Raw genomic sequence first — 243,793 nt, forward strand, 5'->3', positions numbered from 1 at the left:
GTCTGACCAGTTGGGCCACATTAAAAAATAAAACACTGAAAAGATGCCCATCAACATATTGGGTGAGATTACTGCCAAGAGGCTACTGCCTACTCTTTTTCTCTACACCTTTAAAAGTCGTTAGATCTCTAATCTAGATAAAATTTAAATAATTCTACTCTTTCTCACATAAATTACTTAACTTCCAACATTGAACAAATATACACTTCTCCCACTCCAAACACAACCATCAATAACAGAATGAACAACAGTAACTTCAAAAAAAAAAAAAGAGGCAGCCATATGAGAGAATTTTGTAATGTAAAAGAAAATGACCAATCTAAAGGAATTTAAACAAATCCATTTTTATGAAGATTTAGAGCAAAAATCATATTATTAAATCTTAATTCAGTATTCTCAGGCAAATTTTCAAACACTGCATCTATAAAGAATAGAGACAGATGTTAAAACACACTATAAATTTACAAAAAGTATGAATACTAGCACCAGAATAAACAAATATGGATAAAAATCCCAGAAATAACCCTAAGTATATCAAGCAATAATTGGTTTTACACGGACATTAAAAATTTCCGTATACCAACTTTAAAACCTCACTTTAAACAAAGTTCAAAGGTAATCAAATGTAAACAAAGCTAAAGGGGAAGAAACTAGAAAAATAAATTTTTAATATGATAAAGTAAATATTCTTGCAACATAAAGAGTTCCTAGGGGCATCTGGGTGGCTCAGTTGGTTAAGCATTCAGTTCAGGTCATGATCTCATGGTGAGAGCAAGCCCCGCACTGGGCTCTGCACTGACAACATGGAGCCTGCTTGGTATTCTCTCTGCCCCTCCCCTGCTCATGCTCACTCTCTCCCAAAATGAATAAACTTTAAAAAAAATTGTTTAAAAAGCTCCTAAAAAACAGAAGGCAAACATTCCAACAGAAAAAATATAGAATTCAACTCAACAAATATATATTAAGCCCACTGTATTCACTTGCTGGGGCTGCCATAATAAAGTACAGCACACGAGGTGCATAAACAACAGAAATTTATTTTCTCACAATTCTGGAGGCTAGATGTTCAAAACCAAGGTTTTGGCAGGACTGATTTCTTCTGAGGCCTCTCTCATTGACTTGTTGATGGCTGTCTTCTCCCAATTTCTTCACATAGACTTCCCTCTGTTTATGTCTGTGTCCAAATTTCCTCTTCTAAGGACACTAGATTAGAGCCCACCCTACTGACCTTGTTTTAACTTAATTACTAAAGAACCTCTCTCCAAATACAGTCCCATTCTGATGTACTCAGAACTTCACAGGAACAGGGGGAGGAAGAAGTGGGGAGAAGGAGGAGGGAAGACAGCCTGTAAGAAGTATCTACTATTTGCCATGCAACTTTCTATGTACATCAATGTACAAAACAGACCACAATCCTTGCCCTATGGAGCTGACTTCTACAGAGATGTCCATGAGAGATGGACAATAAGCAGTAAACGTAATGAGTTATATATTAGAAGGTGATAAGCACTATGGGAAAAAAACTAAAAGCAGTTTATACAGGATCAAGGGTGCAAGGCGAGGTGTTGCAATTTTAAAACAGGATAGTTAAGGTAGGACTCATTGAGTAGGTAACATTTTAACAAAAATAGGCAAAAGAAATGAATGGTAAATCAGACATACTTAGAAATTTTAATTTCTCAATAAACATAGGAAAAGTGTTCAACTGCAATAAAGCATCATTTATCATTTAGTGAAGTCAGACAAAAACGTGTTAAAAATAAATGAAAAATTGGCCATGGTGTGGGATAAAAGGTTAACAGGAATATAAATGGGTATAATCAAAAAAGAGTAAAAAAATTAAAAGAAGAAAAAATATAAAAAAGTTCCCTACATTATATCATAACCAAAGGTGAATTTCAGATAGATCAAAGATCTAAATATTAAGGCAAAAATAAAAATGTAAAGTGTGGAAATTATTATAGAAGGAAACATTAATAAACACCTACATCAATTAATGATAAAGACTTTTTAAATAAAACTGAAAAAGCACAAATCGTACTACTGAGAAACGATGAAGAATTAGACCCTCTTCAACAAAGAACACCATCAACAGTATTTAACTGACTGGGAGAAGAGAATTTTAACACTGAAAACCAATAATGGATTAATATCTAGAATATCTGGGAAATACTTATACACCAAGATCAGGAAGGGAATAAAAAAAGGAAAACTTATAGATGGCCAAAGAATAACAAACAATTATATGAAAAGCCAGAAAGGCTAACAAATGAAGATATGCTTAAACTCTCTAGTTACCAGAGAAATGCAAGTTCTAATAATGAGCTACCAATCTATACAATTCAATTTACAAAAAATTCAAAGGAGGCAAACACCAAGTGTTTGGTTGACAACACTATTCAAAGGACAGACCTCGTGTACTGCTGGTAGTCATTACCCCAAAACAATCTAGCAGTATCTATTTACGCTACAACCCAACAATTCCACATCTGCTGATGCATCGCAGATAAATCCTTGTTCCCAGAGTGCCATGAAGAAAGAAATACATGGTCATTCCCTGCGGTGCACTTTAGACAGAGAAATGAAGGTGAGTATCCACTAGCAGGAAAATGGAGTAACATGCAGATGTGTAAAAAAATATATTACCCAATAGTAAAAACTAGATGTTCTTCAATTAACTATGACAAATTAGATGACACACACAGCAACATGGACTGATCCCAAAGGTACTGTCATGAGTGAAAAAAGAATCTAAAGTACAGTATTATTTTTGTACTATGTTTGAAATATGTAATGTTTGTAATGTGTTTAAAAACACATACACCCAAAATGTCACTAGAAATATACAAAAATACATGCATTTGAGGACATATGTCAAACATATTAGGATGTGTACCTATCAGGAGAAAGGAATGGAAGTAGCAATAAAAAAAATCAAAGGGGAAAAAAGCATGAAATCAAAGAGAAAGGCAAGGATCAATGAAATAAGTTATGAGTTGAGAAATAATATAAACTCTATTATTTTTGCCCAATGGCCACAAAAGAGGGAAAATGAAAACTATTCCCATACAAATTTCTGAAATTAATCGTAAGATTCAAATTTTTGGAAAGATGAATAAAATTTTAAATTAAACCTGGAAGCATAACTAGGTGAAAATAAGCATAAAAGTCTTCCATAAAAAGTGAGTTAAGATTTATACTGACAGTCATTAAAACAAAAAAGAAAACACATAAGTCTATAATACTTAACAGAAGATAGTATGGTTGCAGAAACAGGGGAAAAAATTCAGAAGTGGACCAAAGACTGTTAAATTTCAAGGTATGGAAGAGTAATCTTCCTTGTGTCAAAAACTGAACAGTTTACCTATTCTCTCGGAGCCATACTCCTCCACTGCATCCACTGACTTGGAGAAACAGCCATGATACAGATAGATGAGTTCCAGATCAATTTAAATGAATAGTTTGATTTATATTTATAACCATTTCAATAATGAAGAAGGAACCCCAGATTTCATCCCAACCCAGTGATTTTTAAGTGGTTGTCGTTAAAACAGTTCCATTTGGCTGGTTTGAATATTTATGCCTTTACAATTCCAGACAGCCTAAAGAAAGAGTGGCAGCCAGAAGCTGAGACTATCCATTTTGGCTACTAAATACTTGATACTTGTCCAGTATGGAACCCTCCAGACTTCTTCCACCCCACTTCCCAGTACTCTAGGCATCCTTTATTTACAGGTGGTTTGCAGCTAATTATATTGGTAGAGCTCCCACTACCCTGAAAAACAAAACAAAACAAAAACCGCTGCTGCTCTCAACTGGTTACATTAAATGAAGTTGAAGTGTCAGAAAATTCTTGGTATGATATACAGGAAAGAATCCAAAAACTTGGGAAAACAGTAATGCCAGAGTTCATTCATTATGAATGATCTACTCACCCACGCTCCTACATCCCCCAAGAGAATCCAGAAGATACTCAGTTGAGGAATTTAGAAATGTATCGGTTGAGGAAAATACCAGTATCATTGAAAAGAGTCAGTATCTGTTCTCTGTTGAGCAAGGCTGCTGGTGATAATGCCCACAAGTAACACGGGTGCTATGATCTCAATAGGAATGATGAGATCTCGGGATGGTGTAAGGGTAGGAGCTTCATTTAACCACTCGAAGGAAAGAGAACATTGTTATTATTGTTACAGTGGCAGTCAGAAGTTTGAGTAGTAGTGACCTTTGGTATCAGATAATTAATGAGAGGACTAAGATGAATGAGTAGCCTGCTAAGATTATACATGATTTATAGAACTCAAAAACCTGAGTCTGGTGAGCATAACCGACATGAGCCACCAAAATAGAGCCATAGCCCTCCACAAAATACTTCTGAGTTACTCCACACACCCCAAGCCACTTAAATGAAGGGGTTACTACATTCCATACATTTCCCCAAGGGAACAGGAGGCACTAGGCATAGGGATATACCTAGATCTTCAGAGGACTGCTGCATGGTAGCTTTGAGTTAATGTTAAACCCTATGAATTCAGAAAGCCACTGTGGTCAACTAATCAAAGATGAATCAAAGTCAGACATAAGCCAGTCTTACAGATACATCAGCGTAACAATGGATTCATCCTATGATCATTTCCCCAGGTCCTTAATGTAGACAGTTGAAACAGATATACTAGGAAATAGAAGAATCCTTGCACTAGCTCTTATGAAGTAAAAAACTCTTTCATAGCGGGAAGGACAAAGTGGACAGACACCTCAAGTACCATCTGCCTAAGTAGTACATTTATAGAAACACCAGATAGCTCTGGAGAATTAGAGAGATTAGCACCACCACCAAATTCTTCCAAGTAGCTCAAGTAAGGATTTCTAACACATCCCCACTTACCCCCCACAACAGGCCTTAAAGAAGGAAAGTTTAATCAAGTGATTTTTCCAATTGAAGTTGCTGGCCCAGTTGTGGCCATTAAAGTAGTCAACCCAACTCCTATAACCTGGCATGCAGCTACTTTTCTGGCAAATTCTTTTTCTACCATCCAACAGACAGAGTAGTCAAGGCAGCTTGTGCTCACTTAACAGTGACAGCAGCAACTTTTCACGGTTTTGTTTCAGGGCAGGCCAACACTCAGGTTCTGCAAAACAAAGTAATCTATAGGAACCTTGATTTTTCCCAGTTCCATAGAGTAAGGCTTTAGTGTATACTAACACACTGATGGATTCTAGAAAGCAGGAAGCATCAGATGAAATATTCATCTTGATAAGACACATGTGGCAAAGAACCTGAGAAAAATTCCATGAAAATATAGAGGTCTGAAACATCAGTGACAATTGTGGACTCCAGTGATCTGAGGCAGGTCAGGCTACTCCCTAACAAAGCAAAAGGCAAATATCCATACATTTCGTCTCCACTTCCAAAAAGCAAGTATACTGACTGCTCGGAGGGTTTCTTTGGATTCCAGAGGCAACAGGCATGGTACACTGCATTGCCACCTCCCTCTTAACCCACCCCTATGGCCTAGGGCTAAGTTCCCAGTGACCAGCTGACTGAGGAAGATCAGATTGATGCAGCATTATTACTCAAGTAGCCTTGCAGAGAACAATGGAGATGTAAGATGTTGTGAGGAATTTAAGATGTCCACATGCCTGATCAAAATCTTTGAAATAAGATATTTGAGGATTAGAAATGGAAAGTGTAGGAAAAGGTACATCAACAGAAGGAGCATATAGTATTTTTGACCAATCAGAAAAGGACAATAAGAGAAAACTTACGCTGCAGAAAACTTCAGATTTTGGGTTTACATGAGTGGCAGTGGCAGGAGTGGCCATTTATCACTGATTATAAGGTTCTGTTCCTGATGCAAAACTAGCATCAGTAGGAAACAACATTCAACAACTTAATCTAGGGTTACATGGAAACAAGGGCAACAGTGGACATTTTCTCATCGGGCAAATCAGGCAATATGATTTTGGATAACTACTAGATATGTAATACCCTTTTTAATTTATGCTTTTTAATTCAGCCAGTGTGTCTGTGACTTTCAAATAAGAACACTATGATTCAGTTAGCATCCTAAAAGGACACAAATGGTTTCAAGGTCTTTGAGGAGACTTTTTAAAAAGGTTTTTCTAAAGGGTTAAGGAAATCAAAAAAGAATGGTGCAGTATCCTGGGACTAGCAACAAAAAGTGTGAAGGAACAAGGACACAGAGTGGATATTGAATCCTAGAGAGAGTAGCTGTATGACAGGACAATTCAGCTGAAGCTGTGGCCTTCAGTAGAGGGACACACCCAACTTACAGCAAGATAGCAGTCAGGGAAGACAGTAAATAAACACAGGAATCTTGCTGTCTTCCCACCTTCTAATCTGCCAGTGCATCCCATTGGTCAAACCTAACTGAATGCCAGAGGGCAAAACAGCCTATTGGTGCAGTCTATGAAGGTCATCCTTTGGAAAATAGAGCAGGTTGGAGAATAGTGGAGAATAAATTTGGAGGGAAAAAATGAAAATATCTAGCACACTCTAGATCTCTTATTAGTCATTCAGATCCTCTATTAGTCATTCAGTTCATTTTCAGGTTTATATGGCAAAAGGTATTAGGGTTAAGATACCAAAATTTACAGCATTTTTTCATAATACTACAAAGATACAACACTGCCTAGGTAAGAGAAAGAAAATGGTCTTGAAGAGTAACCAAGAGTATTTAGGCTGAAGAGTACTTTGTATGGTACTCTTTCACTCTTTCTCTAAGGAATGTCCTCCCAGTTAACAGCCCCTACATCTTCATAGTTTTGTGTGCAAAAATACAAGAATTTCAAAATCAAATTAGTTTTCTAAAGTCTGTAGGTTCTCCAGCAAAAGAAACAAACTTGATTTTTTTTTATGTTTATTTATTTTTGAGAGACAGAAAGACAGAGACATAGTCTCTGGGCAGAGAGAGAGGGAGACACAAAATCTGAAGCAGGCTCCAGGGCTCTGAGTTGTCAGCACAGAAACCTACGTAGGGCTGGAACCCATGAGTGGCGAGATCATGACCTGAGACAAAAGTCAGATGCTTAACTGACTGAGCCACCCAGGTGCCCCGAAGAAAAAATAAACTTTCAACCATCTTTGTTTCTTCTTTACCTCTCACATCCAATCCATCAGCAAGACTTGGTGGCTCAACCTCCAAAATATATTCTACATATACTGTTTTCTGGTATTAAGCCTCATTACAGTAAACTATCATCACTGCTCAAATAATCTTTCGAATGAGAAAAAAGGTTAAAACACTCAATCTTCCAGCTATTCTATTCTAGTCTGTTGGATTTTCCTAATAACAATCACCATTATCCAAAATCATACTGTTCATTGTTTACTTATTGTCTTCTTCTTCATAAGGTGATAAGCTCCACAAGTGCTAAAAGTTGGCCACTTTATATTCTCCAGAACCTCGGATACTGCTGGACGAACAGTAGGCACTTAATAAATTTTTGATAAATGAATAAATGAATCTTAAAGCACTCTTCAATATTGAGTTTACCAAGAAAGTCACCCTATACTTTAATTAATATGTATACTGTTGTTCTGTGTGTGTTTGTGTAGGTATTTTGGAGGAGACCATGCATTCTTTGTTTTCAGGAATCCTATGAGGTTATGAATGGACTTCACTGATGTCTAAGTTGCATGTAACTTTCAAAAGAGAAATACATTTTATTAACTATTATCCATAGTAGGATATAAAAGTGACGAATTATTTACATTTTAAGAGGTTAAAATGATAATATCCTCTTTGGTTTGTCATCTTGTCCAACAGGCTATATTAGTTTTGAGCATTAAAAAGCAGGAATTAAAAACAATCAAATTAGTTATCTAAAGTCTTTTGTATGCCATGGCAGGAAAGAAATGATTCTACATGTTTCTACAGAAACAACACAGAGTCAGTGACAAATTCACTAGTTTACTAATTGTCCTTACATTGGTGAAGATCCTGAGAAATAAGACACAATTCCATGCTTCCGGTAACTCAAAAATCTATGTAAGATCTAAATCAATAAAGTTAAATCCAAGGCAAGCGATAATATAACAGCACAAACAAAAACATGGGAGCACCAAAGAGGGCACTGTGTCACCTTTGTTCAGTTAAGGCAGGCTTTAAAAGCTAAACTTGAGTTGAGCCAGGGTCAGGTAATAAAGGACTCTACCATGCTGAAGAGTTGGGATTTTAGCTCGCACTGAATGCTGTCTTTGACAGACATGGGCAGGTCACCTTTGTTTTAGGCACATTAGATTGACAAGATTATAAAAGGCTAATGGGACACAAGAGAGAACAAAAATCAGTTACGAGGTGATTTCTTTCACTCCCTGCAAAGGGCAAACTAGAGCAGAGTTCATCAACCTCTGTGAGGTGACTGTGAAACACAAAGCAAAACTTTCCTCTAAAGTTCAGGTCAAATAGCACACAGGCCATGAAATGTTTTTCTTCTCTTAGCATTACCATAAAAAGGCTTCAAGTTTTTGGGGGCACCTGCGTGGCTCAGTTGGTTAAACATCCAACTTTGGCTCAGGTAATGATCTCAAGGTTCATGAGTTTAAGCCTCACATTGGATTCTCTGCTGTCAGTGCAGAGCCCACTTGGTATCTCCTCTCTCTCTCTCTCTCACTCTCAAAAATAAACATTTAAAAAAAGACTACGTTTTTTGGAGTGTTTTGGGGGGGCACTTCCAGAAGCCAGCTAAATGAAATCCAGTGAGAAAACCAGAAAAATTATTTTAAATTTCCCTTCTGGGGTATTTCTTCTTTCAGGTATGAGGAAACCACATTTGCTAAGAAATACCAGGAAAACCTTTTCATTGCTCTAGGTATTTCAAATGTGTCATGTGTACTTTCCAAATTAAATGGCACTACATAAAAATGGTACCAAAAATTCAAAAAAAAAAAAAAAAGAAAGAAAGAAAGAAAAAGTGACAGAACCATCAACTCCTCCACTCCTTTAGGAAAGAACAAACAATCCAACCTGCCCAGTTAGACAACTCCTCAAAACATCTTGCTGCTCACAAATTTCTGGAAGCCTCCTCCATTTGTGACTTTCATAGCCTCTCCACACTGCTGTACCAGGAAAACACACTTTAGTTATACTGACTTTATCATGAGTTACTTTCCCTTTTAAACTTTTCCCTGACTGGCCGTTTTTCCAAGTAATATTAATCCGTTGACTCCTGAAGTTTTATCACTTGGCATTACTCACACATTTTGACTTTCTTCAAGAGCCTGTTCTTCCAACCTGACCACAGAACTAGCCAAGTACCCTGATCTTTGTATGGATCTTGAATGAGATTTAAATGAATCATAATCTAGGATTCCTTTTTCACTACAACTTGCTAGCCACACCAAACCTTCCTGAATACTGGGAAGAATATATCTAAAGAATAAAAATCATCAGAAACAAAAAAGAGAAGGAAAAAAATTAAAGCATTTGGTTTAAGCGATTTTTATTTTTATGATTGTTTCTTGGATAGTCAGCTCATCGTAAAAAGTTAGTACTGGGTCTCCACCTGGTGGCCAAAATTTCTATTTTTAAATTCTAAAGGACCTCATTATTTTTTGGTCTATCTTCTTGACAGCGAATTACAGAAGATAAAAGACACGATTAATTATCCTAAAAAGAATGGACAAACTCATGTAGTTAATAATTCAGAAGATTATAAATTTGATAATATACAATTTAAAGGTATACTTATAAAATAAAGCCCAACAACTCTTAAGAATTGAGCCAAATCTCATGCAAGAAAAACAAAAACATAAGTATGTTCTGAATTGAGCACAGAATTGAGAAATTCTATCACAGAAATTGCACTTATTATTCAGCAAATATTTATGGGGCACATATGTCGACAATTCCCTCCGAGTATAGGGACTATAGTGAAGATTAGCAAATTTCTTCCCTTCAAAGAGCTTATGTTTTACTGTGGAGAGAGAAACATGAACAAGTATACACCGTAAGATCAGTCTGCCATCAATGTTATGACATAAAATAGAGTAAGAGGATAGGGAGTTATGCAAGTGAGGATATGTTCTTTTATAGAGAAAGGTCAGGATTGGCTTCTATCAGGCAATATTGGAATAAGAGACTTGAATGAAATGAAAACTGTATACACTCCTAAGGAAAAGTATTTTAGGCCAAGGAATAGTATGCACAAAGGGTCTAAGGTAGAAACATGCTTCAAGATCATTAAGTGAACAGCGTGGCCGGAGAAGACTGAGTGATGACAAAGGTTGAAGAAGGAAACATAGGAGAGGCAGCAATTCACCAGATCTTGCACAGTCTTAGAGGCCACTCAAAGATTTTGAATTCTATTCCAAATTCGGAAGAAAGCCACTGGAGATTTTGGACCTAATCATATTGGGTTTTAATAGGCTCACTCCACCAGCTTTGTAAGACAGAATGGGTATACAGGGGAGAGGGCAAAAGAGGCAATAGGGAGACCAGTTACAAGTCTGCTGCAATAGTCCCAGTCAGACATGCAGCAGCTCCGGCTCTGGCGGTAGCAGTGCACAGAGTACAAGAGGGATGCGTTTCAGAGGCAGAACAACAGGGAGGTTTGTGAAGGAGGAGGAGAAGAGCAATCAAGGATAACATCAAAGTTTTCTTCTCATGACAAGTAGGTGAACAGACGTCAATTACTAAGATGAAGAACACTGGGGAACATCAGCTTTGGGAAGAAAAAGAAGAATTTTAGGCATGCTAAGTTTGAATTGACTATTAGGCATCCAGTTGAAAATTTCAAATATGTGGTAGGATATATGGGTCTACAATGCAAGGGAAATATAAAAATGGAGATACAAACCTCAAGCAAGTGTTTTGTAACTTGTGTTGTTAATCAATGGGAAACCACGAATGGCTCACTCAGTATAATCTACCAGAATGAGTTGAACACATGTCAAATTGATGGCAAAATAATTCAGGACATGTGGGTAAATTTTACTATTGATTAGTTTCAAAGCACCTCATACATGTTGACCATTATATAATGTCAGGCAATATAATGTGGAAAGAAAAGTTTCAGTCACTACACAGAAGCTTTCAGTTCTGGTAAGCTGACAAGATAAATAAAAATTTAAAAAAAAAAAAAACATGAAACAAGCAATAAGAATGAGCAAGATAGCAGGGAAAGAAAATCCACGACAATAAGCATGAATCACATGAAGTGACAAAGGCCAGAAGGACAATGGTAGTTACATGACCAGAAGGCTAATTAGAAAACAAAACTTGTCACTTTTTTAAAAAGCTAAAATCTAAGCTTTCCATCTAAGAATTCCATTTCACATTTAGGAAAAGTATTTCAAATAGTAAGTCACATGAACATCCCAATTCTGTAATATAGTCAAGTAAAAACATCCCAGATAAGTGAATTTTTAAGTCATATGAGATTCATATTTCTGGACTTGACTACATTTGTTGTTCTGGCTAGCTGCTTTCATACTCATAATGTAAACTTTTATGTACAGATAATATTACCAGTAAATTCATGATAAAAAGGTTATACTCCAAACACTGAAAATCTCAGCACACTGTGCAGATTTCTCCTTTGGAGATAAAGTAGATCAAGTTTTCTGACAAAGAATGACCAACATTGTGGCTAATAAAATTCCTGCTGCATGGTATACATTTAAGTCAACACATATTTTTGCTCGACATATTTGTTGAATGTTCACTATATACTGAGCCCTATATTAAGTATTAAAATTTGAGGTGATACTTTTTAAGTATTAGAGATTGATATGATAGTCTCTATCCTTAATAAACATAATTAGGTATACTAATAAATTATATTGCATTCTTAGCACTATCTAGAGTGGGGTAGGGTAGGACCTCAATTAATAAATGTTTGCTGAATGAACAGTTAATTGAGTCTCTTTCTTTGGTTTAGGGTGATATTCAGAATGTAAAGGAGGAGCCATTTTTATAATCAGGTAGATAATATCCAGCATGGAATTAGGGAACCTTCCCATAATGAGTTTAGTCTGGAGAACAAAGATATAGCAAGCAGATGGTCCTTTTTTTTTTTTTCCTTGCATTTCTGATCCAAGCAGTCCAGAGATATTTACAGGAAAGCTTACTGGTGCAAAGTCTCCAAATAAAACTTTTCTTGTTTCTTTTGTGCCTGCCCCAAAGGTCCAACTTAGTTCAGATTCCCAACAAAAATCTCTTAAGTGGGATATAATGAACAAATTGCAAACATTTTTGATGACTTTGAGCTATCCCTGAAAATATCCATCACTACACTCTATAAAAAAGAGGAAACCCAGAGCACGTTTATAGTAAGCAAAAATCAGGAGGTCAACAACAGGGGCTACCATAGATACAGAGAAAAGGAACCCTTTTTCATTTTGAGAGTGTAAACTGATGCAACCATTGGGAAAGCAATCTGATAATGTTTTCTGAAACTAAGTATGCCCACACTCCTACAACCCCATTCATGGTCAAATACACTATAGAATGTTAACTTTAAATTAGGACTAAAATAGAACTGTATGATGAAAATCCCAAAGCATAAACAGAAAGTAAAATACATGTTACATAAAATGAATCCTTTTTGTACAATGTAGTTCACTACCAAGCAGAAGATATTTACAGTGTCCCAAAATGACAAAGAAGTAATATCCATGCCTGCACTAATCCAGTACAGGAGCCACTATTTGCATGTGGCTATTTAAATTTAAACTAATTAAAATTTAAAAGTCAACTCCACAATCCAGTAGTTACTATGGCTCAATAGCTTACACGTAGCTAGTGATCCTTGTAGTGGAAATACCAGAATAACATTTCCAACATCACAGAAAGTTCTATTGGATAGTTCTGATCCCGAGTATACAAGAAACTCCTGCAAATCAGTAGGGGGTAGGGGGGAAACCCAATAGTAAACTAGGAAAAGGACATGTACAGGTTAACAAGAATTTTTTTTAATGCTCAAAAGTAGTAATAACACAACTAAAACCTAAAATACTGTATATCATTATTATACCATTAATACTAAAAAAAAAATCAAAGTTGGGCAATGTCAAGTATTGATGAGAATGTGAAGGTACAGGAACAATCATGTAGAAGCGTACACTAGGGAAGCCATTCTGGAAAGCAATCTAACACTTCTCAAATATATGTATTCCTTCTCAGAAATCCTATTCATGACATATACTAAAAATTATCACCAAGATCCATCACTGGAACATGTAGGATTCATTAAAGAACTGTGGAAAAGGAAGAGGAAAAAGGACATATGAGGGAAGGGAGGCAGAGGGATAGAGATAGAGACAGGAAGAGAGATGGATACAGGTATCCATCATCCAAAATGATGACATTTGTCATCAGTGACAAAACTGAATGGCTTGGTTTTAACATCTGAAGAAAGAATTGATGATCAAAAGTCACTGCTAGAAATTATCCAGAACACACAAAGAAGTTAAAACCATGGAAGGTGGTTTTTAAAAGAAAAAGGGTCTAGAATGAGAATATCTAATTTGTATCTAAATGAATTTCCTAAAGGAAGAGAGAATGGAGAAGAAATACTGGAAGAGAATATGGTGAGAATTTTTCAGACTTACAAATGACACCAATTTACAGATTCAAGAACACCAATGAATCTAGAAAATAACTGCAATGCAAATTAAGAAGTATTAGTATCCAAGGGTCACTGGGGTGGCTCAGTCAGTTAAGCATCTGACTCTTGATTCTGGCTCAGGTCTTGATCTCACGGGTTCATGAGACTGAGCCCCGCACTGGCCTGCACACTGACAGCAAGGAACCTTCCTGGGATTCTCTCTCTCTCCCTCTCTTTCTCTGCCCCTCCTCCCCTCGCACTCTCTCAAAATAAATGAGTAAGCTTTTAAAAAAATGTATTAGTATCTAAAATCAATACAGAAAAGACAACAACCCAACTAGAAGGTGGGGGGCAGTGGGGGGAATAAAGGAACAGGGATTTTATTAAGGCAGTAGCATAAATAGGCAATAAGCCAAAGGTGTAACTAATTTATTATCTAAGAAATTGCCCACTAAAACAACAGTGGGAACACAGCCATGGTGAGAAGATGGAGAGTTGGGCCTTTGTGGCCACCATATCAGAAGAACTGGGGTGGTGAACATGACCTGCTGGTCAAGTGATTGGTTACTTAAAATGGGACTGAACAATTAAGTAAATATACTGAGAATTAGTGGAGGCCGGTATCTCATTACAATTATGAAAAAGGGGAAGGTATAGAGTTCAGTAAATACTTGTGACTTTCAATATTTAGAGAAAATACATGTAGAAGTAGATATGAATGTATATGTAGACATATACATGTTAATACAAATATAACTACCAACTGAAAGGGGTAGAAACAAGACAGACAGTATAAATCAACACACAAAAGTCCAGATCTCAGTTTATAATTATTATTCACTAAAAGATAGCAGGATTCCTTGAAATGGCTGATTCTAAGGTTAAGGTACTCTACGGTAAGGAAGGGTTCAAAGTATTATGGGTACATATTAAAATAGAGCAATCAGTTCAAAGGAGTTCACACTGGCCATTCCTGTGACAATTTAGGGATCAAAATGCATAATGATAGTAATGGATTATAACTTTTAAAATAAAATAGAAATCCATGACTCATTACTGATATGAGTACAGGAATGAATAAGTTAATAATCTGTGTATCTAGAAGGAATGATGGAATTAGAAAATCATTTGGCAACCATTATAGTCATATTTGATTAAACAAGAATTAAGGATTCCAAAACTAGTAGCTGAATGATGAATAAGAGGCTATTTATACAACCTTATAAAATAATTACAACTACTCATTAATCAAACATAAAAATTACAGATAAATCTGGGAGACACTACCCTAGGAAAATGATATTAGGAAAATGATATAAGTTGACATCATCGGTAAGGGGACAAACTAATATTGTGTGCTTCCTCATAGAAGTACAGAAGAACAGAGCATCATTCCTATGGAATCCATGCCATGCCAAAATGCATACCAGAAATCTAATCACAAGAAAACATCAAACCCAAATTCAGAGTCATTCTACAAAAACTGGCCTGTGTTCTTCAAAATTCTCAAAGTCATGAATGTCAAGAAAATTGAGAAAGCGCTCCAGAATGAAGAAGACTAAGAAACATGACTACCAAAGGCGACACATGACTTAGATTTAATCCAAGATCAAAAAAAGAGCAATTATAAAGAACACCATTAGAATAATTGGCAAATTGTGAATGTAGGTCTATGGATTGGATTGTAGGGATTACATGTCCATTTCCTGATTTTATGCAGTGTCCTTGTTTACAGGAAATATACACTGAAGCATTAAAATTAACCATTTGAGAATAGGTTGCATATCTAAGTATATTTATATACATCCATATGCTATATACATACACACAAATCCATATATGTATGTACACATATACATACATACATATACAAACTCAGAAATACAGGGCAAGTATGGTAAATTGAGAAATCTGGGTGAAGATTTAAAAGGAAAAATTTGTAGAAGTATTTAATTTTAAAATTTCAAAATAAATTATGAGATTCATTTTACATCCAAATGAGTAAACATTACATACCTATCAATATTAAGTGTTGGTGAGCATATTAAGAAATACCAATTTTCATAAACTGCTAGTATAATTTTAAAAGTCTGTAAAATAGTCTGGCAGTAACTAGTAAAATTGAACATTGCCACACAGTATGGCTTGGCAGCTAGTCCTAGGAATAAACTCTAAGACACTCTTGCATATGTGCAGAGACGTATACAAAAATGTCTTATGGCATCATTTGTAGAACACAAAACTAGAAAAAATACCAATGTCCAAACAGAAAATTGTGGTATATCCATATAGTAGGGTATCATACAGCAATTAAAATGAATGAGCTCTTCGGCAAATGGTGCTGGGAGAACTGGACAGCAACATGCAGAAGAATGAAACTGGACCACTTTCTTACAACATAAACAAAAATGAACTCAAAATGGATGAAAGACCTAAATGTGAGACAGGAAAGTATCAAAACCCTAGAGGAGAAAACAGGCAACAACCTCTTTGACCTCAGCCACAGCAACTTCTTACTCAACCTGTCTCCAAAGGCAAGGGAAGTAAAGGCAAAAATGAACTATTGGGACCCCTCAAGATAAAGAGCTTCTGAACAGCAAAGGAAACAATCAACAAAATTAACAGGCGACTGATGGAATGAGGAAAGATATTTGAAAATAACATATTAAAGAGTTAGTATCCAAAATCTATAAAGAACTTATTAAACTCAACACCCAAAAACAAATAATCCAGTGAAGAAATGGACAGAAGACATGAATAGACACTTTTCCAAAGAAGACATCCAGATGGCTAACAGACACATGAAAAGATGCTCAACACCACTCCTCATCAGGGAAATACAAATTAAAACCACAATGAGACACCACCTCACACCTGTCAGAATGGCTAAAATTAACAACTCAGGAAACAACAGATGTTGGCGAAGATGTGGAGAAAAAGGATCTCTTTTGCACTGCTGGTGGGAATGCAAACTGGTATAGCCACTCTAGAAAACAGTATGGAGGTTCCTCAAAAAATTAAAAGTAGAACTACCCTACAACTCAGCAATTGCACGACTATTAATCCAAGGGATACAGGTGTGCTATTTCGAAGGGGCACATGCACCCCCATGTTTCTAGCAGCACTATCGACAACAGCCAAAGTATAGAAAGAGTCCAAATGTCCCTCGATGAATGAATGGATAAAGAAGATGTGGTATACATGTGTGTGTGTGTATATAAGCATATATGTGTGTGTATATATATATGTATGTGTATATATGTATACACACACATATACGTACAATGGAGTATTAGCAATCAAGAATGAAATCTTGCCATTTTCAACTATATGGATGGAACTAGAGGGTATTATGCTAGGCGAAATTAGACGGAAAAAGTATCATATGACTTCACCCAAGAGGAGTTTAAGATACAAAACAGATGAACATAAGGGAACAGAAGCAAAAATAATATAAAAACGAGGAGGGGGACAAAACATAAGAGACTCTTAAATACAGAAAACAAACTGAGGGTTGCTGAAGGGGTTGTGCGTGGGGGGATGGGCTATGAGTAAGGGGAATTAGGGAGGACACTTGTTGGAAAGAGCACTGGGTGTTATACACAGGAGATGAATCACTGGAATCTACTCCTGAAATCATTATTGCACTATATGCTAACTAACTTGGTTGTAAATAAATAAATAACTTTTAAAGATAAATAAATAAATAAACAAGTGCTTAAGAACAAAACAATGGGATTATGTCAAAGGAACACAAGAGGCAAGTGAAAGAGGGTTCAACAGCCAAAGCCAGAACAATTAGAATAATAAAGTACACATCACTGGAATATAACCTACAGTATGAAGTAAATATCCACGAGTCCACACTTATAAAAAGGAATGATGAAATATTTAAAATGGGGGAGAAAAGACAAATATCTTCTACAGAAAAAAACCTTAAAAATTATAACACTTAATATATGAAATGCACCTAGAAATGTCTATTTAAAGATGTACAAGATTCTTATGAAAATTATAAAATATTTTTAGAAGATTTTAAAGAAGCTAAGTTTAAGAACATACCATATTCACAGACTTGAAAATTAAATATTATGAAGCTGTAATTCTTCTCTAAATGATCTAGAGATTGAATGCAATTTCAATAAATATCACAACAGTTTACTTTTATAGAAAATTAAAAAGCTAGGGGCGTCTGGGTGGCTCAGTCGGGTGCATCCCACTTCGGCTCGGGTCATGATCTCCAGGTTCCTGGGTTTGGGCCCCACACGGGGTTTTGTGCTGACAGCTCAGAGCCTGGAGCCTGCTTCAGGTTCTGTGTCTCCCTCTCTGCCCTACCCCTGTTCATGTTCTGTCTCTGCCTCTCAAAAATGAATAAATGTTAAAAAAAAATTTATTTTAAAAAAGAAAAGATTAAAAAGCTATCATTAAAATGTTTATGGAAATGCAAAAGCCAACAAGGGCTAAGGCAATCTTTAAAAAGCTAGTGAATACAGGCAGCTTTCAAGATTTAGTGTAAGGTTACAGTAATTAAATACAGTAGGGTCCTTAACTTTATGGTATTGTCAATGAAAGAAACACCAAGTCCAGAAACACATCCAGGATAGTAAACACGTGATTTATGTTCAAGAGGATTTATCAGTTCAACAGAGCATGTACAGCCTTTTTCAATAAATGCTATGAAGTCAAATGAATTTCTATATGTAAAAAGTGAACATTGACCACTTTCCCATAACTAACATCAAAAATTTTAAGTGAATTGTAAATTGAACTCAATAAAATTCTTCTGGGAAACTTTTTCATTAATTTGGGATATTTTAAGATTTCTTCAACAGGACACAAAAAGCACTAAATATAAAGGAAAATAAATGTAGAATTAAGAGCTTGCAATAATCATAAAATATGTACAACCATAAGAAGTTAAAAAAGAAAAGGATGACCAAAAGTGGAAGACAAAGGGCATGATTCAAAATATATAAAGAATTCCTGCAAATCAGTAAGAAAATGTCTGCCTAATAAGAAAGTGGCCCAGAAAGAACAATGAACAATTCTTAATTTAGTGACCACTGGGCATATGAAAAGTTGTTCTACTTTATCAGAAATGGAAAACAAAACTACAGTCAGATACCTGTAACCACCCATAAAGGCCATGCTAAGTGTTGGTGAAGATGTGAAATGGAATTCTTACTCACTAGTGGAAGAATAAACTGGGACAATGACTTTGGAAAACTTCTGGGACAATAATTGCTGACCTACTGAAGCTAGAAATCTACATGTTCTATGAGCCATCAGTTTCTCTCTGAAATATATATCCAACTGAAATATATGCACAAAAGCATCAAGAGTAATGTTCAAGAATGTTCACAGCCATATTCCGTGCAGCCATTCACTGAAACAGAAATCCAAATATCCATCAACAGTGGAATAATTACACATTCATACAATGGAACCACACAGCAAGGAAACCGCTGCACCCCACAACGTAGATGACACTCACCAATGAAATGTTAAGAAGATACTGAACATAAAAAATACATATTGTATTAATTTATATTAAGGTCAATGAGCAAAAAAACTGAACCGTAATGCTTAGGGATCCAGCTTAGGAGGCAAAAATAGGAAGAAAACCAGCAAGGCAATGATCATAGATAGCATGACAAGGATATCGAGGATAATGCAGTTTTACTAATTACAAAGAGACAAGAGGGGCACCTGAGTAACTTGTTTAAGCATCTGACTCCTGGTTTGGGCTCAGGTCATGATGTCCTAGTTTGTGGGATCGAGTCCCGCTTTGGGCTCTGCAATGACAGCACAGAGCCTGCTTGAGATTGTCTCTCTGTCCAGCTCTCTCTGCCCCTCCCCCACAAGAGCCAACACATGCGTGTGTGCTCTCTCTCAAAATAAACAAACTTTAAAAAAAAAATACAAATTATTCTCAGTGACTGGCTGATTACATGGGTCTGTTTACTTTGGGATAATCCTTTAATACTGTACTTTGCTGTGTATATGTTATCTTTCAATTTTGAAAAGTTTAATAACTCCAGATGGATTAAGATTTAAACTTAAAACTCAAACAATAAAAACTTTGCAAAGTGAAAAAAAGGCAGGGAAGGAACTTGGAATATACAATCCATGTGTGAGAGAGACTTTAATTACATGCCTAGGAAATTCAGTGCCTAAAACAGATACACCTGTTTAATTGTATGAAGTGTTAAAACTTTGTTGGCTTGTGTACAAAATATGTGTAAACTGAGGTGATAAACAAGGGGTTAACATCTTACAATATACAAAGTGCAAGCATTAAAGTCAGAAAACTCAGAAAAATTCAGGATCAACACACATGTAAAGTTGTTCAAATTCTCTAGTAATCAGGAAATTAATCATTTGACCTTCTAATACAGGCAGAAATGTTTAAAATACTATAAAATGTATTAATGGTAATGTAGGGAAAAAGGTATTCTCACACACAGTTTTTAAAAGCAATATAGTAACATCTATTCAAACATGTATTCGATTAAAAATATGTTATTTCACCCAGCAATCTCACTACTAAAAAGCTATCTCAGAGAAACAAAGTTACCCCTATATAATGATATACATCCACAGATATGTATCACAGTCATATTCAAGGTGGCAAAAAAATGTCTATCAAAAGAGAAGTTGCTGAAACAAAATTAAAATACATCTGTACTTTTTAAAATCACGCACCCATTTAACAGAACTGCATTACTTAGGTTTTTGATGTGCTAAGCAAGAAAAGTAACATGCAGAAAATTACACGTGATCTTTTTTCTAAAACATAACAAAAGCATGTACATTGTGTTTGTTTACATAATTATATTCATTCACTGAATTATATGCACATGAAGAAAACCTAGACTTATGACCTACCTTGGGGCAGGAGTCAGAAATTCTATGGATGGAAAAATAAGGGGAACCCAAGCAAATGAAAATAAAGTGCAGGAAAAAAAAAAACATACCTAAGAATGAATAACATGGTCATATTTATTCATTTATATTAAATTTATATATATATATATATACATATGTATGTGAGGCTTCTGTAGAATACAATGTTTCTTCAAAAAAATCTGTCGTCTCTTTAGGCAGCTGAAATATATTTTTCCTTTAAAAAAAAAGTCTTAAGTATTGAGAAAATAATCCTAAAAGAGGAGTAGAAATAAAGCTAAAAGGAATTTAAAACCACAGAAATGAATGCCACTAGATGGCAGTAAAACCCTCAAATTATGGAAACATTTTCTTATCTGCTAGAAAAACTTGCTTTTATCTTCATCTCCTAAAAGTATTCAAGTTATGTATATATAGATCACGAATAAAGTCCCTTAAAATATAGACTTTAACCCTTATTAATAAAAGAGGTTAACATTAATATATAATTACCTATATCCTAGGTCATCTATAAGCCATTTTCATTTTTTAAAACTCATGAATAATGCCCTCGAAAAAGTTGACAAAATATTTAATATGTATTCATCTCAAATCTATGTGTAAAATATTGAGGCAAATTGAAGGAATCATATTTATTGAGTTTTAAATCAAGTAGAACACAATGCAAACTAAACGGAACGTTTACAAATAAACTAGTACAGTGGCACATCTACTCTCTGGAATTCAGACAGCCAAAGGACTTAGCATCCCAAAACCAAATAAATGAATAAGCAAGCCATTAGGCAGATAAAATGTGTCAGACTTTTTCACTGAAATTCACTTTACTCATTACCAGGCCTCTACTCTTACTATACACCAAGAGCGCTGAGGATTCTTTATAACATGGTTTATAAGTTATCCAGTTGTTCCAGTTACTACCTCAAGGCTTAGTGTATAAAACACAACTATTCTATTAAGTTTATGGGTCCTGAAGCTTAGGAATTTGGATATGAACATGATGGAGCTGGCTTGTCTCTGTACAATGCCCATGGCTTCAGCAAGGAAAACTCAAATGGTTGGGGTCTGGAACTGTTGACAGGAAGCCCTACACATTGCCTCCCCACATGGCTTGGGTTTCCTCACAACCTGGATGTGGTATTTGGATTTCTTGCATGATGGTCCAAGACACCAGGTACAAGTGCTCCAGAAAATAAGGTGAAAGCTACGTTACTGTTTGTGAACTACCTTTTTAAGATCACACAGCATCACTTCTACTCTATGCTTTGGTCACAGCACTCATAAGCCTGCACAGATCCAAGGGAAGGATAATTATATTCCCCTTCTTGATGGGAACAGCTAAGTCAAAGTAGATGAAAGCTTAGAAAATATTACCGAGACAATCTTTGGATAATAAAGTGTGACGCAGTTTGCCCTCTGGCCCCAGTTCATATCATTCCCATATGTAGAATATACTACACCCTCCCCCAAGACCTCCAAAGTCTCAATCCATTATGGCATCAGAACAGTCTCAGACCTCATCATCTAAATCAGGTCCAAGTGTAGATTAGGCTCCCAGAAGTAGTTCCCCAAGGACAATCCTCTTGATCTGAAGACCTATGAAACAAAGTGGCATGTTAGCCCACACACATCCAACATACCACTGTGGGGCAAGCATAGAACAACTTCTATAGGCACACTCATTCAAAACTAAGAATCAGAACACATGCAGTAATTGCTTGGAAATCTCTTGAATTTCCAAATTGCTTGGAAACTAAATCCTCAGTTCATTAGATAGATTTTCATGTTTTCCATACTATGGCAGTGGCAATTTTGCTAGATTTTCTTTAATATATATAACAAAGATTTCCAGTCTCCTTTCCTCCAGCTTTCAACATTTTCCTCAACTTCCTTAAAGCCCTCACTGACAGCCTCCTTGAGGACCTTCAGGCTTCCTTCCAGTTTCTGCCCACTCTTCAGTCCAAAAGTTATAGCAACATCTCATGTCTGGTACCAAAGTCTATTCCATTTATTATTTATTTCCATGTAACAACTTATTCTGAAACCCAGTGATAAAAATAATAATATTATGTCACAGATTCTATGAGACAGAAATTTGGAGAAAACATCGAAAAGTTGGCTTATCTGTGTTCCACAATGTCTGGGCCTTATCTAGGGAGACTCAAATGGTCCTACACTGGAACTATCAAAAAAAAAAAAAAAAAAAGGATGTAAACATAACCTGTTCATGTAGCTTCAGTTCCCTCAAAGCATGGAGGCCTCAAGGTAATTGGATTACTTACATGGCAATGCAGCATTAAGCATAACTATTCTAGTGAACAAGTCAGAGGTACATAGCCTAATATGTACCTCACAAATCAAGCACCATCACTTCTCCATACTCTTTGAAAAGAGTATGGAGACAGGAGATAGTGTTGTGGCCAAATTCAGAAACTAAAATCCTCTCTGTCAGTTTATCTAGAAATGAGTGATGAAAACAAAGTACTACAGGCAATACGCACAATGACAGGAGGGAACACGAATGCTTGTAACACATGTGTTTTTTCTGTCTCTCAAAATCCTATTAAAATAACATGGAAAAAAATAACATGGGAAAAAGAGCCACTTTGGGTTCCTCATGCACTGAACAAAGAAGAAGAGTTGTATATATTGACTGAGGCGCCTGATCCAGCTTCTACTAGAGAACTAGGGTAGAAATTAAACAAGAGATGAGAAGACTATTCCCAGAATCCAAATGATTGCCTGTATTACCTCCAAGTGCTTCCTTATTGAATGGTAGAAGTTTAATGACAAACTAGGGAAGTCTTGGCTGCAAAAGTAACTGCCCTATGATAAACAACTGGACACAAAACCTAGAGAACATATAAAACTGTTTGCAGGTGTTGCACAGCACCCATGGAAGGGCTACAATCCTTGAGAAAGGTAACATCGTGATTCGTCCAAAATTATTTGAACCATGGGCAGGAAGTGAGGTCAAGCATGGAGCAGTTTTACTGAATTAAGGATGCAGAAATCAAAGGTCAAGGCTATTTATAGCAACTGGGATTTGTGTGCCACAGTTAGAGCCACAGAGGATGAAACTCAGAAGCCTGCATGGTAATTCTCTAGGTCCTCAGTGAACTCCTAGTCCACAAAGCTACAGGGCAAGACTCCATAGTTAGTGTAGCTATGTTAAGAGGTTGAAAGCTGAGAAGAGATTCTGGAGGCAACAGAGTGCTTGGGAGATTTTGCAGTTTGGGCCAAGCCAGAATAGAAGCACCCTGGAAAAACAACCCAGGCATTCAGCAGAGACCCCAGAAAAGTTATGCCATAGAAGATACAAAAAGCATGAAAACAAAATTAAATAGATGTGCCCTTAAACTAGATCTTGATAAAATCCAAGTGATCCATTAGCAATTTAACCACCTACCAGAACAAAAATTTTAAATCTTAAGAGGATAACATAATCCAAAACTACAATATACATACACAGTGTCTTCCCTGTAATTAAAAACCAGGGAAGAAAGAGGAAAAAGCGACAGATAACCAAGAGAAATTATTAAAGTAGACATTAATGATAAAAACTCTCAAACTTGGACTAGAAAATATCTTCCTCAACCTGATTAAAGGTTAAAACACCTATCACAAATATCATACTTAATGGTGTAAGACAGAAGGCCTTTCTCCTAACATGGATGAGACATGGATGCCTGCTTTCACCACTTTTCAACGTTATACTGGAGTACTCTCTGCCAAGAAAAAAAAGAGGGAAAGGATCCAAATGGAAAGGGAAAACTTAAATTTTACTTGCATACAACATTCTATATGCAGAAAATCCAAAGAACTATACTCATACACATATAAATTAGAATAAACAAGTACAGAAAGGTTACAGAATACAAGGTTAAAATTCAAAATCAATTGTATTCCGGTAAACAATGAATTAGAGAATTAAATCAACAATATATTTCATGCAACAAAGGAAGAAAATATCTAGAAATAAAGAGTAAGAGTTTCAAGACTTGTGCACTAAAACTTACAAACATTGTAGATGGAAATTAAAGATAAACACACAGATATTCCCTGTTCATGGATTGGAAGATTCAATATTGTTAAGATACCAAGTCTCCCCTAAAGAATCTATAGATTGAATCAACTGCTGTAAAATCTAGTTTTGTTTTTTTTAGAAATAAAAAATGATCCTCACATTCATGTGGAAATGTAATAGACCCAAAACAGCAAAAGCAATCCGGAAAAAAAGAGAGAGAGAGAACTTACCCTTTGATTTCAAAAATATTCCAAAGCTATAGTAATCACAACAGTGAAGTACAGGCAAGAGACTAGTCCCATAGATCAACGGAAGAGTATTAAGAGTCCATAAATAAATCATTTTGGGTCAAGTGATTTTGCCAAAGGTTCCACAACAACTCAGTGAACACAGAATAGCCTTTTAAAATAAATGGTGATGCCAAGAAGAATAAATTACCTAGGGATAAATCTAACCAAAGATGTAAAAGATCTGTATGCTGAAAACTATAGAAAGCTTATGAAGGAAATTGAAGAAGATATAAAGAAATGGAAAAACAGTCCATGCTCGTGGATTGGAAGAATAAATATTGTCAAAATGTCAATACTACCCAAAGCTATCTACACATTCAATGCAATCCCAATCAAAATTGCACCAGCATTCTTCTCAAAGCTAGAACAAGCAATCCTAAAATTCATATGGAACCACAAAAGGCCCCGAATAGCCAAAGTAATTTTGAAGAAGAAGACCAAAGTAGGAGGCATCACAATCCCAGGCTTTAGCCTCTACTACAAAGCTGTCATCATCAAGACAGCATGGTATTGGCACAAAAACAGACACATAGACCAATGGAATAGAATAGAAACCCCAGAACTAGACCCACAAACATATGGCCAACTCATCTTTGACAAAGCAGAAAAGAACATCCAATGGAAAAAAGTCTCTTTAACAAATGGTGCTGGGAGAACTGGACAGCAACATGCAGAAGATTGAAACTAGACCACTTTCTCACACCATTCACAAAAATAAACTTAAAATGGATAAAGGACTTGAATGTGAGACAGGAAACCATCAAAACCCTAGAGGAGAAAGCAGGAAAAGACCTCTCTGACCTCAGCCGTAGCAATTTCTTATTTGACACATCCCCAAAGGCAAGGGAATTAAAAGCAAAAATGAACTACTGGGACCTTATGAAGATAAAAGGCTTCTGCACAGCAAAGGAAACAACCAACAAAACTAAAAGGCAACCAACGGAATGGGAAAAGATATTTGCAAATGACATATCGGACAAAGGGCTAGTATCCAAAATCTATAAAGAGCTCACCAAACTCCACACCCAAAAAACAAATAACCCAGTGAAGAAATGGGCAGAAAACATGAATAGACACTTCTCTAAAGAAGACATCTGGATGGCCAACAGGCACATGAAAAGATGCTCAACGTCGCTCCTCATCAGGGAAATACAAATCAAAACCGCACTCAGATATCACCTCAGGCCGGTCAGAGTCGCCAAAATGAACAAATCAGGAGACTATAGATGCTGGAGAGGATGTGGAGAAATGGGAACCCTCTTGCACTGTTGGTGGGAATGCAAATTGGTGCAGCCACTCTGGAAAACAGTGTAGAGGTTCCTCAGAAAATTAAAAATAGACCTACCCTATCACCCAGCAATAGCACTGCTAGGAATTTACCCAAGGGATACAGGAGTACTGATCCATAGGGGCACTTGTATCCCAATGTTTACAGCAGCACTCTCAACAATAGCCAAATTATGGAAAGAGCCTAAATGTCCATCAACTGATGAATGGATAAAGAAATTGTGGTTTATATACACAATGGAGTACTGCGTGGCAATGAGAGAATGAAATACGGTCCTTAGTAGCAACATGGATGGAACTGGAGAGTGTTATGCTAAGTGAAATAAGCCACACAGAGAAAGACAGATACCATATGGTTTCACTCTTATGTGGATCCTGAGAAACTTAACAGAAACCCATGGGGGAGGGCAAGGAAAAAAAAAAAGAGGTTAGAGTGATAGAGAGCCAAAGCATAAGAGACTCTTAAAAACTGAGAACTGAGGGTTGATGGGGGGTGGGAGGGAGGGGAGGGTGGGTGATGGGTATTGAGGAGGGCACCTTTTGGGATGGGCACTGGGTGTTGTATGGAAACCAATTTGACAATAAATTTCATATATTGAAAAAATAAATAAAAATAAATGGTGATGTAAAAACTGGAAATCCACCTGCAAAAAAATAAAGCTATATCCCACCTCATACCACATACAAAAATTAACTCAAAATAGATCAGAGACCTAAATATAAGTTAAGATTTTAAAACTCTTAGGAAAAACTTTTATAAATATTCGCCATCTTGGATTAGGTAATGACTTCCTATGTATGACACCAAAAGCAAATGCAAAAGCAACAAAAATATGGATACACACTGAACTCCATCAAAATTAAATAATTTGTGTTTCAAAGGGAGATCAAAGTGAAAAGACAACCCAAAGTGGGGGAAAATATTTATAAACCATATACAGGATAAGGGGCCTGTATCCAGAAACAAACTCTTACTACTCAACAAGAAAGAGACAAAAAAAATATTAATGGTAACAATTTTTGAAAACTTTTATTTAAGGAAGATATACAAATGGCTAAGAAGCACATGGAAAATACTCAATATCATTAGTGAAATGCAAACTAAAACCAAAAGATACATTTTCACATCCACTAGGATGGCAAGAATGAAAATGACAGATGAAGAACCAAGAGATGGTTCTTTGAAAATATAAGCAAAACTGATAAATCTTTAGCCAGACTCATCAAGAAAAAAGAGAATTCAAATGAAATGATAAATGGAGAAATAACAAACTACACCACAGAAATAAAAGGTAAGACTATTATGCCAACAAATTGGACAACCTAGAAGAAATGGATAGATTCCTAGAAGCATAACCTTCCAAAATTGAATCAGGAAGCAACAGTAAATTTGAACAGACCAGTTACTAGCAATGAAATAGAATCAGTAGTCAAAAAATCTCCCAACAAACAAAATCCAGGACCAGACAGCTTCACAGGTGAATTCTACTAAACATTTAAATGATTTAAAGGATTTAAATTTAAAGAAGAATCAGTACCCATTCCTCTCAAATATTCCAAAAAAACAGAAGAGGAAGAAAGCTTTTAAATTCATTCTAGCAGGGCAACATTACCCTGAGACCAAACCAAACACAAACACTACAAAAAAAGAAAACTACAGGTCAATATCTGTGATAAACATAAAAAATTCCTCAACAAAATATTAGCAAACCAAATATAATACATTAAACAAAATCATTCACATCAAGTGCAATTTATTCCAGATATGCAAAGGTAGCTCAATATTCATAAATATATTCAAAATGATATACCACATTAAGAAGAGAAAATCTCAACAGATTCAGAAAAAACATTTGATAAAGTACATCATTCATGATAAAAAATGTTCCACAAAGTCGATGTAGAATGAACACACCTCAACATAATAAAGGCCATATATGAAACATGCACAGCTAACATCATACTCAGTGGTGAAAACTGGGACCCTTTCCTCTAAGATCATGAACAAGGATGGTCACTCTCACCATTTTTATTTGACATAGAAGTCTGTGCACAGCATTTAGACAAGAAAAAGAAAAAGCATCCAAATTGGTAATGAAGAAGTAAAACTTTACTATTTGCAGATTATATTAAAATGTGTGTAAGAAACCCCTAAAGACTCCAGGAAAAAAAACTACTAGAACTGTTAAATGAATTCAGTAAAGTCACAGGATACAAAATATATAGAAATCTACTTAATTACTATACACTAATAATGAAATAGCACAGGGTAATTAAGAAAACAATCCCACTTACAATTGTACCAAAAATACCTAGGAATAAACTTAACCAAGGAGGTGAAAGACCTATATTCCAAAAACTATAAAATGTTGATGGAAGAAATTGAAGACACAAACAAATGGAAAGATGTTCCATGCTCATGGATTAGAAGAGCCAACATGGTTAAAATGTTCATACTACCTAAAGCGGCCTATGGATTTACTGCAATCCCTATCAAAATAATCAACATTTTTTACATAACTAGAATAAATAATCCTAAAATGTGTATGGAACCACAAAAGACCCCAAATAGCCAAAGCAATCTTCAGAAAGAACAAAGCTGGAGTATTATAATCCTAGATTTCAATGTATGCTACAAAACTATAGTAATTAAAACAGTATGGTATTGGCACAAAAACAAACACACAGATCAATGAAACAGAATAGAGAGCCCAGAAACAGACCCACACTTATATGTTCAATGAATCTACAATGCAGAAGGCAAGAATATATAATGGGGAAAAGACAGTCTCTTCAACAAACGGTGCTGGGAAAACTGGAGAGCTACATGAAAAATAATAAAACTGGGTCATTTTCTTACACCATACAGAAAAATAAACTCAAAATGGATTAAGGACCCAAATGTGAAACTTTGAAACCATAAAACCCCTTGAAGAAAACATAGGCAGTAATTTCTTTGATATCAGCCATAGAAATATTTTTCTAGATAGGTCACCTTGGGCAAGGGCAACAAAAGCAAAATTAAACTACTAGGACTACCCCAAAATAAAAAGCTTTTGCACAGCAAAGGAAACCATCACAAAGCAGACCACCGCCTATTTACTGAACGGGAGAAAATATTTATAAATGACATATCTGATAGGGGCTAATAACCTAAATATGTAAAGGACTTCTATAACTCAACACCAAAAAACAAACAATCAAATTACAAATGAGTGGAGGACTTGAATAGAGTTTTTCTACATACAGATGGCCAACACACGAAAAGATGATCAACATCACTAATCAGCTGGGAAATGCAAATTAAAATCACAATGAGATATTACCTCACATCTGTCAGCTAACATCAAAATCGGAATAAATAACAAGTGTAAACAAGGATGTGGAGAAAAAGGAACCCTCATGCACTGTTGAAGGGTATGTAAATTGGTTCCACTACTAGGGAAAATAGTATGTAGGTTTCTTACATTAAAAACAGAATTACCATATGATCCAATGATTTCAGTACCAGGTATTTACCCAAAGAAAATTAAAACGCTAATTTGAAAAAGATACATGCACTCCTATGTTTATTTCAGCATGATTTATAATAGCCAAGAAATGGAAGCAACCCAACAGTCCATCCATAGACGAATGGATGAAGAAAATCTGGTACATGTATCCGCAATGAAATATCAGTCACTCAAGAAAAAAAAAGGCAGGAATCTTCCCAGGTACACAACACAAATGGACCTAGAGGCTATAATGCTAAGTGAAATAGGTCAGAGATTAAGCCAAAGTGAATTAAAAAAAAAAAAAGACCTTAAATGGAGAGAAACAGTGGTTGCCAGTGCGGGGTGGGTGGATTTTAAAGAAAGACACAACATATTGACAAGGATATAAGGATACAGAGAATCAGCAAAACCTCCATATAGTCAATAGGAATATAAAAGTGGTACAGTCACTTTGAAAAACAGTTTGGATTTTTTAAACATTAAACATGACTTTACCAAAAGACCCAGTAATTCCACTCTTAGGTATATATCCAAGAGAAATGAACACATTCACATAAAGGTTTGTACATATATATTTTTAGCAGCATTAATCCTAACAGTCAAAACTTAGAAATATGTATATTTATTCAATGAAATACTATTAAGCAATAAGAAAGGATGAACTACTGATACACACTATGATATGGATGTAGCTCAAAAACATTTTACTCAGTGAAAGAAGCCAGATATAAGAGACCAAATATCACGATTCCATTTATATAAAAAGTCCAGAAAAGAGAAGTGTTAAGGACAGAAATTAATGTTTGCCTGAAACAGGGAGTGGGGGTAGAAAAGGATATGGGAATTACAGTAAATGTATGTAGGAATATTGAATAATAAGATGTTGTAAAAGTTTTTAATGGGGATAGTTGCACAACTTGTGACAAATACCAAACACTGAATTGTACATCTGAAAAGAGCTTATCAAAAAAGAAAAGAGCTTATCATATGATATGAAAATATGCCTAAAGTTAAAGATATTCAGAGGAAAACAAAAGCTGAGAAAATCACTGTTATTGGATCCAAATTAATATAAATAAAGGGGCATTAAAAAATAACCTAAAAAATGGACACACTTCAAAATATATGGGCTGCACCTGAAGAACACTTAAAAAGTTGTTTCTGTGGGTGCCTGGGTGGCCCAATTAGTTAAGTGTCCGATGCTTGGTTCTGCCTCAGGTCATGATCTCACGGTTCATGGGTGTGAGCCTGCATCAGGCTCTGTGCTAACAGTACGGAGCCTGCTTGGGATTCTCTCTCTCCCTCTATCTCCACCCCTTCCCTACTCTTCGTCCTCTCTCTCACTCTCTCTCTCTCTCTCAACATATAAACTTTATAGCAGTTTCTGGCATTAAGCACTTCTATTACAAAAGACAAAGATCTAAAATAATAGCTACTTTAAGAAGCTAGAAAAAGCAAATCAAACACAGTAAAAGTCAAAGCAGAAATGAAACAGAAAATGGAAGAACCATGGGGAAAAAATGGAATTTCTTTCAAAGGAGAAATATAATCCTACATAAAAACTTTCAGATGATAGAGGAGACCTTTCCCAACTCATTCTGTTCCCCTGATACCAAATCCAGAGAAGACATAACAAAGTGGGGAAAAAAGAACCATAGACCAATATTCCTTATAAACAAAATTCCTTTAATAACACTAGCACCAAATATAGCAAGACATTAAAAAGATTGCATAACATGCCTACATGAGACATCACAGAAATGCAAGGGTGTTTTAACATTCAAAAATCATATTTTGGTCTTCCCAGGAAGGTTTCCTATGACCAGCTGATAGAGGATATTTTAACAATCAAGTATGATCCATAAATTGGTCAACACAGTATGCCATTGCAAGCCAGCATGCACTACTGCCTGACTACATGCCCATTCAGGGACATCCCTGAAGGAACAATGCTAAGAAGAAACTTTCCCTTTGGGCACACCCTACATCCTTTCTGAATGGCAATGGAAGAAACCTAAGGTAACCACATATAGACTGCCACACAGTGGTAACTGGTTAAGTTGGTTGGCTGGGGCTCAGAAGGTACAAGTATGGAAGACAAAGATAAGGAAACCTGCAGAAGAGGCATTTGGATGAGCCAGTGGTAATGACCATGTGAATCTTGGCATATCAATCTTGGTGATTCATCTCAATGCTTATCATAGGCATCCTCCACAGGAGTAACACTCAACCAGATGAAGAGAATTACCCATCCAGAGGGTTTCATCCTACCTCTATTCTCTACCTCTAGTGTACAACGACCCAACAATTCCAGCAATGAAACCCAGACACAGCCAACAGAAATGCACATACATGTTCATGAAATGGCACGCAGTTATTTCCCTTATTATTTGCAATAGTTGAAAACTAGAAAAATTGTCAAGAGTAGAATGAATAAATTTATACCCTACAATAAAAATTATTTATTCAGAAATGAAAACGAACGGGGTGCCTGTGTGGCTCAATTGGTTAAGTGTCTGACTCAGTTTCAGCTCAGATCATGATCTCATGGTTCATAAGTTCAAGTCCACATAGGGCTCTGAACTGACAGCACAGAGCCTGCTTGGGATTCTCTCTCTCCACCCCTCCCCTTTTTGCTTGTGTTATAAATAAATACATAAATACATAATTTTAAGAAATTAAAATAAATGAACCATAACTACACACACAAAAAAAATGGATAAATCTCGTACTTAAAAATTGTGCAAAGAGAAACAAAAACATACTACTGGAGTGCCTGGGTGGCTCAGTTAAGTGTCTAACTCTTGGTTTTGGCTCAGGTAAAAACTTAAATAAAAAAAAAAAGCATACTATCAGTTCCATATATAACCATTAAAAGAAAAAAGCATTATTTCTTGGTTGTTGGCAAAATTAGGTGGTAAAACTACTTTAAAGACACAAAAAAAAGGAACATAGTGCCACAAAAGTCAGGGTAGTAGTTCCTTTGGAGAGGAGGGCATAAATATTTGAGAGGACAGGAAAAGAGCTTCTGGAGTCCTGGTAATGATCCATTTTTGCACTGTGTAGCAGTTACACAGGTGTTTTATCAGAAAGCCTGTAGCTATATATCTTGGTTTTGTACACTTTTAGGTCTACACTTAAAAATAACAAGGTTTAGGGGTGCCTAAGGTGGCTCAGTCGGTTAAGCATCCAACTTGGGCTCGGGTCATGATTTCACGGTTTGTTAGTTTGAGCCCGGTGTCAGGCTCTGAGCTGTCAGCACAGAGGCTCAAAGCCTGGAGCCTGCTTCAGATTCTGTGCCTCGCTATCTCTCTGCCCTCTCCCGCTCACACTATGTCTGTCTAACATAAACATTAAAAACATTTTTTAAGAAAATAACAAGGTTTAGGGGTGCCTAGGTGGCTCAGTCAGTTAGGTGTCCAACTTTGGCTCAGGTCATGATCTTACAGTCCATGAATTCAAGCCCCACATCCGGCTCTACGCTGACAGCTCAGAGCCTGGTGCCTGCTTCAGATTCTGTCTCCCTCTTTCTCTACCACTCCCCCACTTGCACTCTGTCTCCTGCTCTCTCTCAAAACTAAACATTAAAAAAACTTTTTTTAAATAACAAAGGTTTAAAAATGCTAATAGCTAGTAATAGCTATTATGACCAATAGCTAATAATGACATGCATAGAATGATCTAGACTAAGGATGCCATTCTCCCCACCCTAGCGATCTCCTTTTTCATTTATTTTTTGGTTCTTGAGGTTTGAGATTTTATTCCCTTTAATTTTGAAATCCCTAAACTAGATATCAGAATTTCATTATATTTCTCTGTTCTTCTCTAAACAGTCTCAAGGAATAGCTTATTGAATTCATAAGCTATACATAAGCTTCATACATGTAATTTTTAAGAAGCTTTACTGAAATATTCAGGGGTCATAAAATTCACCTTGTTCAAGTGTACAGATCAATAAGTTTTAGTATATTTAAAGAATTGTGTAACTACTGTCACCATTTAACTTCTGGACATTTTCAGAGCCCCAAAGAGAAACTCCACACCCATGAGTAGTCACTTTCTATATTCCCAACTCCCCTCAGGCCTTGGCGATCAAAACAAAATAGGGTGATTGTACTGAGTCAGTTGTGCGTGGCTGTACCATGTGGCCTCTAATTTCCTTCTTTGTAGGTCTAAGTTCCCTAGCATATCTTTGAAGAATCAGGCTCACAGGTCATTTTTTATAATTGTTTTAGTGTATATTTATTTCTGAGAGAGAGACAGAGCACAAGCAAAGGAGGAGCAGAGAGAGGAGGAGACACAGAATCTGAAGCAGGCTCCAGGCTCTGAGCTGTCAGCACAGAGCCTGACGTGGGGCTCAAACCCAGGAACTGTGAGATCATGACCAGAGCTGAAGTTGGATGCTAAACCTACTAAGCCACCCAAGCGCCCCATCACAGGTCATATTTTTAAAGTCTTTTTCCAACTGGTCCCCCAATCCCAGGAAGTAAAGTGCACGGTCTTCTGTGGTCCTAAAGCACCTTATTATATACCTTTATTACATACCATGTACCATTCTTTGTTATAATTACTAATCTGCTTCCACCACTATAATGTAAGTATCTTAAAAACCAGAATTTGACTCGTTTTTGTATCTCCTATATCTAACACAGTTTGATGAATGAATGTACCATATAGAAGACTGTAACAAGATTATAAAAGATAAGGTTTTAGTACTAAGGAGAAGATTTTCAGAGATTATCAATATGTTCAAGGACACAGAGACAAATATATTATGAAATAGCATTATAACATTAGTCAATAACTGATCACTTTGTGATTAATGAAAAATTATGAGAAAACTAAGAAAATACATTAAAACCATTACATAAGATGTTAATGTATCATCAAAGGGGAACTTCTATAAGAATCTTAAATACTCTTCGTATGGCTATCATGATATAACCTACGAAAAATTCTAGAAGTCAAATGTAGAAAATAAATATAATGCAGGAGACTCTTAAAAAGTTGAGAAATATATCCAAATTATAGGCCAAATAAAAAGATTTATAATTTTTAAAACTCCAGCATTCCTTCAAAAGTGAAAAAAAATGAAAAATTAAAAACTGTTTTGAGAATTAGAAATACCTTTAAAGAGAAAAAAAATTGTGCCGAGTGTCTGAGTAAGGACTAATTTTGGTTAAAGGACATGTTAAAGTGAATTCAATTTTTCATCACTATATGCACAAGGTATGATTCTGTTAATGCTGTATTGCCCTTTTAAAACATACTCATTGAGATTTTAGCAAACTATATTTATGTTTTACTGTGAAAAAGTAACTCAAAATACTCAATATACAAAACAAAAATAATTTCCCTTGAGCGTACACAACTAGACCAAAAGAAGTTTTTAAGCAATAGCAGAGTTAAATACACATATAAAAGTCAGAAAAAGTTATAGGGGTGTCCGGGTGGCTCAGCTGTTAAGTGTCCAACTCCTGATTTCAGCTTAGGTCATGATGTCACAGTTCATGAAGAGTTTGAGCTCCACATCGGGCTTCGCACTGACAGCATGGAACCTGCTTGAGATTCTCTCTGTCCCCCCACCTCTTTCTGCCCCTCCGCCACGCTCAAAAGAAATAAACTTAAAAAAAATAAAAGGGGGGCATCCGGGTAGCTGAGCAGGTTGAGCGTCCCACTTCAGCTCAGGTCACAATCTCGTGGTCTGTGAGTTTGAGCCCCACATCAGGCTCTGTGCTGACAGCTTGGAGCCTGGAGGCCCTTCAGATTCTTTGTCTCCGTCTCTCTCTGCCCCTTCCCCACTCTTGCTCTCTCTCACTCTCAAAAATGAATAAATGTTTAAAAAAAATTGAATACACACACATATTTGAATAATGCATATGTGAATATTTTTTAAAAACCAAATCAATTATCATTTCTGAAGAATACTTTTTCTATTCTTATAAAATTTTACATGAGTTCAAAAAATAACATTTTTAAATTTATAGGAGTAAAGCAAAATTACAAATGAATTTAGAGGTGCAGTCAGTTAAACATCTGACTGGATCTCAGCTCAGGTCATGATCTCATGGTTCATGGAATCGAGCCCCACACAGGGCTCTATGCTGATATCATGGAGCCTGCTTGGGATCCTCTCTTTCCCTCTTTCTCTATCCCTTCCCTGCTTGAGCATGCACAAGTGCTCTCAAAATAAACTTAAAAAAATTATCAAGTATGTTTCTGAGAAAAATTTTAAAAAAATAAATTTAAAAAGTAAAGCTTAGCAATCCTCAACTTTGAAATATTTTAATCTAAAAATGTAAATGTGCTACTTCCCAAATTTTGAATCAATAGTCTATTGCCAACATTCATAAAATAACAGCTTCTACTAACTTAAATTCATACAAGTGTTTTAGAGTAGGAAAAAGCATTATTTTAATATTGACTTATCTGTAAAATCTAATAAAACTTAATCCTAAGAAAATATAAATTTTAAGATAAATACGCTATTTGTTTTTGCTTGAAAGTACTCTGAATAACTATATTACTATACATCCTCCATGTTGTAATTTTACAGTATAACAAACTAGCTAATGTAGAACAAAAATAATAATGTAGCTCCATAAAAAAGAGGAAAATGGTTTTAAATTAAGCTCTTTTTATCTTAAAAGGAAACAATTTTAATCCTTTCTTCAGTTACTTTCTAGATTGGGCTTCTGTCTAATAAAAAATCAGTTAGGAATTAACTGAAACATAGTCTTGTAAAAACATTTTCTACAGTATTTAATAACATAAATGCTATAAATAAATTTGTGAAGTTTGTCTCTTTCTAAACATAAAATACTGTACCTCAAGACACATAAATGAAATTAACAGAACTCTGAAAAACTGAAGAGGTATGAGGCCCTTCATGATAAAACTGGTACCAAAAAACACCCATTAATACTACTTTATCTTACTTTATTCATTTCTTTTGTTTAATTATCCAAATCATTACTTTGCCATGTTTTATGGTAACAAAACAACAAAAGCAACCCAGTATTAAATAGTCACAGAAGTTGTATAAAGTGAATTCATTTTCTAATAGAAGTACTTTTCTAAATTGCACAAAATAATCTGTGAGATCTGGTGAAGTTTGGAGGAAAATGACACAAAAGTATTCAAAGAAATTCGATTACAAAGAGTAAATATTAAATTCTCTGCTCTAAAATAATCACAAGCCACAGATTAATTTGGAGCGTAAAAATATGAAGCCTCCCTGCACTGAATAAACTTTCAAGATACCCAACTTAAACTCCTATATATTCATAAACAACAGCATTTCTGGAAATTACTTCCTAACCTCAAAAAAATGACAGTATTAATACATTCAATATACATGTACAATGATAAACTGGATTCTCCATACCTAGCTTAGGAAATTTCTAAATTTCCCCAAATATTCTCTAAATCACCAAATCTCTAGTTCTTCAAAACTATTTGGTGGACACTGACTCTTAAGTACATTTGCATGATTTTATGGTTCTATCCTGGCACCAAAACAATACTCTAAATTTGCTCAATAAATGTTTACTTGAAAAATAAATTCTAATTCACAGTTAAATACACTGACAAAATATCTACCCCCCCCCCCAACCAAACAGCAGTGGTCTTGAATGGCACAAATATCTACAACTAATGAACAACCAAAAGTGTAAAACCAAATTTAAAAAAAGGTATGACTGCAAAATAAAATGAAAGAAAAATCCCACTGTATGATCTAAAGAAAGGGAAGAATAGGATTAACTCTGACTTCTCTTCCATATCCTATTAATAAGTGCCAGTCCTAAAAGCACCCATAATTTCCTGGGAATGCAGTCCTATAGCCTTAACTCTCTATGTATTTTCCATGATTTCAATGATGTCCCTACAAAGCAGCAACTGAAACAAAGGTTTCAGTCAGGAAAGACACTTGAAAAATACAGATAATGGTAAAATATTATCTAATGACTGTGGAAACACAAGCAAAGAATGGTTTATCAAATGTTTAAAATACTTTAGGAGTGAACCACATTTCCTAAGTAATCTTCTACAAACAAATCATCACAATTCCTGGTCACATAGAATTTCTGTAGCATTCTAATCATTGTCTCCTAGGGAAATAATTTGAACAATCTAGATGCCTTGAAGATACCTTTAATATTAGAAATTGTCATATGCTTACCACTTTTATTATATATTTGGAGCATCTACAACAAAACAGTAATTATTCGGTATCCTATGTATTATTTGTTGCCAAACTGATACATAGAGGATCTGAGCTTTCATCTCCCTTCACTGAAACACAAGCAAAAACAATAATAATTAATATGCTGTAATAAAATTTTCCAAGCATTATGGGTCTAATTCATAGTCAAGATTTTATTTTGAAAATACCTTCTATGAACAGAATTTTTTTAGTTAACAATTTCTAAAATCACAATTGAAAAAGGTAAAGGAGGAGTGAAGTATGGCATAATCAGATTACACATATACTATAATATATACATATAATTGTACATAACAACTGAAAAGATCTTTTCTTAAACAATCACTAATATATACCCATTTTGGAAAAAATACATATAGCCTGTTCTAATCTTTATTTAGAACTATAATTATCTCAATCATAAATCCTATCTTCCAAATAGAAATTTAACTGTTAATCTAACCATTGTACTATAGATATAGATATAGATACACACACACACACACACACACACACACACACTGCCCTACATATTTCAGTTTCTTGCAGAGCAGCATCAGCAATTTTTCAAATTGCAATTTCACAAAAGATTTACAAAACAAATACATTAGAGCTTTATTGGGATGGCTGATATTTCTAAAATTTCTGAGCACTTACTCTGCACCAGATACTAGTGAAAAGGTTTTACACATTTCAACTTATTCAGTCCTCACAAGAAGCCAAATGCATAGTTATTATTTCCATATTCCAGATGAAAAAACTGAGGCACAGCCATGTTAAAAAGCTTACCTACAGTTTCACAGTTAAGAAGGGATTAAGCAGGAATTCAAACTCAAGGAGCAAGGGGCCTCACTGACCTTACTTTTAAATACCATGCTACATCCGATGCAAGTGATTCATAAGTGTGTTATCACCTACAAGTCTCGTATTTTCAAAATTCAGTCTAACATTTTACATGCCTGTCAGCCATTCTCCTTGGATGTCTAGGTGTATTATTTCAAATGTAAAATGTCAGACAAAATTCTCCTCTAAAGTTGGTTGCCATTCCAAATTTCTTTCAAAGGTGTCCTCCAGTTAAATAAGGAAGCATAGGAAGGTAGCACAAATCAACATAACGCAGTACTTCATTACCAAAGAGTGACTAGATACTTCTGTGCTTTTTGAAGGGTTGTTACATTCTTTAGTTCCCATAATTATCTATTCAAGGACTTCCAGGAAAAACAAACAAGCAACAACAAAAACCTGCAAAAACATCCTGGGAAAAGACTAGTAACTTTTAAGAAAACAATCTGCAAACAAAAACAACTAGTTTGAATATTTTAATACTGATATGTTACAGTAGGGTGAAACTAGGGGAAAGTTAAGCCAATTTTCTAAACATAAGAGGCAGCAACTTCTATAATTAAAACAATACCTGGGCAAGGCAAAATAAATGTATTACACTTTGAGGTCATTTCTAACATCGTGGCATTTTTACTATATTTATTTCAAATTAAGTTTAGCACAGAATTGCTGTAATTCACTATGTATAGTCTGGCCTCCAAATACAGGAGGAATAGATTTTAAGACTTTTCACAAAGTCCAGAATTGTTTTCTCTCACAAAATAATTCAGAAAGTTATCCACAATCGTCTCTAAAACAGTGGTTCTCAACCTTCTCTGTACATTACAATCACCCAGGGGGTTTTAAAATCCTCATGGAGGTGGTAGCCTGACCAATTAAAACAATCCCAAAGTGAGACCCAGGCATCAGAATTTTTTAAAGCTTTCTTTCTTAATGTCAGTGCAAAGTATAAATTCAACAGCATGGCCATTAGAGCCACTTTTCCAGTTTCCTTAATAGGCAACAATTTCAAATATTGCTAACTTCAACCAAGAACTAAAACCATTTTGCCCTAGATTCAAAGCACGTGCAGGCAATAGTAACAAACAACAGTGGCTACTACACTACCACTGTTGGACAAGTAATCGGGGCTAGGAGTTTGGACAGTACACAAGGCAATGAAACCACTTGATGTTTTCTTATTTTTTTGTTTTACATGGATCATGGCAAGTGTATTAGAAAATTCTTAGTCCATGAAACCATGGTTCTTGTATTTGTCTCACTCAAATTTATGATTTTTCCCTAGTGAAGATTTTTTAATTTAATGTCTGGTTCTTTGTTTTCATAATAGCTACTTTTACTTAATTCACTTACTGGTTCACTCTGTACTAGGAATGCAGGAAGTAGGATAGAGATGGGGACCAAGAGTGGGTTCTTAAGGAAAAACAAAGACGGTGGAAATAAACACATGTAAAGTAACAACAGAAGGTATAGAAATGCCAAAGTGTATGGGCTGATGGTCAAAAGCTTATAGAAAACTCTTCCTCAAATATCTAACTCCTTTCCAAAAGGCAGTATCAGTAATTAATAAAAGACTTTGGATGTGGAAACATCAGAGTTGCTAGTAAACAAGGAACTGAGATTTTTCTCTTTAGAGCCGTTGGCAATTTACTTAATTTCCCTGAGCATCATTCATAAAATAGTAATAATAATTTGGGGGAGGGGTGCTTCTTCCCATTCCTGGGGTTTCCTTCCATGTACAAGTATTCACGGGTGAGGTATTCTCCTAGCCTAAGACTCTGGTTTGTTCACTCCCTTACTTACACTTGGAGTAGGGCCATGCAGAAGGACAAAGGTATAGGTCAGTTTAGTCTCTTCCTCCTTCCCCCCCCTTTCTTTTTTGGAGATAAACGCCTCAACCTGTAAGTTTTAAATGGGTAGACCCCCAATATGGAGAAATTCGCCTCTGCGGGTAAGTCTAAATTGTTGACTTGGTGTTGGTAAACCCCTTTCCCATTGATACAAACCCACATCCATCAATACTGGTTTGGGGTGGGTTTTTTTAACATTTTATTTTTTGAGAGACAGAGGCAGAGCACGAGCAGGGGAGAGGCAGAGAGAGAGGGAGACACAGAATCCAAAGCAGGCTCCAGGCTCTAAGCTGTCAGCACAGAGCCCAATGTGGGGCTCAAACTCACGAATCGCAAGATCACGACCTGAGCCAAAGTCGGAAGCTGAACTGACTGAGCCACCCAGGTGCCCATTGGCTGTTTTGTTTTGCTTTTAATGTGATATTTTGCTCATCAATGGTTTCTCTCCTTGTCCATCTCTAAAATGGTTTAGAATTCAGGCAAAGAAATGGGTACTAGTTATTGGACTCCATTTAAACCTTAATATCCACCTACTTCATAGAATTTGGTAAGCTTTAAAAGACATCATACATCAAAAAATCTTAGCACAGTACCTAGAACATAGTAAGCACTCTACCATAACTGCTAATAACAAAATACTCAAAAATAAGAGGACCAATTTTAAAGCCTTTATCAATTAACTATAAAACACCTCAATATGAATTCAAATTAAATACTCCTTCTAAAATACATCAATAAAAACAAGATCCCTCCCCTCATTGAAAGAATGTAACTGGCTATAATACTAGAGATAATATGGAATAATAGATTTATAGTCAGAACAAACATTCATTAAAAGCAGGGAACATTTATAGCCTACGAAATCCTCAGTAACTAATCCATACAGAAAATAAAATACAATGTGCATAAGCAAAATCAGATAACATAAAACGTTAAAATTTATTATAGAATCAGTTTGACATCTAAAAAATTTAAGAGGAAATATGTTCAAGTCAGTTTATACTATAAATTTAACTTTATTAGCAATATGCTAAAAGTACACTCAAAAAATCTAAATAAAGATATATTTCATCTGATAAACACATAACAGAAAATTGGTTCTCCAAAATGAGCCCAGGAGCTCACTAATAGCAAGATTTATTAACTAGAGATCTATGGGCCTTTAGTTTTGTGAAACCCTTGAAACTATCTATAAAATGTCATGTATGTGTACATGCACATATGGTTAAAAATTCTCTCCACTTTCATTACATTCTCAAAGGTTACCATTCAAAACAGGAAAATATCCTCAAGTATCATTTTATAATTAAGTAATCACTCCCAGTTTATCCATTTATTGATTGTCTAGTGAGCTTCTTGCACTATGATTTTTTCAATTTGGATAATCTTAGCATATAATAAACTTTCAAGGAATAAAAAACAATATACAAAAAAAAGCTGTTTTTTTTTAAATAGGTACCTACCTTTTAAGTGTTCCTCAGATATAATTTTTTCATTAACACGCAGTGCTTTTATCCTTGTTCTCAAATCCACTGTGTTATTTTCTTGTATTTCTTCAGTTGGTAGTTTTTCAAAAATGTTTTCAATGAAATTAGTGTTATTCTTCAAATCATTCAGTAGTTCCCAAAATGAAGCTGCTGTACATGTATCAAATGTGATGGTACTTCGGGGATTATGTTTTCCAATGTCAGCCTTCCTCAGAGTTAAATTTCTAGAATATAATCGCATACTGATATTGCTTTTCCTTAAGTTCTTATAGACCTCTTTCTTTACGGTTTTCTCTTTTAGTTTTTGTTTCTCAGTGCATATACAGCTTGTATTTTCTCTTTTGTAACAATTTTGATCTAACAATGGGAAAACAGGCTTACTCTGTAATTGATACTGGATTTCAGTAGATCCACTAGTACTAACTCCATCATTAAGATGATCTGAATCTTTAGAATATACTGCAAAACCACATACAACCAACATATCTGCCAAACTGTTTTTCTCATGAATGACATCTACTTCCAGTTTTGTTTCAAAATTATACCTCCTCAACTGAAAAACTAAGCCTGGTTTACTTAGCTGATCTTGAAAAAAGCTTTTGGCTTCTTCACTCCAATGCTTCCCCTTAGCAGGTAAGATACCACCTAAGATACAAGGATAACTTAACCTTGGTAAATTCAGAAGTTCCACAGGAACAACTTTGAGATTTTTTGTATCTGAATAAGGTATGTAAACAGAAAATCCATAGTCGATCAACACAAGTAGTAAAGACTGATTAGAGACTTCAGAAATTTCTACTCGATTCCACTGATCTTCCAGTTCATATTTGAACAAACAACTAGCACCAGGAAATATGCACTCTTGAGGCACTGTTTGTAAGTTTTCTGGTAGATCAGAAAGCAACACAAAGAGAGATTTCATTGTGTCAAAGAAATCTTCTAACTGAACACAGAAATCTGATGGATCAGAAATAGCAGTGGCAATACCAGAATACTGCTTTCCATTTTGGAGTTGGGCCCAAGTATATGATCTTATTGTACATGACACAGGAGACTTAGATTCCATATTAAAAATCGTTTCTGAAGATCTAAGTTTGTTTTCAACACGAACTATATTTAAATTTAAATATTCAAAAAGTAACAGGCCATCTACCAAAATGTCTACTTCCCACACAGAGTCTAAATATTTCAGGAAAAGAATATTTATTTCCAGATGACCAAATAAACACACAATAGACTCAAATGACCTGTTTCTAAAATTTTCAAACCAAATCCATTTACAAGCCACAGCCTGTCTTGGAATATTTCTTATTTCATTACTAAGCACCTTGGTATTACCTAAAGGTACTATTTCATACCTACCACGATCTACTAAAAAAACAAGCACTTTATCATCAACACACTTCTTTTCTACTTTTGATCGATACCATTTCAAGGTTTTTTTAGATTTTGCCAAGCACTCTAGGCCTTTTTTAATAGTTCCCATTGATAAAGGTTTTTTTACTTCTTTAGTGATTAGTACTGTTAAATCTGATAAGATTTTTTTATTTTTTGATAACTTCACATAAAATGTCCCACTTTTTGAGACATAAAGTATTTCAGCCTTTTCCAGTTGGCCAGGTTTTAACTCTTCAAAAGGAATATTACCCAGCTGTTGGTAGGGTGGTTGAAGGATCATAGAACCTTCATATTCATTTGATCTTCCTTTCTTAATTTCATTATCCTCACCAGAACTCACTTTTTGAGAGAAAACCGCTGGCATCTGCAATCCTGTTTGCTGAAGTTTTGAACATGCTTTCCATTTCAGTAGTTCATTAATAACAGATGTTCCATCACAAATGATATTTACTTCCCATTTCTGCTCATGCTTTTTCAAAAATTCACATGCAACTGTTTTGTTACTTACTCTTGATGCAAAATAATCCACAGTTTTACTGTCCCATATTTCATCAGGCTCATTCCACTTGACTCCACTAAGAAAAGAATGGATTCCTAGCTGAGGAATTGTTAAGAATTCCCTCTGAAATTCATAAATTTTTGATGTGCTTATTACCGCAGTGTTACCATAGTCAATAAATTCCACTTCAAAAGAATTTCCTGGCAAATTTTTCTTAATGACTGCTCTGTAAATGGCATGGTCACCAGAGTATTCGGCAACTACAAGGTCTCCCACCACAGGCTTAACTGATTTTCTCTCTTTCACTATCTTTGTTCTTCTTTCATTTAGAGCATCTGCAAGTCTGATGATTACATTTTCATTATCAACAAGCTGAATATGGAAACTTGCTGGATTACTGACACTAGAAACATATCCTTTAACTTTGGCATTCAAGTAAATTTTGGGTTGAGGAAGATCCTTGATCTGTGGTCTAGTAAGATTATATGGGTTTTGAAAGTCTGCTTGATTTAATTCTTGGATAAAAGATGGTGATACAACCCTTACTGATTTCTGGCCCACATCATTTTCATCAAGAGTATGTGCAGATCCAGGGACAATTTTTACACCTTTATTTTTTAATCCATCACTCAAAGACTTCACTTTGTTTTTTGACACAGATTCAATTTTAAAACAGGCCGATGGTTTCAAAAGCTTGGCATATGTACTTCTGGGATTCATTAACTGATCTGTTTTGCTTTCAGAATATGTTACTACATGAGTCTTATTTATATTATTGGGATAGTGGTTTTCTGTTTTGCCTTTCAAAGAAATAGTAAGTCTCTTATTCTCACTTATTTTATGACCCTTTTCCACACAGCGTGCTTGATCACAATGTTTTTTTCCATAAGCATGAAGCAACATTTTAATTTTCTGATTTATATGTTGATATCCATCATATAATTCTACACCAAGCTGGCCATCTGACTCCCTGGACAATATTATTGCCCTTAATCGTTTTCCCAAAAAATTATCTTTAAACCAGCTATTGATTTCTGCTGGAACATCTACATCTCTAAGATCTGACAAAAAACACTTACTAGCTTGCATAGGTGTGAACAGCAACTCTGGAAACTGATCTGAAATAGCCTTCAATGTACTTCCTTCTACTAATTGCTTATTTCCAAAGTCCACAAAATAGACCAGAAAGTCAGTTAATGAATCTGTTGGCATTGTTAAAGCTCGATAAAAGAGACCATCCTCTACATACTTAGATATGCACAGTCTCATTTTACTAGGATCATATTTTGGACAATTTTTGAGATTACTAATCTCTGTGATTTTTGTTTCTATCATCTCCAGGTCTTTATTATTTCTACTAAGTTGGCAATAAAACCTTCTGGGACTATATATGTGAGATATGTATATTTCTTCCTCACTTCCAATTTTTATGTTAAAGGAAGAATAACAGTAACTGTAAAGACTAACTGAAGATGGGAATGGCTTTGATAATGTAGTATACTGTGCAGAGCCATGATTCATAAGAAATTCTTTTGCACTAGTAAGTGGAGATTGCAAATCCACTAAGTGACATAAAGAGTTTGGATGTGTAAGAACTAAGGCATAAATGGTGCAAGTCAATCCTTTAGATGAAGAAATAAAATTCCCAAAGTCTCTGCATGCTTCTCTTGTCCAACTGAATGATTTACAACTAATGGGTTCAACTAAATGATTAAGACTACATCTGAAGGCTTGGCTTTCTAACATAAGAAAATGTGGGTTAATAGCACAAAGATCTTTAATTAAAACTCTTTGCTGGTAACCATAATCAACAAATACTATGTCAAATTCTTTTCGTGATACTCGAGTCAAAACAGCAGCTCTATACCACTTCCCATCTTTGGAATACTTAGCAACACAAGCAATCTGCCCAATCTGATAAGGATCTGAATGAATGCTATAGTAATTCTGAATTTGTTCCATTAGTAATTTTAGGTCTTCTAACTTACATTGAAGCTGGCATGAGAAGTCACCTGGGCCACAATAAGAAGAACACTTAACTTCAAGGACTGTTCCTGGTTTAAACATATATTCTTTATAAGGTCGTGGTGACTCAGTCCCCACAGACAAGGTGAAAGGACTTTTTAAGTCTGAGAAATTAACAGCTGGGGTTTTTACCAAAGACAAGCTACTTTCTTTTAGTTTATTTGAATGGTAAAGTTTAGGTCCTTCAAGAAAGGCAGATAGGACTTTAATATTAACTTTGTTTTTAAATTTTAAATTTAACACTGAATATTCACTTGCAGATTTGGGATAACACTCTGGCTCTACTTCCCAATATTCTGCATATCCAGCTTGTAACATAAGAGGGACAACATCAGTAATTTCTGAGGCTTCAATACTCTGAATATTTACAATGTATTTGTCATCTTTTTTTGCTAGAACCTGCAGCAAAATTTCTTTGTTCAAGACAATTTTTTTAAAATAGTCAATTGCTGCCTTCACCCATAAATCTTCAATAGGAAATATATGTGCAAGTGAACAGCACATGGCTAAGGCAGGCAACTCACAAAACTCTGGAAGCAAAACTTTTACATCAAAAAATGGTATGGAATCAGTATTTCCATAATCTAAAAAATAAACATTAATCTTACAGCCATTAATTTCAGTGATGACAGCTCTGTAAAAATGTCCATCCTTGCTGTATCTAGCACAACAAAATAATCCAGGTTCTGGATTTCTTAGAATCAGTTCACTATTTTCACACAAATCATAAAATTTGTTTATATTTTTCATTATATCTTGAAGTTCATTCTGATGTTCATTAGTACGTACCCAGAAATTTGATGGGTTTAATACGTATACTACAAAAGCTATATAGGCAGCCTCTATCTCCATCTCTACAGTTTTAATAGGAAAACCTACTTTCAAAGAGTTTTTATTTAGATAGTCTATTGACAATTCAGTATTTCCAACAAAACGCTCAACTGCAAAGCCATTTACATCAGCAGCACTATTCTCTTTAAACATACTAGAGATTTTTGATTCAGACACTGGACAGATTACTTGTGTGCCTATAGTCTTCAGCAGACACTTAGAATTAATTGTAGACTCCTGAGTTTGTAGTGTTACATAAAACAAATGTTCATCTTTATTGAACCAATCGATGTGTGCATATACTGTTTGTCCTAACAAGGCTTGTTTAAATACACTCAATTGAGATTTTCTGGCATCTCTATCTGGACTGTTTAAATATGTCAGAGAACATGGAAATGAAAATAATGGTACTAAAATAAAATCCTGTTTAAGTTTCTTTACGTGGATTGAAGGTATAGCCTCAGTACTGCCATAATCCATGAACCAAATTTTCACCTGATTATTGGGCAAGAGCTGCTGAAGAATTCCTCTATACCACTGTCCATTTCTTCTTTTGGCAACACAAAGTAGTCCAAAGTTATCACATGTGGGACTACTTACTTGACCGATAGCATCATAATGCAAAGTCATACACGCTGTTAAATTTTCTAACTCTGGAATCCATTTAATTAGTTGACAATAAAATTTACTTGGGCTCAATGCAGAGGATACCTTTATACTTTCAATACTGCCTACTGACAAAGATGGCTGCAAATTATCCAGAACATGTTGAACATCAACTGGAGGATCATTCTTACTTAACAATTCAGGTCTTCTATGTTGTAGTAAATCGGGCATTTCTTGTGGGAATTCTTTTAACATTTCCACAATAAGACGAAATGAATCCCCATCAATAAGTCTGCCTAATTGTAACTCAAGAACCTGGGATATAATTTTTGGTACTTCTAGAAGAGTCCTTTGAAGAGGCAACACAGCTTGTACACAACCTTTCACTTGTAGTCCAACTAATGACTTAAAATAATTCAAAGCTTTAAGTGGCCATCTTTCCCCATTTGGTAGTATGTTGGCAAAAATACCAAATATTACCCGTGGTGGTAGCTCAAATAAGTTGCCACAGGCTGAAGCAACCTGTGTACTATCAACTCTTAGTTCTTCTCCGTGATCTATGAGGAGCACTGTATAGAGTTCATTTTTCTTTTCCATGACTCTTCCTCTCTGCCATTCTCCAGATACTCTTTCTTCCACCAAACAAAATTCATCAATGTCCACATTAGCTTTTACTTTTGGAATATGCTGAATTTCCCTCTGTAATATGTGGTAGTCAAACTCACATTCAGTATTATTTCTGCCTTGAAATTTCACTAGAACGTCCTTAGGAAAACATTCTATATGTGATATTGTCAGATCCATGTCTAAAAACATTGGTAACAGAGATGTGGAATCCATTTTCTAAAAAGCAAATAATAAGTACTAATTAGCTTCTGCACAGGCAACTGTCACAACTAAATGAAATTTGCCACATAGAGACCTGAAACTAGCCTTATATAAATTTGGTATGTAGACATAAACCTTAAAATCATTATATGCCTGTATTTATCAAATTGAACATGTTGGTTAAAAAAAAATTTCGTTAGACAAGATGGAGACAAAACATAACTTCACTGCCTTCTGCTTTTAAAAAAGTCTACTGAAATAACTGAGAACATGAAAAAATAGGAAATATGTATATATATAATATATAATATATTTATTTATATATATATGTAATATATAATATACATTATATAGCATACTATATATGCTATGTATATTGTTATATATTTTATATATATATATTATATATACATATTATACATATATATATACACACACATACATACAATCACTGGAAAAGACAGGAGTGCAATGTTTATTTTCTAGAAACTTAAGTTTCTACTAGATATTGGATAGATGTGGTGTAATAGAAGGAAGCCAAATAAAGTCCTCCTTCTACTCCTGTGAGAAAACTACCTTCCCTCATGCAGACTTCTTCTAACAACACAGAACTCAAAGGGGTGAATGCCACCAGCAAGGGCAGATGGTGAACCCACAGGACATATGATGTTTGCACTCCCCATTCTATCAATTAGTAACATTTGGACCCTATCAGCATCATTATACAACTCCTGTATAATTCTTTGATGGAGGGCAATAGGCTAAGTCCTAGACACCATTAAAGAAAGCCAGGCCTATTAAGACCCTAAGGCAGGTTAAGTAAATCCAGACCTTTTCCCTGGCATGGCTGGCCACAAAAAGTGTGGAAGGAAAAGAAATCTTTAGCCCAGAGGTAAAGCTGTTAACTATGGCTCCAGCTAATTTTCTCTAGATTGTTACAATTCTAAAAATAGTAAAACAAATATTCAGGGATAAAATATTCCCCAAATTCAGGCAAGAACTAACACTTATTGTGATAGGTCACAGCTCAGTTCAACTTCTACTTGACTTGGAGTTAACACTTCACAACTATCAATTTCTTTCCATGATGAGAAAAACATTGGACCTAACAAAAAAGAGAGCGAGAAAACCACTTAAAAGAAACCAAGGAAATGCTCCCCTAAGGAATAAATATGCTGAAAGAAACAAAAAAATTGCTTTTCAAAAGTCTGGTTTGTTTTCAAAAGGCCAAAAGAGAGCACTATACTTTTATAGGACTAAGTAGTCATTAAGATGCAACAACTGAGAGTACAAAGAAATACATGTAAGAAATTTAAGACTGCAATGGGGAAAGTGAACACACAATAAAGATAAATGGACTAGAATTTTGAGAGAAAGCCCAAAACTCAGAGGAAAAAGGTAAAAACATGAAAGAGAAACATATAGGACAAAAAAATAAAACTTATCCAAGTATAAATATGATCTCAAAGTAAACAGAAGCCCTTTCTAACCTTTAAAACCCAAGTCCAAAAATTGAAACAGGCCACTGCAAGGCTAGAGAAAGAGTTAAGATTTAGGAACATCTGGGTACAACTATGGTTTTTATTTCCTCCTAAATAATTAATTTGGAGGTAATCATCACGGTCTGATCTATAAATTATAGCCTATGCTTATTTGATCCTGGAGTGTCTAGGAATAAAAGAATCAATGGGCAATACATTAAAGAGTTTCATTAGAATTAACCAATAACAAGAATAAACTTTGTCTTCAGGACAAGAAAGGCCTTAAACCACCTTAAACCTTTAAAGTCACAGGCCTTTACCCAATTCCCAGACTTAAGTCAATTTATAGGCTTATTATTCCTTACATAAAGGGAAGACCAAGTACTCAAGAAAGGATCCTGTGCTAGAACACAAGAACATTCTTCCTGGCATGCACCCAAAGGGTGATGTGACCACTCACCTGAGAACATAGGAAAAGGAAAAAAATACTTGTCTTTCAGGAAACATACCACTCTTCAGGTATAAGAAGCAGATTTGCCAGGATGCCTTCATTAAATGAAGGCGTATATACAGTATAAGCCAAAGAAAGCCCAAACACACAAAGAAGTTGAATAGAATAAACTACCAGAAGCCTAACCCTCCCTCAAACAATACAAATGGCCTCATGTGGAGTTTCACAGCAGAAGGGAGGAGATAAAAAAAAAAAAAATCTGAGCCTGGTTTGCATATGCTCTCACCCAATGCCAGGAACATCTAGAAACAGATTACTGAAGCACTTGGGGAGGCCTTGTCTGAGAAACAGATAGTCACAGTTGACAGAACTAACAGTACATCTACTTTGTCTGAAGAAATTGATGGCCATAAGAATCTATGCTAATTCTGCAGGAGAAGACAGGATTTATTATAAAGAAATCTCAAGAGGAAAAAGGTGTTTGGGCCCCAAAGAACTGACACGTAAATTCATAGGTCCTGTGTGATGATTACCAAAGTGCAATACTTTGGGAAAGATTCTTGATCACGTAGACAGAATAACCTGTTCTGGGGTGTCAGTCTCTTTCACCTGCCTCTTCAATACTTGCTCAACAGGATCATGAAGAAAGTTTCCAATGTCACGGATAAAGCTCCTACCCTTGTGTTTCTGAAGGTCAAACTGCAACAATTCAGAGAAAATTACATGATTGGTTTTAAACAATGGTTCTATAGAATGGACCTTTAAAGACCTAATTTAAATTAAGAAGTTCTACATCCAACAATCTTTACTCAATATTCTGTTCTTTAGACTATTACCATATTCATGGAAAGTACTTTTGCGTATACAAGATTAAGACATCAGGAAAGGAGTTTTATGAGATTCAATTGTGTGAGATTTGGGGAACTGTTTCTTAGAATCATACCAAATCTTTAAAGTGAGAGGGTTGAATTAGGACTTTCAAACTTTTTTTTTGGCAGCAACAGCAGCAAAAATCCTTCTTAACCTAATATAAGATGCAGGAATAGAAAACATAAAACTTCCATAAACTGGATTCATAAGTGGTTTTCTAATAATTTCATAAATTGATACAATTATAAAGCCAACAAATGATAACATTATCACTTGTCTTATAAGGCTATACGTACATATAAAATAATTTGCCTTATTATCGTGTTTGATAGCACTGTACTGAGAAAATCAAGCTCAGACATATGTAATAGTTCCACAACATATGATCAGATACAGACAGGCTCAGATAAAGAAATCTACACCTTAAATAATCAAATTTATCTGATGATGCTAATTAGTGCTTGTATCTGCTTTTAAATTTATCATATTTTAATGTTTTCTTTTTTAAAAAGGCTATTTTTAAAAACTAAATTCAAAAGTTCAAACTTCTGAATTAAATTTAAAACTTCACAGCATCACAATTCCCGTAGGGTTTGTGGAAAATACTATCTATAAACACTAAGAAAATAGATATGGAAAGCACTTTCCACACTAGAATTTCCCAATTCTATAGAATAGATCTTACAGATGTCACTCTGACCATTTTCGCAACTGTCTTCTAGGAGTTCACATCCAGAAAGTCTAGACCAGTGGAACCTGATAGAAATATAGTTGATCCATATATGTAACTTTAAATTTTTAAGTTTTAAATCTTCTAAAAGAAATGTAAATGTCTTTCTTTGTATTAATAGCTCCTTATTATAACATTTTAATATTTTTAGAGGTTTTCAGTACATTAGTTTAACCGAGATTGTCACTTTTCATTTCAAAACAGTGAAGTCAACCTGGGTGCCTAGGTGGCTCAATCAGTTGAGCATCAGACTTCAGCTCAGGCCATGATCTCACAGTCTGGGTTCGAGCCCCATGTTGGGCTCTGTGCTCACAGCTTAGAGCCTGGACCCTGTTTTGGATTCTGTCTCCCTCTCTCTCTGCCCCTCTTCAGCTTGCACACGTTCTCTCTCTCTAAGTAAGTAAACTTAAAAAAAAAAAAAACAGTGAAGATAAAAGGGATTCAGGAGCTTGAATTTAGGTTTTGATTCAGTCCAGTTCTCTACGTACACAACTCCCACTGTTTCACACTGCTCTTTCAACTAAATCACATAATTATGTACAAGAACTAAAAGTGAAAGACACAAATGCAAAAACATACAAATAAAAATAGGTAAAGCACCCTTGTGATAGAATCAGCTTACTAATTGTCCCTTTTTCAAAATTTAAGATCATTCTGATAAAACTCTGACTAGTACCCTGGCAAAGTTACCGTGTTGCAAAAGACTGGTTCAGATTAAGCATCTGTGCCCTGGTTCTCCTCCTCTCTTTTCAGATTGATTTCTAGATTCAGGTCTTTTAGGACACAGATGCAGTGGAAATAAAACAGTATTTTTTTAATCTGCATATTTCAAACTCAGAGTTTCCATTTAACATTCTTTATTGAATTAGTCCTCAACCATGGCCCTTTTTTGTCCTACAGTAAATAAACATTTGGCAACGTCTAGAGATAGATTTGCTTGTCATAACTGGGCAGGGATGAGGGCAGGGGTAGCTACTGGCATGCAGCACATGTAAACCAGGTGCTAGGCATTATCACAGAATGCACAGAAGAGCCCCCCACAAAAAAGAACTCAGTTCCAGCCCAAAATGTCAATAGTGGGAAGGCTATGAAACATGGCTTTACTAAAAGCAAAACTACCAGACAGATAAAAGAATTTTTTAAAACTACCTAAAAGAATTAAGAGGAAATAGAAATTTTGTTTTGCTAAAGAAGGCTTTCAAGAGACAAAACCTAGTTAAACATGTATAAAGTCACTGGCAAAAAAAATGAAGCTTCAACAAAAGTAAAATCAATATAATCTACCACATGTAAGATTTGCTCAGGCCAACTATCTTCAATCATCCTAGATTCCACTTTTTTGCATCCTACACACAACCCACCAGAAAATCCTACTGGGTTTATGTCCAAAGCACATTTAAAAAATTATACACACACACACATACACATTCTTCCATCTCTGCAGATACAGCCTAGATTCCTAACTTGTCTTCCTGCTTCTATCCTTAACCCTACCCATCCATGATGATTCTCAGTATTGTAACCAGAATGACCTTTTTAAATCACTTAATCCTCACATCAACCTTGTGAGGTAAAGTGACATTTTTTTCTCTTTATTTTTGTTTTGAGAGAAAGGAACACACGAGAGAGCAGGGAAGAGGGGCAGAGGGAAAGAGAGACAGACAATCTTAACCAGGCTACACGCTCAGCGCAGAGCCTGGATGAAGACCTGAGCCGAAATCAAGAGTCAGACATTCAGCTGACTGAGCCACCCAGGTGCCCCTTCCTTTTTAATTTAAATTCTGGTTAGTTAATATACACTGCAATATTGGTTTCAGGAGAATTTAGTGATTCATCACGTATATACAATACCCAGTGCTCATCACAAGTGCGCTCCTTAGTACCTGTTACCCATCTAGCCCATTTTGCACCCCACTCCCTCCATCAACTCATAGTTTGTTCTCTATCGTTAAAAGTCTCTTGTGGTTTGCTTCCATCCCTTCTCTCCCCCCCCCCCATATGTTCATCTGTTTTGTTTCTTAAATTCTACATGAGTGGGATCATAGGACCTGTCTAAAATATAGGATGCTGCATGCACTACTATGTTCAAAAACTTCAGTGGCTATTTTCAAAGTGAAAACTAAAGCCATCAGAATGGCTTAGAAGTCCTACAACATGTAACCACTACCACATGTTCTCCCTCCACACACGTTTTTCTGTTACCTTATTCCTACTACACTCATTACACCTGTTACAGTGCCTTTCCATTCCTTGAACTTCCCAAGTCTGGGTTTTGGGTTTATTGCTCTCAGAGCTCAGTGTGCTTCCTAACGGCCTTCAAGTTTTTGTCAGAGGTTTCCTTTTAGGTGAAGCATTCCCTGGCCACTCCATTTAAACTATAGCCTTCCCCTAATTTAGAAGTTTCTAGACTCCTCCCTAACCTCTCTTTCTCAAACACCAAAAACAGTTCTATTAAACCAATGGTTTTCAAATATTTGGTCTCAGAATGCTTATATTCCTAAAAATGAGGACCTTCTTACGGACTGAGTTTTTGTGCCCCCCCCCCCTTTATATTGAAACTCTATCTCCCAATGTGATGGTATCAGAACATGGGGCCTTTGGGAGATAATCAGGATTAGAGGGCATGAGTATGGAGCCTTTGGGAATGTGATTAATGCCTCTATAGGAGTCATAAGAGAACTTCTCTCTGCCATATGAGGAGATCACAAGAACATGGGCATCTGAGATCTGTTAAGTCAGGAAGTGCTCACCAGATCTGCTAACACCTTGATCTTGGACTTCCCAGCATGCAGGACTGTGAGAAAGAAGTTTCTGGTGCTTACTAGGTCATCCAGCGTAAGGTGTTTTGTTAGAGCTGCCCAAGACAAGACAGACCCCAAAGAATGTTTATGTAGCTTCTGACAATGTTTACCATATTAAGAAAACATTTTTAACAGGAACCCATGGGGGAGGGGAAGGAAAAAAAAAAAAAAGAGTGCAAGAGAGCCAAAGCAGAAGAGTCTCTTAAAAACTGAGAACTGAGGGCTGATGGGGGGTGGGAGGGAGGGGAGGGCAGGTGATGGGTATTGAGGAGGGCACCTTTTGGGATGAGCACTGGGTGTCGTATAGAAACCAATTTGACAATAAATTTCATATATTTAAAAAAAAGAAAACATTTTGAAAGTATTTATTCATTTCAAAGCATAATAAACCCATTAAATATTAATGTTTTCATGAAGGATATTTTTCAAAACCAAAAAATATAGTGAGAAGAGGGTCATGCCTTTACAGTTTTTCAAGTCCTGATGTCGGTATAACAGAAAAATAGCTAGATTCTCACAGCTGCTTCTATAATGTGTGTAGCAATAGGCTGCTTTGGGTAAAGTATGTGAATAAAATCTGGCCACACACAGATGCCTAATTAGAGAAGCAAGTAGTATTTTAATAGCTTTTTCACATAGCCGAAGAGACTCTTCTTTGATAGTCACAAAAACTCAATGAGGGGTGACTTCTTAGATATTACTTACAGTATGGAAATACAATACAGAAAACCATGTAAGTGAACTTTTTGTAATTTTATTTTAAAATCCTTTAATCTCGGGGGCGCCTGGGTGGCTCAGTCGGTTAAGCATCCTACTTCAGCTCAGGTCACGATCTCACGGTCCGTGAGTTCGAGCCCCGCGTCAGGCTCTGGGCTGATGGCTCAGAGCCTGGAGCCTGCTTCCGATTCTGTGTCTCCCTCTCTCTCTGCCCCTCCCCCATTCATACTCGGTCTCTGTCTCAAAAATAAATAAACGTTAAAAAAAATTTTTTAAATCCTTTAATCTCGAACTTTGAATGGAACTTTAAAACACGAATGATTTTAAAGGTACTACATTGATTTGTTTGAAAATACTGGTTCAGAATTATGCAGAACGTCTGCATACTGACATACCACAATTACCCAACATTTCAAAAATCAAATATCACAACAAACCTCATCAGAAAACAGATATTGGGAAGCTCTAAAGGTTGCAGTGACAGGCACAAGTTTTCCAAGTTTATAATTTTGGCTTTAAAGCATGAATTTTATCATCAATAAATATTGTCCATTTTCCTTAACATATCAAGCTTGTTTCACTCACTTTTGCAGAAATGTCTATAAAATACTCAAATCTGAATAACCACAGTTTGTCTCTTATCAAAGTGGAACCATACAATGGTTGTAGGACACACAATGGAAAACAATCACCAATGAAAGGGGACAAAGTATTGATACATACAACATAGATGAATTTCAAAATAATTATTCTGAGTGAAAGAAACCCGAAAAAGAGAATGTATACTGTATTCCATTTATATGCAATTCTAGAAAATACAAACTATAGTGACAGAAAGCAGAATCAGTGCGCCTAGGGGCAGGGACCAGAAGAAACTGTGGGGGATAACAGAAAGGTTTATCTTCCTGATTACAGTGGTTTCATGAGTACCTGTTTCAAATATCATCAAATTGCATACTTCATGGGTGGTTTGTACCACACTTATACTTCAGTAAAGCTATAAAACACACACACCACACAACCTAAATGTATATTAATGGTGGAATAATTATAGAACACCTCTTATCCTTTCAATTATTATTTTAAAAATAAATCTACCTTCACTGGCTCTCGTGAATAGGTCTTAGGAATCCTGTAAAGTTGGGGGGGCGGGGAGGAGAGTCAGAGTAACATGTAGAGAATACTAACACGATATCCTACAGGGGTACATGAATAAGTGCTTGCAGGTGCCCAAAAGGCATGAAGGGTAAACGAGGAGAGTGGCATGGAAGAACAGAAGGGGGGGTTAATTTTACCTTCTACTTAGCTGACACGCTGCAAAGGGTCTGCATTTGTTTTTCAAAATTCCAAAAGGTAAAGTTATTTCTGAATGTGTATTAACGTATTACAATTACGTGACTCTAAAAATAAGCTTCTTCAAGAGAGCACTTCCATGCTCTTGGCGTCTTTCCGGCTCCACAAGTAAAAACCCCTGGCCATAGTCTCAGCCATTATGGAAACGACCCTGAGAGACACCCTCCCTGAAAAGGGCATTTTGTCACGGCAAGCTGAACAGCTGACGCCATTAGAGGACAGGGAGGGCAGGGGGGACTGGAGGATCCCCCACAGGAGGCAGGGGGCCACTGCTCACTCCTCTGGGACCAAAGCCCCGACAGTTCGAAGGAAAAAGGTGAGGTGAGTGTCAGCAGGCTAACAATAAAAATGCAGACTTACAAAGAAGCGCCAGCCAGGCCGTTCCTCCCACGGCTCTTAGAAGAGCGCCAGAGCGCAAGATGGCACCAAGCTTGACGCCTGGCGTCCCCCTCCCCGCCCCCTCCTTATAGGTCTCAGGGCGCATGTGCAGAGCGTGGCCGCTACCAGGAGAGGAGGGGTGAGAGACTCACAGGTGGGTACAATTCCTCCTGCCCCAGGGCAAGGCAGAGACTGCTGCGTGGGGCCCAGGAAGGGCAGTGCCCAATCTGAGCTACAAGCTCCACGTGGACGACCTCCCAGCTTTATTATATCTGGGATAGGCTAAAGCCTCCATGACAGCCTTGTAGGGGGTCTCAGAGCCAGACTAAGGTGGTGTAGAGAATGTAAATTTGTCATGAGGGTATGGCACATTGGGGTAGGATCACCCCACTTCTCTAGTTGTGTAAGGACTGTGGAGTACGTGGGCAGACCTACCCTGTGGCTGCCCAAGAAAGACACTCAGGAGCCCCTAATGAATTTACAGATTAGTGAAAGTAATGGCCATTTATTGAGCACCTATTAATCACTTACTTAGGTATATTATTGCATTTAATTATGTATCTCTGTTTTGGAGAAACTTGAATTGGATCTCTGATTAACTAGATAGTAGTATTCTATAGTGTTAATTTCCTGATCTCAATGAATGTATAGGGGTGATGCAAGGAAACATCCTTGCTGGTAATAAATAAATGCTAAAGTATTAGGGGTGATTGGGTTATGATGTCAGCAATATACTTTCAGATTATTGGGTGGGGAGCATGTTCTTTCTATTCTTCTTGTATGTTTTCTGCAAATTTGAAATTATTTCAAAAGAAAAAGAAAAATCTAATTTAAAAAATTATACTACATAAAATGAGCTATGCAACTGTCACTATTTTTCTGTATTCTGTACCACTTTATATTACACAATAATTAACAGTTCCTTGAAAGAATAGGAACTCAGCTATAAAATCATTTAGGTATGGGTATTTGGGGGAAGACAAAATCTTGAGTTCCGTATAAATTCTTTTCTGCAGGTTTAGTCAAGTTTTCTATTCCTTGCATGAATTTTGTCATTTTATTTTTCTATCAATTTTTCCATTTCCCCTAGATTTTCTAAGTTATTAACATAGTCTTTGAATTTTTTTAATGTTTATTTATTTTTGAGAGAGAGACAGAGAGACAAAGTGAGAGTGGGGGGGTGCAGAGAGAGAGGGAGACCCGAATTCCGAAGCAGGCTCCAGCCTCAGAGCTGTCAGCACAGAGCCCGTTGAGGGGGCTCGAACCCACAGACTGTGAGATCATAACCTGAGCTGAAGTCAGACGCTCAACCGACTGAGCCACCCAGGCAGGCACCCCTAACATATAGTCTTAATAATACAACCACATTATTTTAAAATCTGTGTCTGTCTTTTCTCCAAAGAAGACGTACAGACGGCCAACAGCATATGAAAAGATGCTCATCATCACTTGTATCAAGGGAAATGCCACTCAAAAGTACAATGAGCTATCACCTCACACCTGTCAAAATGGCTAAAATCAACAACACAAGAAACAAGAAGTGTTGGTGGGGATGTGGGGAAAGAGGAACCCTCACGCACTGTTGGTGGGAATGAAAACTGGTGTAGCCCCTGTGGAAGACAGTATGGATGTTCCTCAAAAAAATAAAAATAGAAATATTATATGATCCAGTAATTCCACTACTGGGTATTTACCCAAAGAATACAAAAACCCCAATTCGAAGGGATTACATGGACCCTTATGTGTTTCAGTTAGTTAACATACAGTGCGATGAGCACCTTGTGATATATGGAATTGTTGAATCACTATATTACACACCTGAAACTATCATAACGCTGTATGTTAACTAACTAGAATCAAATAAAAGCTTTAAAAAAGAGAAAAAATAATAATATAAAATCTGTGTCTGTGACCATTTCCTCTTTTATTCTGTATTTATATCTTCTCACTTTTTTTCTTGACAGATCTTTTTAATCTTTCTTGGATTTTCTAATTATTTTCTAATTATTCTCTAGTTCATATTTCTTTTCTATATCATATTCTTTCCCTTTTAAAAATTTCTTTGAGTTTGTTCTATTAATTATTTTAGCTTCTTGTGTTGAATGTTTAGTGGCTTTATTTTAACCTCTCATTTCCTAAAAAATGTACTTAAGCTATAGAATTTTCCTGTAACAGCTGTTTTAGTTATATCCCTTAAGTTTTTATGGTAATAATATATGGTAATGATAAAATATGATAATTTCATTATTCTGTTTAAAATTTTTCTAATTCCTATTGAGACTTATTTTGTAGTCTATGGGGCAAAGATACTTTTTTTTAAATTTCTAGATAACATGAGGTATATTGTTATCTTTTTGATATAAATTTATAACTTGTATTAATTGCATTGTGATCAAAGACTATGGTCTGTATAATACTGATTACTTAAAATTTCTTGGTACTTGTTTTATGGCCTAGTGTCTGGTCATTTTTAAAACATATATCCATTAGAATAGTTGTTAATTTTGCCCAAGTATAAGGTACAGAAAGTGATTTTTTTTGTCAGCTTCTTGTAAATCTGCCAGTATTTTCTTTCTGTATTTTGAATATATTTTATAAAGTACATAAACATGTAAAATTTCTTTCTGATGAATCTACCATTTTATCAATTTCAATATACTTCTTCAAGTCCAGAAAGTTTTGCCTTAAAGTTCATTTTGCATGGTATTGATTTAGTCATGCCAGCTTTCATTTAGTTGTTATTGCTTTGGTTTGTTTATTGTTTTCTCTCCTTTTTCCTATTAATCTTCTGTGTCTTATGTTTTAAGTGTCTCTTGTAAATAACATGTAGCCCAATGTTTACTCGTTTTCTGTTTGTTCAATGTTTATTCAGACTTAGAAGCTTCTTTTTACCTTTGGTCTATTGACATTGATTGTGATTTCTAATATTATGTGATTCATTTCTACCATTTTAAGTGTTAAGGTTTTTATACTTTTTCTAGGTTTCTCCATTAATGTTTTCTTTGAGATTGGCTGAAAAAAAAATTAACTTATCCTTCTCTACCCCACCCACACCCACACCTGCCGTTTTCTTCTCTACTACTTTGGCAGTTATTCACTCTGGTACTATCTGTTAGTGTTTGCCCTACATTTTGTAACATTTATTTAATGGAATGAATTCTGAAATGAGTCAATTCCTTCATCCTCCTCTTAAATGATACAAAGACCTGGGGCCATTTTACTTCAATTATCACCTTTCCCTTTCTAACTTATATGATTTTTCCTGAGATCTGCTGGGAGGAATTTCTGTGAACATCTGACAGACTATCTACCCCCTGTACTTAAATTACTCCTACTCATCCTTCATTTCTCAGCTTCCTCTCAGACTTCCCTGGAGTCTGGGTCAGTAGTCATCAAACTGGATTACTCTGTATTTAGAAATACCCAAAGACTTCCCAAGGGGCACTGTCATAATAGTTTTAGAGGATTCAATTTCTGGATCGTCACCTTTTATATATAGTCTTCCCTAATATTTACCTGCCTGAGAAACAAGCTACCCACAAGCCTGAATCAGATAGTTAGTTCCTATATCTCTATTTAAAAAAAAGGTATGTCTCTATTACCTTTATTTACCATAGTGTTTGGTTTGGCCCTTGAGTATAAATTCTTCTCAAGGGCACCTGGGTGGCTCGGTTTAAGTGTCTGACTTTGGCTCAGGTCATGATCCCACACTTTGTGGGTTCTGGCCCTACATCAGGCTCCATGCTAACAGTGTGGAGCCTGCTTGGGATTCTCTCTCTCTCTCTCTCTCTCTCTCTCTCTCTCTCTCTGCCTCTCTCCCGCCCTACAACTCATGCTTTCTCTCTCAAATATAAATAAACTTTAAAAAAATAAATTCCTCTCAAACACCAGTCAGTAGTTCAAAATATTAGCATCAGTGAAACTTCCATGTTTGTCTTTCCCTGTGTTATTCATATTTTTCTGAAAGGCAAAGCATTAGAAATGGAGTGTTTTGCTGCATGTTATGTTGTTAATAAGCAGATATAATATGGAGTAAAACAAGAGTAGAGTTGCCAGATTTAGGAATTAAAAATACAGAAACCTAGTTACATTTGAATTTCAAATAGCAAAATTTTTTTAATATACAGATTACCCAGATATACTAAAACACTGAAAAATTATTAGTCTCTGAAATTCAAATTTAACTGCACATCCTGTATTTTACCCAACAACTGTAGCTAGTATTAAGAACAACTCTCATTTTTTAGTTCATCTCTTTGACATTTTTAAATAATACAATGTTCCCAAGAGAGAGTTCTATTAGAGCAAAACCAACCCAAAAATGTAGGTAAGAAGTTTTAAAGCAGAGGCACTTTATTTCAACCAGACTACAAACTCGTGGCAAGGGTCTTTTCCTTATTTAGCAATCTGTCTTACAATTAGAATTACAAAGTAAGATGGTTATCATAGTGATGCTTACTAATATGTTGATTTGAAATGAAAAATAAAGTCAAACTTGTTCTGATGGAAAAGAAAGCAGATTTGGCTAAATGATTTGAAAATGAGAACTCACTTTGGCAACTAGGTTACGTGTGGGAACTTTTCAGATATTGAATTCACCAAATCTTCAACTCCAGGGTTTTATAGAAACTAACACATTATAAAAATAAATGTTATCAAAGATTTCATGGCTACCTGTGTCTTCATGTTAAAGGTTCATTGACCTGGGGGTGTCTAGGTGGCTCGTCCAACTTCAGCTCAGCTTATGATTTTGCGGTCCGTGAGTTCAAGCCCCAAGTCAGGCTCTGTGTTAACAGGTCAGATTCCGTGTCTCCCTCCCTCTCTTCCCCTCCCCTGGTCATGTGCGCGCTCTCTCTCTCTCTCCTCTCTCCTCTCTCTCTTTCTCTCTCTCTCTCTCTCTCTCTCTCTCTCTCTCTCTCTCTCAAAGATAAATAAACATTAAACAAATTTTTTTAAGTTCATTGATCTTTACAATTAAGACGAATGCACTTTATATATGTTATACCTCAATGAAAAAAGAAGAAAAAGCCTTTGGAAAGCAATGTTAACATTAACAATGTATTTTCTAAATATGTTTGCTAAATGGTGTGCCTGGGTGGCTCAGACAGGTGTGTCTGGCTTTTGGTTTAGGCTCAGGTCATGATCTCATGGTTCATGAGTTCGAGCCCCACATTGGGCTCTGCACTGTCAGCTTCTTTCTCCTCCTCTCTCTCCGCTTCTCTCTCAAAGAGAGAGTCTCTCAAAATAAATAAACTTTTTTAAATGTTTTAAATAAAATAAAATAAAAAATAAAAATTTAAAAATATAAGAAATAAATATATCTGCTAAGTCACATTTAAATGAAAGAATAACACATATAATTTGGTAATTTATGATAAGGCCTTTTTGTTAAACTTCCCAGAAATTCAGAAAGTAGATAATTCTGAGAAGGCTAGGTAGGAAATCTTTTTTCAAGTCAAGTGGTCTCTAATTTTAGCACTAAAAATAAAAAGAAGGACAAGGAGGAAGAGGAGGGGAAGGAGACTGAAGAATCTAGTCAGCCCCTCAATCAATCGTTATAGATATGAGAGCATTAAGAATATAAGAGCAGGGGCGCCTGGGTGGAGCAGTCGGTTAAGCGTCCGACTTCAGCCAGGTCATGATCTCGCGGTCCGTGAGTTCGAGCCCCGCGTCGGGCTCTGGGCTGATGGCACAGAGCCTGGAGCCTGTTTCCAATTCTGTGTCTCCCTCTCTCTCTGCCCCTCGCCCGTTCATGCTCTGTCTCTCTCTGTCCCAAAAATAAATAAACGTTGAAAAAAAATTTAAAAAAAAAGAATATAAGGGCAATAAAGTTTAAATACCACTAACACGAAGTTATATTTTGTTATAGCAACATGGACTTTTTCCTTTGCTTATCATAATATATGAATATATATTCATTTGTGTGACTATTTGATGTCTGTTTATCCTACAACATCAAGTCTCATAGGAGACATACTGAGCAAATTGCTTTTCCTTAGTGAATCTTTTTTTTAGGTTTATTTATTTTGAGAGAGAGGGTACATGCATGTGCTCAGACACCAGTGAGCAGGGGAGGGGCAGAGAGAGAGGGAGAGAGAATTCCAAGCAGGGCTCAGGGCTCAAACTCACAAACCATGAGATCATGGTCTAAACCGAAATCAAGACTCAGACTAAGGAACTGAGCCACCCAGGCACCCCTTCCTCAGTGAATCTTAAGGGAAAGATTAAATGGGCAAATGCATTACTGTACAGGTGGTATTTGAATTCCCCAGGCGTGGATGTGATTACCCAGAATGTGTGTGCAGAGCAGAGGATGGAACTCTGGAAAACAGAAGTAGGTGAGCAACTCCTTTTAGGGCCACACCTGTGTCATCTGCATTTTCAGCTCTTCCTGTCCTTTCCTCCTTCATCCCTAATAGGGAGCATAGTGTCTTGCATACAGGAACAATATAAAAGTAAAAATGACCCTGCTTTGCTAAACCAATCTAACATCCAGAGTAGACAACTACCATTAAGAGTGTTCTTTTAGTGAAACAATTACCTTAGAAGACTATGGCACTGGGCAAATTTCTCAATCCCTTTGATCTTTATTGTCTTCACCATCCTATAGGAGAAATGGATGTTAAATGCATAAAATATAGAGGCACCTGGGTGGCTCAGTTGGTTGAGCATCCGACTTAGACTCAGGTCATGATCTCTCGGTCTGTGAGTTTGAGCCCCGCATTGGGCTCTGTGCTGACCGCTCAGAACCTGGAGCCTGTTTCAGACTCTGTGTCTCCCTCTCTCTCTGCCCCTCCCCTGCTCATGCTCTGTCTCTCTCTCTTTGTCAAAAATAAATAAAACATAAAAAAAAATTTTTAATGCATAAAATATAGTAGCTCCCTCCTCCCCTTTAAGGAAGCTGCACAAAATGCCCCCTGAGAACTTGCCATTTATTTTTTTTTAATGTTTTATTTATGTTTGAAAGACAGAGTGCAAGCAGGGAGGAGCAGAGAGCAGGAGACATAGGATCCAAAACCAGCTCCACACTGACAGCAGTGAGCTTTTGTGGGGCTCCAGCTCACGAACCACAAGATCCTGACCTGAGCTGAAGTTGGATGCTCAACCAACTGAGCCACCCAGGCACCCCAGCAACTAGCCATTTAAACATTAATTTTCTTCTTCTATCATTCTTTTTAGCAAAGCATCTCTGAGTGCCTCCTGAGCATCAGACCACATGCTATATCATGTGGGTAAGAATTTTCTCCTCTGGTTTCCATATCCTCCAATATCCTAGAGTCAGGTCCATTTTTTTTCTATGTGTCTATTACCCACTTTCTATTACTTTAGCCCTAGATTAATTAACAATGATGAGTTGTTCAGATAGTTCAGTTTGACTGGGTTTTTTGCCTTGTCCAGGTCTTTCAGGTGCCACCAGAAGGCAGCACAAACATAGTTAGTGAAGATCTCATATCTATATTCTATATTCCGCCACTTCTTAAAGGAAGATGTCTTTTCTATTTAATATACAATTAAACCTGACCTTTTTATTTTTCAAATAATACCCAATGTTAATGAGGACATGGGAGGAGGAGACACTGCTAAGTACTTTCAATGGAAGTGATCTTTGGGACGATTTGAAAACTCCACAGTTAAAGTCTTAAAATTGTTAATATCCTTTGCTCTAGCATTCTTTCCCACAACCACTCTCCCACCCCCTGTCATTTCATTTAAGGAGATTATTGTGGCTGGGAGCAATTTTAGCTACCGGGACATTCAGGACAGCATTGCTTAAAATAACATAAACTAGAAACCATGTAAAGGTCTATCAATAAGGGATTCAGATTGTATAATGGGTTACTATATGGCTGTTAAAAAGGATATCGTTGAAATGTTTTCCAAATAAGTGGTATATATATCACAAGATGTGGTACATGGGACAATGTCAATGGTGTGTGGAAGGACACTGTTTCCATTTCGCTGTATCTGCTCCCATTTCCCAGAACCATCCTGGCTCATCATGGCCTCCTCCTAAACAGCTAGAAGGCTAAGAATTCCCACACCAACCCACACTCTTCTTTTCTCCATCATCCTTAGGAGCTCTCTGTCCTGTTCCTGTTCCAAAGCCCAGGTTTCATCCTACCATCATGGCTCCAGCATCATTTCCTTCCTGCCCAGCCCTTCCTCAGTCTAGCTGCCAGCTCTACCCTCATTGCCTTCAAGTCCCTTTTCATAATATTTCCTGAAGCCTCCACTCTGCCCCTTCTTCTAAGCTCCAGGAGGTGGCAGTGAAGTAAGCCTCAAAGGATAGGGAGGAGTTGGCCTGGCAGAGAGAGAGGACATGGAGTTATGTCTGAATAATAGAGACCAGGGCAAAAAAGAGAAACGTAGCAGGAAATGCACAGAGAACTAAAATCAGGTCAGTGGCACACAAGAGTAAATTGAGAAGCTTGTTCAGAGATACAGCCTATGGGTAGCAGGGACTTGATTACGAAGGACAGAGCATGATGTTCTATAGAGTTTAAATTTCACCTTGGAACTAAGTTTAAGAACTGATGAAATCAAATCACAAAGTTTTGTAGAAAATGGATTTGTAGGGAGAGAGGTTGTTGAACTAACAGATATGAGACATAAGGGCTTGAGCTAGACTAGAGCAGAGGTAGGAAATAGAGAGGGGTCAGATTCAACATTATGTAGAACATCAAACTGACAGGACCTTGTGACTATGGACTATAGACCCACTGTAGGTTAGGTAAGGACCAGAATCACATCTGTCTCACAGCTGGTATCTCTTGTACCTAATCCAGTGTATTGCACACAGGTACTCAATGCATATTTCTTAATGAAGGAGTAATGTCTTAATGAACACTTAATGAAGTGAGCTAAGTTGGCATTACTGTGTATGTAGCAAACTCGTTTTTAAAACACCATCAATTTTAAGACATACCAGTGATTTCCTAACCTTTTGGGGGCAAGTAAGTATCAGAAGAGTTAAAATGCAAAAAGACTGCAGATCTTACCACCAAGTGGGAGAATTTTTTCCCTTCCCCTTAAATATTGGTTGGCCTTGTGATTTGATCCATGTTAGCCAACAGAATTCCTGATACCAGAAGGATTAAATGAGAAGAAAAGAATCTCTGCTAATTCAATAATTAGCATAAATTTAAATAATCACTGATGACACATCTGTGAAATAATATGTAATTGAGGATTCCTCAAAATAAAAGTAGAATACTATTTAAACAAATTGAATGATTATGTAGAATTAACACTGTTGACAATGTCAACATGATTTGGAAGAAAAGATTTAGCATAGCTAAATATGAAGTTAAAATCAATTAAAAGAATTATCTTATTTGGTATAATGAGACTATAAAATTGATTAGTTTCAGACAAAGTAAGAATATATAAGTACAAATAGGTTTATTGACTGATTTAGAATGTAAAGTTACAGACCATAGCTATAGGCAATATAAAAGAATAATATAAAATAAAATCCAGCTATATGAGACTTATAAAATACATAAAAGGAGCACCATATGCACAGATTGAAATTGAAGAGATAAAAAATATATACCTTGTGAGTCATGGGGCCAGCCCTGATTCAAGGGGAAGGAAAATAAACTCTTCCACTTGATGGCTAGATCTTCACAGTCATTTTGCAAAGTGTGTGGTATGGGAACGCATAAAGACAAGAAAGGGTTTTTGTAATTAATCTACCACACCATGAAAATTCTAACTGAAATAAGTAGGTAAATAGGAAGAAAAAAAAACCAGGAAAATAGGGAGAAAAAAAAACATATGGAACATAAGAAGCAAATAGCAGATGGTTAGATATAAACCTAGCCATATCAATAAACACATTGAGTATAAATGGCCTAAACATTCCAATTAAATGCACAGGTTGTAAGATTGGATAAAAAAACAAGAATCGATTATATGTTGTCTAAGAGAAACCCACTTTAAATATAAAAACGCAGGTTAAAACTGAAGTGGAAAATATATACTATGCTTAACAATCTAAAGAAAACTAAAGTGGCATAGGAATATGAGAGTAATCAGATTTCAGAACAAAGAACGTTACTAAGGATAAAGAGGGTAACTGCGTAATGATATAAGGGTCAATTCGGTAAGAGGACATAATCTTCTTTAATGTGTATGCAAATAACAACAGTGTTTCAAAATACCTGAAGCAAAAGCTGTGAGAAATGAAACGACAAATGGACAAATTCACAATTTTAGTTGGAGATTTTAACATTAATAGAAAAAGTAAAAAGAAAATCAGTGAAGGTGTAGAATACCTGACCATTATCATCAATCACTTTGACCTATTTGCCATTTAATAAAAATTCCACCTAGCAACAGCAGAATGCAGTATCTTTTCAAGTGCACACAAAACAGTTACCAAGATAAGCCATATTCTAGAACACAAAACAAGTCTCTACAAATTTAAAAGAATAAATCATAAAAAGTATGTGTTATGACCGCAGTAGAATTAAATTAGAAATCAACAAACAGATATTTGGAAAAGCTCTAAGTATTTGGAAATTAAACACATGCTTCCAAATAAGAGTTAAGAAGAAACTATGGGGGAAATTAGAAAATACATTGAACTAAATGAAAATTATGAAGCAGCATATAATATATCATATAATATATATGATATATAGCATATAATATATATGATATAATATAACACATTATATATATGACACATAGCATATTATATATAGCATATAATATAGCATGTATAGCATATAATATATATGATAGTAGCCTATAATATATCAAAATTTATGAATCAAAGCTACAGCAGTGCTTTGAAGGAAATTTATATCATTAAATGCTTTCAATTTAATATTATAAACTTTTACTTTAAGATAATAAAAAAGTGAATTAAATGAATTAAATTCATAGGTATTAGGAAGGAAATAGTAAACATCAGAGCAGAAATCAATAAAACAGAAAATAAATAACAAAGAATAAGCAGTGAAACTAAAACCTGGTTCATTGAAAAGACCAATAAAACTGACAAAACTCCCACAAGTCTGACTCTTGATCAGTCAGACTGATCAAGTATATAAGAAAGAAGATACAAATAAGAAAGGATAAATGTGAGAACACTACAAATACTACATAGTTTAAAATAAAGGAATACTAGGAACAATTTGTGCCATTTATATGAAATTGACAAATTCCTTGAAAGACAAACTACCAAAGATCACTCAAGAGAAACTGATAGCATGACTAGCCCTAGGCCATGTAAATAAATTGCATTTGTAGATTAAAATTTCCCCCAAAAGAAAATTCTAGATCCATAAGTTTCCCATGGTGAATGATACCAAACATTTTAGTAAGAAATAATATCAATCTTGGGGCACCTGCGTGGCTCAGCTGGTTAAGCCTCAGACATTGTCTTAGGTCATGATCCCCTGGCTTGTGAGTTCTCTGCTATCAGCAGCAAGCCTCCTTTGGACAGGGGTGTCCTCGTCTCTCTGCCTCTCCCCTGCCCATGCTCACTGTCTCTCTCAAAAATGAATAAACATTAAAAAAAAATACCAATCTTATGTAAAATCTTCCCCCAAATAGAAGAGAATATGCTTAACAACTTATTTTATGAGGTAAGCATTACCTTAATACCAAAATGAGATAAAGCCATTAGAAAACAACTACAAATCCAAATCCCTCACAAACATGAATGCAAAAATCCCTAACAAAATATTAGCATATCAAGTCCAGAAATATATAAAGGGAAACTGCCACATGGGATTTATCTTGGGAATGCACAGTTGGTTTTAAAAGTTAAAAATCTATTGAGGCACCTAGGTGGCTGAGTCAGTTGATTGTCTGGCTCTTGATTGCTGCTCAAGACACAATCTCATGGTTGGTGAGATCGAGCCCCACATTGGGCTCTCTGCTGACAGCCCTGGAGGCTGCTTGAGATTCTCTGTCTCCCTCTCTCTCTGCCCCTCCCCCACTCATGCACATACATGCTCTCTCTCTCTCAAAATAAATAAATAAACATTAAAAATAAGTAAATATAAATGTATTTCACCAAATCAATAAATTAAGGTAGAAAAACCATATAATCATTTTAATAAAGGCAGAAAATCCATTGACAAAATTCACCTCCCATTCATGATGAAAACTCCAAATCAGGAATAGAGTGGAACTTCCTCAATTTGACAAAAAGCATCTGCAGCTAATATCATACTTGATGATAAAAGACTGAATATGTTTTTCATAAGGTCAGAAAAAAAGGCAGAGACATTCATGCTTCCCATTTTTATTCATGATTGTACTGCAGGTTCTACCCAGCTTAATAGAGCAAGAAAAAGAAATAAATGCATCCATATATGGAAAAAAAGAAGTAAAGTTGTCTATGGAATCCACAAATGAACCATTAGAATTTAAAAAATCAAGTTTGGTGCTTCCACCACAGGAGCCATTAAGGACTAGCAACCATGGCTCTGCACTATCCTATGGCCCTGGGCCTCACCAAGGGCCACAAGGTGACCAAGAACGTGAGCAAGCCGAGGCATAGCCATCACCACCAGAGCCTTACCAAGCACTCCAAGTTCCAGCAGCACAGGATCTTAGAGGTGTGCAGCAAGCCCCGTATGAGCGGCCATAGAGCCATGGAGCCATGGCCATGGAGCCATGGCAATCCATGAATCAGCTCAAGGTCTCCAAGGACAGGCTCTCTTTCAAGTTCATCAAGAAAAGGGTGGGGACGCACATCCCTGCCAAGAGCAAGAGAGATTTGCTGTGCAAAGTCCTGGTAGCCATGCAGAAAGTTGCAGCTAAGAAGGACTGAACCCCTCCCCTCTGTATGTAATAAAGCCTTTTTGGAAAAAAAAGAACAATCAAGTTTGGCAAATATCAGAATACAAAGTCAATATAAAAAATAAATTCTGTGTATTAGCACTGAACAATTAGAAACTGAAAATTTAAATATTTATAGTAGCATCAATAATATGAAATACTTAGAGATAAGTTTAACAAAATATATGTAATACCTGTATACTAGAAATTATAAAACTGTTTCTGAAAGAAATTAAAGACCTAAATAAATGATGAGGGGCGCCTGGGTGGCTCAGTTGGTTAAGGGTCTGACTTTTGGTTTTGGCTCAGGTCATGATCTCATGGTTCATGAGATCCAGGCCCGCTGTGCTCTGCGCTGACAGTGTGCTCTGTGCTGAGAGCAATCAAAAAGAATGAAATCTTGCCATTTGCAACAACATGGATGAAACTAGAGTGTATTATACTAAGCAAAATAAGTCAAATAGCATATGATTTCACTCATGTGGAATTTAAGAAACACAACAGATGAACATAGGGAAAGGGAACAATAAGAGACTCTTAAACACAGAGAACAAACTGAGGGTTGCTGGAGGGGAGGTTGGGGAGGATGGGCTAAACAGGTGATGAGCATTAAGGAGGACATTTGTTGGGATGAGCACTGGGTAATCTATGTAAGTGATGAATCACTGCGTTCTACTCCTGAAACCAAGACTAAACTGTATGTTAACTAACTTGAATTGAAATGAATTAATTAAAAAAAAAAAAGAGGGTCACTTTTGACAATGGAATACTATTTAGCACTAAAAACAAACTACTGGTAACATGTAATAACATGGGTCATCTTAATTGAAAGCATCATCCTAACTGAAAGCAGACAAGCACAAAATATTATATATTGTTTATATTTACATGAAATTTTAGAAGAAGTAGAGCTGTAATAACAGAAAGCAGATGAGTAATTGACAGGGCTTATGGGTAGGAGGGAAGAAATTGACTGCAAAATGTCATGAGAATACTTTTGGGGGTGATAGAAATGTTCTTGATCATGTTTGTGGTTACACCACTGCATGTGTTTGTCAAAATTCATTGAACTTTACATTTGAAACCAGTGAATCTTACTGTATGTGAATTGTACTTCAAAAAAACTGACAAAAAAATAAAGATGGAACCTTTTAAGACATTCAAAACTAATAAAGAACAAGAAGTAATGAAATAGAAAATATAAATTGCTACAAATAAATAAATAAATAAATACCTATCTGAAAAAACTAATAATGAGGACAGACCTCTTGCAGGACTGATCTAGAAAAGAAAAGAAAACCCATATAAAGAATATTCCAGGGAAAAGAAACCTAAAGGTGGAATGGATGGATTCCTGTCCAGCAGTGAAAAGGAATGAACTGAAGCTACATATACCTAAATATGTTGAAAAATATAACTTTGAATCAAAATAAGTTGCCAAAGGCTATGTACAATATTGTACACTTATATAAACACTAAACAAAGAACAGTATATATTGTTTATTCATGCCTACATATATAGAAAACTTTCAATTTTTCAGCTAAAAATTTTATTTTAAATTCTCATTTAATACATGAGAATTAGAATGCTAATTGATCAGCTTCAAGTTATTGGTCTCCTTGGGCAGGAAGAAAGCCTGAGGGAATGGGGGTGGTGGTGCAAGGGGAGACTTTAGCTATGTCTTTAATGTTTTATTTCATTTATGTCCCAGAGAAAATGACAGAGACGGAACTGAAGGCAAAAAAAAAAAAATGTTGTGATCTTTTAGGCATTATAGGGAGTATCTATAGGTATCTGTTATATTAATTTCAGTACTTTTGATGTTTGAAATGTTTTATAATTTCATATTATTTTGACATTGAATAAAGCCAGCACTACAGAGTGTCCGATATGGTAATCATATTCCTGAAATTATCTCACAATTGACACAGATTTCAGATTCACAGACAAGTCAATACATACTAGTTCTCTCAGAAACTTCATCAGAAGTATTAACAAACTGAGGATCAGTTCATTAGTTTTTTTGTTTGTTTTTTTTTTTTTCATTTCAGAGAAAGAGAGAGAGAGAGAGATTGAGAGAGTGTGAGCAGGGGACAGGAACAGAGGGAGAGAGATAATCCCAAGCAGGCTCCACACTAGGCGTGGAGCCTGATGTAGGGCTCCATCTGAGAACACAGGGATCATGACCTGGGTTGAAACCAAGAGTTGGACCCTTAACCGACTGAGCCACCCAGCACCCAGGTCAGTAGTTTCTTAATTACACTTCTTTACTGATTCCTTGGAGGATGCCAGTCAACCCTAGTGATCCACCAGATCCTGGCAGAATGTTATTAAATATCTGCTGCTGCGTGATTAAATTATCACTGAGGGTGAGTGAGCGCCCTATGATACTGGCCTTGCAAGTGAGGTCAGAGATATGTCTGTGCTTAGAAAGGAGGATTCAGTGTGATAAAAATCCAACCCATAATTAATTGTACCGTGTCCTTCCTTAACACTGATCACTTGGAATCATCATCACCTGTCTGTATGTTTGGCTCACAGTAGGGACACAATAAATAATTGTTGGCTGACTTATTAGCCTCCAGGAAATGAAACTCCATAAACAGACGGATTGTGCCTACTTATCCCTAGCTCTTAATATGGTGGACCCAACATGAGGTAGGAATCCACAAACATATTGAATAAGTGAAGGGAAAGCTAAAGGTGCTGCTACTTCCATGAAAACTCCCCAGCTCTCTCCAGCCAGAAGGATCTCTTCCTCTCAAACTTGTATCCTCTTACAATATTTAACATCTATTCTTACAGATACTTGTGCTGATGTTTCATTTTCATTGCTACCTTTTAGGTTTAAGAGCAAGGACTGTTCCCTTTTTGTAATTTATTACAGAATGATGGAAAATAGAAAAAAAAAGTCTTACAACTAAAATTAATTTATTTTTATACTTTTCTAAGTTCAGCAGAATTATATTGACCTTAAAGTATACCACTTCAAACTGTTTAAAATGAAGCCCCACTTCCATGTATTTAGTCAGTTGGTAGCAAAGCAATGGGCCATGACACATTGCGCCGGACCGCCTACACGGCCAGTGTGCGTGTTTGCTCAGCTATTTTCCATTAAACACCAGTGAACAAAGACAGCTGCCAAACATTTTCTAGGTCATTTGTTCTGTTTGTAAACAGAAAGTGTACAATAATTAACAAGATGTAATCATTTGCAACCTGGATTTGCACAGAATGAAGGAATTTTTTTAAAGAAGGGAAATTAATGCAAGTCTTAAGTGCTTAATGACCCCATTAATTGAGAGATAGGTAATTGAAGAAATTAAACAGAAGAGGTAATGGCCTTAGAGCCATTAATCTATTCTGGGAGTATTGCTAATGTTTACCAGGTGATTTTCATCTGAACTAAGAGCTGAGAGCCAGTCTACTTTCACGCAATGGTTCTTGGATCTGGCCAATCAGAAGAATCACTTGGAAAGCTTTGAACAACACAGATCCCTGGATTCTCTTCATACATCCTTAATCAGAATCTTAGGGGTACAGCTCATGCACATGGATTTCTTAAAAGCTAAACAGGTAATTCTTTTGATTACTTTTATAAAAGGGCTAGCCAAGTTTGAATGTACGGTGCAGAATAGAGTTTCTCAACCTAGACACTACCGATATTTGTGGAAGGTTAATTGTTGTGGATGCTGCCCTTAGCATTATAGGATACTTAGCATTATCCCTGGCCTCTACTCAGTAGATACCAGTCACACCCTCCCTTCCATAAGTTGTAAAATAACCATATGTCTCCAGAAATTGCCATATTTCTCTGGGGGCTGAAATCACCATCCATTTAAGAACCACTGCTTTAGAATAGCCCTGTCTAATAGAACTTTCTACAATGAGAGAACCATCCAAGATGGTAGCCACAAGCCACATGTGGTTATTGAGCACTTGAAATGTGGCTGGTACAACTAAGGACCTGAATTTTAAGTGTTATTTTATTTTAACTAATATAATTATAAAAGCCACATATAACCACATTGGACAGCACAACTTTACAAGATTCAGATCTACTCTGGGCAGTGAAATCTATATACAATGTCACCCTAAGTGCTTCTGAAACATACCACGTAGAAATAATTTACAAGAATAGAAAAATCTACTTACCTTCCTGTCTGAACCGGAAGAACTCTTGGGGATTTTATGACTAATGGAAAGTTTACTTGCAGCTTTGCTTTCTAAGTATTGTCTATGTAATATTTTCTGTTACTACCTTTCATATCTGTATTATGAGACTTAAAGCAGTCTGGTGAGATAGCCCCAGCCCCCTTCAGTCCCAATCTTGATCTCCTTTTATTATCAGTCCTTAACATTTTCTTAGGAAAAATTCCCATTGCTGTCTGGTGTTCTCAGTTCTTAGCAGGTTAAACATAGAGTTACCATATGACCCAGCAATTCCACTCCTAGATGTATACCCAAAAGAGATGAAGACGTGTATGTCCATGCAAACACTTGAACATGAGTGTTATAGCTGTTTTGGTTTTTTCCAGTTTTATTGAGATATAACTGACATACAGCACTGTATAAGTTTAAGGTATAGAGTACAATGATTTGACTTACATATGTGGTTAAATGGTTACCATTATAAGCTTAGTTAACATTCATTGTCTCATATAATCACAAAAAAAAAAAAAAGAACATGAGAAAGAAAAAAGTGTTTTCCTTGTGATGGGAACTCTTAGCATTTATTCTCTTAACCACTTCCATATATACTATACATTAGTGTTAATGATAGTCATCATGTTGTACATTACATCCCTAGTACTTACTTATCTTATAACTGGAAGTTTGTACCTTTTGACCTTCTTTCGATCCCCCTTCCACCTCTGGTAACCAACAAATCTTTCCTTTTCCTATGAGTTTGTTTTTTGCTTTTTCAGATTCCACATGTATCTGAGACCATACAGTATTTATTTTTCTCTGTCCGACTTATTTTACTTAGTATAATGTCCTTGGTTCATCCATGTTGTTGCAAATGACAGGATTTCCGTTTTTTTGGCTGAATAAGATTACATTGTAGATTTACCACATCTTCATTACCCATTCATCTGTCCATGGACAGTCAGATTGTTTTCATGTATTGGCTTTTGTAAACAACACTGCCTAGCTGCATTATTCATAATGGCCAAAAAGTGGAAACAATCCAAATGTCTAACAAACGATGAATGAATAAACAAATGTATATGCATCAATGGAATATTATCTGGCAATAACAAGGAATGAAGCCCTGATATATTCTACAACAGGATGAACCTTAAAAACATTATGCTAAATTAAATAAGCCAGTCACAGAAGACCACATACTATATGATTCCACTTACATGAAATGTCTGTAACAGAGGCATCTATAGATACAGAAAGTAGTTTAGCCGTTATCTAGGGCTGGCGTGAAATGAGGACATTGGTTGGTTATAGCTAATGATTATGGGGTTTCTTTTTGGTGTGATGAAAATGTTTTAAAATTAGATTGTGATGATGACTATACAATTCTGTGATTATACTAAATCTATTGAATTATACACTTTAATTGGGTGAATTGCATGGTATGGGAATTGTATTTCAACAATGTTGTTAAAACCTCTGTTGGTGTAATTCACTCCATAAGCAGATCTAACAAGAAAATCTGCACCATCATATCAATCAGTACATGATATTTATTATCAAACTGGAAGTGGCTTTAGATAATGTTATTATCTTATTCCAAAATAGTCTCTACACTGGTTACCAGCACTCTCATTTCCAAGGTAATTGAAGTGACCCTGCATTGCATCCAAACGCGGGCTGGAAAACGTTAAGCATGGCCCTTACTCAATAACAAATCATTCCACACCCTGAGACCCACTGTAGGACAGTGAATGCATTCAGAGGATACACTACAAAATCCTAGCCAGCCACTAACCAAAAGGGCCCATCCTTGTCATTCCTGAGTTCCTCTCTAGTCCGTAGGAATAATGGACTCATGGACATCGCCAATGAGAAAAGACAAATGGATAAGAGGCTTTCAAAACTAACTTTGTCATTAAGTCAGGCTGGTCAGACCCTGTCCAGGATGTAAAACGCTAAGTCATGGATGTTAAATAGCTCTGTCAGGCAATTAGAAGAGAACATTCACTTTTAGGGCCTTGAGTTTTCCCGGAAGCCCCAGAAAGAGCCCGTTCTCTGATTTTCAGCTCACCTGACTCAGCTAACTTTACAGGAAATGAAAATGTGCCTAGGTTTTTCGTTATTAGGTGAGACTTGGTACTGAAAATAACTGTCAGTCTTCTTTAGCTTAAGCATGGACCATTCAGGAGGCCTCCTGGAAGAATGCGGAAGATGGGAAAAGGAAAACAGCAAATAGCAAGTGGGGTAAAATTTTTCATGATGTAAAACCAAAAAAATCTAAGGCAATTTTGCTTTACTCTTCCAGAAAAAATAATGTCAAATGAAGTTAAACAGTTTGTCTAAGTGGTTAGATAGAGATCTGTGAAGAATTATGTACGGAGAAGTAGGGGCTCAGACTGCAAGGCAGGAAAGGACAGACTTTTTAAAGAAAAATTTGTGTAGGGAGGAATATTAATTCAGTAGCTCATTCAGTAGATAAGGCAGAAGACCTTAGGTTACAAAGCAGTGACACATTTCTGACCTTTCTTCCATTCACTGAGGATGGAGATGAATAAATACATAGAGCATTTATGGGAAGAGCTAAGTCCTTTGGAATGGTTCTGGGAAGAGTCTGAGTTATTTGGAGGACAAGTGTCACCTTCAAGACAAGATGCATTAACTGTACCCCGAACTTCTTATAACTAGATATAGTGGCAACCTTCCCTGGTCCTCATTGTCTGGCTGGATAAGTGTGTCCCTCTTCTGTGTTCTGACAGTGCCCTGGATATATCCTTAGTATACCACTTAAATTATTTAAGATTGGTATTTTTTATCTCCTTTTATTACTAGACAGTGAACTTCACAGGAACCAAGACATTGTTGGCATTTGTGTGGTTTTCAGTTTTCAAGAGTGTCTTAACAGTTTCGAAGGTGGATATACTTCCCCATCTCTGGTAGACAGTGTTTCATTTTCAGGTATTCCATAGGCCAGTTGGCTCCTTCCCAGATTAGGTAATTCCAAGATTACCATACCTGGACTCTGCCGCCAGACCTTGTGGTAAATCAGACTGTAATGTAATACTGAGTTCTACTAGCATTGGGTCTGGGCTCCAAAATGGATGCCTTATACAAAAATGTGCACTAGAGTGGGTTTAGTGTCATTACACTGGCTTCAAGACACATGTTTTTCATATAGCATTGTCACATGGATTGGGGATATTTGAACTACACTTCCCCAGTCTGCCACCCAGGTGAGCTTTGTGTGTTATACCAGCCGTCTGTATGTGAGATACCAAAGAAGTAAATTGCTCAGTGACAACCATAGGCCCTGAAAGAATTTAAGCACCTTCCCTGTTGCCTATCTTCATGGGAGGGGATGTGGTGGGGGCAGGGTAATAATAGCCATCAACGAGTCTCATTTATATCTCGGATCATATACCCACAACCCAGATACCAAATCAGAAATTTTATTATGTTCTTTGCATGTTCCAGGTCGTTAAACTTAATCCCAGATCTTGTCCTTCTTTTTTTTTTTTTTTAAATCTCTTTCTGTGAGTAGAACTTTTTAATTGAAACATTACAATGGATTGTCTGGATAAGAAGTGTGTTTTCAACAAATCTTTGCGTTATGATCTTTCCACTCATACCACTTAAGTAAAAGTTATAACAGACATAGTTTCTTTTTTCTGGACTGGGTATGTCAGTGCAGACACTATGTCAGCCTGAAAAAAAAAAAGAGACAGAGAGAGATAAATAAAGTCTATGGGTGTCCCCACACGGCGCCAGCTTGTTTGAGCCAGTCATTATCTCCAGAGTTATAAGAAGACCTTTTGGAACTCCCCCAGCCTCTGCTGCTAAGGCTCCTGGGATTAGAGACCAGAAGACAGAAATGCTCTGTTCTTTATTTCAGGAAGCACACATAGATGGACTTTGGAGTAAAGAAATAGTATTTGTTGAAACCTTTGCTCAGAGCTATAAATCTCTGTGCCGCGTGGCAGGGATGTCTCTGACTCTGGAACAAAGAACAAAGAGCATTTTAGTTAGTCACACTGAGGAAAATACCCAAGAAGCAGAAACCACAAGGGAGTTCATAACACACACACCCCCTCCCCTCCTGAAGGACCACCTGCTTTCCCTTTAACTCAAGTAGAGATTTCTTGGCACATTCCAGCTCCAAATCCCAGGTTTTGAAACAATAAAGCTAGTATCAGAATCATCCCCCAGGCTCTACAGATCCATGTTAAATGATGACGAATTTAGGCCTTTCATACAGCCATAAAACCTCAACGTAGCCAACAACCTGGAAGTCATAGTGTTTCACTTCATCATAGAAGTGATGGAATGACTAAGATCCAATGTCACAAAACCCCTCAGAGGTCCCACAACCCCACTACACCTGGAAAGATTCTTTAAAACATTGATCTGATTCATAAATATAATAAATTTTCATTGTATAAATTTTTTTAAGTTTTTATTTAAATTCCCTTTAGTTAACATACAGTATAATATTAGTTTCAGGTGTACAATATAGGGAAAAAGAAAAATATTTTCATAATCCACCATAATACATTTTGTTCACCATGCTCTGTTGTGATTAAAGAAAAATGAACATGCTAAATCTTACAGAATAAAAAAGAAAATTGTGGATTTCTACTTTTGATGTTTAAATCCTGAATTCTGCAACTTATTACATAAAACATCAAAGCATACTTGGACAGGGACCTTGTTCGAGATAGGGTTACATCACAATAGGTGTGAAAAATTGTGAAATCGAGCCAGCTTCAGGGGAGTGTGCATAGCATGACATTCTCTATAAAGATCCTGGCAGTGCCGAGAGAACCCTGTACTCATAACTGGCCAAATCCTACTATCCTCACTTGCAGGGCACAGCCCATAATCGGTGGAGAGATTCCAGAGGTGTGTGATATTACCCCTGAGTTCTTATCACAGACACTGAAATTCAAGCAATTAAATTAGAGAGAAAGCAATCTAGAGTGGGTGAAAACAGAGTGATTGAGGTTCATGGATTTGTGTTGATCTTGCACTGATCAGGGATCCCTACAGAAGCTGCCAACTGCTCTCAGAGGAAAAGAGGCAGATCAAGGAAGTTGTTTCCTAACATTATGTGAAGTTATCTGGGCCTTGAAGGTGACAAGGAGGATAAGCTAAGTACTAAGCCAGGTTCTGTTGGCCTTAATTGCATGTGTTAATTGAGATTATATTTGGTCTCGAGTGTTCTTAAATTGTTCTGTAAACTCTGCAGACCCTATGGGGCATCTGAAGGCATGGCTACTCAGAAGGAATGTCTCCCTGCCTCTGGGATTGATGGGTACACACCCTTGCCTTTTTCTTGTTGTTTTCCATTGCATTCTTCAATTTCCAAATCTGGAATGTAAAAGAAAAATAATTGATACCTCTCCTTTTTCATCTTTTCATCTTTCTGCTTTTTCATCTGCACAGTGACAGAGTTGGTTGCATAGGGTCATCACCAGCAACTCTCACCTGCTCTGCATTCTCTGCTCTGTGGTTCTAAAGACTAAATGTCCTGCATCAGGCAGGGAGCAGTGTGATTACTACTCCATGTCAACAGTGCTGGCCCGTTGGAAAAGCTAGGCTATTTACTGTCTTAAACCAGCTACCTTGTCTCTTCTTTATCCTACAACACTGACAAGCCATAAACCCACTGAAACTGTCCCCTTTAATCTCAGGGCAAAAATTTCATCTTCTTCAAATCTCCCTGGGGAGCAGAGTGAACCCAAACCAACAGTGGTGTAGAAAGTTAACTGCCCCCGTAGTAGCTCAAGACTCCAGGTGAGTCAGGTCATATCAGACTTCTCCCCAGAGGACTGAATGAATGAAGGTTCTGAAATGGAATTGAGTGAGGAAGCCTGCATTCTCCAGAGAGCAAGGATGAAGGGGTCAAGAAAACAAAGATCTATCCCCAAACACCAAAGAACACCACTCCTGAGTAGTACAGATGCATTCAGTAGAATCTTTGCTGTAGAATCAGAGAATTCACTCAAAGAAACTATGTGAAGACAGCCAGTTTATCCCCCTGCTTTCAAATAATTAACAAGGATTCACTGAATCACTTCCTGCACCCTCAGGCACATACTGGGATGGAATCCAATGCGCATAGCATTTTTCAGGACTTTAATTATCTCAAAGTATCTTTTGGTAATCTTTTTCAATGTCTCACCAACATCAGCCACCCAGTTAATATCTAACCTAAATCCTTTCTGCCACTTATTTAAGCCATTTATTTTCTTTAATACCTTAGGACATATGGGAGAATAGTAGGTATCCTTTTGGGGAATATTTTCTCAATGTGTGAGTTTTCCTTTTGCTTTGATTTCAGTGAACAGAGTATTGTCTGTTTAATTCTCCAAATAATAAAAAGAATCAGGAATAAAAAGTTCATATTTTTGACTTTTCCACATATTAGTTTTGTGACCTTGGGTGATCTTGAAACACCTCCAAACATCAATTTCCATATAATTATATAGAAATTATATATATTTATATAATTATATATGACTTATATATAATTATACAGATATAATACTTACACCAAAGATTATTATAAAGGTTCAAAGGCTCATATATACAAAAACAAATTGTGAAGTACAATAAAGATTCCAGATAGAGTAATTGTTATTCACCTGTCATGAGGATTAAATCAGAATAATGGTAAAATAATGTTGGGAGGATGTAGAGAAATCAGAAAGAAACCTGTGTTTTGCTGGTGAGGATGTAAAATGGTGCCACATCGTGGAAAATAGCATAGAGCCTCCTCAAAAAAATTAAACACAGAATTACCATATGATTGAACAATTCTGCTACTGGTCATATACCCCCAAAGAACTGAATGCAAGGGTTCAACGGACACTTACTTGCACACAAACATTTATAGCAGTGTTATTCCCCATAGTCAAAAGTGGGAAAAAAACCCAATGTCCACCATGGATGAATGGACAAGCAAAATACAGTGTATACACATAATGGAATATTATTTATCCTTAAAAAGGAAGGAAGTCCTGACACATGCTACAACATGGGTGAACCCCAAAGACATTATGCAAAGTGAAAGAAGGCAGACACAAAAGGACAAAGATCGCATGACTGGCGCCACTTGCATATGTGTAGTCAAACTAATGGAAACAGAAAGTAGAATGCTGACTGCAGGGATGGGGGAGGGGGATCCTGGGGAGTTGTCGTTTAAAGCGTACAGAGTTTCATTCTGGGATAACGAACAAGTTCTTGAGATGGATGGTGGTGATTAGTTGCGCAGTAGTGTAAATGTACTTAATGCCACTGAACTGTATACTGAAAAATGGTTAAAGGGTTAAGTTTTATGTTATGTACACTTTAGCATAATGAAAAAAAAGAAGATAATGGTCACTACACGGTCCCCACTTGGCAGAGGATATGGGGGGATACTATTTTGTTGGAGAGACTGGACAATACATAACACAATCCAGTCCAATGGGCAGCACTGTGTAATGGTGTAATGGGAGGCTGCTCTGAGAGGTGGAAGGAGGCACTAGTGAGCATGTGGATCAGAAGGGCCAGAGAATGCTGGCTTGTCATGGAGGTGCCGACGTAGTCTGGGCGTAGGTTTTTGAATGGCCACTATCAAAGCCTTAATTATTTTCAGGCCTAGGACGCATTTTCCCAGCAACTACCTCTCCTATCTCTCCCTCAGAAAGCACCCATTATCCTCCCGTTCCTACATGAACTCCAGGAACCCGTGTGATATTGTGTAGTGCCTTCCTGCCAAGAGACTGCCCAGAGAGTTAGAGACAGGCAATCTTCAACACCCATTTGAAACCAGGGGCTGGGAGACTTACGACATAGAGAAAATCAAAAGGCTAGATACTGATTGACAAATTATCTGGGGTTAACTAAGATAAATAGCAGTAAACCATTAATGTCTGCATTCTCCTCTCTGGTTCTAAAGAGTGAATGTCCTTCATCAGGCAGAGCTAGTGTGAGCAGTACTCCAGGTCAACAGTGCTGGGCTATCTACTGTCTTAAAAGAACTACAGACATACTACCTTGGTGCTATAAGTACAAACTTTTTGGCGTACCAAAAAAAATGAAGCTCTGGTTTGGTAATGACAGGAAAAGTTTATGGTGCTGGATTTTATAGACAGTGGTCACATCAGGCTGAGTGTTACAATGCGAAGCGTGTGGACTTCAGTGACAGACATAAGTTCAAATCCCAATTCCGTCACGTTTTACCATGTGAACCTCAAAATTATTTCACACTCTTAGCTTCTCATATAGCATAACAATACCTAAATCCTGGGTTTGTGATAAGATTGTGACAGTTTATATAATTTCCCTTAAACTTAAAGGGCAGTTTAATAATGAGAGTATTAGCAAAAAAAAAAAAAAAAAAGTTTTTAGAGAAGCTAGCTGTGATCGCTTCTAGATTATAATAAAAATAACTAATGTACATAGAACTAACATCATCCCCAGGACTATTCTAAGAACTTTAAATTTTGAACTCTTAACCCTTGGGAAAATCCTTTGAGGCAGAGACCCTGATTATCCCCACTTTACATCTGAGGAAACAGAAGCACAGAGAGAATAAGAAACTTGCCAAATGTCACAGAGCTGATAAATGTTAGCACTGGAGTCCATATTCTAAAGTGCAGTAATATAGACCAAAGATGATACTTGATAGTCCCCTAAGGAACAAATTCACTATGCATAAAAAGATGTTACTTTGATTTTAATAAGGAGGTGATCAGAGGGGACAAAAGAAAATGCATCTTTAAATCCCCATAGCAAATCATGTAAAGGTTACTTTATGGTCATACTAAGTTTCCACCCAGCAACTAATTCTAAAGATAAACATAATAAAGAAACCTAAATCACCATGTCATATTAATAAGATACTTAATTTTCACCTATAGGCATTAAAATATTTAAGGACAGAAATATACCAATTTTCATAGCTTAAGGCTTTCATATTTTTTATTATTTTAGAATTCAAAAGTTCAATATGTACATTTTTCCAATTAATACTGAAAAAGAAATAGATTACCTATAAAGAGACTTGCATGGGTAAAACCCTACCTCAAAAATACCAAACATATTATAGAGGAATGTGGGATTGCTTTGGCTCCTCATTCATTACCCTGATATCAGTTACAAAAAGTAAAGTATGGCCCAGAACACTCCAAAATCCTGCTGGTCAGTGACAGGTATAAGGCACACAATTTCAGTGTTTATTACAGAAATCACTTAATGGAGAACTTTAAGAATTAACACACCAGTTAGCAAATAATAAAAGAATATTATGAATTAGTACTCATGGAATATAGGAAACTTCTTACCCCTGAATACCTTTCTAATTAAACAAACAAAAAATTAACAGCAATCAAGATATTAGAAAAAGAAAACAAAATAAAACCAAGTAGAAGGAATTCATAAAAATAAAAGCAAATATAAATAAATTAGAAAATGGTGACATTGTTAAATCAAAACTCAACAAAATAATTATAATTTATTACACTGGGGGATTTAAGCATAATAATATTTCTATGATACTCTGGAGTAACCATCAGTTTTTTCTCTAGAGTTAAGTAGTTGTCAGATTTTTTTAAATAAAACAACAGGGGTGCCTGGGTGGCTTAGTCAGGTAGGCATACAACTTTGGCTCAGGTCATGATCTTGTGGTCCATGAGTTCGAGCCCAGCATCCGGCTCTGTGCTGACAGCCTGGAGCCTGGAGCCTGCTTCAGATTCTGTATCTCCCTCTCTCTCTACCCCTCCAATCTCTCACTCTCTCTCTCTCTCTCTCTCTCTCTGTCTCTCTCTCTGTGTCTCTCTCAAAAATAAATAAACCTTAAAAAAATAAAATAAAATAAGGGGCACCTGGGTGGCTCAGTCAGTTAAACATCCAACTTCAGCTCAGGTCATGATCTCACCATCTGTGAGTTCAAGCTCCACATCAGGCTCTGTGCTGACAGCTCGGAGCCTGGAGCCTGCTTTGGATTCTGTGTTTCCCCCTCTCTGCCCCTCCCCCACTCACACCGTCTCTCTCTCTCAAAAAAAATGAATAAACGTTAAAAAAATAAAAATAAGAAATAAAATAAATCAGTACCCTCTCCTGATTAAAACAACAGTAAGTCAAGAACGGAAGGAAACTTCCCTAACTCAATACAGCATATCTTCCAGAAACTTAAATCCCCTGTCTTATTTGGGCAGATACCAAAGTAGCTTATTTCTCACTTCAGTATTAGTCCAAGGAGAATGTTTCTGGCCAGGAGGCAACTCTCCTCCACACGGCCTTGTCCGTATTTAAAATCCTTTCATCTTGTGGCCCCATCTCCTAGAACTTCATCACCTATATATCCAGGCTTCAAAAAGGAGTACAAATGAGAGGTTTTTATGGGCTTGGCATGAAGACTGTTCACACTGTACTGGAGAGAACTTAGTCACCCGGTTATGTAGACGGAGGGGCAGGGAGATGAACTCTAGCTATGTGTCCAAGGGGAAAACCGGAAAATCATTTCAGTGGATGGTGCTCTCTGCCACAGTCAGCTTCTCTGGCTTCATGTACCTACATTTCTTCACACTCGTCTCCTCCCCAAATTCCAGGCAGGTACTACATTCATCTCAAAGTTCAAGAACTCTGAGTGTTGTACAGTCCATCCATCAAATACCAGTTTGGTTCATTATGGTTTGATGACCTATGCACTAAAAAATGTTAACTGCCCCTGCACACCCACCCAGCCAAAACAAGGTAACGGAGCAAGGAAGGAAATTAGCAATAAAACTTTCATCTTAGAAAAGAGGGAATGGGACACACATCAAATCTCACACGAAACACAAAATTAAAACCCTGATGAATCCATACCTAAACATGAAATATCTAATCACAAAAGATTGAGCCATGAAATATTAAAAGGCACTATAATAAAAATAGGTTTCAATTATGTATTAGGAAGGCCTCCTGAGCATTACACAACATCCAGAAATCTTAGAGTAAAAAATGGACAGGTTTGTCCTCATAAAAACATAAAATTTCTGTATCTCAGAAGTGACCATAAGCAAAATTAAAAGGCATTTGTAACAAATATTTACAATATAAGTGACAATTGCTTACTGTCTCTAGTATAGATGAGAAAAAGGCAAACAACCCAAAGTAAAAGTGGAAGCTTTGCCTTCCAGATAGGAAACTAATTGCAGACAGCGATGTTCTCTCCTTCCCCAATGCTCTCTATATTTCTACTCTAAGCCTTACATTTCTGTTTTGAGTATGAGAATACATACCTTACTCTGTAAATTCAAAGAGAAATTTTTAGCTAATCAAAATTATGAAAAATTCCTGAGGGTCTAAAATACACCAGATTAGTTTGAAGAAGGTAACAGCAGCCTGGAATTTGTTCTGAAGCTTTTTGGAAAGTATGCCACAGAAGATAGGGGCATCACCAAGCCCATCTCATGTCTCCAGGTGGTGGAAGCCAGGCTCCGAGAGGAGGCATTCGATGCAAATGACAGGGAAAGGAGTTGGGTACCCACACTGGTTGTGCCTGGTGCAGCCCGCTGTCCTCCTCCGCATCCATTCAGGCCTATTCTTGGGCAGGGGCCATGCTCAAGGAGAGTAGAACCTGAAAATGCCCAGATGGAATGACGAAGCCCAGAATATTGGCTTCTAAGATATCCTACCCAGCACACACACAGCCTTTCTCCTATTCTCACAGAAAACATTATGGAGCACAAACCTCAGTAGCTACCCCAATACCTCCCTGATGGCTGGCCATGGGACTAGAAGTATAGACGCCAACAGGGTATCCAAACCACAAAGAAGAGCCCATAGCCAAAATCACCAACATCTGACATGAAGCCACCATGAAAAATAGATAACAAGCCAACAGAAGAATTACGATTATGAAAAATTAATAGAGTGATAAGAAGAAGTGACAATCAGGAACAGTCTGGTGTAAAACAAACCAAACATAAACCTTAGAAATAAAAAAAAATGTAATTACTGAAATAAAAAATTCAGTAGATAGGATTAGAAGACTGGACCCAGCTGAGAAGGAAATGAGATATCTGGAATGAAGCACAAGGTGAAGAAAAGTTGAAAACTTGAAGATATATGGAGGAAAGTTCTGTATGTCATAGCATCTATCTAATAGAGAATAATGAGGATAAAAGAGAGATAAAATCTAAAAAAAAATAATGGAATTTCTTCTTACAGTTGAAGAAGCATAAATCTTCAGATTGAAATGGTCCTTCAAATATAGAGCAGGATTAAAATAAACACACACACACACACAAAAGCCAATTACAAAGGTAGTGACAATTCAGAATATTAGCCAACATTCTAAGCTATGAGGATAGCTACGAGGGTGAAGAGAAGTTGCCAAAGCTTCCAGAGAGGGTGATAAAGCGACTATTCACAGTCATTCTCATCAGATTTGACATTAGGTGTTTCATCAACAGTATTGGATGAAGAAAAGACATTTGATAATATCTTCACTGAAAGAAAAGAAGTTCAAATCTAAATTTCTATATTCAGACATAATATTAATCAAATGTGAGAACAATATAAGATTTTTTTCAAATACCCAGGGAGTCAGAGTTTTAATAACTCAATAGATCCTGTCTGAAAGCTAAGAGAACTATTAGAGACTCTACAGGAAAATGAATCCAAGATTTAACAACGAGCTGTAGTAGTTGCAGGAAAATAATACAACTACTTTTTCTATGAGACATAATTATAATTTTTTTTATTTTTTAATTAATTTATTTGGCGGGGGAAGGTCAGAGAGAGAGAAGGAGAGAGAATCCCAAGCAGGCTCCATGTTCAGCGTGTATCCCAACATAGGGCTCAATCCCACGACCCTGTGATTATGACCTAAGCCAAAATCAAGAGTCGGATGGATGCTTAACTGGCTGAGCGACCCAGGTTCCCCTAAAATTATTTTTTAAAAACAAAATTCTGGTGTCAAAATTCAGATTATGTCAACATGGGATATAGAAGATGGAAGCGGGGATGCTAATGAAGAATTCAGGAAAATAAAAGTATTTGAAGATTTGTCAAAAGCTATTAGTAAGTATGGGAATGCAAGCTGGTGCAGCCACTCTGGAAAACATTATGGAGGTTCCTTAGAAAACTAAAAATAGAACTATCCTACAACCCAGCAATTGTCCTACTAGGCATTTATCCAGGGACACAGGTGTGCTGTTTCGAAGGAACACATGCACCCCCATGTTTATAGCAGCACTATCTACAATAGCCAAAGTATGGAAAGAGCCCAAATGTCCATTGATGGATGAATGGACAAAGAAGATGTGGTGTGTGTGTGTGTATATATATATATATATATATATATATATATATATATATATATATGATGGAGTATTACTCGGCAACCAAAAAGAATGAAATCTTGCCATTTGCAACTACGTGGATGAAACTGGAGGGTATTATGCTAAGTGAAATTAGTCAGTCAAAGAAAAACAAAAATCATATGACTTCACTCATATGAAGACTTTAAGAGACAAACAGATGAACATAAGGGAAGGGAAACAAAAATAATATAAAAACAAGGAGGGGGACAAAACAGAAGAGACTCATAAATATGGAGAACAAACAGAGAGTTACTGGAGGGGTTGTGGGAGGGGGGATGGGCTAAATGGGTAAGGGGCCCTAAGGAATCTACTCCTGAAATCATTGTTGCACTCTATGCTAACTAATTTGGAAGTAAATTTTAAGAAATAAAAAATAAAACAAGTTAAAAGTTAAAAAAAAGAATTTAAAAAAGTTAGTAGGTAGTGAGTAGCCTCACGCTGTTAGAAAAATATAAATTTAAACACTAATGATAAAAATTTAAGTGTAACCTCTTAGAAGCATAAAAATAAAATGTGTATGGTTTTCAAACCAGTAAATGAAAAGAGGAACAAAGGAAATCCCAGCCATCCGTGGAAAGGCTGAAGCGGAAATGAGAGAAAGGATGTTAAACTGCAACACAAAATGACATGACAGGAATAAGTCTAAATACATCCAAAATAATGATACATATGAACTGGATTAGTCTGTTTTATAAAAGGTAAAATCAGTTGGATTTTAAGAATCCAGCCACATGCAGCTTACCAGGAAAAGCCAAAACTGTGATTACTCTAGGCTTGAAAACATATTCCTGGCAACCACGAACAGAAAGTTGCTAACAGCAGCATCAGTATCACACACAACAGAATCGAAAGTCAAAAAGATTACAAGTTTAAAAAAGGATATTTCACATTTTAAATAATTCACCAGGAAGATCTAATAATTATGAACTTAAATGCTCCTAACATCATTTTGGAGTACATGAAAAATTGGTAAAATCACAAAAGGAAATTAGCAAATCCACATCTGAGAGGTCTGTTAAAGTCTCCCACTACAATGTACCGTGAGTAACAATACAGAGGACTTAAATAATATAGTTAACAAATTGATGCTAATAGATGTGCATAGAACTCATACTCAATAGAGAATACACAATTTGTTCATTTTACTCAGTTAAAATTTATAAAAATTGGTCCTATAGAAGGTCAGAAAGGAAATTACAATAATCTTTTTAAAAAAAGACATATAGAGGGGCACCTGAGTGGCTCAGTTGGTTAAGCATCCAACTTGTGCTCAGGTCATGATCTCACAGTTCTTGAGTTCAAGCCCCACGTTGGGCTCTGTGCTGACAGCTGGAGCCTGGAGCCTGCTTCAGATTCTGTGTTTTGGTCTCTCTCTCTGACCCTCCCCTGCTCACACTCATTCCCTCTCTCTCTCAAAAATAAATAAACGTTAAAAACTTTTAAACAAAGAAGATACATAGAAATATATAGACCACTTAATTGAAAATAGCGTATAAAAACTAGAAAAAAATTTTTTAAGTTTATTTTTATTTATTTTGAAAGAGATATAGAGAGCAAGCAGGGGAGGGGCAGAGAAAGAGGGAGACAGAATACCAAGCAGGCTCCATGCACTGTCAGCACAGAACCTGAAATGAGGGTCAAACTCACAAGCCACGAAATCATGACCTGAGCTGAAATCAAGAGTCAGATGCTGAACTGACTGAGCCACCCAGGTGCCCTGAAACTAGAATTTTTTTTTTAATTGAATCCAGGCATCTAGATATTTTAAGTCACTTCTAAATAATTCATTGCTTAAAGAAAATGTCAACGTTGAAATTTCAAATAATTTAGAAATTAATGAAAATGAAAGCACCCCATATCAGAACCTATATGTTTTGTTCATGGAAAGATATATGTGGCTTCACATGCATTACACATTAATCTAAGAGGCTAGGAAATAAACAACTCAAATAAGCCCATAAAAAGTATAAAGAAGAAATAAAAATAATAAAGGCAGAAACAGGTAAAATAGCAAACAACTCCATTTCCTCTGCCTCCTACCTCATTTCTTCCCTTTCCTATAGCAAAACTCTTCAAAATAATCATCTCTTATTGTCTCCAGATGTTCGCCTCCATTTTTGTAAGTCCTTCCAACCAGGGTTCCATCTTCAAAACTCCACCAAAATTTATCTTAAAGCCACCACTATACATGTCAACTTTAATTTGGCCCAAATTACTGTTGGGAGTAAAAGGGAGTTCTATTAATTTTTATACCTGAAATAGGCATAGATTGGGGCATATGTTCACCCCACCTATCAGCAGCATTTAACTAGGATCAGTACATGGCAGAGAGTTCATAAAAATATTTATCAAATAGGTGGCATTTGTCAACTCCCCAAACTCCCCCTATTTTTTCTTTTTCATTGTTAATTGAATATAATAAAAACCTTTCACAAGATTAATCAAGGGAAAAAGAGAAGCCACAAAAAAAAAATTAGGAATGAGTTTTACATATATAAAAGATAAAAGGAAATTACAAGAATATAACAATTTTATACTAATCCGCTGGAAAACCTAGAAGAAATGAATACATTTCCTGTAATACAAGTGATTAAATTTGACCTAAGACGGAATAGAAAATCTGAATAAATCAACTGTTTTAAAAAATATTTCCCAGCTGTGCTGTGGGAAATTAAGAAAATTACCTATATACCAACTGGGGCCAATGTAACAGGGCAGTAGGAAACCCCTTAGGGTAAAGTGGAAAAATTACATAGTAGAAAGAATATAGTTATTATAATGAAAGAAACCAGATTCAGCTTCATATTTCCTAGTTTCAAAATATATTATGAAGCTATAGTAATCAAAATAGGATAGTATTGGCATGAAAATGGGCACATAGATCAACAGAACAAAGAATCCAAAAATAAACTCCTATCTACAGTAAGGTCATTTAATTTACAACAAAGAAGGGGCACCTGGGTGACTCAGTCAGTTAAGTGTCCAACTTCAGCTCAGGTCATGATCTCACAGTTTGTGAGTTAGAGCCCCGCATAACGCTCTGTGCTGACAGCTCAGAGCCTGGAGCCTGCTTCAGATTCTGTGTCTCCCTGGCTCTCTGCCCCTCCCCCGCTCATGCTCGGTCTCTCTCAGAAATAAATAAACTTTTTAAAAAATGTTAATTTACACAAAGGAGCCAAGATATACAGTAAGGAAGGGATAGTCTCTTCAACAAATGGTAACTGAAAAAACTGGACAACCTCATGCAAAAGAATGATACTGGATCCCTATCTTATACCATATACAAAAACCAACTCAAATGGATTAAGGTCTTAAATTTAAGATCTGAAACCATAAAACTCCTAGAAGAAAACATCAGTGGTAAGCTCCTTGACGTTAATCTTGGCAGTGATCTTTTGGATTTGACACCAAAAGCAAAGGTAACAAAGGCAAAAACAAGCAAGTGGCACTACATCAAATGAAAAAGCTTCTGCACAGCAAAAGAAATAATCAAAAACTAAAAAGGCAGGGGCACCTGGGTGGCTCAGTCGATTAAGCGTCCGACCTCAGCTCAGGTCATGATCTCACAGTTTGTGAGTTCGAGCCCCGCATTGGGCTCTGTGCTGACAGCTCAGAGCCTGGAGCCTGCTTCAGATTCTGTGTCTCCCTCTCTCTGCCCTTCCCCTGCTCACACTCTCTGTCCTTCTTGCAAAAATAATAAACATTAAAAACAATTTTAAAAACTAAAACTAAAAAGGCAATTTGTAAATCATATATATGACAAAGTGTTAATATTCAAAATATATAAAGAAATCACACAACTCAATAGCAAAAAACAAACATTTCGATTTTAAAATAGGCAGAAGTGAATATTTTTCCAAAGGAGACATACAAATGCCCAACAGATACATGAAAAGGTGCTCAACATCACTCATCATTGGGTAAATATAAATTAAAGCCACAATAAATCACCTCACACCTGTTGGAATGGCTCTCCTCAAAAAGAAAAGAGCTAACAAGCATTGGCAAGGATGTGGGGATAAGGGAAACATTTAACACCATTGGTAGGAATATAAATTGGTGCAGCTACTGTGGGTAACAGCATGGAGAGTCCTCAAAAAATTAAAAATAGAATTACTATATGATCCAGCAATCCTACTTCAGGGTACATATCCAAAGGAAATGAAAAAAGGATATATAAGAGATAGGTGCATTCTCATGTTCATGGCAGCATTATTCACAATAGCAAAGATATGGAAACAACCTAAGTGTTCATCAACAGATGGATAAAGAAGATATGAGATATATATTCAAGGGAGTATTATTCAGCCATGAGAAAGAAGGAAATTCTGCCATTGACAGCAACATGGATGGCATAATGCTAAGTGAATTAAGTTAGACACAGAAAGACAAATACCACATGGCATCACTTATATGTGGAAGCTAAAAAGAAAACCAAACTCATAGAAACAGAAAGTAGAAAAGCGGTTGCCAGGACTGGGGGTGAGCAGGGGTGGGGGGAAGGAATAGGGAGAGGCTGGTAAACGGGTACAAACTTTCAGCTATAAAATGAGTAAGGATCTAATGTATAACATAGTGACTATAGTTAGTAACACTATATATTTGTTTTATAATTAAATTTGCTAAGAGGGTAGAACTTAAGTGTTCTCACCATACATATGTGTATATATATGTATATATATGTATAAAATATATACATAACATTACAATATATATTACACATAAAAATATGTGAGGTGATGGATGTGTTAATTAACTAGATGGGAGAAATCTTTTTAAAATGTATATACATATGTCAAATCATCACAGTGTACACTTTAAATACCTTACAATTTTATGTCAATTATAACTCAATAAATCTGAAAGGGAGAGAAAGAGACTAGGTTCAAATACTAGTTCAGCCTCTTCCCAGCTGTGTAACATTGATATGAACCTATCTTAGTAAAGGCTACCCATCCAAGACGGCCTTCACCATCATGACATTATCCTACTGACTCAGGCCAATGCCACTACTTTCCATATTGAGAAAGCAATAGGGAAGAGATGATACATCCTTGTGTATTCCTTCAGTTGTATTTTTATTTGTTTTGTGTTTTGAGGCCCCTATTTTGTGGGACTCTGCTCCTAAGTTCCTCACCTAGTAAGCAGACTTCAGTCAAAATGTATGTTGTATCAGGGACATACCACTCAATCCGAAAGCAGTCTCAGCTCCCCTAATCTCATCTCTGATCCAAGACCCCCTTAGAACAATGTGGCAATTAAGACAAGACAAAACCGGAATATCCCTCCCTCCAGCTGCCTCCCTAAATGTTGCCCATGGTGCCTTCCCTTGCCAAGGCACCATTGCCTGTCTGTACAAGTACCCAGGCCCCTTCTGTTTCCTTAAGAATCCTCCTGTAGATGAGTATATGCTGATACGGAAGCATCAAAGCCAATATTTCATTGGTTGCAGAAGCTGTCACCATTCTCAACCATTAGCTCAAAAAAGGAAGCAATGATATCAAGACCTTATGGTGAGACAGACCCATCAGGAATTTTTTAAAGGGTTGGGGGTTATTTATGAAGATTAGTAAGTGTATGAGGGTTGTAGTGAGAAAATAAATGGGCACAACTTCCTTGGAGCAGAGGGTGATTTGCTGATATCTGTCATCACTTACCAGCTGTGTGATGCTGAGCTTTATCTTCCTTCCTGGCAAAACAGAGATACTAGTACCTACCTCCTAGTTTTGTTTCAAAGATTACATGTGACAGAGGGTCCCACATGTAGTTAGTGCTTAACAAATTTTACCTCCTATCTTAATCAGCGTGGGCTACCAGAACACAATACCACAGACTGGGTGGCTTAAACAATAGAAATGGATTTCTCAAAGTTCTGGAGACTAGAAGTCCAAGATCAAGATGCCAAGAAGATAACTTCATTCTAAGTCTTCTCTTGGGAAGGAGAGAGGGAGGAAGATGGCGGGCAGGGGCAGTATACTGAGAGACAGAAGGAGGGAGAAATATTGAGGGAGAGATACAGAGAGAGATGAAGAAGAGAGGGAGAGGGAGGGAGTGGGAGAAAGACTACCCTCTGGGTCTCTTCTCATAAATGCACTAATCTCATCATGAGGACCCCACTCTCATGATCTCATCCAACCTACTTACCTCCAAAAGGCCTCACCTCTAAATATCACCCCACTGGGGGTTAGAGCTCCAACAGATGAATTTGGAGGGGACACAAACATTTCATCCATAGCATCACCACATACATAAGCACAGTTTTAAGGAAGGGAAAGATACTTGCTCAGACTTTGGTTTCTATTAAAACAGATGTTAAGAAATCTATTCCAGGATACCATGTTTAAGCTGGGATTTCATTTTTACATTGGAGAATATATTCTAGGGTTTTCTTTTTATGCCCTGAGGCAGGAACAGTACCATCCTACCAAGCACATAGCAGATTTATTATCCCTCTCAGAAGGTACAGAAAGGAACTGTTTCCTCTGATACATTTCAGAGACTATTAAAGAGTTCAGGAATGGGGAGTTCAGGTGATGGGGCCACAAAGCCTACTGGGCTTTGGCCACAGGATAGTTCCTGTAATGCTTAACTAAAATTTGTCTTAGGCTTTCTTGGCAAACTATACAGGAGGTGGAAACACACCAGAGATCTTTCACACAGCTGCCTTTGTTCTGGTCTGAATTTAGCCACCTTAGTACTAATGAGAATTTTCCATTAAAATGACTTACTTTAATCCCCAAATTCTAACTTTAAACCTTGCTAGGCTAAGCAGAAAAAAAAAAAGACACCAAAGAGTACCTGCTGTGTTTCCATTAATATAAAGTCCTAAAACAGGCAAAACTAACTTTTGATGCTAGAAATCAGGATTACAGTTGCCTCAAGAAGGGCAGGAATTGAGCGGGAAGGGTCACCAGAGAACTTTCTGGTGTAATGAAAATATTCTATAGCTTGAGGGCTTATGCATTTGTAGAAATTCACCAACAGTTAAGATCTGTTCACTTCACTATAAGTAACATCTCAGTTATAAAAAGCGAATATATGAATTTAGGCTCTTTTGTATCAAGTTGAGTGTAATTATGAAAATTATGTGCATTTTTCCTTGGAAAGATCTGTCAGAAATCTAGCTTCATGTCTTTATATAGTCTTCAGTAGCAAGCAGGAGTATGGATGGGATAGAAGCTACATGCTCCTCAGGAACTCTCCCTGAATTTCTGTACCCATCCGTAAAAGAGCAGTTCTCTCTAGGAAGAGCGGGACAGTGGAAATTAACACTTTTTAAGGGGGTATAATCAGAGTTATCAAACTAAGTTTTTCTAGCATAGATATGGACTATCCCCCTATGTCACCCCCAAACATTCTCTTATGATGTTCCCTCACCTTAAGAACCATTCCAGAGTGTGTCACTCTTATTAATGGGAATGTTGTATCCCTCAGGTATGTTGGGTAAATCTGAATCCATGAGGTTGGGTCATTCAGGTATACCAACCTCTGCCTCACTTTGTTAATGACATCTACCAACTTCCCAGTTACCACTCTTCATTAATTGACAATGACAGGACCTGGATCTTTCTCTCTACCCCAGTTACTATCATAATTCTGGGTGATATCAAGGTTCATGTAAATGAGCCATCCAGAAACACGGACTTGGACCTCCACAATTCCAGTGGCTGTCACTTCTATTATAATTGGCCAAGTCACATCTGGAATCTTACTAGCTGTACCACATCAGAAATTCTGACTTCCATTATTCTACTATGGGTCTTAACATCTTATCTTTCTACTTTTCTTGTACCTTTATTTCCACTAAACCTACTTTTTGACTGTAAAGACCTCCAGTTCTTTAACGCCATAATTTTTTCATACTCTGTGGGGACCTTCTAAAGCTCCCTTGCCAACCTAGTCTGTGATAACATGACTAGTTGTCTCCATTATTCTTTACCAGCATCTTTAACACTTTTTTGTTAATATACTTTCCCTGCTACAGCAACTGTATGGTAAATCTCTAGCCCAAGATTGATGCAGCATTATTACTTATATGTCCCTTTATATGTGCACATGTCCCTTAGCAACACCTATTGACCCTTTGGTTTGCTCTTGGTCAGAGTGCTCTTCAACCTCCCCAACAATTATTCCAAACCTTTGCCATTCTCCCCAAAACTCCTCCCCTCAGCAGATCACCAAGGCTCCTATGTCATGGAGAAACTGAAATCATCAAGCTTACTCTCCATCACCTTCTTGCTTTTAGTCAGCAGTTTTAATGTACATTCGAGCTCACATTCTCATTCATATCTGTACCCTTGACTCCTTTCTCAACATCTAAGAACATAAGGTAAACCTTAAGGTATCTAAAGTCAGTGCCTACACTTAACTCACCCCCTTCTGACTCCTTTGACACTTTATCAGCCATCTTCTTTTTTTTTAAGTTTATTTATTTATTTTGAGAGGGAGATAGAGAGAGAGAGAGAGAGAGAGAGAGAGAGAGAGAGATCACGCAAGTGGGAAAGGGACAGAGAAAGAAAGAGAGAGAATCCCAAACAGGCTCCATGCTCTCAGCACAGAGCCTGATGCGGGGCTCAACCCCACAACCATGAGATCATGACCTGAGCTGAAATCAAAAGTCAGATGCTTGACTGACCAAGCCACCCAGGCACCCCAGCCATTTTCTTTTTGCTCAAATATCAATCTCTTTCTTCCCACTTGTTCCTTCTCTTCAGCCTATAAACATGCTCATGTTAGTTAGGCCCATAATAAAAATAAATCATCTGGACCACATGACTTTTCTAGCTACTGTTTATCTTATCATCACCATCTTATTAAGATTGTGCTTTCTGGGGCACCTGGGTGGCTCAGTTGGTAAAGCGTCTGACTTCAGCTCGGGTCATGATCTCACAGTTTGTGAGTTTGAGCCCCACATGGGGCTCTGTGCTGATAGCTCTGAGCCTGAAGCCTGCTTCAAATTCTGTGTCTCCCTCTCTCTATGCCCTCCCCTGCTCTCTCTCTCTTTCTTAAAAAAAATAAAATGTTAAAAAAAAAAGATTGTGCTTTCTTAGTATAACAATGGTTCTAATGGGTAAATATTGTGGGTATTTTAAATCCCAATTTCACTGGACCATAGAGAAGCTTTAACTGACCACCTTAAAATAAGCACTCCAAAATCATAAGAGCTAATAAACAAGGTCATCAAGGTTGCAGGACACAAGATCAACATACAAAAATCAATTTAGAGGGGTGCCTGGGTGGCTCAGTTTGTTAAGCCACCGGCTTTGGTTCATGTCTTGATCTCGCAGTTTGTGAACTCAAGTCCCACATCAGGCTGTCTGTTGTCAGCATGAAGCCCGCCTCAGATCATCAGTCTCCCTCTCTCTGTGCTCCTCCCCCTATTGTGCCCTCTCTCTCTCTCAAAAATAAACATTTAAAAAAATCAACTTAGAGATAGCACCTTATACCTGTTAGAATGGCTAAAATAAAAAAGACAAGAAATAGTAAGTGTTGGTGAGGATGTGGAGAAAAAGGAACTCTTGTGGACTGTTAGTGGGAATCTAAAGTGGTACAGCTACTGTGGAAACATTGTGGAGGTTCCTCAAAAAAATAAAAATAAAAATAAAAATAATATATGATCCAATAATTCTAATACAGAGTACTTACCCAAAGAAATGAAAACACTGATTTGAAAAGATATATGCACCCCTATTTCATTGCAGCATTATTTACAATAGCCAAGATATGGAAGCAACCTAAGTGTCCATCAATAGATAAACAGATAAAGAAGATGTGGCATACATAAACATGTATATACATACATACCCACACACATATACAATGGACTATTACACAGTCATAAAAAAGGATGAGATCTTGCCATTTGAGACAACATAGATTGACCTAGAGGATATTATGCTAAGTGAAGTAAGTCAGACAGAGAAAGACAAATACCATATTATTTCACTCATATGTAGAATCTAAAAAACAAAACAAATGAGAAAACAAACAAAAAGGCAGAATTTGACCTCTAAATACAGAGAATTGATTGCCCAGAGGGAAAGGGGATGAGCAAAATGGGTGAAGGGGACTAGGACAGACTTACAGTTATGAAATGGATAAGTCATGGGAATAAAAGGCACAGCACAGGAGATACAGTCAATGATATTGTAACAGCGTCGTATGGTGACAGATGGTAGCTACACTTGTGGTGAGCAGAGCATAATGTTTAGAGCTGTTGAATCACGATGTTGTACACCTGAAATTAATATAAGGTTGTATATTAACTATACTCAAATGATTAAAATAAAAAATTAATTATTTTATTTCTATACATGAGCAATGCACAATCCAAAAATGAAATTTGGAAAACAAATTTATAGTAGTATTTATAGTAGTATTAAAAGAATAAAATATTTAGGAATACATTTAATACAGTATAAAGTATAACATTTGTACACCTAAAATTATAAAATATCATTGAAAGATATTAAAATAAATGGAAAGACATCTGATATTTAAGAACTGGAAGACAGTACTATTAAGATAACAAAACTCCCCAATGATCTCGATTCAATGCAGTCTATTTCAAAATTCCAGCTGGAATCTTTCAGAAAATTATAAGATGACTCTAAAATCCATATGGAAATGCAATAACCAAAACAATCTTTAAAAAGAATAGTGGATTTGGAGGACACATTTCCCAATTTCAAAACTTACTACAGTGTTACTGCAAACAATAAAGTGTCGTCCCGGCATAAGAGTAGACATAAAGATTGGGAGCAGAATTGAAAGTCCAGAGATAAAATCTCAAATGTATGGTCAAATGGTTTTTGACAAGAATGCCAAGAGATTTAATGGGGAAAGAACTGTTTCTCCAATAAATGGTGCCGGTATGGCTGCATATGCAAATGCAAAAAACTAATGAAGTTGGACCTTCAGGGTTCAGCCATACATGTAGATGCTGTCAGCACTCCCAATCTTTTACAAAGAAAAACAACTGAACAAACTAAAAATTAATAACTTTTTCTTGGACTCGTGAGGGAGCTGAGGTTGCATGGCAAAGAGCCACCCAGAAAACTGGACATAGAATGGAATCCAGAGAGTTACTGAGATCTGCTTACCTGGAGCACTGGAGCCACACTTTGATAGGAACACTTTCATGCTAATTTCGACAAATCACTGGAGCTGAGTGTAGGCTAGTATGAGAGAAATAGACTCTTGGAGTCGGCGCTCTTAGGGGTCTCTCTTGCTTTCATGGGCTTTACTTCTCAGACCCCACCAGGTTCTCATGGTGAAGAGCCAAGAAAGATAACCTCATAGCTCTGACAGGCAACAAAGAAATTTTCTTTTTTCTTTTCTTTCTTTTTTTTTTTTTTTTTTGAAATAAAGTCAGAATCTCTTCCATAACAAAGTCCTGTTCTCCAGCGGAATGATTTAACCAGATTTATGCTACCTGGAAGAAGTACACTCCCCTGACTCCATCCCTCTGGACCCTTCCTTTCTTACTTACAGGATGGGGGGATTCTAAGAAGCACTTATGAACGTCACATCCCAGGGACCCAGGCACACTAAAGCACTGAGATTTACCATACAATTACAGAGCGCTTCCCTTTCCCAACACCTCACCACCACAAACCACTGACTCTGTCTAAGGAAGAGGTAGGGAATCCCCGAATAACAGGGAGACAAAAACAGACACGACAGAAATTTGAAGCCTCTGACACCTATAGCTACAGCAAACATTAAGCACAGTCCAACTCATAGGAGATCTACTTGGCTTCATTTATTTTAGTCATTCATAAATTTACTGACCCTATCAGAAACTCCTTATTGAACATGTGATTGGTTAGACAGCAAAAGATGCCTAACCTTTCCAATACTTTTCACCTTAGAGAAATAACTACATTATTGTATCACTTTAATTTCTGCCTACCTTATTGCCCCAATTTCAATTGAAGTCCTTTAAGGACAACATCTATATTTTACTTTTCTGTACCTTCTGTGGGTAGCCTAACTCAGTGCTGAGTAAGTAAATGAATGAATAAATGAATGAATGAGTCGGCTTAAGATTGTCTTTGGAGTGACATGGGAGTCCTTGGGGAAGGTACTGTAGTTCTGATTATAATTATTGTTCTGATAGAACTTTCTTGGTCCTGGACATCCTCCTCTAGGGAAGGAGTATGGTACAGTGGGGAATGGTCTAGAATCAGGAAGTCTGGTTTTAAGACTTGAATGTGCCATTAGGTAGCTATGTGGCCTTAGAGAGCTCAACTCTGGGCTTTTTTGCAGATCTGTAAAATAAACATTCCTTTCAGTTCTATCATTACAAGATTCTGGAAGCCACTAGTCCTTATTAAAATGAAAAAAATTACCAAAATAAACTCTGAATTTAGAAAATGAATATTTCTTTTCTTATATCCTCTAATATCTAGGACCTATTAAATGCCTGATTAAGTCATGTTTTAAGTGCATCACCTGTATTAACTTATTTATTCCTATAAATAAAACTATTTTATCCCTCTTTCACATATAAAGCACAGAAAGGTTATGTAACTTACATAGCTGGTAGCAGAATGAAATTCAGATCACGCATTCTGGCTCCAGTAGCTGTGCTCTTGATCCTAATGGTTCTCCCATGCCCAAGGGTAGTACCAGCCTTCTCTTCTGCCCTTGGAACCAGTGGCCTCTTCCATCACCATATAGTTCAATGGAAAGATTAAACTCCCCTCTCGATGGAAAGTGATTATTCAGAAAGATGTTGTGAGAGAACAGAATTCCCAGGAGAGCAAAGACATATTTACTAATGCCTTCATTTGGGGAAAGGGCCTCTGTTTTATTTGATATTACCAGTCCTGGATTGGGAAATCAATGTGTGGAGAAGCTTTTGACTTGACTTTTGGACAGAATGCTGTTCTTTTCCCAAAACCATATCAAACATGAGGTTGAAAGGTGAAACCTTTCATTGCAACATCACCTATTTTGCTCCCGCTAAGAGGGTTCTGTTTGATTCAATGCTAGAGAAGTCTTCCCCTATTAGTCCTTCCACATGAACTGGATTTAAGAAGCCACCATGACACCCCTTCCTCCCATTCCTCACCTCAGCTCACAGGCATACCAGCTGTAAGAAACTTACCAAAATGGTTAAATAGCCTTTAAAAATTAGGTCAGAAAGAGTAAGTAAACAGGAACTTTCCATCCAGTGAAACATGTACTTTGAATCCAACAAAGTATACAGAGTAACAGGTAAGATAAAGTTAATTCTAGAACTAACAAAGATTGTGATCAACATTCAGTGTCGCTGGATCCTCTTCCTGTTATTCTAGCCACATATTTCCCTCTCATGTTTCTTTCCAGTTCTTATCTTCCCTTTTCTCTCCTCAACTCCTCTCTCTACCTGTCCCTTCCTTTCCAAGTACCCAGAGGACTGTCACATTTCCCCCTCCTAGGTCACTGAGGAAAAGAGCCTCATATGAGCACATATAAAAAATCCTCAATATCTACATATGTATAGCATATGCTTACACTTTGAGTTTTTTCATCCATGTAGTTGTTCATTGATGCATTCAACAGGTGATTATTCAGTGCCTGTTCAGCCTTAACTCTTTTACCTTACCTCCTCACACACATATATATATGCCTTAGGACAGATGTTTGTGTTTCCCAAGGACATCAGATTTAGCTGGAGAGGTCCAGCAGAAATTGGGGCATGTTCTCAATAGTTTACTGGTCATGGATTTAGGGTTTGGTAGAAGCCAGGTCTACAAATTAAAGACTTGGAAAACCAGCTGTTTGGGAAAACTAGCAGAAATAAGGATCTTCCTGTTTGGTGCTTTTAATGCCTTTCTGTAACTTTCTTTGGGAGCTCTAGGAAAAGCTCAAATATAGGGACGAATCAAACAGTATCCCTCTTTCAGTCCCTCTTATCTGTTCACTGAAGAAGCCCTCTAAGCTCGGGAGACTTTTCCAGAGCCACCCAATCGACCAATGGCTCATATACTGTCATAGGTATGAGATTATACATGAAGTATAATCATACCTCATAAGAGGCATGGCCTTTGACAAACCTTATTATAACCTTCTGTTTATCAGGTATTCACCAGGCACTTCCTGGGCATCCAGCCTGATGCTAGGTGTATCCCTGGTCCTTTAGGCACTTACAACTAGAAAGACACAGATCTGATAATGGATGTAGCATGATAAGGTGAAAACAGCCCAAGATTTGGAGTCTTACATCTCAACTTCACCACTTGTTAGCTGTGAAATACAGTTAAACCTACTTCAGAACTGTTGTAAAGTATTTGCTCTGGATTTTATGTAAACTATGTACGAATAGAAAATATTTTTATGGTTTTTAGAGAAGAATGAAAGGAGGGTAGGATTCCTTATCGGGTTTACTACAATCCCATGAGGCAAGCCAATGTTTTGCAAACAAAAAGTAGCCACCCATTGGTGGATCATGAAATCAATTCAATGGGTGGTGACCAACATTTTTTTTTTAATGAAATAGAACAGAACAGAAAATATCAGAGTGCATCACATGTAGTAAGGGTAAGTTTTGTTTCAGGTAACTTTTGCTTTTATTACTTATATTTGTGTATACTTTATTGTGATGGGAAAAGAATTTCTTAATCTGGGTCATCTTCAAAAAGTTTGAAAAATGCTGAGGAGACTACATGCCCTCTCCATGCCAATGTTCATAAAATAATTTGGATTCAGCCTTGTTAGCTCTCTAATTATTTAATAGTCAGATACCTAACTTACTCAATCTAGAAATTCTTGATTTCTACACTTGCTCAGCCCCATGGGACAGTGCTTATAGATGTCTTGTGCTCAAGGATCTAACTAGAAGGAGAATGACCAGAAACACTGCAGACTATTGAGAACATTTAAATGCCATGTGGGTAATAATTCCTCTTTGGTAACAGGAGATCACAGAAGGGGAGGTGGAGCTGAGATATTAGGGGAGATTTCCAGGAGGTCCACTGAAAGCAACCCCTAGAGAAAGAGTGACATTTGGCTCACAGAAGAACAAAAGAGAAGGAACTAGGACAGGGCCTGAACAATCTGCCTGGGCCACCATGTGGAGCCATTCTCCCCTTTGTGGTCCTTGCTTGCCTGGTGGACCCCAACTACCAGCTCACAACAAGCAGAGCCTAGATCTTCTCTTCTTTGGATCATCTTCCCTCAGTCCTGACCCTGGCCAGTCACTATGCATAGTATCTATAGGCCAGGACAGAGTAAGAAACAGGCAGTAAAAACAATCTGTAATTGGAGACTTGCCACATTTTTGTTATTGATGTACTGTAATTGAGCCAAACTTTTGCCACTGGGGCATTCTCATAGAAACCTGATATCTGTACTGATTAGCTATCAATGACACATCCTGCTTTATGGCTCAGTGTGGCTCCACTCTTAAGGACTACCAAGGCATGGAGCGGGGTGGGGGGGGGGGCGGAGAGGGGGGGTCTCTGAGACAATACTGAAGGCTCTGGACCAGGAGTTAAAATCATGTCACAGGTCACATGTACTTTAGAAAGTATAGCCTCAAAATATCTCTCAAAGCATGGTTTGAGTCCATAGCTTTGGGACCTCATTCTCCATCCCCCTGTCACACAGACACACAAAGCAATCATAATCCTCTCCTCACCCTGAAAAAGACATGCTTCTAAAGCCAGAGCATGGAATAAATTTGAAGCCATTTCCTGTATTCTTTCTATAGCACAGATTCCGTGCCAAGACCATTGGTTCTGGACCTGTACCTCAGTGCACTGATTCTCTGACTCACTCCAAAGATTTCTTGGTGACACAGGAGCAGTTAACTATACTAATTATTGAAGTATAATGATATTCTAATATTCTAACATAATGGGCAAGAGCCAAAAACAGGGTCAGCTTGACAGCAATGACCTCACTCATGACTTATCCAGTGTAGTCAGGTTGGGGTTGCTGTTGCTTGCATTTGATTGTCACCCACACCCATCACTCATTATCTTCTTGGAATCCTTCTCTCCTGAATACACAGACAAGAGGCAGTAACAGGAAAGCAGTGGACCTCTGGCAATGGCTGACATGAGAGCACTGAGTCTCTAGGAGGTTTTCTACCGGTGCTCTGGAGCTCCCTGTGAATGAGAGCACCAACTCCAACCCCCAGTAAATTATTTATTCCCAAAATACCTGAAAATCTACTCCAGGCCAGTCACTGCACTAGAAAGGTTAGAGATACAAAGAGGAATTAAGTATGAACCTTATCCTTTAGCTGGTACAGTAAGCATCTTAACTAAGGAGTTGTTAGGGTCCATGGATGGGTTTCAGGGGCTTCACTCCCTTGAAGTTTTGTGCAAAATTTGCTGGACATTTCTAGGCTTTTATAGTAAGAAGCTACTAGCTCTTATCAGATCAACAAAGGGCTCTGTGTGCCCCCAGGTTTATTAAATGATTAGTTTTCTCCACTGTAGTTTTTATATATTCCTATATTAAGAAGAGTAGTTCCTGCAATCCTGGATCAAAAGCGGGAGGTGAGAGGTGCTTTTGAGTAACAGAAGCATGCTTCTCTCCAGTTTACTGCCCCAACATCAACTTGCTAAGTGGTCAGTTATCAGACCCTAGTGATAGGGTATCACTGCCTCCATGGAAATATGTACCCTGTGGAAGATCAATTAGAGATGCTTTGACCAAACCCAAGGGCTGACCTTCATTTTCTGAAAATATAGTGTCATATGTCACTAATCCCTGTGACATGTGTGCAAGCATTCCAGTGTTTCTCCTACTGTGGCAGCAGGTTCAAAACAAGTAAATTGAATGTAATCAATTTGTAGTGCAATGCAGCCAATCCTACCCTTTCTGTCATCATTGTGAAGAGTACAGACTGCCCCATAGTGGAGTCTGTCACTGTGACTGCTGCTTTTGAAAACGTGGAGACAAAGGACTAGGTGGGCTATCTCATATCCAGTGGGCCACAATGTTTCTTTTTTATTTGGCTTATTGCAATTCAGAGTCCTGTTTGGCTATTTGTTATCTGATTGCATTGTGTACACACAATCTGTTTTTTAAAAATTTGAATTTAAGCAAATCTAAAACTTATTCTTTGAAAGTGTCTATTTCCTTTTGCTTTTGTTGTGGGAGAAGCATTTTTTTCTTTATTTTTTTTTCTTCATTACTGAGGACCTGAGGGGAAAGTTTATCTGTAGGAAGCATCCTCTAAATCACTAAATAACTTTTACACAATTGTATAAGCTGAATCCATGTGTTTTAATCAGAAGATTAACTGTGGCCTAATTTCACAAGTATAGTTTTCCTGAGTTCAAAGAAGGTTAATTCCATACCTAAATTGGGATGCTTCTTTCTCTTTGTATGAAAAAACCTAATTATTTAGAGTAGTAAGTTTCTTACAGATAATTAACACTAGCAATGTTAATTCATTCACTTTTTAAAACATTGGTGTGACAAGTGAAAAATTTAGGCTATATAAAACATAAGTTGTCTTCTATTTATTTTTTCTAATATTCTAAATCAATAACTATCTCTGTTGTAACTGGGTCATTACCAATAGAATAATAAAGAGTAGGAAAAATTAACAGTTAACTACACTGTGTGACTTCAGTTATATAAAGTTGATTTGGAGAGTTGTGTAAGCATTGTATAAAAGAAGCTCTGGTTGGCTTCTAAAATAATAGAAAATAATATCAGACAGCTATATAACCAGTGAAAATCTAACATGATAATGTAAAATATCCATTTAGTTTATGATGCTACATTTCAATGTACATTTAGATGATAATGGGAAAGCTGATTAAGGTTGGCCCAGTGACAGTTTTCAGATAGCTGAGAAATGAGAAATATATTCTCCCCTTCGCAGCTTTATAGTTCATTGGTATGAATTAATAGGTTATTTTGCTGAAAAAGTGAGCCAGTGGTTTATGTACCAGGGTGTTTTTATTTCCAATTCTGAACTACTCCTTTTTTTTCAAATCCCCAAGAATTTTACACAAATAAAAGTTATATCACACTACTTAACCATCAAAATGAATTAAAAAGTGGATTCTGTGCTTGTGGTCAGAGTAGCACAATACTTTAAAGGGTAGAGCCAGAGGAATTTCACATTAGCACTAAAGAAGAACATTCTGGGGCGCCCGGGTGGCGCAGTCGGTTAAGTGTCCGACTTCAGCTCAGGTCACGATCTCGCGATCTCACGGTCTGTGAGTTCAAGCCCCGCGTCGGGCTCTGGGCTGATGGCTCAGAGCCTGGAGCCTGTTTCCGATTCTGTGTCTCCCTCTTTCTCTGCCCCTCCCCCATTCATGCTCTGTCTCTCTCTGTCCCAAAAATAAATAAACGTTGAAAAAAAAATTTTTAAAGAAGAACATTCTCCAAGTTAAGTCTGGCCACACAGATGGTAGAAATTACCAAAAACCATCTACTGCACCAAGAGAATATGGATTTTTTTCCCTTCTTTATTCAGTAATTTTTTGAGAGTTGTGAATAAAGTGTGTGTGTGTGCGTGCGTGTGTAAACAGAACTTCTAAAAAGTAAGCTGCAAATAATTCTGCCATAGATATTCTCTTGATCTTTTAAAATACATGTGTACTCTCTTAAGATACCAATACCCTTTTCAAATCCAACTGAGCATCCAGAAGCATTCCTATTAACTCTGTGCTTTAATTCAAAAGATGATCTTTCTTTAATTTTTTTTTAAGTTTATTCATTTTTGACAGAGAAAGACAGAGTGTGAGCAAGGGAGGGGCAGAGAGAGAAAGGGAGACACAGAATCTGAAGCAGGCTCCAGGCTGTGAGCTGTCAGCACGGAGCCTGACGTGGGACTCGAACCCACAAACTGCGAGATCATGACCTGAGCCGAAGTTAGAAGCTTAACCGACTGAGCCACCCAGGTGCCCCCAAGAGGTGATCTTTCCATGGAACAATGGAAACTACCTTAGAGGAAAACAGTCTAATTGTTACATCTCATAGGCAATCAAAACAGAAAGGAAACAAATTGTGAATGATAGATGAGAAATATTAAGTTATGAATCTCCATCAATCAAGACGTGATTAAATATTTGCCACCAAATATAAAGATAGCTCCTTCCCACGCGAGATACAGAAGACGGAAAAGTTTTGTTCAACAAATTCATTCATCTATTCATTGAACAAACACATCATATTTGAGATGTTTGCAAAACACACAAATGCCAAGGGGACTTCCCAGAGCCCGTACAGTCTCTGGGAAAGTTTATTTATTTCACCTTGCAGTCTCCTTGAAGCTCAAAGCAACTTCATCATCTATAACTGGGCAGAGGGGTCCACCTCTCTGTTTACTCAATCAATAAAAACTTGTTGAATATTTGCTATGTTCCAAGTACTTTGTGCGACTCGTAGGTCTACAAACTTTTTCTACCATTTGTGCCTCGTTGCATCAAAAACACATATAAGATACACACTGGAACATAAATGCTTCTGGGTGCTTGATTATCATAAGGTTCACTTGGAGCAACTGGTTTTTACTCCTTATCTTCCTAAATGTAAGAGTAAATTCTGAGCAAGGTTTGCACTCTCCTCCCCATCTTCTAGACCACACCATCACCATCTTACCCATTACCACTCTCTAAAAATTATATTTTACTTGTTTTTTAATAGATAATACTTACTCCTGATGTAAAATACATTTAGTATATATAATACTATATATATATAAATATATATACATATATATACATATACATATATATACACACATATACACCTAACTGTAGGCACTTACACAAATTTAGGTTCCCACTGGTTCAGTTTCTCTGAAGAACTCTAATAAAAAGGGCATAAGCAATACAGAGAAAGACAGATACCATATGTTTTCACTCTTATGTGGATCCTGAGAAACTTAACAGAAACCCATGGGGGAGGGGAAGGAAAAAAAAAAGAGGTTAGAGTGGGAGAGAGCCAAAGCATAAGAGACTCTTAAAAACTGAGAACAAACAGGGTTGATGGGGGGTGGGAGGGAGGGGAGGGTGGGTGATGGGTATTGAAGAGGGCATTTTTTGGAATGAGCACTGGGTGTTGTATGGAAACCAATTTGCCAATAAATTTCATAAAAAGAAAAAAAAGGCATAAGCATATACAAGCATACATTTGTATGTTGTAGCAATGTTGTACATGTATACACAGTTTTACACAGAAAACATGCTATAACTATTATTTTCATCTACTTTTCACATAACGGTGTATCTCGGAGACCATTCTATTTTGGTGCACATACAGAACTGCATAGTTTTCCATTATGTATTTGTTCAGTAATTTATTGAATTGGTCTCCTGTGAATGGACATTCAATATGTTTCTAAACTTTGCTATTACAAACAATGTTGTGGGAATATCTTTGTATTTCTCTTTCTGCCCCCCCCCACACACACACTTGCTCTCTCTCTCTCTCTCTCTCTCTCTCTCAAAAATAAGCATTTAAAAAAAAAGAAGAAAGGATGTACTGACAGATCAGTGATGATAACTAATACTTACCGACGCTTTACCATGTTCCTGAGCTGGGCTGAGTACTTTCTCTGCATTAACTCATTTAATAATCACAAAGCCTTATCAGGCAGGAACATCTATTATGACTCCCTTTTTATAGGTAGGGAAACAGAAGGAAGACACTAAATAACATGCCCCCATCACACAGCCAATGTAAGCCCAAGCTCTGGCTTTGGGAATTTATGCTCTTAACCACTCTGCTGGTCCACTTCCTAAAAAGAATAGATACATGAGCAAAGAAAGCACCAGTACCCAGCTCTGAAAAAATGGTGGGTTTCTGGGGCTGCCTGCCATCAACTTGTTCTACAATAAGAGTAAGTTCCTCAGTAGACCATCCAACAGGTGGAAGCTCTGCCATCCTCCTTAGTCCATAGGTTGCCTTGAACCAAGTCTGGCTAACCAGATGAATTAATCAAACATAGAAAATCTTGATAAAGGGAAGTTACAAATGCTTCAGTATATCAGCATAAGCCTATAAACACTGATATCACACCTAAAGAAAACATCCAATTCTCTTAACTGGGCCCATCCGTATCTCAAAATGCCTTTTTTACTAATTGATTGATTCATTCATTGATTGATAGGAGGAAGCCTCATTCTTTCTGGTTTTTGAGCCCCAGCTTTATTTCTAGTCAGGTACTTCAACACCCCACTCTCAGCAATTCATGGAATCAATACACAAAATAAGCAAAGATATAAAAGAACTCAACAACACCATCAACCAACAGAATCTGACTGACATTTATAGAAAACTACACCCAACCCAGTAGACTATAGTCTTTTCAAGTAACCATGAATTATTTAACAATATAGACCATAGACTGGGTCATAAACAAACCCCAACATATTTAAAATAATTAAAATCACACAGTATAAATTATCTGACTGTAATGGAATCAAACTATGGTTGGGTTCAATCAGACTACTCAGCCAAGCAATATAATTCTATTTTTGCCTTATTTTGATATCATTTTTACCAAATATACTATTACCATACTATTTTTCATAGGCTGATTTATATCCAAATTGTCACTTTTTAAAATCTCCTAAATAACCAAAAATATTTCTTCCAGCACTTCCTTGAAGAAGCTTGATATCTCACATAAATGATTCTTTCCTAATTTACAGTCTTTACACTTAATCTTTCCTTGCCAGAGACACCTTTATTTCTCTGTTCCCTACCCAAAGAAACCACAGTGTCAAGCATTAATCTGCCCTTCCAGATTAGACTCAGGTCACTGGCACCATTGTCTCTTGAGCTAAGTGAATTGCTGGCCTGGAGGTGGAAGGGAGTCCATAGCTCTCTGGGAGGCTGCCTTTAATCCCCCAGAGATGAGTTTACTCTGCAAGAAGAAAAATAGCTCCTGGAGAGCAAAAGTCAACAAGCTTTATCATTCTTCTTCCTGGATTATTTTGCTATTGTTGACAGACTGTCTTAATGTCCCAGGATAGTTGTTTTCTGGATTTGTCTTACCCTTGGAATAAATGTCCCAGGATTTCATGGCTGTTTGGCCCCCAGAATGCATTAGCCATGCTGCCCACTAATATGCCCTAGGAGCATTCTCCAACAATATTCTTCCAGTGCAACAAGCACCATGGCCAAAACACAACTCAGGAAGCACTCAGACACTGAGGAAGCCATATTTAGCTCTGTGAGGCAGATACAAAACTATTTGGACCATAGTCTACAGTAAGGTAGTCAACTAACAGGATCTTCTTGAAGCTCTTCAAAACCCTTCTCAAGAAACAAAGAAAGTATGGGTCCATATCACAGCCCACTGTAAGGAAATCATATACTTGTGTTTTTAATCCCCTATTCAGACTATTCTGGGCTCAAGTGTATCCCCCCACAGACACACTAAAATTCATATGCTGTTGTGGACTGAACTGTGTTGACCCAAAAATTCATATGTTGAAACCTTAATCTCTAATGTAATAATATTTGCAGAACTTCTCTCCCTCTCCTCTCCTCACCCCATCCCTACTCCCCTGCCATGTGAGGACACAGGCTTCCTACAAGCCAGGAATAGAGCTCTTACCAGAACTCAACCATGCTACCATATTGATCTCAGAATTTCAGCTTCCAAACTGTAAGGAAATAAATTTCCGTTGTTTAAGCACTCAGTATTTTGTTATGGCAGTCCAAGCACACAAAAACATATTTTGAAGTCCCAACTTCCAGTACCTCAAAGCATGTGATTGTCCTGGAGAAAGAGCCTGTAAAGAGGAAATTAAGTGAAATGAGGTCATTAGGGTGAGCCCTAATCCAATATGAGTGGTGTCTTCATAAAAAGAGGAGATTAGGAAACAGACATAGAGGGAAGACCATGTGAGGACACAGGGAAGAGAAGACAGCCACATACAAGCCAAGGAGAAAGCCCTCAAAAGATACCAACTCTGCAAACACCCTGATCTTGGACTTCGGGTCTCCAGCATTGTGAAAAAATAAATTTCTGTGGCTTAAGCCACCCAGTCTGTGGTACTTTGTTATCGAAGCCCTATCAAAATTAATACTCAGGCTATTTGGGGAATCATTTTGGTATATTCCACATGTGCCAGCATCACAGGCCACAAAATAGCTCAAAACAATCATTCATTCAGAGATAATGGAGTACGAAAATGGTGGATGTGATAAAGAAAATATGAAGAAGGAGGAGGAATAGAACAGACAACCTGGAGACAAAGTGCAAATGAGGGCTAAGGCTTGGTGACCAGGGCAAGGTAGTGAGAGCACTGAGAGGGACCCAAGTAAGGTGAGGGCATGTGGGAGGAGACACACATAGGAGCACCTCTCCTCCACCCATGCAAGAATGATAAGGCAGGGGAGCACTGGGATGGAAGCACAGCAGCCAGCTGAGGAGAGCAATAGATGGGGGTCATCAGTGGGATGAACTCAGAAGCTGCTCTAGTCATAAAACTCCTCACCTGTCTACCTCCCTCCTTTCAGGAAGGTTCTAGCTTCTCTGAGCAGTAAGGGAGTAATTCATCTGCCCTCTAACAAGAAGACACAGCTCTGGCATTAACGAAGTGAGAATGAAGTAATTATCTGGATAATTCAGACATCCATCACCATTTTCAACTAAAATGTTCAGGTTAAAAAAAGTGCAAGAGTCAAGAGGAATAGATTAATTTGAATTAATTGCCTCAATTTACCATTTTATATTGGACTTCTCCAAAGTAACTTATAAGGATGACCTTTATCTGTGCTCATGGGTCAGCCAGTGATAGAGAATGCTATCAGCCATTCCCCTGAGGGACTCAAGTCCCAAGACCTGGTCTGGAAGGAGAGAACAGACACATTGTTTCACACTGAGTCATTCTCAGAGGATTTTCAGGGTGTGATGCAGTGTCTCACATTCTGGAGGGTGATCCAGGAGGATTAGCCATGCAAACACCATTATGTATGTACAGAACCAATATGGAAAAGAAGTAAGGTATGTGAACCAGCTTCTCATGTATCTACTTGGCGAAAAGGCATGTAGAAGAGGGAAATTGCAATAAACAGCGTTTACATTAAAATCTCATCCAAAGAGCAGTGACCGCAGGTGTTTCCGCATGTCTGTGCTTCCCCACAAGCACATTTCTTCAGAAATCTGAATGTTATCAAAAGCCTACCTTAGGAAATACCCCTCAGCCCCATCTCCAGCCCCGGCCGTGAGTGCTACAGTATTTTCATGTTGCTTCTCTGAGCATCCTCTCTGGGAGACAGCTGAGGCTCAATAACCCCTGCCTTAATTCTCGAACAAATGCCGTAAAGAGTTCTGGATTTCCTAATCTTCTCACTGAGATTCAAGATGATGGCGTACAAACTACTTGGGATTGGAAGTAAGAAAACCTGAGTTCTAGTTCAGCTAGTTATCAGCCAGGTGATCCTGGAAAGTCATTTAACTCCAGGCAGCTTCAGATACCTCACCTGTGACATACAGCATAAAATGCACAGGACGATCAGAAGAGTTAAAAGAAATAATGAATACCAAAGCACTTAACAAACCCTCAAAGCAATGTGGAATGCAGCTCTTCTTAGTAAGACACTAGCTTCCTTCCCCAGTTAGAAGGCAACTTCTGTGTGTATGACCAGAGTCACCGAGATGCAACCTTGGTTTATTTGATCCTCTTACACATTCATAATTGGCCCCAACTTGCATAATGCAGACATTAGAACCTGGTGAGTTGTATGGAATTTAGCTCTGGCTTCCTTATTTATTTGTAAGATTGGTGGTTAAAATATCTACTTTGAAGATTTTTTTTCTTTTGGAAATTAAATGAGATAATTTATGAAAGTTCACTATCACAAGGATTGGTACATTTTTGGTGCTTGATAAATATTGGAGTTTAAAAAAATATTTATACTTATATAACTATCATTTTGTTTGCACTCAGGAGCAGAGAGAGGACCATTCCCCCCGCCTCAGTGTCTGGCATACTGTTATCACTGGTCTGTTGGTTTATTTGTTTGAATAGTCCCTCTTCTTCTTTTTTTTTTTTTTTAAGAAAGGGGCAGAGAACGTATAATTTGCCAGCTTCCTTTTTTTTAATTTTTTCAATGTTTATTTTTGAGAGAGAGAGAGAGAGAGAGAGAGAGAGAGAGAGAGAGTGGGGGAGGGTCAGAGAGAGAGAGGGAGAGACAGAATCTGAAGCACACTCCAGGCTCCAAGCTGTCAGCATAGAGCCTGATGCAGGGCTCGAACTCACTAACCTTGAGACCATGACCTGAGCCGAAGTCGGATGCCCAGCCAAATGAGCCACCAAGACACTCCTGAATAGTCCCCCTTCTAACTCCCTGCCCCCACTCTCAACTCCCGTTCTTCTTCTCACTGCCAGAGTAACCATTCTAAGGTTCATTATGTCACTTCTTTTATTTATTTATTACTAGTTTTATTTAATACTAGTTTTATTTAATACTAGTTTTATTTAATACTAGTTTATTACTATGTTTCCTTGTAGAACATGTTGAACTGTTTCGGGTGCAAACAAAAACTTCATTTCACTGGATCCTTTCTGCAGAAAAAGCAAAGACAGCTATCACAGCATTGTGGCATTTGGGACTCCACAAGGAGCTTTGCATTTCAGCCTCAGAGACCAAAAACATCTTTTTTTCCTACTGAAAAGACAAGGACTCAGGGTCTATCCCCTCAGGGACTGTGGTTCTCAGTCCCAGGTGACTGGTCACTGCTTGGAAAGCACCAGGGAGGAGCAGTACTCTGATAAGGGACTGATTCTGCTCATTGAGCAATAGGACTGATGTCATCTTCCTGGGGAACAGATAATAAATACCCCATGAGCAGGTGGCAGGAAAGGTTAGTCAGGGCCATGTACAAGCTCACAGAACCTAGACATTTCTAAAAATAAGGCTCAAAAGGAATCTTCTACATGCAAAAAAAACTCTAAATGGATCACAGGTATAAAAAAGAAAACCTAAAACTATAAACATTTTAGGAGAAAATATAAAAGTTCATTTTCTTCACCTTGTTTTAAGTAACATTTTTTAGGTATGACACCAAAAAACAAGCAACAGAAGAAAAATAAATTTGACTTCATCAGAATTTAAAACTTCTGTACTTCAACCATCAAAAAAGTGAAAGGCACCCACAGAATGAGAGAATATGTTTATAAATTCTATATCTGATAAGAGACTTATATCTGGAGTATATGAAGAACTCTTGCAACTTAACAAACAAAAAGTCAAAACAACTCAATTAAAAAGTTCAAAGCCCAAAGGATTTGAATAGACATTTCTCTAAAGGACATTTCTCAAATTACCAATAAGAACAGGAAAAATTGCCCAACATCATTACCCGTCATGGAAATACCAATCAAAACCACAACGAGATACTGCTTCATACCCACTAGGATGACTCTAACCAAAAAGACAGATAAAAATAAGTGTTGGCAAAGATGCAGAGAAATTGGAACCTTCAGATACTGGTGGTGGGAATGCACAATGGTGCAGTTACTTTAGAAAAGTCTGAAGTCTGACTGTCCTTCAAGTAGAGTTAACTATATGACTCAGCAATTCTACTCTTACCTGAGGGAAATAAAAAGATATGTCATGCAAAACTAATACACAAATGTTCATAGCAGCACTATTCATAATAGCCCCTAAGTGGAAACAACACAAATGTCCGCCAATTGATGAATAGATAAATAAGCTGTGGTATATCCATCCAATGGAATATTATTTGGCAATGAAAAGGAATGGAATGTTACAATATGGATGACCCTTGGAAACCTGACGGTGGGTGAAGAGATGCCAGTCAAAAAGGACCGCCCATTTTATGATTATATGTATAAAGTGTCAAGTATAAGCAAATCTAGAGACAGGAAATAGATCTGTGGCTGCCCAGGGCTGGGGAAATGCAGATTTGAGGGAGTGTTGGCAAACTGGTGTGGGATTTATTTTTGAGGTGATAAAAACATCTAAAAATGTATTGTGGTAAAGGTTGTACAATTCTGTGAATATACTAAAAATGACTGAACTATACTCCTAAAATGAGTTTGTATTTTATGATATGAATTTTGTCTTAGTAAAGCTATTAAAGAAGTCCCCTTCTAGGATAGTTCTCAGAACACTGAAGGTGATCATTATTTATTTTAAAGTAACTTTATTAAGGTTAAGTGCCCCCACTTAAGAAAGAAAGAGAAAGAAAGAAAGAAAGAAAGAAAGAAAGAAAGAAAGAAAGAAAGAAAGAAAGAAAGAAAGACAAGGAACCCCAGATACTAAATGGCACATACTTTTACCTACTTTCTGTTTTGGAGACCAAGAAACCAAAGTAGACTGAGTTTTGGGGCTGGCCTGACTCCCCCACCTCCACTCCCTGCACTAATAGAGAGGAAGGAGGTAAGGTGAAGACATCAGACAATCTGGTAATTACTTGGTTTTGACTTCAGAATTGATATGACAGTGTCAGAGCATCATCTATCCCCAGATTGTCACTCTTCTCAGAGAGCTTTCCCTGCAATGGATGGTCTGTGACCTGGACAGGGACATAAACACAAGAGACATGAGATAGGGCTACAGAGCATTGTTGTCTATGCACAGGACCATCCGACCATCTGTAGATAAGCAGGCTGGGAAGCTTCTCTTTTAGGACTCTTAAATTGTTTGGCAGACTAGAGCATTATCTAATCTCACAAAATTGCACTCTTCAGGCAGTCTCCTGATGAGTGCCCAGGAATTCTCAGACTGTTGGGACACCTATATTGGGAGATGAGTAGGATTCAATGACCTTAATGGCCCTTTAAGCCCCCAAATCTCTATGATTCTATATAATTAGTTACATAACAATATTTATTCTGAATACAAATCCACAAAAAAATCAATTAAGTTTTCCACTTTTAATGGGCAGTAGATTATAAGGAAACATACACTGATATCAAAGATTCATCTGTATAAAACAATCTCCAAGCAATTTTATGTAGTCAACATAGATTTAATGCAATTAGAGTAGAATGAATATTATAGTTTATAATCTTTCCCTACCTCTGCCCTTGTCTTAGAAACTACAGCCACCACCACAGGTGTCTGGGCCTCAGTTTCTCTATGTATCTAGAGTCAGTCTTTTAAGATCTTTGTGTCTAACAGTCTGTGAATCCCTGCCCCTCCACTTCCCTTTAGAGCTCTGGACAAGGAGAACTCAGCCCAATACTCACAGCCTTCTATGCAACCTAGGGTTTGAATGGCATATGTACTATATTTAATGCCAAATATATACTGTGAAGTTTGTATAGTAACCCGCAGTTAAATCAAAGATTGAATTAGCCAGAAAGCTTAGTTCCTGGCGCTCCCCCCATCTACCCCCAGCCTTCTCCATGGACTCAGCTGTCTGTCTGGGTTACCAACCCTCAGGACATCATAATCTCAGCTTCCTGCCACTGTTCTTTCAATGGTGCCACACAGTCCAATTACCAAATCCTGCCCACCATCCAAGATGCAGCTCAAGTCAGGACCTCTGAGACCCAGAGACCACACACTGGGCACTTTATATACACTAGTTGTTAGCTGGGATGTTATTCATGCCTTCTCCTCATCTGTAAGCTCTCAGAGGACATACTACTTATGACCTCCATAAACACTTGAGAATCAATGGCTCATGGTGAGGTGGCAATGGTGAGGTGCAGCTAGCCAGTGAGCCATCTGTTTACCATCAGCACTGGCCTCAGCCTTGTGAGGGCAGTACATTCCAGTCCTTAGTCCTGTGAGAACATAAAGAAAACTCAAGGGAAAAAAAACAGGTCAGTAAAAAGTAATTGACAAAAGTCAGCAAGAAGCCTCTCAAAGAACAAGCTAAGGTATATCTAAGGAAGCTTATCTGAGGTCAAGGTAAGCTTATCTGACCAAAGATGAAGACTAAGGTCAGACACCAGGAAGCACTCCCTGAGAACTGCCCAGTCCCTCTAGGAAGGCATGCACTCTCTTAGCTGGAAATCTGTTTGAAATGAGTGGAGCATTCTATTTCTCAGACACAAGAATGCAAGTCTTTACAGAGGTAGGTGGCCTCTGAGAAAATCCATCCTTCTCAATGATTCCGAATCCTCAGCTCCAGCCCCTAATCATGAGGTGTGAGCCCAGTGTAACTTATAAATTATTTTTTCTTAAGTTGCCGAGTCTTCACAGAATCAAATTAGTCAGAGCTGCAGTGGGCCTAAGAGGTCACCTAGTCCTGTCCACTCATCACACAGGTAAAGGACAGACAGTTTTTGAGACGGTCCCGTGATCCTGCTTCACTTCTCTCATACCGATTCAAATGCACCACACATTCTGAATTAAGATATAGACACACACAGGCAGCACCCAGGACTAAAAATGAAGTTCATGCATTCAAAAAACAAAAAAAACAAAAAAAAACCCCACCTGCCTCACAAGTACCATCTCACATTATAATCCTAGTATGTATTCCCTAGCTAGCACCTGCCCAGCCTCCTACAAGGTGTTGGTGAGCAGGAAAGACGAGGAATACAAAGGTGAAAACCACACACAGTTCCTGCCCTCCTAGCTTATCTCTCTAGTTGGCAAGGTAATAGGTTAACACATGAAAAATTAAAATCATATTATCAGAGAAAAATATAAGTTCAGGGCAACAACAGAAGGTTTGTATGAAGGCTCTACATGACAGGTTGTTCGCAAAAGAAACTGAGAAGAGAGCAGGGTTAGAAGCCGTGAGGTCCAACTGGGCTGGACCCAGAGAAAGCTTCCTCCAAGTAGGTAGGGCAGCAGCCTGCCCTGGAAGGTGATTGGATGAGATGTGCATCTTCAAGGAAGTGGTAGTTCATACGCACAGAGCCTCACGGCAGGTAGAACAGTGCTGACATCTGAGTTCCCTCCCTTGGGGAGAAATGCTACTCAACATTTTGACCTTATCTCTTGGATAGCAGAATAAGGGAGTGAGAAAAATTCTTTTTTGCTTCCTAACAGGAGGTTAATCAGCCATCAGTAATGCCTTCATTCGGTTGACACAGGCCCATCCCACTACCTTCTACCTATCCCATCCACCTAAATGCAACCATGTTTTTCTTGACATTTCTCATTTGTGTGTGTGAGGTGGGGGGGGGGGTGTGCATGGTGTGTGTGCACATACGTGTACAGACCATACTGGGCATGCATGGTTCCATCCACAACTCTTAAGGTTTACTTTCCAACTTCTGGGCATCAGTTACAATTACAATGCAGTCAGAGGCAGAAAAGAGATAGGCTAATTAGTCATTGTCAATACTGGTCCCTACTTTCCAGATGAGTTTTTTAACAGCATAGCTAAGAATAATTTGTATCAGATTGTATTTCCTTGTTTTGTGTCACTGAGAAGATTTATTTGGCATCATGGTCACTGTACATAAATATCCTAGAAGCGATGAGGGGTATAACTGAATGGCACAGATTCATTCATTAGTATTCGTCAAATTACGTACTGAACATCTATACCAGTATGTAAACTGCACTGAACTCAAAATATTAAGTTTCTGGGGCTCTTTAATAACTTCCATAGTGCCCTAAACTTGGCCAGGACTTTTCTGGTCACCTGCACATAAACAGAATGCATAGTTTCACCCCTAGAGACTACAACTGGAAAATTCAACATTATCTAATTCCTTGAAATTCCACTGGTCAAGTGGCTTTCTAATGGCAACCCAGAGCTCTGTGTTTACTCAGACGGATGGTTCACCCAAAGGGACTCTGCATTCATGAGCTGATAAATCACAGCCACAGGCTGGGATTAATCTTTATGACACCAGAATGTGTCTCTGCTAGAGTCACTAGTCTGCCTGCTGTAGGAAGGCCTCCATTTGCCTCAGAAAGGGCAGTGATTTCAAACACTCAGAAATGTAAGGAATCATCAAGAGACAAAGGGATGCTTGGTCACAGCTATGCATTGCCCTCCTGGAGGCCCTGTTGTGTGCTTTTCCTCAACCCTCATTTCCTATTTTTGTTCTATTAATCCCTGATTCTGTATACATCTTAGTTAACTAGTTCAATAGGTATGCTACAAATATACTTCCACTTTAATACACACATTAATAAATAAGTCACTCTTTTTTTTTTCTTTTGGCCAGGCATCATGCTATCAGTGCAATTATTTACATAGTTGTTTCATTTACTTCTCTCAAAAATTCCTAGGAGGAACGTAGATATTTTTAATCCTATTTTAGGGATGACTTAACAGAGTCACTTGCCCAAGGTTACAAACTTCACAAGAAAGCTAGGACTCAATCTCTGGACTTATTGAGTCTAATGCACTGTTTTCCTTCCTATCAGCTGACCTTTCTGGACCAGCATCTTTTCTGTTCATGAGTACAGTTTATACCATAAGACTTCCTGAATCCTAATTCCAGCTGAGGTCTCCACAAAAACTAGCAGATATCCTTTGAAACTTAGAACTTGTTAAGGAGAGGGAACTGAGAAATGTTTTACCCAAAGGAAAGGAATGAAGGGTGATATCTGTGATCACAATGAATGCTGCGTTTTCAAATAGCTTTTGACAAAAGATCTAGGTGAATTTGTAACTTAAGAAAAATCTACATATGAATCCTCCTAGTATTGCTGCCAGTGTAGTCAAGTCAACTCGATGATTCAACATTTGCTTGATGATGCTTGTGCACTGGACCCTGTCAGAGGATGAAGCCCCGCCCAGGGTGACTTTCCAAAGGAAATGAGGGAAATAAAGAAGTTGATCCCCCATGTTTCCAAGTCTTGGGCTTCCTTCTTTGGAGATGATGACAGCTCAGAAGCATCTAAACACCCCACGATTTTTCTCTGCATCCAAGATACCAGATCCATTTTTGATTCTCAAATCACAAAACTGATGTGGTCTGTGGACACTGACAGTAGTACACTGACTTCATCTCTCATCTCCTTTTGGTTCTTAAGACCTAAATTTTTCACCCATCCTCTTTAAAGTGAAAACCCACTTCCAGAAATACTAACACCAGCTCCCGGTGGAAGGTCAGTCACAAAACAGTTCTGATCAAATGCTCAGAGAAATGGGGTTGGGGACAGATCCTTTCTCCAGACTTTCCACAATTCGGAGGCGCAGGCATGGCCAGCTGAGACTTTTAACCATATTAACAGAGCACAGATGCAAAGCAACTGACCCCTGCAGGGAGTTTAGCTGCCCAAGGAGTTCCTGGCTAAAGACAACAAAACACGAATGAGGAGAAATGTGGCCCCGAGTGCTAGGGACAACAAGGCAAACGTTGTTGTTCCAGAAGGAACCCTTCTGGAACCATCCTTCTCACCACCAGAAGACCTCAACACTTCACAAGTAGTTTGTTCCACTTGAATGTACACAAGCGCCAGCTCGCCACCATGAGCGCTAGCCTGAGCAGCACATGCTCATGCATCCAGTAGTCCCCTGTCGGGCCTTGGTGCTCAGGCCCCTCACTCTCACCCCCTCCCTGCACCCCTCCAGCAGTTACACCCCACGCACTTTCACACTCCTGACAGTCTACCTGCAGTTCTCAGCAGCAGTTGCCTGTCCGTGCATCTCGTCACCCCAGGCAGACTGGAGGTGCCTTGTGGACAGGCCAGTCTCAGTCGTCGGTCCATCCCCCCACTATGCCAGCGCATCCACCCCGCTTTAGGATGGCTTCTGGGTCAGTACAGCCAGTGCTGCTGAGTAGCCATGCGGTGCAGCATTCCCCACAGCTGGGAAAGGAAGCGCACCTTGGCCAACGTCTCCTGTGGGAAGAAGGGAAGGATGTGTGGAGAAGGCTCTGGGGTGTGTAGGGGCAACACGCCCTGTCCATCCCCCTCCACCCCCCCCCCCCCGGCCTCTCCTCACTGGAGAGGAAACTCAGGAGCTGGTGCATGTAGGGAAAAGCCTCCTCTCCTCAATTTTCCAAGAAGATGGTGGGGGTGGGGCAGGAGAGTGTTGGTGGGGTGGGCACCTCACAGGGCTTCTGGAAGATCTGGGCACTTGACGCTTGCTGTGCATGAGACCAGGTTCCTCAGAACACCCAGTCAGTCGCTCACCAGGCCTCCTTCCCCTCTCCCTCTGCTCCCTCTCAGTGGGCTGAATCCCAGGCAGGTGACGCACAGCCACAGTACTGATGAACATTAGGGGCACCCTGCCAGGACAAAGTCCACCAAAATGAAAAAGAAAGGAAAACGTCCCAACCAAGAGTCTGTTACGGACTGGCTCTGGAAATAGCTACAAAATCAGGGCAGGGGGCAGGGAGCAGGGGTGGGCTCTGTCCACGTGCCCGGTCATCTCCTGAAGTCCCCGCTGGGCCGGAGCAGGCCTCTCAGGCGCCAAGCACCCCCGCCCAAGGGCCCCACTCTAAGCAGGCCGGAATAGAGGCCTGCCGTGGTCCTGGCTGGGTCTGGGCTCAGGCCCCCGGCCGGCCCCTCCTGGAGCTCAGAGGCCAGGCGAGCCCGGTGTGCAAAAGCAAACAGGCCCAGCTGCCCTTTGGACCTTTTGCAATTCGCCCGGCGCGCTCTCGAAGCCAGGGAGTTGCGGCCTGGGCGGGCGGCCCGGTATAAATGGGCCGCGGGCGCTGGCCGCGCATTCCTAGCTCGGGTGCGGGGCGGCTGCCTGCGGGTGCCCGTCCCTGAGGAGCCAGCCAGCCCGCCCGCCGGCCCACGCGAGGCGCAGCGAGGGAGCCGCCCACCCCGTCGGCATGGGCCCGCCAAGGCCCGCGCTGCTGCTGCTGCTGCTGGCGGCCGCCGGCGCCTGGGCGCGTGAGTGGGGCGGGCCGGCGTGCGGGCGCGCGGGGCTGCGTCGTCGGGGAGGGGGCCGGGGGCGCCGCCGAGGACCCGGAAAAGGGCCGGCGGGGCCTCATCCTCGTGCAGCACGGTGGCGGGGCGGGGAGAGCACGGGCTGGGGAGCGGGTTCTCCAGAAGCGGCTTCTCCTCTAAAAGCTGGAAGACCCCTGCGGTGCCCCTCCCGGTGAGACGCTGGGGCCCGTCATCGGAAGACGGGAGAGACCACCAATGTCTTTCTCCTTTTCTTACAGAAGACGAGGTGCTGGAAAACGTCAGCCCCGGCTGCCCAAGTAAGGCGCTTCCCCACTGGGCAGGGAAGGGCGCCCCCACCCCCCAGCCCGCCCTGCTGCACGCCAGCTCACTAAAATGCTGGGATGCTGGGATGGATGTGCACTGCTCTGAGCCCCAGGAAGCCAGTTCCTGGGGCCTCTGCCCACCTCCAAAGGAGCTCAATTCTCTTCTCCTTGCTGTTCTATTCTGTCCCAAAAACATGGCCTAGGGCACGGTGGGGAAGGAACTGTCACGCTGTGGGCCCGTGGACACTTTAAAGAGACATCACCATCTGTTTATCGGTGGCTAATCATTAATTCGAAACATATGAGGGTGAGGAAATGCTGACTTTAACCTTTGTGCAGAAGCCAGCCCCCCAGTCCTTCATATTTACCTGACCTCTCGGGGTCAAAGGAGCTGGCCTTGCGGTGGTACTCAGTGTTTTCCTGAGAGCGGGAGGCTGGCCTCCGATGGGGCAGCACTGCCATCTTGTGTCCTTCTCGCGTCACTGCATCTGTGCTCATGCCCCAGATGTCCTTTTTCTCAAATTGTTAGGCAAATTCCTCTCCAGCACAATGGAAACCTCCAGATATTCCTCCTTGAGGTTTTCTTAAGACAGATACTCCTAAAACTTAATGAACTCTGCCTCATGGATTTGTGAGAACCAAAAAAGAGCCACAGAATTGTGGTATTTTCAAGCTGAAAAGGTATTAGAGGTATTTGCTGGTCTCTCTTGAAGACTTTCTGAGCCCCATTGTTTAATGCTCCCCTCCTTGCACCTCAGAGGATACATCCAAAATACCATCAAATGTAAACATTATCCTCAATGAAACACAGTGGGGAAGCTAAATCTGTAAAGGGAAAGTAAGTATAATGCAGTCAATTAAAAATAATTTCAGTCTAGGCGTACCTGGGTGGCTCAGTTGGTTGAGTCTATGACTCTTGATTCAGCTCAGGCCATGATCTCATGGTTCCTGAGTTCCTGCTTGGGATTCTCTCTCTCTCTGCCCCTGCCCCCCTCTTCTGTCTCTCTCTCGCTCTCAAAATAAATAAACTTGAAAATAATAATTTTAGTTTAATTACCATTTTTTTATGATCTGGGCCACTGCCCCTCTCTTCCCAGAGTTGACTATCCTTGGGGGAGTTATCTGCTATGTAGTTGACCTATTTCTCCCCATTTTAGAAGGAGCAACTCGATTCAAGCACCTCCGGAAGTATGTGTACAACTATGAGGCTGAGAGTTCCAGTGGTGTTCCTGGGGCCACTGATGCAAGAAGTACCACCAGGATCAACTGTAAGGTATGGAGGGAGAGGAGGAGCACCCAGAGGCACGGAGTCCACGGCTGAGCAAACCCAGCTTATGCTAGGACTGCTGTGACCTCAAAGTGCAGGGACTGGCCCTCAGTTTGAAAGTCAGCCGCTTTGCTGAGTTGTCTGCCACAGAAAATTTTGCCAACCAGATTTATTTTTCCATTCGTTTGCAAGATGCCATTGGAATACATATCTAGAATATCAGCATTGCAGGACGGTAGATTTAACATGATGAGAGAAGCCCAGTGGGTGAGCCAAGGGAGGTGGGCATCTCAGGAAAGCATTCTGGAGTGCAGTTTTGATACTCTAAGCCAAACAGTGTCTTTGCTAAAAGGAAAAAGAAAAAAAGAAAAAATTAAACATGCAGTTTGTTCTTGAATAAAATTTTATCTGTGGTTCAGATGACTGTATTCATGCCCATGTTGATATGGAATGGATCTAAGGGCCACTATTGGGATTTGTGTTGGGGAAGAAAAGTCAGGCTGAGACATTGACCTCTTCTTTCTAGGGCCCCGTAGTCTGTGCTGTCAACTAAGGTAGCCATTAGCCACATGTGGCTATTTAAATTGAGTAAAACTTAAAATTCAGTTTCTTAGTCACCCTAGCCACATTTCAAGTGCCCATGGCTAGCAGCTTTTATGTCAGACAGCACAAATATAGAAAATTCCCATCATTGCAGAAAATTCTTTAACAGTGCTAGATGACAACTAGGGATCTCCATAAACGCCAGCTCTACGAGAAGCTCTGAAGAGGCCCTAATAGATAGATACAAACAATGGGGTCTGGGGCGGGGTGGGGGGGGGGGTTTGGTGACATTAAGGAAACATTTGGTGTTGAAACCAATGATAGCCTGCTTCCTGCTTCCTGTTGGTCTTCCTCTTGCTCCCAGGCTTCATGCCCTCTAACCAGTCATGCCTCTTTAGAACCAATACAAAAATAAGTCCTCCTTTACACGCACAGGGGCAGACTTAAAAAACTTGGTATCTCAGAATGCAAAAAAGACCCAAAATCGGACTAAGTCTGTTGATTCATGGGGGACCCAGAAGGCATGTTAAAGATCCACGTGGCGTGGGGAGCAGGTATCACGGACCCCAGTGTATTTCCCGAAGTGTCCTGATTAAAGAGTAAGGCCTGGGCTGTGGAGGGGCTCACATTCTTGGTGGAGAGTCTTCAGGTGCTGCTACCCTCTTCCCAGGTTGAACTGGAGGTGCCCCAACTGTGTAGCTTCATCCTCAAGACGAGCCAGTGCGCGCTGAAGGAGGGGTATGGCTTCAACGCTAGGGGGAAGCCGTTGCTGCACAAGACCAGCAACTCTGAGGAGTTTGCTGCTGCCATGTCCAAGTAAGGCACGGGCTTGTGTAAACTTCTGACTCCGGGAGTCGCTGCATGTATCGTGCATACACGTGTGTGTGTTGCATGTGTGTGTGTGTGTCCAGCGAGGGATGAATCTATGTGTTTATAGGAGGCATGTGTGTGAGAATAAATATTTTATGTATTCACCACGGATCAGGGAATTGCTGTTGTCACAAAAATCAGAAAGAGGAAGCATTATTTACCCTCCCCTAGTGAAGTTCCCCTAATTATCATTTAACTGTGTTTCTCAAATAATCTCATGCTTTAAAACTCCTTGAGACGATAAGGCTGAGATAGTTGATTTAAGTAAGCGAATTTTTGTTTAAAGAATTAAACGAGACAGGAACCTAGTGCTCTTCGTTGGGGAAGAGGGGGTCCAGCAGGATTTGTTGGTGTGGCTACTCATGGTGGTGCGGGGTCTGTTCAGCACGGAGACCAAGCCCAGCCTCCAGTCTAGAGCGTTCTGCTGGTGCACGCTGACCAGGCCATTCCTGGTGTTTACAGCTGGTGTGTCTTCTGACTGATCAATGTCTATGTGACACCAGTTGTTAAATATTTTGAACATCACCCCTGCCTCCAGTCCAAATCACAGCTGATGGTGTCCTAAGTGTGTGCAAATAAATACAAGCAGTGATAGAGGTTCGTTGATCTGGTAACACCAGGAGCTCTCTGCCCATCTTCGGTTTGTTACACATTAGACATGAAAGCCAGTCCTTCCTCTGCAGAGTAAGCCTTGAGGCTTCTGACTCCCACCAATAGTTTTTCTAAGACCTAAATGTGTATGAGGGACAGGGATGCGGTGACAGGAGGGACTAGGAGTTACTTTTTGGTCCTTATCTTTCTCCGAACAAAAGGGACTCCTGCTCTTGATCACCACAAGGCTTTCCAAGCCCACACGGCTGTGTCTGAAACTGTCAGTGAGGATGTCGAGCTGCAGGAAATGTGCCTGGCCCCCTTCTCTTCCTGCTGACTTAACAAGAAGAGGTGTAGCCCTGAATCCCCAAAAGGGAGTCCCCAGAGGGAAGTCCCTAAGATCATAGTTGACATGGGCTTCAGACACGATCTGAGACCACATACGAGTGACTATCCAACAAACGTATGAGTAGAAGCTCAAATTCGCTAGTAGTCAGGAAGTGTAATTAAGGTAACAACAAGGTATTTATCACCTTATGCCCATAAGACTACAGAAATTTAAAACAGCTACAGCACTTGTTGCTGGCAGGCCTCCGAGGAAAAGTGTACATGTGCATTGGTGGTAGAAATGAGAGCTGATAGTCAATAGCTATTATAATTAAAAATACTTATTGCCTTTGACACGGCAATTTCAAAACTCTGGGATTCTAGCCCGTGAAAAGAAAAGCAGTAGTATATGCATAAGGATGTTTATTTCAGTGTTGTTCGTGTGGGGAAAAAAAGATCCAGAAATAAAGTGAATGTCACTAAGTAGGAGAATGTCTGAATAAATTATATATAACCATAAAATGGGAATGCTCTATAGCTTTAAAAAAAAAAATCTGTTAGAGCTTTACCAAACGAGTCAAAGGATTTCTATGGAGTATAATTAAGTGAGAAAAGCAAGAAAGAGAAAAATGTGGAAAACACAATGTCGTTTGTATAAAACAAACAATGAAAAAAAATCTTTATGTGCAAATGCTTCCACCCCCACACCTCTGTATGGGATTGCCTGCGTGTGGAGATAGAAATGAAATACCCAGTGGGTTGTTCCATGAAGAGCACGTCAGCAGAGACTGATGTGGGTGGCAAACAGATAACGGGATGTGTGAGTCAAGTGAAAACAGGTAAAGTAAAAGAATGCCAAAAATATACACATATCTCTATACTTTTTTGAAAAATGTGTGTATATGTGTAGGTACATTCGTAAAGAAAAGATGCAAAATGAAAAAAACGGTAAGTAAAAAAAAAAAAAAAAAAGGAGGCTGCAAAGTGATCCAGCTTACGTCCAACAGGCTCACAGTGGAGAAAAGACACTTCCGTGACCACACTCTCTCTGGAACAGGTACGAACTCAGGCTGGCCATTCCTGAAGGGAAGCAAGTTTTACTTTACCCAGAGAAAGAGGAGCCTAAACATATCCTGAACATCAAAAGGGGCATCATTTCTGCCCTCCTGGTTCCTCCAGAGACAGAAGAGGATGAGCAAGTGTTGTTTCTGGTGAGAGCTCAGAGAGTGGATAATAGTGGCCCTTTGAACTCCTCTTCACATATTTCAGCCGGGTCCCACTGTGTACATAGAGTGGGTTATTCATGTGGCTCCATGGCTTGCTACACAGTACCCAAGGCTCCCCCTCTCTCCTGGGCTCACTGGTGGATCCTCGTGAACAGGCTGAGCAAGTTGGCTTCATTTGAAAGCAGTATTTGAGGAGTCCTGGCTTCCCTACTCTCTTGTTTGATTTTTTCCTATCCCCACCAGGTGTCACAAAGTAAAGCCTGTGTGTGTTTTCAACACAGAAAATAATTGAATCTGTTGCCAGCCTCTCTTAAGAATTTCAAGTTTCAATCTGAGAGACAATTCAATTTACTTGAGTCCCGGGAACATTTCTGAGCCCTTACTGAGTTCTAAGTTCTATGCTATACCACACTTGGAGAATACAGAGATGCATCCTGCAGAAGCCTTTCCTCAGGGAGTTCTCGTGGTCTGGGGAGAAAACCAAGATACATTAAATACAAGGCAGATTGGAATACATGCTGTAAATGAGCAATAGAGAAAATGCTCTGAGAGCACAGAATAAAAAGAGTTAGCTGGGTCCTGGGAGGCCAGGCTGGAGTGCATCAGAACCAGAACCACTCTTAACTGGCTTTCTTACTCTGCCTCTGGCCAGCCAGGCAGCAGCATTGCCCACACTCTGCCTAAGAGGAAGAAAGTCCCCTCCCTGTCCATATGGCTCCTGCCTTTTCTCCAAGGCTCACTTCCCACCCCCTCTGAAGCACCTAAGGCTGCTTTCGCACATCCATCTGATAAACCTGTTGTCTCTTCTGCTCCCATAGGATACTGTGTATGGAAACTGTTCCAGTGACTTAACTGTTAAAACAAAGAAGGCAAATGTGGCAACAGGAATCTCCATCGAAAGAAACCTGGAGAAGTGTGATCGCTTCAAGCCCATTAGCACAGGAGTTAGCCCACTTGCTCTCATCAAAGGCATGGTAAGTTTCACACCCACATCTCTCCTTGCACTGAGCACAGTCCTCTTGGTTATTAAAATTCTGGAATGTTAGAGCAGGTACAAATCTCAGAGAAGATCCAACCCAGCCTCATCTTCATATAGATTTCAGCAGGAAACTGAGGACCAAACCAGGAAAGGACTGATAGAGGCCACATGGCCTGTTATTAATTAAGTCAAGACAAGAATCAGGTTCCTGACTGTCAGCCCAGAGCTCTGTCTTTCTTGCCGTTATTCTGTCACTGGCACCAAACCTTCTGCCATCAATGGAGAATAATGACTGTCCATCCATGAGAAGGTTCTAGGGCTTAATGTAGGGCAGCAAAGCCACTTGCCACTCTTTCCTGTAAGAGAACTGGATGTCCCCCCACCTCTAGGCATCTGACCTCTGAGGAAGCCCCAAGACCTGTGTTCTGCTCTCCTCTCCCTCACTCCCATGGAGTGACATTACCAAGACCATTCTAGTGTCATTTCCTTTCATCCCATATACAACCCTGATCAATACCTGGCCCCTCTGTTCTTGTCTAGGCCACCCCCTTAGTATTAACCTTCTCTGCTGTCACCTCAACAGGGCTCATGCAGCACCACATTACCAGAGCTTGCCCAATGCCTTGTAATATCTTGAGGGACGTGAATCACAGCCTATCTCAGTAAATTGGAAGGTCTTGAGCAATCACTGCCATGCTTGGCAGTGTTCCTGGTCATTGTCCTTGGGGCCAAAAATAGGGCATCTGATGACAACAAGGGCCACAATCAAAAGAGGCCAAGGCACTGGCTTATCTTGAGCACCTGCTGTATGCTCAGACTTACTCTAGGCAGCACTGAGGGTCAGAGACAGCGGCAGATGAACCATGGATTTTCCCCTCAGGGTACTTACAGTCTAATACAGGAACAAGATTCCTACACACGCCAATAAAGGACAATAAATGGCATACTTGATAAAGTTATACACTGAGCAGTACAGACAAGCAATCCTAACTCCAACCAGGAAGGAGAAGCAACTATTCAAACAGCTCACTGGGCAGAGCTGTTGGTAGATCCACTTAGAAGAAACGGTGGGCAAGCATCAATCAGTCTAGACCCAAAGATTCGTGGAGGATGTGGAGCATGAACCTGAAAGATACAAAGGATGTAAAAGTGCAAGAGAGCCTTAAGGACGGGCTTCTAGGCAAAGAAAACTTAAGAAGCAGTAGTTTGTCGAGTGTTAATGTGCAGTGGGTGAGTATGCATACAATACCAGGTTATATACACTTTGTACAGGATGAGAGGTCCATTGGGGTGGAATAAGAGTACAGCTTGACTCAGCTTGGCGTATGCCAAGTTGCTGCATCCTTTTGTCTCAATGTCAAGTACCAAGTTCCCTTCTTTCACTGAGTTTATCTAGTGGTGCAGAACTCCCATCTCCCATCTTCCTCGAAGGTAAATGTCCCTTGCAGAAGAATCAGGTTCAAGCCTCAGGAACTGATCAAAATGCTTTTCCCGATCCCATTCACAGATCGGCCCCTTGTCAACTCTGATTAGCAGCAACCAGTCCTGCCAGTACACTCTGGACCCCAAGAAGAAGCATGTGTCAGAAGCCATCTGTAAGGAGCAACACGTGTTCCTGCCTTTTTCCTACAAGTAGGTTACCTTCTGCACCCTGATTCATCACTTATGGAGTCGGTGTGAGATGAGTGCTTGTCGGGTGCCCTGTTGTAGGTGAGGCTGTGCCTGGAGGAGGATATGAGGAGCTACAGAGCACAGCCCATCCCTGTCGCCATTTTCAAGCAAACAGACAATTCAGCAGGAAAATCTTAGGCACGCAAAATAATTTGATATCAACAAAACGTATCTGAGACCCAGACTTTAAGAGTTAGAACATTTTATGGAGGATTTGAGATGGGGACCAGGGACTTGGATATACCAATCCATTTTGAAACCTGACCCATCAACTTGTATTTACTGAGTAATTGCTTTATTCTTGGCATTGTGCTGAGGGTAATACACAGGAATTTCAAGGCACAAATTAGTCCCTATACTCTGGGCACTCCAGACTGGTGAGAGGTGTAAGGTACAGATGTCCTTCTGAAAGAAAGACAGCTAGCATGTCCAGGTGGAGGTAGGTGGTGTTCATTGGCAGGTGAGGGGATCAAAGAGGCTGAATTTAATGGTTTGAAAAATAGGCAGGATTTGGGTAGAAATGAGATGGGGGAAACACTCAACATGAAAAGAATAGTGCGCTCTGAGGAGCTGACCATCCATGACATGATGTACTTCCTTTGTTACCAGGAATAAGTATGGGATGATGGCACAGGTTACACAGACATTGAAACTTGAAGAAACACCTAAGATCAACAGCCGCTTCTTTGATGAAGGTAAGATTTTAGGTGCACGCAGTTTCCAGGGCTGGGAAGTCTGCCCAAGAAACACCATGTATCATGGCTTAGCTTCTTGCTGGGTCCTAGGAAGTGTCTGCTGACTAATGAGTCCAGTGGGCTTTGGTGTTCTGGCTCTGGGCCGCTCTAGTGAGCACGCATGTTCCTTTCAGAATGTCAAGTGGTGATGGAACAAAAGAAAAGGAGAAGTGTCCCAAAGCGACCCAGATTTTCAGAAATAGGAAATTGGCCTCCTAAGTCTACCTTTGGTAGATCTGACAACTTTATACACCCAGTAATTAGGCCTGGAACCTGGATGAGGTAGGGAAGTGGGAGAGAGAGTTTGGGGTCAGGAATCCGTCTTTAGAGTAGGAAGGAACCTTAGCGATCTCTAGTCCAACTCTAGCCCTGCATTTGTCTTGTATTTAAATCTGTCTTATGCATTCCCTCATTGTTCTCAATGAGGGAATGCATAACCTATGGTAGTAGCTATGTGGACTTTCATACCCACTCTACAGAGGGGAAAATGGCACATGGAGAGGTCTGTGATGTACTCAAGGTCTCTGAATATTAGAAGTGATGCAAAATGAGCCCCCAGGTCTAGTCTAAGTCAGGACTCTTTCCATGGTACCACATTTCCCTTGTTATTCCCCCACATTTCCCACATTAACACATATGCTGGCATGGGTCAGAGCAGGGTGATGGAGGAGACACAGAGGGTCATAAGCTGATCCCTCTGGAAAAGATGGCAGGTGAGCACCAGTGGGTCTAGCCTCAGCTGTAGCACCTCCTCTGCTTCCTTCCAGTAAAGAGGTAATCTGATATCAAATTCAGACAAGCTGAGATTCAATTACGGCTCTGCCTCTTACACTCAGAGAGGTCTTAGGCAAGGTGAGTTGCTCATCTATGGATCTTAGTTTCCTTATCTTTAAATTGAAGAATAATAGCAACCCATATGGATAGTATGATGAGCAAATGCATTAAAGTAAAAGACATTGAAGTCAGATGCCTAGCACAGAGACAGATACATAATAGGCATCGAGTACAGTATAATTTTCTTTTCTTCTTTGCTGATACCTCCCTACTTTCTAGTTTCTAGTAGACCAAGAGGTGGTTGAAATGTAGATAAGCAGGAATCCCTTTGTCGCTTTCCTCCTCCCAGGTACCGAGGAGGTGGGTCTGGCCTTTGAGATCACCAAATCCACATCACCCCCAAAGCAGGCCGAGGCCATTGTGAAGACTCTCCAGGAACTGCAAACATTACACGTCTCTGACCAGAATGCCCAGAGAGCTAACCTCTTCAATAAACTGGTTACTGAGCTGAGAGGCCTCAACAATGAGGCAATCACATCCCTCTTGCCAAAGCTGATCCAGGTGTCCAGGTATTTCTTTAATGGTTGCAACCATATCTTTCGTATGACCTATGGTATCTGGCTGAACTTGCAAACGTTGGCCAAGCAGAAAACCTCAGGGGCCATTAAAATATCAATCCAGCTAATCAACTAGTCAATCAGTTAATGTTTGCTGGATAGAGAAATATCAGCTAACATGCTTAGACTTCCATGGGCCACACACACACACACACACACTGCATTCAAGGCAGATATGCATTTGTGTGTTAATATAGGAGGGAAATACTTCGCACATTTTGATGGGTATCTACTAATCTAATCCCTCATTCTATGGTGAGCACCTTGGAAAGTTTGAGAGAAAAAGACATCTGTGCCCTCTGGAAGCCTAGGCTAGTGGAGAGAGAATTCAGGCAAACAAAGTAATACCGTGATTTCTCTATACTTCAAGGCACTGGCTCTAAGTGCTGGGAATGTCAGAGGAGGGACTGAGGACCAAAATGAGGCCATGCCAGTGTCTGCCTGGCATGTTCTATGTTCTGAACGAAGGACGGGGATAACTGTCCTCCTTTGGTGATAAATCTGGGGTCCTTCTTCAGACTTTCCTCCATGGTGCTTCCCCAGGGGATAGTGCTTATAGGGAAGGCTTCCTGGTTCCTGGGATACAAGTTGGATTTCGGAAGATGGTCAGATTTGGAGAGTGAATACAGGAGATCAGGGCACTCCTGACAGAGGAGCATCATGAGCCAAGGATAATGGAGCTGCCTAAAGGTGATCTACGTAATCCTCTGCTCTTTCTTTCTCAGCCCCGTCACCTTACAAGCTTTGATTCAGTGTGGACAGCCCCAGTGTTACACTCACATCCTCCAGTGGCTGAGAAGTGAGAAGGCCAACCCCCTTCTGACAGATGTTGTGACCTACCTGGTGGCCCTGATGCCAGAGCCCTCGGCCGAGAGGCTGCAGGAGATCTTCAGCACAGCAAAGGAGCAGCAGAGCCGGACCACTTTATATGCTCTGGGTCACGTGGTCAACAAGTGAGTTTCACACTGGCCCTCCTCGCAGGAGTTGAGGAAGACCCTACATCTCTGCACTAAGGTCATACCCTACCCTCCACTTCCAGACTCTTATGCGTACACTGTTTTTCCACTGACCGTTTTGAGAGTAAAGCCCCGAAATAAGAAAGTTTGTTAAGGTAAACCTAGCTATGCTTGCTGAGTCCTAACTCTTATTCCATAGCTATCATGAGACAAACCCTGTGGTGACCCAGGCCCTGCTGGACATTGCTGATTACCTGTTGGAACAGATTCGCGATGATTGCACTGGGAATGAAGATCACACCTACTTGATTCTGAGGGTACTTTTGGTCTTTTGTATAATATACATCATTTCAGAAGCATTTTCCTGGATACCCCCTACTTCTCTTTCTGCACCCTGATTCCCCCTCATTTCTTTTCAATGCAGGTCATTGGAAATACTGGCAGAACCATGGAGACAGTATCCCCAAGACTCACGTCTTCGATCCTGAAATGTATCCAAAGTTCAGAGCCATCACTGCTGATTCAGAAGGCTGCCATCCAGGCCCTGCGGAAAATGGAACTTAAAGATGAGGTTAAGTCCACAGAGGATGTCTAAACGTAAAAAGTTAATTCAGATTAACAAGGACTTGGAATGAGATTCTAAATCTCATCATTCAGCTTACTTTATTTTACTGCTTTCTAATTGCCAATTTCAGCAAGCCTATTGACCTGACTGTGGACAAGAGAGAAATATTGGACCATGCTGCTACTCTAGCACTCAGAATATGAGACTTTAGCTCCATGCTTCCCCCCTACCAGATCAACCGTCACTCATCTTAGGAAAACATGCCTGATTTCCCCAGTCTTCCCAAACTAGGATTGTCGACCTGGCCCTACTTTGGGTGGAAATGACTCCAGAGTTTTGGAAAATGCCTTATTTATTTACCCCACACTCTCACTACCCCTTCCCACCTTTATTCCCACACTGAAATAATTTGTGTTAAAACAACTTTACTTTCACCTAGTAGCATCCCTTCATCAAGTCACAACTTGAGTATGTTAATAGAGTTGAATGCAACATGCATTTGACACGAGTCTTCTGAGACCCTTCCTTGGAGCTTGTTGTTCTGAGGGATACTGGTGAGAAGATTCAGTACCAGCATTTGAAAAAGTTATTAGAAAGAAATTCGACTTGCACGTAATAAACCGCTAGCAGACCCCACCAGTGTTTGCCAGGCATGTTCTGTGTTCTGACCAAAGGACAGTGGTAATAGTCTCCTTTTTTGGCTACAGGTCCGGGAAGTCCTTCTTCAGGTTTTCCTCAGTGATGCCTCTCCAGGGGATAAGCGACTGGCTGCCTATCTCATGCTGATGAAGAGCCCTTCCCAGTCAGATATTAATCAAATTGTCCAGTTTCTCCCATGGGAACAGAATGAACAAGTGAAGAACTTTGTGGCTTCCCACATCACCAACATCTTAAACTCAGAAGAACTGTATATCAAAGAGTAAGTAAGAGTAATGTTCCCCCATCTGAAACAAAGTGCTAGAATTCTAAACCTCATTCCGAAAGGCCACTGCCTACCCTTATGGAGTGTTCTTTCTCCTGGGCAACATTCATGCAAAAGTGCATCAGACCTGAGCCAAGCTCTTGAGCAAATGAAACCCAAATCTTTTAGTAGCAATTGGCAATCCCTATTTCCTTGGGGTGGGACAGACAATGGATTAGTAATATGACATGTAAGCTAAAAATAACACTCCTTCTTTCCATCTAGCTTGAAAAGCTTAGTGGAAGATGCTTTGAAAGGATCTCAACTCCCAACCATCATGGACTTCACAAAATTTTCCCGGAACTACCACCTCTCCAAATCTGTTTCCCTTCCATCACTTGACCCGGTCTCAGCCAAAATTGAAGGAAATCTTATATTTGATCCAAATAATTACCTTCCTAAAGAAAGCATGCTGAAAACAACCCTCACTGTCTTTGGATTTGCTCCAGCGGACCTCTTTGAGGTATGTGTGATACTAAGAAGAGGCTTACGTCCTCTCTCCTGTTGTATACAACACCACAAATAGGAAGTTGAGGGAGCCGTGAGGCAGCCTGGGGAGGAATTATATTCAGGCAGTTCATTCATACCAACTGTTTGAGGGCTTCTTCTTTCCCACCTCCCTTGCCCCCCTGCCTTCCAGCTAGAGGTCACCTGAGGCATGACTCTGTAGTATTAACGGAAATGCAGATGTCTCAGAGAAGTCCTTAGAACCAAAACCCAAGAAAACACATGGGCTGTGTAATCGGACTGATCTGGCTCAAACCCCAAATTCATTCTCACTCCGAATCTTTTGTTTGATTATTTATCCTCTCTGAACTTTAGCTGCCTCTTCTGGAAAAGGGCAAATAATAAGTTCTGCCTTTCAAGATTCTAGTAAGAATTAAATACCACAACTCCTGTGGAGTGCTAAGTTCAGCTCCTACCCTGTAGTATTCATTAAATACTTGTTTAATTAAATGGACATAAAGAGAGGAATTAGAGGCTGACAAACAACAAAGAAACCTGATGGCATTTTCTTGCCTGATTTTCTTTCTCAGATTGGTTTGGAAGGAAAAGGCTTTGAGCCAACATTGGAAGCTCTTTTTGGAAAGCAAGGATTTTTCCCAGACAGTGTCAACAAGGCTTTGTACTGGGTGGATGGCCAAGTTCCTGATCATGTCTCCAAGGTCTTGGTGGACCATTTTGGCTATACCAAAGGTGATAAACATGAGCAGGTATGTTTTTGTTAAGTACTCCCTCAAGGAAGGCTTTCGGTCTCAATGTGAAAACATTTTATCCAAGCCTAGAAGTCATCAAGGAACTGTCTAGCTGAAGTGACAGTTACGACTGTTATTAACCAGTCCTATGGGGATAAGGACTATGTCCTCTGTAATTATAAGCCTCCTGGATATTCAATGTGCCCAGCGGCCAGACTCATTAGAGGCGCTCTCACATGATGATTAAGAGTGTAAACTCGGGGGCATGGGTTTGAATTCTCACCACACTGTCTTCAAACTGCATACCTAGAAAAGCTGTTTGATATTATGTCTGTTTCTACATCCCCAGAGTGTGCCAATAATCCATGCCTCCCAGGGTGATTTAAAAACTAAATGAAGTAAAGTATGTAAAATGCTAAGCAGAGTGCCTGACTGGTACTGATTGATCAATAAGCAGATACTATTACAATTTTTGAATTCATATTTTCATAATTAACTGCTTTTTTTGGCTCTTACTCATATCAGTGTACTAGCTAGTGGGAGCAAACCACTTTGAAGCCAGCATAAGACCCCACTTAAGGAGAAGAAAGCAGATTGAATAACCTGGAGTTTCTTATTCTTTAATTTTTTGCCTTACCCAAAGTGTGGTTCAGGCAATTGCATCACATCAGAATGTGTTAGAAATGCAGGTTCTGAGGCCTCACCAGGATCTACTGAATCTGAACCTACATCTTAAGGACATTCCCTAGGTGACATGTATGCACATTTCAGTTTGAAAGACAGGGCAATAATTTACTCCTAGATGTTCACAGATGGCCCCACCTCCACCTTGTAATTTAACTACCTCCACCTGAGGCTGAGGCTTTTTGCTGTGTTCTGGGTCTATCAACACTCTCTTCTTTCTCAATGACTAAGCATCAATCTATAGAATTCTTCTTAACTCTAAGAAGAACTTGTCTAGGATGGTGTGTTTTTAAAGCATTTGGCCAATTTATACAGCAGCTTCATTTTCTCAAGAAACCCCTAGTATTCATCCCTTATCAGAGAAGAAAGGGATAAGCTGGGAAGGGTGAGGGATAGACAATCTTCTACTCCTGGTTAGCCCTATGAATCCTGACATCTTCCTATGCCTGCATTATTCAAATTAAGAACAGTGTGGAAGCATTGCTATCCGTGGTAAGACTTCAGGGTCGTTGTTGTTTTTCATCTCAGTTTGGAGGAGCTATCTATTTTTCAGTAAAAGGTGGGAGTCTGATTTCAGTGGCTTCCCTAGATCCCCACCTTGAATACTTGTGTTTAGCCCATCATGGCAGCAGCAGATGGGCCCCACATCAGGACTCTAAATGTCTGACAATGCTGACATCTCATTAGACATTTTGTTGTTAAAATCCCAGGACATGGTCAATGGAATTATGCTCAATATTGAGAAACTGATCAAAGATTTGAAATCCAGAGAATTCCCAGAAGCCAGAGCCTACCTCCGCATCCTGGGAGAGGAGCTTGGCTTTGTCAGGCTCCATGACCTCCAGCTCCTGGGAAAGCTGCTGCTGAATGGTGTTCGCACTCTGCAGGGGGTCCCCCAGATGGTAAGTCGGCCAGGCCCCATGATAGGGCAAGGAGATTAGCCAGTGCTCTTTTTAGATCTCCCAGACTCCTTACAATCCTGTCCCACAAACCAGAGAAAGTGCTGGTACTTCCTTCAAAGAAGCAATTCAATTGCCTTGAATTTCAGAGAGGAAGATTCTTAGACTGCAAATAATTGGTAACATTTAGAAACTAGGCCATTTGTAACGTTAGGTATATCTTTTAGAGCATTCATTTGTTCATCTGGAAAAAAATATTAAGTGTTACCTCCCTATATCTATGTTACAGGTTCCTTTTAATATTGAAATTATAATGATGAAGGAATGTATTTGACAAACTGTAGTCCACTATCTAAATATGAGCTATAGTTTCCACTATTATTAATTTATTAATAAGGTAGAAAATATCCAAATATATTACCTGGTATTTGATAAATAACAATGTTGGCTTTAAGAAAACAGACCACAAGTTATTTTCTAGAAATGTCATTTAAAAAAAAAACTAATACCTACTATTATGTCTATCATGTCAATAGCTCATTGGTTTCAAAAAGAAATGGTTTTATCATAATATATTACACTTACATAAAACCTCATTTATGTTGAGACTCCAAATAACTGGAATTAAGCCATGCCATTCAAGGCTACTTAAAGCACATAAAGCTCTGAGGCACGGCAATATTCTCAAGGGTCTCCAAACCACTAGTTCAAAATGACATGGTATCTTTCCAGGGAAATTTCTTATATCCCAACCTGTCAAAACTGATAATCATTAATTTTGTCAAATACTCAGATAATCAAAATATGCTAGTCTGTCCCTTCTGGATAACAAACAATTATTGTGTGATATGTGGGAAGTCACATTTCACAAACCCCAGTTTGATGAGGCTTACTTGTAGTTACTGTACCCCGTTGGACCCACAGATTGGAGAGGCCATCAAGAAAGGTTTAAGGAGCGACTTGTTTCTTCACTACATCTTCATGGACAACGCCTTTGAACTCCCCACCGGACTTGGGTTACAACTGCAAATCTCCTCCTCTGGAGTCATCACTCCTGGAATCAGGGGTGGAATGAAGCTGGAAGTAGCCAGTGTAAGATCCTGTTCATTGTTTTGATTCCTTAGATCATTCTTTTCCTCAGGGGTGGGTTTCTTGTACAATTTTAAAATGTGTGTCTAGTTGAAGATGAAGTACATCATCATTGTAATCGCCCTACTCATTTTTATGAACTTTAAGATTCCACTAGGAGGCACCACCTTGCTAGCTCCTGGCAGTAAGGAGACGGCTATTCTCTCAATAAATGAGGATTCCTGTCATCTTTTCATCCTGTTATGCCTAAAGTTAACTAGGGCACTTCCTAGTGCTGGGTATCAATGTCTGGCTCTAGGGAACTGAGAACGTGGCTTTTCTTCCTCCAAAGAAATCACAGTAGGGGTGCCTGGATGGCTCCATTGGTTAAGCCTCTGACTCTTGATTTCAGCTCAGGTCATGATTTCACAGTTCATGGGCTCGAGCCCCACATCAGGCTTCGTACTGACAGAAGGAGACCTGCTTGGTATTCTCTCTCCCTGTCTCTCTCTCTGCCCCTCTGGCATGTATGCATGGGCTCTCTAAGCAAACAAACAAACAAACAAACATTAAAAAAAAAAAAAAAGAAATCACAATAATGTTTCCTAAGGTGTGAGCTATCCAGAGATGTTAGCACATGGGTGGGGAAGGGCACTTGATCTGACGCCAGGGGCCTGAGGTGTTTAATGAACCTGAACAGGTCGTTTTCTGACTTAAAGATGCAGGCAGAGCTGATGGCAAAGCCCTCTGTGTCCGTGGAGTTTGTGACAAATATGGACATCATCATCCCGGACTTTTCAAGGACGGGGATCCAAATGAACACCAACTTCTTCCACGAGACAGGCCTGGGTGTGCAAGTTGCCATGAAAGCCGGGCAGCTGAAGTTCACAGTTCCGTCTCCTACGAGGCCAATCAGGCTGTTCAGTGGCAGGTAATTCTCTTTCTGGCTCTGATTAGCCAGTGTAAGAGAGAAGGTTGCGGCTGGATCTGTAGGGCTTGGCTGCCCAACATAATTCAAGGCCCTGTGGCCGTGGGGGTGTGGGGGGGAGAGAATGTAGTGAATTACCTACTTTTAACCTAGCCTAGACTCATTACATAATTTCAGTTTCCTCAACTGTCCACATTTTACCAAACTGAGATTTAGGACTTGCTAATTAATCACTTCTTATTAGGTGATTTTTGGTATTGTTTATTTGTTTGTTTTGAGAAGAAACACAAACTCTAGAAAAATCATCCTTGGGAAATGAACATTTTTTTCACAGGAAAAATACCAGAGGACATACTGATCTGTGGTAACTAGCTCAGCGGATAGAGCAGGAAAGTCTTAATCTCATGACTATGGGAGGCAGCGTATTTGGAGAGCTCCATTTTCGATGATATCCTCAAACATTGATTTGCCTTAGTTTCTATATCTTGGACACATTAATTTGTCGATTCAAAAATAGTAAAAATGGTATTTAAGTGCCAAATCTATACGAAGCATGTTAAATGAGATACACAAGGTCCCTGACCTTCTAGCACTTAAAGTTCACAGATAGGACATGCAGGGAAGCAAACCCTAAGAATAAACGGAGGCCTGAGAGGAAGCACAGAAGGACATGAAGTTCTGTATGAGGTAGGCTGGGCCACTCAGGGAAAGCTTTCTGAAGAAATTGACATGAAGACCATGTCAGAGATATGCAGAAAAAAGATAAAGGAATAAGTGTTACCAGGCCAAGAGAAGAGAACAGCCCGAAGGAACAAGAATGTGGTTCAGGAGCTGCAAGAAACTCAAAACTCAGTGTGGTGAAGTGCACAGGGGACAGGGAGGGAGGTGACAGAGGCTGGCAAGGGTCAGCCTTCTCAGCCATCTGAAGGGTGCTGGACTCTTCTGAAGGCAAAGGAGTTTAAAATGGGAGCATAAATCAAGCAAGCTTGGTGTTTTAGGAGACCTCCTCTGACTCCAGAGTGGGACAAGGATGGAAAGGAAGCATGACTGGAGTCAGAGAGACTGGCTGGAATCTGTCACACCCACGTGTGGGTGAGAACAGGTCGCAGACTGCACAAGAGTGCCAGGGAGGGTGCGGAGAGGAGTGAGCCTACTCCAGAAAGTCTCAGGAGGTGGAAACAAGAGCACTTGGTGATTGACCAGACGTGGCGTTGAGGAAAAAGAAAGAGGAAAAGGCAGTGGGGGTGTCTTTCGCTGAAATAGGGAAAGCAGCTGGTTTGGAGGAAGCTGACAAATTCAGTTTGGGATATGCTGCATTTGAAGTCCTGTGAGACAACCAGTTACAATCTCCAGTGGCAGTGGGACCAATGGGTCTGAGCTTGGTAAGCAGGCTGGAGCTACAGATACCGACTTAGCACCTGCAGATAGAGGTTGTTGAGGTCAAACAGCGATTGGTGTAGGGTAAGACGTGAGGGACTAGCACAGAAATGTGGGAAATGTTAACGTGTGGGGTGAGAGGGGAACAGCAAAGGGTGAGAAGGAGTGGCCAGAGACAGAAGCACCAGCCTTGTCTTCTGTCATAAAGGGTCATAGAAGCCCAGAAGTGGCCACCAGGGTGGATCGCCCCATTGGCAGCCAAAGCTGGCACTCAGGGCTCCGGTCCCACAGAAAAGCTAGATTTTAGGGCACCCCTAAAAGGAGGACACAGTACTGAGGAAAGAACATGATATGTCAAAGAAAGCATCCTTGGAGAAATCGGGACATTGTTGAACTTTGTCACACTTCCTAACGTGTTCAAATACATACTTGAGAGAAGGGTGGCTAAAGTCTTAATCTGGCCAGAAGTGAGAAGCTCTACTAAATACTTCTGGGAGATCAAGGAAAATAATGCCTAAAAGTGTCTATTGGAGTTGGAAGCAAGACAGTGATTGGAGATGCTGATGGAAGCAATCCCAGACGCACAGTAACAGTTCAGTGAGAAGCGTTTTGAAAGGATGGAGACCACAAAGGCAGACAGGTTTCTTGACTGGGAGGTAGACAAGAAGGGGCTAGCAGGGAAAGAAAGGGGTGTGAGTGAGGTGTGTGCCCAGGCGTGCATTCACGCAATGGGAGAGGTGACCTGGACAGGTTTCATGTGGGAAAGAAATGGAAAGAAGCCAGTATAGTAAGAGTTCCTTCTAGCCTTCTTTTCATGGGAAAAGACCTGAGTTTAGGCCCCAGTGATCATTATTTAACATCTCTGAGTCTCTGTTTCCTCTGTAAAAGAAGGCGCCTCCTGATGTCTGCTGTTGTAGGGATCACAGCTAACAAAAGTAAACGACTTGTACAATGTCTGTAATGGAAAAGTCACTGTGTTTGTTAGCCTTGCTGATGTTCGTACTGTTAGTTGTTTCTGTAAATCAAATAATTTGGGGTGGGTATGGACAGAGAGGAGAGAGAAAGCAGGTTAAGGGGGCAAATATTAGCACTGAGAGAATCAGTGATGTTCACTTCAACTCATGACTTGAAGGTAACTAGGGTTTGTGCTTTCTTCACCAGTAACACGTTGCATTTGGTCTCTACCACCAAAACACAAGAGGTTCCACCTCTCACTGAGAACAGGCAGTCCTGGTCGACTTGCAAGCCTCTCTTTACTGGCCTGGACTACTGCACCTCGGGCTCTTACTCCAACGCCAGTTCCCCAGAAGCCACCTCCTACTGTCTGCTGCCCGGGGGCACCAGGTCAGAGATGATTGATGTCCCACCCAGCTTCTGCTCACCTCCTACGTTGTGGCCACCTGGCAGGAAAGGGGAAACCTGCTGTGTGTTCTAAGAGGCTGTGCCACCAGCTTTAGGGGTTTGCACCACCTTTTGATTAGTTACGATAGTGGTCCTCTGTCCCAACGCACCTGAAGTGTACTTGTATTCCTACTAAACTTTGAGTGTAGGATGGAGTTTCTCCATAGGTGAGGAAGGGTGGGGCAGGAAGGTAAGCAGTCACAACCCCTAAGGAAGTCTCAGCTCAAAAATTAACAAAGTGATTCCATCACACTCCTTCAAGGGAGCTGTAGCATTGCCAGTGAGAGATATTCCTTTAAAAGCCTCTCTTTGTAGATGGTGTCCCCTTTTTCTCCCTTATGCATTAGATAATGGGATCACAGCACAGATTCCAATTTGCTCCTAATTCAATGTCCATATTTCTGAGCCTCGAGACACGTTAGCACAACTTTTCCTGGAGCCCACTGGTGTGTTCAAAGCCCTGGCCATGCTTAAGGGCTCCTTGCCTTCAACTCTCGGCACTTCTACTTGTCCTCAGCTTTGCTAACACAACCGGCCAGCTCCGGCTCTGTTTGTCCAAACACCCTGGGGGTCTTCCCTAACCGTGGCTTTTGGAGGGACTGAAAGGGATCAGAAGGGTCATCATTAGTTAGGGACAAGAGCCAATGTTAAGGAAAAATTTTTTTGTTGTTGAAATAGAGGCTAAATTGTTTGGGGGTCCTTAATCTCATTGCTGAAAGCTCTAACATGCACCATACACACTGTGACACCTTTAGGTTTGCTCTGGAACTGAAGCCCACTGGAGAAGTAGAACAGTATTCTGCCAGCGCAACCTACGAACTGCAGAGAGAGGGTGGAATCTTGGTGGACACCCTGAAGTTTGTAACTCAGACCGAAGGCGAGTATCTAGAAAGGGCTCCCACATCTCTGCCTCAGCCTCAGGTCCAGGACTCACAAGGACAACTTATTTAATTTTAATGTAGTTAACAAATATTTACTGATGCCTGAAAAGTGTCAGGCCTGTCTACAAGCTGAGGCTGGAACAATAAACAGCGGTGATAAAGTCTCTGTCCTCATGCAGTTTACGGCAAGAAGCCAAACAAGTAAATGTTCAGAATGCCATATGGGTGCTAGAGAAAAAAATAGAGCATAAAAGGGTGTAGGGAATGTCTGGGAGTGGCAGGGAGGAAGAAGGATGGGGGAAGACGGTGCCATTTGAAATGACAAGGGAAAGTAGCACTGGTGGAAGAGAATAAAAAAGAGACTTGAAGGAAGTAAGGGGATAAGCCATATGGAAAGAGTGTTACAGGCTGGGGGTTAGCCAGTGCAAAGGCCCTGAGGCAGGTTGTGGCTGCCATGTTTGAGGAAAAGGAAGGAAGCTGGTATGACTGAAGCAGAGAGATCAGGGAGGAAAATGGTAGAAGATGAGGTCACAGAGAAAGGGGGAGGTAGGGCAGGGATGGTCTTGTAGGCCATGGTAAGGACATTGGCTTTTACTCTGAGTGAAATACAAAGCCACTAGAGAGTTTGCATGAATTGATTTATGTTTATATTGAGGAAAGACTTTAGGGGGACAGGGACAGAGAAACTAGTATTTAGGTTCTGGCAATAATCCAGGCCAGAGATGTTGGATTAGAGCAGTGGCAGAGGAGATCTAAGAAGTAGTTGGATTCTGGGCATATTGTGAAGATCAGGCTTCTCAGGATTTGCTGATGTGGTATTGACTGACTGTAAGAGAAAAAATTGAGTTGGGATGACTCTTGAGTTTTTTGGCCTAAGCAACTGAAGAATGGGGTTGCCATTTACTGAGATAGAAAAGGCTGGTGGAGGAGCAGGTCTTAGGGGATGGGGCGAACTTAAATGTTCGCTTTGGAAGATTTTGTAATGTAGAAATCGTATGTCACAAAATCAAGTGAGAAAAACAAAACCCACAGGAGGGGGGTGCATGCTGAAAACCATGTCATGTAACAATGTTACAGAAATGTAAAAAGAACACACCTGGGAGTTAAAGAAAACCTAGGAATCTCGTGACAAAGGAAGAAGTCTGGGAGAGGGGAAGGCAGGGCAGGGGTGGCAAGGAGCCAGGAAGACACAGGTGGAGGGTCACACAGAGATGTTATGTCTGCTGACTCAGAAGGACTCGAGCCTTTGTTGTTCTCTGACCACACCAAGTGTCTCCCATGTCAGGCAGGGCCTTTGCATTCCAGGTCCCTCCAGAACATGGCATAGCTCAGCCCTTCTCTTCATTCTGGTCTCTGCCCACATATCACCTTATTGCCACATATCACCATCTGCCATAAATAATGTGCTTCCTGACTGTCTGGACACCCCCCACCAGAATGTAAGCTCCATGAGGGCAAGGTCTCCCCAGTGCCAAGGGCAGTGCCAAGCACATGACAGGCAATCAATAAATATTTGCAGACTGAACAAATGCACGAACACCCATAAAATCCTGAACTGTGTCCTCATTGAAGCACACTGAATGCTTAGCGTTTCTCTGCCTCTTCCTCCCCTTCCTTCCTAAACATAGCTTCTGAATGCACATGTCTTGATTCTCTTGTACACCCTTTCAGGTGTGAAGCAGTCTGAGGCTACTATGATGTTCAAATATAACCGGCAGAGTATGACTTTGTCTAGTGAAATCCAAATTCCAGATTTTGATGTTGACCTTGGGACAGTCCTCAGAGTTCGTGATGAATCTGCTATGGAAAAAAAGTCTTACAAGCTCACTTTGGACATCCAGAACAAGAAAATCACTGAGGTCACTCTTACCGGCCACATAAGGTATGAAGGCTCAGGGTGACCTGATTTGAAGTCTTGGTTCTTTCCTTTCTTCCTTTTGAGCTTTAAAACTGACCAAACCTGGGGTGTCCCCAGTCTGTGCTCCAAGGGGCAGATAGAGCCCTCAGCATTCTGACCCTCTGTACAATGTCCAGTTGGATCTTCCTACCATTCATTGGGCATTTACTATTCATCAGACACTGTGCTAAAGGAATTATCTCAGTTCTCATAATAAACTGCAACATAGGTCTGAGTTTCCCTGTTTAATAGATAAGAAAATGGTGTGCAGAGGAGTTAAATAATATGGCCAAAGCAGCAGAGCTAGTAAATGGTACAGCAGGATTCACACAGGTTTTGAAAACCTTGTCTTTCCCCCATACCTTCCTGGAAAGTCCTGAATTTGTGCTGAAGTCGGCCTCAGAAGTTAATGAGTTCATTTGGGGGGGCATTCATGTATCTCCTTTTTATCGCCACCAATGGTTCTTCTGTTTGATCCCGTGTGTCTCTTTGGCATGGGTAGTCATTGACATCAAATGATTTTTTTTCCCAATAGCTACGACAGAAGTGAAGAAGGCAAAATCAAAGGTGTTATTTCCATACCCCGTCTGCAAGCAGAAGCCAGAAGTGAAATCCTCACCCACTGGTCTCCCACAAAACTACTCTTCCAAATGGACTCGTCTGCTACAGCTTATGGCTCAACAATTTCCAAGAAGCTGGCATGGCGTTATGGTATGTCCTTCCTCTCCCCATGGGTACTTCCAGAGAGCACCTGGACATGGGTTAGGGGCTGACCTAGTACCACTGACAACTGTTTCATACGTGCATTTTCAGATGAAGAGAAGATTGAGTTTGAATGGAACACAGGCACCAACGTGGATACCAAAAAAGCAGCTTCTAACTTCCCCCTGGATCTCTCTGATTATCCTAAAAGCTTGCATATGTATGCCAACAGTCTCTTGGATCACAGAGTTCCTCAAACAGACATGACTTTCCGGCACATGGGTTCCAAATTAATAGTTGTAAGTACAAATCAGTCAGTCAATAAATACATGGTTATAAGGACTAATTACATACTCAACCCTGAGTTAGGTGAAAGAGGGTATCCAGAGATGGATAAGGTATGCTTCCTACCCCAGAGAATTCCTGAGGAGCGAAGAAACACTCACGGGCGTTTAGTTACCCAGTTACACCAGGCTGTGTGTGATAAATCCCTAATGAATAGTACTAGGCAGAAGAGTTTACTATGGGTATAATATCAAAGGAAGCTTTAGGACCCTGGCTAGGAGTTTGACTATGTTATATATTCTTTTTATAAAATACAGGAAGAGATCAATGACTAACAGCCAAAATTCACAATTTTCTGTGATTTGCTTTTCACCTTCAGTGCATCATCCTGCTTAATGATTGATGTGTCAAATATGGATTATCACCTAATGTTAATTGTACTTGGAGGCCCATCCACCCATACCCATTGCTCTAAAAACTTCTATTGTTTCATAGGCAACAAATGCATGGCTACAGAAGGCATCTGGGAGTCTTCCTTATGCTCAGAACTTGCAAGATCACCTCAGTGGCCTAAAAGAATTGTACCTCCAGAAAATGGGATTGCCAAACTTCCACATCCCAGAAAACCTCTTCTTGAAAAGGTAAAAAAAAAAAAAAAAAAAAAAAAATTTCTTGAACCATGAAAAGTAAATGAAAGATTTCACTTAGCGTAACTTAGACTGTTTATAGATTTACATTTTTAAGGGAAATAATTTAAGCATCTCAAGGAGATTAATAACTGTAGCATAAGCACTGTGGCATTTTTGCATTATTGAACATGGGATCTGAATGTGAACACCAATCCAATCGGAAAGAACCTAAGGAAGTAACTGGGGGATTCTGGTATATTCACCCAAAGAGGTTTTATTCGCTGCAACCTGGATTTGAAAGCCATCTAATTTTCCTCCGTTGTAAGTGAACTCCCTTTGTTCCGGATCAAGATATGCTCATAATTGGTTGTGGGGATTTGAGAGTGGCTAGAGAAATTGCTGACTTCAGGATGGCTGTGGAGCTCTTGAGGGTCAGAACAGCCCTGGAGCATTGCAGGAAGGCAGTGTCCCGAGGGGATATTCACTTTCGCAATATAGCCCCATCCTTGTGGGGAAGTCAGTTCCAAACTGCTTTGTCCACTTCTCTATTTCCAAAAATACGTGGGATGCTTTGCTTTATTTCATGACAGAAAAAAAAAAAAAAGAGCAGGAGCTAAAAACACTGTAGTCTTTTCTACATTGACTATTCTCTGTATGATCTTCAGGGTTAAGAAAACAAGTGATCTGGGGGTGCCTGGGTGGCTCAGTTAGTTAAGCATCCAACTCTTGGTTTTAGCTCAGGTCATTATCTTATGGTTCATGAGTTTGAGCCCCGTATCAGGCTCCATGCTGTCAGTACAGAACCTGCTTGGGATTCTCTCTCTCTCCCTTTCTCTCTGGCCCTCCTGCTTGTTCTCCCTCTCAAAATAAATAAAAACACTTTAAAAATGAAAAAAAAGGTAAGAAGTGATCTGTGTCACGTGGGCCTTTCCATAGTCTATGGCTGAGCAGCAAAATTAAATAGGCCAAGTAAGTGTAAAACAGCTGAAGTCTACCAAAGTCTACTAAAGATAAGAGGAAAAATTGTCAGCTTCAGATGACCCAGGACTCTCTTCTTTCACTGCTAGTATTTCTGACCAACAGTCTTCTCTGTGCTGTACAGAAGATAGGCCCGTGTGACCTTAGAAATGGACAAGGCTTATTAAGCATCCTCCCACTGAGGATTGGGGTCCCAGATAGGCAGTGCTAGTACCTGTTGGAGTCATGCTATCAACAGTTCATTGCTTACAACATTTAAATTCTGCTCTTGTCCTTTAGGATAACTTATAATAGTCCAGGAGCAGAGTACATATGCATATGCATAATACATAGTACCTATACATATGTAGAAGCATAGTATTGAGAATATTACAAAGTGCTTTTAGGTATCTTGTGCCAGCTCTGTGAGGTCAGCAGAAAGGGTACCGTTAGCCTCACGACACAGATAACATCCCTGTGACTCAGGGAGTCAAAAACACAGATGTGTCATCACCACTCAGTGGAAGCTAAAACTGTAACCCCCTATCACTGCTTTCCACACCTGCACCTTCCACATATCCAGCTGCCTCATTTCAGTTTAGCAAATATGAAGTATCAAGCGTCACATGTGTGTAAGATACTAGACGAAGTACAGTGAGAAGATAAAAACCAGTTAAGGTATCATCCTTCCTCCCAGAAGACACCATGTAGACACTGACAAATGAACAAATACGAACTAGCTATGTAGGCAGAATTGTGGCATGTTCTTTGAGACTGATGTAAAGGACTGACTGTTGGAAGGATTTTGAATGGATTTGAGTGTTTGATGAGCAGAGAGGTAAAAGGCACGATTCCGGGCACAGGGAGTAGCAGGAAGAAAAATACGGTATGGGATTGGGAATGGGGCACATGCACCATTGCTTGGAAGGTCAGATGGCAGAGAACTTTGAATTCTTGATGCCTGACTGTTGCAGACATTGTCCTTATTGTTCATTTCAGTGATGGCCGGGTCAAATACACATTGAACAAGAATAGTGTGAAAATCGAGATTCCTTTGCCTTTTGGTGGCAAATCCTCCAAAGATCTAAAGATGTTAGAGGCTATTCGGACACCAGCCATCAACTTCAAGTCGGTGGAATTCTACCTGCCATCTCAGGAATTCCAAGTCCCCACTTTTACCATTCCCAAGTCGTATCAACTGCGAGTACCTCTCTTGGGTGTTCTAGACCTCTCTACGAGTATCTACAGCAATTTGTACAACTGGTCTGCCTCCTACAGTGGCGGCAACACCAGCACCAACCATTTGAGGCTTCAGACTCAGTACTACATGAAGGCTGACTCTGTGGTTGACTTGCTTTCCTACAGTGTGCAAGGTGAGCCGTGGTCGGGCTAATTCATCACAGGCTCTGGCGGGATAGCCTCCTCTGGGAAGGAAAAGACTTGGGCTTTCTTACAGATGTTTTCCTTGCTACTTGGGAGCCTATTTATTCATTCAGCTAATAGAAGTATTTATTAAGCATATAATATGTACCAAGTATCCTACTAGGGCAGTAACAGAGAAAGCAGATAGCTAACCTGGCAATGAAAATTCAACGGAGGAGGTGCCATGATAGGGTATAGTGGATAAGTATAAGGCACAGAGAAGCCCTTGATAAGGGAACCCAACAAGATCTGCGGTGGTCAGGGAAGTCTCTTGCTTTCAGATTTTATGTTTGTGTTATCAATGGAGGAGACTTGTACAACTAACCCAGATCAGTGGAAGTTTATTTATTTTGGTTGGGGGGAGGGGGACTTTATTATTGAAAGACTCTGAACATAGAAATTGCTCTGGAAATTTTATTACTTAATGTAACTAATGTGTTTTAATTTTTATGTCAGGATCTGGAGAAACAACATATGACCACAAGAATACATTCACATTGTCATATGATGGGTCTCTACACCACAAATTTCTGGATTCAAAGATGGTATTCAGCCACACAGAAAAAATTAGAAACAATCCAGTCTCAAAAAGCTTGCTAACATTTTATGCTTCTAGTGCCTGGGGTCCTCAGATGTCTGCTTCAGTACATGTGGACTCAAAAAGGAAACATCATTTGTATGTCAAGGAAGTCAAGATCGATGGGCAGCTCAGAGTCTCTTCATTCCATGCCAAAGGCACATATGATCTATCTTATCAGAAGGATTCTACCACTGGCCAGTTAAGTGGAGAGTCCAACCTGAGGTTTAACTCCTCCTACCTCCAGGGCACCAACCAGATAACAGGAAGATATGAGGATGGAATTGTCTCCTTAACCTCCACCTCTAATCTGCAAGGTGGCATCATTAAAAATACTGCTTCCCTAAAATATGAGAACTATGAGCTGACTATGAAATCTGACACAGATGGGAAGTACGAGGACTTTGCCACTTCTAACAAAATAGATCTCACCTTCTCTGAGCAAAATGCATTGCTACGTTCTGAGTATCAGGCTGATTACAAGTCATTGAGATTCTTCACCCTACTTTCTGGAACACTCAATTCCCATGGCCTTGAATTAAATGCTGATATTTTGGGCACTGACAAAAGTAATAGTGGTGTTCACAAAGCAACACTAAGGATTACCCAAGATGGAATGTCTACCAGTGCAACGAGTAACTTGAGGTATAGTCCACTGGTGCTGGAGAATGAGCTGAATGCGGCACTTGGCCCCTCTGGAGCATCTGTGAGACTAACAACGAATGGCCGCTTCAGGGAACACAATGCAAAATTCAGCCTAGATGGAAAAGCTGCCCTCACAGAGGTGTCCTTGGGAAGTGTTTATCAGGCCATGATTTTGGGTCTTGACAGCAAAAATATCTTTAACTTCAAAATCAGCCAGGAGGGACTTAAGCTTTCAAATGACATGATGGGCTCTTATGCTGAAATGAAGCTTGACCACACGAACAACCTGAACATCGCAGGGTTGTCACTGGACTTCTCTTCAAAACTTGACAACATTTATAGCTCTGACAAGTTTTATAAGCAAAATTTTAACTTACAGCTACAGCCCTATTCTCTTGTAACTACTTTAAACAATGACCTGAAATTCAGCGCTCTGGATCTAACCAACAGTGGGAAATTACGACTAGAGCCCCTGAAGCTGAATGTGGGTGGGAACATAAAAGGAGTCTACCAAAATAATGAAATAAAACACATCTACACCATTTCTTATGCTGACTTATCCGCAAGTTGTAAGACAGACACCGTAGCTAAGGTGCAGGGTACAGAGTTCAGCCATCGGCTCAACACAAACATCGCTGGGCTGGCTTCAGCCATTGACATCAGTACAAACTACAATTCTGACTCACTCCATTTCAGCAACGTTTTTCACTCTGCAATGGCGCCATTTACAATGACCATCGACGCACATACAAATGGCAATGGAAAACTGAGTTTCTGGGGAGAGCATACTGGTCAGCTGTATAGCAAATTCCTGTTGAAAGCAGAACCTCTGGCCCTTACTGTCTCTCATGATTACAAAGGATCCACAAATCACCATCTTCCATTGAAGAGCAGCATCAGTGCTTCTCTTGATCACAAAGTCAGTGCCCTGCTCACTCCGGCTGAGCAGACAGCCACCTGGAAACTCAAGACCCAGCTGAACAAAAATGAATACAGCCAGGACTTCGATGCTTACAATACGAAAGACAAAGTTGGTGTGGAGCTTAGAGGACAAGCCCTGGTTGACTTTGCCATGCTAGACTTCTCAATTCAAGTGCCATTTTTCCTCAGTGAACCCACCAACATAATCGATGCTTTAGAGATGAGGGATGCTACTGACCAGCCTCAGGAATTCACTGTTGTTGCTTTTGTAAAATATGATAAGAATCAAGATGTTCACACCATCAACCTCCCATTCTTTAAAATCTTGCCAGAATATTTTGAGAAGAAACGAATGGTCATTATAATGGCACTGGAAACCATACAGAGAGAATTGAAAGTCATCAATATTGATCAATTTATGACGAAATACAGAGAAGCCTTGGACAAACTCCCACAGCAAGTTAATGATTATCTGAATGCATTCAACTGGGAGAGTCAAGTTGCGAGTGCCAAGGAAAAACTAAGTGCTTTCACAAAAAATTACAGAATGACAGAAAATGATCTACAAATTGCATTGAACAATACCAAAATCAACCTCAATGAAAAACTATCTCAACTACAAACATATGTGATACAATTTGATCAGTATATTAAAGATAATTATGATTTACGTGATTTTAAAACAGCTATTGCTGAGATTATTGATCAAATCATTGAAAAATTAAAAACTCTTGATGAACATTACCATATCCATGAAAATTTAGTAAAAACAATCCATGATGTATATTTGTTTATTGAAAAGATTGATTTTAACAGAATTGGAAGTAGTCCTGCATCTTGGATTCAAAATGCGGATACTAGGTATCAAATCAGAATCCAGATGCAAGAAAAATTGCAACAGCTCAAGACACAGATTCAGAATGTAGACATGCGGCACCTTGCTGAACAGTTAAAACAACAGGTTGAGGCTATGGATGTTAGAGTTCTTTTACATAAGTTGAGAACTACAATTCCATTTCAAAGAGTAAAAGAAATTATTGAGCACATCAAATACTATGTTATCCATCTCATGGAAGATTTTGTAGTAGTTGACAAAATCAATGCTTTTGGAGCCAAGGTCCGTAAGTTAATTAAGATGTATAAAATAGACCAACACATCCAGGTTTTAATGGATACATCAGTACAGTTGGCCCATAAATATCAGTTGAAGGAGACTGTTGAGAAGCTAAGTAGTGTCTTACAACAAGTTAACATAAAAGATCACTTTGAGAAATTGGTTAGGCTTATTGATGATGCTATCAAGCAACTTAAAGCACTGTCTTTTAAAAAAATCATTGAAGAAGTAAACAGATTCCTTGACATGTTGATAAAGAAATTAAGGTCATTTGATTATCACCAGTTTGTAGATGAAACCAATAACAAAATCCGCGAAGTGACTCAGAGAATCAATGGTGAAATCCAGGCCCTGGCACTTTCAGAGAAAGCTATAGCACTAACACTGTTTGTGGAGGACATCAAGGCCATGGTCTCAGTCCATCTGGAAAACACAAAGGACATTCAAATAACCTTATTCTTTGATTGGTTACAGGAGGCTTTAAGTGCAGTATTTTTAACTTCCATGAAAGCCAAATTCCAAGAGACTCTCGAAGATATACGAGACAGAGTGTATCAAATGGACATTCAGCAGGAAGTTCAGCGATACCTGTCCCTGGTTGGCCAGGTTTACAGCACACTTGTCACTTATATTTCTGATTGGTGGAGTCTCGCTGCTAAGAACCTTACTGACTTTGCAGAACAGTATTCTCTCCAAGACTGGGCTGGAAACCTGAAAGCATTGGTAGAACGAGGGTTCACTATTCCTGAAATCCAGACCATCTTTGGGACCATCCCTGCCTTTGAAGTCAGTCTCCGTGCTCTTCAGGAAGCTACATATCAGACTCCTGACATCATAGTCCCCCTGACAGATTTGAAGATTCCATCAGTTCAGATCAACTTCAAAAGTTTGAAGGATATAAAAATCCCATCCAGGTTTGCCACACCAGAGTTTACTGTCCTGAATACATTCCATGTTCCTTCTTTTACCATTGACTTGGTAGAAATAAAAGTTAAGATCATCAGAACCATTGACCAAATGCTGTCCAGTGAGCTGCAGTGGCCAGTTCCGGAAATACACCTGAGGGACCTGAAGGGGTTGGACACCATTCTTGCTGGAATCACTGTGCCAGACTTCTATTTTCCAGAAATTGCAATTCCAGAATTCATAATCCCAAATCTTGATTTAAAAAATTATCAAATTCCTGACCTTCACATACCAGAATTTCAGCTTCCCCACCTGTCACACACAGTTGAAGTCCCTTCTTTTGGCAAGCTGCATGGCATTTTGAAAATCCAATCTCCCCTTTTCATATTAGATGCAAATGCCAACATTCAGAATGCAACTACTTCAGGGAACAAGGCGGAGATTGCAGCTTCCATCACTGCCAAAGGAGAGTCCAAATTAGAAGTTCTCAATTTTGATTTTCAAGCCAATGGACAGCTTTCAGACTCTAATATTAATCCACTGGTTATGAAGCAATCCATGAGGTTCTCCAGCAAGTACATAAAAACAGAGCATGAGAGTGAAGTGCTGTTTTTTGGAAATGCTGTTGAGGGAAAATCAAATACAGTGGCGGGTTTACACACAGAAAAAAATATGCTGGAATTTGGTAATGGTGTGCTTGTCAGGATAAACAATCAGCTTACTTTGGACAGCAACACAAAGTACTTCCACAAATTGAACATCCCCAAATTGGACTTCTCCAGCCAGGCTGAGCTGCGTAATGAAATCAAAACCCTGTTGGAAGCTGGGCACGTAGCATGGACTTCTTCTGGAATAGGGTCATGGAAATGGGCCCACCAGACATTCTCAGATGAAGGAGCACATGAATCACAAGTTAGCTTTACTGTGGAAGGACCCATCACATCCTTTGGATTGTCTAATAAGATCAGTAGCAAGCATCTAAGACTAAGCCAAAACTTGGTTTATGAATCTGGCTTCCTCGACTTTTCTAAATTTGAAATCCAGTCACAGGTTGAATCCCAGTATGTGGGCCGCAGTGTTCTAGCCGCTAAAGGCACAGCATTGCTTGGAGAAAGGAAGGCAGAGATAACTGGTAACCATGACGCTCATTTAAATGGAAAAGTTATTGGAACTTTGAAAAATTCTCTTTTCTTTACAGCACAGCCATTTGAGATTACTGCATCCACAAACAATGAAGGGAATTTGAAAGTTAGTTTTCCATTAAAATTGATAGGGAAGGTAGACTTCCTGAATAATTATGCACTGTTTTTGAGTCCTAGTGCCCAGCAAGCAAGCTGGCAAGCAAGTGCCAGGTTCAATCAGTATAAGTACCATCAAAACTTCTCTGCTGGAAACAGTGAGAACAGCATTGAGGTCCACGTAGGAATAAATGGAGAAGCCAATCTGGATTTTCTGAACATTCCTCTAACAATTCCTGAAATGACTCTACCTTACACAGTGCTCACAACTCGTCAGGTGAAAGATTTCTCCTTATGGGAAAAAACAGGCTTGAAGGAATTCTTGAAGACAACAAAGCAATCGTTTGATTTAAGTGTAAAGGCTCAGTATAAGAAAAACAAAGACAAGCATTCCATCCCAATCCCTTTTTATGTAAAAGATTTCCAGGCAGTGAGTACCCCAAACAATATTTTAATTCCAGCCATGGGCAATATTACCTATGACTTTTCCTTTAAGTCAAGTGTCATCACACTGAATGCCAATGCTGGACTTTATAACCAGTCAGATATTGTTGCTCATTTTGTTACTTCCTCTTCTTCCGTCACTGACACACTGGAGTACAAATTAGAGGGCACCTCAAGTTTGACAAGGAAAAGAGACTTAAAGCTAGCCACAGCTTTGTCTCTGAGTAATAAATTCATGGAAGGCAATCATGACAGTACTATTAGTCTGACCAAGAAAAGCATGGAAGCATCAGTGACAACATCTGCAAAAGTCCAAATTCCCATTTTGAAAATGAATTTCAAACAAGAACTTAATGGAAATACCAAGTCAAAGCCTACTATCTCTTCATCCATTGAGTTAACATATGATTTCAATTCTCCCAAACTTTACTCTACTGCTACTGGGGCAGTTGACCACAAGCTCATTTTAGAAAGCCTTACCTCTTACTTTTCTGTTGAGTCATCTACCAAAGGAGATATCAAGGGTTCAGTCCTTTCACGGGAATATTCAGGAACTATTGCCAGTGAGGCCAGCACTTATTTGAATTCCAAGAGTACTAGGTCTTTAGTGAAGCTGCAAGGGGCTTCCAAAGTCGATGGTATCTGGAACCTTGAAGTAAAAGAAAATTTTGCTGGAGAAGCCACTATCCGACGCATCTATGCCATCTGGGAACACAATACGAAAAACCATTTACAGCTAGAGGGCTTGTTTTTAACATCTGGAGAGCATACAAGCAAAGCCACCCTGGAACTCTCCCCATGGAAAATGTCAGCCCTTGTTCAGGTCCGTGCAAGTCAGCCCAATTCCCTCCTTGATATCAATTACCTTGGCCAGGATGTGTCCCTGAATGCTAACTCTGAGCATCAGAAGGTCAGCTGGAAAAGTGAGGTCCAGGTTCATTCTGGGTTTTTCCAGAACAATGTACACCTTTCCAATGACCAAGAAGAAGCACGCCTTGACATTGCAAGTTCCTTAAAAGTGTCTCTGTGGTTCCTCAAAGACATTGCCCTACCAGTTTATGACAAGAGCTTATGGGACCTCCTAAAGCTAGATGTAACCACCAGCATTGATAGAAAACAGTATCTTCGTGCTTCGACTTCTCTCGTGTACACCAAAAACCCCAATGGCTATCATTTCTCTGTCCCTGTGCAAGAATTGGCTGATAAATTCATTGTTCCCAGACTGAAATTAAATGGCCTAAGTTCAGGTCTTGTCATACCTACATTCCAAGTCCCATTTACTGATCTTCAGGTTCCATCCTACACATTTGATTTCAGTGAAATAAAAATCTACAAGAAGCTAAGCACTTTGCCATTTGCCCTCAGTATACCAACACTACCCAAAGTGAAATTCCCCAAAGTTGATGTGTTAACAAAATATTCTGAACCAGAAGATGCCTCAGTTCCCTTTTTTGAAATAACTATACCTGCATCTCAGTTAACTGTGTCCCAATTCACCCTTCCAAAAAGTATTTCAGTTGGCAGTGCTGTTGAGTATCTAAATGAGGTGGCCAGCAAGATTGCAGACTTTGAGTTGCCAACTATTACCATGCCTGAGCAGACTATTGACATTCCTTCCATCAAGTTCTCTGTACCTGCTGGAATTTTCATACCCTCCTTTGGAGCACTGACTGCGCATTTTGGAGTGGCCTCTCCCCTGTATAATGCTACTTGGAGCACTGGTTTGAAAAACAAAGTAGAATACGTTGAAACATTCCTGAATTCCACGTGCAGTTCAACCATTCAGTTCCTGGAATATGATCTAAATGGTAAGAAAATGTCCTGACTCCTCTTCTAGATGCTATATATTTACAATGAGAGTTGTGAATAAATAAGAACATATTGTATATGACCAGAAGCACAATTACTCTCCATAGCAAAATTTTAAAAAGAGAGAAAGATACATACCCCACACGTAAAAATAAAAACCACCCTGTAGAAAACCTACTGGCATTCAAGGGGAATAGATTCAAAGAAAGTATATTTTTTTCTATGATGATTTTTTAGGACCAATAATATCTCCTTCTATTTTTTTCTTAAATGTGGGCTGTATGTTTCAAATATGTAAAGCATATAGTTAAGATAGAATTCTCCTGGCTTTTACAATGAAAATACTTATGTCCTGCGGTTACTAATCTAACGAAATATAACATCTCTCCTCTACAGTTGTGGGAACACACAAAATTGAAGATGGCGTGTTATTCTATAGGACAAAGGGAACATTCGCACACCATGACATCAGTGCGGAATATAAAGAAGATAACAAATATCGAGGACTTTGGTATGGAACTTTTGTGGAAATCTCATGCCTTTTCAAATCATTCTGATTTTTTCCATGTCCATACCCCTTTCTTGATGGCGCATCTGCTTTTCTCCTTTCAGGGACTGGAAAGAAGACATTCGTCTTGACATCACCAGCCCAACATTCACTGATGTCCATCTGCACTACCAACTAAATAAGAATAGCCTCTCCTCCTCAGTGTCCTCCCCAGCCATAGGCACTGTGGCCTTGGACTTGGAAGGCAATAACAATACCTTAAAATGGAACTTGTACTACCACCCTCAGGTGAGTCCCATCTAATGGATTACTCACCCCAAGAGTGAGTAGAGAATTTGGGCAGATCAGAAAGCCTCTCCAGGCTTTCCCAAAGTAGATGAAACCAAGCAATGAGCAGGTTCAACTTTTTCTCTGAGAAACTATTCTCCAGAATGTATTACAATGATTTTATTGATTATAATTAGATGCACACACAATCCTATTTCCACAATTATTTTATTAGTTTTCGGCAAATTTATAAAGATGAGGTTATGGAGCACCTGGATGGCTCTGTCAGTTAAGCATCCAACTTTGGCTTAAGTCACGATCTTGTGGTTAGTGAGTTTGAGCCTCGCATCAGGCTCTGTGCTGACAGCAGGCCTGAAGCCTACTTCAGATTCTGTGTCTCCCTCTCTCTCTGCCCCTCTCCTGCTCGCATTGTGTGTGTGTGTCTCTCTCAAAAATAAATAAACATTAAATTAAAAAAAAAAAAAGAAAGATGAGGTTATGTCTCATCGCCTAAATCATGAGCAAAGTCTGCCATGTGCTGAATACATTTTTCAAATAGTGGTTTGCAAAGTATTTGAGGCTTCAGAATTCTTCCCCACAATAGAAGTGTTAGTTGAGATATGCCAAATTTCTCTGATATACTCTACAAGCTCTGCTGGGCCAAATCAAAGATGCTATTAGTAAAGAAGAAGCAATCAGGTTCTACTGCTAAAGTTTGTCATAAGTTTGGAGAATGAATGGCTCCTGATACTGGTATTCTAGGGCTCTGCTAGATGAGCTCTGGGATTTTTCCTTTTTTCTACTTCTCCTGTCTCTTTCTCCACTTTTTCCTCCTCTTCCCCCTTCCCCTCTTCCTCCTTTCCCTTTTCCTCCTTTTCCTCCCCTCCCTCCTCCTCCTTTTATAATCTTCAGTTCTAAGAAAGCCTTAATGTTAAGTGTTACTATGTAAATGCCATTCATAATTTTATTCTTTTTGAGGCATATGATAAAGAGGAATTAACAGCAGTGAACTTGTTTAACCATAAGACAAACACATGAACTGACATATTAAAGATAAACCCCCTTCAGAATATGAAAGATCCTCTGATCTTTATTTTTAACTGCTAATGAAGTTTCACTATAGTATATTATGTAATCAGGATAATTGAAAACATCTTCTTATCATCCTTTTTTTTCTGGTTTTAGTCGTCTCTGGATAAAAAACTCAACATATTCAAAACTGAGTGGAGGTACCAGGAATCTGATGATAAAAGTCAGATCAAAGTCAGCTGGGAAGAAGAGGCAGTGTCTGAACTACTAAGCTCTCTCAAAGACAATGTGCCCAAGGCCACCGGGGTCCTTTATGACTATGCCAACAAGTATCACCAGGAGTACACAGGACTCAATCTGAGAGATGCTTCTTTAAAATTGAGAAGAAGTCTGCAGAACAGTACTGAGTGGGCCTATCAAAGCACCATGAGGCAGACTGATGAGGTAGATATGGGGCTCCAGAGGGTAGCCAGGGCCACCACTAGAACCTACCAGCAGTGGAAGGACAAAGCCCAGGATCTGTACCATGAACTGTTGGCTCAGGAGGGCCAAGCTGATTTCCAGGGACTCCAGAATAAGGTGTTTGACAGATTAATGGGAGTTACTCAGGAATACAAAGACAAAGTCAGTCATCAGGTTGACTCATTGATTGACTTCCTAAAGTTCACCAGATTCCAGCTCCCAGGAAAAGCCGGGACATACTCTAGAGATGAACTCTTCACTATGGTCATGAGGGAAGTAGGGCAGGTGCTGTCACAGGTATATTCAAAAATCCATAGTGGGTTAGAAATACTGTTTTCCTATTTCCAAGACCTGATGGATAAATCTGAGCTAATCAAGGATGTAGAGATTAAATTTCCTTTTAATTCAGAGAGCTATAAACTAAGAGATGTTGTCTTGGAGTTTGGGAACCTGTTGAAATCTTTATCACAAAAGATCCAGGATGCACTTAATAACCTTCAGTCTATCAAGACTACAGAGATGCTAAGTCATCTTCAGAGATATTTAGAAAGAGCTTTCCAAGAGATAGGAGAAGAAATTCAACGCTTAAAGGGAAAGAAATTTACTTATCTCATTAATGATATTCAACACGTGATCAATAGAATCTTCAAAAAATATATTCCAACTGCTTTTACATTCCTGAAAATTAACTTTGACAAGTTTAATGAACTTGTCCAAAACCAACTCCAGGAAGCTTCTCAACAGTTACAACAGCTCCATCAGCTCATAAAGGATCTTCACAAAGAATATGTTGATCCAACTGTGGTCAGCTGGACATCAAGGTATTATGAACTTGAAGAAAAGATCATCAGCTTGATCAAGAACCTAGTGGATGTCCTTATGGACTTCCATTCCAAATACACTATCAGTACTGCTGGTTTGACTTCCCAACTCTCAAATCAAGTTGAGCAGTTTGTGCAGAAAGATATCCAAGAATACCTTAGCATCCTTACTGATGCAGATGGAAAAGGGAAAGAGAAGATTGCAGAGCTTTCTACCAGTGCTCAGGAAATAATTAAAAGCCAGGCCACTGCAATGAAGGAAATCATTTCTGATTACCACCAGCAGTTCAGATATAAACTACAGGATTTTTCAGACCAACTCTCTGATTACTATGAAAAATTCATTACTGAGTCCAAAAGATTGATTGACCTGTCCACTCAAACATACCACATGTTTCTGAGATATATCACTGAATTACTTAAAGAGCTACAATCGGCCACAGTCAATAACATGATCCCCTCCATAAAGGTTTCTCCAGGAGAATTTACTATCACCTTTTAATTTCTTATGCAATTCTCATTTATTCTTCCATTCCTATTAAACTTTAATATAGTAGGGGGAAAACTCAAACTGTATGTATTAATATAACTATACAGTGAGCCAGCCTCGTGGCAAGCAGCTGACTATAAGCAGAAGCACACATGAACTGGGTCTGCATTGAAGCTGGCGTCAGATCGCTAAAGGTCTCTGAACTCTGGGAAGTAACTTTTTTTTGCAAGTTAAAGAAAATCAGTATCTGAGTTATTTTACTAAACTTGGGGGAGGGAAAACAAATAAATGAATTCTTTATTGTGTATCATAGCACTCAATTTGGCTCAATCATATTGAAAGATAGCAAATGTCTGGCATTTCAAAACCTGTCAAAGAATACATACTGAGTTTAGAGTAATAGAATAAAAGGGGAAGGGAGAATTTGAGGAGAGAAATATTTTGCCACCTAAAAAATAAAAAGGTAACTGATGTCAGGAATTGTATTTGCCAACTGAAAAGGAAAAACTATTTGCAAAAGCTTTCACATAATTTGATCCCAAGAAGCATCTCATTTGTCTTCATGTGCCGCACAGTCTTCCTCACCCACAGTCTGCTCTTTCCAGGCAAGGCTCTCTGCTAGGCTGAGATCAACCAACAGGCTTTTTATTTCACTTAGCCTGCCAGAAATTGAGAAAGGATGACTAGGAAGTCCTGGCCCCCAGGGCTTCATGATAATAGGGACCTCAGACGTCTCCCTGCAGCTTAGCCAGGATCCATTCAAGACACAGAAAGTAAGTGTGGAAAAGGGGGCATGGGGATATGTACTCCTAACATTTCTGGGATCAAGCATACATTTATGTTCTTGAATTTCCTCATTTCTCCACATTTAATATCTAACAATCCAAAGTATAATCAAAACCCAAGGATTTCTCCTGCCACATCCACTTATCTCAAGCTCTATTTTCAAACACTGGCAACCCCCAGGCAGAGCATCCAAGCTGAGATCTATTAAGGGAAAGCTACAAAGAACCTATGTATCACTAATATCTTTGGGAATATCTAATATCTACCATCACTAATATCTTTGGGATACCTTTCCTTTCAACAGTGTTGAATAACAAAAGAAGGGTGTGACCTTTGGGGAGTAGGAAATTGGAGATTACTAGCCCCTCCAAGTCCTATATGAGGTTTGTTTGGAAAAGACCCTCTACATCCAAAAATGCCTTCAACCTCCACCATATTTCATAAAGCTTTCACATTCCCTTCATGAAGGTCACTGTTAAAATACACAAGCATTACCTGTAAAAGAAAAACACATTCGCGTATTTCTGTCTTAACAGAATTCTTTGGAACTGAGGAGCCAGAAAGAGTCCTAAGGAGGCAGAATATATGGTAGTGATGAATCTTGTACTCAGGGAAAGTCTGTTGGATAGTCAATCAATGGATGGCATTGATTCAACGGATGTCCATCTGATGGGTGGACAGGTAGATGGATGGATGGATGGATGGATGGATGAATGGACAGATAGTTGAGAGAATTGATGAGTGGGTAAATGAAGGCTCAGTTCCAAATGTGATAGCAGGAGGAAAATTAGGCCCAGGTCCCAGGGCATCACATGAGTGGTCCTAGGCATAGTCCTAGGAGAGTTTCCCTGATGAGCAAGAATGTACTGAGTAGCAAGAATGTACTAAGAGTTCAAACTGAAAGGTGGTCTTGACTTATGGCTTAAATTGGAGGGGAAGAAGGAATCCAAGGTATCTGGTATTCATGTAACAATATCTGTATCTAGGGCATGAGAGAAAGAAAAAACACAAATTCAAAATGACCATGTAATCGCACAATGCGACCTATTCAGTTCCCTGACTGGTATCCCTTTATGAGGTACTCCTGGGTGGCTTAGAATATCTTCATTATGCCATCCATAAAGGTGGAATAAGAGATACTTGGGAGGGCTTGGACTTTGCTTGGTTTCTTCTTTGGTCTTCTACTACAAATCAGGATACACCTCTGTGTTCAATTACTGGCTACATTCCTTATTTGCTTATAGCTTTGTACAACTTATTTCCCCTCTGTGAGCCTATTTTCTTAACTACAAAGTAAGGCTAGTATTTATCCTACCTGTCTTTGAAAGGCTATTCATAAAAGTCAGTTGAAATAATAGATATGAAAGAGCTTTGCAACCTTTAATGTTGTACAGATAAGAAGTGCCATGATTATTAGGTGATAATGTAAATGCGTTTATGGCAAGGAGATAAAATAGAGGGAAGGAGACCTATCCGGTTCAATAAACATTCATTAAATGCTTCTATACGTTAAGCACAAAGGATCTAGAGAGGAGATAAAGGTCATTAAGATGCAGTTCCTAGATATCTGTCCATTTATCAATCATAGGTGGAACGTGTTCTCTCCTGATGGGTATAAACAAAGCAACTACGAGGGTCTATAATAAGAAAGAATGAGAATCAAGAAGTTTTCATGGAGAATGTTGGAATGAATCTTGAAGATACATTGACAAGTGATAAGGGAGAGAGGGTATTCTACATGAATAAAAACATGAGGAAAAAAAGAATAGGTGGGTGTGTTTGAGAGACACTGGATCATCTAGTGGCCAGAGCACAGGAAAAGTAAGGGGAGGCGGGATTGGAAAGGCAAGATTGGCAGTATTGCAGAGAGCTCAAAAGCCAGAGTTAAAGGTGGTAACTTCTTTGCTGGACAAGGGCATCCAATGAGGGTTTTGGAGCAGGAAGGGTGATAGGAGTTGTGATTTAAGAAAACTGATAGGATAATTCACGCAAGATAAATTGTAATGGGATGAACACGGATATGAAGCTGTGCCAGGGTCCAAATGAAAGATGCTGAGTGCCTTAGTTACCCAAGTCATAGGTTCTAGGAATGGTGAGAAAGGATAGAATATGAGAAGCATCATGAAGTCCTAATTGATAGAACCAAGGGGCTCATTGTTTAGAACAGAAGGGATGGGTTCAAAAGCTATAAGAAAGGGAGCTGCCTTGGCAAACCTCTGGAACCAAGAGGGTACCAAGGGGTACAGGGGACACCAGAAGAAGAAGGAAGAAGAAAGAGTAAAGCACACTTGAGAGTTGTGAGATTTTGAAACTGCATGATCTGTAGGAGCCATGGGGCATCAATAGAAACAGGAGGAATGTGTTGGGGGCAGATTATTGGTGTAAGGCATGGACTCATAGACTATCACAGCTGGAAAGCAACTGTGGTAACTTTCAAGTTGCAGTGGTGTGCCTAAGCAGAAATAACTAGCAGGATATTAAGCTGCAGATGTGGGCAAGAGAGACAATATTCAAAGGAATAGCAACAAAGGAGAATTTTAACTGAATGTTGTATTAATTTTATGACCTTATAGGTATCTTTAGAAACTTAACAAGAAAACAGAGTTTGTTTTTCTCATGCAATTAATTAGGTATTATCTTGAGACTGAACCAACATATACATCTAACTTTTTTCTGAAGAAGTAATTTAAAGTTATTGTGAGAAGAAAAAAAGAATGAAATATTTTTTATGAAATATAATCTTTTGTCAAATTGGTTTCCATAAAACACCCAGTGCTCATCCCAACAGGTGCTCTCCTCAATGCCCATCACCCACTTTCCCCTCTGCCCCACCCCATCAACCCTCAGTTTGTTCTCAGTATTTAAGAGTCTCTTATAGTTTGCCCCTCTCCCTCTCTGTAACTTTTTCCCCCTTCCCCTCCCCCATGGTCTTCTGTTAAGTTTCTCAGGATCCACATACGAGTGAAAACATATGGTATCTGTCTTTCTCTGCCTGACTTATTTCACTTAGCATAATACCCTCCAGTTCCATCCACGTTACTGCAAATGGCCAGATTTCATTCTTCTCATTGCCAAGTAGTATTCCATTGTATATAATAAACTACATCTTCTTTATCCATTCATCAGTTGGTGGGCATTTAGGCACATGTACCCCAATGTTTATAAAAACGCTTTCAACAATAGCCAAATTATGGAAGAATGAAATATTTTACTGCATTTTTTTAATTGTGGTGAAATATATGTAACATGAAAGTTGCCATTTTAACCATTTTTAAGTGTACACTCAGTAGCATTAATTACATTCACAATGTTGCACAGCTATCACTATTTCCAAAACTTTTTCATCATCCCAAATAGAAACTCTGTACTTATGGAGTAATAATCTTTTAAAAACATACTATGAAGATGCCTGGGTGGCTCAGTTGGTAAAGCATCCAACTCTTGATTTGAGCTCAGGTCATGATCTCACACTCCTGAAATTGATCCTTGGGTCAAGCTCCACACTAGGTGTGGAGTGTGCTTAAGATTTTCTCTCTCCCTCTGCCTCTGCCCCTCCCCCCTTCGAGCACACATGAGAGCATTCTTTCTCCTTCTCTCAAAAAACAAACAAAAATGCTATCAGATGATGTGGAAAATCCTACTATAAATACAGATATTCTTTCTGTAAAACCAACCTTTCAAACCAAAGGAGAAATGAAATAATGGAGCCCAGCCTGAGGCCCTGGAACTTTGGAAGCATGATCAAGCTGTGTGCTTTAGTTTGACTCCCAGTATCTGCTTGGAGTAGTCATGCTGTCCCCACAATATTGTAATTAATGGGTTAACTGGGAGTGGGCCCCACCAGATGCATTTAAAGCTAACTCCATTTCTTTTTGCTTTTCACTTGAAGGCTGGTTAGTTGAAGAGCCCAATGGCCCTTTATTGGTGAGCTGAGCAAAGCCCCCTTCACTTCTTATTCTAGGTCCCCTTCCTGGCCCTAATTGATGACTTAGTCCCCATTAAGTCAGAGAAGGGACCAAGCTGGCCCTCAAATAGAGCCTGCAATATGGGAACCAGAATGGACAAACAGATGTTCCCTCTAAAAATGTCTAATAACCAGAGATAAACGTGCAGAAACAGACCCTACCTCTTAGCTCATCTCTCTGTCTTGCTGTTTCACATTAAGAGGTCAGCTACAACTCCCTTCATAGCACTCCATTTGTTGGTGGGTTGGTTGGGGGGTCACCAACAAAAAAACATTCCAATTCCTCATAAAATTTGGTAGGGTAGATACACATGTTTCTGTGAGGAGAGGGCCCTGCCCTTCTCCTCCTATACAAACTGGCTCATACCTTCTTTAGGTCTGAGCAGTGCTTCAGGTCAGTGATACCAGGGACACTAATGCACTAAGATCTGACCTTTGCATCAATTTTACACCCTCAACTAGCACCACTGAGGCCCAGTTTCAGGTGAGAGGAACAACTCAGGCCTTGGAGATGGCCTGGTCCATGACCTGTAGATTCATGTCCTCACCCTTGTTTTTAAGCTATGGCTAGGGCTGTGGCTATGCAGCATGCACTAAGCTGCACTAAGAAGAGGTATTTAGAGTTTAGACTCTAAACTAGAGAGTAGCCTAAGGGAAGGGTATCAGCAAACCACCCAACTTCACCAACTCCCCCTGGCTCCCCAAGTGAACTCCACTGCTTCTCTGCTTTTCCATCAAGTGGGATACACTCAGGCTGACATGTATGTCCCTCTAGAGCAGTGGGGAGGCCAGAACAGCTCCAGGAGCCATTTATAGTGGGGCTGTGCTGGTTGGCTGGGCCCTGTGGTCATTAGAACATTCTGGAATTACATGATGTACTAGATGATCATAGAAACAACAGCAAGAATAGGGTAAAGTGTTGCCTATAGCTCTACTCAGCTGAATCAGGGAATCCTGCGGCAGCCTGTATTTCCCTCTTTTCACACAAAGCCTAAGCACTGGAGCCAAATTTAGTCTTTACCATTCATGAGTTCTGTAACCTCAAGAAAGTTACTTCGTTTTTCTAGTTTCACCTTTAAAATGGAAGAACAGGTTGAGCTATTCAGAGCAGTAGTAGAAAGTGGTTTCCTCTCATTCAGAGGGATGTAATGGAGATTAAATGAGATAATGTATATCAAGTGCCTGGCACACAGAGAGTAGATAAATTAATAGTGTCCTATTGGCAGAAGTAAAAATGAATGATGTGTACTTATAATTATACACAACTATTTAAAAGGATTTTGCAGATACAATATGGAATGAAAGGTAAGTCTCAGGAGATTAAACACAGCACAATACCCCTTTAATAAAGTTAAAATCAACTAAAACCACATAATTTGTTTTCTAGGATTATAGTTTTAAAGAAAGTGAATAATAGGGGCACCTGAGTGACTCAGTCAGTTAAGCCAGTTAAGTCAGTTTTGACTCTTGATTTCAGCTCAGGTCATGATCTCACAGTTTGTGGGATCGAGCCCCGCACTTGGGCTCTGTGATGACAGCATGAAGCCTGCTTGGGATCCCCTCTCTCCCTCTCTCACTGACCCTATCCTTCTCATTCATGCGCTCTCTTTCTCTCTCTCTCAAAATAAATAAACATTAAAAACAGAAGAAAGTGAATGATAAACTCAAATTCAGGATAGGTTATACCTGGTGGAGAGGGGCAGGGGAAAGGAAACATATATTAGAGTCCTCCAGGAAAAATGGAACCAACAGGGTATGAGAAATTTACTATGGGAACATAGTAAATGGAGAACAAGCAGTCCCAGGATCTGTCATCTGCAAGCTGGAAAACCAGGGAAGCTGGTGATGGCCAAGTGTGAAGGCCTGAGGATCCAGGGACTGGATTCTCATCTCCTTATATTGCTGTTTCTTTTATGCATACTGGGAAAATCCTTCAGGGCCCAGTAAACAATGTCTCTTAGCCTTCAAAGGCTGTTCCAATCATCTCTAAAGCACACCCGGGCCATGTACTTGCATTGGTTTCTTATTTCTTGCTGCCCCATGTTGTTGCCCCAGACCAAACCCTGAAATCAACCACACCATTTGCAATGGGCTTCCGCTAAGGCCTTGTCAGTTTTCGTTTAAGTTTTACCTTACTGGCTGGGGAGAAGATGGGCCCAGCCCTTCTTGGGGGTCCACCAAGTGTGCTGAAGCAATCATTCCCTTCTATGAAGTCCTGTGAAATAACTCACTCAGCACTGGCATGCACTGTTTGTAGACTGACTAACCATCTCGCGGAAGTGACACTGAAGGCTTTTCTGTGAGAAATAAGGGAGATGATTCATTTTCAGAAATATCAAATAAAAGCTGTTCTGTCTAATTAACAATAGGTTTACAACCTATTGGAAATAGGTACGAACCCTCCCCATTCCCCACAATGGAGTCCCAAACCCTTAGACATTTCTCTTCCCGGTTCTTCCCCTCTCCCTTCCGAGGGCTGGTTTTTCTTGGGCTTTGCAATGAGCATGCGCCAAACAACAAAGGGAGGAGGGACTGAAAGTCTCTGTGTTGCCTCAGGGAATGTACTTCTGTTCCAGTCAGACCACTTTTTTTGCCTTACATGGGCATAGGGGCCTCTGGGTAAGGCTGTAACCTCTGTAGTACTCAGCCAATGAGGAACCAGGGGCGGGACTTGCATGCTAGGAGATAGGCTGCCTGATGAAACTGCCCCAGGTGTGCCAGTCTGACACCCACTCTTGCAAGAATGTTGATTAAAGCCTCCTTTCAGTGTGTTATGAGTCTCTGGGTCACTCCTTTGATAGGGTTGATTGGGCTTATTTCTAACATTTTCCTCTCACAAAAGCGTTTGAATGGTGGGAGGAAGGAGTTAGAATCCATGAGTCCTTCAAAGAGAGACTAACCACGTCCTCCAAGGAGGCTGAGCTGCCGGTGGCTGCTCAGGGTGGTGGTGAGGCAAAACTGCCCCGTTGTTTCCTCTACAACTGCTCCCAGCCCTGGAACTGCCCCTGTCCCCCCAAGAACTGGCCTCCTGCCTCCTGACCACCCCTCCATGTCCTGGGAAGCCCCAGTGGAAATCTAGTCTCCCAGTTCTCCATCCAGCCAGTGGGGCAGTTGGCGGTTTCTGGGGAGACCTCTACTCAGAAGTTCCTCCATGGTTGTCAGGGGGGCTGGCTCCTGCTCCATCTCTGTTGCTGACCTAACTGCCTCTGTGAACTGGAGGCACTGCCCTTAGGGTCCTCCCCATACTGACAAACTGTGGCCTGAATATGACCACAGTGTGTCCTATTTTAAGCAAATCCTATATACACAGAATGCAAGCCTAAAACTTACTCTGCAGCCAAGTGTTGGCAGCCTGGATGTGCCCAACTTACCCAGCCTTCAAGATCTTCCTCTTTAACATCTGAATAAACCAGTTGGGCCCCATTTCACATGCTTTCCTAAGGTTTCTTAACACATGGCTGTCCTGTGAGCCATGTGCTTCTGTCTAGGTCTCTCACTCTCTCTGTCCACCCCTTTAACTTTCCCCAAGTCCTCAAACCCTGTCTATCCTACCTAGCAGAGGAAGACTCTTGTCACTGTGGAAAGAGAAATAATTCAACTCTTCTGTGGTTATATCTAGGAAGGGGGTGGGGTGTCATGTTTTATAACCAACAGGCCCATTGACCTATTTTCACTTAAGGAAAAAACAAGCAGTTTTCTTACTAGGAAACATTTTTCCTTCCTTTTAGGCCAGCAGGTTCCAAGTGCATGCAGCCAGCTATAAAATAATTTTTTTCACTCTTCACAAATAAAACAAGGCAATGACTCATCCTACCATGTTTTTTAAAGAATCTTCTTATCAAAAACTCTGCACACAATTTTCCTGGGGCAAAGTGGATTGGTAAAGGCAGGCCCCCGTGTACTTGCTTCCTCCTAAGAGGTCACAATGAGAACCCTGCTCAGGGGAAATTAGTAAAGTCTTTGGTTTTGCTGTAAGAGTTGGGTCGTGGGGATTCAAGTTCCTGGTAGAACATTCTCTGCCTATTCCTTTTCTGTGCCTAAAGAAAGAAAACAGATAGGAGATGGTAGAGGATAGAATTTGCAAGCAATTTTCTGCAAAAAAAAAAAAAAAAAAAAAAAAAAGTCACCTAGGTTGTAAGCTGATTTCTGAGCCAGTCACAGCCTTGCCTCAGTTTACATACACATTTACTAGCTTAAATAAGATTTGGGTATTCACTTTGATAAATCAAAGTGTATTTGAAATTTACAATATATGAGAACCTGGTGGGTAATGCTCTTGGAAAGCCGTTTCCTCTTCTCCAGTGAACCATTGTACCTAAAATGAATCTTCGTTGCCAATTTCACGTTTTTTATGGAGTGTGCTTCACCCATAGTCATGTTGGTACCAAGCCAAGTCCTACTGAGGCTACTGGAAGCCTGTATGTGGTAAACCCACCTTGTAGCAAGAAGGATTTGGTTCAATTGTTACAGAAATACTTCCAGTCTGGGAAATAACCAATCAAGGGCAATCAAGCAAGTTGCTTGGTATGCATGCATTGAGCATTTTCCTCACAGAGGCCAAGACTGACAGAGGAGCAGGAGATGCTTACTGTCACCTCATCATCACGGACACATACATGAGAGCAAGTTTTCCTTGGTCAGTCACTGATTCAGGCTCCACCCTCGCCTCCAGCAAAGGCTCTTCCCGCTCCCTTGGCTATGCATCATGCTTTGCCACCTGCCTCCGGCGGTTCTTACTCCTTGCCCTGTGCCTGAAACACCCTCCCTGACCCTCTGTGGAAATAGTCAAGGTTTTCTCAAGGAAGCCTTCTAAGACCAGACAGCTCTGGCCTTGATCACCTGTCTGCCCACAACGGAGGCCCACTCCACCTGACACGAGCTGGGATGCCACCACACTTCAAGCAGCCCCAGCCTGGGTCACTCTGGTCTGCAGGCCCTCTCCTCAGAGTGGGGATGAGGTTCCTCTGTCCACTTTGGGGACAGATTTTGGTTGTGCTCCCCCAAGGGAAGCCATGATGGCATTCCCCAGTCCTGGATGTGGCCCTGCTTCTAGCCAGGCAGCAATTCCATTGTGGTAGAAAGGGCAAGTCGCATCAAAAGGAGCCTGGACCTTGAGAATCATGAGGACCAGGTTCTCATTCCAGCTCTGACCCAAGGCTAAGAAGTCACATAACCTCCAAGACTCCCGTTCTTCAACTTATAAAAATATCCCTCTCACAGAAGCACAGGAGCATCTGGTGAGGGCTGACAGCACTGCACACTCAGGCTTGCACACTGCCTGGCACGTGACAGATGCTCAGTGAAGGTACATCAAATGGAAGAAGGATCCTCAGGAGTCCATACTTTCCCAGATCAGTGACCCTTCCCCTTGTGGGCTCTGACTTCAGGAACGAGCCTGGCTCACATGCTGGTCCAGCTCAGGCCAACTCCCTGCACTATCTTGATTCTTGCAGAAACTTTCTCTTGTCGGACAGAACACACGCTTCCTGTCAGCTTTTATTTCTGTGAGGGCTTGCTGACGAGAAGGGCATTCTGTTCTTGGAATTTCTTGCTAAAATATTTCATTTAATTAAGTTTTTACAACCAGCTCTGCTTTGTGTCTGTCAGAAGGTAGGGGCCAGGGCGGCCCTCTCCTCAGCTCTCTGGGAGGCCAGGTCACAGAGACTCTGGGGAGAGCCGAGCCCAGGCCTGGGGGCTGTGTCCCTAGGTCTCCAGGCATTCCTATGCAGCTACAGGAGCTGGGATCATCAAAGGGTACATCTGCATAGCAGGCCCCACCGGAGACCTAAGTGGAAATCTCTCTCAGCCCAAGAACTGCACTGTGTCTGTACCATAAGCACAATCCAGAGAAAATGTGCTGTGGATAATCTTAGCCACCTGTTAGCAACCCCCCAAAACTCCGGTCAAGACCCACACCTTGTCCCCTTCCTTCTCAGGACCCTCCTTGGCCCATTCTTCTGGTCTGTTGAAGCCTCTTCAGGCCCTCCTCCCTTGGAAGCCCCACCCAAGTGCCTTGGTTATAACTGATTTTCTCCTCCAGCCACACACTGCATGGCCAACCTGGTGATTCACCCACCTTGGTCCCCTACCATTGCATACGCCCAGGCCACAGTCAGAGCACCCCTCCTTCCTCTCCAGGCCCCAGCTGGGGACCTTGCTGTGGAGGCCTCAGGAGGTGAACTCAGCTGAGCATGTCCTTCCTTCTCTCCACAGAGCCCAGCTGCCACCAGACAGGAATTTGTGGTCAGGGATGTGGCAGAAGATGCTGTTCTCCTTCACTGGTGTTTTGAAAGGTTACAGACCATGTGCGCCTAACAGGCAGAACATGAGGTCACTTAGAACAGAGGGAGAGAAGGGGACCCAGGGGGGCTGGTGGGTTTGTACGGAGTATTCTCAGCAGGGATGTGGCTGCACCCAACATTCGGCATGGAGCCTTGGTAAATCTTTTTTACAAGAGACAAACCAGTGCTTCCCCATTAGTCAGTCTCCAGTATTCCACGGCAGAACTCCCCACACCCCCTCTCCGTCCCCCTAACCACCCCCACCCCCGCCAGTGCTACTGGAAAGCTACTGCTCCCAGCCCTGGTCCTAGCCTACAACCGACCCATGACCCATGCCGTGGGGGCATGGGAGGTGGGCTGCTTCTGGGCCCTTCCCAGCCCACCGCCAGGCTAAGGCTGTGCCCTGGCCTGTCACAGGGTGGCACTGGAGGCCGAGGTTCTGCCTCCATGGGCTCCTTCCCCCTAGCCGTCCGTCTCCTGACCTGGCCCATACCTGGCCTAAGGAAACCACTGTGGCCCCTTGATAATTCCAGGCTCCTTGTGGGTTGCTAAGAGCCTGGCTGCCACCTGTCAGGAATTTGTGGTCAGGGATGTGGCAGAATGCGCTGTTTTCCCACACTCATATTTTAAAAGGTTACAGACCATGTGTGCGTAACAGGCAGAACATTAGGTCACTTGTCTCACTTAGAACAATAATCCGTTTTGCTAGGGGTCAGGTTGACACAAAGAATCTGTCCAGACCAGGTCTCTGGATGGGACTTAGCCCTCCCCTCAAACTAATGAAATTTTCAACTCGTGGGTACTTGAGTTAATAAAGTGTGCCACACATCTGCTCCGGCCACTGGCAGAAGAAAGCCCTGGGGTTCAATTTTGAGATCACTGACATAATGTTTGAGTGGCCTCCCGCCGGCACCCGGTGGGACACCAAATTAAGGAAAGCCGCACAATGAATGTGTGAGAAAAAACATTAGTGTATAAACACAGAGGCCAAGGCTCCCCAAGGGGAGGGTGAGCGAGGGGAGGCCTTGGAATTACAGAGAGAGGGTCAGTGGGGGCTACCGCTGGGATTTCACGCCAATGGCCCGCAGGTAATGAGTTATTTTAAAGGAAATTGGCACCAACATGATCTTAGGTCAAAAAGATGAAAAAAAGTAGAAAGAGCAATATTTTCTATGGCTGTTGAATTAAGTGCTGAAGTATAATGTGAGTGATTCTAAACAAAATAAAAACCTGGAGGTGAGAATATAAAACAGCCCCAGGAGAGGTTACGATTCAGGCCCAGGGACCCCTGAGAATCTAGCCACTCCCGCCCCCTATCACCGCCCTGGCTGGGGCAGGACCGTCAGGTTGGATTCAGGCCTGCTCTCGGCCAGAGAGAAGGGTATCCATCGCCCACTGGGACAGGAATGCCTCACTGGCTTTTCCAGCTGCCCACAGACAGAAAATCAAACTGAAAATCCCTTAGGATATATGCTTCCTGATGGTGCCCCTCCCCCAGGACTCCAGACTCTGAAGAGGAAGAGGACAGAGGGCACCCCGAATTTTCTGTGGTCTTTCCTTGGGGAGAAGGGAGAGGCCTTCTTATTTTCATGGCCTAACTCCCAGGAAATGCCATGTGCTTGCTCTGAGGTCAATGCAGGTCAGCGCTGAGACTTCCTGCTGACACTTCCCTGCATCTCCCCCATCCCACGTGGTGGGAGGGGGTGGGCGGGAAGGGGGCTGAGGGCTCCCTAAGGCCTAGGCTGCAGGTAGGGTCCTGAAGGATGATGCAGCGTCACCAGGGCGGGTCAGTGTCCCCGCCTAGACACAAATCCAGAGGCTCTGCAGTCTCAGGAGAGCCTTGCCCAGGACAAGGTGAAGGCCACACTGAAGCCCTCCAGGCTTGTCCAGCCTACTGCTCCAGGTGCTCTGCCGGACACTAAGGTCCCAGCAGGGAGCCAGCTGGTTACTTGTCTTTAGCTTGCCTACCATGTGCTTTGGGGCCCTGTCTCATGGGGTACACAGAGAGGCCAGGGTGAACTGAGTACAGGAGATGAAGAAATAAATCTGCACTGGGGGGTGGTATTCAGCCCTCCTGACACATGAGGAAAAGGGCTCAGCAAATGTGGCCCCCAGGGCTTTGCCAGCAAGACCCCCTCCGCCCCCCTTCCCAGTGACATGACACATTTTGTCTTTCCTCTTCCTCCGGGAAGTCTTCTCTGACCCCAGATGCCCAACCTTCAGGGCTCTTCCAGTCCTCTGAACCATCAGCCCTCTCCTCTCCTGGCTGTGTGGCCAGCCTGGCTTTCACACATCTGGTCCCCCCTGTAGCCTGTGACTGGGTCCCAGGTCCTTGGCAGAGGCGGGGGGTGGGGCAGCAAAACCTTGTAGATCAACTTTGGGGCAGAATTGGTCCCAACTACAAACCTTCAAGAATGCTAGGAGCCTACCCACCAAAGGAAAGCCATGGCCCCTCTCTCAGTGAGAATTTAGCAAGTGAGAGGAGAGAGGCTGGGCGAGGTACAGCCGGTCCCCATGAGGGGCCACATCATGATTAATGATGCTCCCCAGAGGCTCTCCGAGCAACTGCACATGGCCGCCATGGAATGCAGAGCAAGTGCCTTTCCGCGCAGCCCAGCCACGCCGTGGAGCTCCAGGGCTTTCCTCTCTGCTGGGAGAAATGTCCACGCTTACAATTTCCCAGCATTCAGCCCAGATCTCCCCCAGGGGAAAGAAGAAACTTTGTCCTTCAGTCCCATCTTCTAACAGAGGACACAGGAAAAAACAGACTCCAGGGTCCAGCCACCCAGATCTCATTCCAGCTCCCTCCTGAGCCAGGGATGTGGCCTTTTGAGGTCACTGTATCTCCATTCCTCATATGTAACATGGGGATGATAATAGCACCTACTTCAGAGAGTCCGTGTAAACATGATAGATATCACTGTGTGTCAGTTGCTCAGAGTAGTGTCTGACACAATGAAATGTTGTATAAGTACGTGCTATTTTTATTATCCAATTATCTGATTTCAGAAACTTGCTACTCGTTGAGAACCATCTGAACATCTCATGGGACAGCAGCCTTTACCTACCTCGTCAATCGCCAAAAGTAGCAATAAGTTTCTGTAACATTCAGTACCCAAGATGTGGGGAGGCCTGGCCTCACCTTAGTTTTTTCCTCTGCCACTAATTTAAAGGCAGCATCTATGCAGGCCTCATAATGAGTGGAGGTTTTGCAGGTGATGGGGCCAGTGTAGCCGACAGACCCGCACAAGCCAGCCAAGCCACTGCTGCATCCAGCAGGGAAGCAGCCCAGTGACACCCTCCTCCTTCCTCTCCTCTTCGCAAAGTCACTAGGAGCCTGGGTTGCAGGGAGGGTGCATGAACAATGGGAGCAGACATCCACACATTTATTTTATATAACGAAAGGTGTGTGTGGCACCACCATCTTGCAAGGTCCAAGGGGCAGCGTCAGAGCCCAGGGCTCAGCAAAGTGAAGAAGGCCTTCCCAGCTAGAGGCCCACTAGCCTGATGCCTCAGCTGGTTCCTCAGGCTGCTACCCCCAGGGTGGCCTGAGGCCAGTCACACGTCACACTTCTGCAGACCACAACACTCCCATCTGTACAATGAAACGGTTGAACCAGATGATTTCTAAAGGCCTTTGGGTTCTGATGACTACAGAGGGGTCCCTCCTGTTACCACCACCATCATCATCATTATCATCATCATCATCGTCAGGAATTCATCTCTAATTACCTACTTTGTGCAAAACGGTGTTAATAGTATTAGAACAAACCCATAGTAACATATTGTGGTTTCTATGCGGACTATAGGTGGGGAAACTGAGATTCAGAAAGGCTGAATAGCTTCACTTTCACAAGCTATAAACAGCAAAGTGGGCTTAAAATCCAGGTCTACATGGTCTCCCAAACCATATCTGGTGACATATACGATGTCATTTTCATAATAACAATGATGACACCAGTGGTATTAACAACTTCTATGCGCCAGGCACACTGTGTTGACATCTCGTTCTGTCTTTACACCAGCCTTACGTAAAGGTAGGTATGTATGGTCGTCCCAATTTTCCAGGGGCATTAAGTAACTTGTCTAGAGCCAACAGTATCTAACATGGAAATCTGATTCTGTCATTCCCTTTAATGTCCAGAACATATTTCTTTAATTACTCACCCAACTTTATTTTTGGTGTCAGCAGAACTGGTGTTCTAACCATTAGCACAAAGAAAACTATACTGGTTATTAAAATATTGAAATACACCTGAACCAGTTGGTACATGGCCACTGGCCCAAGCTCCCCATTTGTTTCCCGCTCTGTCCCAGTCCTTGCAGCCCCTTCTAAAGGGATCCGTGGGCCTCGCCTGAACTCTAGTCATGCTGTGTTACTGACAGTGTCCCTTCTGATTGGCCAGTGCCCACATCAGGCTGGGTGTCACCCCTTGGTGACAGTAACCTATGTACATGCACAGGCAGGTGGGCACATTCCTTACACTGACACCTGGCCCAATGCATTGTGCACAGGGGACATGGAAACTCAGAAATGCCTATGTTAAATTAATTAAACACAGAAGTCATCAGATGGAGGTGGTTGTGATGATGCTTTAGCAGCTGACATATGCAAACCACAACCAGCCTGCGAATGCCTCAAGCTTAAGATAGCAAAACCTAAGGACAACCAATCACAAGCAATGAGACTTTCCCAAACAAGGCAACTACTTCAGCTATAGCCAATCAAATAATTTCCTTACTTTGCTTCCAGGTCTTCTCTATAAAAGTCTCGTGACTAGTTCTGTCAGCGGCATGTTCACAAGCACTTCTGGTTTGGCACTGCCCAATTTGAATTGATTTTGCTCACATAAACCCTTAAAATGTTTAATATGCCTCAGTTTATCTTTTAACAGCAGGCCTCTGCCAGGTGTCTATGTACAGACACCAGGCACATGCACATGTACACACACAGATACACACATCTGCAGGAATGCACACACACACATCTGCAGGAATGCACACATACACACACACATACACACACGAACAGATGCACCACCCCCATACATACCCTGGTTCATCCTTCTTGGTGCCTACCTGTAGCTACCAGGGATACCCTTTCCAGGCTTACTGCCAGCCTCTGCTTCTGGAATTCTCTTTCCTGCTCCATGTTGCCTTCTTTGAAATCCAGGGTAGTGCAACTTGATCTGTGGAGGCAGAGAGGGGCTCAGTGACAATGGTCAGATGACTGCTCTGACCCTTTGAGAAGGAGGGCCAAGAGCAAATGTTTTTTCAGCCTACAGCTCTTAGCACACACCAGTGCTCCGCTTGATAGACATGACCTCATCTACAAGAGAAGTAGCCTGGTCACAGGCAGGCAGGTGCTATTGCCAGCAGTCTTCAAGGTTCTGGTAAGTCTACACATTCAGCTTCTTGCCACAAAGAGAATGAGGAGGCTTTGGTTTCACTGGCTCCAGGTGAGCCCCAGCTTGGCATCGGCTTTGGTGAGGGTCCAGGGCATTCCCCACTTGGCCTGATGCTCTCCATGGGGTGCTCAGAGACACCCAGGGAGGATGGCCTTCCTGTAATAGTGATAGAAATCCCCACGAATGCATCACAGCACTTTCCTCTCAAATGAGCTCCTGTATAGGTGAGCCCACACCTCTTGACCTGAGCACAAATTGGAGGCTCCCTCAGCTCCCTGCCCCCCACTCCAGCCAGAGCCAACATGGTGCTGAGACAGGCCCAGGAGTGGAGAAGGGCTGTACTCGTTCGTCCAGCAAACACTTAGTGAACACCTTCTATGTGCCAGCTGCTCTTTTAGAAGAGAACAGAACACACAAGTCTCTTGATTCTGTCTGGAGTAGCTCTGCCTACAAGGCTGTCCCCTTATTCCCAAGTAACACAGTGACATTTTGGTTATTGGCCTCTGTGACTTCTACTGGGGCTGCAAACTTCCCTTCTATTCTGCAAGGTATTTGAGTCTTCGAACCCCTCATATCCCTTCTGACTTAAATTTGTTTACCAGGATACCTTCCAGAGACATCTAATGTCTCATGGCCAGGATAACAACTGAGCCTTCAAGGAAGGGCCTGCAGCGTCTGAGCATGGTGGGCACAGCAGCAACTGTGGTCTCTGCTGGACAAAGCGCTCCCTCCCAGCACAGGTTCCAGGCTTGAGTTTCTCCAGGGAGTGTCTCACTTCAGTAAGATGCGCTGACACAAAAATCACACAACCTGAAGAACTTCATCCAAAGTTTGGCTCAGGGTCCTCTCTCATGGGGAAGTGCTCTTCTAGCGGCCCATGTGCTGTCTCTGTTTCATTCTGTGTGAGTGGCCCCTGAGAACTTAAGAGGTGACCCTGATGAAGGCACAGGGCCTGACTGCCAAGACCAACAGGGCTGTTTGGGGAGCCTTCCAGGCGAATTTATATTCTCCAGTTGTTCACTAGAGGTGCCACCCCTGGACCAAGCCACTCCCAATGGGGGCCACCCACCTGCCTGTAGCCTGAAAGAGCCCTGTGCCCTCCCTGTGTGCCACTGTCATGTCCCATGGCATCCTCACACCCAGGGCAGGAGCAGGCACAGAGTAATGGCCTCATAAACCTACTGATTGTATTTGTCTCCAGCAGAATCAGCTCAACAAAGGCAAGATCTGTCTCAGACCCTTTCCTTTCCTGAACCCTCATGTGTTCTTCCCCCCACCACCCATCACCTCTATACTTGTGCCCGCTTTCTCCAGGTGGACATCAGCTGAAGGAGTCAAGGCAGGGAGCCAGTTTTCTGGATAGCTCCTGCCTCCAGGGAGCTGGATTGAGTCATCCCCACCACTCACCTCCACTTCCCCATGCAACTGCAAGCCACTCTGAGCAGAGAAAGCAGCATCTGCACACCGGCTGTCCCTAGCCCAAGGAGACAGATATTCTATATGCAGCCCTGAGGTCCAGGCTAAGGCCCACTGTTGGCTCCAAACCAAATTTCCAAATCAAGTTAAAGCTCAAAATGGGCCAAAAATGCTCAGCCCAAGAGAGGGATTTACAGAGCGTTGCCCAATCCATGGGTGTTAAGCTGACAGCGCCTTCCTCACTGGAAGGAGGACCAGTATGGAGCAGACCCTAGAGCTACTCTCAGACCCCCAAGTCCTCTCTAGGATAGGGAGAGTCTGCCCTAGCCTCACCACCCAACTCTGCAGTTCTCAGGGGCTCTCCATGTGCTGGACCACAGTCACTGTCCCTGACAGCCAGCTGGAGTCTCAAGAATGACCAGTGGGAGAAAACTCTGCTACAAAGCCTGCTGAGCAGAATTGATTTTTTGCTCTCTCCCCCATTCCTGCACTTGCAGTAGCACAAGGAGGATAAAACAAGCACAAAATGTTGCTTTGACTCGCCTATAATTTCCCCAATTACCTTGCATCCCCGGAAAACACACTTAGAAAAATTCAGCAGCACCCCCCTCAGTAACACTAAGAATTTGCACAACATAAAGCATTGGCATGACTGCATTGAGGCCTGAACTACATACCCTGTGATCTCAATATCCAGAACAAGGTGATCATTTGGCTAGTGTTCTCTAATGAGTGACAAGAGCCATATTGTTTCTGGTTTGTTTGGGGTTTTTGTTTGTTTGTTACTTAAGTCCCCTTACCACGTTTTGTTCATGCCACACCAAGAAAAGCCCCAGATGTTCAGACCAGCTGAGAAGAACAGCATCCTGGGCCAGTGAGAACTCAGTGGTTCACAGGAAATCTGCAGAACTAAACATAAACCTGGGCTGAGGGCCCCATGCCACACAATCTGCTAAGGTGAGTAAGCATTGCTTCCTTTCTCTTCCCAAGGCTATTGGTGCTGGTTGTTACTGTGGTCTTGGCTCTCTCTCTCTCAGGTTCTTCCTGCTTCTAGCTCTTTATTCAGCTGTCTTCCATGCCTGGGCAATAACTTTTGTGGGGATGAAAAAGCCATGGCACCATCTAATTTATCAAATGTCCAGGGGGCCTAAGAAAAATACTCATCTCCATCTGGCAGATAGAGGGGTATCAGGAAATATGGAACTGGGGTATGGGCAGGAATTCTCTTTCAGGTCATAGTTCTGCCCCCAGAATCCCATGAGCTCTTGAGAAAGTCTCCTTCTCCTTCTAGTCTTCAGTGTCCTTAGTCTCTTTGGAGGGAGGCCAAAGGACAGAAAAACTCTGAGGGACCCAGAGAGCTGACCAGTTGGAAGAAGATGCCGAGGTAAATGGAGCCCACCCATTGACTAATTGGTGAGGCTGTTGTCCTGGCTAAGGGGCAAAGCTAGAACCCTTCTCCTCAGCCCTTGGAATCATGCAAGTAGCCAGGTTCCCTAGACCCACATGGAGGTTACAGGGAAATACAAGGTAAGAGAGCCCAGGCAGGAGCCCTTTCTTCCAACTCTGGGGCTCATGGCAGACTTCCTAAGTCACCACATGTAGCAAACTGCCCAGGACAGCAAGCCAAGCTACACCTAGGCTTTTCTCTCACCCTGCAATTTGCACTCCTCCGTGAGGGAAGTTGGCTAGCATGGCCCAGCCCTGCCTACTCAGTGCAGGCTTCTACAGGACAGAGGTCCAGCCAACCAGCCCTGAGGCAGCTGGCATGTTCTATGACTTTGTCTGAGCCATCTGAAATTTTAGGGTCATAAAGACTAAATCATCATAACTCTCTGAGAGTGAGAATGGGTGATAATCTCCACATCCTGGGATTCTCGCCATATTCCTTTGAGTTGCCAGCACTGTGACAACCACATTGTCCTCCCTGCCTTCCTTCCACCCTGGAAAACAAGGCTGGAGATGTGTTTGAGAATCAAGCAATGGGAAATTGGGCTCCAGAGAGACAGGTGGAAGGCAAGTGGGGAGCAGGGGATTGCTCACCCACACGAGGCTAGGAAACAAACTAAGCCAACACCTTCCAAATCCTCCCTTTGGTCCCTTTGCCTCAACTGAAGTCCCAACCATGAGGATTCCAGAATGTGCCTCACAGGCATCCCAAGACCCAGGTCCTTATTAAACATTACCATACTCATTTGGGCACAATCAGAAGTTTTAATCATCTTCCTTATGGGCAATATCCCCTTATGGGGATAGATCATTTCCAGATGTGATCCAACATACAAAAAAAAAAAAAAAAAAAAAAAAAAGCACACTCATTGATTAACAAATAATTTCTAGATGGTGAATACATGTAACTAGCAATTCCCAGTTGCAAGTTCCATCAAATTTTGTTTGAGTGGTAGAGAAAGCCAGGTGTACCCCCAGAGAAGTCTGTATCTTTTCAGTTGAGTCTATCTCTTTCCCAGGCTGGCTCCAGGTACATCTGTTTCTGACCAGATCAAAGAGACGCTGGAGAAAGAGCTCTGGCCTTTACCAGATCTCCTCTCTCACTTTTATTGATGACTTCCCACAGCCGCCATGTTTCAAGGCAAGGGCAAGAGTAAATGATACATGGAGGAGGAGTTCAGAGCTGCCAATCAAAAGAAAGCTGTCAGTCCATGCTGTACAACAAGCTGCCTATGTGAGCTTCAGGAAGACACTTCAACTTGTCTGTTGTGTTTATTCTTCATTCAGCTATTTGATTTACAAACATTTTTCAATCACTTATTGTCACTAGTCCCTGATTATCCTATGCTGTGTATGCCCTTGCCCACAGTAGACATTGCTAATCAATGGCTGCACACTTTCCCAAAGATCCTTCACTTGATGCACCAGGCACCCCCTAAAAATCTACTTCTGCCTCGGGCAAGGACTCAGTACAAGTCTGGTAGGACTTGGTGTCCTCAGCTGAGCTGGCAATTCAACAAAAGAGGCATATCCAGGCACAGCTGCTCCAGAAGGCAGCCTAACAGCAAAGCCACAAGGCAGTAGGAACTTAAGATTCCAGAAAGGGAGGAATTTGGGCTTGGTGTTGGATCCTGACGTAGGAGCTTATGAGTCCAAAGAGGGGGGTGCCCATTCTGAAAAGAAAATAAGAAAACAGAATTTGGAAGGATGACCCAGAGCCAGTCAAAAAGCCACTGGACTGGCTTTAGCTCTAAGCAAACTTAGCACTGGCAGCTGACTCCTGTGCACATGGGGACCCACTCTGCTGCTTTCTGTGGCCTTCCAGAGCCCCTACAGCTCCCCTAGATGCTCCACATTCCATCAGTTAATTGGTTTGTTCCTTCCATTCTGCGGCAGCAGATATCACGTGACATTTGCATTATTCTCAACCCTCTTTCAAGGGGTATCAATTCCTCCAGTGACCGTAAGTGATTCTCCGTTCCTGCATGTTTCACAGGGCCACTGGAAGGGCAGATGCGCCTATCAGAAAGGAAAATGTCTGCATCTTGGGCTGCAACCAAGCCACAACTTAATTTCCTCCTCTGGCTGCACTTCTTGAGAAGTAAATATGAAAAACGGGGCTGGGGTGACTTTGTCTCAGATAAATAAGCCACACTCTGTAGCTGGACAAACTAGGTTCTTGGCTAGAAATAAGATATTCTTTGGCTGGCATCTCCAAAACGTGACAGATTCTTCCCAGATGCTATTTAAAGCATGCTACAAGCTGTCCTTGCCTCAATGCATTGCCTACGCCAGACTAAAAATCAGGTAGCGTGCAAACGTAGCACAAGCAATGCTGACACTGAAAAACCTAATGTTTTCCAAGCACATGCTAGAGAGCAATCATTGGGAGAAGTATTTTGCTGGCATTTTCTCACTCAATGCTCACTGCAATCATCTGAAGTTGGTGTTATTATCCCCATTTTACAATAAGGAAACTGAGGCTCAATAAAGTCAAGCAAATTGCCCAGAGACATAGTTAATAATGGATGCAACAGAGGTTTGAACTCAAGCCTAACCTCAGGAGGCATGGTCTTAATTGCCAAAGGCCATATCTATGGGCTCTCTGTCCACCCCTCTCCTGGCCACCCCATACCCAGAGGGTCCTGGCTGAAGCTTGTCACCATGACAACAAGCACTGATCTGGGCCACCATGATTCAAAGATGCTCAACAAATCAGAACTTTCTGTACTTCTCCTGGGAAGTCTGGTGGCCATTTTCCACAGGTGGAGACCTCTGGCTGACAGAGGGGCTTGAATGCCAAATCTCAGCCTCAGTAGAGTTGTCATTGCTCTGAGAGAGAGACAGGCATGTTTTTGATGAGCACAGAGCAGGCTGAGAGGAGGTATGTGGCTGGTTACTGTGTCACAGCAGGGAAGGAAATGCAGTGTGAAGGCCAAAATATAGACAATTGACAATGTGTTACTTTTACAGCCAAAAGCCAATGTTTCAGGCAAAGCAGAAATTCTATATTGAACACACCCCTCTGTCAAAGCCCAGGATGATGACTTTCAAATGCAAATATAAAATAACACACAGAAATTTGTCATGGATCTCAGTTAATGACTCTCTTTTGCCCTCCAGATATATCCATTACCACTGGCAAGCATTTCCGGCCATGATTTCTTTCCAGCTTCTACATCTCTACATTAGGCCAGTTCTTCATTTCCTGCAGAACAGTGGTCCTTATCCTATGGGCCTGGTTCTATATCATATCCCAGAGCTATAACAAGAGGTCCATGAGGCTGTTTGCACATTAATGCCTGAAGCTTTAGCATGTCTTATTTTGAATAAATGTTAACGATCTTTTTAATGCATATTGATGCTGCTATCACTGAAAGACACACATTTATTTCAAAACTTTTTCAAATTTGTGGTAACTTAGTTATTAATTAACTTTTCAGTTAATTGGATTGTGAAAGTCCATCAACTATTCTGTGGGGTTTTTGAAACGTTTTGACATTAAAAGGGAATCCTTATAATCTCCCAGACACTGAAGTTCTTCTCAGATTTTCTTTTCACAAATTATTTTATGGACTTCAAAGGGCTGGAAGGAAATCCTTAAAGCTACAAAAAGCACAGAAGACACCTGTGGTTGATTGCAAGAATCAACGCCATCAAAAGTGTCTTCTCCCATCAAAAGGTATAATCTATGTCTTCACCTGGTGATTGGGTTTGGCTAATAGAACTCAGAGAGCACAACATTACAGAAGGTCCAAGCCTGGGCCTCAAGAGTTTTGTACACTTCCATAGGCTCCCCTGGGACCTTGCCACTTCTGTAATATAAGAAAGTCTGGCTTTGCCTGATAGAGGATAGGAAAGCAGCTTGTAGGGCCCTGCCACTTCTGGGGACACTATATTCTTGACCTTGGCTAACAGTGACCCCTGTTGTAGTCAGCTTGGGCTGCTATTACAAAATACCATATGCTGGATGGATTAAACAACAAATATTTATTTCTCACAGTTCTGGAGGCTGAGAACTCCAAGACCAAGTTACTAGCAGATATGGTGTTTAGTGAAAACCTGCTTCCTGGCTCATGGGTGATGTCTTCTCTTATATCCTTACATGGCACAGAGCAGAGAGGAGGGAACCAAGCTCTGTGTCTCTTCTAACAAGGGAACTAATCCCATTCATGAGGGTTCCACCCTTGCAACCTGATCCCTTCCCAAAGCCCCACTTCCTAATACCAGCACATTGGGAGTTAGGGTAACAACATACGAATTTGGGGGGAGACACAAACATTCAGTCCCTAGCACCTCCTAATGGAAGAGCTGTCACAATTGCCAAAGGAAGGGGTCTGAAATTTCAGAATGAAGTTAGGAGAGTTAACTGCACTTAATTTTTGGCATCTCCTACCTGTTTGCCGCACTCAGGCTAGCCAGACAGGAGATGCTGTTCAGCATCTGTCCTTCTTCCCCCAACTCTTGTGTATCTCACCCTGTGTTCCTCATGAACATGAGTTTGTTTCATTCTCTCATTCCTCCTACTGGGATTTCCATTTTGACCCATTCTGCCTAACTAAGGTTGAGATTATACCCAACCATTTTCAGAAACAGATCTTTTTTTCAGATCTTTTTCCATAATAGTTAAAGTCCCTAATGCAATGGTGAGCAAAGTTCCCAGGGCCATCTGACCACTTCAGGAGTCTAGGGTCCCTGGAGAGCCAGTCAACAATACACTTAAATCTTCTAGTTAAATCAGGTCAGAATTAGTAATAAAGACATGTTAAGAAGATACATGTTCCCATATTGTTATAGTGCTAAATCATCTCTACAGTCACCTGTTGTAGGGAGTAAGAACCAAAAGACAGTCTTCCTAGGGAAAGGCTCATCCTCAGATTACAATGCTCAGCCTCTGGCCCAGATCTTAATCTAGGGCCTTCTCTTTTGACTATTCCAAAAGCTCCTTTTCCTCTTATGAGGTCACTGTCCATCAGTAAATACTTGAATCAAGGAACCACAAAATTTGGGAACAGGCTTCTGAGAGAGAAAATCAGAATTTAGATGAAGTTTGCTTTAGTCCAGAACCCAAGTAGCTGGGTGGGCCAGCCTCCCTCTGTCGGACCACTGCCAGTCCAACCTAGTAGGGTCTGGCCTCTTGCTGATACAGAAAATGGAGGTTTTCTTTAAAAAATAAAATAAAAATTTCCCTCAGAGCAAACCTGTATACTGGTTCCAATTACCATTCTCAAGACACAGAGGCTAGGAGTGGAAAGTGACCCTTTTTGTCCATCCCACTGACTGCCCTGGTAACAACTTCCAAAAATTTGGATTCAAAGATATTTTGGGGGTGCCAGAGTGGCTCAGTCAGTTAAGTATCCAACTTTGGCTTAGGTCATGATCTCGCGGTTGGTGAGTTTGAGCCCAGTGTCGGGCTCTATACTGACAACTCAGAGCCTGGAGCCTGCTTTGGATTCTGTGTGTGTCATTCTCTCTGCCCCTCCCCCACTTGTGTGCTCTCGTGCTCTCCCTCTCTCTCTAAAATAAGAAAGAAAGAAAGAAAGAAAGAAAGAAAGAAAGAAAGAAAGAAAGAAAGAAAGAAAGAAAGAAAAGGAAAGAAATGTATTTTGGTTATTTTCACAATAATATGGGCAGCTACTCCTAGGAAGGAGTAAGAGCTCATGGCCAAAGGAAGGAGTGTCTGTGTCATAGTAATTGTCACCATGTGTGCCAATTCAGCATTATGTGGGGCCCTGGGTGTCCCCACAGCCCCCACAGGTCAACCCTATCAGGTTCTGCTCACTGTAGCATTAGCATAAACTCTTCATCTGCCATTGCTTCATAGGGGTGACCCCTGACTGTTCACAGGAAAGTGTCAGCTCAGACACTGCTACCACCTCTCACAGAGACCTCAAAGCTAGCTCAGGTCCAGGCTATGACAAACAACAGATCTTTCGAGACCAACCAACTCTGTGCACAGACCTGTCCTGGGTGCTGCTAAGCAAAGAGAAGAAAAAAATCATCATCATCACTATCATCACCACCATTACCACCACCACCACTGCTGCCACCACCATCATCATCACCATCACCATCATTATCATCACCACCACCATCACTATCATTATCATCATCACCATCACCACCATCACCACCATCATCACCATCACCACCATCACCCCACCACCACCATCATCATCATCACCACCACCACCATCACTATCATTATCATCATTACCACCATCACCCCACCACCACCATCATCACCATCATCATCACCACCACCATCACCATTAGCACCATCACCCCACAACCATCATCATCACCATCACCATCATTATCATCACGACCACCACCATCACTATCATTGTCATCATCACCACCATCACCCCACCACCACCATCATCATCACCATCATCATCACCACCACATCACCATTACCACCATCACCCCACAACCATCATCATCACCATCACCATCATTATCATCACCACCACCACCACCATCACTATCATTATCATCACCACCACCACCATCACTATCATTGTCATCATCACCACCACCACCACCATCACTATCATTATCATCACCACCACCACCATCACTATCATTGTCATCATCACCACCATCACCCCACCACCACCATCATCATCACCATCATTATCATCACCACCACCATCACCACCACCACCACCACCACCACCACCACCACCACCATCACCACTACCACTATCATCATCACCATCAGCAGCACCACCACCACCATGACCACCATCACTATCATCAAGGTCACTATCATCACCACCATCATCACCATCACCACCATCACCCCACCACCACCATCATCATCACCATCATTATTATCACCACCACCACCATCACTATCATTATCATCATTACCACCATCACCCCACCACCACCGTCATCACCATCATCATCACCACCACATCACCATCATCATCACCACCACATCACCATTACCACCATCACCCCACAACCATCATCATCACCATCACCATCATTATCATCACCACCACCACCATCACCACCATCATCATCACCACCACCACCATCACTACCATCGTCACCACCACCACCATCACCCCACCACCACCATCATCATCACCATCATTATCATCACCACCACCATCACCACCACCACCATCACCATCACCACCACCACCATTACTACCATCACCACCACCACTATCATCATCACCATCAGCAGCACCACCACCACCATGACCACCATCATTATCATCACAGTCACTATCATCACCATCATCATTACCATCACCATCATCATCATCACCCCCAGAAAACTTACATAGTGATCACTACATGCCAGGGAGAGTTCAGTATTAACTCATTTAAGCCATAGCAACTTTATGGGACAGGTGTTAGCAATAACCCTCTTTCACAGGTGATGAAGTTGAGGCCTTGAGAGATTAACTGGCTCAGGGTCACCAGGTACTAACAGTAAAGCTGTAATTCCACCCCAGGCAACCAACACCTGTGTCCGTGCTTCGCCCTTCTGGGGAATGATTTCCCATGAAAAGAAATGGACTTCCTGCCCTTGGGATGGATGGAAGGTTGAGACCAGCACACAAGGAACAAACTGAGAGCAATACAGCAGATGGCTGAAAGAGGGATGCAGGGAGTAAGGACTGTAGCAGGCAGAAAGATAGCCTACTGCTAGAGGAAGCCTCTCCACCTTCCAGCCACAATATGGTAAAGCTTCTACTGGGTCAGGCACTATGAAAGTCCTGGAGATATCATAATTTCTCTTTAAAAGTTGCCACCTGTATCACACTTTGTCCTGAGACATCACACAGGATATAATGACTGAGTTGATCCTAAGCTTGTCCTATTGGGAAGAACTAAATCATCCTCCCAGAGCACAAAGCAAGCTTGGTGCTTTTTGGAGTTTAATACAGGGAAGGAACAAGGAGGGTGGGAAGAGGAAGGGGTTTAGGTTGGCATTCATGGGACCCCCACCACCACCTCACCAGGCTACACAGTGGACCCTTGACTAAGAACCTAGCTGACCCATCAACTTCCTATCACAACTGTCACTCCCTTGCTTGCACAAAGATATTTCCAAAGGACCCAGGCCTACACGTTCCTAAGGAAAGGTATTTCATATCCTTAAAGCCGAGCTCCATTTCTCTGGATCTCAAAACAAAGTTGAGAAGTTGGTCTTAGATTCACGAGCAGCTCTGAGATAATAGGACTTGGGATATGAGTTGCCAAAAGAAAATCCAGACCAGGAAAAACAGTGGCAAATGGTAAGTGCCAAATAAAAGAGACTGTGAACTCTTGAAACTCAAATCAGCCCTTTGAGAGATAAGACAGTAATTAGCAAGCTAATTGGAGCTACATGTTATTTAGTGCTTAATGTTTACCAGATTCTGTATTAAAATTTACACACAAAAAATCATATTTAATGCACATTTAACACTCACAACCACAGCGCAAATTCACCTAACTTGAATAAAGTCTGACTTTTTGGCTCTGCTTTTAAGAGGACCATCACATTCAAAGGAACCTCTGTGGAGCCATTAAAATGATAGAACAGACTCCATCAACACTGTAGTCCCTCAAGGAAATACCAAAGTGGCATTACTGTCCTAACGCACAGGGAACCTTCTTAAAGATTGTCTTTCCCCAGTTCCCTCTCTTACCATGGCTCACATGCTTGACAGATGCCCTGGAATCCTCTTTCTTCCCTCAGCCCAGAGGGAAAGAGACTCACTCCCAATTAAGTCTGCATGACTCTATCTCCTTCTCTGCTTCTCTGCCCTGGTTCCATCTTTGTTCTTCAGCTAGCACCTGCCATTTGCAATGGAAATCCTACAAGGCTCCATGTTTTACCTTTACCCACACCCCCAAATCTGGGTAATAAAGACCCCAAAACTATTAGGCAAGGATAGCAGATGCTTCTTAGCCAGCAAGGGGAGGGCAGGGGGAAGGTAGAGACAGAGTTTTGGTAGCTTTTTGACCATCATAAATGAATTGTGAGCCATAATTTACAGATAAGAACGAGGCTCAGAATTAAGTACTTTTTCAAGAGAAGCTAGTAAGTGGATTTGAACTCAGGTCATTTGCAAACATATAATAAAAAGCTACAAATAGCTGCCACTATCCAAATGCTATTAGTTCATGTGAAATAAATGTGCAGTTCCTACCACTCTTTCCTGGGTTGATACACAAAATATCCTTTCCCGTTTTTTTAATTTTTTACCTCTGGGATATCATAGACACAGAGACCCACCTACTGCACACACACAGACCTGTGCAAACACACTCACCACAACCCACACTCACGCATGAGAAACATTCCCATGACCTCACCTACTGTGGGGGTGAAATCTCAGGCTGCCTGTATGCTGGCCATTGGTAGCCTGCTATTGGAAATGGCTCCTGAGAATCCAGCATTTCTGCATTTACCCTTCTCTGCCAATTTGCAAGGAAGCAAATTCTTTTCACCGATGTAGAAATAGCCCTAAATATGTTTGTGCTGCAGGAAAGGAGGCAGCTGACCAACATTCAATTACTGGGGCCAGTGCACGCAGGCCAACCAGCTGGGGCACATCTTGCTACCCACTGGGAAAAGAGAAGGGAGGGTGGGGGTTGCTGCCTCAGAGAAGTGGGGTTTCTAAAAATAACAAACACTGTTATATACAGTGTTCTGTTATATATAACAGAAATATTTTGAAAAATAATGATTAATTTTTTTTTCCCTTTTGCATTTCCTCATGCATGACATGTGCTTCAGCCAGCTAAGGAATACACTAGTTGGGTGAGGTAGACTGGGGGAGGCTGGTATGGTTATAGCAGGAATGCAGAGAGAAAGAGTTCATGCTCAGCTCATATTATTGAAATATGATTTCATAGTAAGATGATAGCCTGAAAGCGAGGCATTGGCAAGAGAGAAAAGATGTTCTAATCACTTTGGCTTCTATTCAACATATTGACAACCAGGCAGGCAGGCAGCAGTAGTTACTGAGCCCTTCTCTGTACTATTCCAGAAGATTTGTTTTGTCTTTAAGAAACTCAGGGGACAGAGGCACACCACAACCAAATAAACAGAGGTAAGATAATACTAGGTGTCGATAAGTGCTATGAACAAGATAAAATAGGATAATGGGATGTGGGATGTGTGTGTGTCTGTGTCTGCATCTGTGTCTGTGTGTTAGAAGTGGGCAGAAGGCCTGTTTTACTTAGGGAGTTCAGAAAAGACTTGTGGAGGTGACATTTAACCTGAGATTTGAGAGATGAGATAGCAATCAAGCAAAGATCTAAAGAACAGTGTTCCAAGGAGAAGTAACAGCAAGTGCGAAGGTCCTGAGACAGAAACAAGTTTAGAAAATTGGAGAGAAGGACAGAAGGTCATTGCTGCTGGAGTATTATAAATGAGCAGAATGGAGAAATAGGGAAAGGAAGATGTTTGCAGAGGGTAGATTCCATAGGGCCTTGAGACTAAAGCAAATGATTTAAATTTTATTCTTATTACACTAGAGATCCATATTGTTTTAAGCATGGAAGTGACACGATCTAATTTATACTTTAAAAAGATCACTCTTGTCACTGTGTGGGGAAAATATGTCAGGTTTTCTCAGCTACTGACCTTTTGGGCCATGTGATTCTTTGTTGTGGAGGGTGGGGGGACTGTCCTGTGCACTGTACAATATTGAGCGGCATCCCTGGCTTCTGTCCACTAGATGCTAGTGGCACCTTCATCACAGTAGTGATGACCGAAAATGATTTCCAACATTGCCAAATGTTCCTTCGGTGGGGAGGGACTGACCCCAGATGAGAACCTCTGCTCCATGGGACGCAAGAAGTCAGAATCCCAGTTAGGAGCCTGTGTCTCCCAGTTCGGAGTATCTGTGGTCTGAGAGAGATGGTAGTTTAAATGCTGATGGTCTCTTCCTCTTCTTCCAAGGGCAATAATCCCATTCAAGAGGGCTGCACCTTTTTGACTAATTACCTCCCAAAGACCTCACCTCCAAATACCATCGTATTGGTGATTAATATTTCAACATATGAAATTGGAGGCTCAAAAACATCCAATCCCTAGTCACTGGTCTAGGAAGATGTGATTAGAGATGCCTGGCACCCCACCACCATCGAGGGGCTTGGTGCCCCCCCCATGGACATGACGTCACTTCATGTAAGAAGCACCCACAATGCCTGTAGCAATTGAGCTGTCACCAAGCCAGCAGGCAGAGACAGGCCACAGGGGGTTGCCCCTCCACAGTTCTTTCCCTAGCAGCACTGACCTGAGATAATTGGGTTGAGGGGCAGTAGTATAAACAGAGCTAATCCTAATACTTTAAACACTAGCTTTCTTAAGCTATACTCTACAAAATAGAGACCACTCAATTTTGTTCATTTTTGACTTTGTATTTGCGTTTTACTGAAATACATCCTCTGTGCATAAAGTGGGACCAACTTGTAACTCCATGCCTACCTTTCAATCTGGCAGTGAATCAGAAACCCAGGGGCCAGGTGCTTCCCTTGGCTCTGCCCATTGCTTTAGAACCTGAGTGAGGTTCTTTACCTCTCTGGATCTTCCTTTCTTAGGGAAATGAAGGGATTAAACCTCAAGCTGTCTAAATCGTCCAGCTCCGCCCACCTGGGCTTTGAAGAATGAACAAGGTGTGAGAGCACGCTTCCCACTCACCCTCCATAACTGTACACAGTGCGGGTGAAGACAAAACCAGCCACCTACTCCCTAATCCTTCAGTCCTTAATTCTTTGACCTTCAGAAAACGTTGGGTCCACTTCTCTTCTGGCTGTCATTCCTAGCCCTGCAGAGTTGGCCTTGGGGATTAGGACTGGTAAGGAGCAGTAAACCTGGAAGCCTTAAGAACATTTCCCCTGGAGGCTGGGAAAGCACATCAGAAGGAAGGACCCTGTTTTCCTTCTTCCATTCTCTCAGCGCTTCGCTGAAGCTGAAGGGAATGACATCACAACAAAACAAAGTTGCCAAGACATACTCTACAATAATGTCCTCACATGGTTACATTTTCTGCAAATTATAGCGTTTGGAGTATAAATCAGAGTAATTGTTTAAATCAGAGTGACTGTTGAAACAGATTTCCAGTGATCAAATCAAAAACGCAATCATTCTTGTGGTTCCTCCGGTGCTTGGAGCCCCACATACTTCTGAAACTGTCGGTTGTCAGTTACACGGACTGTTTACATTAACATGCTGCCCTACAGAGAAAATATATATTTTAAGAAGAAAATGTGAATCCAGGGTTACAAGAATGTTTCTGAAACAGCTAAGTCATCTTGTTTCAAGTAAAACCAGATGTTTGCATCAAGAGAAAGCCAATCATTTCTTTTAATTATGCTCAATGGTCAGGCCACCAAGAATACCCACATGTGTACACATGAGCCGGTGGAAATCAAAGGCTTTGTGACAGAGAAAGCAATCAGCAACTCCCAGACCACCAAATGGCATCCCCAGCACCAGCTCTGGGCACTTTTTGAGTTCCGTCTCTGAGAGTCTTGAGCCAACATACCAAGCAAGGGCAGGCTTAGGGATGGATTCTGTAATCAAGGCTGAAGTTCACAGAAAATGCACCTCAACAGTTAAACTGTCCTCTTAAGTGTCCTCCCAGGACACTTCTCGATCACCAAAGACTCAGGAAAGCACATAAAGGCAGAGCCCATTCCTCCTGTCTTATCCTGAAGGAGATAGATACATTTGGGGTGATGGGGGGTTGGGGGAGGTGCCATGCCTGCTTGCCTCCACAAACAGTGGAGGAGCCAGAGTTCACAGAAGCTTACCTGTTAGCTTGGCCTCTTCTCTGATGCACCCTGAGGTATGATGACCCTGGGGAAAGTTGTCCAAGTGTCTGGCAATGACATCCTGGACATGTGGGCAGAGGGGAAGGCTTTGTAAGTGTCAGCTTCCCCCTAAGGTCCAGGCACAATCTTAGAGAAGGTCCACTCTCCTGAGCAGACATCACTGCCTACAGGGTGTCTTTCCTGGTGGAGTCACAGAGTCTTGATCTAGGAAGATCCTTTAGTCAAAATGTCCCCCACAGCCAAGGAGAGTGGCCATGCCTTTGAGACATTCCCCAAACACAACCACAGCACCTGAGCCTTCCCCCAAGTAGATGGCAGGTCCTGAATATTTGTTCTAAAGGATACTGCAGAACCTAAGTATTGCTCCTAACAGTGCTATAAAAACACTCCTTTTACATCTGTTCCCCAAACTTCATTGCGTAGGTACCAGCCTCACAGTATCACCACATACTATTATTACTTTTCTTTAAATTAACATGCCTTTTTTTTGTTTTTACTTAAATAGCTTCTTTAGTCTTTTCCTAAAATATTCATGAAATCAAACTAAGATGTGTTAGTTGTATATCCTTTTAATATGTGTTAAAACAAATAAATTCCATTAAAATAAATGTCATTAATGGGGCACCTGGGTGGCTCAGTCGGTTGAGTGTCCACTTCAGCTCAGGTCCTGATCTTGCAGTCTGTGGGTCTGTGCCCCACGTTGGGCTCTGTGCTGACAGCTCAGAGCCTGGAGCCTCCTTTGGATTCTGTGTCTCCGTCTGTCTCTCTTTCTCTCTGTCCCTCCCCCACTCAAGCTCTGTCACTCTCTGTCTCTCAAAAGGGAATAAATGTTAAAAAAAAAAATGTCATTAAGTAAATTTCCACAAAATATATACCACTAAATAAATTTGTTAAAATAAATATATGCCATTAAAATAAAAACACTTATCCATGTCTTGGCTAAAATCATGTCACACGTTGCCATTGCTACTCACCCATAGCTGTGGGAAATACAGCTCTAAATTATTGTGTAGAATTCTAGTGTTTCTTCCAAACTCTGAATCAATTTCTTTTGATACAAGTATCAAGGCCATACTTGTATCCTTCCCCATGATTCCATGAGCCCTGAAACCAGCTTCCAGCATGGTGTTTCCTGATTGGAGAATTAAAGCCCCTACTTCATTTGTTCCAAGAAACAACCACCATTTTCCATCAAGAGAATGAAGAAGGGACACTTCTCCATGATTCGTCATGACAGGGTGTGAACAAGAACTCGAATACACATTCTAATGTTTTCTCAAAGTCTTCACTTGTAGAAATAGGGATATTTCTATTTTTTTTCTAAAGGGACCAGCATGGGAAATTGTAAAGGAAAGCAAATCTTCTTTATTATCTTCTTAAGCAAATATTATTAGTAAACTTATTAATATTATTAAAATAATATTATTTAAAAATTATTATTAAGGATTCTGCTTTAAACTCAGCCTAGAAGTCAGAACCATGTGCATGAAGCAGGCCATTTGGTAATCACTTCTAGGCTGCGGTAGACTGGTGATGTCCTCAAAACAAAGCCATCATGGGGATTTGTGAAGTCGGAAGACAAGTGAATTGTTTAAAGATAAAACACTCCTACTTTAGACCCTCGGATCCCCATAAGATGGGGGTTTAATAACATAAATGACTGTTTTGAAAAGTGCTTTGACTCCATTTTGCCAAATGTTTATTTGGGTCTTTCCATCTTATCAGTTAAGTACCCAGACTTGGCTCCAGGCCACCTATCCTGTCCAGTAATAGTGGGGTTCACACATCCTATTGCTTCGCACAACTCTGTGACTTCACAGCCCAGAAGCGTCACCTGAAGTACCCCTGCTAAAATTCCACCCACCCATTCGTCCGTTCAACCTTCTAACAAACAGTTGTTCAGTACCTCTTAAATGCAATGATCCCAGCTATTCGCTTTGGAGGATTTGAAGATGCATTACTCCTGCAGACAACTGACCTTTTTCAATGCAGAGACAATGCCAGGAGCATTTAGTCTTCTTAATTTACTAGAAGTAAATCTCAGAACAATACAGCATACTGTTTAAGTAAGAACTTTCTCAGAAAATCACTTCTCTTGCAGGAGGATGAGTCAACGACTGATGGGAATTTAATTAGAGCTTTAAATGGAGATGCAAATAGGTTCTGATACCAGGAGAAAAGGAAGAGGTTGAGGCAAGTGGCAAGACAAATAAGTTGCATGCTATAAACCTCCAGTCTCACTCTTAGCAGCTCCAGAAAACACTGTTCAGACCCAGCAGATGCATCCAGAAGACCTGGCATATAGCAAAGTACCCTAAAGCAGGTGGACCCCATCAAAACTTTGACTACATGGTAGGTCCCCTGGGAGGAAGCCTCAGCCCTCGGTGCCACTTGCTGTTTCTGATGTTTGGTAAAGACACTTGCAGGGAAGGAGACCAGCTGTGGGCAGTCAAGAAGAGACAACACCATCTTAGGATCCAGAGGCCTCATGGCTGCCCACCCCAGAAGCACCGACCTTCAACCTGGCCACTCCAGGCAGGGCCCTACAGCAAACTCCTGCTGCCAGTGAGGCTGGTGAGGGCTGCTACCCTAATCCCATGGCCTAACGCCTTCCATAGCCCAACTTCCCACACTTTGAAAGAGTTACTCAATATTCAAACGTCTGTCCTGTCCACTGTCACACGGGAATATTTCTCAAGGCAGGGGCCTTTAAGGACACCTCACAACGCACATATTGAGGTACTATATACTCCACCTGGGAGTGAAGCTCACCTTGTCCCTTCTCACAGGCAAACAGAATCTGGAGAGCCACAGGCCAATCAACAAACCAAGTTGGAAGTCAAGGGCTGCAGCAAGTTACGGATCTCACCGCCAGAGGGCAGCCCTACACAGGTGCGCAGTGTCTCTCCCCATTTGTGAGAGGAGAAAACTAAGGTTGGAGGAGGGTTTAGCAACACGCACAAGAAGTACAGGATAGATCCAGGCCCAGAACCCCAGCCTCCCACCTCCCAGCCAGCACTTTCCACTTGCCCCAAGGTGTCAGGAAAGGGATGTTTTGGATGGTTTATGTATCTTTATTTACAGTCAATGAAGTTGGCTGGTCAGAGCTTCAGCATCTCTCCCCACTCCCCATGGGATCCCCCACAATCCCTGGGATGCCCTAACCTTTTTTTTTTTATCTTGAACCACGGGGAGAAATACATTGCACATTGCAACCCTCATTTAGTATTCTATAGATCATACACAAAACTGAAACACATTTTTTACAAAGTAATACCTATATTCCTAAGACAACTGTACTTGTCCTATGTCTTTTTTTTAATGTTTATTTATTTTTGAGAGAGAGAGAGAGACAGAGAGAGACATAGAGCACGAGTGGGGCAGGGGCAGAGAGAGAGGGAGACACAGAATCTGAAGCAGGCTCCAGGCTCTGAGCTGTCAGCACAGAGCCCGACCTGGGGCTCAAACCTGTAAACCATGAGATCATGACCTGAGCTGAAGTCAGATGCTTAACCGACTGAGACACCCAGGCGCCTCCTATGTCTTTTTTTTTTTTTTTTTTTTTTAATGTTTGGCTACATTAACTTCACTGCCCACTAATTGGTTGCCAGTCCTAGTTGAAGGCTGGCCTGAAGAATGGCCCTCCAAGGAAAGTAGGACACTCAAGTCCAATGTAGTGTCATACCTTGTATGACCTGGGTGTCACAAGAACTTAGGAGGGTTTCTCCAGTTGAAGAAGGAGAATAACAGGCAAACCTTGGCCTAACATTCAGCCTCACTCCATCTGTGGCATTCTGCCATTCATTCCCTCAGCAAACATGAAGCCACCACCAAGAATTCAGCCCAGTCCTGAGCCAGCCCTGCCAGACAGTGATTCCTACCTGCAGACATCCCTGGGGCCAGCCTTCCCCTGCAGCCTGCAGGTCCTAGAAGCCATGTAGGGTCCCCATTCAGAGGCTCTGTGTGAAAAAGAAGACAGGGATGCAGGGGAATAATCTGAGGCCAGAGGGTCAGAAGATGTTCACAGCCTAAGGGCCTCACCAGGCTAAATCTGCAGCAGGAAGTTTTTGACTGGAGGCCAGAACCTCAGGGGAGGAGCCCAGAGGCAGAGCCCCCAGGATGTTCCCTCCTGTAGCCAAAACATGCCTCCCCCAGACTCAGGCAATAGCCCCCTCCCCTGGGGGAGGGCACAGCTAATAGATCTGCCCAGAAAGTGCTTCCTGACACTCTGCCAAGTATTTCACTTGCTCAATTTCATCTCCTCACTCCCAGCATGTTATTTTATGAAGAACTCAAAGGAGGAGACATCTATCACTGATCAACCCTCAAGTGATCCTCCAGTCCACCTTGAACCCAAAAGCGGTTCTCAAATCTAGTTCCCTGATGTCTGGGAAGATTCCTGGTGAGGTCCCACCATGGGACTAAAGCTTCCAGCGTCATCTCTGATGGGGCAAAATGCAAGACAATAAAGAAAATTCTCCAAACCCTGACTCGGACAGGGAGCCCTAGGGCCAGGGCTCTGCCCCCTGAGGATGCTGGCTCCACCCCCAGCATGGGCCAGAGTCCCTGACTTCCCATCACCTCATGGTTCTGAAACTGTGGCCCGAAAGAGAAGAAAAATGACTCCAAAAGAATTGAATCAGTTCATTGCAAGTGGTATTTACTGGGTGTCTATAGGGTACAAAGCAGTGAACTTAGCATTGAGGGAAGGAAGATGATGAGTTCATCCCAGTCCCTGACTTCAAGTTTTTCCAGTCTAGTTAGAGAGCTAAGCCAAGCATTGGCTTGGGTAACACCCCTGCGAGGAGCCTCCTGGCCTTGCTGGTTCCCACTCTGTTCCCTCCCTGAACCCACACTTCACTCACCTACTGTAGGATTGCATGTATCCACTCACCTGGTTGCTGCTCAGATAGAGTGTCACTCCTTTGTGAGCAAGTCAGAGACAGGCTACCTGCTGGCTATCAAAACGAAGGAAAGGGCCATGAGGCAGCTTCTATGAGGTGGAAAAGGAAAGGAGTGGCTTCAGCTCTTGGGTCTCCGGAAAGGAACACAGCACTGTGGACAATTTAATTTTAGCCCACTGTCAAACTTATATAGAACCAGGAGATAAGAACTCTGTGTCATTGTGGCAATCTGTTATGGCAGCAACAGGAAGCTAATGCAGATGTTGGCCATTTCTTTTGGAGCCGGTACCCTGTTGACATCCCTCCTCTTCAGAGCAAGAGGAGAGAGACATCATTATATGAGACAAGGCAGACTTCTCTGGAAAGCCAGCTCCACAAACAGAACTATCTAGTTTTAGTGGGGAAGGAATCAGGAGCTGGTTCTTGGAGAGACAGAGGGAGGTGGCCAAGGGAAATGTGAGCTGGCAGAAGAAACAGATCCCTAGCCCACCCACATGCAGCCCAGGAGCAGGGCACCTGCGGTTGCGTGCCCGGGGAAACGTGGACAGGGAGCACCCTAACCCTAGAGGCCCCCATACAGAGCAGGCACGCAGCTGCCAGTGGAGCCGGCAGCCTTCTAATGAACCACGTGGCCCTGGGCAAGAAGCCACCGGGGTGGCAAGTGGTCACATGTGAGGCCCCCGGTTCTCCCATGCTTCCCCTTGGTCGCAAAGCCATGAGGTTCTGATATAACACAAGTGAGGAGGAGAAGCCACGAAAAGTGACAGATACTATACATCAACTATGTCCAGGGGCCGTTTTACTAGATTTAGTTGTGCTGTCGGAAGATAGGGAATTATGACCTCTCTTGTATGCCTTCACAACCCGTGAAGCCCCGGACCAGGCAGGGCCCAGGAGTGACAGCAGGTACAGGGGTAGCACTCTCCTTTCTGCCCTCTCTCAGAACAGACTGGCACTGCTCACACCTCCCCACCCCTCTCTGCAAACAGGGCACAGGGTGGGTCATCGGTCCCTTCAAAGTCCATGACCCAAAGGCGGGTCATGAGTCCTTAGTGAGTAAGTAACGCAGAGGAGGGTGAATAACTGAGCTCTGACTCTGAGGCACGTTTAACTTCAACCATCCTAGCGGCAGTGCTGGCTCTGGGGTGAAAGGAGCCTCAGGGAACCAGGATGGCTCCTGTGGTCATTAGCCACCAGCCCTGGCCAGCTGCACCCAGACATCATCACACTGGTCCACGCTGCCACTCTTGTGCCACTGCTATCACTGGGGACCCTGGCACCCAGTCCCTGCCTCCCTATGTCATGTCACAGCCATACCTTCTGAGTGCTGACCCCTCCTTAGGGCATTATCCTGGGGTGGGGGGGGGGGGGGAATGGGCATCCATTGCTGTTCCCAGAACCCAGGGCTTCCTCCTGCCCCATCCAGACTCCAGAAATCTCCTTCAAGACCTGGTGGGATGGATGATGGGGAGTGTCTCCTTCTTTAAGTTTCCTGCAAAATGTCTCTCCCTCCCTCTGCCTCTGTCCCCCCTCCCTCATTCTCTCTCATCCCTCATTCCTCTATCTCTCTTTCTGTCTCTCCCTCCCTCCTTTTCTCTCTCTCCTTAAACCCTCCAGGCTCTAGCATAATCTTGTCAATGGTTTTAGACATTCCGGAAACAAAATCCAGGAAAGAGAGTGTCTCACACACGACTTGTGCTTTCAGACAAGCCACAAATCTCCCCTGAGGAAAGAAGCCCACAGGCTGCTAACTGCTTGAAAAGGGGATGGAAAATGGCAAAATACAGGGAGGGACAAAACCACAATTAAAATGTTAAAAGGTTGCCCTGACACAATAAAAATAATAGCCATCTTTTTGCAGCTATTTATTTAATAACTCGTGACCCAGGGCCCACTCTGTGCGAGAACGGTGGGTGCTGGGGTACCGTGGTCCACACAGAGGCTGGGCCCCTGTTTTCACAGGCTTTCCTTCCGGGAAACTTCAGACCACAAACTCTTAAACAAAGAAACAAGGAAGCATCCATGCCATGCAGAGGACAGGGCACTCAATGGCCCAGAGCCGGTGACTGCATTAGACGGTGGGGCCGGGTGGGGGCGCGGGGGGCAAGGTCAGAGGCGGCCCCTCTGACGTTTACACCTAGACCCAAATAATAGATGACACAGATAGAACAGGACTCACCTTTTATGTGCTGAGCACCTTCCATGTGCTGTTCTATTTAATTCCCACAGCTGAACTATGGAATCTACCTTGTCTCCATTTTACAGATGAAGAAACTGAGGTTCGCAGAGATTAAGTTTCTGGTCTGAGATAACACAGCCCGCTGCAGAAAGCGAGGACCAGGCAGATGTGCAGTCTATCTGGCTCTAAAGTCACATGTCCCCTACTCTGCTAGGAGAGACTAATTGCATCCCTCTTGGAATTTTCCCAAATGTTCCAGACAGAAATTTCTTTCCCACTAGGTGCTGACGTTTCAATCTTTCCTCCTCGGTCCCCTGGAAAGGGCAACCTGCAGGGCGGTTTCCATGCCCACCACCGCCTCTCATGGGAGAGGACGAAGGTGTCCACCAGCCACCTGGACTGGCCTCGCTCTCGCTGCCTGCCGCCCTTCTCACCAGGGCGCTGGCCTTCTTGCCCCTTCCCCTGGGACCCGGACCGTCCCCCCCCGCCCCCACCCCCACCCCCTCTTGTGCAGCCCTGTCCCACAGGCCGGTAGCTGGGACAGAACTAGACCTGCGTGCTGAGAGGAGCCTCAGGTGACTGGCCAGTGGTATTGAAGCCTATTTTTATTCACACAAAAAAATCTGTTCTGTATTTTATTCAGCTTTGGGGCAAGGAGAGGTCAACTCTCTTCACCTCTGCTGTAAGATGAGAATACGGCAGGAAATGAAATGACAGGGAAGCCAGCCCAGGAGAGGGAGAAGGGCAGATTACAGGGAAATTAAAAACCTGTGTTCAGATCAGAGTGGAGGGTGTCAAAGCTCCCCTTCCAGGGGGCCCTCCTCCCCAGGCCGCGGGCCAGCTAGATGCCTCGCTTGACAGACTCCACGTGACGGCCGCTGACTCGGATGCTGGTGGCCCAGCACAGGTGCCACCCGTCCTAGCCTCCAAAAGGAGGTCCTGGCTTCTGCCCGCTACACATTACCTGTGCCTTCCCACTCCACAGGGTCAGTGGAAGGGGCTTCACCAAGGAGCAGAGCCCGACAGCCGGGTGTGCCGGTGCATGGTCCGCCTTCGTCCTCATCGTGGTTCCTGAGTGACTTCTGTGAGCAGGGAACAGGGTCCCCAGCCATCAAGTCAAATGCACGTTAGTTATTTGGAACTCAGATTAAGCAGCTCTCTGTTCCCTTGCTCGCACAGAGGCATGACTTCAGCTCTTACCTATCCTTCAAATGCCCCTCCTCCACATAGCCCTCCCTGAACTGGAGCAGAGACTATGGTTTTGGTCTCAGCATCCCAACAACTGGAACATGCCAGGCACTTTTCCTCTTGGCCTGCTGGGTGCAGAGACATAATTTTAATTGTAACTGGAAAATAATCACCGAGCACCTGTTATATGCTGGGGCATGCTGTTGGGTCTGGGCCACAGCACAAGTTTCTGCCCCCAGAGATCCAACAATATGGCGGGCTGAGTAACTGCGCTCAACTCACTGTAGCAGGAGGCAGGGAGGGGAGGGCAGGACTGATGTTTCCACCAGCCGTGGGAGCCCAGAAGTGAGAGGATCCGGGTCAGCTGATTGGAAAAGGAGGCATCGCAGTGAGAGGCCTTAAAAGGTAGGCAGAATTCTGTTCTGTTTGGTTTTGTTGGTTTATTTCGTTGCTAAAAGAAAGACAGTGGCGGAGCCCTGGAGGAGAATGGCATCCCAGGAGGAAGGGAACATAAGCAGAATCACGGGATGGAACGCATAAACCCTGGGAGCGGGGGGGGGGGGGGGGGGGGGGGGGGGGGGGCGGGGGGGAAACAGTGGGGAGAGCTGTGAGTCAGTCTGCTCCGGCTGCCTCAACAAAATACCTCACAAGGGTGGCTGAAATGACAGAAACTTATTTTCTCACAGTTCCAGAAGCTGGAAGTCTGACACCAAGATGTCTGCAGGTTGGTTTCTCCTGTAGCCTCTCTCCTTGTAGACGGCCACCTTCTTCCTGTGTCCTCACACGGTCTTCCCTCTGTGTGCACGCAAGTCTGGCACCACTCTGTGTGTCCTGATCTCCTCTTCTTATAAGGACACCAGTCACCTTGGATATAAGGGTCACCTTGGATATCGAGGTCACGGCCTCATTTTAACTTAATCACCTCTTTAAAGGCCTTATCCCCAAATATAGTCACATTCTAAGAGACTGGGGATAGGGACTGGGGATGTGAATTTTAGGGCAACATGATTCCGCCCCCACAGCCAGCATGCTTGAGGAAGAGCATGCATGGACAGGAGGAGCTACATGGTAGGGAGACAAGGAGAACCTTAGGTTGAGGGCCGATTTCATAATCTCTTGAGCACAAGACTAATTAATTCATTCGGTTTTTATGCTAAAGGTTAGTGTTGCCAAAGCATGTCCCATACTCTGCTGTGTGCTAATAGATGTTAAGCAAACAAAAAGACACAGTCCACAGCCAAGTCTGGGAAACCAGTGCCTTCCCTGCAGGTCTTTTCAGGGTCCCTAGGTGGGCCAATGTGTGTTGTAAATCCTCAAGACAAAAGCAAGATCACAGAAGCCAATTTTAAATAACACCTAGTGTGACAAATACTGTAGTGAGCACTACTGAAGGTCTTGGGGAGCCGGAAAGATTTTTGAGCAGATGAGAAACATGATCAAATCTTAAGTTGAAGGCTATTGCACTGGGGTTGAAAAATCTTGACTGTCAGAGACAGTTGAACACCAGCAAGGGGGCATGGGTAAGTTCTAGAAGGCTGGGCTTCTGTGGGTAGGGTAGCCTATGACTGAGCAGAGCTCTCTGGCATTCTAGGAAGCTGTTCTGCTGCCTCATCACCCTTTCCATTCAACAGGTATGAATTAGGCCCCTACTGTGTACAGACCCTCTGGTCTCCCAGCCTGCTGGCCCCCCAACCTAGAGAGCATAGCCCAGTGCTCACCTCCTCCCTCACTGTCTGTGTCTCTGGGCAGCTTTTCTGTCTCATGTGGATTCGGGTCCGAGGACTGACAGCACCAGCCATCTGGGACCTGATACCTTGGCCCCTCTCTCCTTCTCTTTAATCACACAAAAGACCTAGGACACGTATTAGGGTAACTAGGACAGTCCTGGTGCCTCAAGGCTGAGCTGAGGTCCCGCTGTTCTGGCCCAACAAAGCAATTACAGGGAATTCAAATACATTCCTTTTGGAACAAAGACTTCTATTTTCCGGTTCCCAGGCGGTATAGACACATTCCTGGAGGCAGTCATTCTCAAGAATTCAAGAGGTTCAGTCTCAGCTGAAGTCTCGGGCAGATTGCAAGTGCTGATTTGGGGGAACTGAGACCCAAGCATCGGGCCTGGGCAGAGGAGACTGGTTGGATGAGAGCAGTAATGAGGCCGAAGCTGGGTCTTTCTAGTCTTGCTCCTCAGGAGGAGGGTGGAGCCCTGCAGGAGAGGGCCAGGACCCAGCGGGAGGGAGTGGTGTGCAGAGGTGGAGGGGCAAGCACGGCAGGGAGCAGAGAGACCTGGGGTTCAGGGCACTTGACTGGTAGTAAAAAGCCCCCTCTGAGCTACTCCCCCAGGGCTGCTAAGAATCTAAGTGACATATTTAGATGTAGCGGTTTGTAATCGGGGACTTTTTGATGCAGCCCCTTCCATACATTAAAAACTTTTTTTTTCTTTTTCTGCTGTGCTTTTGTCAAGTAATATATATGATTCATACCCCTGTCTATTACCCAGCCCCCAAGCTCCACCTGGGTGCAAAGGGAGCTCTTTTACCCGTATTGCTAGTAATTACAATTAAAAAAAAGAAAGAAGAAAGAAAGAAAAATGAAAAGAAAGAGCTGAGTATTTCACAGGTACCTTTTATACCACTACAACATGTCCCTATGTCAAAATGGTCCCATCAAATTGTCAGGTGTCTTTCAGGGTCGAGGGAATTCCTCTTGCCCTGCACCCCCCACGCCTCAGCACCCACGGGCTTCAGGAAACTGGCTAAGGCTCTGGGGTGAGTCTGGCCCTGAGGTGGGAGAGAGCCCTCCCCCCACCCCCCACTGCCCTCACTGGGCTTTCTTGGTCATTCCTGGGTAGCTTCACAAATGAACAGCCTACCTCCATCCAAGTACCCTTTCATCACCCAGTCAGCCACTGGCATCTTCTGGGGCTTATCCACAAAGGTTCCAACGGCAGAAATGTACACAGCTGTTTCTTCCTACTGGGATCCATCTTCCCTCCGATCCTATGGGGGAAAAAAAAATTAAGTACCCTGCCTACTACCAGGAGCTTTTCCTTGCCACAATCAAGCCAATGGCTTTGGATGTCCCAAGTGGCACAGAAACCTGAAAAGACAGCAGTCCCTTGGGCCCGCATCCCCTCCTCACAGTCAGTGACCAAACACCACTACCATGCAAATGGCAGGCGGCACAATCTGGTTCAGCTGCTGCCTCAGATAATCCCACGGGACCGCCCTCCTGAAATGTGGCAAGAGCTCTGCGGGCTCCCAATCTTGACCTTTCATCTTGGCTCCAGGCAGGAAGTATCCTTCCCCAGACCTTAGTTTCTTCATTTGTAAAATAAACTCTACGATTCCTTCCAGTTCCCAGAGTCTATAATCCTGTTCTCCTATGGTTGAACATATGTAATGTTTATTTTGGGGGAAAGAGGTTTTTGTTTTTTTTTTTTTTTTTTTGGCTTTGAAAGTGTAACTTCAGACTAATAGTCCTTTTGGATGACATCACGCTAATTCAAGGCTAAGTGAATAGTTAAAATATCGCTGTAGCATGCTTTCTATGGGGAAAAGAGAATGGGGAAAATTCCTGTCCCCCAATACATATGTTTCGAGCACAGACTTTCTTTCTCAGCTTTACTTCTGAAATGGAATTTTGCCCCTTTCTTCCAGACTAGAGGGACCGGTCAGGGGACCCCCTCCTAGGTCTGCCCAGAATGCAGATGCTTAGGGTTCTCAGCAACAGGGTCAGGGGGCAAACAGGTGGTGAAACAGGAAGTGAGTGAGTCTGGCGACAAAGAGAAGAGACCAGACTTCCAACCAGAGCCTGGTGCTTTGCCTCCAACAGTGTGCTTCCCCAGGGCTACAGCTCCTGGAGCTCTGGGGGAGCTTTGGGCAAGCTTCGCACAGCTGCTGGGGCCAAATGGGGGCAGATGGCCATTTAACCCTTTGGGCATCAGCAACACCGCCTTGCAGCTTTGAGACCTGACCCATGCCAGGGCCAGGGGGCGGGGGAGCCAAGAGGGCAAGCACAGTGTTACCAGCAAATGTGAGCTAACCTACATTCTGTTTTGGAAACCAGTTGATATGAAATAGAGTTGGATTAATGTGGTTGATCAATGTAAGGAGTTCCTACTGAGAATGTCAATATCTACCCAGACATTTCAGGGTTTAATGCCAAGAGAATGCTCTGAGAGGCAAAGAGGCAAACAGGTACTTGAGCAGACTTCAGGCTATTGAGCAGGGTAAGTGATATTGCCCAAGACCTTAGAAGTTTCACACTTTGCCCTAATTACAGGCTGTGCAGTAAGGCTGGCTGGGCTTCGGCGGGGCAGAAAGCTCTAGTATTTCAGAGCCTCGAAGGAGGGCAGGCTTTGCTGGCATATGGAGACTGATGACTTTTGGAGGCTCAGGAGCTATTTTCAGGCCTTTTCTGATGTGAGGCCAGGAAATCATGCTGTGCCCCCTTGCTTCTCTCTGCAACTGGCCAGGACATCCCAGGAACGGACCCCAAACTCCAATCGTGAATTGCTAGGTCACCAGAGGACACCAATTAATCAGACTATTTACAAAATCCTGTCATCACACGCCAGAGGGAGCAGGCCAGCCAATGCCAGTGACATTCTGTGGATTTCTTACAGCATGTTTTGCCCATCCTTTTCTTATTAAACATTCAAATCCTCTTTACGTCGCCTAAAACAGGACTCTGTTGTCTGCTCACCCGCTGAGTGCCAGTAATCGAAGACACATGCCTGGAGCCACACTAGACTGGATGTCCCCAGGGCCCAGCTCTACTACACTGTTCACAACACACACAGAGACACACACACCAGGCACGCATCACACAGATGCTGCCAAGTCAGAGCCTCCCCCGAGACTCAGTCTCTCAGCCTCAGTCCCAGAGGTTTTAAGCTGTCCCTGCAGAGCTGACCCACTGTGGCTCCAGTACAAAACAGGTGTTACTACGGCAGGTACCACCCCTTTTTCTGTATTGACAAACTGAGGCCCAGATGGAAGAAGCAGCTGGCCCTAAGTCATAGAATCCTGCTTAGTAGTCAGGCAAGATTTAGGGCTAAAGCAAAGATAGGTTTCTGTCCCTCCCCACAGTAAGGAAAGGCACTCTTCCTGGCCTGAGGGAGCCCCAGCAGCCTGGGCTTGGCCTTAGTCTCTACCCCAGTTCAGAGACTGACCACTGATCACCACTACCTTCCTTACACTCACCAAGTCAGTATGTGGCAAACCCATGACCTTAGCTATAAAAGCCACATCTGATGGTGTCCTTCTTGCTCAAAGGTTCAGAGCCTGGCTCTAAGTCTTAACGGTGCTGTGCAGAAGCTGGCTTGTCCTGGCTCCTTGCCAAATGTCACAAATCAGGGATTTTTCTTTTCTTTTCTTTTCTTTTCTTTTCTTTTCTTTTCTTTTTTCTTTCCTTTTCTTTATTTCTTTTCTAGAGAATGGTTTATCAGTACATCACTGCTTGCCAGACAGGATCACTCTGACTTCAATAAGATCCCAGGCCTTTGTGAGCAGAGGGGATTTATCTAAGGGTTCATGGTTGTAAAAACTGAAGCTAACTCTGGTAAGCTCGAATATGATTTTTAGGAAGGATATCCAGTAGCTTACAAAATCCATAGGAAATATGGAGAATCAGGATCAGGAAACAGGCTGGAATTCAGGGGGACTAGGCGGAGTGTGGCAATCTGGGCCATGGGAGACTCAGCCTCATGCTGCTGGATGCTCATTACGGTCCCTGCAGCCAGCGGGCCCTGGGCCTGGACCTTTGGTGAATTCCACCTCTGCCAGAAAGAATTCTAAATAGCTTCTGCTTCTAGGCATCTTTGGCTCCAGTTCCGAATGGATGCATTTGACTGGCTGACCTTTAGTCATATATCTGTAACTCCCAGCGGTCAGGGTCTTGAAGAGAATTCTCAAACCATTTCTGCTTCCATAGCAGGAGGTGGGAGGTTCACACCTAGCAGATTTCCCAAACAGACAAAATACTAAAAATGCTTACTATAGAAACACTCTCCTCAGACCTATAGACTGATGAGTTGATTGGTCCAAGAATCCTCCCCTCAAATCTGCTCCTACCCTGACAAGAATGTTTCCCCTCCTCTTCCCACTTACTTGGGATTTTACAACCTAAATCTTTCTTTTAGCCAATAAAATCCTTCTCTGAAATGGAATAACCTTCCCCATTCTTCCAGGGCTCAGGTGGCATATTAGTCATCAATTTAATCTGACATTTTCCTTTTACATCCTTGATTCAGCTCAACCAAGAGAGGGGGAGCCACTCGTAATCACATAATTAATATGAGTTAAGTGTGGATACTCCAGAACAGCGGGTAACCCAAGAAATATTCCCATGTGGCTTTGGGTTATGATGTATGAACTTTTAATTATAAAGAGAATTAGAATTGCCTATGTAAATTGTGACCACACAATCACTGGAGATAGGGCTGCCATAGTGCACAAGTTCAAGAGTGTCTTTCAGCCTATAGACTATAAAATGGATGGTACCCCCTGTGCAGTGCACACCCTGTGCAACTGTATAAGGTAGCCCTGGTAGAAGCTATTCAGGGCTTTCTGGGCAAGAAGAAAAGATAGCTAGGAAGAAACAGCAACCAAAGATCACATCAAATTGATCACATCATTGGGAGAGGAGACAGTACAAGATTTAATATAAAAAATTTAAATATACACACAGCCCACAACTATAGTAAAGGATCTTCACATTCATCCAGACCCACCCTAAATTTGTATAAAAAGAATCAGAGAAGGACCAAAGGATTTCTCACCGTAAATTATGCTTATGAAAAACAAAGACTGGGACCGTTTTATTATTTGAGGACGAGCTGGTGGGAAGGAGACAGGACTGCTGGCAGGCAGGTGGGAGCACACTGAGCTGCTCGTCAACCTGCCCTTCGGGCTGTGAAGTCACAAGGGGGCTGAAAGAAGCAAGCACATGGTTCACCCTGCTTCCCCAAAGGCATATTCCTTTATAACATGTGAAAGGAACTTAAGGAGTAACAAGTACCCGATGCAGGAAGACTTTGGTCTCTAAGTGGTCCCACGTTTGCAGCCTGTTGTTGATTTTACTCAGAACTGAGGAGGCAACTCACCACTTTTCTCTTGGAGGCCGTGGTGACAGGCCGGTCTCGATTTTCTGGTCATCCCGGCAGCCCACGCATGCTCAGTAGGAGTCTGAGCTCGGCCAGGCCCAGGCTACACAGCAGACCTCAGGGCCATGCAGCAGGGACTCAGGGTGAGGAGGCATGAGGGCCCATCAGCCTCACAGCTGAGCTCTCTAGTTCGGCTGGAACCAAGCTGGGCTTGGACCTCTGAGTCCAGAGAACAAGCCCTTGGCTTGTGGTCACCAGATCTGGGCTCCAATCCTTCTAACCACCCAGCTCACAGGGTGGCTGAGAGAGCCCCTTCCCTTTCTGGGCTCCAGAGCGAGGCTACGCGAGCTCTTCCTCCTCCCTGTCATGGCCACTGGAGTTGTCGTGCAACTCTAGAGACTGACATCTGACCCATAACTGCACCCACTGAATGGCACCAACCCAAGTGCAAAGATACATGGCCTTGTGTTCCCTTGTCCCTCCTTCTGCCACTTCCCAAAGTCCCATTCCAGGAGAAAAGTGGTCAGAGTTGCCTCCTTAGTTCTGAGTAAAATCTATCCAGGCTCCTGGTAACATGCCCCACCAGGATTAAACACAACACGTGACGGCAGGTAGGTACCTGAAGAAAACACACAAAAAAATATTTGATAATCCAGCAGGGCGGGAAGGGCTTTTTACACATGACACAAAACCTCCATATCCACAAAATATGAGATTAATAAATTTGACTTGATTTCCATAGCAAGAGGAAAAATACCAAACAACAAACGAAAAGATCAAGGGAAACCTAGGAAAAGTATTTGGAACTCGTATCATGGGTAAAAGATTAATTTACTTAATACTTACAAAGCTGGTGTGGTGTTTGAGGGGGTCTAATAAAGAGCATCCTTTTTCCTTCTGAAATTCCAAACCAACTCGTAGTAGGCACAGGAGTAGGAGGATGAGGACCCAAATATCAGCTTTGTACTGACAGAGCTATTGGGGAGCACGACTTCGGTGGGCAGACCATGGGTCTCCTCATGCTGGGCCCCAGGGTGAAGATCTGCCCAGTAGATCACAGGTTCTTCTGCCATGCCTTTGTTGCTAAGCTTACCTCATGGCCAAGGGCCCCCAGGAGCACCTGTACTATGCCAGCAGGCAATCCGAAAGGGCAGGGGGTGAGAGGTAAGGAGTATCCACTTCCTCCTCCCAAACTTACTAATCAGACCATTTACACTTACCAATGTCCTTTGACTTGGAAATATAAACCCATGGAGTAGGCAAATTCCCTCCTCTCTTCCATCAAGTTCCAACATATCAGTAGAAAAAGCCATAGTACAACAGAAAAATGGGAAGAACATGGGGGTAAGTCCCCAAGACTTGAGGGTCTTCACCTGTAAACAAATCAGGCTGGAGGAGATGCTCTCTTAGATCCCTCTGGGTCCAGAAGACGAGTTAAAAATTGATCTCAAGACTTGTCTTAGCTCGAGCTGCTATAGCAAAATACCATACACCATAGACTGGGCGGCTTAAACAATGAATATTAACTTCTCATGGTTCTGGAGGCTGGAAAATTCAAGATCAAGGTGTCAGTAGGCTCAGTGCCTGGGAAGGGCCCTCTTTCTGGTTTGCAGACAGCTGCCTTCTTGCTGTGTCCTCACATAGCCGAGAGAGGGCTCTGGTCGCTCCCTGTTCTTGTAAGGACAGGAATCCATCATGGGGGAATCCACCCACATGACCTCATCCAAACTCATTAATCTACCACAGACCCCACCTTCAAATATCATCACACTGGAGATTAGGGCTTCAACATATGAATTTGGGGGAGATGCAAACATTCAGCAGGGCTAATAGACAAGTAGAGCTGCTGAAAACCATCTTGAAAGAGTATACTGTGCTTATCACACGCCCTCATTACAGCACCACCACCCCCACTCCCTTCCCTTCTGTCTGACCACCTGCTTGCTAGCTAAAGGCGTGGACTGTGATTCTGGGGAACCTCAGTCTCTCTTCCAAGTCTCCATTCCCAGACCATTGCGTAGCCTGAGCCTTCACACCCATTCTTCAGGGAGAGTGAGGACTTTGAGCACAAGCCAGAGGGTAACTGGAAACCCCTTTACTCTTGTGGTTCCCAGACCCACCCCCCTGAGGACCTGCATATTCCAGCTTGTTATTGTACTCATTTGCTAAAGCCAAACAAAGAACTTGCACCTGAAAAACACTGAAACTTGTATGGTACTTGGAGTTCCAGGGTATAAAACTGGAGGTTAATCTTACACTCCCGCACAGGGGAGAGAGACGAGGAACCACAGGAGTAGCTTTCCAAAGCACACAGCTGGCCCTGGATATCTTCCCAGCTCTGCCGGAGGAGGAAGGGTGGGTTTTTCCCCAAGGGCCAAGCAGCCAATGCCTCCCCAGACAAGGGGTCCAGCCAGAGGAATCCCATAGCCCAAGGTCCCTGGCCATCCTGAAGCCTGGCATGCAGGTCTGGTGGGAAGTTATGGCAGCCTGGGTACCTCCTACCACCAGCCCTCTTAAAGAGCATGGCTATGGCCCTCATGACCATACAAACCGCCAAAAGAGACGCCTAAGTGATCAGTGATCCAAGCATCTATTACTGCTCAACAAGCCACTCCAACCTGAGAGTGTTAAACAATAATCATTTATTTTTATTATTTTCATGGTTCCAGAGCTCAGCTAGATGGCACTCCTCCAGGTCCCTTGCGTGGTTGTGGTCAGCAGAGGCTGGGGCAGGAGAAAGTCTTGAGGTTTCCGTACATCTAACAGACAAAGACACCAGGACTTCAGCTGAACATCTCCAGCATGGCCTCTCCACGTGGTCTGGCCTCCCTTACTTTAGCCTTTATTGAGGTTCTGCTCTGTGATGTGAGGTAAGGGGGGACAGGGAGGTGTGGGCCATGGTGTCTACCCTCCCTGAATTCAGTCTCCCTTGGAAGATGGAGAAACAAAGTCACAAAAAAACTAAAGAGCCACAGGAGGTAGCATGAGGCAGACAGTGTGGGCAGAGGAGGAGAGGAGTTTATTTCAGCCCAGAGGAGGGGTGATCCGCCAAGACAACAGACAGTACGCTAGGAGTATGGCGCAAACTTGACACCAATGATACTGCCTCCACTGCCCCCGTTCTCCCCGCTGCTGGTAGCAAGTGCGTTAACGTTGTTTGTGTTTTGTTCTCTGTTGCTGTCAAAGTGGAGTAAATACAGCAGGTCAATTAGTGTTTGGCCCCCAAACAGGATTGGAGGAAAGTGTCTAGCGTGACCTGACTCTCCCTCACCTTTGACCATTCATGGCTCTCCTGGGGTGTTGAAACTGACCCACCTGAGGGTAGCAGAGAGTCCAGAGCTGGTACTTGGGATGCAGGGACCAGAGCTAGCACAGGAGGCCCTGTCTAAGGTACGCAGGAGCTGAAACAGCCCAAGAGGGATCTAAGCCAAATCCCTAGACAGTACCGACCATCACTCAGCTTGGCAAACCAAGTTCATGGGATGAGCCCAAAGCAAATGGGCTAGCTTGAGAGTGAGAGGAAGCCAAGGGTCCAAGATAGGCTGGGACTGGAATTAGACAAGGGCCCCATTATGAGCAAGGGAGCAGTGTGTGGGATGTCTGGTTTTGACTTCACTGAACTTTAGCCCTGTGGTGTCTGGGTGATTCAGGTGGTCTGCTGAAGAGCTGGATTTCTGCTTACCCAACAGCAATGACGGTGAGGATTCAAGGGGTGCCTACTGGGTGGCAGGTGCTCTGATAAGAAGGTGCTGTGCAGATTTCCTTTCATCCTCTTAACGGCCCTGTGAGGCATTACTTTCCCCATTTTATAGACGAGGAAACTGAGGCTCAGGGAGAGAAAGGGGTCTGTTCACGATCAACAATTAATTGTGAGCCTCGGCAGTCTGACCGCACCCGGGCAGGTGCTTTCTGCAGACCCCCACGTACCCCACCATGAGCCTGGGATGGCGGTGCTTATTTCCTGCTCTTCCCAGTGAGAAAACAGAAGGTGGGGCGTGTGGCCCACCTGGCAAGTGGCAGAGCAGGGATATGAACCCCTTCTAACTCCCCAGCCTAAGCTCTCTGCACTGCCCCCAAAGGATCTGACTTGGGGTGGGGGGTGTCCTCCCCTGCAGCCCAGAACGGTCTGGAACAAAGTTAAGGAGGAAAGAACGCAAAACAGAGCTCCATCCGCGTAGCCCCAGCAGGGGGAAGAACGTGGCTCGTTAACAGAGGTGAAGGGTAGGGCAGGGACAATGCTAACCATATGCCATCTCCCGTTTTTCACTTTAAAAAAAAAAAGAAAATCACAGTATCATTTTTTTTTAAATTACCTGTCCTGAAGAGGGAGAGGAGCAGGTACTCCAAAGAGCTACACACCTGCTTTCCTCACCGTCTGCTTCCAATCTGTTATCTGGCCTGGCACATGTCTCCTGTTCCTGGGATGTTTTAAGGGGCCTTCCTAGCTGGATCCAAAGAAAACATTCATTTTGATTACAGAAAAGAGGCGCATCTGCTAGCCTGGATTTGTGGGAGAGCCCATAATCCCTGCATTTTGCCTCCTATTAGCCCTCTTCTCCAGGAAAGAAATGTCCTGCTCTTTAAAGTCAAGGCCATAAAACTGTGACAGCTCGCTTGCAAACAGAGCTGATTCTGGAACATGAAACAACCCTTCAGATAAAATATACAACTCAGGTGTGGGAGTGAGAGGGCCGAGGTCTTAAAACCGAATCAGTTGTGAGTTACATTTCGTTTTATGGATCTATCTGGGCCGTTCCCTACTGTAGAACATCACCAGTTCCAACATTTCGGACATATTTCCCATTAGCCCTTTATTTGAAATTTTATGCGTCCCCTCATAAAAACCTTCAGCAGATTAATGTGCTTGGGATGTTTATTTATAAGTACAGCTGGTCTCCCTTCGAGTTGCTTTTATTGCTGGGTCGCCTCAGCGTGCCCTTTGTGCAGCAGCAAAATGGTGGGACGGCAACCCAGCAACCAGCATTATCTCTGAGATGAGGAGACACATGGTGGGGGTGGAGCCAGGGGGAATGGAGGGCATCGGGCAGCATTTTGAGGTTTTCCATGCAAGGAGGCCCTTGGGAGCCTCCTTCTGCCTGACTGACATTGTCTCCGTCTGTGGTGGGAATGGGCCTCGCGGGGATGGTGGGTAGAAAGGGAACCTGCACGACTGTCCTCATCTTCCAGGGGGACCTGTCCTGAGGACCGCTCCCTTCAACGCATGAGGACTGATAGACTTTGTCCAAGCAAGAGCTATTCTCCTCTGAGCGGAAGAAGTGGATTGAGTACTGGCCGTGACTGCACTAATCCTGGGTGAACCATCACGACTTTGTTTTCAAGACACACGATAATCAAATGCCTTTGAAGTTTCTAAATTTGTACTATTCTTTCCTTTATCCTCCTGCTTCAATATTTTCCCACAAAAGATGGGCATTCTTTTAAGCCAGGTGTTTATCAGTTCGTGTGTGTCATTTTATTATTGAAGACCACCAGGTGGTATGTTCTTATTGTACATTTGGCTTCATAGGTCTCCTACATTATAGAAACACTCTTTAGCAATATCCTATCAAGTACTCCCCCAGCTTCTGCCATCTCTCTCTAGGACTAAAGGCAACACTGCTCTTTGATTGTTAGAACATTCTGTCTTCTATTGGCCTATCTCTGGGACCATGCAATCTATCTTCCCCTTCCCTTTGACTAGTCTCCCCAAATCATCCTTTCCCTAGACAACATGTCCTGGTGCCCCCCATCATGCTCTGACTCAGAATCCAAATGAGTGTTGGCAGGTTAAGTCTGTTCTACCTTCCCTGGACTGGTGGGTTGTTCTGTCAGTGAGACCACCAGACCAGACCACCTGTCACACATACCAGCCATTATGCACTTAGGTACTCTTCGCAAAGACCATCACTCAACTCATGTTTCTGGGCTTCAGAGAGAGAGATTTTATTATTATTATTATTATTATTATTATTATTATTATTAATGTTCATTTTTGAGAGAGAGACACAGAGTGCAAGTGGAGGAGGGGCAGAAAGAGAGGGAAGAGAGAGCTATTTTTTATCACTCAGATACCTTTTGATTACCCAGACATTACCAGAGGCAGCAGACACTGAAACCAAAGAAAGAAAAGGACAATTTTACACCAAATGACAAGAGACTGAGATTTGTCTTGCCCTTGCTCTCAGAAATGTTTAGTGATGTCCAAAGCACAAGAAAATGCAATCCAAGCATCAAATATTAAAAACCATTTGTGTGGTCTTTGGAGAGACAAACACCTCATTCTCCAGAACCTCCTATGAGTCCCTCACCTCCTTACTCTGGAATTGGTGCTCCAAGGTCCTCTGAGTATCAAGAAACTCATGCCATCCCCTCAAATTCCAGAGACCAAAATGGGAAGCAGGGGGAAAAAGCAACTGCGGTCAAGGCCTCAGGTGATTTCAGAGAAAAGATGAACAGTTGTTGTCCTAAATAATCTCTTCAAAATACTAATTATTTCAACAAAGATGTTTCCCTAAGACTTAAAGCTTTTCATTAATCCATGACAAGATAGAAGGTCCTGGGAAGTTGGGAAGAGTAGAGACCCATCCCTTATGCACCTGGGGCCCAGGTCACACCACACTTAGGTACCCAGTGGGCAAATTCAGTGCCAAAGTCCTGATAAGGTATTCTGATTTATACACGGCCTCACCTACCTGGTTAAGCTCCTGGGTCCAAGTCCAAACTGGCCAAACTTACACATTACAGTTCCTTAGGATAGAGGAGATCTTTTGTAGGAAAAGTGTGGAAGCAAGGCTCAGTTATTTCCCATGCCAGCCATCACCCTGTCGGGCACTCCAGGCAAAAACCAAGGATGCTCTGGACTCTCGGAGGGTGAGGACTGTGACTTGGGATGCATGCGGAAGATTTCTGGAAGAAGCAGAGGACTGAGCAGGGAGGGAAGTTGAAGAGACAGTGCCTGAGAAACATGCCTGTGCCCTTGGAAGGGTTACAGTGTGTTTTGATCTCTCCCATTATGCACCAGGGCTCACACCTGCCACTCCTTCTACCCCAGTGCAGGACACCCCCCACAGAATTCTTGGCTCTGACCTCAGGATAAATAAATCCTGAGAGGCTCCTTCCTCCAGCTAGTATGACCCAAGAATGGAGTTCTTTTCCTTATAATAAGCAACAGAACTACAGTCCTGTCATTGGATTCCAGAAACTGCTTTGGAGCCCCGACTGAAGCAGCTTCCGCCAAAGTCAGATGGCTCACACCACACCCGGGGAAAGAGAGAGTCACACTAGGAAAGATTGCTCAGGAGACTGGCAAAGACAAAGCTTCCTTCCAGAATTGCTTCTGACAGGAGGTATAAACCCGAGCATAGGACAGGTTAGAGCTTACTGCTGCAACTGTTGATTTCATCGATAACCTGAACGTAAGGGACTTTGGCTGTTCTCTTCCACCTGGTCCTGAATTGCAGACTGACAGGCAGGGACAGACCCACACAGAGCAGCAAATTCTTCCCCTGTCACTGGACAGGGCAGAAGCCCAGCCAAATCTCCCAAATAAATGAGAGCCTGTCCCAAAGCTGGGACTCCGAGAACTACAGATAACTTTGGGAAGAGGTCCCAATGCTCCCACTCTCTTCCAGGCCCAAAGCCTGCCTCTTATCAGTCTCAAATATCTCATGCTGCTTGCTGTGTGCAAGTCCCTTCAGTGAAGGCAGAGAGAGTTAACAAAACTCTTACAGGAAGGTCTCACACGCGCATGTGTGTGCACACGCACACACGCTCAGCATAATGTGTCTTTAGAGCATTGTTCCTCCTCCAACTTACTTAGAGGGAGTTAATTCACCTGCTGACTAAGGCTACTTGATGTATCTTACTTATGAGGAAACAGAGCCCACCACACCCCCACAGACACTTCCCTAGCCAATACAGAGTGTCCGTGAGAAACACCACGCGTATGTGTACGGGGATGTGCAGGCCTGTGCGGGGGGCCAAGGGCCAACATGACATCTCAAGGAAGGAGGCTCCAAACAGATGTTGGGATTACATATGTTCTGGATATTCCAGGGCTCCCACACTCTCCAGGAGGGTGTGGGCAACAGCTGGTGGCACGAGGCCTGGAGGAAGACAAGTGGGGAACATGTCTCCATGCGGTCAGGCAGGAGTGGTTGCAGCCTCTAGAAGTGGCCTGGTAATGCTTTGGGGGTTCAGAATGCTGCCCACTTGCTGTCCCTCTCCTACAGGGAGGGCGACTAGTGGCTCTGGATCCTGTGTCCCACATGGTACAGCCTCCCGCAGCTTTATCTTCTGTGAACAGCCTCTTCATCTCTGATTCAAACTCCACCTGCCTCAGACCCCCAGGTCTGTCCTCGTGACCATTCTTACAGCCAGGGCACTCCTGCTCTGATTTTGTGTAGTCAATTTTTAAAAAATAGGTTGTTGCACAGTTAACAAGGCTGCAAGCGTTTTGTTTGCTTGCTTTTATCAGAAAGAAAGAAAGAAAGAAAGAAAGAAAGAAAGAAAGAAAGAAAGAAAGAAAGAAAGAAAGAAAGAAAGAGAAAGAAAGAAAGAAAGAAAGAAAGAAAGAAAGAAAGAAAGAAAGAAAGAAAGAAAGAAAGAAAGAAAAAAGAAAAGTAAAAAGGACCCATTGTATTATTATCCCTTTAACATGTGCAGGCTATGAGATTTATTATTCCATCCCATCCGGCCATATTTTTTTGAGATTATCTCTAAACAATATATAACGACTAATGGAATGTAGGGCAGAGTGTCAGCCTCATAGGATTGTGGGGAGAAGTAGGATCACAGGTGAGAAGAGCTTTGTAAATGATCGCGCATTGGGCATGCTGAAAGTTTTACAGGATTATTCCCACCAGGCCCTGCTCTCTGCAATCTGGACCACCATGGCTTTCTTTCCTGCCATGGGGGTGTCTTGCCTGGACTCCAAATCCTGCCTACTGGAGGTTGACCAGAGAAGGTACCACCAGCTGCTGTGAGGCCTTGGGAAAGTCACTGCATCTCACTGGGGCTGATGCTTAGGGAAGGGGCTCCAGACTTGTCAAAAGACAAGATGGCTCTGAGTTTCCTTCCAGCCTTACATCCTACCAGTCCCTGGTCCTGCTTTGTGCATCGATCCCCTGGGGAGGACAGGTGATTCTGCAGGTTTTCAAGTATAGCTGACCTGACCTTTCACATGGGTGCGGCCAGATCTAAATGGGGCCTGTAATAGTCACACAAGTGAAAACAGTCACCTCCCTTGCAGGTTCTGGGCTGCAAAAGGTGAAGGGAACTCCGTGAATTCTCTAGTTCATATTTCACTTTGGATTAGAAGAAAAAACCGCAGAAAAATAAACCGTGTCAATCAGCCCTGCTGTGTAAACAAGTGGTTGATGATAACCCATGAGACAGTTTGCATTTCTTTATGGAGTGGCCAGCGACAAAGATCCAAAAACAAACCTTCTCTTTTACGGTTATTTGGAAAAGGAACAAGGAAACCATTTGTTTTACCTCCGGGAGCTGTTACAACTAGCCCCTCGCTCCCCAAAAAGCCTCTCAGCACAGCAAGCCTGTGGTTCTTCTACGGCCTGGAGCCAGCTCTAGAGTCCACCAATACCTGCAGGGGCTGTGGTAAGGCCCCCTGAGCCCTGGCTCCCAGAGGTTCCCACCCTCAGAGGCAAGGCTGGGATCTCCTCCTGATGACCTTGCTGGCCCACAAGGCACCTTTGTGCAAATTAGGGGAAGACAGTCCCTACCTTTCAGTTGCAACTCTGGCTTGGCAGGCAGACAGAACCTTTGCAGTTAGAAAAAGGTACCCCTCTCCCCAGCTCAATGGTCTATCGAGGGCCAGATAAAGTTTTTAGGCTCTGCAGGCCAGAAGGTCTCTGTACAACTACTTCACTCTGCTGTTTGTCACATGAAAGCAGCCATAGATAACACATAAACAAAGGGCTGTGACTATGTTCCAAAATATTTTTATTTATAGAAACAGGCCATGGACCTGATTTGACTCATGGGCTATTGTTTGCCAACCTCTGCTCCAGACGGATGCAGTCCAGCACCAGGGCTTGAAAAACAGACACTGGCTAAAACTCATCCACTGCTCATCCTTTTGATTGGGTACCCTTGTGCACAACCTACACAGTCCTACATGGTGGCCCTGCCTCTGAATCCCCAAGATGCTGGGGACCTAAGGGGACAAACTTCTTGCACCTGGAATGGACCACCCTAGTGTCTTAGCATCCCTGAACCCCCACCAACTCTCCCCTGCTCCAACAGCCTCCAGATCACAGGGTCACACCAATCAGGATGCCAATGCTGACAGACCCAAAGCCCCTTCCTCATTCCACTGAGTGGCCCCAAGCCAGTGAACTGCACTGAACATGGCTTTTAAAACCAGACTTCTACGACTTGAAGAGATAAAAACAAGGTCTGCAAAGACAGGAAATCCAGCAGAGCCAAATCACAGGGATTCTCACATGAGCAAAGCAGCCTTTCTCCTGAGACCTCTTCTTTGGAAAAATACCAGTTAACTAGTGAATAATTGGTTAAAGTGAAAGATTAAGACAGTTGGCAGAAACAAGTTATTTCTGGACATTTTCCACTTTTTCCCCCCAACCAGTCTTCCAGTTACAATTAAAATATGGTGGTGGCTTCATGCAAACCATGGACAGTCCACAACCCGGCAATGCAAGTGGACTCTGCAGAAAACCCATTTCCTATAGCACCGAAGAACAGCCACGCATCAGTTCCCAGGAACCGGTCTGACTTTAAGTGGAATATTCTGTCATATTACTCACCCTTCATTTGACCTTCATAAATATCAAAACCTTACTATCCTGTATCCTGATATTTAATTCTTTCCTGTCATCTAATGAAGGCACATTTGGTTAGAAGGTCACTTGTCATTTACAATACTGAGAGAGACATATTTCAGGGAAGCTCCTAATTCACAGCAAGTCATGAAATTGTGGACAAGATTACAACATGTACTGGCCTAAAGAAAAATGGAGGCCCTCGGACTTAACCAGGCCTCTCTGGGATCACACTAAAAGAATGAAAAAAAACTGAGGGAGGCTGGCATTTCTGCATGAGCTACAGAGTCTGGCCGATGTCACTCTAAATTCAATTATCTAAAAGAAAGTGTGGATTAATGTTAATATATTTTACAAGGTTCTATAATTTATCATCTTTTGTTTTTCTTTATGAATAACAGATTTTCCCTCAGTTAAAAAGCACATTGGGGGTTGGTTGGATGAAAGAGAGACCAAAAGCCATTTGATTTTTTTCCTCAGTGGACAGGAAGGCCATACAAATTCTTCTCCCCAAGATAGCTTGGCAAAGTTTTGACAGGGAGAAGTGTGAGAAAGTGCCTGACAGAGACACAGATTGCAGATGTGCCCACACTTCATAGTGAGTGAGGGAAACCAGGTGACTGGAACATTCTAGATAGGAATGATGTTTGATGATTACTCCAAACCCTGCCCTGGCCCCAGAAGATGAGGGTACAGACCTATCTGAGAAGCAAGAGGAACTATACAAACATCACCCAGAATTCAGCCTAGGTAGACACAAGACTGCATGCAAGGGTGAGGATTTGATGTCAAGGATATAGAGATATCCAACCACATCTTGTTTGGGGAAGGCAAAGCCCTTTCACATAGTTCACTCATGACACTGCTATATTCCACCATTATCTCAGAACTCATGTCTGGCAGGGGTCAAAGTTTACCCAAAAACCTCTGATAGCAATGCTTCCTGCCACACCATGCTCCCTCCTTGCCAACAAATACCCAAGGCATGAGATTTCACACTGGCCTCTTGCACACTCCTGAGGCTGCACCATGACATCATTGATGCAAATCTGGTCAAAGGTAGCTGTGGAGGCCCTAGATGTAAGACGGTGAAGAAGTGCTGTCAGTTCTCTTCTCTGATGCAGATGTGACAACAGAAGAGAGGGAGCTCTGGAAAGGGGAGAGGATGCTCCCATTCAGGCCAGGGAGGCATGCATGGGAAGGAGAAAGGGCTGTCGAAGGAAGGGCAGAGGGGGGACATCAGAGAGACCGAGTGCCAGACTGGTGAGCTTTTCCCACAGTGATCAGGATAGATTGTATTTTCCAAGGATGCTTTTATAATAGGATCTACCACCCACATACTTTTCTGCAATGTGATCTTGGCACTCCCCCACCCCCTTGAATCTGAAAGGGCCTTGACGGCTTTGATGAATAGAATATGGTGAACATAGCACCAGACCAGTTCAGCTTCCTGCCCTGGGCACACTGGCTCCTGGGATGCTAACCCTAGAAACTCAGTCACCCTGCTATGAGAAGCCCAAACTGCTTGGTTTGAGAGGCCAAATGTAAGTGCTCCATTTGGGTGGACACCTCCACTGAACTGATGGTCACATCAACTTCTAGTCACAGAATCAAGCCTTGTTATATTCTAGCCCAGCTGAACCTTCTGATAATGACAGGCCCAAATACCATCTGACTGCAGTCACAGGAGAGATCCCAATGGGGAACCATCCAGCTGAGCCTGGTAAACCACAGAACTTTGAGAGATAACAAACTGTTGTTTAAAGCCACTAAGTTTCAGAGTGGTTTGTTGCATATCAATAAATAACCAAAATATACGGTATGGTATGGTATGGTATCATATGAACACTGACCAATCAGAATTGATGCTGACTGGCACTGGGCTGAAGCAGAGTCCTTGGAGACCTCATGCTATGTCAAATGTTTATCCTTTAATTTCTGGGAGAGAGTCCAAGGTGGCAGAAGGGCTCTCAGGGAGATTGGGACAGTAAGCATTTCAGTATTTTAACACCAGTCATGGACAAACTCATGAGCACCAGCTGGGCATCATCTCTAGCATCCATCATGCTAGAATTCATACCTAAATCCATGCTGGGCTGTATCACATATGGGAAGGCAACCTATACCCAGATCAGGACACGTAAGTAGGTGCCACTCCTAGGACCCAATACTTCCACCATTTTAGAAACTTTTTTGATCCGTAATTGCACTTGGTCTTTACAATGGTCTTGAGAGGCAGATGTTACTGGCCTCCACTTGATAGATGAGGAAATATGAGGTCTAGAGAAATTAAGTAGGTATAGAGGCAATAATGGGAACTATACTGGTTGGGATTCTTGATTTCTAATTCTGGTTCCGACACCACCTCAGTCTGGGACCTTGAGCCAATGCTGTGAATTCTTAGAGCCTCCCCATCTCTCAAATGAGAGAAATGTAAATAACCCTAAGGACCCATCTGGCATCACCATTCTCTGACTTTGTAGCTTGCCTGGTTACCAGGAAGGGGACAGCAGATTCACGACATGGTCTCAAGACTCCTGACTCCTTTTCCAGTGCTCACATGACTGTTGCTACAGCTGCCTTCCTAAGACATCTCAGCATCATTATACAATGGGGAAACCAAACCCTATCTCCAGCTCCTAGATAGGAGAATGTCTTCAGATCCACACCCAGATCTGTTTGTGCCTCTGGCCCTGGGCCTTCTGCCCTGATATACAAGAACAAAATCCCCACTTTCATGCTTTGTAGGGGAGTACATATGGGGATAAGGAGAGAGGAGGATGGGGAGAGAGATGGGGGGGGGGGGCTGATTCTGAATCTCAGCCAGATCTGCCCAGTCTAGCTCTGAGTAAATCCTGCAGCCACCACACAGGAAGCTGCTTATCAGGGCAGACACTGTCTCCTTCAGGGGTCCAGGGCCCCTGTCCTGACCTAGTCCTAAGGCAGCATCAGGAGGTGATGAATCTCTCCTGAGATTGTGTGGTTTCCAGGAAAGCATTCCAGAATCTGAAATGGGCTTCAAAGGAATGCATATCTGCTCACTCCCTCCCTGGCTGGGAACCAGCCCAGGGCACCTTATTCTTATTAGGCTGGAGATGTCTTGGACACTAAGCTTGAAAAATGCACCAAGGATTCCGACACAGATGGGGAATGGTGCAGCTATGCAGAAAACCCCATTGTTGGCAGCCCTAGACTTTCTCTGAAAGATTTTTTTGGGGGCAGTAATTTAATTCCTCTCCATTTCACTTTTTCTAGCTTTGAAATAAAAATGAAAAAAAAATGTTTTTGGTCTTATAACCTTCCTATACCTGTGAGGATGAGATTGAGTGGAAGCTGAAGCACCCGTTACCTGATCAAATGTGCAATATAACAAATACTAGAATCAAATGTGAAGGAGAATCTCCATGAAGAGAACAAAGAAGAGCATCCAGAATAGGCTGTCAGAGAAAAGGAGGGCTGAAATGAGAACTAGGTTGAAGAATCCATAAAGATCAGGCTGGAATGAGCAAATGTGATTGAATAGGTATGTGGCCCAACACCCCCTGTTCCTCCCTATCTGGAGTGCATATGTGTGGTGAGCGTGGTGAGCATGGTGAGATGGAGCAGGCATGTGGGTCATTATAGCAACTGTGAAGGGACAGATTATTTTTTTATTTATATTATTTATTTGCCCTCATCTGAACCTGGGTGTGAGGCTTCCAGTGGGTGTTCCACCCTGTGATGTTTGGCTTTTAGGTATCAACTTGACAAGATCACAGTACCAAGGTATGTAGTCAAACACCAATCTAGGTATTCCTGTGGAGGTAATTTTTAGATGACATTAACATTTAAATCACTGGACTTGGAGTAAAGCAAATTACTCTCCATAATGTGGGTGGGCCTCATTCAATCCATGGAAAGCCTTAAGAAAATTTGATGTCCCCCAAGAAAGAAGGAATTCTGCTTCCAGTCTGCCTTTGGATTCAAGATTGAAACGTCAACTCTTCCCTGCATTTCTAGCCTGTTGGCCAAACCTACAGATTTTGGACTTGCCAAGCTGAATAATCACATGAGCCAATTCCTTAAAATAAATCTATCTCTGTATATCCAAATCTAAATCTATATCAATATAATATATGTAGATATATGTCAGAGGAGAATAAAAAAGAAGTGACTGGAATGATGTCTGGTTGGTGATAAAGTAGTCTCTGAGCAGATGATGAGATCCCTGTGGCAGACTCATTTATAAGCACTTCTGCCTCAGCATACCCAGAAAATGTGGACACTCCACCAACACCTGTTCTCTGCCCTCCTCTCCTCTCCCTCTACACATTTTGCCTGGTTGGTCTAATCTTTTATCTCTTCAACCACATCCCCTTCAGGGACAATCCCTAAGCCTCTATCACCAGCCCTGACCTTCCAGCAGAGCTCCAGAACCATGTACCCAATTGCTACTAGACAACCCATCTAGAAGTACCACTGGCACCCCCCACTCAACATGTACATCATCCATCCTGCCCAAAAACTTTCTAGCTCTTCTGGTGAATGGCATTATCATCTATGCAGTTTCCCAAGTTATTACCTTAAGAGTCAAGGATGACACCTCTATCCACCCCAACTTCCACACCTAATACTCACTAAATCCTGCAGGATTCTCTCAGTGATAAAGTCACTGACCTAATTCAGTACTTGTCTCTGGCTTGAACTACTCAACTAGACTCCAGCTGATCTCACTAGTCACATCTACAGTCTATCAACAGGCTGCCCCAAGTTACCGCCCTTGGGTTTAGACTCTTTCTAAAAGCAGTATTTCCTGACTTCTCAAAGGTGATGAGAATATACTCATGTGAACATGTCTGGCTCAAGGGTGGATACATCCAAGTAGTAAGGCATTTTGAGTTAGGCTCCTGCAGGCATCTTGGGGATACATCATTTTTACATTCTGAGGTTTGCTCATATCCTTTGGTCAATCTTCCCACCCCAGTTTGGAGAGCCTAAGCGGCATCTTCTTTCCCTCAAACCTACCAGAGATTCCTTCTTGGCACAAGAATGGAGGCAAAGAAAGATCCTCCAGATGACCTGGGTGGGCTTCAAGGTGCATTGCAGAATAATGTGTCCTCTGGGGGACTTGGCCTGAGCTATCAGCACCTTGGAGAGCTCCAGCTCTGACCTCTGTTGGGGAGCTAACTGGACCATAGTCCTGGATTCTTCTGAGGTAGGTGGCAGGGAGAAAAAAAAGTGTTGATGCTGAGCACCTCAATTAGCCAGATACCCAGTCCAATAATTTCAGGGATACCAAAAATACAAATGGCCCTGAAGTCATCCCAGAATTGGGTTTCAGGTGTTCCACAGCCTCTGCTCAGGTGGCCTACATGAGGTTGGTGGTTATGACCTTAAATTATGGCTGAGTTAGTTTAACACTGACGACTAGTGCTCCCCAAGTTTTTGTGCCCAGACTGCACAGAATTCAGCAGCTTTTGTGATTTTGCTTCAGGTTAATTGCCAATGAAAAGACAAGCCACCTTTGAATTACCCCCATCTTTCTGGACTATTGCCATTTGTGCTTTGTGGAGACTATGCCTGCCATTCCCACTGTGGACATTCCAGCATCCTCAATCCCAGCACCACTGGATGAACTGGGAAGCAAGGACATCAGGGATGTGGAGGCCTCACCTGACCTCTGGATCAGTGTCCATTTGGGGGAGGAGGTGTTGCCTCTGATCACATGCTCAGGAAACTCTGAGGAGATTCATACACTGGGTCAGTCTCTGCCCTCCTCTTTTCTCCTACTGGACCAAAAGCCTCTAAGCCTGGAAAACAAAGGAGTGGATCTCCAAGTAAAGATAGCATACATCTGTGGAGTGACAGAAAATGTCTTCACTCCCTGGAGATAGCACAATGGTTCTTCCACTCACCTTTGCTCCCTCAGATCCAGCCCTGTCCTGCCACCACCCTCTCTCTCCAATCTGCACTCTATGTAATATTCCTGCTGAGTTTCTGAAGCTGAGCTACTGCAGCCTCCAATCTGCTCACAAAGTGTTTGATATCTCCGGTGCCCCATGCAGTTTTTGCAACAGCTCAGACATGTAAGTAGGGCTTTTTTGTTATCTCTACTTACAAATGAGTAACCATGTCTCCATGGAGAGCTTAGGCGACTGGTCTAAACACACAGCGTTCCTCACTCCAGTCAGGTACTCTTTATAATTTCTTTAAAACTTCCATTAGACCATGACCCCCACTGTGGTGCCCAGAAACACTATAGTGTGAGCTTGTAATGCTGCCAGTGGGAAAAAAATAAAAGTAAAAAACTTACTTTTTGAAGATTATATTCATCTGTCCGTGTTTGTCAAAGTCCATCTGTTATTCTCTACCTCCAGAGCACAAGCAAAAACCCAGTTCACTGGAAGCCTGTCAACAGCTTCCTCTGAGGTTTTGGAGATTTCCTGGGGACATTTCCACCCGCTCACACATAAAGGTCAACCAAGGCTCCAAGAGAAAGAGCAATTCTTTTTTAAAAAGACTCCCTGGCAAACATTTTGATCCCTGTTTATTTTGCCAGACTTGCCTTTAACTCTTCAGGTACAACCTCCTCAGAAAGAAGATTTGAATCTGACAAAGGGAGATACATTCAGCTTTACCCTTGGCTCTAAATTGCCTGAGAGACGTGGCCATACAGAGATGTTCCTGATTAGTCAAGGAAATTGGTGGGTGGGTGGGGCCTCACCATCCACAGCTGTGATCAGCAGCAGCTGAAATGATGCACATTTTGGTCTCAAAAGATTAATGTTTTCCTTTAAATTTGGTTATAGTACGTCACTCCATGTTGTATCTTTAGCCATACTGGACCAGCCAAAACTCAAGGCCCTATGGGGTACCCCATGTTGAAAACCAGTAAGTTCACATTCCTCTCACCCTCTTCCATTATAGTTTCCTGCACCTATAAACAAATGCAGCATCATTCAGAATTAGCAGAGATGATTTATAGGGCATGCACACCTTATTCCCTATTAAGGAAAAAAATCTCTTCATTTTTGTTTGATGACTCTTAAGGCCCAATTAGAATTTTGTTTTGGATAATGGATGTGTTCTTGGAAGTGTGTGGGTAAATCACTTTCTGTACGTGTGACTCTAACCCTACCTGAAATGTGCTCTTTAAAAAAGCTCAGCTCTGAGCCTTTTAACAAAGAGAGGATCTTGGTGCAAATTGAAGAATGAACTTTCATCTTTATTAACTCAGGATGGTCAGACCCAGGGCTACCCTTGTCCCAAGGAGCAGGAAACAACCTCACCTCAAAACGCCCAGGACTGGGCTCTTTCTTCACCTGCTTTATCCTGGGGCAAAATAGGTCAGGTGGCCTAATTCTTTTGTTACTTTCTCTCCTTTCTTCTCTGTGATCCTGTCCTATAATTTCAATTTCTTAGGACCCACATACCATTCCTGCTCCAAAGGAAGAGGTAATGTGGGCCACTTACCCCAACACAACAATCAGACCCTTAGCTCCCTCTTCAGAGGTATCAGGATTCCCACCCTCCATCCCAGCTAGGGAAGAAGAGGTTCTATGGCCTAGGAAGGGGTTTTGAACCTTCTTGTATGAGCAGAAGGGGGAAGACTGCCTGAGGACAGGGGACAATAAAGGAGACCATTAGCCTGTTCTCTCTGCAGGTAAGAATAACCCCAGAAAGAGCTGCCTTAAGACAAGAGGGGACACTCTTAAAATGCTGCCTGGAATTGGGTGCTGAACACCTGCCAGACAGAACCAGGGGTCAGGAGTAGGAGCTGGAAGAAAGCAATTCTATGTTGAGCATCCAACATACTCCAGAGCAAGGCTTTTTCTGGCCTTCTTCGGCGAAGAGCGGGAAATTCTGGGTCCCTGTGTGACATCTACGTCTTTGTCAAGGCTCACTGGAGAGGTGCCATCTGTGAGCTGGGAATTCATGGAGGTCACTACTGCCCCACACGAGAGGCACAATGTGAGATCGACCCAGCCAGGAAAAGCAGGAGTTGGGAAGGAAGCTGCACAGCTCTTGATATTCAACCCGAACACTTGGAAAATGACCCATCATCTTTGCCTTAAACTTTTCCATACGCACAACATTATTAGAATTTCTCCTTAACTACACAAATCATCCTCAGGATCCGGGACAGCTGGACGAAAAAATGTTTTGCTCCCCACCCTTTCCCTTGAGTTCCTATAATGAAGGTGCTTAGTTAACACAAATTACCAGCTTTGCTTTTTACTTTTCTGACAGATGAGCAAACATAAAACCATCATCAGTATAGAGGCCTGGCTGACCAAATCCGTTTCAATTATCCATCACCAGGGCAGAATTCTCTTGCTGAGATGGGAAGACAAAGATGGAGATTTCCGGGTTGCACTATTAGCTCAGTAAGCAGCTTGTTTCATGCTCATCACAGGAGTATAAGAAAGCCTTAAATATAAATCAAACTATGGAGTTGGGGTATCTTATTAGAAAGCACATAACAAGAAAAACACTGTTTTACTCAGACGAATTAGGAGAGATCAAGAATATAGTTGAAAGAGCCCTGGCGTTGTAGGGGCAGGAGACCTAAGTTCTCACCCCAGCCAACCACCTATTCTCTGTATGGCCTTGACATGTTCTTGACACATTCCAAGCCTCAGTTCACTCATCTGTGTTATAAAGAGGTGGACTTAATCAGTAAGTCATATCACACGCTCTGGGCCCTAGAGACCCAAGTTATCTTATGGATTTCAGAAATATTTTATTTCAAAATTTTCTATTTTAAAAATATTTTTTTAGGGGCACCTGGTTGGCTCAGTCAGTTGAGTCCAACTTTGGGTCAAGTCATGATCTCACGGTTCATGAGTTCGAGCCCCATGTTGGGCTCTGTGCTGACAGCTCAGAACCTGGAGCCTGCTTCAGATTCTGTGCCTCCCTCTCTCTCTGCCCCTCCCCTGCTCATGCTCTGTGTGTGTCTCTTTCTCTTGAAAATAATAAACATTTAAAAAAATTTTTAAATATTTTTTAAAGTTTGAGATTATAAAATAAATACCTTTGTCAAGTTGATTTATTATTCATTCACTTATTATAAGTGTGAAATTTTACAATAAATATATTTCTCAATGTGATTTACTTAATTTTGTTAATCAATAATAAATACCAATATATTCCTAAAATAATGCTCTGTCTGCTCGGGTAGCTTAAGGTTCCATATAAAATTTCACTTGAGAAAAATGGCTCCAGTCCTTTACAAATTTTTAAAACCACTAGACTAATTATCTCTAATTTTCCTTCCAGCAAGAGGATACTTTATTCAAATCCTTCTCTGGGGATAGGAGAATTGTATGACTTCAGGAAGTTTCTGGCTTAATCAGAACATTCATAAGAAAAACAAACAAACAAACTTGATTCCCGCATCTACAAATTTCCCTGAAGAGTTCCTGTGCTCCTTCTCCACGGTGGAGTCCTGTTGAAGCAGATTTCAAGGCAACCATAGTAAGTAGTGCAAGCCCATGCTCCAGTCTGTAACTGTGCAAGACACAGAGAGCACGAGAAACATGGGTTCCCCGCCATGGACCTCACAGCCTGGTTGCAGAGACTTACCTGTGAATGGCTGACAATGGCATAGGCAGAACGTGGTCAGGGAGTGAGAAGAAGCCTAACCTTGTCTGACTACTCTGTTCCAAATGCTGTAGCAGGCATGACACACAAACCATTTCATTTATTCCACTTATTGCTAATGCATTGGTATTGCAATGTTTTTTCTTTCCAACAGATAAGGAAATCAAGATGGCTGGTTACCCAGGCAGTGAGTAGCAGAAGCAGGTGTCAGATTGTCACCACCCTTCACCCCCAAACAGCTTCCAGTCGGTGGTGGGCAGCATCATAAGCCCTCAGTGTGGGGAGGGGAATCCATGCAGATCATGGCAGTTAGGGAAGGCTGCAAGGAAGAGCTACCATGTGAGTTGGATCTTGCAAGATGAGGGGAAATTCTCCAGGAGGCAAAGAGAGGAAAAATTTCCCAAGTTTCTCAGGTGGCAGAGAGCATCTTGTGTAACAGGGATGAGAAGTGTGGGTGAGAACACAGGGATAAAGCAGGTAGGGTGGTGACCTAGGAGCAGAGCAGAGCTCCCCAGGGCTAGAGACTCAGCCTGGAACTCCAAGCTTCATGCCACCCTGTGCCACCAGCCTCATCTTCCTCCACCCTGGCACAAGGACCCTAGCAGCCAGCAATTCAGGCTATCCTCTGTGCTTTTGTGTCCCCTCCTCCATCCACCTGGCAAACTCCTTTCTAGCCCACTCCTGGGAAAGTCTTTCCTATCCTTCCAGACCTTGCCAAAGACCATCTGCTAGATGCACCCATTCCTGATCCCCCTCAACCAGATGCAATGTCTCTTACTTCTGAATACCCACCGTTCTTTTATTGGTTCAAAGCTGTGCGCCTCAGTGGATGAACACACAGTGAATGTTTCTCGGCAAGAAACATTCTCTGGGAGAGATACTGAAATGGTGGCTGGGGTATCAGCCTCAGTAATATCTCTACATCAACTTCACATTTCAACAACCAAAAACCTCCAGCCCCTGCTCCTTGTAGCTCTAGACTCCTGAGTCCCTCCCCGCTGGAACTGTGGAGCCAGGCGTGGCCCTTGTAGCCTGCTCCAACTCTTCTGTCTGCATTTACAGGACATTTCCTGGGCCCTTGACATAGAAATGGCTCTATGGCACCATGGTGGCCCCGAGCACCTAGGAGGCGCCGACAAGTGTTTGCTGAACCCGACGGAACTCTAGTCCCAGCTTTTCCCGGGATATTCCACTCCTGTGCATTACGCATCTTTTCAAGCAACTCAGGAACCTCTGACAATAACCGTATTAGTAACTTGCAGGAAACTGTCATCTTCAGATTAAACGTAAAGTTAATTTTTCTCAATGTTTCTCCCAGCAAAAAAGGTTTTCATTGTCACCACTGTTTCCAGACAATTGCCCAACAGTTTCAGTCTGCCTTTCAGACCGAAGGCCCGGCTCAGACCACACAACACAGCTGTCCTCACCTGAGCCTCTGCTCTTGTATTCCCTCAGCTCTCCAGCTCCACCACCCAGCCTCCAGGCATCTACCCTCCTGGGAAATCTGCAGACCAAAGAGCTGTTTGAGTCCTCTCCATCCTAATAAATTCCATTTGCTGGTCAACTTCTTGCATGAGCTCTGTCCCTAAATGGGGGACTGAGGGTAGAGTGAGTACTTTCTCTTTCTCTAAGATCCCCATGGCCTGGCAGAGAACTGGGCTCTCGGAAGTGCTCAACAGAGACTCATCCTACAAGCTCTATTTCCTGTGAAGACGTGGAGCTGGAGCCCAGACCTCTCTTGGCCTGGCCCTGAGGGAAGCATTCAGAACAACCCTCCAAAACAAAGCCTGGCCTTGGAGGCCAGCTCGGCATGCACAGAACATCAAATGGCTGGACATGAAAGGGCTGAGGAGGATGCTTGCTGGAGAGGCACTTAGCTCGGAAAACCTGAAACCATCTACTTGACTGAGGGCCGCTAACCACAGCTTCAATGAATGATTAATGATTATGGCCAGAGCTTATTGCAAACAGGCATGTGACAGCAGAGCCACTACCCACCCGCAGGACCTGCCTGTGTGATTGATGAGCCACCGAGGGGTGCAGAGGGTCTGCAGGGGGAATGGGCCGGCTCAGCCTGCAGCTGCCAGGGAGCACCCATCCTTGGGGGGAGCTGGAGGGACACCAGTGTTTCTGTTCTGGGTGGCGGGCTTATCTCATGTCATACAAGCCAACCTGCACTGACCATCCACCTAGGTGATGAGGAGAGGGCACAAGGGGCCTGGGCTAAACTCTGATGAGGACAGAGGTGCCAAAATGGATGATATGTGGCCCCCGGCCTTGCAGTGTCTCTATCCAGAGTTGTGCATCAAGAAATAAAACTCTAGTTCCAGAACCACGAGAGAGTGCAAGGTGCTTCAAGAGACAACTGAGGGCTCTGTGTGGACAGAGCAGGCTGTGTGGCCCAAGACACCTCCTCCAGTCCTCCCACCACTGCTGCCAGCCAGAGACCACTTCCCTGAACCTGAAGTCACTTTTCAACAGGATTCGTAAATGAGAGAAGAGGTAGCTGAAGTTCCTACTCTCATGCTTTCTCTGTCCTTCACCAGAGAGGTAAGTTAGCGTTGTGTCCCCACCCTCTCTACCCCTCTCAACCTGCACCCTCTAGAATGGCCAAACCAGGGTTTCTATGTCCCCTTCCAGAGCCTCCTCAGTCAGAAGGCAGGTCCTGACTCAGACACATAGAATCGGTACAGACCCGCAGATTCCTTGAGCACAGACTGTGGGATCTGGCAAAGGCACAGCCCCTGCCTTCAGGAGTTTGTAGCCTCATTAGCGAGGCGAGCTTCCCTTGCGTGAAACACAGACAGAACAAAGCATAGCCCCCAAACATGCTGCCAAGAGAGAGTGAGGAAAGGGAGAGTGACGTTGAGTTGAGAGGCCATTGAGGGTGGCCAAGGAATCTGAGAAGGGCCTGTGAGGCCCCCTGGGCTGCAGGCCTCTTCCCCAGCAGAGCCACTGTCCAGTCTGGACCATCTCAGTGCCCAAGCCTACCACTTCCGCCCAGGGTCTCCAGAAGCACCTCTGAGCAGACCTGGGGCAGTGGCAGCAAGTAAGCTCAGCAGGGACCTGTGAGCTGGCTCTGAGATGACCCAGAGAGCCGGCTGGAAGCCCAGGACGACCCTTGTGGGGGCCTGGCCGCTCTGCAGACTCTGGCTCCGTTTCATCTTAATACACTCCTGCATGTACCTGACATTGGATACTCGTCCTAGAGCATACAAATCTAATAAATTCTTGGCTCCTGCAAGTTTCTTTAAAAAATATAAAAGAGGATCATATATAAAGAAGTTGATTAATATACACCCTGGTAAAACAGCCTGGAACATCTGTGTATTAAGTTCATTTATTAAATTACACCAATCTGTATTTTAATGAGTGAAAGATACAGTACTTATTCTGTCATCCATCAAAATAAACTCAGGAAATACTTAACATTATAATCATTTTTCTTGTTTGAACACGAGTTATGAAATATGAATCCCGCACTAAAAATGCTGGACTTGCCATCATGATCAAATATGTTTTCACAGGTGCAGCAAATATTCAGTTTTCATTTCTCTCTCCAACTGTTGAAAATATAAACCATGCTTTCTAGTTCGTAGCTGGGTAACATTGCCTTCCCTCCACATGGCAGCCATTATTGCAGACTTACTACCCCACCGTCTTTCTTTCCCCATACTCCTCCTAAAGTTGCTTAGTAATGAAAACACAGGCTTCTGTGGGGGCCCCTCGACATAGGCTCTTTTGGCTTAGGCTGGGCACTGTGTCCCCTTTTCCTCCATCCTTGTGGCACTTATATCCTGTTGATTAGGGACTGAGTTGCAAAAACCATTTGAAGGAAACAGTACTTGTTTGAAACACAAAAGGCAGTGGGACCTTGGCTTCACTGTAGACCACCCCCCCAGCCATGGGGCACACATGCCCACTCCTTCCCACTCAGTGACAGTTCTATTCAGACGAGGAACAGCTTTAACATGGACTGGAGCTTCAGGAGAGAGTCCAGGCTTTATCTGCGTTCAGCTCTCCCAGAATCAGAAATCCCAGGACCCATGGAGCAAGACCATTAACAAAGCAGCCAAGGTTGCATGAGCCAAGGAAGGTGCTGGCCCGTGGCCAGTGGGAGCTCATTGAGACCCAGGAGTCTGGAGAAAGACTCCAACTGGGTAAGCTCCTAGGTAAAACCACAAGAGGAGGCTGAGGAAGCCCAACTATAAGCTGGCCAGGCTTGTGTCTGCTTAACTCACCCAGTGGCTCCCCATTGCCAGAAGCAAGGTCCCTGCCTATCTCTTTCATTTCATTCCTGGCCACCTCCACCCCAGTCCCCCAACAAACATACAAAACAAAGATGTAATGGGGATGGAAAGACAAAAGGTCAAGGGGTGGGGGTGAGAAAGAGGGTTGTGGGACATGGGACAGGTTGAGAGTTGGACCAGTTTAAGGAAAGTCTTGTGCTGGGCTAATGGATTTTATGCTATAGACAATAAGGAGCTTTTCTTTCTTCTTTTTTTCTTTTTTCTTTTCAATTCTCACTTTAATTCTTGACATATTAAAAAAAAAAAGCCCAAGTCCTGAGCTGTGGACATTAAAAATGTGAAACAATGAATGCAACCATTCAGAGTAGTATAACCCAAAAACAACCTCAGTAATACAAGATTTCCTTCTCATGCTTTTAAAATGTTTACATCTAAACACTCACAATTCTAAACAACTAAACTATATATAAACTTCCTTTTGTGTTTATCCGTTGTAAAGCTAAAAGGGCCCCCAACCAATTCTGCTCCCTGGATAACACAATGCTAATAAATAATGAGGAGCTTTTGAAGGGATTTGAAAATTCAATAGATACGTCCAGATTTGTGTTTTAGAAATAAAGTTTACTTGGGATTTAGTGTAAAGAAGAGGTGTTTGGGAGACAGCCCTGAGCAGGCAGAGGCTAGTAGGGCACAGAGTAATAGAGGCAGGTGTGTTGAGCTGGTGTGAAGGCCACAGCAGGACACCTTCTCCCCTATGCAACCCAGGGATGGCCACAGTAGGTGTTCAGTAGAGCTTCCTCAGGAATGTCACGGATTACCTGGGTTCTCAGTACACACAGGTGCAGACCCCTGCTCTTCTGTGCCCAAGGAACCCCCAGTATCCTCAGCCTCACCTTCTCTCAGGCCCTGAATCTGTTTGGCCCATGACCTGGAGACCTGCTGATTCTTGCAGGGGCTAGCCTAGGGAGGTACCAGCCTAAACCCTTCCCCCTCACCTACCCCACACTCACCACCATAAAAGCCCTGAAACCCGAAACAGCATCCTCCTGGATAAGGTTTCAAAACTCCATTGAAAGATTACAGAAAGTTACAGACAGGCAGTTCAGGGAAAGGAAACCATAACAGCTCACTCTCAGGGTGCTTTTCAGAGCAGATATGGCATGGGCACTGACCAAAAGAACAGACTGTCTGAATCACGGGGGCAGGGGCAGGGAGGTCCCCTGGGGTGCTAGACACCCCTGTGGATACTGGATTATGGGGAGATCCAGGGGGTCCCAGTGGAGGGGATGAGTTGGTTGGGCCAGGTGTTGGGGAGCATTTGGGGGTTCAAGCATTGGCTATTTTAACATCCGGTTCTAACTGGCTGAATCAGCTTTACTAATGGGCACATAAAGACATTTTCAAACTCACCAGTAATCAAGGAAATGCAAATCAAAACAGCAATGAGATACCACTTTCTCAATTCACATTGCAGGGAGATGTATGCCCAGATTCCCATTCAAGAAGGGACTTGCTTCCTACCTTCAAGGTTCAGGTTTGGCCTCAGCTGTCATGGGCACAGTGGGAAAGAAAGGCCTGACCACTTCAGCCCAGCACATGACGCTGATGGGCAACATTCACTTCACAACTTCATACAGGGTCGGCCATGACTTGCCCAGGCTTCCCCAGGCCCACATCACAGCTCAGCCTCTCCCTCTACTCAATCTTACTCCTTCCTCCTTCCCTTATAGGTGTTGATCCCTAATAAATACCTTCTTACTCACCAAACTCCATCATGGAGCAAAAGGTACTCCATCATGGTGCCTGTTGCTGGAAAATCCAGCCTGCAAAACAAGGAAAGTCAATTCACACACTGTGCTAGTGATAGAATACGTTGGCAGAGCCACCTTAAAGAGAAATCTGACAATACTTAGTGCACATGCTCCCTCAACCTCAGCCCTCCTGTGCCTGCATGTCTACTCCAGAGAGGCTCACTGACCCATCCACATGGACAGGGGGCCAAGGGTGGCCAGTGCAAGACAGGTTAAGGGCAAGGGAGCTGTCACCAGGGAAATGGGTGTATAACTGTAGCAAACACCCAATGTTGGGATCCCATGCAACTGAATGTATTTGTATATAGCAACACGTGGAGTTCTCACACACAGCATTGGGTGAAAAACAGAAGCAGAACCTAAGGCAAGGATCTGAAGGTAACTAGTTTGTGTGGATGGTGATCACAGGAAGAACTCGTAGGTGACAAGGGAGGTGGGATGTGGAGAGGAAAGAGGGGAGGGAAGGGAAGAGTTGGTTCATGAGCAGGGCTCTTCTGTGGGCAGCTGGGCCTCCCTCCCACTGAGGATCTCAGGGGAAGAGCCTCGAGCAAGCCCAAGGTTGTAAGAAAGCTGGGTTTTATAACCTTCCTTGATTGACGACTGCTCCCAGGGGTGATGACCACCCGGCACTTGCAACCTGCCCCACTCCTACAACAGAGAAAGTTCCCCCAAAGTCCCAGGAGAATAAATAAACACTCAGTGACAAAAGGATACGGGGGACACTAGAAGCAAATGCTCCAGGAAAAAAACTGAGATTTATAGCACAACACCTTCTGCGAAGTAAAAGCACATCATGCAATTTAAACGGCTATCCATACGTCTAAATGAAATTGTGGAAGATGGTTTGGAAGTCCATGCATGAGATGCACGGAGTGCTGTTCTCATTATCTACTGTTCAGCCCATTGGTGAAGGAGGGATCCCCTGTACTAAATAGTATGAGTCCTGCACACACAACACCTGACACGGGACAGACAAGATGGACAGCAGTTTATTAATCATGTGTACTCACAGCCAGGGGGAAGACACTGCACATGACACAGGGCCATCCGGGGCTGCACTCGGGAGCACAGGGAACCCACAGAGTCTGTAGATAACATGCATTTATTAACTGAAGGGTGGGGTGCCCCTGGTCTCCAAGGGAGAATGTGATTGGCTTGTTTGAATAATTCCACAGGCTGGCTGGGAGGTGAAACCATTAGATGGAGAGCCAAATGGGGAGCAGCTGGTCCAGCTGGGAGGGGGACTAGCCAGGAGGAGAGACTTTCCCGCTGGGTGGGGACATGTCTGATAAGAGCAAGGTGGGGCTCTGTGAGACTCAGAGAAGTCAAGGCAGCACACAGCATTTCAGGCCTTGCAATACAAGCAGGTTCCTGCAGAGGGAGAGAATGGGACAGAGATGGAGGGAAAAAATAAAACGAAAGGCCTTTATGCCTGTGTGACATGAACTGGGGACATATGTATACTTCAATTCTGTAAACTTGAGGCCCTCAGAAATAAATAATATTATTAAAAACAACAACAAGGAGCAAGAAAGAATGGGGTTTGGACTGGGGGAAGGGATGGGCTAGGCTCTCAAATACAACAAGGCTACAGGCCAGGGGCCTGTGTTCTCAGCAGAACAGAAAATGCTATTTGTTACAAACTGTCCTGGGAATGATTGCCCACTGAGATAACAAGAATAGAGGCAAATAAAACTTCAAACAGAGTTTAATGGCTAAGCTTAGCCAGTTGGGTGGTAAGGCCGGCTGCTCTGTGTGTGAGCAGCGTGGAGTGAGTGGGCAGGTGGACTGAGGGGCTGCAACACGGCTCAAACTTGTTTTCTCTGTCACTCAGACACTTTCCCCAGGAGAAATGTTAGTGTTACCTTCTGGGGTCCACAGGGAGCACTGAGAAGACCTGGACACCTAATGAAATATAAGGAGGCAGGTTGTGATCACGAAGCTTCTAGACGCCAGGGCTTTTCAGAAACTTTGACAGGGACAGGCTGACATCAGCCACTGCAGATACCTCGGCCGGTCGGTAGCACCAACAAGGGGGTAACAAAAGGAGTGTGGATCATCACAGCACCATCTGAGATCCAGCAGGAAGCCAAGTTCAGTCTGCTGCACCCACAGATCTAGAGTCCCCAGATCAGATAGAAAAACCAACTTTTCTATCAAGGGAGCCCCGCCAACAAGAAATAAGTGGTCAATCAGGCTGAAGTGAAGGATTTTCATGGAGCCCATACCCAAACACGTGGGACGGTTTCCTCCCTCTTGCTGGCTGTGAGCAATGAGACAGACTTATGGTGAAGTGATTGTTTTTTAAGGACGTTAAGATGGTTCCCAGTGACATACTACCTCCACCCACAAAACAGACTCCATTATTCATTCATTCACTTGACATGTATATATAGCATACTCATTTGCCTATCTTATAATAGGGAAATGAAACAATATCATTCATGGTTCTTAGTGTAGAAGGAGGCGGGGGGAGCAGAGAGATCATAATAAAACAATGACCGCACATACATGCACACATACAGTTGTCACCAAGCCCAAAATCAGCAGAGAAATTTGATTCTGTGGGAGTCTGAAGGTGGGCCTCAGGGTCAGGAGCTCAGGGAGATGGAAGGAGAAGGAATACATTCTAGCACAGTCCCATTCTAGAATATGTAGGATCCCATAAAAGAGCTGTTCTGGATTGAGAGACACTCACATTCATATTCAGCCAGTAGGCATTCATTTATCACTGGCTCTGGATTGAGTCCATACCTGCAATGGTGATATGACTCTGAGCACACCAATCTTTCAGAGGATGCATAAACAGTCCTAACTCGGATGATCTGGTGCAAAGTTCAAAGTCACCCAGTGAAGGTGCTCTTAACTCCACCCAGGGGGGATTCAACTATACCCCAGAACCCCAAGACACTTCTCCCCCTAAGAGGTCCAGCCACACAGAAACACTGAATCTTGGAAAGGGCTCCAGGATAGAAAAGAGCCAGTTATCACCCAATTTCCCTGTGCTCCATATCTGTAGCAGCTGTAGGCCTGGTTCACAGCCTCAGGGATAAACTGCTAGCCAACTGCTCTTGGGCCATGGGCCCTGAGAGTCAGGGGGTATGTGTAGCAGGTCCTATCTCTTCCATTGAGGTGCCTCAGCCAAGCCACCACCACTTGAACTTCACTCTGCCCAGCCCAGCTCAAAGGGCATTATGAGGTTCCGATGAGGAAATAGGAAAACAAATTCTTTGTTAAATGCAAAGTTCACACACACCTGAATGGTTAGAAGCAGCCATACAAAGCCAGAAACCCTAAGGACACAATAGGTGGGAAAATGGCTAAGGAAACATAGGCATTCTTCTCTACCTAATGCCACCCTACTCTGTCCCTGTCTCTATTCCAACACCCAGGCAGTTGACTGCTTCTAGCCAGGAGATAGTCCTGCTCAAGGTAATATGAAATAGTGCTTCCCCTCTGCTGACCTGGGGCACAGGAGAAATGGAGAGGCAGGAAAACAAGAATGGCCTGCTATGGGAGCCAAAGACTCATCTTAGTGAAGATTTCCAAATTTAATCTCTGACAAAAGGAAATGGTCAGGACCAGATGTGCACCTTGTTTGTGTAGATTGTTCCCTATCTTAATGGAGCAGAAGAGAAGCTTCAAACACTGAAGATGGAGGAGGAGAGGGGAGAGGAAGCTAAAAATACTAAAAAGAGGTCTGAATAGGTGAATCTCCTGCTAACTTGTCTCCTGTTCTTTATTATGGAACAAGGTTTATCCCCTATCCAGCCTTGAGTTAGACGGTCAAAAAATAAAAATACTTGAATCTCTCAATCTTAGGAGGAGACTTAAACAAGTGGAGGTGATGAGGTGCAGAGTACATTTGTATGGAGAAAAGACTGGCAGAGTATATGTCAAACCCTAGCAGTGTTCCATTTAGGGAGACAAACTTTCTAAATGACTGTGTGAAACTTTCTAAAATACCGAAATTTGGCATTTTGTGGCACTTTTTCTCAGAATAACAGTAGATTCTTCACATAAATGGAAACATAAAGTGCTATTTAAGTGTGGTCAAAATTGAAAGAAATTGAAGATGATACAAACAAAGAGAAAAGATATTCCATGCTCATGGGCTGGGAGAATAAATATAATTAAAATATTTATAGTACCCAAAGCAATCTACAGATTTAATGGAATCCCTATCAAAATACAAAAAGCATTTTTCACAGGGCTAGAACAATCTTAATATTTGTATGGAACCATGAAAGACCCAAAGCAATCTTGAAAAAAAGGAACAAAATTGGAAGTATCCCAATCTTAGATTTCAAGATAAACTACAAAGCTGTAGTAATCAAAACAGTATGGTACTGGCACATAAACAGACACATAGATCAATGGAACAGAACAGAGAGCCCCAAAATAAACCCACAATTACATGGCCAATTAATCTTTGACATTGGAGGCAAAACATGCAATGGGAAAAGATAGTCTCTTCAACAGATGATGTTGAGAAAACTAGAAAGTCACATGCAAAAAAACTGGACCACTCTCTTACACCATACACAAAAATAAACTCAAAATGGATTGAAGACCTAAATGTGAGACCTGAAACCATAAAAATCCTAGAAAACAACACAGGCAGTAATTTCTCTGACATCAGCCATAGCAACACCTTTCTAGATATGTTTCCTGAGGCAAGGGAAACAAAAGCAAAAATAAACTATTGGGACTACACCAAAATAAAAAACTTCTACACAGTAAAGGAAACAATCAACAAAACTAAAAGGCAACCTATTGAATGAGAGAAGATATTTGCAAATGACATATCCAATAAGGTGTTAGTATCCAAAATATATAAGGAACTTACACAACTCAACACCCCCAAACAAATTAATTCAATTAGAAATGGGCAGAAGACATGAACAGACATTTCTCCAAAGAAGACATACAGATGGCCAACAGACACATGTAAAGATGCTCAACATCACTAATCAGGAAAATACAAATCAAAACCACAAGAAACAACAAGTGTTGGTGAGGATGTGAAGAAGGAATCCTCATGCACTATGGTTAGGAATGCAAACTGGTGCAGCCACTGTGGAAAACAGTGTGGAGCTTCCTCAAAAAATTAAAAGTAGAACTACCATATGATCCAGTAATTCCTTTACTGGGTATTTACCCAAAGAATATTAAATCACTCATTTGAAAAGATATACACACCCCCATGTTTACTGCAGCATTATTTATAATAGCCAAGATATGAACGCAGCCCAAGTGTCTATTGATAGATGAATGGATAAACATGATGTGGTGGGGCACCTAGGTGTCTCCATAGGTTGAACATCCAACTTTTTAAAAATTTATTTACAGGATTCTTTTTATTTTATTTATTTATTTGCTTTAATATAATTTATTATCAAGTTAGCTAACATACAGTGTATACGGTGTGCTCTTGGCTCCAGGAGTAGATTCCCATGATTCATCACTTACATACAACACCCAGTGCTCATCCCAACAAGTGCCCTCCTCAATGCCCATCACCCATTTTCCCCTCTCCCCTGCACCCCCTTCAACTCTCAGTTTGTTCTCTGTATTTGAGTATCTCTTATGGTTTGCCTCCCTCTCTGTTTAAAGCTATTTTTTCCCCTTTCCTTCCCCCATGGTCTTCTGTTAAGTTTCTCAAATTTCACATATGAGTGGAAACATATATCTGTCTTTCTCTGACTCATTTATTTCACTTAGCATAATACCCTCCATTTCCATCCACATTGTTGCAAATGGCAAGATTTCATTCTTTCTCATTGCCAAGTAGTATTCCATTGTATATACAAACCACATCTTCTTTATCCACTCATCAGTTGATGGACATTTAGGCTCTTTCCATAATTTGGCTATTGTTGAAAGCATTGCAATAAACATTGGGGTACATGGGCCCCTATGAACCAGCACTCCTGTATCCCTTGGGTAAATTCCTACCGGTGCTATTGCTGGGTCATAGGGTAGATCTATTTTTAATTTTTTTAAGAACCTCCACACTGTTTTCAAGAGTGGCTGCACCATTTTGCATTCCCACCAACAGTGCAAGAGGGTTCCCATTTCTCCACATCCTCTCCAGCATCTATAGTCTCCTGATTTGTTCATTTTAGCCACTCTTACCAGTGTGAGGTGGTATCTCAATGTTGTTTTGATTTGTATTTCCCTGATGATAAGTGATGTTGAGCATCTTTTCATGTGTCTGTTGGCCATCTGGACATCTTTGGAAAAGTGTCTATTCATGTCTTTTGCCCATTTCTTCACTGGATTATTTGTTTTTTCGGTGTTGAGTTTGGTAAGTTCTTTATAGATTTTGGATACTCTTTATCCAATATGTCATTTGCAAATATCTTCCCCCATTCCATCAGTCACCTGTTAATTTTGTTGATTATTTCCTTTGCTGTGCTGAGCTCTTTATCTTGAGGGGTCCCAACAGTTCATTTTTGCCTTTACTTCCCTTGCCTTTGGAGACATATTGAGTAAGAAGTTGCTGCGGCTAAGGTCAAAGAGGTTGTTGCCTATTTTCTCCTCTAGGGTTTTGATGGTTTCCTGTCTCACATTTAGGTCTTTCATCCATTTTGAGTTCATTTTTGTATATGGTGTAAGAAAGTGGTTCAGTTTCATTCTTCTGCATGTTTCTGTCCAGTTCTCCCAGCACAATTTGCTGAAGAGACTGTCTTTTGTCCATTGGATACTCTTTCCTCCTTTGTCAAAGATTAGTTGGCCATACATTTGTGGGTCCAATTCTGGGGTCTTTATTCTATTCCATTGGTCTATGTGACTGTTTTTGTGCCAATACCATACTATCTTGATGATTACAGCTTTGTAGTAGAGGCTAAAGTCTGGGATTGTGATGCCTCTCACTTTGGTTTTCTTTTTCAACATTACTTTGGCTATTCGAGCTCTTTTGTGGTTCCATACAAATTTTAGGATTGTTTGTTCTAGCTCTAGGAGGAATGCCAGTGTAATTTTGATTGGGATTGCATTGAATGTGTAGTTTGCTTTGGGTAGTATTGACATTTTAACAATATTTATTCTTCCAATCCATGAGAATGGAATGTTTTTCTATTTATTTATGTCTTCTTCAATTTCTTTCATAAGTTTTCTATAGTTTTCAGCATACAGATCTTTTACATCTTTGGTTAGGTTTATTCCTACATATTTTATGGTTCTTGGTAAATGGGATTGATTGTAAATGGGATCAATTTCTTGATTTCTCTTTCTGTTGCTTCATCATTGGTGTATAGAAATTAAACCGATTTCTGTACATTAATTTTGTATCCTGTGACTTTGCTAATTCATGTATCAGTTCTAGCAGCTTTTAGACATAGTCTTTCGGGTTTTCTATGTAGAGTATCGTGTCCTCTGCGAGGAATGAAAGTTTTACTTCTTCTTTGCCAATTTGTAGAGCATCTGACTTTTTACTTCAGGTCAGGTCATGATCCTAGAGTTGTGGGATTGAGCCCTGTGTCGAGCTCTGTACTGAGCATGGAGCCTACTTGAGATTCTCTCTTCTCTCTGTCTCTCTCTCTCTTCCTCTGCTCCTCTTCCCCACTCGAGCTTGCTCACTCTCAAGGGGATATTAGCCATAAAAAATGAAATCTTGTCATTTGCAATAACATGAATGTATCTAGAGAGTATAATTCTAAGCAAAATAAGTTAGAGAAAGACAAATACCATATGATTTCACTCATGTGGAATTAGGAAACAAAACAAATGAACAAAGAAAAAAAGAGACAAACCAAAAAACAGACTCTTTTTTTAAATGTTCATCTATTTTTGAGAGAGAGACAGAGTGTAAGTGGGGGAGGGGCCGAGAGAAGGGGAGACACAGAATCTGAAGCAGGTGCCAGCCTCTGAGCTGTCAGCACAGAGCCTGATGCGGGGCTGGAACTCACAATGTGTGAGATCATGACTTGCACTGAAGCCAGATGCTTAACCGACTGAGCCACCCAGGTGACTCTTAAGTATACTCTTAACTGTAGAGGACAGAGGGTTACCAGAGGGGAGGTAGGTGGAGGATGGGTCAACTAGGTGATGGGGATTCAAAGTACACTTAACATGATAAGCACTGAGTAATGTATAGAACTGTGGAATCACTATATTGTACACCTGAAACTAATATAACACTGTATGTTAACTACGCTGGAATTAAAATGAAAAAAACTAAAGTGTGATGAAAGCCATTTGCTTTGGTCACTACAAACAGGCATGGAGGTGTGCATGGGGTATCTCTGAGAAGACAGTAGACATGTGCAGGAGCTGGCACTGGGCACACTCAGAAGTCTTCCAAGCCGAGCAAAAGAAATAGAAAGGCAATCAATCACCAAAGAGGCAGATAAACAGAACGAGAAGTACAAGAGGGACTCATGATGGCAGGTCCCTAATACTGAATGATATCAATTAATGTGACACTATTGTTTTAAACTAGAAAGCCCTGTTCACCTGAAAAATGTTGCTGTTGTCATCACTAGTGGGGATGGGGAAGGAGCCCTCTCAAGGTCCAGGCATACAAAAGGGACAGAAACTCCGTCAGGTTTATAAAAGAACTGAACTGCTGCCCCAAATCAGGGAAATGGGAAATGGCAGCAACTGTCATAAATACCAAAGAGCTAGAAGAACCTTACAGATCATTCTAATCCAGTCTCCTCATTTCCCAGGGAGGAATCAGGGACTTGGAGAAGCTTGGGCAAGTGCTGTGGTCACACGGCAAGCCCTGCTAGAGCCAGGACCAGGATCTCGGTGGCACAGAGCTCACTGGCTCACACCTGTCATGGCTGGGGTGTGCCAGCCCCGCCAGCCACGCAGCCCTGCTGTGCTGTGAGCACGCCTCCTTCAAAAGTCAGAGAGGCAGACCTGGATCCCAGGTAGCAAAAGCCCTTCTCACCCAGATTCTGAAGACAGGGCTGGACTCTCAGGAGACAGAACAGGGACAGAACTCCTTGCTTGAGGCTCAAACATGAGCTGGCATCTTCCTCTGGCCACAGGGTGAGGGTGTGTGTGAAGACAAGTGAGTGGACACTCCCGGATGCTTTTGTCATGCTAGCATCACATTCACTAGCACCTGGGCTCGGTCATGTAGCCCTTCACCCCAACCGCCCCTAGGCAGCCCCACAGCTCTAGTGGGTTTCCTCCCCAGAACGTGGGTGTGGGAAAGAATTACGGAACCATGGGTAGAGGTGTGGGTGGAGTGAGGCAGAAAGGAAAGGTGGGGGAAAGTCTGGTTTATACAGATCCTACAGCAGGTTTGGATCCTTGCTCACCACTCAGGTGTGAAATTCACCTGTTTTTCTATGATTTCATGTTTGAATCCCACTGCACAGGGGCGGCAGAAGCTTGGTCTCAAGCTCCTATTTTCTCCAGGACTGTGTATTCCAGGAAGCCCACTTAGGGCTAGGGGATGGGGTGGAAGGTCACTTAGAGGCCACGCAGACATCCTCCCTGCTGGTCATCAGGTTTCAGTCCACACAAGTGCTCAGCAGGACCCCTCATTCCAGGCAGAAATCCTTTAGATCTGACTATTCCATTAGCTTTGTTGTGCTGCCCATGAAGGCACAGGACTCATTTTATGCCCTGTTGGAGCAGGAGAGTCTTCCCAGATGGAATTGCCAACAGGTAGAGCACAGAACTCTCTATCAACCTTCCCTCACCCAGGAGGGCCCTTCCTAAAAAGGACAGGAGTGGTCATCTCTGCTCTTATTGAGGCTGTCCATCTCATCTAATCTTCATACAGAGGCCTTGCTTCTCCCTTAACAGTATCAGCTTCTCAGGAGACCTAGGTGGCTGAGTCCGTTAAATGTCTGGCTCTTGATTTCAGCTCAGGTCATGATCTCACAGCTTGTGAGTTTGAGCCTCTCATCAGCTCTATGCTGACAGAAAGGATCCTGCTTGGAATTCTCGCTCTCTCCCTCTCTGCCCCTTTCCAGCTCATGCTCTCTCTCTCTCTCTCTCTTTCAAAATAAATAAATAAACTTAAAAAAAAAAAAAGAGTATCAGCTTCTCGGGGTGCCCGGGTGGCTCAGTCGGTTAAGTGTCCAACTCTTGATTTCAGCTCAGATCATGATGTCAGTTCGTGTTGGGCTCTGCACTGACAGTGTGGAACCTGCTTGGGATTCTCTCTCCCTCTCTGCCCCTCCCCCACTTGCACACACCCTGTCTCTAATATATAAATAAACTTAAAAAAAGAGCATCAGCTTCTGGAAGCATATGTGAAGACAAGCCTTCCCCTTCTCTGTTTCCTGCTTTTCCCATGCCTTTCCTGAGGCACTGAGCACAGCACAGCCTAGTTGTTTAAATTGGCTGAGTGGGGAGGGAACGGCCAAATAGATAACTACAGGGAGAAAAAAAAACCACATAAGTCATAATGTTGCCATGTTATACATCCCATTCGTACGTATAGGATATGGATATGCAAGAAAATCCTTCATGTTTGCTGAATTTGTGTGTGGGATTATTACTGAAGAAGCTGAAAAGAAGTGGGAGAGATCAGGCACTTGGGCGAGATGGCATTAGATGTGAAATTCCTCTATTTCTGGTCTCTCCTCAGCAGTAGCGAAGCCCCAGTGTCATCTGGAGGCTGAGGGCAGGGAAAATCAGGCATCCACAGGAACGTGGCAGACACACCTTGCAGTGCTTCTGGCCAAAAGGGTGCCCCTCTGAGATGACAAGTTACAAAAAGATGTCCTATCCTCTGCACTGACACAGTCTAGGACCAGAGAGCAAGGCCTGGCAAGCAGAGGAGGGCTGCATTCCAGCCAGACAAGCCCCGCGCCCCACCCACGCCCCTTCCCCACCCTGGCCACACACTTTTAAGCCTCACACCAACCTCATGACTCTGAATGGGAGCCGGCTACTTTTCATTACAAAAAAAAAACCATGTTGTGTTTTAGGTAAGATTTCAAGGGAACCTGTTGGAGGGCATGGCTCTATACTTAATAATCATGGGTAGTTAAGAAATTCAAAATAGAAAACACCAAGGTAATCAGACATTAGCTGTCT

At 41.5% G+C, this 243,793-nt stretch overlaps 3 protein-coding genes and 3 long non-coding RNA genes across 7 annotated transcripts in view; 2 read left to right on the top strand and 4 right to left on the bottom strand.

Moving 5' to 3' along the window:
* Positions 1-48,397, bottom strand: part of TDRD15 (tudor domain containing 15) — a 688,321-nt gene extending 639,924 nt beyond the window's left edge. The window contains exons 1-3 of one of the 2 annotated variants that reach the window (XM_053201184.1): positions 41,933-48,397; positions 37,753-37,865; positions 21,989-22,068 (exon numbers count right to left, since the gene is read on the bottom strand). In XM_053201184.1, coding sequence (XP_053057159.1) covers positions 37,807-37,865; positions 41,933-48,155 — 6,282 coding nt within the window. In that variant the 5' untranslated portion in view covers positions 48,156-48,397 and the 3' untranslated portion in view covers positions 21,989-22,068; positions 37,753-37,806. Of the gene's footprint in view, positions 1-19,131; positions 22,069-37,752; positions 37,866-41,932 lie in introns of those variants that run through there. The other variant, XM_027033272.2, reaches the window with a different exon arrangement.
* Positions 48,398-69,240: 20,843 nt separating this feature from the next.
* Positions 69,241-69,824, top strand: LOC106977297 (60S ribosomal protein L36-like). The gene is given in 2 exon segments (XM_053201377.1): positions 69,241-69,512; positions 69,515-69,824. Coding segments are annotated over 2 exon segments (351 nt in total). The 5' UTR covers positions 69,241-69,367; the 3' UTR covers positions 69,721-69,824.
* Positions 69,825-74,231: 4,407 nt separating this feature from the next.
* Positions 74,232-100,241, bottom strand: LOC128311300 (uncharacterized). The gene is made up of 3 exons (XR_008289651.1): positions 97,321-100,241; positions 79,198-79,245; positions 74,232-77,872 (listed from the first exon to the last, which is right to left on the bottom strand). It is a non-coding gene; the product is annotated as an uncharacterized LOC128311300 (long non-coding RNA).
* Positions 100,242-120,714: 20,473 nt separating this feature from the next.
* APOB (apolipoprotein B) lies at positions 120,715-159,169 on the top strand. The gene is made up of 29 exons (XM_027033268.2): positions 120,715-120,899; positions 121,175-121,213; positions 122,377-122,492; positions 123,700-123,845; positions 125,875-126,028; positions 126,862-127,017; positions 128,530-128,654; positions 129,303-129,388; positions 130,551-130,770; positions 131,544-131,771; positions 131,974-132,091; positions 132,199-132,345; positions 133,047-133,258; positions 133,526-133,763; positions 134,338-134,514; positions 135,891-136,082; positions 137,004-137,171; positions 137,867-138,078; positions 140,614-140,796; positions 141,609-141,730; positions 143,406-143,616; positions 144,167-144,342; positions 144,445-144,632; positions 145,114-145,259; positions 147,204-147,577; positions 148,083-155,279; positions 155,677-155,791; positions 155,893-156,076; positions 157,241-159,169. Exons 1-29 carry the CDS (start codon positions 120,839-120,841, stop codon positions 158,867-158,869), a joined length of 13,320 nt encoding a protein of 4,439 aa, XP_026889069.2. The 5' UTR covers positions 120,715-120,838; the 3' UTR covers positions 158,870-159,169.
* Positions 134,336-231,446, bottom strand: LOC113592439 (uncharacterized). The gene is made up of 7 exons (XR_008289652.1): positions 222,790-231,446; positions 202,103-202,229; positions 195,857-200,115; positions 194,844-194,921; positions 174,968-175,077; positions 165,739-165,904; positions 134,336-144,166 (listed from the first exon to the last, which is right to left on the bottom strand). It is a non-coding gene; the product is annotated as an uncharacterized LOC113592439 (long non-coding RNA).
* A 2,307-nt stretch (positions 231,447-233,753) lies between these two features.
* LOC128311301 (uncharacterized) lies at positions 233,754-243,548 on the bottom strand. Its single transcript, XR_008289653.1, has 2 exons — positions 234,646-243,548; positions 233,754-234,151 (listed from the first exon to the last, which is right to left on the bottom strand). It is a non-coding gene; the product is annotated as an uncharacterized LOC128311301 (long non-coding RNA).
* Between the last annotated feature and the right edge of the window lie 245 nt (positions 243,549-243,793).

The sequence above is a fragment of the Acinonyx jubatus genome, chromosome A3 (assembly GCF_027475565.1).
Source record: "Acinonyx jubatus isolate Ajub_Pintada_27869175 chromosome A3, VMU_Ajub_asm_v1.0, whole genome shotgun sequence".
Lineage (NCBI taxonomy): Eukaryota > Metazoa > Chordata > Mammalia > Carnivora > Felidae > Acinonyx > Acinonyx jubatus.

Bases quoted from the DNA above. Each gene is read 5' to 3' on its own strand.
- APOB (XM_027033268.2), top strand. From the start codon at position 120,839: ATGGGCCCGCCAAGGCCCGCGCTGCTGCTGCTGCTGCTGGCGGCCGCC. The intron at 128,655-129,302 runs GTAGGTTACCTT...CTTTGTTACCAG, and splicing joins TTCCTGCCTTTTTCCTACAA to GAATAAGTATGGGATGATGG. The intron at 156,077-157,240 runs GTGAGTCCCATC...TTCTGGTTTTAG, and splicing joins ACTTGTACTACCACCCTCAG to TCGTCTCTGGATAAAAAACT.